The 227,617-nt window shown below is 36.5% G+C and overlaps 7 protein-coding genes across 10 annotated transcripts; 3 read left to right on the top strand and 4 right to left on the bottom strand.

The window, feature by feature from the left end:
- Positions 1–1,969: 1,969 nt before the first annotated feature.
- LOC138403177 (uncharacterized) lies at positions 1,970–4,947 on the top strand. Its single transcript, XM_069502648.1, has 3 exons — positions 1,970–2,252; positions 3,362–3,490; positions 4,181–4,947. The coding sequence occupies exons 1-3, from the start codon at positions 2,028–2,030 to the stop codon at positions 4,526–4,528; spliced, it is 702 nt and encodes a 233-aa protein (XP_069358749.1). The 5' UTR covers positions 1,970–2,027; the 3' UTR covers positions 4,529–4,947.
- Positions 4,948–8,079: 3,132 nt separating this feature from the next.
- Positions 8,080–119,935, top strand: LOC117987998 (extracellular serine/threonine protein CG31145). 2 transcript variants are annotated; one of them, XM_034975093.2, is made up of 12 exons: positions 8,080–8,300; positions 47,487–47,519; positions 73,661–74,002; positions 80,167–80,409; positions 88,284–88,408; positions 90,010–90,088; positions 112,300–112,392; positions 115,171–115,414; positions 116,108–116,188; positions 116,585–116,697; positions 117,219–117,359; positions 117,876–119,935. In XM_034975093.2, the coding sequence occupies exons 3-12, from the start codon at positions 73,794–73,796 to the stop codon at positions 118,063–118,065; spliced, it is 1,518 nt and encodes a 505-aa protein (XP_034830984.1). In that variant the 5' UTR covers positions 8,080–8,300; positions 47,487–47,519; positions 73,661–73,793; the 3' UTR covers positions 118,066–119,935. The 2 variants fall into 2 exon arrangements, with proteins under 2 accessions (XP_034830984.1, XP_034830983.1); XM_034975092.2 differs by lacking the exon at positions 8,080–8,300 and adding an exon at positions 38,430–38,528.
- A 28,378-nt stretch (positions 119,936–148,313) lies between these two features.
- Positions 148,314–150,514, bottom strand: LOC117987884 (uncharacterized). Its single transcript, XM_034974949.2, has one exon. The coding sequence runs from the start codon at positions 150,428–150,430 to the stop codon at positions 148,940–148,942; it is 1,491 nt and encodes a 496-aa protein (XP_034830840.2). The 5' UTR covers positions 150,431–150,514; the 3' UTR covers positions 148,314–148,939.
- Positions 150,515–151,542: 1,028 nt separating this feature from the next.
- Positions 151,543–163,474, bottom strand: LOC117987994 (protein snakeskin-like). 2 transcript variants are annotated; one of them, XM_034975090.2, is made up of 4 exons: positions 163,314–163,474; positions 155,624–155,744; positions 154,410–154,509; positions 151,543–153,675 (listed from the first exon to the last, which is right to left on the bottom strand). In XM_034975090.2, exons 1-4 carry the CDS (start codon positions 163,353–163,355, stop codon positions 153,558–153,560), a joined length of 381 nt encoding a protein of 126 aa, XP_034830981.1. In that variant the 5' UTR covers positions 163,356–163,474; the 3' UTR covers positions 151,543–153,557. The 2 variants fall into 2 exon arrangements, with proteins under 2 accessions (XP_034830981.1, XP_069358726.1); XM_069502625.1 differs by having other exon boundaries at positions 154,410–154,515; positions 155,630–155,744.
- A 7,892-nt stretch (positions 163,475–171,366) lies between these two features.
- Positions 171,367–179,961, bottom strand: LOC117987993 (uncharacterized). The gene is made up of 4 exons (XM_034975089.2): positions 179,876–179,961; positions 176,465–176,588; positions 175,407–175,661; positions 171,367–171,429 (listed from the first exon to the last, which is right to left on the bottom strand). Exons 1-3 carry the CDS (start codon positions 179,912–179,914, stop codon positions 175,408–175,410), a joined length of 417 nt encoding a protein of 138 aa, XP_034830980.1. The 5' UTR covers positions 179,915–179,961; the 3' UTR covers positions 171,367–171,429; position 175,407.
- On the top strand, positions 178,534–213,250 carry LOC117987434 (pupal cuticle protein 20-like). Its single transcript, XM_034974445.2, has 5 exons — positions 178,534–178,549; positions 206,964–207,182; positions 209,418–209,698; positions 211,692–211,937; positions 212,254–213,250. Exons 2-5 carry the CDS (start codon positions 207,168–207,170, stop codon positions 212,414–212,416), a joined length of 705 nt encoding a protein of 234 aa, XP_034830336.1. The 5' UTR covers positions 178,534–178,549; positions 206,964–207,167; the 3' UTR covers positions 212,417–213,250.
- A 3,388-nt stretch (positions 213,251–216,638) lies between these two features.
- Positions 216,639–227,012, bottom strand: LOC117987381 (pupal cuticle protein 20-like). Of its 2 annotated transcripts, none has more exons than XM_069502616.1 (4): positions 226,785–227,012; positions 219,995–220,137; positions 218,292–218,534; positions 216,639–216,778 (listed from the first exon to the last, which is right to left on the bottom strand). In XM_069502616.1, the coding sequence occupies exons 1-4, from the start codon at positions 226,851–226,853 to the stop codon at positions 216,739–216,741; spliced, it is 495 nt and encodes a 164-aa protein (XP_069358717.1). In that variant the 5' UTR covers positions 226,854–227,012; the 3' UTR covers positions 216,639–216,738. The 2 variants fall into 2 exon arrangements, with proteins under 2 accessions (XP_069358717.1, XP_034830272.1); XM_034974381.2 differs by lacking the exon at positions 226,785–227,012 and adding an exon at positions 221,239–221,312.
- Positions 227,013–227,617: the final 605 nt, after the last annotated feature.

Here is a 227,617-nt window from a genome sequence, read left to right as displayed (position 1 = left end):
CGGATCTTGGTTGGTTTGTTTTCTTTTAAAAGACGTACTAATTCCGCTTTTAACATATTCATGTTTGCATCTACGCCATTTTTACGAAGCCATGCGACGATATCAGCTTTCTTTTGGGATTGGGCAGGTGGCTTGTCAATTTGCATCGAGTGGTATGGGGCGTTGTCCATAATTATAATAGATGGTTCAGGGAGGCTACACAACATTGAGGTAAACCATTCAGTAAACTTTTCTCCATTCATGTCTTCATGATAGTCTCCAGTGGTTTTTGACGCAAAAGCCATGAGAGAACCTTCGACAAACCCGTTGATGGTTCCGGCGTGACAAATTATAAGTCGCGATCCTTTTCCTACAGGAACTTTGGAAGTAGATGCTGCTGTGTCATCGTTCCAAGAACGGCCTACAGTATGGTTAGCATTAAGCCATGTTTCATCCAAGAACACAACATTTTGCCAATTTTTGATTTCTTTCACTTGCCGTAAAAAAGTATACCTTGCCATCGCTATATCAAATCTTTCCATCAATATTTTGCGTTTGTTACATTTTTTGTATCGAAATCCAATGGTCTTCAAAATCTTCGTTAAAGAACTTTCCCCACCGAAGAATAATCCAGCTTCCTTCAGTGAATGCACCAACTTTTTTCTTGTTGGATACTCCTTCTGTAAATAGTAGCCGTAAACATGTCTTCGGATAGCATCGGCATCAAAGCTATCGATGCCTACGACTGGTTTTGCTCGTTTTCTCTTTTTTGGTGTGTGAAGTTTATTTTCTTCTGTGCCAGTCTCGCCATATTTTTTTTTAGTTATCCGTCTAACAGTTCGTTGTCCAATATTAAGCGCATCAGCTACGCGTTCAACCACTGACGTTATAGGTAAAATTGGCCCTCCATTTTGAGCTTCACGATCGAAATAGTTACGAAGGCGTATTAGGAACTCACGTGTCTGACTATTTAGAACAGTTCTCTGCGTACGTTCGGTCATATCGACGAAATCCACAACAAAGGGCTTGAACAGAGTCCAAATTAACGAGCAAGGGTCAACAGTAATGCAGTATCAATATTTGAAATCCAAAGCCAGGTCAAAACTATATCACAATCGCATTGCACTGACAGTTTATACTTTTCGAAGCAACGTCAATTCGAAACTGCTTTGTTTTGCATTGAGCATTGACGCGAGTTTGCCGGAGGTAGTAGTTGTGCTAGCCAGCGATCCTATGTGACGATCGTATTAGATTCCATTTTTAAAAATTTATTGATATTTTTTTGCGATTTCAGAGGTTTGTCCACATAGTGAAAATTGTTCATATTCACAAGTACATTCACCCCTTAAATGGTGCAAACTGATTTTTCTACACTTGTATACATTTAAGAAATCAATTTAATAAATAAATTTTGAGTCCTAAACCTAAAACTACATTCGATAAAATTTATGAATCTCTGCACATCACTATCGTCAATAAAGTAATACAATTATTTCCTTCAAAGTCGTTATCAATTAATACGGAACTTCATGAGCGGACAAACGTCAAACCGGCCATCATAGCGTGCCGCTAGTTTAGCTACTAGCCGACTAGCGTGGCCCCTTTAGTCTCTCTCGCACAAGCAGAGCATAGTATGCCTAGGTACTGCAATCCACCATTGCAAATCGTATTCTGGTTTAAATCTATTCTTTAAAATACTGTTGTATCCTTTAAAACTACTAGTACTGTGTATTGTATTCTTATAATACTTGAGTCAACATAACCTCACTTCACGTTGTTTGTCAAGATCTCACGTACAAAGTACATCTTGACAAACAAAAAAAGTGGCCACGGTGAGAATGACAAAAAATGATCATCACGTTCTAATAAAGGTTTAAATGCATTTAGCTATCTCGCTCTAACAGTAAGAGTAGGGCTACTTCTACATATCATTTTAGTCGCCTCACGTTACGCCTGATTCGTTCATTCGTTCAGTCACCGCGCGCCTGCGTCTGCGTGTGCACGTATCAGCATCTTTTATTCACGAAAGTGCATTGTGCATACCTGCCATGCCGAAGGAAAGAGATATCCTAATAAATATTATAGAACATTATAAAGATATGCCCTTTCTTTGGGACACAAATGATTTAAATTATAGGAATAGGAATGTAAGGAATGAGGGCTATCAAGTGTTATTCAATTTGTATAAAACGTTCGACGAAGATGCCACATTAAAAATCTTAAAAAAGAAGATCGACAACTTAAGGTCGAACTATTTAAGAGAGTCAAAAAAAGTAAGTTCAACTGAAGTTTTGTCTATGGTTGCACGTTGTATAGCTATCACAGCTAGAACAGTTATGATTTTTTTACTAATTTCTTTACCTAATATTAGCTGTGTTCGCTTGCTTCTCTTTGTGCGCATGCGCGCGATTCGTGCGCATGTGCAGTTCTTCTTCTTTTCTTGCTTGATGCCTTTTTGTAGTGCCAGACCAGCACAATGCACTTCGCCAATGTCAAGTAGCTTGAGGGAGGCACGCATGTGGAGTTGCTTAAACTTTAAGCCATGGACCTAGAATATTCTAGGTCCATGCTATTAGCATACAGTGCGACAAGGCTCTCTTGGCACTTGAATGACATTGACAGGGGAGCGTTGTTGGAGAACAAAAGTTTAGAATATTCAAATAAGAACAAAGGGGACACCCTTGGGACACCTGACGACAACGTTAGTTCTGATTTTTTCCACGCACCAAGATAGCCTTGTCGCACTGTATTAGCTGTTATTGTATGTTCATCGTAACTTGACGCGGATAAGTGTTGTAATATGTTGGCACCATTGCAAATCACACAATAATAAGCCCTAATTTTTAAGGAATAAAGCTAACAAAGCAATGGTGCCAATATTTATATAGGTACATATTCTCACGCGTCAAGTTACGATGAGATGAACGGACAATACACGCTTTTTATAAGTCCCGCAAATTGCTATTGCGCTGGAACCATGTCTCATTAACATCGGCGTGACGTCAGCCGAGATAAAAATATACAGTCGTCGGCAAAAAAAAAACTTTAGAATAATAATTATAACTAGCTGATGCCCGCGACTTCGATCGCGTGGATTTAGGTTTTTAAAATCCTGTGGGAACTCTTTAATTTTCCGAGATGAATCTATACTACATTACAAAGAAGTGTAAATTTTTTTGCAGGAAGTAATCTCTGAAACTTCGGAACCGATTTGGAAAATTCTTTCACCAGTAGAAAGCTACATTATGCCTCAGTGACATTGGCTATATTTTAGTTTCAAAAAATTAGAGATCCCTACGAAAATCGTAATAAGCTACCCTTGCGAAGCTGGGGCGGGTCGCTAGTTATTAATAAAGTATAAATAAATAAATATTTTTTTAAGGTCAGAGAGTCGAAACATACTGGCAATGAAGATGTATATGTACCGACAATTTGGTACTATGATATTTTCAGTTTTCTGGATTCTACCACGGAATCATACCGTTCAGTCAGGGACCCAATAGGAAATGAGGTATGATCATGAGTATTTATTTATTGGTACAATATTAGTCATTCGATCTTGAAGCGAAACTATGCCCAGTGCCCACCAAGTTAAAATAAGACGCTGAACTTTTACTTGTGTTTGAAGTCAATCCCCATCCATATGATTCCGCCAATCCCCTTTATGAAGTGTTACACTTTCTGGTGATACAGATTATATCACAAGAAAGTGCATACAGGCATGGCATACACTTTCTGGTGATATAACTAATCTGGCACTTGATTTCCGTAGTACTCTAAAGCGCGAAGTCAATATTCCGAAGACATTCTCCACCACTCTGCGAGCCCTACTTAAGTGATAGTTAAATATTCTTCTCTAAACATAATAATATGGGGCACACGTTTCTGTAGGTCTTCAAAAGATGGCGGCAAAAACTTTGCAAATTCCAGTACGGATCCATCATTGACAGATCCATTGGTACCGATTTGAATGTACATAATTATTCATAGTTCGCATTGACCAGAGCAAACAGTTATTACGCTGAAAACCTAAAATTGAGAACCACTTCCAGGTGGGTTTTCGATAGGAACATGTTTGCCATCGCTTGCTGCAATACAGTAATTCAAGTTCAATTTTTCTTCAAATACCGCCGCTACTTGTTCCCATTCTTCTTCTGTTTGCGGCAACTGAAAATTAATAATAACATTGAATTACTTTCAGGAGTTTCAGGATACATCATCATTATCTTGCGCAGATAATAGTTATACTCAGATGAACACTTCTATAACTAGCAGTACTTCCAATCAAATTTCGTTTAAGAAAAAAAAAAAAGTAGCACCATTAAATGAACAAAAGAACTTTCTTGAAGAGGCTTCCGTATTGATAAACACAAAGGAAGAGGATTGGGAGATCCTTGGAAAATCCATTGGAATGCAATTAAGAGATTTGAATAAACAGCAACACAACATAGCTCGCAAATTAATATCGGATGTGATTTTTTATGCTACTCTAAATAAACTGTCGGAAGATTCGTTTGTGGGTGTAAGTTTATCGCATACCAATACTTAACTATCGAGGTACATTTAAGCCTTCATACCCGCCATTCATACCATCACGATCATCGCCTTCCCAGATTGAATTTTATCCTCCTGTTCACACCTTACCATCCCCAAGTAGAATACAATACCTGCATTCTACACCATCCACACAGTACTATATTCATTCTTCGAATTCTCCCCTTCACAGCGTAAAATCCCAAAACCAAACCCAACCCGAGCATCTTACACCATCCACAAAGTACCATATTCAATCTTTGGATTCTCCACTTTACACCGTTAAATTGCAACACCAAACACAACCCGCGGATCTTGCACCATCCACACAGTACCATATTCAATCTTCGGATTCTCCCCTTCACACCGTTAAATCGCAACACCAAACACGACCCGCGCATTTGACACGATCCACCTGTGTGTACCATATTCAATCTTCAGCCCCCCAATTGTGTAAGAATAACCATTTCATGGCTATCGCAATCGTCAAGAAATTCTGCCATTTGATTGGTTGATTCGCTGTTTACATTTTTTCACAGCCAATCAAAGGGCCGAATTCTTGACGATTGCGATAGCCATGAAATGGTTATTCTTACACAATTGGGGGGCAGATTATCCCCTTCACACCGTAAAATCCCAACACCAAACCCAACCCACGTATCTTACACCATCCACACAGGACCATATTAAATCTTCAGATTCTCCCCTTCACACCGTAAAATCCCAACACCAAACCCAACCCACGTATCTTACACCATCCACACAGTACCATATTCAATCTTCAGATTCTCCCCTTCACACCGTTAAATCCCAATACCAAACCCAACCCACATATCTTACACCATCCACACAGTACCATATTCAATCTTCGGATTCTTCCCTCATCATTCAGATACCATCCCAACACCGGATACAATCCCCACATCCTTCAGCATCCACATTGTATCATATCCCCTCACCACAGTCATCAAAGTCCGATCAATAACCAAACCGATGAGACTCTGTTGATTGAAGGCAATGGGGAAATAATGAAAAACTTTTTATTTTTTGTAAGAAAAAATAAAGGCATTTTAATACTAAAAAAGTGTTTTGTTCACTCACCTTTATATAATGTTTCATACATGTAAAAATAGCACAACATTATTCAGGGATAATTTTTGACAGCAGGGGTTGGGATATTAAAGATTCGTCTGTATAATGGGGAGTGCTCTGAAGAGCTTTTTGACCTCATTCCACCCTCTTTTTTCTACAACCGCACCGCGCGCCACCGTAAGGAATTTCACCCTCACCATCTGGGTGTCTGGTGCACTTCGACCGTCCGCTGCGCCAGATCCTTCTTTCCACGCACGTGCAAACTGTGGAACCAACTCCCATCGGCGGTGTTCCCACTAGATTATAACATGGGGTTATTATTCAAGAGGCGGTCCAACAAATTCCTAAAAGGCCGGCAACGCATCGGCGGCTCCTCTGGTGCTGCAAATGTTCATGGGCGGCGGTAATCACTTAACATCAGGTGACCCGCCTGCTCGTTTGCTCGCTATATCTATTTAAAAAAAAAAACTGAATTTAAGGACCCCGTTTCCCGTTAGTTTCCCCGTTGCAAGAAATCGCAACATTACGAGTTACGACTAATCATTGTTTAGCGCTAATGCTATAGGATATAGGATAGTCTGGATCTTATTTTTGAAAATATGGCGTTACAAGATTCAATAAAAAAATTATTGAAAAACTGACTTCCAAAACTACAAAGCAAAAAATTTTTTTTTGTCCCTATACGTGTAATGTTGAAGGCGGATACATGTACTGTTAATTTAGGTTGTGTCCGCCGGCCGCTGCGGGTATGGTTTCCGTACTAAAGTGCCCGTTTAGGGATTCTAGGTTAACGGGAAATACCCTATGGGTTTAATTTTTTTAATAATGTAACCACAAATTCACGGTTTTTGGATTTTTCCCCGTACGTGTGCTATACCTACCTACCTGTCAAATTTCATGATTCTAGGTCAACGGAAAGTACTCTGTAGGTTTCTTGATAGACACGACAGACCGACAGCGAAGTGATACTAATATAAGGGTTCCTTTTTGATGTACGGAACCCTAAAAACAGATAGAGGTAGGCGTTATCACGTTCGAAGAATTTTTCGAGCAAAATATTTACAAAACGGAAAAAAGCTGCCGAGCCTAAACAAGGCTTTGCATTTTTGATTGTAAAACCTAGCTGGTGTGTCGATCTATTGTTTCGACGCATAGAGAGAATACAATTTATACAGGGTGTAATCAGAACTCTAGCAAAAACGAAGACAAGTGATACTATTGATGAATACTGATAATATGATAACACCAAAACATTTTTTTGAAAAACATTTGACTGACGCTAGAGGTCAACGAACGTTGCGTAAGTAGGCCAATCGGAGTCAATGCAAAGTAAGTTTTTGCTAGCGTTCTGGTTACACTCTGTATATTCATGTACCTATAACTACCACCTATACAGACAGAAATAGGTACGTGGAAAAACATACTAAGCTTCGGTATTAGTGCAGTTTAACGGATCATAAAACTATGGTATTAGGTGTGCGGATGGCCTAATACCATAATACCTAGGTACCTTCTAATTGATTGTCGAGAATCGAACCCAGGACCTATAACTTTTAAGTAAAAGGTGCTGGGTTTGGGTCCCAGAAGGGGCAATTTTGGAATTAGTCTCTGGTCTTGTCTGGTGGGATGAGATCACGATGAGATGCTTCAGCCGAGAATAGCCGCGCCCTGCAGGCAAGGTACAATAGATAGGTATAGTACCTGCCTAGTCCGCGACAGACTGAGATGACAATCGGGGTATGAGGTGGGGGGACGCCCCGCACACCCTCACGTCACCCGCGCTCGCCCGCACCGGATTAGCGCGGAGGCTGTCCGGGCGGGCGATTGCCATCTTGACCAGTCGCATACTATACGTACCACTATGCAGACGGGCAACAGCTTCTCCGAATGCATTATTCCAGGTTTCAGTAAATCATCCATCAACCATCATCATCATCTCAACTCATCACCGTCCTGCGTCTCGTCTTAGAATGAGGAGGATTCAGATTTTAGACCAACACATAATTGGCTTGGCAGACTTCATTATGGAGAACTCTCAGGTATGTAAGTTGCCGCACGATGTTTTCCTTTACCTACTGTTATATGACATGACAGCTATTGAGAGTGGTAGGCAGGTAGGTATCTACTATATAATATAACACCTCCACACGATATTATGAACAAATATTTCGATATTTATACGTCATAATATAAATAATGGACCAGACAGGATAATACAACACTATAGCCCTATAGGTAATGTACCTATAGTAATAAGCTGTCTATTGACTACCTATTGGTACATGAAAGCAAATAAATAAATCTGAATCTGAATCTGAATTGGTCAAAATTAGCAAATTCTCCGTCCGTCCATCCAGCTTAGCTTATCCACACGTGAACCTTGTGAACGTAGGATCTTGGGGCAAGGCAACTCGCTCCGTTCCACGGAGTCTACGGTCTATGGAGCAAGTTTTAACTCAGTAATAACTGCGAGTCAGTTCGGGCTGCGCGCCTCCTTCTCCGTATGCCGCGTAAACATTTACGTGAACTTCGGAAAGTTTGGAATCACGACGAATTCTTTTCAAACATTAGTGAAAGTGATTCGTCGTTAATAAACGGGATTTATCATAATATTGCAACGTAAAATTGGACGTTTTAATCAGCGAGTGCCATTTGTTTAGAAAACGCGCTCGTTTCAAGCGGTCATCAATTTACAGGTTTGTGTTTATGTTTATTTACTGACAAATATTTTGTCATTCAAATCTGCCGAAGATTCCCGCAATTGGCTTGGGGATTTGCCAATTTTCGCGTAGACACAAAAGTCGTGATAAGTAAGTACTTACTAGTAGGAGACAAGAAATTATTGCGGTTATTTACCGCAAACTTTTAGCATTGTCGTAAGCTCGGTTAGTTTTGAAATGCAATTTTATTTTAATGAAAGTTTACTTAATGAAGTTAGGTATAATTTAAATTTAAATAGCCTTACGCTCCTTTCTGCACATGCAATAAATAAATAGGTACCTAGGTCCTAGGTACCTACCTACCTACTTACCTGTCGTTGCCTACTTCTGTAGTAGACGTCTGTTTTAAAAATATAGACTTTTAAGAATGGTGGGTACAAACTAGAAAGTTTCTTGACCGACAGAAAAGTTACCTGAATTTCATGAAATGAACTTGCTGCACGTGAAAAGGTATTAATAAGAACTACTACTACTTCTAACTACTATCTATTTGACAAGGTAGCACTAGGGGGTCAACAAAGATTTTCGATTCGCGCTTTTTAATATTCAGGGAAACAATAAATTTTCAAAACTTAAATATGCCTTTGTGTAAGCGGTAGGTACCTAATAGGTTTCTGTAAGTTCGTATTAAGTTTCAACCTTACAACTCATATACCTATGTAATTTATTTTTAAAATACTTAGCTGTGATTATACAGACGGTGGACATAGTGGGCAGACGGACAGACGGGCTGGACGAAACTATAACGGTTCCTAGTTTTATTACGGAACACTAAAAATGATTACCTACGTTATCATTGGTATACCTACATACAGTGTGAGTCTGTAATCTGTATAAAGTACTCAAATTGGGTCAGATAAGTACCTATTACCTACAGAACCATTCGATTTAATAAAATAAAACTGGCAAGTGCGTGACAGAACACGCATGGGAATGTTTCCGTTACAGATTACTGGAGAAGGTTCCATAGTCATTTTGGTTGCATTATTTCGTAAATGGTAGTTAGTTTTTTCCAAAAACTGTCTAAGGAACTTTATAATAATTTTAAAATACCTATACAACGGGACATCACAGGTGGTAAACCAATGACTTCTATCGGTAAACACAAATTTCATGTACCTACCTACTTTTCAACTCTCGCTTCATGTTCAGGTGATTCAAATAGGGTCAGGTTTATAAGTCTAATAGACTGTATGCAATTTTTAACCGACATAAAAAAGTCAAGGTCCTTAATTCGGCGCGTATTTTCAGGGTTCCGTACCCAAAGGGTAACACGGACCCTATTGAGAGTCCGGCTTCCGTCTGTCCGTCGCGGGTCACCAGGCTGTATCTCACGAACCGTGATAGTTAGACAGGTAGGTATATCTGTTTCCGCTATAACAACAAATACTAAAAAATAGAATAAAATAAATATTTAAGGGGATCCCATACAACAAACGTAATTTTTTGCGCGTTTTTGCTCGATATTGTTAACGGCAACAGGTAGACGCTTGAAATATTCACATAATATTTAGTTATTTATTTAATTTAAAAAGAGGTATCTAAATTAAAATAAAACAAATATGTATTTAAAATATCATATAATAGTATAAAATTATCTATGAATTGATTTTTAAGATACAAGTCTGGCTTGTAACGCAATAAAGGTTACGATATTTTCGCAGCTTGACACTGCTTAAGTAAGCCTAATGAGAGTAGGTATTTTGTTGATTCATAAGCCATTTAATTTATCAGATCGTTTCAGTTCATACTTTTACATAACCCAAAACTTGTAACAAGCAGGTACACTAGGCACCTTCCTAGTTAAATTGTTGAAGGCTCTTAGTGCTTAGTGAATAAGAAATATATTGCTGACATTAAATTCCTTTTGCCCACTATACATCAGGTTTGAAATGTGGTTGTAACTTGTAAACATGCTCTGTTTATAAATTGCATTATACTGCGTATTTCGTGATTGGTCAATATGAATTGATTGTTCTAATTAATGTGAATTTTCTTTGTTATACCATTCCGTTATCGCATTTCTGCGTTTTTACTTTCATTACCTATTCATAGTTCATGTACTCAGAAAAACCATTCCAATTCCAACCTTTACTTAGGACCGAATGTAAAAATATTACCTGGTTTATACAGCTGTGTCCAGAATCTTCTAAAAAACATTTTACACTACTTAAATAAATAAATAATTATTAGGTGGGCCTAATATTATGCTATTATTATTTCCACTTGAATAAATACAAATGAAAAACACACGTGCTTGGAATTATTTATTTTCGTTTTTCAAGTAGGTAGGTAGATAGGTATTCATACTTACGTATATCTACGGTGCAAAGAATGCATAATAGTTGACGAGGGTCTTTAGTTTTTTTCTACTAAGTATATAATCTTAAACTTTCAAAACGCAGTGATACCGAATCGTATGCCTGCAGTTCTTTATTAATGTCTAAAAGGTCTAATGTAATCGTTTTTGACGTTTTTGATGGTCGGTTTTTGGATTTGTAAGATATAGTTCGGCTTACAGTCCGTTCCTTTAACCGTTGAGTTATCGAGGCTCTAGTTGATGTCTGTATTGAAAACGCCAACGAGCGAAAGATAAGCTTTCATACTTTTCTTCCATCATGAAAGCACTTTATTGATTGAATGTACTTCCGTATATATTGTATAATAGTATCAATTGATTATCTTAAAACATCAAACAATTACAATAATTATTCAAAGCCCAATGCGCTAAGTAAACGGAAGTCCGGCTTGATTGAAATTCCGACTAATATCTATAGCTGATGTAGCAGTTACCAAAGAAACTTAAACAACATTGTTCACAGTATATCTTACTATTCTGTGAACTCAGAAACTTCATTGTCTATTTAGTTCACTAAATCTTGGATCGGAAGAGCAAATCTTCAAGGCATTAATATTTATCCCTGGATATCTGATGTCTTACAGATTAATTTAATTTGTGAGACATATTATAATTATGTTGAAAACATTAGGTCTGTAGTTCTGTACCTCCCTCCCTGTATTAAAATATAAAAAGTTTTTTGAAATAAACTTTATTAATTTATCTTTGCTGTACGGTACCCATTATTAAAAGTACCTTGTGTCACAGACAAAGTATAATATTCTGCTAATAAAAATATCAGAAAACATATAATGTTTTAAAACTGATACCTTCTTACATCAATAATAATAATACATATTAAAAAAATAACAGAATATTTTTATTGATTACACACTATAAGTATTACAGTTAGATTCAACATTATAACTGTAAGTATATTGATATTTGATAGGCCAGTTCTAATAAAATAAATCTAGTAACAAAACCAGATGAGACTATAAAACCGGTCAAGTGCGAGTCGCGCCTCGTTCTTTTAGGGTTCTGTACAAAATCAGTACCTATCGAATCAACGATGCGCGAACGCATAGAAGATGGGCATGAAAACATTTTTTTTTGTTTTCCTTATGTATTTAATTCAATAGAATTAGGTGAAACATAAAATACCTATAATAAGTAGATTACTGTCCTTCTTCTTGTATTTACTATTCCGTAGGATTATTTTACATACGTAGTAAATATTTACGGGATGTTTGCTTAGTTTAATATCAGTTCGCAAATATTTTTAAATACTTAGACACCAACTTTATCTGCATCAACAGGTTGTTTGCTTCGGAAGAAATTCTGAGTCATGGTCGTGAATCAGCCTTTTAGTAAAATAAAAACCATTCTATAGACCTAAACATCGAGTAGACCTAAAGCTGTTATAGCAGTGGTTAAACATCCGTAGACTTCTTATTTGCGGGGTCCTGGGTTCGATCACAGGCTCTAACTTTTTGGAGTTATGCGCGTTTTAAGCAATTAAACACTTGATTTCTCGGTGAAGGAAAAATTGTGAGAAAAATTGCATGCCTGAGAGTTCTGCATAATGTTCTGAAAGGTTGTACGAAGTCTTCCAATATGCACTTTGCCAGCGTGGTGGACTATAGCCTAGACCCTCTAAATTTTGAAGATAGACCCATGCTCAGTAATGGGCCAGTAATGGGTTAATGATACCTAATGATGATGATGATGATGATTTTATTATTACTTCTACAGGAATTGAGACCCTTATAGAGTTTTTAAAGAAACGATCGTCAGGTGATCGTAGCAAGAAGGTCGTAATTGTGTTCGTACTTCGTAGCCATTATAGTAGGTATAAGCTAGGTAGGGACTTAAGTGCTTGTTGTAAAGGCTTGTTGCTTTAAATTTATTATTTCCACCTGTTGCTTGAAGCTAAATAATAAAACGTGAATGCCACTAATTTGCAATTCAATAATTTGCAATTTTGCAACGAATTTGCATTATACCTACAAGTAAGCAGGTGCCACCTTAATTATCTTTTCTTAAATATAAAAAACCGGCCAAGTGCGAGTCAGGCTCGGGCAAGTTTATCCACGTGGACTTAGGTTTTTAAAAATCTCGTGGGAACTCTTTGATTTTCCGGGATGAAAAGTAGCAGTTTTCCCCTCCAATTATAATATGGGTACCTTCAAGTCAAGAGTGAATAGGCATCTTCTAGGCAAGCGCGCTCCATCTTATGCATCATCACTTGCCACCAGGTCTGATTGCAGCCAAGCGCTAGTCTATAAATTAAAAAAAAACATGTGAGTTGTGATAATGCTTGTATGTTTGTGTAACTATTCATTACCTATGTCTACTCGGTCATTCATGCGATTGAGTTGGATGGCGTGACATGGCACGATCAGCGTTGGTAGGTAAATACGGTTATTTTAGTGCATATAAGTAAATATATTACTAATTCGCTTGCTAATTACTGAAGACGGTGTAAAGTTGAATAAATACTGACTGTATAGCTAAAAGTTATAGATGTAGACCACCATTAATTAGTAGGTTAAAGTAGCTACGGGTTATTATGTACGTAGAAATAATTGGTAGATGTAGTTCGCGACAGGTCGGCATGACACCCGCGCTATCTCGCACCGGATTAGCGCAGGGACTGTGCGGGTGTACGGGGCGTCCCCACCCCGATTGCCATGTCGATCTGTCGCGAACTATATCTATATTATAATGTTTTAGTTGGTTTTGGTACGTGGAGATTGCAAGAGATATCAAAACTTATACCCTACAAAGTATCCTAATCTCTATTTAGCGGAACTCCGAGTTCCAATCACGCATAACGACCGCAACAACCTTGCCCTGCTTTTTCAAAAAGTTGCTCTAAGTTTTATTATAAATCCTTGACATAGAGAAATTACAACATTTCAGTTAAAGCTTGGACCTAAGCTCAGTCATTCACATCATCCATACTATCCATACTTACTAATATTATAAATGCGAAAGTGTGTCTGTCTGTCTGTCTGTCTGCTAGCTTTTCACGTCCCAACCGTTCAACCAATTTTGATGAAATTTGGTACAGAGTTAGCTTACATCCCGGGGACGGACATAGGCTACTTAATTCTATCCTGGAAAATTAAGGAGTTCCCACGGGATTTAAAAACACCTATATCCACGCGTACGAAGTCGCGGGCATCAGCTAGTATTTTATAATATGTAGCAAGTTGATCCTGTGATCAGTCTCTAGGTAAATGATTGTCTCTCTACATAGGTAGTAAGTGAGGGTAGAGGGGTAGGGTAGGTAGTTTATAAGAATTCCAGCCCCATAAACTACCGCTATACAAAAAATCACTTCATTTTATTACTACAGTCCAAGACATTATATCATCATCATCAACCGATAGCTACATCCTGGACTACTGGACGTAGGTAGCCACTGGACTTCCACACGCCACGGCCTTATGCTGCTTGAATCTAGCAGTTCTAGTCTTCTACTATCTCATCTGTCAACCTAGAGCATCTTGAGAGTTTTTCGAATTATGTGCCCTGCTTGTGCCACTTCAGCTTTGCAAATAATTATTTTGTTTATCAACTAATCAAACCAATTGCTATGAATTCATTGTTCATGGTTAGCTATTCTAATTGGTACTCGCCTCTCGCGATTTCGCTGGTCGCTCGAGTTATTTGGTAGCCGTTATAGACTAAGTATCACAATATCGATACGATACGTTATCGAGCTTTTAGTTACGTTTTTGAAAGAAACAAAGAAAGAAAAGACGAAAAGACGACGAAAGAAGTTTATTTTAGAAACTGTGCCACACATCACATCTTATAACTGAGAGATTCCCGGCGCTTCTTCCACCTGAGCATAAGCCCAACGCGCTTCAAGCAAAAGAAGCGCCGGAACAAACTGTCATGACGTGTATTGTGTGGCACAACCCGAAAAACGGTCCCAGCTCAGCATTATGCAGTATGCCTTTATGCACAAGAACATACAGCGCTGATTTTCAGTTCGTTTCACTATAGCCTGCTATAGCAGACTCTTGAGGCTCCTATAGGAGCATATCTGCCTCCTTGAGGCAGACTCCAATGTTTGCTTTATGAAGAACCAACCTTGATGGCATGTAACCATATGTATAAACAATGTTCTTTTTCCGTATAAATGAAGTTTATCATACTGGCACTATAGTGGTTCAGTTGAGTTTATCTACCCAATGGACTAGACTAGTGTTATCCTCTACTTGAAGTGAAAGTGAAAGTTGGGACGTTTGGATGTTTATTACTCCTTCACACCATAATGACTGAAATAATTTGGCTGATGATCGGAGATAGCTTATACCCTGAATTGATCATGCTCGCTACATATTTTATTCAGGTAAATTCAAAAATTCCCGCAGGAATAATTGTAACCAAATTCCGCGTGGATGATATAGTTCATCTTGCTGTAGCCTGCGTTCCGGAGACGTAGGTAGGTAGGTAGGTACATAGCGGTGGTACATACTACATAGGCTACTTCTTATCCCGGAAAATCAAAGAGTTCTCACGGGATTTAAAAAAAATCTAATTCTACACGAACGAAGTTGCGGGCATCATCTAGTTCAACATAATCAAATTCTCACCGGCACACTACTGAGGACAGGTCTCGTCTCAGAATGAGAGGGGATTAGGTCGAAGTCCACCACGCTGGTCTAGTGCGAATTGGCAGACTTCACATACCTTTGAGAACAATAATATGGAGAACTCTCAGGCATGCAGGTTTCCTCACGATTGTTTCTTTCACCGTTAATGCCAATGATATTTAATTGGTTAAAACGCACGTAACTTCGAGAGGTGCGTAGCCGGGATTGAACCCTCGACCTCCCGACGAGAAGGCGGATGTCATAACCACTAAGCTATCACGGCTTATCATCTAGTTACTGATATATAAAGGTACCTTATAATTAGATCCAATAACACTATTCATGGTAGTTTCGCTTTCTAGGAAAATGGTGGTGTGACGAGCTTCCATGTAATTAGCCCCGTAGTGGATATCTACTTAGTGTCGGATGACACGGTATAATGAGTTCGGGACTTGATATAAAACGTAATTATATGTAATTCGTGTCATATTATGCCTTGTCCATAACACGGTATTTTTTCCGTTACTTTTTACTGTCTGTAATTGTGTATTTTTATTTCCACTTGATGTGCCAACTGCCATCATCACTTCACTTCGATTATACGCTAGGTAATTTTTAGATAGGTAAGATCTGTACTCTGTAGGTAGTAGGTACCTATTTGGATTTAATGTTTTTTAATTCTTTACAACAAGATTAGAGTTCGAGTTACCCATAAATTTTGGGAGCAATTTTTCATTTACCTAAATTAAGAAAATTGTAGAGTTGATGTATTTATTATACAGATGCTTTACCTGTGCATTCTAAAACAGATTTTTATTTACTTTTATGCATCATAGTTTTTGAATTATCGAGCAAAATATCAAAAAATTACGACTGTAGTACGGAACCCTCGGTGCGCGAGCCTGACTTGCACTTGGCCGGTTTATTTTTATTTTTCTTATTACTGAATGCCAATGTACTCTACCCAATTGTACTAAGATCTAGCCTAATTCATGATTAATAAGTAGTTTAAAATTTTCCCGTGTATGAATATTACCGTTGCAAGCAAAAAGCTTCTTTCTCGGTTAATTCAATTCATTTCTCTATAAATAAAAAAGTTTATTAGTGTAAAAAACCGTTGTTGTATAATCTATAACAACGGTTTTGCTAAATATAAAAACAGTGATGTTGCATCGACTTTGAATTGGTTCTAAATTTTGTGGTCACGGTCAACTGATCAAATTACTATTGTGACAGCGAAATATTAAGAATACCTATTACTGAAATTGCATTGCGGTATTTCTTTGTGATTTTTAACCCTACGTTATGTCACCGTTAATAATACCGTTAAGAATGACATAATTTTTGTATGAGTCTAAAGTTTTAGTAAGTTTCCATTCATTTTCCTTCATGTAAACGTGCCTGTCAATTTTTTCCATTGATGTTGGAAGGCCACTGATTTCTTCCATAGGTAGGTTTGATCGTCTACTTATGTGTTTTATGCACATTCTCTCGACTTTCCTCCATCCACTCACATTTTACTTTCTCTGTGGTTCTACCCAGGACATATCTAATGTAAGTATTATTTTATACTAACGAAGGCTGTAGGTACAGTACAGGTATGATGATTTTCTTTCAACAAAGATATTTAAAAGTAGACAGACATCAAGGGCATGATAATTAATTTGTTGTTTTATCATAAAAACTAGCAGATGTCCAAGGTGTCCAAGATTTCTTTCATGAAGTTAAGTTACTTAAAAAATATTCGTACAAATAAGTAAGTAGGTATATATATCTTCTGTATCTTCTGTTTCTGGAAAAGGTGACTGACTGACTGACTGACTGATCTATCAACGCACAGCTCAAACTACTGGACGGATCGGGCTGAGGCATGCAGATAGCTATTTAGACGTAGGCATCCGCTAAGAAAGGAGTTTTTAAAAATTCAATGGGTGTGAAATTTGTGTAGTCCACGCGGATGAAGTCGCGAGCATAAGCTAGTCTCTCTATATAATAGCTACCTATTGGTTTCCAATTAATTAATACATCGACTCGTAATTTTCTGTTAACGCCGTTACGAATTATTCAATTAAAAAGAAACATGCAATTACTCGTAATTCTCTACGCGCTTTGAAAAACCACCATTGCAAATGAATTGTCTACCGAGTTTACGTATGAAGAATAATTAATTGGATTGGAATAGTTTTTGCCACAACCACTAAACTCATTATTGTATCGCGTGGATTAAATGGGTAACAAGTTCTATTTTGCGGGTAATTTTCTCTACTTTGACCCCTATTCTTAAAAAGTTAAAGATTATATTGCTTGCAGAAATAAGTTTGCAATGGTCCGTATTTGTTTTCCTATTATGTTGCTGTGACTGCATTTACATAACAATGAGTTTGTGTGGTAGTCACTCGGTTAATAAGATGTTTTAGGTCAGGAATATCAATGCGGTTATTCTGTTATGAGTAGGTAACAGGCGCAGACAGATAATAATTATTTATCTAAGGTTTAGTTACCTCAGATTGAGGATTGATCTCTGAAGCGTTCAATTCGCTGCAGCGATCAATCCTTAATCTGAGTATAAGTTTATAAGTTAGAATATAAGTTTACATACATAAGTACAATTTAATACGTAGATTCTAGTTTTTTTAAGGAGCGCCAGCTCGCCAACAAACTGGCTCACCAGTTTGGCGAGAAAAAAATAATGTAAATATTTGGTGAACCTACGCTTGTTATAAAAAAAAAATAGAAAAAGATATATTTAAAGAATTAGTAAGTATATAAGTATGTATCTACTTAAGCAGTCACATGTATTTTCATATCTAGCAGCTTTACAGACCAGATAAAAACATATTTAATACGGACAGTGACGAAAGATAAGAACTATTTTGTGAACTTTACAATAAACCCCGATCTCTATGACTCCAACAATTATTATTGATATTCCAAGTCACAAATTAATGAAGAAGTGGGTATTATTAACTTCTATTTGGTAGAGTTGTGTTATGAGCGATGTGACCTTATAAGTACCTGTGGGTACCTGTAAGTAAGGGAGAACCTGGTTTCCATTCTTGGCATGGGCAGTTTGAGAATTTATATTTTCTACAAAATATGTCTCTAATTTGGGAGGTTTTGGCCTTAGATAGTTAGGTACCACTACCAGGCACCAGTAAAGTCGTAGGTACCCACTGCCACACGAGTAGATATTATAGTACTGCTAAACGATTTAGTGTTCTAGTACGATGTGGCGTAGATACCGATTAAGGATATGGGTTTAATAAAACTGTCATACCTACTCCTCCCAGGGTTAGTCTGCTTCCGTCAGATTACACCATAACTTACCATTTGCAGATGACAATCAATGGTTAATTTCTATCGGAATAAAACAAAAATGCCTGTATTGCAAAAAATATTTTATTATGAGCTTGCTCTTATGCTAATCATGGACGCTTTTGTTGGTTCACTCAGACGATGCAAATTAGGCAGGTCAGATGAGGTCAGGTGACATAGCTGGGTTCATAAAAGGTGTGCCTATACTTTGTAGATATTTGTATTCTATGCTATTGTATTATAGGTTCTAAGCCAAGTATTTCTTTAATGTTGAAATCCGGTATTCTAAAATTATTAAACACTAGCTGCCCCGTCGAACTTCGTACCGCCTAACAGTCGATTCTTTTTCAGGCAATTTTTTAAATTTTTCTCTTCGTAAGAACCATCCTCGTACTTCAAGGAATAGTATAAAAAAAGAATTAGCGAAATCGGTTTAGCTGTTCTCGAGATTTGCGATCAGCAACACATTTAGCGATTCATTTTTATATAATATAGAGAAGATTATATAATTTGTATTCTTTATAATAATAATAATATAATAATAATAAGTAGGTAGGTAGGTAAATACCTATACGTTTTTCCTTATTCGAAGTCCTTGAGTAGAATCTAGATCAAAACATCTTATAATATTAAGTATCTGTCTACACATTTTTAGTTTCAGATTTAAAAAAAAACATACAACAACAACTTACATAATATTATTAGGTAGACCGTATTTCAGAGATTAAGAAATTACTAATTAATCATTTAAAAGCATTTGAAGCTCGTTATCTCGAAGCCTTTTGAAAGGCACTCCGTTCAATGACTAAATTCTATAATAAGCAACAATTAATAAATTCTCACGACCATGTAGGAATACGATAGCCATCGTCTAATAACATGCGAAACAATCAAACGGGTTTTTTGATCGAGATTTGCTTTAAAAACGTTGAGAAGGATTGCGCAAGAATAATTGTAAGCGTTTTGTAAATTTACTGATTTTTTGGTAAAAGCCTGTTTATCTAGGTTGAAGATCTAAGGTGAGGTCTCATTTTAACAAAAATTCATAAATCCGGTCTTGAGTATAAAATCGAGATACTTTTTTCGCGAAGGCCAACTAGACGAATAAGATGTTTAGAAGAATACCTATTAGAGGTTAAGACGTCACGCATCGGATATAATGGTCGAGGGTTCTATTCCGGACATGCATCTCAAATTTTTTTAATCATATTGTGCGTTTTAAGCAATTTAAATATCACTTTAACGGTTATGGAATACACCGTGAGGAAACCAGCATGCCTAAGAGTTCTCCATAAAGTTCCATAATAACTATCCTTAATTAGGCAGGTATCATACTTATATTGCTATTCACTTTCAAATAATTAAAATTAAACGTACTTAATTCATTTACGTTTAATTCAAACAAAAGTTTATACCTATCTACTAACAATGTTTAGCGAGATAATAATGTTAGAGTTCTTATTTCCGTCTAGATAGTACTATAATAATAAGAATATGTCGCGTAGGCATAATGTATGTAATTCAATGTAATTCAATAGAAATCATGTCATATACTGTTTTATTTTAATGCCGGAAAAAACAAGAGTCATACCGCGTGCGTAGTAAGAGTTCGTTCACATTGTACGGCACCGGTTATTCTTTTCCTATTTCAATAATATTTTTATTTTTAAAAATGTATAAAATATTACACCTAAGAACCAATAAATAAAATATTTGCATAAAACTTACTAGGTACTAAAATAATTCATTTATTAACACTCGTCGCGTTGTCGTGGTAATTTATGGGCTCGATGCTTTAGCGCTATTTCCTCTCTGGATTGCCGTTGGGCTAAGATGAGTTCCAGCTTTATTTGTCACTTGACGTGTGGATTGATTTCTTAGATACGACACCAATAGATCTTTTCATGTCCAATGACCATGGACTTAGAGGCTCAAACTAGAAATGAATGTGTATTTTATAAACATTCACACTGAAAGTAAGTTTGGTGGTTAGGTTTGTTAAGTTTATAACATTAGATAAATATACGAGTTTCAAACGGAAATTAATTGTAGATACCATAAATTTTTTTATGAGTTTGTTTACACTTTTAACGTATGGTTGATATTTTCAAGCGCTGACATAAAATTTGTGTTCATATTTAGATTTTAGATAACACATTTTTATTTTGTTTTTGCGTAATTGTGTTTGCCAAGTCCAATAAGTTTGGTTTGTTATAACGCCATCATTTACTTATTATAATGATACAAATTACGTTTTAACGAAGAAGCCTCTACCATCGCTTCAGAAAATATACTCAAGTCGGTACAAAACTCAGTTTATTTTGCTTCTGATATCAAAAACTGTTGGTAAAGCATTATCAGAATATGTTGGAAGCTATTAAAGGTGATTTAATTGTTAAAATTTTAACTACTTATTTACTGCAACGTAATAGGGTAAAAAATTAAAATCTCATATAGTAAGCAGAAGAATCCTTACTCACTTACTGACTGACTCATCAAACGTCAGCTAAAACCCGTGGATCTGGAAAGTTGAAATCTCTCAGATATTCCCTTTATAATGTAGACAAGGAATAAGGCCAGATTTTTCAAAATTTCTATTGGGGCGAAGCAGCGGGAGGTCTATTAATCTGTAATAATAATACTTAACTCACGTCACATAAAAGGTAGACGTCTCATCTTTTGATTTACTTTTAATGCAGTCGGGTGTTGAATGGAAACGGTCTCCGATATAAATCAGTCCCTACATAGGTAGGTACTCGCTATTTGTCAGCGCGGACGCGGGGTCATTTGGAGACAATTGATTCATCGAGACGTGGCAAATGCCGCTGTCGGTTTGTCGATCTATCTCCCGTGTACATCTGCGCTTATTTTAACATCACGAAGAATTATATGAATAGCGTTTAAACTATCGTGAGTGATTTTCATTATATATATCTCACACGCGGCTTGACTCACGTGTTTAATCGACGTTAGCCCGACTAGTTCCGAACCCATCCGGGGTCCTTATTCAAAGGGACTCAGTTCGCTCGCGCACGCGTCGCAGTCTCAACCGCGTGCGCAAACTGAGTCCTCTTAAAAAAGGACCTCGGATGGGTTCAAAACTAGTTGGGTTAACGTCGACTAAACACGTGAGTAAAGCCGGGTGTGAGATATGTATTATATGAACATAACATTAAGTAGGTACTTCATTCAAGCAGCTGAAAAATTCGTTATACTTACCTACTAGTGAAAATCTGGAATTAATTATACCTAGGTAATCCTTATGAAACGGTTTCAAAAGACTAGGCCTCACTCACCACGACTTTCTATTGTCTGAGTTTGGCGCGGAAAATTGTGCAATGGAAACACTCATAAAGTCGTAAATCAAAAGAATCAAAACAAGAGCCAATTCAACTTATTTACTTTGAGACTTGATTGCAGTTCATTTTGCATCCTATTATAAACAACTTAACCTCCAATCCGGGTTTATTAGTCTTGGGATGACCCTAATATGAATCAAACGCAGTTCCGATGTCCACAGTCTTATATTCAGGTACACTTGTAACATCCACTTAGTTTATATCTAGCTTAATTAATCACCTAGTACTTATATCTCGCTTAATTACTTTTATATCGTCCATCTTTTTTCTCTCGGTCCGTCCGTCCGACGCCGCTACCACTGTCACACCTCCACTCACGGGTGACAGATGGCAGGTTTTCTGTGTTGCCTACAGTCGTCCATCCTGCTCCAGATATGTCCTCATATCTGACCACTCGGCCTTCCAACCGAGGGTAATGCCCTCATACCCATAACTCAATAGGAGCAACATAGAATACCTTAACAGTCCTATATTATAATTAATATGATTAGTATAATAATTCCTCTAACAGATCAAAGCTAACATTGTTAGATTTAACAAGTGCACAAAACAAGTGCCAATGAGACCTACAAAATACTGGTATCAATAATCATTATGTACATTGCAATCAACATCTTTAAGTCTAATTCTTATAAATACACAACAAATCACACTGAGATAAGTAAATAGTAAATACTATAAGTCATTCTGATTTAAGCTTGATATTAAGAAAATTGTATGATCTAGTTATTGTTAGTGATATACGTATACAACCAATTCACAATAGTATAATCAAATATTGAAATCAACACAATTTATGTTAATACTTAATACAAGGAAATTATAGTGAAATCAATAATTTTATTTTTAAATATTATTATGAACTACATATTCTTCAAGTTTGTATTTGTATTTAGTAATACGTGAATAAATATTTGCATGGCAAATGTGGCAATACTAATTATGAGAATTATAAAACATCTTTGGTAATTTGCATTTAAAGCGAATAAAATATAATCAACCTTAAACAAAACAACAACGAGGAAAGAAAAGAAGGATAGTGAATTATCACCAACTTGAATTCTGAGTGCTAAGTACTCTATGATTTTAAACAATGTCACTATCAGTTTTCAATTAAAGTAAGTTTGTTTGCCCTTTCCTTCTTACCACTGTAATGACATGAATTCTAATCCTACATAATGCTCTAATGCAACACAAATTACAATATTTTCACTAGTATATACATTTTAAGAGATATGGTAAGAGTTGTTGGATCCCATTGACCATTACTAACACTTTATACAAAATTAATCACAAAGTTTTACAATATACTAATGAACCTAACTACTTCTGTAGACTTCATAATTTCTTTAAACTTAAAAATAAATTAAAAGAATATCTTATAATCCAATGTTCTCATACAATTGATGAATATTTGATATGAGTTGACCTTGATTATAATGTCTTTGTAGTGTTTCATGCATTACCAATTTGATTATCGTGAATTGACATTTAATTATTCTCAAGTGGTACCTACTGATTGACACCGTTGAAAAAAAATAAAATAAAAAAAAAATATATATATATATTACAATATAAGTATGTAACGTAAAACAAATAATAAGAAAACAATATGCCAATCTTTAATTGCATATATGTAGTATTATACTAAGCAATATCGGTAAGTATATGAATAATGATTGTAAAATAATTTTGCAGACCAGAAAGGCAGAGATGTCGGCACAGATATTATGTGACCATATTTTGTACTCTACTTGAATAACAATAAAAGATAATTACCTATCAAATTGAGTTATTGAATATTGAACCTATGTCTACGAAGTCAAGATAAATAATATGGTTAAATGTAGTTGTTATTATTAATAAGTACTAAGATCGAAACAAACCACAATGTATTCTAAGGAGACCCCAATAATCATATTATTCCAGAAATTTAAAGAAACATGAATCCACTAATTGATAATGATACACACAGTACAGATCACTATGAGATCTACAATGTGTAAAATGTAATCCTATATTTTCAAATAACTGAGACGACTGCCTCTGACTGTATCTCGATTGTAGCACAACAAATACTATTATTAATATAACAAAATAAGTCACAATGATGTTAGCCAAGGTATTATTGTATTATTATAAACTCGTTACCTGTGATGCCCCATATCATCCTTGCACTAGGGGCAGATGCATGCATAACTGTGTCTACCATAAGCCCCGTAAGTGCGATAGAGAGCGCAACAGACGGCGTTTTGTTGCCCCATTTTATTGTCTCGCAAGCAACGAGTCCTTCATGGCACTATAGACTTAATTGATGTAACATACAATAAAATCTGATTTCTGGAAACTTCCATTCTTGTACATTCTTGAGCGCGTAAGGACGAACGATGCCAGAGACCCTCGTCCTCTTATGATAATATGGTTAACTTGAACACGGTGATTGAGGACAAACAGCACCAAACGCTGCACCAACCCAGCGTCATGCTGAGCCGTGAATTGCCGCATCGGTCACCGTTGCTTGTCTCGTGTCAGTGTGTAACAAATGAATGACAAAGATGTAGGAAATTATTTCGTGATACATTGGTGTACTTATACGCTTTAATAACATATCAGCGATCCATACATTAATACCTAGCGAGTGAAGTAAGCAAGCCTTCGTGCGCGAACTGCTTATATAGTCTATTGGAATAGATGTTACTTGAAATAGTATTTAAGAATTTGCTCTTTACTGTGCTGTTTCCACCAAACATCAACGTAATACAATGAGTGACTGCGAAGATGTACATTAACATGAACCGATATTTAGCATTTACAATCAGCATGTCATTTTAGATCTACTTTAAAGGGTCTATACAACTTCTAGCTACTACGTACCGAATTCAGCAAGACATAATTAATATATCATTACGGAATACGTCAATTATAAGAACTTTAATTTGAATTTAAGTAACCCTTGAACATTAGTGAGTATCTGCTAGAACAGGTAAAGTGATTTCCAACCATGATATCTACTTCTGTACCTCTATTCTGTAGATAAATCTATTATTATTAATAAAAAGGATACACCCTTTCCACTTGCCGACCCCGAATTAGTCTGCTTGTTTTCCATCAAATTAACTAGACTCCCTCTTGTCACCATCGCGACCCGATCAGTTGCTGAAGTTCATACTGAAGATCACCGTCCACTCGCATCGGGATTATCGAATCAGGTTTTACCAGACTATTATTGTTCGTCATTTTTCAGACGCTTCGTCAGCCGTTTTCCAATTCGTTTGTTGGTTCTTACTAGGACCAGCTTTTGTCACCGGAATACGATCCATTGTTTACGTCAGTATTGCCACCTTCCATTTGTCATTCTTGATTCCTTATTCTTAGGTCTATATTATAGTCAATGCTGCCCTCCTTTGGCACGATTGCTTTGACACAATTGGGACAAGTTATATTACATAAACTATTCTCAGTAATTACCGCTTATCACACCAGGAATAAGTCCATACATAAGTCGGTATTCTTTTCTCCCATTTGCCACTTGGTTCATCATAAAATATTCTCAGGAATCACCGCTTATCACACGAGGAATAAGTCCATACATAAGTCGGTATTCGTTTCCCCTATTTGCTTGTTGGCTTATCATAAACTATTCTCAAGAATCACCGCTTATCTCACCAGGAATAAGTCCATACATAAGTCGGTATTCTTTTCTCTCATTTGCCGGTTGGTTCATCATAAAATATTCTCAGGAATCACCGCTTATCACACCAGGAATAAATCCATACATAAGTCGGTATTCTTTTCAACTATTCTCAGGAATCACCGCTTATCGCACCAGGAATAAGTCCATACATAAGTCGGTATTCGTTTCCCTTATTTGCTTGTTAGGTTATCATAAAATACTCTCAAGAATCGCCGCTTATCACACCAGGAATAAGTCCATACATAAGTCGGTATTCTTCTCTCTTATTTGCTCGTTAGGTTATCATAAAATACTCTCAAGAATCACCGCTTATCACACCAGGAATAAATCCATACATAAGTCGGTATTCTTTTCAACTATTCTCAGGAATCACCGCTTATCGCACCAGGAATAAGTCCATACATAAGTCGGTATTCGTTTCCCTTATTTGCTTGTTAGGTTATCATAAAATACTCTCAAGAATCACCGCTTATCACACCAGGAATAAGTCCATACATAAGTCGGTATTCTTCTCTCTTATTTGCTCGTTAGGTTATCATAAAATACTCTCAAGAATCACCGCTTATCACACTAGGAATAAGTCCATACATAAGTCGGTATTCTTTTCAGATATTCTCAGGAATCACCGCTTATCGCACCAGGAGTAAGTCCATACATAAGTCGGTATTCGTTTCTAATATTCTCAGGGATCACCGCTTATCGCACCAGGACTAAGTCCATACATAAGTCGGTATCCTTTTCTCTTATTCACTGGTTGTCAGTTCGTTTAGAGTCTAAAAATAATAATCACATTCATAACAATGACACGTTATATCATAACAATATTAAACACCATTTTTTTTTATTAGCTTCCCCAAGACAGCCACCAGAAGCGATTATTTGTGTACAGTCAATAGAATGAATATTATAGTGTCAACGTTTATGGCAAACCCGCTAAGTGTTTGCTCCCTTAATATCTCATTTGATTAATCTTCTTCTTAATTTGCTTTATGGCTTTCAGTAATTTGATTAATGATTTGAAAGACTAGTTATCGAGACTATTGAACTCAACACTCAAATCGATATTCTCAACTATTTGTGGAGTATCTACAGTAGTAAACATCTTAGTTCACCGTGGGCTCTACCGCGGTTGTTTGACAGCTACAATGTCACGATCGCAATCATCTCCGATTGGTTAATGCTCGCTCACTATTGGCCACAATGCATTGTTGCAACAAGAATCGCACAAATTCAGCCAATCAGAACAATAATGATTGATGCAGGTTTTAGACAATCGCCCTACGTGTAATGTCTGCAGGTGATAATAATTGTGCAACTCGTTTGAAATTTTAATATAATTTAAGGGCACACACACAAGAGACAAATCCGTCTTTGTTTATAATAATTATATTAATAATTTATTTATTTAGTAAAAATATGCATCTCATAAGCTCCTTTTTCCAAAGTCAAATAGCTAGTCAAAATTTGGGCAGTAAAGGTAGGGAATCCGTTTCTCCACTATTTATCCGATGGGGCTTGCAAGGTTAAGATTTACACTTCTCTGTATACTGACAATTTCATTTCTTATTTCAGATCTAAACCTAAGTCAGAGATCGAATTATTCGTGCATTATTTATACCCGAGAAACAACGATATGATAAAATTATGTGTTAGTAGGCTATATAAAGAAATACAACAATCCAGACCCTGTTATACATAACATTGCCACAGTCATTGCCGCTTCATTTAATAACACCTTCGTAACTCTCTTTTGTTATTAGAGACACATGTTTTAAAGTTTCCTTTACTCGTACATAAAAATTGAACTTCGTAACTTAGTATTTCTTTCTAATTTCTATTATTACAGCAGATAGTATCATCTATTAAGTTGGTAAGCCAATCCAATAATAACAACAGTAAATATGATGTACTTGGTAGTTAACCTGTTGTTCAGTGTGTGTTTTTCCGAGGTAGTAAGTACCTAAAGGCTTTGATTTATGAAAGCAGATTGTACAACAAGGGCACCAAACAAGCCACTTGAGCCGAGTTATAAACACTGATTTTCACTTCGATTGCGAGGAAATGTAACAATATAATATTACTATAAGTACATATCTATAGATTGACCGAAAAGAGTAGGGATTAAATGAGGGTGCTGTAATGAGTTTGTAGGTAGGTATAGGTCGCAACCTCAATACAAGTGCAAAAGTTCACTGGCACCATAGAAATTACATAAATTCTTTCTCATCCATATGTCATTCAGAGAGACTGTTGTTTACCTCTAAATACCTTGTGTATAACAGCATGAAACGCACTTTAGTCCTCTTATAGCCTGCGTAAAATAGAACCTTACGAGCATGAGAAGTGGAAACGTGTTTTTATTTTATTATTATTTTTATTTTCCAAATTCTAAAAATCACGAATGCATGTCATCTATTAGTATAAGAGGATGTCAGCTACTAGTGACTTTATATGAATGTGATAGCTCACATAATTTTACCTTTTTTTAATTATAAAACTCTAAGAACATTTGAAAGAACCACTGTTATGCTGATAAATAAATATTTTAATTCAATTCCATTTATTTATTTTCATCTGATCTGATCAGTTAAATTCACTTTAGGTTAATATAATAATGATTCAATTCATTTTCCTTTCATAACCTCACCTCTCCTTAAATGGTGGTTGCAGCAAATGTAATTTATAATTTCCACAAGGGTGAGCAAACGGAACAAAAGTACATACTAGCACTTAATATAAATTTTATTGGTATAAGAATCAAATAAAATTCCAACATCCACATGGCTACTTTCGTGAGCATGAGTGTTGTATGTCTTTCTGTTTCTGGTATGTACATAGTTAGATTAATTCAAACCTGATATTTCATACCCTATACTTACTAGGTATTCAAAGTAATCTAATAACTCTAATTTGGTCGAATAAGTAAACCTACAGATTCAAAATAGGTTCAATGTTACCTACTTTATCTAGTGGACCAATTAATTATTTATTAGCTGATCCACCCCAGGTCTAATTTTCCAAAATCTTTTCTTTATGTCCAGTAGTAGCTTAGTAGAGAACTCAAATCATATTTGATTATGCAGGGCCTGCGGGTTGATCTATGTCTGTCAGTACATAATACAGACTATTCAGTCGGTAGATAGGTATTCAATGGGTGCATCTGGCAATCGACTCTATTAGTCTCCCTATCACTGTCTATCATTCTCACAACCATACCATGCCTACCATAGACCCAAATCCAAAAATCTTACATTAAATGGTAGGTAATGAAAACACATGCACCTGACACATATTTCAGGCATTCTATCCTTAAATTGTACTAAAATATTACTATGTGTATAGTTAAGTATGTAATTATTTAATTAAAGAAGAATAACTACTCATATTGAGACTATTCAATTCAAAGTTTTAAGACTTTATTTTAGTTACTAGGTAAACTAGATTTGCCTCAATTAACCATAGTAGTATTCAGATGTTTCTTACCTTCTTATTACTGTATTACATAACAATACCTTGAGGTTACAGCCTCCATCATAATGAGGCAGGCCGGGATGGCTTTTTTTCTTTTGTATCATTACAACAGGCCTCACACCAAGAGTTACTGTGTTCTTATCCGATCCATGCAGGTACATGACTGCTTCCAATCACAACTTGAAGGTTATGTGCACTTCTCCACCACAGATGCAGGCCAAAACCACTTGTTCATCTCACATTCGTCGACCTCATCGTCAAGTCGGGGTCACAGGGTCGTGGACATCATCAGAAAAGTTGTCAAAACATGAAAAAAATGGTAACAGTTGAATAATCTCGGAAATATTTCATTTAAGTGACACCAGTATCAAGTACATACCTACTTGATTATATCAGACCCCTGTATATAACCCAAATTTTGCACTAAAACCATTGATTGACCCATTGATGTAGATATGACCGTTGTTATTGTAAGATTATTATTTCTATTTTTAACTAAAGCACATGTACATATTTCTTTTTTTAAAATGATTGTTGAATGATTTAAATTAAGACTTGAATAAAATTATACTGTTAACATTACTTCCTAGATAGATAAAGTTAAGTAGATATTCATTCTAAATTTTCACATTTTATTATGCTATGATAATGTACTATAGGTAATAATTTGCACACTCAGTTATTGGTTGAATGTGTTAGATCAAAACAGATTTAAGACCAAATTGTACCACATTCTAGCAAATAAACTCTATTTTTTATATTTCTACACTAGCTCATGTATCAAGTACTTACCTACATAATAATCTAATTGTTTTCTTGATTCTACTTTAATATAGGTAGGTGCCTATTTGGTTTAAAGTATTTCATATCACTTATTACCTTATTTCGATTTTAAAATACAAGGTGTTAGTACTACGGTGCGTTGCATCCAGTCTTGAAATTAAACTACTTATAACTTCATAGATCAAATCTTGGGCTAGGTATGTCCCTACATAATAATCCATTAAAGCGGTCAGAACAAAACTATAATCCCTTACTTTGAACTCTCAAATAAGTCATAATGCTGATATCTACTTACTATTAATAATTATAGCCTTCACTTACTCTGTTCTAAAAGTATCAATTGGTAATATTGTAACTTATCAAATACCTACTTAGGTATTTTGATGCAGTAATCTAACATTAGGCACTCTTAATATTCACCCATGCTTTAATGAACATCCACTGTAAGAAGGTAAGTACACAGATTCACCGTTTCAATACAACCTATGGATGCATTGGACCCATCGACCTACGTACTTCTGCTTGTTCCAGACAGTGCAAGGTGCTTTCCTCAAACCAATCTCTTGAGTAGTTGCGTTGGAGACAAGCCCTCCAACTCGATACAGGTCTACTCAAGTACTCCCAAAGTAATAGTGTAGCACCATTGCAGTTTGTATATATTTCATATTCACTTTGTTATTCGTTCAGGTAGGTTTCTTCATATGATTTCCGATATAAGTACCTAATAAATATGTTGCTATGCGTCTTGTACAGGCACTTTTAACATCTTCCAGGATAGACCCGCATTTTTGGGCATGAATCACATCCAATCTTCTGATATAAACAACTTAACCTCCAATCCGGGTTTATTAGTCTTGGGATGACCCTAATATGAATCAAACGCAGTTCCGATGTCCACAGTCTTATATTCAGGTACACTTGTAACATCCACTTAGTTTATATCTAGCTTAATTAATCACCTAGTACTTATATCTCGCTTAATTACTTTTATATCGTCCATCTTTTTTCTCTCGGTCCGTCCGTCCGACGCCGCTACCACTGTCACACCTCCACTCACGGGTGACAGATGGCAGGTTTTCTGTGTTGCCTACACTATTGAAGGTGTACCCGTAGAGCGGAGCGAGACCAATAATTAATCTATGGTGTACCCTATCTACTTATCCTAATTATTTTTAGAGGTACTAGCTTTTTCGAGATTCTCTACGTCCGCATAGGTTTTTAATAGATCCTGTTAGAATTTCTCAAACCCTAAGAAAGGGTGTCTAAAACTCTATAATATAATAGGTGTGTTGTTGGTAAATAAGTTGTTCATGCTGTGTACTCACATTTCAGTCAGTCTGCCTCTAGAACTATAGATACGCTGTGGTTAATATAGGCATCGAAATATAAATAAGGTATTATTAATTTTATATACTTACAGGCTTACTCAAAATAATTGGTAGGTGCCTATATGATACCTATAGAAAGACTAGTAAGTAGGTAGGGTATGTAAGTAATATTTCAAAACCCACTTGAAAAGGTCAGCTGTTTAAACTATCTTTAACAAGCTCTAAGTATTATCAAACACCAAACAGGTATAAAGTGTATAAACTATGAAAGTGAAAGCAATACTTAACCAAGTAATACTTACCTACCTACTTATCTGCCGGTAAAATAACCTTGACTCACTGGTGCTTTTTGTTACATCACTGATTCTTTTATTAATAACTAGCTGATACCCGCGCGTTTAGGTTTTTAAAAATCCCGTGGGAACGCCTTGATTTTTCGGAATAAAAAGTATGCTTATGTCACTTTCCAGGTTTTTATCTATACCCATGCAAAAAATCACGTCAATCCGTTGCACCGTTGCGACGTGATTGAAGGACAAACCAACAAACCAACAAACAAACACACTTCCGCATTTATAATAAGGGTACTGATAGTTTAATGTTTTAAAAAGTTTACCTTTATTGGATGCTCTTTTAAATGCAATACAATCATCATCATCATGATCAACCCATCACCGGCCCACTACAGAGCACGGGTCTCCTCAAAATGAGAAGGGTTTAAGCCGTAGTCATTAGGCCAAGTGCGAATTGGCAGTCTTCACACAGTAGACACAATGGCCTAAATCCTTCACATATGAGAGGAGAGCCGGCCATGAGTTGATTGAAAAATTCAGCTTTACGATGAATTCCAGTGTCGGGTCCGTTTAGGTACACCAATGATTCCAATTATTATTTAGTCTCACATTACTCTATTGTTAATTTCAAATGTATGACAACTCTTGCCCATGGCCTTTGTTGCGTCGGTAAACGAAATTATAAATTATAAAATAATATAATAAAATATCATTACACACAGTAGGTAATTAGATTTGAATATTATAGACTATGGTATTGTGTCATATTGTCCGTTACTGGCATAGACTTATATATATTACTTCGTAAGGACAGGGCCATTGAACAAGCAACATGGCACCGATTCATTGGTCCTAAAATGTTAATTTAGCACCAATGCAACCTCAGTGACTTCTGAAGTTTCAAACGGGTCGTTCACTAATCTAAGAGGTGGCGCTGATTTATTTGGTTCCAAAACCGTGGAAAAATTTGTTCGCTAGGGCATATCTTGTCATTTATATCGATGGTTACTGGTTATTACTTTGTATCATTACGTTTCCTACTTACTTGCCTACCTAATTACTAGATTTTTACTACGATTTCTTTCGAATAAATAAATAAATAACCATTACCACGACCATTGGATGGACGTTTAAAATTAATCTGCTCCGTTTTCAATAGGTACCACCTTTGTTATTTAATTAACACACCAGGTGGCGATGCGTATTGCTTGCTTGCCTTTTACTGCATCTTTAGTAGTGGGAGGACGGATGGTGCATATCACCATGTTGTTCCATGTGATCATAAACTTTCCACAAAGTAATGTCTACGATTACATATGAGTGCAACATGCAACTGGGTCGAAATATCGATAGATCATCATATAGAAATCGTGGTATATACCCGTTATTAACGGACTTCCAAAAAGGAGATGGTTCTTTTACATTAGAATACTTGGTAGGTAGCTTATTGATTTATTTCAAAAGTAATAATTAATTTCCTCTATGCATATAGAGCTGAAACATTCAGGAATAGTAACATCAACGATAAACATGCATTTAGTTTCGATACATATTGCCAAATCGATTAGTTTTCTTCACTAATAGTAATATCTATTTATTGTTGCTCGATCACAGCTGCATTATATTAATTTACACTCGAATGCGCTACTAACAACTGAATTTTAAAAATAGTCTGAATAAATAGGTAACACCAATCTTGCTAATTCAGTTGAATACAAATCTCTAAAGTAAATAATTAAATGTACATGCCTGAAAGTCATCATCTTCATCATTAACCCATCGCCGGCTCACTACCGAACACGGGTCTTTGCTCAGAATGAGAAGGGTTTGGTCATAGTCCGCCACGCTGCACTGGTCAAGTGCGGTTTGGCAGACTTCACACACCTTTGAGAACATTATGGAGAACTCTCAGGTATGCAGGTTTCCTGACGATGTTTTGAGTTAAGAAGTGATATTTAATTTTTAGGGTTCCGTATCTCAAAAGGAAAAAAGGAACCCCTTTAGGATCAGTTCATTGTCTGTCCGTCTGTCAGTATGTCGTGTCTGTCAAGAAAACCTATAGGGAAAACCTATACTTCCCGTTGACCTAGAATAATGAAATTTGGCAGGTAGTTAGGTCTTATAGCACAAGTAAAGAAAAAAAACCGAAAACATTGAACGAACCACACAACCATAATGAAAGCGGAAATATTATTACACAAATGTATAATTTACTTTGATAAGAAATTAGAACGCCTTGTTAAAATATAAGGTCATATTTTGACGTGACTTTCATGGTCACAATACTTTTACATACTAAGCTGTAGATTTGCATAAATGCTGTGATTTTATATAATTATCTACTTATACAAAAAAACTAGCTGTCCACTGTCCAGTGTAGTAACTTGCTGCATTTAACAAAATAGGAAGATGAGAAATAGACATAATATGCATTTAGATTCTGATTTTAATTTTTATTTAGAGCTTGTGTACCTACACCACAGAGAATTCAACCTCAAGAGTACAATATACAAAGTTTTGCATGAAAACAAAATCATAAAATTTTGGCGGGGGACAGGGGAGAATGTTTTGTTGTGATTGGTGGAAAATTCACGTAATCAAGACAATGTGCGGAATGAGAGTACCGAACGGGCGTGGGCCGACTTTTATGCTAACCAACTGCCTAAGCTTGGCGATCGGGGGTGTCCGGTTAGGCGTCTACTAAACTAAATTGACGGGTCCAAACTCTCTAAACTTAACAAAATTGAAGGTCTAAATTATTTGGTGCTATCATTTTCCGCAGGGAGCATTATGAAAGGACATAGGCAATTACACACAAGGCATTACATTTGGACCTGTCATTTTAGTTTAGTTTAGCGATTATTTATTTTGTATCTACAACAGAATTAGCCCCATTGTAACGAATGAGATATCGCGCGTGGTTGCGGCTAAAAGAAGAACTTAATGATTACAGGTTTTTTTTATTAACTGATGTGGTTGAGATTTTTTTAAGTAGCTGTACTCTTTTATTGGCAAGGAGGGGACAAAAAAATCGTGTCAATCATTTGACTATTTGTGCTTTGAATTATTTTATGCCCATGAGATCGACGCTCTCGAGTTGGAAATCTCTTTGCATGGGTAGGTATGCAAGAAAGGTTACCACCAGGTAAAAAGATGTATTGTCAAGCGAGCCGCAATCCAAATGATATCCACGACTAGTCTGCCGAGACTGTTGTTGTTTTTTTTTTAAAATAGATATAGCGAGCAAACGAGCAGGCGGGTCACCTGATGTTAAGTGATTACCGCCGCCCATGAACATTTGCAGCACCAGAGGAGCCGCCGATGCGTTGCCGGCCTTTTAGGAATTTGTTGGTCCGCCCCTTGAAGAACCCCATGTTATAATCTAGTGGGAACACCGCCGAAGAATAATATAATATCACTTGTAAAAGGATATTAAGAGTCAACCATATGCCGCATCGCACCGATTGGAACCCGCTCTACAACTTTCGCGATTCGTCCCAAATGCAAGTGAACTATTGCGTCACTATCGGCCGGCTGATATTACAGTAACAAAAGAAATTGCAATCGGTTATAGAATATTGCAAAACTTAGGCTTATTAAGTAACTAGCATGATGCCCGCGACTTCGTCCGCGTGGATTTGGGCTTTTGAAAGTCAAACCATCAAACAAACACACTTTCGCATTCATAATAGGGGTAGTGATAATATAGGGATAGTGATTTTGTATTAATAAAGAAATAATAAATTACCTAATGATTTTATATTTTCATTTGATTAGATTTTTTTTTGGTTATATATACAGATCTAAATATATAGTGCTATCCTTATCACAATATTGCCCGTGAAAAAGGAAAACACTATTTTTAAGATATTTAAGTATAATAAACTGTACATTTTCTTATATTAAATCACATTACATATTTATAATTTAAGAATTAAAAAATTACTTTAATATAAAACGTACTTACAAAAAATTTGAAAATATGTAACGAAAACATAATGTCTTCTCATAAGCAAATTGATACAGGTAATTAACTTAATATATGTTACGAAATAAAATATTAAAGCAAGGTAATTTTATTATATTTTGATTGATATAGTTGAGAGGCGATTAATACCAAGACAAAATTTCTCTAAAATACAAAACCGGTCTTACACGGTTAGATATCAAATTCTGCTCTGATTCGATACCGGACTAATACATAACGAGTTAATTTAAATATTTTGCGAATTGTATCCACTTAGGTACCTATTTGCATTTTATTAATTACGATCCTTGAATACCACTAAAATTAACGAGGTTGCCTTCTAATGCCTGTAATTTAAGGCATGCATTCACTGAGAAACAATGTTTCGGTTACACAGTTTCTGAAACATCACGTAGATGTTTCCAGGAACAATGTTTCGGACACTCTGCCGTCCACACAACAGACAGTTGGTTAGGTCATGTCGCCCGAGGAAATAGTCTTATTGTGTGGTGCCTACATTATTTGCATTACATAAGGCTATTTCTAGTGAAAAGAAAAAACATTTTGGCATTGCTATAGCGTTCGAAATTTCTTCCCAGGCGTCATTTTTTTCATTTTTTTTGTAATCCTTTGTCCAGCAATCCCATAATTAATATTAGTTTTTTCTTAGTTTTAATAAATGTACAAAACAGTTTCGTCGTATCACACTACTGCCATGTTTAAAAACAATTGAAACACGCGTCCACACTCGCATGCACCTGTTGCGAAACTGATTTGTTTCTGTGCTCCCCACTTCAGAAACATACCGATTTTTTTTATAAAACACTTAATGTTTACAGAAACAAAATGATATGTTTCTGGAACAAAATGATTTGTTTCAGAAACACGTAGATTTTGTTTCTGAAACAAAGTTTATAAACAATTGTTTCTCAGTGAATACATGGCTTTAATCTTTCACTTTTAACCTTCAGATGAACCTTAACTGTATCATGTGTTTATCAATTGATCATAATAGGTATAGTTTTTTTAATATGTTACTTATATGCATTTCCTAGCATTTCATAACGTTGAGGTCAAGTTGTCACTTATAATTATTTTCTATGTGAATGGTTACAAGGTTTTTTAAAGTTAGATGAAAAACATCATACATACTTACATAAACTGTATGTATTACAGTATAATATATCAGTTCAGTTTTCATAATGATCGAATAATTAAAACGGATCATTTTTATTTTTAAAATATCCACATACCTACCTGCTTAACTAGTGAAATAAAGAAGCGTCAAGCTTTGTTGGTTAAATGAACAAAAATTTAGAGTTTCAGCTACTTAATAAAATATTATTACTAAGTTATTGGAACTTGCAGTACCTAAGTGATACGATGTATGCGAAACGCAATTAATGTTTTTTCATAAACCTATTGAATACGAAGATGGTAAATTAGTAAATCATATTTATGGTAGGTATTCAAGTTCGCATCTGTTACTAAATGTTGCAGAAGCATTTTGCAAACATGTTAAGCTAAGCAAACGATTTCGTGTGGCTATAATAATTATTGCTTGTGCAAAGTTTTTGGCTTCACTTGGTAAGTTAAAATTGACTGCCTACTTCTGTGCTTAGTAAGTTTCCTATTTAAAATCTAATACTAGGCTATCACTTCACGACATCCTCCTTTAGAAAGTGTTAATTTTAAAATAATGCTTGGTTTGCTGACTTTGACCGTGTCTCCAGAGAAAAATTTTATTGATTATATAGAATCACTTTGTCGTCTATCTGTCACATATGGAACTATATCGCTGGTAGATACGCGTACCTACATACCATCGCTCGGGCTAATCGGCAAGATAACTGGGAATAAAGTTATTTGAGCAATGTAAGCAGTTAGCGTAATCACAATCAGTTTCACACCAGTAATGCGATGGGATGGAATCAAGAATGCCAGGTCAGCTGACGTCGCTGGCTCAGCGCCAACCAGGCCGTCAATGCTTTCTGTGTTTTTGAGATCTTACTTTGGAAAACTTAAGGAAAGTAGAATTTCTCGAAATAGTAAGTGTTCTAAGTATAAATAGAAATTTGTCTTATTTTCACTTTAAATATATTGTTGAGTTATGATCGATAGGTTTTTAAAATAGGTACTTATATTAAATGGTCAATGACATAGAACCTACTGTTTTGTTTACCCTATACTGTGATATTGGTGTAATTTTATTTTAAACTAGCTTATGCCCGCGACTTCGTCCGCGGGCGACTACACAAATTTTAAACCCCTATTTTACACCTTTAGGTTTGATCTTTAACTATGAGATTTTTACATGAGCTTAATAAAATATGTCATACTGCTAATTGCAAAAATATTAACTACAAAACTTATTTATAGACACTTCAAAACTGACAGACTTTCATACAAACTTCAAACCCCTATTTTACCCCTTTAGGATTTGCATTTTGAAGAATCCTTTCTTAGCGGACGCCTACGTTATAATAGCTATCTGCATGCCGAATTTCAGCGTGATCCGTCCAGTAGTTTGAGCTGTGCGTTGATAGATCAGTCAGTCAGTGAGTCAGTCAGTCAGTCACCTTTTCCTTTTATATATATAGAGTACATAGTTACTTATATTTTTATTATTTAAAGTTGCTACGGCTTAGCCTTTACTTACAGGCTCGACATAAGTTTAACTTTTCAAGGCTTTCAAGTACCTAAATGCGCTATGCGCTATCGCAGTGTTTTGCTCGAGGACGTAACTTGAATGATCATCCTGCTTCCCTCAAGATTCAAAGGTCACGTGCACTTTTCCAGGCAACCTTGCCCCACGGACGGCGACATTCGCTCTCGTTATAGCACGCGCGAAGCGTGGGCGCGCGCGAACGCTCAAAAAAACTCACGCGCCGATCTCTATACAATTTTAAAATTTCGCCCGAATTCTCTTATTACACTACCGCTCCGTTATGTGGTTGTGATTATTGTGATTGTGATTAGTGATTGAATAGTGCCACGTGATTGTGATGCGGTGCATACAGTTTTGTATTGTGATGTTGTACAGGTAATAGAACATTAGTTTGTGACCTAGAGATCCGCGATAATTTTTCATCGCCTAATGTAATCGCCTTTCGACTGAAAAAATTCTTGACACGTTTAGCATAGATACAGTTCACGCATCTGTGTTTTTACTACGTTTCTTTAATTTCTTATTACGTAATATTATTATTTAATGGTATGTTATTACTTAAGTATGTCTTTTATACATCAAAAAACATTTGATATTCTAAAAAAATATTATTAATTTTAAAACCGAAGTCTCAAAAGACCATGCCTTTTTTCGGTAATTTCGGTGGTTCATGTGTTTTTTAACTAATTCGCCTAAATTCGGTAACGAAAACGCAAACATCACAAGTTTCTCTATCGACTTTCGGATCGGACGCCCACAACCAAAAAGAGCGATAATAAACTTAGTGCAAAAGCAAAACTGTCGCAATTTTCTGCTATCGACTGATATCGATATTTTATCAAAAGTATCGATGATCTAACAGTTAGGGAAGCTATGATAGCCTAGTAGTCAAGACATCGAGTCGGCCTCTATTCGAGTATTCAGATTTATGTCTGTTTTAAGCAATTCTGAAGTGAAGGAAAACATCGTGAGGAAACTGCATGCCTGCGATTTTTCCATAATTTTATTTTATTTTATTTTATCATAGATGCTTGATATGCTTACAGCTAGTGCCAAAGCGCATTACAAGTTAGACTTATGACTAATAACTTAACTTAACTTAACTTAACATAATGCTCTCAAAGGTGTGTGAAGTCTGCCAATCCGCATTTGGCCAGCGTGGTGGAGCCAAATCATTCTCAATCTGAGATACAACCGTGCTCAGTAGCAAGTCGGCGAGGAGATGGTGATGATTCAGAACAGCAAGAGAATAACACGGGTACCAATCATTACCCATATTATATTATGCGAAAGTGTGTTTGTTTGTTCTTTAATCACGTCGCAATAACACGGGTACAGTTAATATCATGACCTATACTATATTATGCGAAAGTGTGTTTGTTTGTTCTTTAATGACGTCGCAATGGAGATACGGATCGACGTGATTTTTTGCATGGATATAGTTAAGGACCTGGAAAGTGACATAATTAGGCTACTTTTTATGCTAGAAAATTGGATTTCCCATGGGATTTTTAAAAACCTAAATCCACGCGGACTAAGTCAAGGGCATCAACTAGTAATTATAATGTAATTAAACAAGTTAAAAAGTTTCATAAACCATCTGTTGACTGAACTTATGTTATTATTATGTCAGGTGACAATAATAATTTCTAGTGAACTACGAGCCAGAGCCAGCGCGTGCCAGACCTTCGTTATTTTATAAGAACCAAAAGTTTTTGTGCGTTTTATCCTCAACACTGAGAGGAAAGTTTATTTAGATCATGGCCGCTTTAGGAGATAACAGGTACTAAAGGTGTAACAAATCATACCTCAAAGTATAAAGTTTCATTTTTTTTAAATATTTTTTTTGGAATGGTATTAGAAATCATGCAAGTTTCTTTCAGCAGCATAAAATAACGAAGGTCTGGCACGCGCTGTCTCTCTCTCTATAGGCACAGTGTAGCAGTTTCTGCGTCAACGTGTATATTTTTGTAAAATCTTTTTTTTTTTTTTTTTATTCGTTATAGGCGCACGCTTGACCACGATCACACCTGATGGAAAGTGATGATATGGCCTAAGATGGGACGCGTTTGCCTAGAAGGTGCCTATTCACTCTTGTTTTAAAGATACCCGGATTATAATTGACAGGAAACACTAATCTAGGAAGAGTATTCCAGACCCTAGCCATGCGTATAAGGAATGATGACGCAAAGCGTTTCGTACGCGAAGATGGAATGTAGACGACATAGGGGTGAAAACTCACCCGGTGTCTTGCGGTACGGTGGTAGAAAGGTGAGGGAGGGACAAGATCGAACAGCTCCTGAGCACACTCTCCGAAATATATCCTGTAAAACACCGATAGGCCGGCAACTTTTCGGCGGTGATCAAGACTTTGAAGCTTCCCCAAAAGTGGTGAATCTTCGCCTATAAGTCTCCTGGCTCGACGATCAACGGCGTCTAAAGCGGCTAGTTGGTATTTAGCAGAGCCATCGAAGAGATGACTGCAGTACTCCATGCACGACCGGACCTGGGCCTGATATAAGGTTACCAGTTGGTGCGACGTGAAGCACTGCTTGACTTTGTTGAGAATACCAAGTTTTTTGGCAGCAGTCTTGGCTTTAGCTTCGATAGCCCTTCCGAAGTTGATATTGGCTGAAATGTCGAGACCTAAGAGATCATTATGATCGGTGATAGGAACGGAGACACCTCGGAAAGTGGGAGTCAAGGTGAAAGAACTCCGTTTAGCTGTAAGCAGGCACGCCTGAGTTTTTGTCGCGTTAAACTCTACCAGATTGGCATCACACAATGGCAATCAACACTTCACTACGTTTCTTATAATTCAAAGCATCTGAATTAGAATTATATTATTAGAATTTTACGCTTTATGGTTGAATTAGCTTATGCTCGCGACTTCGTCCGCGTGGACTTCACAAATTTCAAACCCCTGTTTCACCCTCTTAAGGGGTTGAATTTCAAAAATTCTACGTCACAATAGCTATCTGCAATATGCCAAATTTCAGCCCGATCCGTCCAGTTTGAGCTGTGCGTTGATAGATCAGTCAGTCAGTCAGTCAGTCACCTTTTCCTTTTATATATTGAACAGGCGTATATCCAGAAATCATTACCGCAAAACTCAGTCATAATCACAGGTCAAGTTGCAAAAATGCGAAACAATAATATAATGCCACCCCTTCAATATGAATCTAGGCATTGCATAATGACCTCTATGGTAATCGGAATAAGGATTGTTTACGATGGCCTTTATGATGTTACATGAGTTTCGACCGGTACTTTATAGCGCATGCGGGTCTTTGTAAACCTGTCTCCGACCTTGGCACATGGATAACTGGCCGTAAACCGGTACTAATGGCGCTGATGTAAACAGAATGTTAATTGAACGTGGTAACGTGACATTTCTAGGTTCGACTGACGAGATAATATCTACACTCTTAAGTGCAGGCATAGCATAATTTCCAAGAAGAACGTGGGCAACTAGACACTGCACTGACATAGCATTTGACAAAAAACGATATGACTGATAGCCTCGTGGTTTAGACGTCGCGTCGGCCTCATAGTCTGGAGTCAGGGGTTCGATACCGGGCACGCACCTGTAACTTTTCGGAGTTACTTATGTACGTTTTAAGCAATTAAGTACCTACTTATCTACTCAAAACGTATTGCTTAAAGTTAAAACGTACGTACGGTGAAACCTGCATGCCTGAGAGTTCTCCATAATGTTCTTGGCACATGAGAAGACTCTGGAAGAGCTTAGTAGTAGGCCGGTGACAATTCCTTTATATCAGGTTTTGGTCGTGTAGAAACGAAAGGAGCGTGGGTTTATTAAAAACTGCCATACTTCTTCCAGGTTAGCCTGCTTTCATCTTAGACTGCGTCATCAGTTACCACCAGGTGAGATTACAGTCAAGGGCTAACTTGTATCTGAATAAAAATAGGCGAAGCGTAGTGGCAGAGTGAACTGTGGTAGTGGCGTAGCTATCAATGAAAGATGCACAGATCACTACTATGTAGTAATCCATACTAATATTATAAATGTGAAAGTGTGTCTGTCTGTCTGCTAGCTTTTCACGGCCCATCCGTTCAGCCGATTTTGATGAAATTTGGTACAGAGATAGCTTGCATCTCGGGGCAGGACAGGCTACTTTTTACCCCAGAAAATCAAAAAGTTCCCACGGGATTTTTTAAAACCTAAATGCACGCGGACGAAGTCGCGGGCATCAGCTAGTAACTAATAAGCTAAGCTTCCAAGATTCCAAGCTCCCTGGGAAGACGCATAGTTGCATTACTAACCGGATTTACTTACAATCTAGATATATAATATTATTTTAATTTATTTTAATAAAATATTATATCAACAAAATATTATGTGAATAGCAAAGACATTGAAAATGGCAAGTATGTGAAATCTAGTGTTGGAATTATGCAAATCGGGCAAGCGATTTATGTAGTAGATTTCAAAAGCGACTCTATATGACCCTATGAGCATAGCGTGCCGAAAATGCCATGAGTCATATTGGGTAATACAACAATGCGGAAGGAGGATAGATCATCTCCATATCCAACTCTACTTGATGCGCCACATAAGGTACCTACCTACCTTATCTTTTGATTAATTATTGACCCATTTAACTGTATCAAAACAACGACATTTTTGCTGCCTTTTTACAAGGGTTGCAACTTGCATGTTGGCAACAGAACATTAATTGAATGAGATTAGTTTTTGTTTGGTGGGAGGCTTCAACCGTGGCTAGTTACCACCCTCCCGGCAAAGCCGTGCCGCCAACCGATTTAGCGTTTCGGCACGATGCCGTGTAGGATATAACCAAACCATGCAAAAACTGCCACGTCCCTTCCAGGTTAGCTCGCTTCCATCTTAGACTGCATCATCACTTACCACTTACCACCAGGTGAGATTGCAGTCAAGGGCTAACTTGTATTTGTATATTTAAAAAAAGAGCTACAAATTTGTGGTCTGTTCTTTTCGTACATATTGACGTGAATTCCTTTTCTCTCAATCTGCCATAGCAGTGGTCGTATCAGGAAATGATTACAATGGAAAGTGATCATATCTAGAAGTAGGTCTTATCTAGTAGACAGCGAAATAGTCATTACGAATTGAAATTATTTGGACTTTCCGCTATCCATTGCGATTTTGATCCAAGTAACATTTTCTTTGATTTCATCAAACCACCCGTCACTTGGTCGCGTAACTCGAGTCTCGACACAACATATACTACGCGCGGATGGAAAAAGAGTCGCGTCTTTGCGGGGTGGCCTTCTTGTACGAAGCATTCTGTGCCCAAACCTCGCACAATGTGGACAAATTTGTCCGCTATTGTTAGGTTGGTTTTGTTGATAGTCTGTGCCCGGCCTAGCATCCTCTGACATTCTCCGCGAGTTTTGGGTAGACTCTACACTCTCTGGTAACGCTTGGAAGATGAATAGTTCATTTGTATCGACTTGTAAATTAATTTAATAAGAAACAGTGTTCAAAAGTATGTTAAATTATATTATCAAGGTGGTTTTCATTCAAACACTATGGATCTGTTTTTCGTAGCTTAGCTTATTTTTACTCTAGTGGGGGCTTCAATGAGCAAAGCTATGAAAGTGAAAGAGTATTGTTTGAGGAATTTATGTAATTCACTCATTACACAACCTTGCACAACTCTGATAAAGAGACAGACTAATAAAAACTGTCCTTATCAATTAAAAATTGTTTTCATTTAATGAAGGAAAAACACTTTCTCAAAATACCTACTTTCAGACGTTTCGAATTTCTACCTTGATAAGTAAAAGTTAATGATACCCTTTATATATAATTCACAATTTTATTTGGATATTTAATTTAATGTAGCAACCGTAGCTCCGTCAATTAGGTGGAAGTTTTGTTCGTTACCGGAGTTTCTGTTTGATTTGGCGTTTTTGCTCTAATGACCGATACTGGCACCGCCCTACCTCCTTAATGGTCCTGATGCCTGGTATTTATTCCTATTTATTGACATTTCAGTATTGGTTATTAATATTATCGTTGCGACCCAATTTTATGCCGCGGTAAATTTTTATGATTTTTATTTAGAATTTTTATGATTTAGTTTAGTGAGGTGCCATTAACTAGAGGTCCGCATTGGGGCCGATTCTCTAGTACACAATCTCTAAACTAAACTAAATTAACAGGTCTAAATCTAGTGCTTTCCTTTTCCGCAAGCAACATTGTGAAAGGGATAGCAATAGATTTAGACGTGACATTTTAGTTTAGTTTAGAGATTGTGTACAAAGGAATTAGCCACAGTGTCTCTCAAAACAGCCAAAATACAATCGTATTTTGTCATTCAGTAAAAAGTCACTGTACCTGATTTAACTTTGACTGACAATAATATCGCTATCGTTATTATTTGAGGCAATGATTTTTTTTTTGGGAGTTCGTCAATACTGACTGTCATCCTCTAAAGTTCACCAACAGGCACACTGATATGCACAACTATCAACGTACCCACTACGAAACCTGCGCAGTGCAACGAATGATCCAGTAATAAACGGGTATATACATAGACAGGTCGTTTCAATTACCCATCATTGGCGACGAGGATGGGATATTCAATTCTTATTGCGTAATAATTGTAAACAAGAGAACGATAAATTCGTTATACTATCCAGCTAAACCCGGCCATGCAGTGTAGTCCATAAAAGTCTATATTCATAGGGAAGTAAATAATTCTATATCCCGTGAGAACTTCGGGAAAAAAATTATAAAAGACGTTGCGTTGTTATGCAAAAATTGGAAGCCAATCCATCGACTGCTTTTCGAGTTTTACAGACTCAAATATATGTTAGCTGAATTTGTATACATAAAGATTTATTTACATTAAAAAAAATTAGTAAATACGAGATAATATTATCAGTTATTACGTCCGTGTATAATTTAGGTGGGAGCGTTTATTTGATGCCTGATTTATGAGGTATGCATCTAGGTCTCGAAACTCGATGTTTGGGTTCATAAAAGCTCTAGCAATGTTACGTTTTAGGTAGGTAATAAGTATTCTGTGGTAATGGCCGTAGCTATAAATATAATGATTCTCTTTAAATATGTACTAATTTGCTATAAAATTTTCTGAGAACAGCGTTTGTACATTAGCTCACAAAGATTTCTTATAGTTAGTACCTGCCTAGATAATTTTACTTACATGGAGTTACTTAAATCCAGCCGTTTTTGTCTTGAATGTAATCAAGATATTCATAATTCCATACTAATATAATGAATTCGAAATTGTGGTTGTCTGTCTGTTCTTTTCAGGACTGAACCATTGAACCATGTTTTTTTTGTACAGCAGCAGCCTAGAAATATAGTATATATTTAATTCCACGAAATCAAAGATTTTGTAAAAACTTTTATCCTCAAGGACAAAATCAGTTTAACTATAATAAAAATAATATATCATTAGTTATTAAAGAGACGGCTTGGTGATCAGTGTCATTCTACAAACCAACAAACAAATACACTTTAGCATTTATAATAATATGGTGAAATCAGTTAAAATATTTGGTCAATTTTGATTATTCTTTGGACTCTTCTCCGTCGCGGCCTTCATAATTCATTCGTGTCGATATGTAGGTAGAGGTACTATATACCACTCAACTCAACTCACCATCACTTTATAAAATTCCAACGGCGATCTTACAACATTTAAGCATTTCTAATGATGCTATGATTGCTTTGTTGCCTAATTAAGCATTGACCCTTTCCGATCTGCTTCCATAATAATTTAGGTTTATTGCAAGTTTTAACGTTGCCTGTACAAAGACCATAAAGTGAAGAGAATCTGCCATTATCTGTTTAATTGGAGCGATCTCGAAATAGGGTATTAATAGAGAGGCCTTAGAGTTTAGGCCCTTTTCTGATTAGTCGGTGCTACATCAGCATGCTCAGATGTCGAAAGCATACCGTGCCTCCAATTTCGCACATGTCTACAGAAAACTATAATAATGTCATCTTCGAGTGATGAAAGTATGTACTTTAATTTTGTTACATTTAAACTTGTTTGTCGTAAATAAAAAAGCGTTATTGACGTAATCCTTATATAGGAAATACAATTAACTGTTGTGTGTTGGTTGCGACTAAAGAACTTTTGTAAGTTGTTTTTTTTTTATCCATGTACCTACCTACAGAATTAAAAAAGAAACATATCAAGTGTTTTTGAATAGTATTGCTCCAGCAATTACGAAGCAAAATACAAGGTTTAGGGAATGTGTAAGGTTTGTTGAAAGATTACTGGGATGAAAAGTCCGTCATTTTGGTGCGTCCGGCTCGGTAAAATATAAGCGCTCGGTAAGCTTTCAGTATCGCGTATATCGATCGTGCTGATGTCGCACCGCTGCCGTACCGACTAGTCAGAAAACGGCCTTAGAGTCATAAACCCAAATCACATTTTAGATGATATAGGGATGATTAAATGAATACGAGGATAGGAATTTCCATTTGTCTGATGTTATCCTAAAGTTTTTGTGATAAGAATTAAAAAGGTCAATGTCTTCATTCTTCCACTGACCTTGTTCGATTGCTATCGTCGAGAGTTTTTGTGCATTTAAAAGCTTTTTATTAGATTTCATTGTCGAATTTGTGATTTTTGTATCTTAAAATGATATACATAGTATAATAATGACATTTCTTGAATGTTATTATTTTTTAAGAAAAAAAAACCGACCAAGTGCGAGTCAGACTCGCGCACCGTGGGTTCCGTACTAGAGTCGTATTTTGTCGACATTTTGCACAATAAATCAAAAATTATTATGCATATAAAAGTATTATTTATTTATTATTATTTATTATTTATTTTGCATATAAATAAATAAAAAGTTTGATAATGTACAGATAAAGCCCTTTCATAGATACCCCACTTTGGTATATTAATCTTACTTTGAAACTCGAAAATATTAATTATTATTTGCTCATGAACACATTTCAATTTTTTTTTTGTGATGTAACCACTAACTCACGGTTTTCGGTTTTTTCCTTTGCTTGTGCTATCCATACTAATATTATAAATGCGAAAGTGTGTCTGTCTGTCTGCTAGCTGTTCACGGCTCAACCGTTCGACCGACTTTGACGAAATTTGGTAGAGAGATAGCTTGCATCCCGGTGTAGGACATAGGCTACTTTTATCCCGGAAAACTAAAGAGTTCTCACGGAATTTTCAAAAACCTAAATCCACGCGGGCGAAGTTGCCGGCATCATCTAGTCTAGTTCTGAATAAATAATTTGAGTACCGAGTGGTGAGCATTTTTTGTGTGTGTAAAATAAACTACTTTCATGACTCACAAAATCATTTTTCCTTTTTTCAGAAATCTGGGTGCAGCGCTTCTCTACTGCTTCAGGTAACACATTCATAAAATATTTCATTTTGAAAAATTCATAACAGTGCGAATTCAGTTGTACAAAATCTTACAGCGTCGGTCTCCTATTTCGAAGGTCGAGGGTTTGATCCCTGGCACACTTCTCTAACTTTTCAGAGTTCGTTTTAAATAAGTATCAAAGGCTTTAAAGGTGAAAGAAAACATCGTCAGGAAACGTGCATGCCTGAGAGTTCTCTATAATGTTCTCAAAGGTTTGGTGAAGTCTGTCAATCCGGACTTGGCCAGCGTGGTTGAATATGGCCAAATCCTTTTCATTCCGAGAGCAGACCCGTGCTCAGTAGTGAGCTGGCGATCTGTTGATAACGATGTGATGATGAAGCAATATATAAATGAACTCATAAATACTATATCATTGATTTCTTGTAGCGCGATTTGATTAGAGTGTAATAAATCGAAGTACTTTTTCACATCCTCATTAAATGGTAGGGGCCGCGAACAATGATTTGTGGGTCGATCCCACGACAGTCCCGGTTAAGTAACCGTGTGACAGCGAGACGAGAACGTAGAGTCTTATGGGTGAAGAAAGAAGATAAACCATTTCTTCATTTTGTGGTACCTACAAAGATATTTATAGCTACAATATACTCGTAACATTCTCTCTGTTTTTCGAAGTTTCCGATTATTTTACTCCGAAGAAATCCATACTGATAGTAGTAGCATATTTTAATAGACTGATTTTGATGATTTACATGATTATTCTAAAGTCTGCCAACTGAAGTTCGTAGGTTATTTCAAAATAGTTTTTAAGTTTTTCTAGCTTATATTTTGAAAAGAAAATGGCGAAGAAGAAAGGACATGGGGTGGGGAAGAAGAATCATAATATACCTTTGTACTTTCTTCGATTTTAAAGTAGGTACTCATTTGTTTCTGAACACAGAACACTTTATAGTTCCATGATTATGACTGACACTTGTTGCTTGCTGCCTGTTATTAGTAGACTGTATATAGCAGTAGTCTGACAACTAACACACAACTTATTGTAGCTACCATTGATGTTGGATAGTATTTATTATTCTAGGGTAGCTACACATTAAATTCATTAAGCTGTTAACCAGCCGTTTTTATGGAAAAGTAGTACTAAGCTGTACCCATTTGTTCTAACAAATTGCCCTACTGTTAGAACTTAGAAAGTAGATGATTACACGTATGAGTGCACTTGGCTCAATGCCTTCACTGTCACTCTAAAGTGCTTTCTATGGTAAATATGTGGGACGTCTTCACAAAGAAATTGCAATCTGCAAATAACAGATGAGTAAACTCCAAATAGTAAAGTCGTGCTAAACAAATTCCCATTGACCCGTGGCTGTAAGAATAAAACCGGCCAAGTGCGAGTCAGATTCTCGCACCGAGGGTTCCATACCTACTCAGGTTTGTTTTTCGTCATTTTGCACGATAAATCAAAAAATATGCATAATTATTTTTTTCACAAAATTTTCTAATAGCTTTCGTGATTTGGCTCATTGACTCATCACGATTCACTAGGAATGCCTCCTCTCCATAGACATTACTAATCTTGTAAAAAAAGTCCTTTCCTTCCTTCCTCCTAGTCCTTTTATTACCTGTATTCCCCATGTTCCACAAGGAATAAAATGAAGATAGTGCTGCAACATAGTTCTCCATAACCTCCACGAGAGTATCCCACTCTTTTTGGGTCTGCCTCACTGGACGTGCTCCAGGTATAGGTTGGAAGATCAGGTCTACTTCGAGCGACTGGTAACCCTAAACTATGAGTTCAAGTTAACATAATATTTAGCGTATCGTATTCATAATAAAACAATACACATAAAATATTCTTCTATAATGATAGTAATTAATCCATATATCTTCATAATGAAAAAGTGAGCTGAACGTAAACTCGTAACATCGCTTGCTCCTGCGCATCGTTCCGCTTCCTATGCGTTAACACTAACAGCTGTGTGAATGTGTGTAGATAATGTCGAATAATTAGTTATATTAATCGTTGTATTTTATAACCACGTATAAATCGGCAGAATCGAGTTAAATATAGAATAAATCAAATGTAGGTATTAAGTAAACGTGTACCTACCTAGTAACGCTTTCACTGCCAATGACCGTGAAAAAGTAGACCAGAAAAATTAGTTCCTTAAGAATAGTGTATTCGGAGCGATATCCATGCAAACGAAATTTGATTCATATAATAATGTAATTATAATAAAGTTGATAATAACCAATCAAATTCAATTAAATTTTGTAGACAACAAATAGTAGGTATCTTTTTCCCCTACATTTGGTAGTCATTTTTTGAAGCAGCCAAAGATATTAGCAAGTATATATAGCTGGGCCTTATCTCTCTCAAGGTGAGTTAAGGTATCGCGCCACAAAGGTCGGCCGCTAAAAACATTGGACTGCCCAGAGAGAAATCTCAAAACTATGCAGGTTTTGAAATCATCGTTGACTTCTCTCGTAAACCTGGCTTATCGAAACTAATCAAATTCATGCAGCGTATTATTTCTTGCCCGCCGATCGACAACCGTATAAACTACGATTTCATGGTGACAAATAAAACAGTAAAATTTATAGCCCTTGCCATTTTGCATTTTGCTTATTATGTTTATATTTTTGTAGCAATTTTATTTTTTCAAGAAATATGTTATCGCATAAATAGCCAGCATTTGTGTAACAACTTGCAGAATCGCAGATACTTTCTTATCGTCTAGGAATTTTTAGCAGCAGCAGCAAGCAGATTTTAACACAAGATGCTGAAATAAAAATACAGATTTTATTTATTTTTATGATTCAATAAACCTACCTATCTTAGTAAAATCAAAATTACATTATTTAAATATGAATTTCCTTTAAGCAGCGGACCTATGAATTTTCTTTTTCAGAAATCCATACTTACCTATAAACTAAGTATGTAATATTAAAAATGCGAAAGTGGCCATTTATCTGCTACTTTTCACGGCCCATACGTTTAACTGATTTCGACGAAAGGTACAGAGATATTTTGCATTCCAGGGACAGATCTAAGACTACTTTTTTACCCGAAAAATCAAAAAGTTTCAACGGTATTTTTAAACAACTTAAATCCACGTATTGGTCGAAGTTGCGGGCATCGTCTATTTTGTACAGAGATAACTTACATCTTAGAGACAGGTATAGGCTACTTTTTATTCCGGAAAATCAAAGAGTTCCCGCGGGATTTCCAAAAAACCTAAATCCACGCAGAAGAAATCGCGGGCGTAATCGGGCGGGCGGGTATTTCTATTAAGTCTCACGTGTTTTTCAGCGCCACCTAGTATGATGAGGCGTATAATAGTGCTAATTCTATTGCACATAAGTCTTTAAGCTGTATTGGCATTTCTAAAATAGAAAAATTAGTGCTATTCTAAGTAGGTACCTAAGTATATTAAATACTTAAGAATTTAGTTATTTGTTATAAGTATGTAATTTTTTGTGTCAAGTTTACGTACCGTAATAATTTATTATCGTACAATAAACACGGAATTATCGAAGCAGTACGACTCAATATTTGATTTAGATATTGTTTCACACAAATGATCGCACGTCACAAGTCTGACGTGGGTGAGCCCATAATGTGCTGTGTTTGTTGTATATGCTTCATTCGGAACTGGTAGTTATCATCAAGTTATACGTAAAAGTGGAGTTCGCACTTCGAATACCTATTTAGTGTATAGATTGTTGGTAATCGTACACGGAAGTTCTTGTTTTACAGCGAAAATTTAGTTTTGTGCTTGAGAAAGATCATCATAGAAATTAATCATCATTTAAAAATAAATTAAAGGAAAAGCTGACTGACTGATCTATCAATGCACAGCTCAAACTACTGAACAGATCGGGCTGAAATTTGGCATGCAGATAGTTATTATGACGTAGGCATCCGCTAAGAAAGGATTTTTGAAAATTCAACCCTAAGGGGGTGAAATAGGGGTTTGAAATTTGTGTATTCCACGCGGATGAAGTCGCAGGAATAAGCTAGTACTTTATCATCGAAATAGTAATTGATATTTTTGATCATTGTTGGGGCGTCATAAAGGTATAAAATATGAATAGTGATACGCTCCGTAACAAGGCGTTGACACCTGTAAGCGTCCGCGCCAAATCATATGATTTATTATTTTGTACTTATCTTACATTAATTGTTACGATAATAATAATTATGTCACAACCTATTCATTTGATGTATAATTATGTTACTGCTAAATAATAGCTACAAGTAGGTAGGTAGGTACTTGTGGTAGTAGTAGTTGGGTGCTCGTGAATTTTCCTGTGTCGAAAATAATGTGTAACGTACTGTACCTATGTAATATGTACCATGTTTCAGAAAAAATATCTAATAGGTTGTACCTAGTGATTACCTTGATATAAGCAATCATAATCATAATATAATAGGTCCAATTTATGCAATTTGTCAAAGTTTGGGTTTGCAATATTTTTGACTAGGTAGATGATGCCGGCCACCTCGTCCGAATGGATTTAGGCATTTTAAAATCCCGTGGGAATAATTAAAATAGTCTATGTCACTCTCCAGGTTTTTAACTATATCCATGCAAAAATCACATCGATTTGTTCACCCTGGTTGCTCCGTTGAGAATAACAAATCAACAAAAAAACACTTTCGCATTAGAAATAGAAACAGAACAACATTTATAATATTGGTATGCATTATATTTATTCCAAATTACAACTAACTATAATAAGGTCATAATAAAAAAGACTTATAGTTACAGTTAAGCAACCACAAAAATTCGTGATATCGACCTTGTGAATTTGGCAACACCGAATATCAGGGTCCCAATGCGATACCAATACCATACCCTATTTAATTTTATTCGTTGCTGAATTTGGTGACGTCAATTTTTTCACCTTTTCATACATCTGAGTTTGACGTCACGTTTGATCGATCTTCGATATTTCGATAGACAATAATAATTATATTTCTTACGATAGTCCTATCTTATGAAAAGCATCTACGACGCGAACGGGGTGACGACACCTGTGTCCGTGTGTGCCAAATTCCAAATATACGAATTACGAGTACATTATGCCTATTTGGATATATATGTATCTCTTCATTTAACACGAAATTGCTAAAATTATTTTTAATCGAATACGTATTTCTTATATGTCCTAGTATTTGTTCGTCCATTATTAATTAACCTTGTCTATTTATCCTTTCGTTTTGGACCCTCTTTTTACATTGCTGCGGTAAAAAAGAGCTTGTAGTGCTCCTTGGAATATTTGTAAGTATTTATCTCCGCGTCAACATTCATAAGGATCGCAACAGCGGTTATTATCGATAAAATATCTCTCTCTCTTCGGTCGTTCCTTCATTGCTGAAGATCGTGGTCCTGGCAAACTGCCCTCGAATGGCTTATCTGTTTCCATCGGCTTCGATAAAATATAGCAACCATGAAAAGGCTCAGACAACATACACACTGCCACTGTATGTACATCACCGACAAGCAAGATATGAAAGTGTTTTCAAATAATTGAATTGGTTCGAAAAACTTTTAAGTAACTGACTTCTTAATTTTAAAAATCTACATTTTGAGGGCCGTAACTTGAATAATGATAGAAAAGAAAAGATAATAGTTTTACATCTACTAAAATCTGTAGGTATATATAAAATTCAAAGTCTGATATATAAATATATCAACGCACAGCCTAAACCGCTGGTCCAAGAAACATGAAACTTGGAGGGTGTGTTCTTTAAATGTAAAGAGTAGGTATCCACTAAGAAAGGATTTTTCAAAATTCCACCACTAAGTGGGGTAAATGGGGGTTTGAAATTTAGGTAGTCCACGCGAACGAAGTTGCGAGCATAAGCTAGTCTAAATATATAAAAGGAAAAGCTGACTGACTGATTTATCAACGCACAACTCTAACTACTGGATGGATCGGGCTGAAATTTGGCATGCAGATAGATAGCTATTATGACTTAGACACCCGCTAAGATTTTTGAAAATTCTACCCATAAGAGGGTAAAATAAGGGTTTGAAATTTGTGTAGTCCACGCGGACAAAATCGAGAAAATAAGCTATTTTAAATATATTTTTTGTTGGTATCGTATTCTGGTTCTGTAGTGAGGTTTTCTCCGATAATGTCTAGGTCAATTACAGTCAACATCACTACGATACATTTTGGATGAGTGCCAATGCGTAAAAGTTATATTATTAGTTTCATGTTTATGTTATAAAAAAGATTTTGACACATTATAGTACGCGTCAGGTCGAGACGGCAATCGGTGAGGGTACGCCCTGCACACCCGCACAGGCACAGGCCCCACGCTAACCCGGTGCGGAATAGCGCGGGTGACGTGTGGTTGTGCGGGGCATCCCCCCGTACCCCGATTGCTATCTAGACCTGTCACGTACTATACATATCTACAGTTAGAACCAAATTAACTGATTAATAGACATCAAATAGCTGTAGGATAGTTTGTTTAACTTTATGGTAAAAGAGCGGCTTTCAGGATGTAATCAAATAATTCCGCATATCTTTGGTACAAACGCAATAGTATTTTATTTATACCGAAAGATTTTAATCTATGATTACGTTTTCTAATAAGGTAACATTTCATTTGCCACTGTTATTAGATTCATTGAATTATTCATTTATTTTTATATAATTACTAGCTTCTGCTCGCGGCTTCGCCCGCGTGGCCTACAGGAAACAAATGGCATTTTTTTGTTGATTTCAGGTCTGTAACTTTAAAATCATAGAACTTTCATATAACCCCCCACCCCCATTCCATCCGCTTAGGGAAGGATTTTCTGAACGCTGTTTCTTAGCTGACACCTAAGTCTTATAAATAACCTACTTTCCAAATTTCAAGTTCATTAACAATAATAAAACTTTCCCATACAAACTTTCATCCCCTATTTTACCACCCTTAGGGGGACTTTTTCCAGAATAACTTCCACAGGTTTTATTATTTAAAACTAATAACCTAAATCTCGATTTTCACGTCTGTAACTTAAAAAACCTAGGACTTTCATATGACTTTCCAACCCCCATTTCATCCTTTTAGGGGGGGATTTTCTCATAGTCGTTTCTTAGCTGACACTTCACCTCAATAAAAAACCTACTTTCCAAATTTCAAGTTCATTAACAATAATAAAACTTTCCCATACAAACATTCATCCCCTATTCTACCACCCTTATGGGCCAATTTTCCAAAAATCCTGAAACACGTATTTCTTCATTTGTGACCGAAAGCCCAAATACCAATTTTCGTGCAAATAACTTGAAAAATGACGGACTTTCATACAAACTTCCATCCCCCATTTAACCCACTTAGGGGTGGAATTTCGAAAAATCCTTTCTTAGTGGATACCTACTCTTTACAAAGAATAGACCCTCCAAAGGAGATCGCTCGTGAACGGGCCCTCTTTTGTGGCGTCGTGTCAAAACTTAAATTAATTTTTTTTTAAATGTGTTATTTTTTTACGATTATGTTTTATAACGACTTTTTCACTCTATTATTGAAAATATCCACAATTACAGTTAGAATCGTAAACATGCATTTATTTTGAAGAAGTATTAATTAAATATAACCTCAATATCAGCAATATAAAAAATAAGATTTCTTTATAACCAGGGTGAATAAATAGAAATCGTTTGCAGAATATAAAGAGTTAATTATTTGTCTACAAAATAAAATTAAAACCATGGTGACATAACAATTATATTAGGGGGGGCCCAAAGCTCCTAAGAAAATGGGCAATTTCTTTTCATCTCTCTAGGACCAGCGGTTTAGGCTGTGCGTTGATATATATGTCATTCAGTCAGTCAGTCATTATATATATATAGATTATGTTCAGGTAAGATAGTTTTGTAAGTTAAGTAGATATAACTTATAATCCATATAAAAATATCCTGATTCACTAACTGACTTATCAACGCTGACCCCTGACCATGGAACTAAAAAGCTGAAATTCCCTTTATAATGCAAGAAAGAAGGCCGAATTTTTAGAAATTCCCACAGAATATTGCATAAATACTTAGTAGGATATTTTTTGGCCATACAAAGCTTCCGCGAGCGGTTTTAAGTAATTAAATATTACTTAAAACGCACATAACTCCGAAAAGTTACAGGTGCGTGACCGGGATCGAATTCTCGACCTCCCGAATAGGAGGCGGACGTCGTGACCAAGGCGTTAGTGATATAGTAATAATAATAAGCAATTGGCAAAGTTCTGTTGTAATGTAACCGTACCTGTTTGCGGAATAGGAAGGCCTGATCACGCGGGTTGGGTGGACGTGTCCACCACTGAAACCGGATTTGTATGATATTCGTAACTGACACCGTGGCGCGAGCATATTGTAATCTTGTGCCTTACAACAAATGTGTAGGTATGAAATATTAATTTTCATGCATATAACCTGAAAAATGACGGACTTTCATACAAACTTTCATCCCCTATTTAACCCAATTAGGGGTGGAATTTCGAAAAATCCTTTCTTAGTGGATACCTACCTCTTTACAAAGAACACACCCTCAAAATTTTATGTGTCTAGGACCAGCGGTTTAGGCTGTGCGTTGATATATTAGCCAGTCAGTCAGTCAGTCAGGACTTTGAATTTTACATATAAATATTTTCAGTATCTAGTTAACTAACTATTCATAAATCAACCGAGCTTATTGAGTTATGACGTATGTGCAATCTTGCACATCTTACAAAATATAAGAAACTACCTATAAGTTCAGTATATTATGTTAACACGCCATTAAAGGTTTGCGCAAATACCCACTATCTAGTTATTTTGTAATGAGCTAAACTAACTTTTGGTCGTATATTTTGGTCTCCGGAGGCGTACCTATTTCACAATGATATGTGTGTGATTCTATAATGTACGAGTACTTTTGATAGAGTGCCGCCTAGCACAGAATACCGATCCAAGAGTTTGTTGTGGGCTCTCCAGACCTGGACGTTTGAAACCCTCGTAGCTTTAGTTTTAAGTTTCATCACCGTACATTATTATCTATCAGGCATGCAGGTTTCCTCACGATGTTTTCCTTCACCGTTAAAGCAAGTGATATTTCTCCATAATGTTCTCAAAAGGTGTGTGAAGTCTACCAATCCACACATGGCCAGCGTGGTAGACTATGGCCATAACCCTTCTCTGAGAGGAACCCTGAGCTCTGTAGTGAGCCGGCGATGGGTTGATCATGATGATGATGATGATGACATTATTAAATAAGACATAAAAAGTGTACAATGTTACCTATTTTAAATAAATAATTTGACTTTGACTTTAATCCTGAAGACCATGGAAAGGCAAGGTGATCAGATTTTTTTCAGGGCAGCATTCACACAATCTACATGGTGGAACAGGGTAACCAGAAAGTTTAAAAACATTCACAAAAATCTGTTTAATCAAAGTTCAAACCATGACCAAAAATACATTAGGACTAGAGTTATATACCTAAGACCTTTTCGAAGACTTGAGGCTTGACATCTAGTTTCTAGTTAGTAGTCTAGTTTTTGACTACAATACGAACCTACAAATAGACAACTAGTCCTACCTCAACTTTAACTTGTTTAAAACAATAACATGAGAAATAAAGCTTATTTTAGAATTAAGCGCCGAAACCATTTTCATTTGAACAGCTTCACGATAACTGAGAGACGTAAATATTATTCAAGAAATAAGTACCTTTTATATGTACCTAACGATATTCGTTACGGGCACGTACGTTCTAAGGCCGTCAATAGATGTCTGAATAGGCAGTATTTTACAGACACTGAGCCGCAAAAACTCTCCATAGTCACGTATTATATTATAGTCTAGTTTAACAATTTTAAACGTATAGCTTTATTGCGATTTTAATGATCTGATTTTATCTCTTTTTATTTTTCGTTTTCTGTAATTTGAATTAAATTATTTACCTACAAAGACTTAAATAAAGGTTTTACTTTATTTTATTTTTCAACCAAATAATAATTATAGATTTATCCGCTTGACATCCAGAAACTCTCTTGAGTTTATGCGGATGTTCCACATTCCTCTTGTAATACTGAACTAAGCTAGATAATAACAAGGTACAAATCAAAACTGAACAGGAAATCGATGCAATCATAATAATACTGACTGACTAATAAATGACTGTTTTTATTTCTATTTTTTCTCTAGTTTTTGTATGACTTAATTAATTTACTTTTAAAGATTTTGTAATTTATATATACTTACTTACTAAAAATTTAACTGTAATGTAATATTTAAATATTCATACACCAATATTCTAAGTTCTGCATAAGGCTTGCCAACTAATTTTATAACCATGTTGTCACCTGCATTCTTATGAATAAATTTATTATTTATTTATTTATTTATTTATTTATTTAATATTAAGTAAGTAAAATGTAGGTCGGTAATTAACGAAATGATACTGAACACTGAGTAGGTAGAAATCTTTTACTGGTGCTAATTCCGTTGTAAGTACATAATCAACAGGTCAATAGACAGGTTCCAGATCAGTCATTTTTGTTCTGAAATTTATTATTATACTAGCTGATACCCGCGACTTCGTCCACGTGGATTTACATTTTTCAAAATCCCGCGGGAACTCTTTGGTTTTCCGGGATAAAAAGTAGCCTATATGTTAATTGTTAATCCAAGGTATAATCTATCTCCATTCCAAATTTCAGCCAACTCCGTCCAGTAGTTTTTGTGTGAAAGAGTAACAAACATACACACACACACACATACAAACTTTCGCCTTTATAATATTAGTGTGATTTGTACTTTTGGTTAAACACAATCACGTACTAAGTTAACAGTTTTAAAAGTGAAGTATTCTTTTCCGCAGAAAATATTATAAAAGTAAAAAGGATGTTTTAGATAGTTAGGTTACCACATTTTATTTGCTTGTTTTTAACAAAATACTTAGTGTGAGAACGGTTATTCTGTGAATTTAAATTGCACGCATTTCAGATGTTTTCTCTAAATTCCCTTTGCATGCCAGTGATAAAGATTAAATCAAACAAAAAAGAGACATCTGTCCAGAAATCTCGGAGAAATCGGTGTCTGCACACGGAAAAAAAAAGATGCTCATTGAACTTTTTACTTTTTTTCAATCCCGTCAGAACTCTTTAATTTTTCGGGATAGAAAGTAGCGTATGTCACGCCACTCTCATGCGAAAAATCACGTCGATCCGTTGCTTCGTTGCGACGTGATTGAAGGGTTAACCAGCAAACAAACACACTTTCCATGTATAATATGGGTAGTGAATAGTGATAAAGAATCTTTTCTACAAAAAAGAAAAGACAGCTCCACGAACATCACGTAAACAAACCAAATTGAATACAATTCAGAGAATGCTCTACGAACAACGCGCGTGTCTGCGCAAACATACGTATCTATTTGTTGCAAAAGTGTGAGAGCGGGATTATTTTGTGAATTTAAATTGCACGATCTCATTTCGGGTGTTTTCTCTAAATTCCCTTAGCGTGACATAGATAAAGATCACTGTTTTACATGACCATGTCCGTGAAAATAGAACTGATGCTCGTTTGTATGCAGCGGGCGTCGGTTCTGCATGCCTTATTAACTGTCTGGCACAAATGTTGATAGTACAGACTATTTGAATCCGGAAACCCTAATGATTCACGTGATTTCACTTTCCTATTTTATTTTCCTTGGATTTTGTATGCGGGCTTGGCACTTTGATAATGTAAAGCAGTAATGATCTCCATATAAAGTCAAAAATTAATATTTTCTAAACTGCCACAGTTAACTCTGCTACTGCCAAGTGCAACGTAAAATGTCAAAAGAGAATTGTACCATTTGATATTTTCATCGTTGCCGTTGTAGCAAATTGATTATCAAATACTTATGAAAAAAAACATGTATCGCTACTTAGCACTCGTTCTCGTTTTCGTTTCAAAATAGAATTTCAATGCATATTGTATGTTCAATGCAAATACAGAATACTAGAACAGGTTGACTTGTTACAATAATTAATGTCACAATAATTCAGGCTCTAACTTCTGAACAATTTTATTGCGAAAATGACCTTTATATAACTTTGTTATCTAGTTGCATGAAGGAATTTGGAGCGTTAAAAAATATGATTTTGATATGGACCTCGTCACTTTTTTGTCAGCCAATTGTACCTACAGTGTGGTTCATGTTGGATTATAATATAATTGTATAGTAGCACAGAATAGAGACCTACATAATAATATCTACATAGTACTTACGCTAGTAGTCCTTTTTTCACACTTTTGTTATTATTTTTTGCTTTAGGTGAATATCTTGGCCAACGGTCTCCGAATCATTAACTATACTTAACGTTTCTTATTAGATCGTCGTAGTGGTCAACTATATTTTTTGAGAATTCGCGTATATTATAGAAAGAACTCTCAACTCAAAAGATTACTCCGTTGGCTGTGGGATGACCTCCAAAGATTTTACTTTTTTAACTACGATAAAAATAACTTTGGATCAAAATGTACTCACTCAAGTACAGGTTTCGATTATGAAAAATAAATTAATTTTAAAATAAATTGCATTCAATTTATGATTCTAATTACATAAGATGAAACCTAGCTTATACCAAGCGTACTCGGACTTCTAAATCAGTCACTCAAAGACGGGAATGAGCTAACGTTGAAAGAACCTCATTTCCGGCCACGACTTTTTCAATACATTTCATTTAAATACTTTCTTCTTCAAATGCTCTGAGTGGTGACTGAGTGGTTTTAATTTCTCACATTGGCTTCTCATATGAAATGGGACATAAGAATGCTTTTATTCTAGTTGTCTTAGTGTTTGCGACAGTTTGTTTTATAGAAAACTATGATTATTTCACCAAGTTTTAGAAAACAAAACAGTGTTTGAAAGCTTGATTGGATTTGGTTCAGTTCTGTTTTATTTTTTGTTTAGGCCTTTTTCTCTACTCAATTGATAGTCGTAAGAACTCGGATTATGCATTCAAGTAGTTTAATTGTAGTTGGAAACATTTACTAGCTTGTGAATTATCAAAACAAAAATTAAGTGAGACATAAAGTAGGTACCTCTTAGTTTATAATTTGATGACTGTTTGTTTCGCTCTTAAAAAGATGCACGTAGGCATACTTTGATAGGGTCTATATATTTTTAATCTTCATACTTTTTTAAACAGGTTTCATTATACTTGATTCGAATCTTACGGCGAATATTTAGGTCCGGAAAGTTAGGTAGTTAGGTCGTTGAACTGATATATTCTTGGAACTTTGCATAATATGTATTTTATTTTCCATGATAATATCATGATTACCGCACTGATGCTGCAAGGGTAATATTATAACCATAGTGACCCAACTCGCATTTTTAACTTTTTGAGAAAATAAGGGAAACGCGTTTGGAGTTTGGACATGTTGTTTTTAAGTACAAAAATGGTACTGAATAGCACTTGGATCAAATTATGGTTTTTTTGCGCCCTCATTTCAAAATCTGTATTTAATGAAAAATGTTACTTAGTTTACTATGGTTCTACCATCGTCACATAAAACCTGAAGACGGAGAATCTATCGATTTATTATGATTTAATATTATGGGGAAAATGAATCCGTTTGACTAGCTTGTTATTTTTTGTAACACAACCACACTCTACGATTCATTAATCAATTGCAGTTTTCTAAATTGGCTAAATCAAATGCTTACCTAATTAATAATTTGAGACAGTTGTATGCTTTATAGAGAGTGGTTTATGATTTATTTATTCTGTGTAGAGTCCTTTTCACGTTGACGATTATTAAAGCACATATGTCATTAAAACAATCCAGTCCAATGCCGGATAAAGCACGGCAATTTAGTCATTAACTATCTTGTAGGCAGGTAATTTGTGCCTTTCCGGTCTGTCATTTGAACCAATTTAGTTGTTACACTAATAATTCTGTTAAATATTACAATAATTGACCACGTTATGTATATTTTATTATTCTTTACATCAATTATTTGTAATATTTGTTTTTTAAATTTTTTATAACCAATTGGAAATTGTGATTGATGATTATTTTTATACCTATATTATACCTACTTATTTTTCTGTGGTCTATCACTTTCCGGATGTTCAAGGATGCTTATTGTTTTAATAAATATTATAAATATTAATCAAGAGTAATTGCTAAGGGCGAAAATTATTTGACGGATTAAATTTTACACTACAAAAAATGTGATGGTAAAATAATCGATTGAGTACTTAATACTGGGAAGAAATAAGCACCTACCATCTTAAGATTACATACTATCTATAGGTATTATGAGGAAGATGTTAAACAATGTACAAAAACATACTTTTTGGAAAATAATAATACGAATGCAGCACATAATATAGTTTAAGTTAAGTACTTTACAATATGTCTTCATTAATGTAAAAACAATCTCTTTTTTAATCAATCCGTAAATATAAAGAGCATTAAGTTGCGGTAATAACTTGAAGTACGAAGATTGGCGTCATACTGCCTAAAATGGGAGTATTGTTATTTAAACATATTAATTAAGGGATTGAATTTATTTTCTTATTTAATAATCAGAACTCTTACACGGAACGGCTTATTTAATATGTTATTAAATATGTTAATCTATAGAAACTTTTATAAAAACGTACCTACAAGTATTAACAAATTCTATTGTTTAGTCGTGTGATTTCATGGCAAAGGCATTTTGAGTTTTAAATCTTGGGTTTTCGTACAAAATTTCAAATTAATACAAAAGATTATTTTATTTGTGTCATAATAAAACAGAATTATTCTATTTAACATAACAACAAAGTCTCTTCGTGTATTAAATAATGCTATTCATCCATTGTTATTTTAAACGGAAAGATAGCATTGATACGTACGAGTATAAAGGTGTACATTATGCGAAAAAATGTCCTATTTCACAGTGATTTCCATGTTATTGTCTAGATTTTCTTTATCTGCCTCTATTATAATATACATATGCGCTTTTATATAAGTTTGCATCAGTGTGACTCACTTTCCTTTTAATTTCAAGTCTTGAATCCGTGTCAACTCAGAAGTACATTGCCAAATCAATTTCGATTTCAGCCGAGTACCTACCTCTAAAAATATGTGTACCTATGATAGCTTTCATTTTCGACAGGTACCTAGTCAGTACCCTTATTATAACTGCGAAAGTGTGTTTGTTTGTTAGTTTGTTGGATTGTTGGTTTGTCCTTCAATCACGTCGCAACGGTGCCACGGATTGACGTGATTTTCTGCATAGGTATAGACAAAGGCCTGGAGAGTGACATAGGCTACTTTTTATCCCGGAAAATCAAAGAGTTCCCACGGGATTCTTAAAAACCTAATTCCACGCGGACGAAGTCGCGGGCATCAGCTAGTACCTACATAATATATTGTGATCCAACTAAACATTGGAGTTTAGACTATTTTGTACTTTCGTTATTTTATTTACACACTAGTTGATGCCTCTAACTTCTTCCGTGTAATTCAGGTTCTTTCAAAACTCCCGTGGGAATTCTAAGATTTCCTGGGAAAAAATGGGGAAGTCCCATTTATTCTGTAGAACTTGACGTCATCGGAAAAAATGAGACAATTTTATCGAACAATTGAGATTTTTCTTTGTTTCAGTAATTGTTGTATAAAACAAAGTAAAGAAGGTTTTCTTTTTTCGTGTCGGAATATCATCAGGATCATTTTCAGGGTTCGGTACCCGAAGGGTGCCAACGGGACCCTAAAAATGATCGTGATGTCATTCCGCCACGAAAAAAGGATTTTTTTTTAATGATGTCAAAGAAAAGGACACAGGACTATGGAACAAATTAGGTAGAATTATCTCATTTTGCCCGATGACGTCAAGTTCTACAGAACAAATGGAATTTACTACCCGAAATTTATCATAATTATGTCTATAATCTATATCATCAATTCAGCATTCGGGCTTTAAACATAAAGGCACACTTTCGCATTAATAAAATAACTACTTATGCATGTAAGTAGGATTTCAAGTAGCGAGAATTAATAAAATTAAGGGCATTGTACCATGCAATATAATATGGGGACATACCAAAACGGGTTGCAGTTTACGTTTTTGTTGTTTGCACAATGTGCAGTTCACCTGTCGTTACCCGTATGCACCCATGCATTAATGTCATTGAGCGCCACTAGCAAAGTTTCATCACAAAACCCAAGGTCCTATACAATATACCTACTTAAATGTCTTTGGTCCAACATTAAAATTGTGCAAGCGGTTCTTACAACTTTGCTATTGAAGTTGTTAATATAATCATTGAGTTATCAGTTATCACTTATCGGGTATCTGCACCCGCCACCCAGAATTTGATTATAACGCAACTGATTTTTTTTAAAGTGTTGATCAAAAGAGAAGAAATATGAAAATAAAAGCAGCTTTCAATCTGCTTGCGTTGAGCTAGCAATAGGTAAGTACATATTTTTTAAATTCCACTATAAATTAGCCCCTGACTGTGACCTAGTGATGTGAAGTGATGATGCAGTCTAAGATGGTAGCGGGATAACTTGGAAGAGGCTGGGACCTCCCATTTGTAAGACCACAGCACCACTGCGCCAGGGAGGTCGGCAAATGTATCAATATCAATGGAGGTCATCAATGGCAATAAATTAAATTAAAAAATCTTTACTTTTTTGAATTTAAAGATATCTGAATTTCAGATAATACTTTTCTCGCGTCTTTTGTACTTACCGATTCGTTGCGCAAACGTAGAGAAAATGAGCTCACATAGATGTTACACTACACCTGAAAATTACCAAGGATAATATCGCAGACAATACAATGGATACGAGAAATAACCACACTACTCGTATTACCAGAGGAACATAAGCGCAAGGAGCACGCAATGATCGCTTTAGTCATTCGAGAGATAAACAATGGTAGAACAACAGCTATTCTATAGATAACATCTTGATCGCATCTATTAGCCGACTGTAGGTAGAGATAGGTGTAGTACGTGACAGATCGAGATGGCAATCGGGGTGGGGACACCGCACACGCACAGCCCTTGCGCCAACCCGGTGCGGGCGAGCGCAGGTGACGTGCGGGATTGCCGTCTCGACATGTCGCGCACTATAGGTAGGTAGATATTTTCTTCATTTAAGAATGTTTTATATTATACGATGTTCTGTTGAGTGTTATGTTGAAATGCGTTTAAAAACCTAGATTCAATATATTATATAAATATATAAAAGGAAAAAGTGACTGACTGACTGAATGACTGATCTATCAACGTACAGCTTAAACTACTGGACGGATCGGGCTGAAAGTTGGCATGCAGATTAGGCATCCGCTAAGAAAGGATTTCTGAAAATTCAATCCCTAAGGGGTTGAAATAAGGGATTGTAATTTGTGAAGTCCACGCGGATGAAGTGGCGGGCATAAGCTAGTTATTAATAAAATTATTAAAATGAAATACTTAATTAAGATTTGAAAGTAAGATTAAATCTTACTTTAACTTACAAAGTGTTGTTGTGCCAGATGTCAACATCAGAATTATTTGCAAAAGTTGTAATTACACAGACCTATAAGATTACAGGATTCTATTTAGTAGAAAACTAACTTATCTCTGCAGATTTTCTAAATTCATTTTATTTTAAGAGTATACTAATTATGCATAAGTATGTAGGACGTAGGTCCTGTGTAAATAAGAGTTGTTACATTTCATATTCTTCTCCAATCCGGCAATAATACGGACGTATTCTGAACTGTATAATAAGGCAAAATATCACTAAATTTACACGCCATAGGAGTTTCTTCGTTCCTCTTTCTCATTCAGCCATATCCCGATTCCCGCCAACTTCTCAAGGTTGTCGTCACGTAGCTTCCTCGCCAGAACACGTGTCCTGATGACTCTCGAAGCACCAGCAGTCATCGTTTCTGCGACAAACATAAACTTTCCAGTGTCCACTGCACTGCTATTTCAACTTTCTAATAAAATAATAAAATTAATAAAAATATTTTTTATTCAATTAAACTTTTACAAGTATTTTTGTATCGTCAACTGCATCTACCACTGGTTCGGAATGCCTTTCCTGCCGAGAAGAACCAGCAAGAAACTCGGCCCTCTAATCTAAGCTCAAAAGGATTGGGTCAGCAACTTTGTAAAGGCACCACGTAATTTTAAAAAACTTCTTCAAACGAGAGGTTCCTTTATCTTCCATTCGCTTAAAATATTTACAGGTGTTATGTTATCTTTTTTGTTATTATTTTGTTCTATATCAGTATTATTATGATTTATTTATTTATCTACACTATGTTATTATTATTTTATTAGGTATCTAATTATACTAATATCATAAAGAGGTAAAGATTGTAAGTTTGAATCTCCGGAAGTACTGAACCGATTTCGAAAATTCTTTCACCATTAGAAAGCTACATTATTCTTGAGAGACATGGGCTATTTTCAAAAAACCGGCCAAGTGCGAGTCAGGCTCGCGCAATGAGGCTTTCGTACTACAGTCGTATTTTTTGACATTTTTCAGGACAATTCAAAAACTATGATACAAATGTCAGCTATAAGATCTACCTACCTGCCAAATTTCATGATTCTAGGTCAACGGGAAGTACCCTGTAGGTTTCTTGACAGACAGGCGGACAGACAGACAGACAGACAACAAAATGACAATGAAAAATATATATATATATATATATATATGTATATATGTATAAGGGTTCCGTTTTTCCTTTTGAGGTACGGAACCCTAAAAATTAAAGATCCCTACGAAAATTGTAATATAAGCTACCAGTGCGAAACCGGGGTGGGTCGCTAGTAGGAATAAAAACCAAGACAGTTAGATCGCGCGTTGTATGCGCTGGATACTAAACTTGTGTAGGTAATTAAATAAAGCATTCATTAATCCATTCATTCGTGTATACTATTATTACTCACTGACTATAGAAGCCACTAGTGAGTAGTGACCATGCATCCGGAACCGGTGTCATCATCATTATTAGCATGCGAACTATTTTAAATTTAATGTTCTTTTGTTATTTTTATTGCCTAAGTAAAACACCGTTTGTTGTTTGGACATTAGATCTGATATTCTGATAAGTTCAACTCAATGTTTTTGATCCTATATTGATCATGTAAAATAAGTAGGTACATGAGTATCAATCACTGCATAATATACTTAAATAAATAATCTTTTATTTCAGACTCAGATGTCCATAGTATTGAGCTTAAATTTACGGTACATTTGCCTAAGTTAGTGTGCTAGTAACAATATTTTTGGTATTGTTTGTGGTATTGTTAGTACTAAATAAATAAAATAGCCTACTGTTGCAACTCTAGAGTTGACCGGTGGCCGCAGCCACAAAATTTTTGGGTACCTAATTATCTCTAATGGCACTCAGAATACATTGTGATTGTTACGAAGGAGCTGTAAAAGTAACAGGCCTCATCTAGTGCTCCAATAATTATATTTTTTAAACATAGGTTCTTATATTATTATAATAACTCGGTATGTCTACGCTATAAACTAGATAAAGTCTAGAGTTGTCATTATTTTTCACTTTTCTATAACAATAGCGGCGCCATCCAATTTTTCCGTGGCACTAATTAACCTCTTTCAAGTTTCGAACTTATATAAATTAACGAGGGTACTGTATGCGCAAATTGGATAATTGAAGTCTTTTTGTTCAACGCTATCATACTCGTGTGCGAATCTGAAGTGTCTCACTGCAGTAGATAAGTAAGTATACATGCGAATTTGAACACCTACTACTACGTGTTTTTATTCACTTGATAGTCCACAAAATTAAATTTTTAAACTGGTGCGGTAAGGTTAGAATCTTGAATATTTGACAGTAGGTTCCTTTTTTGAGGTAGGCACTTTTGTCTCAAGAGATAATAAGGGAACAAAGTTTATATGAAAATTCTCAATTTTTCAAGTTATTTTCATGATTAGTATTTGCGTTTTGAAAAATAATGCAATTTTAATACTTAAAGAAATATATGTTTCAAGATTTTTTGAAAATTGGCATGGAATTTTCAGAATTTTCAAAGAGATTTTCAGATATTACATCTCGGAGCAAAGCAGGGACGTGTCAGTCAATTAATTATTATTTTTCAGATTATAGAGGACCGATTATGATCATAGATAGAGCAGTATTTAAGTCTATAGTTTAGGTATGCGTGATGCACTTAGAAAAGATAATAAATGTAGTAATCAGACGAAGTAAATACAAATATTTAGACGAGTCAACCTAATATAGATTATCGATAGTTCTGATTGCCATTTCACCATCACTTCTTTTAGTAATTTTAATTTGTTTACTGCACACCTATACCCACTACCCCTAGTAGGGGCTTTAGATTTATAACAGAGCTTTTTGTTGTCACATATTGTTTCGGATCGCGAACAGATAAATCAAATTCGTTTTTTTTTCGATCGCAAACTGATGTTGCAACAATGTTTATTCTATTTTTCTTGTACAGGTTGCATTTTAGAAACGTGACGTGAAATACTTACCGTTATGGATTACTTTTTTTGTATCCTTTTTCGACGTAGATATCGATGAAAATGATCGTCTACGTAGTTACTACACCTACTATTTGAAGCAATTATATCACCATCAGATGATACGTCTGTTTTTCTGTTCGCTTTTAAAAATATGAGTTTCTCGTTAAGTATGTATCTAACCATTTATAATCTTTCCCGCTTTTCAGACTTCAGAAATCCACTTAGGTTGAGATGAAAACATATTTACACCAGAAAGAAAGGTGGTTGGCTAGCCAGTACCATTATTATATCAATATAATTTTTGTTCACGGCTTCGCTCGTATATAATTCAATCTTTGACGCGGCTGCGTATTTTACTTTGCGGATTTGACAGAGGTTTTGTTCAAAGAAAATTAAGAATTGCAAAGTTCAAAACTTGATCAAATCAGGACGTATTTTCGTCCGTACTAAATGACAGGTTTAACCGTTGAACTATTGTAAATTGTTGTATCACCAATTATACCTCAAACTTTACGCTTACTATTTGGAGGGAATGGGGAATATTAGTCATATTAAGCAAAACTTATATGCTGTAAAGAAAATATATTGTTCATTTCCTCACCTGAATCTTTTCACTTCTGAATATTATTCGCACACAAACATGACTCTTTTAGCGCGTATTTTTTTACCTCAGAATGTTCCAATATTTTTATATGGTCGTGTTTACATCTAACGCCGACAGGGTTTTTGGTGAAATTCTATTCAGCGGTTAATATTTTAGTCTTTTTCATCTATCTGTTTTTATCATGGCCTTTTTAGCACTTGTTTTCCTCACAAATCACAATGATCTAGTTATATTGTCTACTTTTTATTTTGATTTACCTACTCCTCTGGATTCTAGCTCTTTTAAACCTGTAGTTTAGAATTATCTAAAATTTAATTCATACGTATTATTTGTCGCGTAATAATAATTTGAATAATTTACTTTATAAGTTCAAAACTAATGTAGTTGAATGTTAATTTTATCAATCCTTTTTTTTCGAAACTATTCAATAGGTATAGCTATGTTTACGTCATTAACGCCCTCAATACTGCTTGGAAGCCCTCAAAACTGTTTGTCCAATTTTATATTATTAACTGAAATTCCAGAATATCATCCGACATTATTCGGTCCTATACTAATTTGATCTGATAGTCATGAAGTCATAATAATGCATTTTAAATATTAAGTGAAATAATTACTTATGGCGTGAAAATTCATAATCTTATATTATATAATTGCGAAAGTGTGTTTGTTTGTTAGTGTGTTGGTTTGTTGGTTTGTCCTTCAATCACGTCGCACGGATTGACGCGATTTTTGCATGGGTATAAAGACCAGAGAGTGACACAGGCTTCTTTTTATACCGTGAAAACAAAGAGTTCCCACGGGATATTTAAAAAAACCTAAATACACGCGTAAGAAGTCGCGGGCATCAGCTAGTTCGTAATCTTTATCACCAGTATTGCGTCAAGGGTTAACATACTTTGACCGATTTTCTAGCATGTTTTTCTGAGTCTTCATTTTACAATGTTGCAAACTTACTCGTGTCAGTTTAATATGCATGCGCTGAACTCGTGTTTTTGATTGCAACTAATTCAGGTGTTCAGAACCTTGTAAATAGCCGCGGGTACAATCTCGTCCGTCGACCTGTTTTCGGAGTGCCTTCCGATGTTTGAAACCGGAACTTTCGACCATTAAAGTACTTTGTAATGATCGGAGCCGAAACTAAAAGCTTTGTATCAGTTGTAAACATTCACTTAGGACTCAATATATCTACTCCATCAATACAGATAGATAAACTCTTTATTACACACAACATACAAGAGATAAGCAGATGGTACAGAAGGGTGTAATCTTATTGCTAAATCGATCACTTACAACCTTTTAGTTATCCATACTAATATTGTAAATGCGAAAGTGTGTCTTTCTACTAGTTTTTCACGGCCCAACAGTTTAACCGATTTTAATGAAATCTTGTACAAGGTTAGTTGACATCCCGGGTAAGGACATAGGCATTTTATCCCAGGAAATCAACGAGTTCCTTCATGATTTTTAAAAACCTAAATCCACGCGGACGAAGTCACGGGCATCATCTACTGTATAATATAATAACTCACTAAAGAAATAATCTTTAATATACCTACTTAATTATTTCTATAAATAAGGATGACCAAAACAGGAAAACAGAATTTAGTGGGATATACATAAAGTTGTAGCAAGGACAGGATTGATACTTACATTAGAACTGGTTTCCAATAAGTAGGTAATTATAAAATGAACATAAAGAGACCAATGACCCGATCAAGAGATGCGGTTGGCTTATAGCTAGGGTTCCGCACAGAATTAATGAAAAAAAAACCCGGCCAAGTGCGAGTCAGGCTCGCGCACCGAGGGTTCCGTACTGCAGTCGTATTTTTTCGACATTTAGCATGATAAATCAAAAACTATGATGTATAAAAATAAACAAATCTGTTTTAGAATGCACAAGTGTGCAAAAAAAAAAGTGCAATACTTTGGAAATTGAAAACACTAATAATTATTAGTTCATGACCACAATTTTTTTTTTGTGTAATGTAACTACAAATTCACGGTTTTCAGATTTTTACTCATATGTCTGCTGTAAGACCTACCTACCTGCCAAACATGATTCTATGTCAACTGGAAGTACCCTATTTAGGTTTCTCGACATGCAGACGGACAGACAGACAACAAAGTGATCCTATAAGGATTCCGTTTTTCCTTTTGAGATACGGAAACCTAAAAGCAAGGGAAAGGCCTTATCTGGGCAAAATTGAAAAATGTTTGAAACCCCTGCACTTACTTTATTTACTGCTAGACACAGCAGATATGTTACACTTGGTTTTACGCAGAATCATAGCGAATAGTGTTCCAATTTCTTTATGTCAGCTATCTAACTAAACTTGAGTAAACAATACCTATAACGGCCACACTTATGTGGTCCTCGTGGAAACGAATTTTATTAGAATGTACAGTTCTTAGGTAATAAGTACTACATCTAGGTTATCATAATAAGCAAAATATCTAGAAAACTGAATTGTAAGAGATACAGTAAGCATATTTTTGAATTAATAGTTAATTAATTTATTGATTTTGAGCATAATGTAAGATAATTTTTTTCACACTAAAAGTTTCGGAATTATAAATACTGCAACGAAAGTTTGCTGTTATTTTTACTCAGTGTACACCCTAATTATTTTCCTGTTATTTTTCATTTTCTAGGATTGCCAGGAAGAGATTGCTTTTCCTACTATTGTACAGTTTTTTTCTCTCCTTGTATAATTTTAAGTTGCTATCTACTTATATTTGGCAAATTAAAGTATATTTTTATATTCATTTCCTTTCCTTTTCTCTTTTTTCGTTTCATTTCGTTTCATTTCATTTCATGTTTCCTAGACATCCTGCAATTCTGCTTACAAAATGCAAGGGCACAAAAGTCGTTAGGTACTCACTCTTGCATAATCGTTTCACCTCGTGATTGTGACCAAACGTTACTGAACTCTGCAGCAGCGTGCGGTTCAAACGACATTATTAGCCGTTTCCTTGGTATTTTATGAACTGGTTGCTTATAAAAATGTCACGTTTCTGACATTTAATCGAGCGTATTTAGTGATCTTCTAGGCTTGTCTGATAGTAGATGAATAAGTTAGCTTTTTGTGATCTTTTTTAGGGTTCCGTACCTCAAAAGGAAAAACGGAACCCTTATAGGATCACTTTGTTGTCTGTCTGTCTGTCAAGAAACCTACAGGGTACTTCCCGTTGACCTAGAATCATGAAATTTGGCAGGTACGTACATGTTATAGCTGACATTTGGGGAATTGACATTTCTATGAACCGTGAATTTAGGGTTAGATCACACAAAAAAAAAATTGTGGTCATCAGTACCCTTATTATAAATGCGAAAGTGTGTTTGTTTGTTGGTTTATTGGTTTGTTGGTTTGTCCTTCAGTCATGTCGCAACGTTGCAACGGATTGACGTGATTTTTTGCATGGGTATAGATAAAGACCTGCAGAGTGACATAGGCTACTTTTTATCCCGGAAAATAAAAGAGTTCCCACGGGATTTTTAAAAAACCTAATTCCACGCAGACGAAGTTGCGGGCATCAGCTAGTGAACTAATAATAAGAATTTTTAAATTTCTAAGTAAGATAACTATATTAAGTGGGGTATCATATGAAAGGTCTTTACCTGTGCATTCTAAACCAGATTTTTATTTATTTTTATGTATCATAGTTTTTGAATTATCGTGCAAAATGACGAAAAAATACGACTGTAGTACGGAACCCTCATTGCGCGAGCCTGACTCGCACTAGGCCGGTTTTTTTTTAAATATATAAACAGCTTGACTTGGATTGATGGGTACGCTATAATATTATCCTTAGACCTTATTTATTACACGATCACCATCATCCACCATGATCAGTTACGGTTGCTGTTGAACATATGCCTTCCTTAGTGAGCTCCACTACACCCTGTCTTTAGCCTTCCTCATCTAGCCGCTTCTCGCCACCCTCTTTAAGTCGTCAGTCCATCGTGCTGGAGAGCATCCTATGTATACCTACTCTACTATAGTATTTTTAACATACTACAAGAGAATACTTATAGGTTCTAGAATCTAGGGGATGAAGAGCACCAAATCATTGTTTACGATCTCTTTTCATGAGAAGGAACTTAATTGAGGAAATTAGCTTGTATGATAAGGATTTCGGATACTTTACTTACAACAACAACAATATCATCATCATGATCAACCCATCACCGGCTCACTACAGAGCACGGGTCTCCTCTCAGAGTGAGAAGGGTTTTGGCCATGTGCGGATTGGTAGACTTCACACACCTTTGAGAACATTATGGAGAACTCTCAGGCATGCAGGTTTCCTCACGATGTTTTCCTTCACCGTTAAAGCAAGTGATGTTAATTAATTAATTAAAACGTACAGAACTCCGAAAAGTTAGAGGTGCGTGCCCGGGATCGAACCCCCACCTCCGATTAGAAGGCGGACGTCCTAACCACTATGCTATCACAGCTTATTAACAACAATATATAAGACGCCATTTCAACTTTATGTGTCAAATTTCATGTCAAAAGACCGATTTTAGCCCTTAATTTAAAGGTGAGCCGTACTTTTGTAAAATGGCGCGTGAGGAGTCATTTTGTACGGGCTATACTATTGTATAGATGCGATATCTAATCTCGTGTACGATACAGATGTTTTGGGCTCATTTATCGCGCCCACGTTAACTATCAATCACCTGTGGTTGTCTGATAAGCAGGGTTATCATTTTTCTATAAAAAAAATTGAACAATAGTTTTAAACATGTTTTTAAATTTTGTTTTACACAGAATGTTTTTTTTTAACTGTTCAGGGTTACGTACTCGAAGGCTGCCAACGGGACCCTATTTCTAAGCCTCCGCTGTCCGTCCGTCCATCTGTCCGCGGACTGTCTCGTGTGCCGTAATAGGTAGAGAGTAGAATTTCTAATTAATAACAATTTCAAAATGGCCGCCAAGAAAATTAAAAAAAATTGTTATTCCTTGTACAACCCTTCTCGTGCGAGTCCGACGCTTTTTTCCAACCCTGCAGTTAATATAATACCTACTGATAAGGTATATATTGTTATTTGTTTCAGTGCGAACGGGTGGGTGGTACGGTGGCGGCGGTGGCGGACATGCGCGCGCGTGGCTAAGCGCTCGCCGACCCCCGAGAATGCGCGCGCGGCTGCGGGCAGTGCGTCTGCGCAGCGCCGCTCGACCGCGCGCACCATGCTCAACATGAAGCTAAAAGAGCGCCTCGCGCTTGCCCTTAGCGCCTTCCTCGTTCTCTTCACGTTGATGCTCGTGGTCGACCTACAGATGGACTATGGCATATCCGGCCACAGAATCCCCTTGCACGGGAGGGTCAAAATTGGGGACGACACGGACAAAGGACGGTCCGCGTATATAGAATTTCGGAAACGATTCCTTCAGAAAAGGTGAGAGTGATGTGGTATTTGTTTACGTTTATTGTAGTGATTTGTGTACGGATCATTTAATTATGGATGATTTTTTGGTATGTACTTTTAATTTTTTATATTTTTTCCTGTAAAATTGGTTAAGTTTGTGTTAGATAAATGTTAACTTAATCATAATCTTGAAGATACGATATATTAGGTACCTACTAGATGTGAGTAAGTAAGTATCTAAATTCTAAAATGTTTCAAATGGTTATAAGCCTTATAAGGATGTTACGTTTATACCTATTGTAACATTTGGTATATTTCTACGTCATAATTTTGTAATATTCTCGTAGGTATTTAATAATTCCTTATTTTGAACTGTTTATCTTATCAGAAATAGGATGAACTTTGATATCGGCCGCAATATGATAAAATAATTAAGAATGGCATTTCTCTGAGGAATATCTACTAAATACACTTTACTTAATGGTAAATCGTTAATTATAATTGATGAAAACAAACGACTTTGAAATGTTTGAAATATTGGCAATCACTGAGATTTTGCTATTTCTCGTCTAATTAAATTCGTATTATTTATTGCGAATTATAATAACTTGATATTGGAATCTAGTCTTGAATTGTTTTTGTTTAGTTTATAACATAATAATATAATAGTGGGCACTGTCGTCTCGTTATCACATGTTTGTGTGTTTGACAGCGTCTTCTGAGATAACAATACTTTATTAAATATCTCAGTAGTAGGTACCTATACCTATTTGTGAAACTGACTGACTGACTTATCAACGTACCTACAGCTCAAACTTCTGAGTGGAGATTTTGCACGTGGGTTTTCTCTATGACGTAGATGCTAGCTACTAAGAAAGAAGTTTGAGAAATTCCAATGAAATCTTAAAATTCCCCAAATCCACGCAGACGAAATCGCGGGTAAGTAGGTACCTATATGCAAAGAAGATATAATAGTTAATAGTTATATGTTAGAAGCCTCATATTGAGCAAAAAGCAATAAGCTCAAGTTGTACATTTCTAGTTTCCGAAACTTACCTATTTACTTCATAGGTCCCACTGGTTTTGAATCACTATTCAAAAGTATCAAAACATAAAACCTAAATCCACACGGAAGATGGTAATTTCGAGCGGTCTATAGCTACTCTATTATATAGTCGGAATTATCATAAAAATTATTCCATTAGGCTGTGTAATCATAGGTAATCATTTTGTAAATATTATTCGAGTTTGACTACAATCTTTTGGCTATATGGTATCGTTAATATATTTGACTTAGCAGTCGATGATTGCGGCTAAAGTAGGTAGGTATTATATGCTGACCCGAAAAAAGCCTATCAATCAATCAAAGGGAAGATTGAACCTGTAAATCTTAATGTCAGGCTGAATACCTACTCATAATGCTTTTCGAATAAAGTCTTCCTGCTATCAAACAAAATAGTTTCTCAAGTATCTAGATGTAGGTATATACTAATCATCGTCAAGTAATAGGTACTAACTACAGTACGCGGCCAAAAGTGATGAACATCGATCTTTAGAAGGAGACAGCAGATTTGTAGAGCACTGTCTCGGTCGTTGAGATCGACAAAGCGTCATATGGGTATGAGTGACATTCTAAAGACCGATGTTCATCACTTTCGGCTGCGTACTGTACAAAGTTTAAAGTTGGTTTAAAGTAAGTAAACCAATCCATTGAAAGTACATACCTCATAGTACATTATACGATAAGAATTTTTGAAAAATCATTCTCTAAGGGGGTAAAATTTATATAAGGGCATAAGCTAGATGTTTATAGGTAGGTATAAGACCACAGCGTTCACCACTTCGCTAGGAAGATCATCAAATTTTACGCAATATCAATCAATCAATCTGTTTGCGTCCACTGCTGGACACAGGCCTTTCCAAGAGCGCGCCACCACACACGGTACTCCGCCACCCACTTCCCGCTACCTTCTTAAGGTCGTCAGTCCAGCGGGTTGGAGGTCGTCCCACACTGCGCTCGCTGATACGCGGTCTCCACTCCAGAACACGTCTGCCCAAGGCCCCAGCGGCCATCGGTTCTGCGGCAGACGTGGCCTGCCAACTGCCACTTCAGCTGGCTAATTCGTCGTCGTTCGTTTTCTGCAATATGTTTTGCCGTTATTTGTCTCTGTGTACATTGGTGTCTGTTTCACCTGTCTACTTCATCTGTCGGTAATCTTCATGGGACTTTCACGGGCAAGCACTAGGCTACTTTTTATCTCGGAATTATAGTTCCACATAGAAATAGTCACGAGTGATGACGAAAGCATCTGCTAGTGATCGATTAAATCGCTTTCCTTGAATACGTCCAGCCGGCGCGCGGCGTGAGATTATTTATTTAATTTTTATCACTCACTTTTCTGAGAAAAATGATTAGCACATTGAACTTTGGTCACTTTGTTTTATAAACGGAGCTCTAATCGCTTTAATTTTTAGGATTCCGTAATAAAACAAGGAACCCTTATAGTTTCGCTGTCCGTTTGTCCATTGTTTCACATTTTGTCAAGGAATTATTTAAGCTGAACATTTGGATTCATATTTTCAAAACGTCATGAGGAAAAAATTGTTTAGTGATTTTTCGGGATAAAAAGTATAAAGATAAAAAGCCTATGTCCTTCCCCGGGATGCAAGCTATCTCTGTACCAAATTTCGTTAAAATCGGTTGAAAGGATGGGCCGTGAAAGGCTAGCAGACAGATAAACAGACACACTTTCGCATTTATAATATTAGTATGGATTAGAATAAACAGTTTTTGAATAAATCTACCGTTTACGAACCAAGGGGTGAAATAAGTAATAAGTAAGTTTAATTTACCAGCCCTAGAACTCCTAAATGTACTAAGTAATTACATTATTGAAAAATCTGAAAAATTCTAGGATAGCACTATACTCAGTAGTAAGTTATGGACAAATTGTCACGACTGTTGTAAGTCCAATAGCAAAGTAACTAACTATAATAGACCTAGATATCGCGGTCCGTGCGGTGCACCTAAATTTCGAAAAAACGGAAGAAATTCAGAACAAAAATAAGTTTGCTTGTGATTATTATTCTTCTTTTTGGTTTATGCTAAAACGGTTTTTATAAGCATAACTACAGAATCCTCACGCGTGTTCTGACTTCTGACACGGACTTGACCAGATATTTATGTTTGAAACAACGACTTCATGGTTGAATACCCGTGTATAAGGAAAAAAACATAATTATAAAAATATCTTGAAAACTTTTTATACTTAATAAAATTTGTTCATAGTTCGATCATGTGACGCGCGTCGTCCGTCTTGATTTAGGTTTTTAAAGTTGTAATTTCTCAAAATCTTTATATATATCTTTATTATATTAGTTATGTATGTATTACTTACTGAAATAGTTAGTTAATTATATTATATAATATTATACTACTTCATTTTTCTGTATTGCGTGTAAGTACTATCCAACACACCTAGTTTCTCCTTTCACCAAAGGTTGCCTGGAAGAGATTGCTGTGAGCAATAAGGCCGCCTTTGCATACAATTATTTTTTAGTTTTAGTTTCTGTAATAGTTATGTAATATTTTTTGTGTGCAATAAAGTATTTCTATCTATCTATCTATCTATCTTTTCTTAGGCGTATTTTCTAAATGCAGATTCAGAAGTTCTTAGACCCAGCGCATTGAACCTTACGTGGATAATAATATAATATCAGTAAGCCAATTCCGCCTTAATCCGTTTATACCTAATATAGGTAATTTATAGCTAGATTGCTTAGGTAGTTACTTCTCCAAAAGCACCGTAAATAAAATTAGTAAATGTAAATAGGTAGTTATACGTACCTACTTACTTATATGGTACCAACTCATTTGTTCAATAATTTGAAATAGAAATAAATAATAGATAGTGGATACCTACTATGAATTTTGCTCTTTAGCCGTTTTTTTTCGCCCTTTTATCCTTATCGGACATATTTTACTAGTAGGTATGCTGTGTAGGTCTGTCACAATCTGTTTATTATCTGAAATTATCTCTGTAACATTTTATTTTATCTATCATTTACATAGCCCAGTTTGTATAATTTACTTTGATATACAGGGTATGCCAGCAGTATTGTTCGAAGATTGAGACACCTTGTATTCGGATCAATATGGCAGGACCAAGTAGGTGGCAATTAAGTAGACAAAATCAATCTATAATATTCTTAATGGATAGACAATTATATTAAAAAAACTTAAATCTAAATTAAAAGTAAAATAAAACAACATTAAATTAAATTAAATCAAAAACCTCACCGAGACCACCGCAGCGACGCATTGTACCCAAGATGCTGGCAGCATTACCCCTTTGGGTGGCCAAACTAATGTTTTGACCAAGGTAGCTGCCAGCTCTCGGGTCCCCGGTTGACTCGATAACCCTTTTCGAAATTTCCTCAAAAAGAGCTCGAGCCCCCGGGCCGAGCCTTCTCCACACCAAAAGGCAACGAATATGGAACTCCAAATCAATCTGTTATCAAAATCAATTCGTGACCTTGATCAGATCAATCGTATGGATTGATAGATTGAAAGAATAAGTACCTACAATACATCCAAGGACTAGAGTTAGCCGATCGAATCTGCATCAGTTAATTCCGTTAATTATGATTGGTGGAGCAGAGAATTAATTTAATTCCGATATTACTTAATTGTCATGTCTGTGTGTATGGCAAACTTATCGTCCATCCTACCTACTCGTAGGCATGGGACATAAAAGAATTTCGTAGGTTATTCTTTTAACTTCTTTTGACTTTCAATTCGTCAATCCAAGTTTCTTTTAAATATTACAATAAAACTTAAAGCTAGCCTTATCTAATTACTATAGAAATCAAGCTCGCGCGGAATGGTGCCAAGAATACTGGCTTCCAATCCAAGTTCATGATGCCAGACTGAGCGTCTAAAGGGCGCCTCATGATTGAAATACCTACTTACTATCTTCGAACAATTAATTTACTCATAATCCACGTGTTACGTGTTTATTACTTACTATTTCATCATTGGGATATTACGCATACTTACTTATTATAATATCAAACATAATTAAATATGTCAAAGGTTGCCAGTAAATCCCGCAAGGTAGGTAAGTATAAATGTATACAGCAATAGGAATAACGTATCTGATATTTATTTAGGACGTAGAGTTTTATTGATATGCCTACTAATAATATCCATTTTACGGTTAATTTCTATGACACACATAACAAAAGCATTAGGTGTATAGTACGCGATAGGTCGAGATTGCAATCGGGGCGGGACACTCCGCAGTCCGCACACTCGCATAGCCCCCGCGCTAACCCGGTGCGGGTAACGTGCGGCCTGCGGGTAGGTATAGTACGCGGCAGAAAATAATGTACAGGGACCTTTAGAAGGATATAGCGGATTTGTAGAGCATTGGCTCTGTTGTTGAGACCGACAAAACGTCATATATATGTATGAGTGACAGAGAACGCTCTACAAAGCCGAAATGTCATTCTAAAGGCCGATGTACATTACTTTCTGCGGCGTACTGTATGTTCATTTCACGGTGTTTACAGAGTATCTGCCCACAGCTTTATATTCATGTTATAAAAGTGACAGCTTTTGTAGTAGAACAATTTGAGCGAACAATACAATAATTAATTTGTCACCTCGGCATGGCAAACACGTACAAAACGAAATATGAGTTTGCCACTCAATGCTTTTATGCCATACAAGTTAGAACAATGGCTGTGTAGTGTGCGCCTACATCTACAATCTATGTCATTTATCTTTACAATAGCCGCTAAACAAAAATCTCAAGAATTATAAATGCTCACCAAGGACGGGCTTTATTGTTTGAACAAACTAGGTATTTTCCGAAAGATTATGAATATATTATGCATATATTTTAATTAATGTTATCATGTAAAGTGTGAGCAACCATGAATCACTTTGCACTTGAGCATTTTTGTATGCTCGGGCGAAAGACTGGCTTCTCATGCACAGGGAATCCCAGTTTGGGATTCGCTGTTTACATTTTTTCACAACCAATCAAAGGTCAGAATTTGTTGACGATTACAATAACGATGAATACGTTTTTCTTACACAATTGGGGGGCTGATTCATTCCGTGGAATTTCCGTAGCAATTACGGGTGAGCTTACCTACTTGAATTACAAAATGTATTTTTTTCACAGCAATGGCAGCAATAGCTCAAAAGAATACGAGCAGTCAGCACCGAGTGAAACCAGTGGTGGTGACGCCGAACCCAGAACTCCGTCCACACCAACAGATCGTTTCGAGGACTTACAAAGGATACTAGTACTTCAGTTGCAAGGAAAAGCCGACGACAACCCTGTCGTAGTGCCTCCGCATCGAGACTTAAATGTCTTGCGACCGGAAAACCCTACGATAGGAGAAATGGAGGATTTGGAACCAAGGTAATTACTGCGTAATTTAATTATATGTAGTTTCATGCATTTGTATTACTTTCTTTAAAAAATATATTTACCTAAATTTCTTCTTTTTATGCTTCTTACTTATTGTGAGTTATAGTTATGTGTGTGTGTTCTGACTTCTGTTTGTAATTTTTTTTTGTTTGTAAAATGAACGTATTATTCCTTCAATGGCAAAGATATTGTAGCTGAAGGGTTGATGCAATGAAGAACCAGCTACATATAATGATGTTTATTTTACACTTTACAATTGATATGTTATGTACAATACAGACTGGCTCGCGAGCCTTATATAATACAGTGGTAGAAGATGTTGCCGTGACGAGCGGATGATAGGGAATGTGGAATCTTGTAACGTGCGTGACCAGGAGGACTCTCCACTGCGTTCCAAATTTGAATATTGTTGTGTGGCAGCTGCGAAGTTTTCCTTATAGCTGCCAGCCAAATAACGGTAGAGGTTGCACCTCTACAATATTACAAAACTACGGATAGGCAAAGTTTAAACATCGTATTTTGAAAAGTGAAAACAAATTTGTATTTTGCTTAGCGGCAAGGGGTGGTTCCGACATCAATAGTTGTGCGTCGTCGTCGGCGGCACACAATTACAGTGTGTGTATGTATACGACAGTTTAAGACGGCAATCGGGGTATGAGGCGGGGGGACGCCACACACACCCGCACGTTACTCGCGCTCGCCCGCACCGGGTTAGCGCGGGGGCTGTGTGGGTGTGTGGGGCGTTCCCTCCCCGATTATCATCTCGATTACTCGTACTATAGATACTGTAGTTTACACACCTTTGGATGAAACGTCGTTGCTTTGTAATGGCTCTAATTAGTCTATGGTTTGGTAAATGCATTTGACGATTCAAAAGTAGGTACTTGTAAAAGTTAAATTGAATAAAAAAGTTGAATAAAGTTCCGGCATCTAAGGTTAAAATGTTCGTAGAAATTCTGCTGTAAAATTGCAGCGCTGAGGTTTTGCGTAGGATGTCAACTAGGCACTACAACGCACCCACATACACCCTACGCCAGTAACTAGTGACTTCAGAGAACTATGACATTTAAACTACCTATACCTGAAGCATATTGAATGCTAAAACATTATCTAAATATATAACAGGAAAATTGACTGACTGACCGATCTATCTGCATATCGACTGCGCATACTGGACAGATCTGGCTTTGGCATGCAGATAGCTATATTATGACCTATCCGTTAAGACAGGATTTTTGAAAGAAAGGATTCAATCTCTAAGGGGGGTAAAATAGAGGTTTCAAAATGTAGTCCACGCGGACGAAGTAGCGGGCATAAGCTATTTTAACAATAAAACTGATTACACGAAATAATAATAATATTTGAATTGAAAATACTGAAGAGAATATTTGAAAGGGATTTTTCAGTAGGTACCTAAACTAATTGGCTTAAAGCTGCTGAAGTCTACTCAAGTATTTGAAAGAGCATACTTCTTGTGTTTAGCAATTATTAAGTAGTTTGTTATTTATCATGCCTGTTGTTTGTCTCTTATCTTAGCACAATTTGGGCCGAGTTAAGTTTTATCTTATGACTAGCTTATGCGCGTGACTTCGTCCGCATGGACTACACAAATCTCAAATCTCTATTTTAACCCCTTAGGAGTTGAATTTTCAAAAATCCTTTCTTAGCGAATGTCTACGTCATAAAAGCTATCTGCATGCCTCAGCCCGATCCGTCCAGTAGTTTGAGCTGTGCGTTGATAGATCAGTCAGTCACCTTTTCCTTTTATGTATATAATATACTAGCTTATGCTCGCGTCTTCGTCCGCGTGGACTACACAAATTTCAAACCCCTATTTCACCCCCTTAGGGGTTGAATTTTCAAAAATCCTTTCTTAGCGGATGCCTACGTCATAATAGCTATCTGCATGCCAAATTTCAGCCCGATCCGTCCAGTAGTTTGAGCTGTGCGTTGATAGATCAGTCAGTCAGTCAGTCACCTTTTCCTTTTATATATTTAGATTTAGACTTAGGAGTTAAGATTGTGGCTGTTATAAAATCGAAGCTGATATTTTATAAAACGGTTACATACCACGATTAATTTGATGTTTTTATTTGTCGATATTTCAAACCAATTGCACAGGTCGTGATCACGACGGGACTAATTGGTTAAATATGTAAAAATTAAAATAATGCAAAGTAGGTATTTCTTTTTCATATATTATTATGACTCGTGCGCCGGGAAACACTAGTGAGCGTGTGTCTCCTCTTTAGGATGGTCATAGTCCACCACGCTAGCGAAATGCAGATTAGAAGATATCACACACCATTGAAAACACTATGGAGAAGTCTCAGGCTTGCTTCCTACGATGTTTTCTTTTCTTTGACCATAGTGGTTAAAGATTACAACCTCCCATTTGTGGAGTGCTGAGTTCGAACTTCTAACTTTTTGGAGTCATGTTCTTTTTAACCAATTATATCATATGATTTTATATCACTAGAGATTATTATACATATTATTATACTGAAGTAAATGTTTCAACGGAAACTTATCGTCTTGTTCCATGAGATGGGCCATTGAGTGGAATATTCCAAAATTCAAAATACACAGAAGCTGACATTAGAACCGCTAAGAAATATTAATTAAAATTGTTCCGCGTAAAACGACTCCAAAAGGACATTACAAGGAAAATTTCGGAAAGTTGCCGACAGCTGACATCCACAAGTAGAATTTATGGAGCGCGGCAAGTCGCCGAATTAAACTGTTAGTTACTTCGTTATTGCTGTAATTAAACTTTTTGATAAAATGAATATTGCAGTTTGGGACTACTGTCCTGTTCGATAAAACTTTTAAACTGTTGAAATGCGTAATTCCCATTACAATCATCATCATCATCAACACCTCACTATTGAGCACGGGTCTCCTCTTAGAATGAGAAATGTCCACCACGCCGGCAAAGTGCGGATTGGCAGACTTCACACACATGCATGTTTTCCTTCATCGTTAAAGCAAGTGATATTTAACTAATTAAAACGCTCATAATTCCGAAAAGTTAGCATTGAGAGATATTTCAAAAATTCAGTGTTCCATTAAACCATGGTCGATAGTTCGATAGTGGCGAATTGAATAGACTAGAGCTAGATGATTCGGAATGATGATAATTTATTCATATTCAAATATATTTTGCACCATATTTTATATTCTTAAATATATTTTTTACTTATTTATGTACTTACGTAAAGTTTTTGATTTGATTGGTAAAATATTAATACAATTTTTGATAATCTCAATCGGGAACTACCTGTAACTTATTATGATGTTATTTTAAAATTTATTCTGAAATTTATTTCAATTTTTTTTTACCCAATAGAGTAAAGCCCTAATAAGATACCTAGCGAGTATGCGAAACTAAAAATGGAATATCCTACCGTATTCATTATTGTAAGAATATGAGATTATGTTCGTACTTGCTAAAAGCTGCAGCTTTTCATCCACGAATAACCGTCGCTGAGCGCTGAAGTATGCATCAAAACCAAACAGGTTGGTCGCTCCAGTGGTTGACGTAATTTCACCCAAGTAAATATTAGACCAAATCTCATAGGACCACGGAAAATGGAATGAAAAACATCACATGCTTGTTCGCTGTTATTCTTTTCAGTGAAAGTCTCATATAAAAATTGCTCCTTCACAATAACCTACGGCCACCTACTCGAAATTTTCCGAAAAGCTAACTCTTAACGTGAAAAAATAATAATTACCAAGTGAGGAACAAAATTGGTGTTAATTAAGATTTGTTTCGAGGCTTGGACATCATCGACGTTCCCTTAAGGGGTTTATGAACTGTCATAATAATTAATAAACCCTGTTATTTTATCAAATTAACAATACACCAATATATGTGGGATGAAATGGCATAGGTACCTAGAATTTTTTGGTGTTTTGGATTATTTAAATATTGGCGGCACTTGACCATTTCCTTTTTTACTCTGGCCTAGCTTATCTAGATAACTATAACTATATCTATGTAGGTATAGTACCTATATTATCATAATGTTGCTTGCGAAAAAGGATAGTACTAGATTTATTCCTGTTAATTTAGTTTAGTTTAGAGATTGTGTACCAGAGAATCGGCCCCAATTCTGCCGATTCTCTTGTACACAATCGCTAAACTAAACTAAATTAACGGGTCTAAATCTAATGCTGTCCTTTTCCGCAAGCACCATTAAGAAAGGGATATCAATAGATTTAGACGTGTCATTTTAGTTTAGTTTAGAGTTTGTGTACAACGGAATTAGCCACATTGTCTTTTCGTATTCTCTTTTATTGCCTTTATAGTAAATGTATTTTCATTTACTATAAGTCTTGAAGTAAATCTTGTCATAATATTCCTAAAGTTTATAAGTGTGCCATCTTGTCCCTTACCTTCCCAATCATCTGTGCGACAAGATAACCTAACGGGGACGTATAGGGGGGTTTAGTCTCTAATTAGATTATCATGGTCAGCATAAAATGCTACGATCAAAAACATTTATCAATAAAACTTTTAAGTATAATCAATTAGGTATATCTATATATCTTATTAAGGAGAATCGTTAGGGAATTCCACATTACCTCTGCTGGGTTTTGCCAATGCAAAAAAAACACGTTGCAGGTCAAAGAAGATATAGGGATAAGTTTTCGATATTTCTATAAAAAAGATCATAATATCTCTTACGATGAACTGATTCTATAACGTAGCGGACAGGGCGACCTTTTTTATCTTGCAAAGGGAATTTCACCAGCTTTGCCAGGCATCTTATTTAAAATCCTGTTACGGGCCGTGTCGAGATAGGCGCGGGCCTTTGACAATAAAACTAAATGGAATGAATGTATGAAGCCTTCCTCAAACTTTGCTCTAGATATGACGGGGTGTAATAGCTAAATTCATGTATCATACAAAAAGGGTTGCTTTTGATACATGAATAAATTTTAGCCATATTATCTGGCCTCTTTCTAAGGAGATTTGAAATAGAATGCAGAGCACATTTTCAAAGGTCCCTATCCTTTACTGCAAATTAGGCAAGGATTTTGACACACAATTGGATACACCTAATCTTGCAGTACTCTGTACTAGGTACTTTTTATCCTTGCTATTCTTACTAATATAAGCTTATAAAAACTGCACATGGCCAGTGCAGCGTGGTCCACCCCTTGGCCATGGCCAAACCCTTCTCATTTTCCGAGGAGACCCGCGCTCAGCTGTAGTGAGCAGCAATGGGTTCATGATTGATGATGATGATGATGATGATGATGAAACTTTTTAATATACAATAATATGTATATGACAGTTCTAACTCATCTTATCTTAAAACTTAGATTGACTTAATTAGCACTTATTAATAAAATCAAAATTTATATTGCTCTTAGTAAATATTTTATCTAACTTAAGTGACTAAAACTAGCGTTTTTAATCTATACTAATACTAGATGATGCCCGCGACTACGTCCGCGTGGATTTAGGTTTTTAAAAATCCCGTGGGAATTTTTTCCCGGCATAAAAAGTAGCCTATAATATGTAATTCCCCGGGATGCAAGGTATCTCTGTACCAATTTTCGTTAAAATCAGTTTAACAGATGGGCCGTGAAAAGCTAGCAGACAGACAGACACACTTTCACAATTATAATATTAGGTAGTATAGATTATAAAGAGGTAAAGTAAGTTTGTTTGTAAGAAGTACTACTACTACTCTGGAACTTAATCGATTTTGAAAAATATTCACCAGTAGAAATCTACATTATTCCTGAGTGACTGCTCTGCTAGGGATCTCTATTTTTATTTTCAAAAAATAGAGATCCCTATGAAAATGTAATAAGCAACGCGAAGCCGGGCGGGTCACTAGTGTTTGATAATTTTAGGATAAAATTGTTGTTGTTATTATTGAATCAAACCAGTTATATAATTAATTCCCGTCCGTCTTAACTCTTATCAGAGTTAGTTACGTCATTAACATTATTAGATAAAACTAGTTTAGTCAAGTCTGCTTGGATTTAGACGTTTACATTTTTCCAAATGATTTTTTTTTAAATCCTTTGATACTGCGGTCTAAGTTGTATAAAGAGATTTAAAAAAATCATAACATTCTAGACCTAGTGTTTTATACGGCAATAGTAAGTACTTATTACTTTTATCTTTTATTACTTTGTCGACTTTCACTGCGTGTGGTGTAGGTACAACCTTTGGTCCAGTCGTGGTCTTAACTATAATCGGAAACTATAATTTAAATAGGATAGCTTTTATTGCTTTCAATTGCAATTTTATCAATTTTTAGTTCTATCGAAACAACAAATGCACGTGTATTCGTATTCAGACAACAATTTGTGTGACTCGCGATATAGGCAGTCCTTAATCCCCATCGCAATACGAGATTCAAGCACTAAATCGCGCCCAAAAAATGTAAACTATTACCCGGATCGAGCAAAAGTCGCTGTACAATCTATCAAGTTAGCAATTCAGAATTCTAAACGTTCGTTTGTACTAAATCGAATCGAGCGTTTTGAACATTCGACACGAACAGAATTTGCACCGAAAGAGAGTCAATAAATTTAATAGCAGACGGCTTGATTTCTAAATGCAGGTTATCGGGGCATGCCACAAATCGAGACGCTACACGTAGAGACTCCTTAGTATTCAGTCCTGTCCTGCGTCGCGTCGCCTGGAGTCTCACCGGGCTCTAGCAACCGAATCACGTCCACTTATGTGTTCCACGCAGCCAAAACCAACACGCCTCCGGAAAATCTTCCATGTAAATCTCGACATTAACGATCAGGTTTAAGAATATGTGCGGGAAATTTAAAGTAGCTTATAGATATTCCACTGCCCTGTTGAACTCTTAGCTTCATTTTTATCTTTACTTAATTTGTTTTATAATTTCTTGGTTTTTAGGGCTCCGTACATCAAAAGGAAAAACGGAACCCTTATAGGATCACTTTGTTGTCTGTCTGTCAAGAAACTTACAGGGTACTTCCCGTTGACCTAGAATCATGAAATTTGGCAGGTAGGTAGGTCTTATAGCAGTCATTCGAGAAAAAATCTGAAAACCGTGAAATTGTGGTTACAAAAAAATTTAAATTGTGGTCATTAAATAATAATAATTAGTATTTTCAATTTTCGAAGTAAGATAAGTGTATGTATATCAAGTGAAGGTGAAGACCTTTCATATGATAGGTACCCCCCCACCTATCATATGAAAGGTCTTCACCTGTGCATTCTAAAACAGATTTTATTTAATTTTATGCATCATAGTTTTGAATTATCGTGCAAAATGTCGAATAAATACGACTGTAGTACGGAACCCTCGTTGCGCGAGCCTGACTCGCACACCGGTTTTTTTCTCCCTTTTTGCTATTTTCATTCTACTTAGGTAAGTATATTTGAATAGCTGATGCCCGTGACTCGTCCGTGTGGATTTAGATTTTTAAAATTCCGTGGAAACTCCTGGATTTTCCGGGATGTAAACTAGCCTATGTCACTCTCTAGGTTTTTAACTATACCCATGCAAAAAATCACGTTGATCTGTTTTTCCGTTTTTACGTGATTGAAAGACAAACCAATATTGTTTAAATCTTTCAATCACGAAACCAAACAAACTAGCAAACAAACACACTTTCGTATTTATAATATGGACATATTGCAATCAATCTATGATGAAGTAGGTATGTCTACTGTCTGTGTAAGGTATATCTTGTAACTTTATATCTAGGTAAATTATATTTTTCATTAGATTGCTAGCAAAATAGGCGGCACTTTTCCTGAAAGCTCCTTTACAAAATTTTACAATAAATCTTACCAACCCGTTGGATAAGTTTGTTATTAAAACTGTGTATCATAAATTGTTCTTTTCTTTCAGTGTAAATGCATCGAATCTAGAAAAGTTCCAGCTGAAAATAGCTCAACATGAGCTGTATGAAGACGAGGAACCTCTAGTCGGAGCTATTTTGCATGACATGGCCACTGCGACTATATTACACGCGGGTACGTATGGGAAATTAATATTAGTGTTAATTCGTCTCTTTATAAACTGAAAGGTCTAAGAGTAGTGCTTTACTCTTCGCAATGTTTCCTGTAGAAACGATAGCACTATTTTTAACTCTGTTCATTTAATATTACCTTAAGAATATGAATAATCACCTCATTATATACCTCATTATTTACGAATATACAATTTTATAAGTTGTAAATGTTTATGCAAAATTGCAAAACGTCTAGGTACAATCACCAAGTAAAACGATTTAGCTTGTCAATGTTAAAATTATGTCTTTACAATGGTAATAATTGATCTGAATGCCAAATTCCCACCCACTTTCGTCAATAAAACAATGACCTTTTATGCCTCTCTTTTTAACCGACTTCCAAAAAGGAAGTGGTTCTCAATGCGGCCCGTTTTTTTTATATGTATGTACACCGATTTTTTTGAGGTTTCTGGTACACTTATGTTGTACTTACGTGCAAACAAAAAAATATTATTCTTCTCAAAACTCTACTTAAGAATAACTATAAATGTGTCAGATTTATTTAACTGTACATGGTACAGTGTACTCGTATTACACAACTATAATTATGTACTGTACCCAAAGAGACGGACTGGCAAGATGACCTTAGATATTGCTAAGTTAAATTAAAATCGTTTTTGTAAAACTGACGATAACGCCGTATAAAGCTAGTAAAAATAAGCTTTTAAAATATTTACAAATCTCTGCAAATATTTTAACACCGGCGCCGTTGATATGCGAATTGCGATATCCAACAATACTTTCAACAATCATACACATTAAACGTAATTTCCCTCACAAAAGGCGTATTTCAGATTTCATCAAGCACAATACACCGTCCACCTGCGTGTATAGTGTACACAAAAGCTCAAGCAGGCAGCGAATGTATATTAAATGAAGTTGGGTCTGCAATCAGTAGGGTTACCCGGGACAATAGTGGCACACCAATCTCGCCCTTTACTTTCAATTGGAATTTAATATTTAAACCACTTAAATGGATTTCATTGTTAAAACCTCTATCATAGTCAGCCCTATTTTTAGCTGACCGAGCGGCTAATTGTGCTTTAATAAAACAGGCCTATTTAGTGCTCTTAGACAACTTTCGAGTATAGCCTTATTTGTAAATTCATTTGTTGTGAAGGTCGGGCTTTATAATTAATTGCTATTTATCGATTGCATGGTTTTAATAGACCTACTAGAATTTTCCTGTGGTGTAAGTCGTATGTTATAAGTGAACCCGTGATATAATATGTACGTTTTAAGCTGTGAAGGGAAACATCGTGAGGAAACGTGCATACCTGAGAGTTATTCCTCACAATATATGAGGTGTGTGAAGCTTGCCAATTTCTCTGGTATAAAACTATAGAAAATAATAATTATTGATTAGTTAGGGTAGACATAAAAACAACAAGGCAGTAGGTACACGTAACACGAAAAACACGTACCTAATCATTTTTTTACAGTGAAAAAAATCTATTGATTTTATTTATTGTGGTTGCGACTTGCGACAGACAATTATTTCAGGTACCTACTTATTGCTTTTCCAATACAAATATTAATAATAAGTATTTGTTTTTTAAACAGAACAGAAAGAAGGAGGTACTCAACTGAAGCTTATTATCGACTACCCCAACGGTGTTCAAGCCCTGTTTAAACCAATGAGGTAAGTCATTTAATTCATACTGAACCTAATTTAATTCACAAGGCCCATCCGCTTACCGATTTTGACCTTTGGTACAGACATAGCCTGCATACCGGGTCGGACCTATTTTAAAATATCGAAAATCGAAGAATTTTCACGTAATTAAAAAACTTATTCCATGCGGACGAAGTCGCAGGCATACCTAGTAAACTATAACTTAATGATTGAAAAGGTTTACGCGCATTATTATTCCTTTTTAGGGTTCCGTTCCTCAAAAGGAAAAACGGAACCCTTATAGGATCACTTTGTTGTCTGTCTGTCTGTCCGTTTGTCTGTCAAGAAACCTACAGGGTACTTCCCGTTGACCTAGAATCATGAAATTTGGCAGGTATGTACATCTTATAGCTGACATTTGGGAAAATATCTGAAAACCGTGAATTTAGGGTTAGATCACACAAAAAAAATTAAATTGTGGTCATGAACTAATAATTAGTAATTTCAAATTGAGATAACTATATCAAATGGGGTATCATATGAAAGGTCTTCACCTGTACATTCTAAAATAGATTTTTATTTATTTTTATGCATCTTAGTTTTTGATTTATCGTGCAAAAGGTCGAAAAAATACGACTGTAGTACGGAATCCTCAGTGCACGAGCCAGACTCGCACTTGGCCGGGTTTTTTTAAACTGGACAATGGATGATAAATAGTTATTACATTGCTCAATGTAGGTTAACGTTAACCGATTTATTTGTTTTGATTTTATCCAACTTGTGCGGCACGCCCAGGCAGGCAGGCACATTGTGTGTGCCACAAGTTTCACAAGTTTCGAGTGCTCCTTTCTGAACAACTTGTGGAACTTCTGTCACCTTGTTCCGAGTCTGCGTTGGTTCCATTCACTAAACTTCGAGAAGGTTCTTTCGCATGATCGGCTTAGACTTAGAGGCTTGGGTGGCACTGAACTTAGAGAGTTATTGAAGTAAGTGGGGAGTTTTTTCAAAGTTCCGCACTGAAGCATTGTTGTCGTAATATTGTTGGAACTGGAGCTACAAGTTAGTGTGAAGTGACTTGGGTACTTCTTAGGGAAACTTTAATCGTATCGAAACGTGGGATAAATAGAAATAATAAATAGAGCTTAAATCCTTTTTCATTCATCAAATGATTCAAAAACTCCGAAATAATGCTAGTAGTGTCTTAGAAGAAGTTTTTAAAATATTTCTGAATTTCATCCATTTAGTTATCTTGCGGTAACTTCGCGCGACTTCTACATTGCATATGTAAATAGAGCCAACTTCTACGATTTCTTTTGGAACTGAGATTTGGGGTTATTCGATGGGCGGTTAAACAAATTGAATGAAAAATCCTATATTTTGTAAAAGTTCACGATATATTGCAAATAAAACATCTGACTGATGCTAGAGGTCAACAAACGTTGCGTAAGTGGGCCACTCGGAGTCAATGCCGCGTCATAGGCGGGGCATTGACCTGAATTTTGCACGCTATACATTGTGGGTTTGAAAAATACTAAATCACGAAAACTACAAAATGGGGCAAATGGTTATTGGTGTTGGATTGTATTTATGTAGTATAACAATAACGCTAAGTTTTTACTAGCGTTCTGGCTACACTCTTATACAAGATAACAAATCTTTGAGTCCGTGTACACAGATAATATAGATCTACACAGTTTCTAGAGTGTGTCTACGAAATTACATTGATTTTGATTGGTTAATATTCAAGTGGGTAATAACTTCGTTAGTATGGAGCGCATTAAGGATACCCTCCCTTTAACATCACGTGGCCAGTCTGCTCATTTGGTCACTAATGGTTAAGTACTGTATAAAAATACCGTGATATTGTGTTACAGAATATTGAACGACAAGACCAATTTTTATATTGATAAGAGAACCCAAAAACGATTTTTTGCAATACTCAAAATGTATTTATAATGGCAACGTTGTTGGAATCGCCGCAGCAAAATAAATGAGCTTGAACTCGATATGACCGTTATACTTGTACCTTATTGATCAGTCAAGGTCTTGAATCTTAATGAATATTCATCACGGTTTAATAGTTATCGGCTGTGATCCGCGAGTTTGCCGACAGCGAATTAAAATGCGTAAAATTATCTAAACGAAAATAATTAATGTTTGCTGGATGTAGGCAGCTCTACATCCAGCTGATCAGATCGAATGTAAAGAATACTAATTATGCATGATAAATTTTTTTTTTATCTCTAAACCAAATCAATAACCCTCCTTTGGGCTTCGCCGCAGTCGGGTAAAAAGATTTGCCTACAGACATTTTCAATCATTATTGTTCTTAAAATTTTCTATAGGTACATATAAAAAGGCATCTGCTGACTGACTGATCTATCTATGCTAAATGCCCGCTGGGGGTAAAAACTTGAAATTTTGATAGTTGGAAACTACGCAGGAATGATTTTTGGAATTCCCTTCCCTAAGGGAGTTATATAGGGGGTAAAAGTTCGTTTGTTCGTAGGTTTTCAAGTTGTATCTATGAAAATTGGGATTTTTGGTCAAAAATAGTACGTGTTTCAGGATTTTTGCAAATTCTCACTGATTTTCAAAAGTTCAAATAATAGCGAAGCCGGGGCCTATAGTAGTACCTAGTACTATGTAATGAGAGTAATAATACAACAAAACATTGTAAGGATTGGAAAGCTGTTGTACTGTACCTATACGTGCAGCCATAATAGCTCCATTATTACCTAGAGACAAACTGACGTGTAATAAAATTATGTAAAAGCTTGTTAAAGTACCAATAAAAAGATCCTCTGGCTTTTCACATTTAATTTTCGGTTTGATGTTGATTGAAAGGACGATATTTAAGAATACTCTGAAGATTACGTGACCTTCCCAAATGGTAAGGATCGGATGTCAGGACCTTTCAACGCTTATTAATACAACAAAATATAATCGCTTATTAAGATATTTGATTAATACAAAATAATAAGTATAGTCCACGACAGGTTGAGATTGCAATCGGGGTATGCAGCGGCGAGGAGAGGGGGGGACCATGTCTCATTACCATCGAAATGACGTCATTTTGACGTCAGCCGAAATAAAAATATACCATCAGCTCGAAACTTCAGTCTAGTGCTAACGTCACTAAAATGGCGGCAACGGGCGGCAATTTGCGGGACTTATATGGGTGTTAGTAACTTATTTCATTTGTGACTAATCCCACTTCTGATTATTATTAGACGACACAAAGCTTCAACATTTAACTCTTGAAACTTTAGTTTTAAGTTCACCTGTAGTTACTTTTCACTATTACGTGAATTTAATTGTTAAATTGGAAAATACTCACTTTGGATATATGAATTTAAGCTTAGAAGAAAAAGACACCGACACTTAATGGAGGCAAATGATTATTATTCTTGACCTGTCGTTGCTTGTGACTTCCCCCGCGTTAAACTGTTCTCCTGTGTGACTATAAGATATTTTTATATTTTTTTGGTATTTCTTTCTTCCAACCTCCATTTGACTCCTTAGTGATGGGTTTACATACTAAACTTGCGCTAATTATATTATGGCTTCATCCATAGCTCCTCAGATTTCATCGAGTGAATGAGTAGTAGGGGATTCGCCGGTTCTGGCCCACCTCCTGGGCCCCCTCCCAACCTCGGCCCCCTCCGCCGGTCGGTCAACTTCGTAATCTAAAAAAAAAAAAAAAAAAAAAAAAAAAAAAAAAAAAAAAAAAAAAAAAAAAAAAAAGGTTTTGGGGTGCGCTGAATCGTTTGCGCTCACTCCCGTGTTCGTATCTCTAACCGTTTAAAAGTTAGCTTTTCGTCAAAATTAATCCCTAGTTCGTTATCTACTTGCTAATGACCTACTAATCACCCTCTATTGTTCGCATGCTCACTGCTTCATTTCATGGGGATTACAAAGGAAAGTCTTATCTCTCATAAGTACTGTTTATTGGCCTCCAAATATTGATTTAAATAATTCTAACAAAAACATATCATTCTCTAGTGTATTTTTATTGAATAAATCTAAAAAATCTGAACTTGTATAGTAGCCCGTAAACATGAAATACAAATACATTATACAATATTCGCCGCAAACTGCTGTATAATCATTTTTAATCCTCCTTGTATTGAAAAACTTTGAACTTTTATAGTAAGTAACCAGCACCAATCAACCTGACTGGACATGGGCCTTCCCAAGAGTACACCACCACACACGATCCTCTGCCTTCCTCATCCACCCACTTCCCGCTACCTTCACGCTGAGCGACTTTGAATTGCTAATGACCTACTAATCACCGGTCTATTGTATGCATGCATGGGGATTTCAAAGGAAACTTCTTATATGTCATAACTACTGTTTATTATTCTTCAATATCTACCACAAAAACAAATCATTCGGTACAATATTTTTATTGAATAAATCTAAACAATCTGAACTTGTATTGTAAGTAACCAGTACCAATCAACCTATTTAGCGTTCACAGCTGGACATAGGCCTTCCCAAGAGCGCGCCAACATACACGTTCCTGTGCCTTCCTCATCCATCTACTTCCCACAGCTTAACAGGCAGATGCCGCATACTTTGATTTCCGGAAAGCCTTCGATTTGGTGGAAAATGACGTTCTGCTAAGAAAGTTGGCGGCGATTGGTTTCACTCCGCATTTACTTAAATTTTTTGCGAGTTACATGGGTGACAGGATGCAATATGTGGAATATGGGGGTTATAGATCAGAATCGTACTACACAAGGTCTGGGGTGAGTCAGGGCAGTAACCTAGGACCCCTGCAATTTATTTTGATGATTAACGACCTGCCACAAGTCGTCAAGGACGCTAAGTGTTTGTTGTTCGCGGACGATCTCAAGCTATCTCTGGATATACGCGACACGAGTGACTGTGTGAGGCTGCAACAGGATATAGACAGAGTAGTCAAATGGAGCAAGGACAACATTTTGGACTTTAATCACTCAAAATGTGCAGTGATCACCTTTTCTAAGGCGCACTCCCCTGTCCATTACGAGTATAAGGTTGACGGGGTGCCAATGCTTCGAGTATCCGAAGTTAGGGACTTAGGGGTTAATTTGAATAAGGAGCTTACGTTTCGTACGCATATTGTGAAATGCTGCAAGAAAGCTTATAGAAATTTAGGTTTCTTACTTCGTACCGTCGGTGGCTTTACCAACATGAACGCTGTGGTCGCACTGTATAATGCGTTAGTTAGGAGTCAGTTGGAAGGGAACGCAGTCATTTGGTCTCCGCATGAGACTAAATATAGACTCATGTTGGAGCGGGTGCAAAACAAATTTGCTAGGTTCCTCTACCTGAAGCTGTATGGGGTATACCCGTTCTACCCCTTAATGTATCCTACGTTATTTGTTTTAGGTATGGTCGGGTACAATGAGCTGAGAGTTAGGCGGGAACTAGCACTTGTTACATATATTTTTAAAGTAATAAGAGGGGCGCTGCATAGCCCGGATGTTTTAGGGCAAGTCAGGTTTCTAGTCCCGGATGGATACGTGGGTCGGAGACGCAGGCCGCCGCTGCTGTGGGTACCGGTGGGGCGCACCAGCCTGCTCAGCAAGGCGCCGCTGACGCGCGCGCTTCGCACCCTTAACGTCATAGCGGGGAAAACTGACCTGTTTTGTTGTGCTCTGAGTGAATTCACAAGAGTTGCATTGGGGACTATCTGCTACGATAGTGGGGGTTTAATATAAGTTTTTTTTAATTTTTAGTTTAATATATTAATTAGATTTAGATAATATTTAAGGCTTAATCTAGTGCATTAGGACCATTTCCTGTAATGCTAGATTTAAAGAGTTGAATAAATAAATAAATAAAAAAAAAAAAAAAAAAACATATTATTTTGATGACATTTCGTACAGACTTAGCTTACATCCTGGGATAGGACGCTACTTTTTATCTCGGAAAATCAACGAGTTCTCATGGTATTTTAAAAACCTAAATCCATGCGGATGAAGTCGCGGGCGTCATCTACTCAGAAATATATTCGTATTACACTAACGATTGCTTTTCTGCATATCGGGCATAACATTTTATCCAATGATAAAGCACATTTAGTACACGTTATAGCATGACCACATGGTCTATAACACATGCCTACTTCTTCTACAAGACAAATTTTACAGCAAAGTTTAAATGTTTCTTCAGCATTTTCTACACATAATATGTTTCTGCCTGCAAATTTAGAACTTATTGTATTGTTATTTACAAATTGTTCAGAGTCTTTTGATGTACCACAAACATCTTTGGCAATAGTTTGTATGTATGTTTCACCCATCACAAGTAAAACATAGGGGCAGGACGGAAACCAACGAGCGTGCTCCGACCATGGAAGATCTTCGATGTCCCAATCTTTGAGTCCACCATCACAAAAGTAACAAATCACTCGATCACTTTTTCCTGTATAAAAAAAACCAGCGTCTGCCATTTCTTGAGGTTTTTGATTTAAACCTTGAGGCCAGGCATCAAAACTTCGCAATCTTGCGATTTTAGTTGCATAACTAGGATATTTGGGATATAGAAACTCCATTTCGATCTACGAACAATGGATTTCGATGTTAATAAAATATATTATAACAGATTTTTAGTAAGGTTTGCAAGCTTATTACACATTATTATTTATTGAAAATTAATTCTTTAATAACGATTTTACACACATTTACTGCTATTTAAGTATATTTCGATTTTTAACATTTTTAACATTTTATATCTACCTATAAAAAAAACATATTTAAGGTGATGGTGGATAACTTAAAATAAAACAAAAAATATCTTTTAGCATTGTTTTATTACAAACCTTAATGAAAATGTAGATACAAGTTTTGGCTTAATCTATTTACTAGATTTTCTTAACTGCTAGTATATATAATATGATAATTTTTAAAGTTGAATGAGTTTCTTTGTAAGAGTTCCTTACATTCATTTTAGCCATTTTTTTGATTTAATCATTCTTTAGTTTTAATAATTTATCAAAGCTACTAAACCGAACAGAGTGTTTTTGGTCATAATATTATTCATTTCTAATAAGGGGTCCATTTTTCCCAATCAATTTTTTTCTTTATTTTTTTAATGTGTTTATCACCACTACCCTTTGGAGTCTTTAAAGTTCCTTCGTTAGATGTAAAATTCCCTTCGAGCGATTTCATCTGCAGTTGATGAATAAAATCAGACCTTTTAGAATTTCCGATGTAAGTCAAAGGTATTTTAATTGCATGTAATGTCTTAGCAAACTTTTCCCAACCTATTGGATCACTTTTTTTTAGAGGTCTCAATGTATCATTAATTAGATCAACAATATTACTGCCGGGAATTTTTTCATTGTTTATTAACACTGTACCATCAGCATGATCCCAATAAATTGCATTTTTACTCAAAGAAATCGAGTTTAATAACAACTCACCTTTTTTCAAATATGATTTTGGTATCAGACTTAAAATTTGAGTTGTTGTGTAACGTGGTTGATTATTTTCTTTTTCTGTTACATCATCTGTCGGTGTTTTGAATGACATTAAGTTTTCATTTTCTGTGTCTTTATTTTTGTAACTCTTATTTTCATTAATACTGTCAGTAATAATTGGTAACAAGATAGGTTGACGTTCTTCCTCGGTGAAATGTAGATATCTTTGTAGAATTTGTAAATATAAAATACATTTTTTACGATCTTCAATATTACTATTTAAAATCTTTTGCATTTCTACATCTAATCGGGACATGGGATTTTCAACATTGGTTTGCTGTTTGAGTCTTTCTATAAAACTAGGCTCAACAAGCAACATTTTTTTGGCATTTTCCATATTAAACTAATCCACTCAAAATAAACTCCAAAATGAAAGGTAAAAATGCTCCTACTTTTTGTATCAATATATTTTTCTTTAGTTTTTTTTTCCCTTGTGATACAAAGTGCGAAGTATACTTTTAAATTTTTTTAACTTTTTCTTTTGTACATTCACAAATGCAATTTATCTCTTCTTCTCCACACGATTTTAATAATGCTTTTTGACATTTAGGTTTAAGTATATGCAATGCGAGTAACAACTTTTTATGTGTCTTCAGACTTCAGTGCATTATTTGTAAATAATAGGAATTTGACGATTCTTTAAACTTTTACTATTCTTTGTTGAAATATTATATTCTACACAAAATTCATCACAGGTAAATATTTTTGATTTAATTGGACACATCATTTGCATCTTGTTTAAGATCAATCATTAAATATCCATGTGCTTCTTTTGTTGCATCCTTATAGCCATCCTCAATGAATTTTAAATTATCTGGTGACACTTGTCTTGATAAGTATCGTATTTGGTTTTATGATATCACGAGGATTTTTAAAATAAATAATGTAGCTTTAATTCAAAGATATAATATCTATTTAATCTTTTCCATGATGAAAAAAAAATTTCAGTAAAACAAAATGACTTCCTTTAGTGAATTTGTTTTTGAGTTTAATTATTTTTTAAATAAGTTTTCAACTTTTATTTCATTCATTGAATTTTATGGAACGTGAAAACAAAGTTTTATCTCTAAATATTTTTTTGTGTTTAATTATTTTTTTAAATAAGTTTTCGACTTTTATTTTAATCATTGAATTGAATTAAATTTTAACTTGTTTTACAGAACTTTTATTTCTTCATAGAATTTTATGGAACGTGAAAACAAAGTTTAAATCATATAAATTTAAATTTCTCCAAACACATTATATTGTTAGAACGAACATCGCAAGGATTATTTCAATAAAATAAAATTTAATTCAATTCAATGATTAAAATAAAAGTCGAAAACTTATTTAAAAAAATAATTAAACACAAAAAAATATTTAGAGATAAAACTTTGTTTTCACGTTCCATAAAATTCAATGAATGAAATAAAAGTTGAAAACTTATTTAAAAAATAATTAAACTCAAAAACAAATTCACTAAAGGAAGTCATTTTGTTTTACTGAAATTTTTTTTCATCATGGAAAAGATTAAATAGATATTATATCTTTGAATTAAAGCTACATTATTTATTTTAAAAATCCTCGTGATATCATAAAACCAAATACGATACTTATCAAGACAAGTGTCACCAGATAATTTAAAATTCATTGAGGATGGCTATAAGGATGCAACAAAAGAAGCACATGGATATTTAATGATTGATCTTAAACAAGATGCAAATGATGTGTCCAATTAAATCAAAAATATTTACCTGTGATGAATTTTGTGTAGAATATAATATTTCAACAAAGAATAGTAAAAGTTTAAAGAATCGTCAAATTCCTATTATTTACAAATAATGCACTGAAGTCTGAAGACACATAAAAAGTTGTTACTCGCATTGCATATACTTAAACCTAAATGTCAAAAAGCATTATTAAAATCGTGTGGAGAAGAAGAGATAAATTGCATTTGTGAATGTACAAAAGAAAAAGTTAAAAAAATTTAAAAGTATACTTCGCACTTTGTATCACAAGGGAAAAAAAAACTAAAGAAAAATATATTGATACAAAAAGTAGGAGCATTTTTACCTTTCATTTTGGAGTTTATTTTGAGTGGATTAGTTTAATATGGAAAATGCCAAAAAAATGTTGCTTGTTGAGCCTAGTTTTATAGAAAGACTCAAACAGCAAACCAATGTTGAAAATCCCATGTCCCGATTAGATGTAGAAATGCAAAAGATTTTAAATAGTAATATTGAAGATCGTAAAAAATGTATTTTATATTTACAAATTCTACAAAGATATCTACATTTCACCGAGGAAGAACGTCAACCTATCTTGTTACCAATTATTACTGACAGTATTAATGAAAATAAGAGTTACAAAAATAAAGACACAGAAAATGAAAACTTAATGTCATTCAAAACACCGACAGATGATGTAACAGAAAAAGAAAATAATCAACCACGTTACACAACAACTCAAATTTTAAGTCTGATACCAAAATCATATTTGAAAAAAGGTGAGTTGTTATTAAACTCGATTTCTTTGAGTAAAAATGCAATTTATTGGGATCATGCTGATGGTACAGTGTTAATAAACAATGAAAAAATTCCGGCAGTAATATTGTTGATCTAATTAATGATACATTGAGACCTCTAAAAAAAAGTGATCCAATAGGTTGGGAAAAGTTTGCTAAGACATTACATGCAATTAAAATACCTTTGACTTACATCGGAAATTCTAAAAGGTCTGATTTTATTCATCAACTGCAGATGAAATCGCTCGAAGGGAATTTTACATCTAACGAAGGAACTTTAAAGACTCCAAAGGGTAGTGGTGATAAACACATTAAAAAAATAAAGAAAAAAATTGATTGGGAAAAATGGACCCCTTATTAGAAATGAATAATATTATGACCAAAAACACTCTGTTCGGTTTAGTAGCTTTGATAAATTATTAAAACTAAAGAATGATTAAATCAAAAAAATGGCTAAAATGAATGTAAGGAACTCTTACAAAGAAACTCATTCAACTTTAAAAATTATCATATTATATATACTAGCAGTTAAGAAAATCTAGTAAATAGATTAAGCCAAAACTTGTATCTACATTTTCATTAAGGTTTGTAATAAAACAATGCTAAAAGATATTTTTTGTTTTATTTTAAGTTATCCACCATCACCTTAAATATGTTTTTTTTATAGGTAGATATAAAATGTTAAAAATGTTAAAAATCGAAATATACTTAAATAGCAGTAAATGTGTGTAAAATCGTTATTAAAGAATTAATTTTCAATAAATAATAATGTGTAATAAGCTTGCAAACCTTACTAAAAATCTGTTATAATATATTTTATTAACATCGAAATCCATTGTTCGTAGATCGAAATGGAGTTTCTATATCCCAAATATCCTAGTTATGCAACTAAAATCGCAAGATTGCGAAGTTTTGATGCCTGGCCTCAAGGTTTAAATCAAAAACCTCAAGAAATGGCAGACGCTGGTTTTTTTTATACAGGAAAAAGTGATCGAGTGATTTGTTACTTTTGTGATGGTGGACTCAAAGATTGGGACATCGAAGATCTTCCATGGTCGGAGCACGCTCGTTGGTTTCCGTCCTGCCCCTATGTTTTACTTGTGATGGGTGAAACATACATACAAACTATTGCCAAAGATGTTTGTGGTACATCAAAAGACTCTGAACAATTTGTAAATAACAATACAATAAGTTCTAAATTTGCAGGCAGAAACATATTATGTGTAGAAAATGCTGAAGAAACATTTAAACTTTGCTGTAAAATTTGTCTTGTAGAAGAAGTAGGCATGTGTTATAGACCATGTGGTCATGCTATAACGTGTACTAAATGTGCTTTATCATTGGATAAAATGTTATGCCCGATATGCAGAAAAGCAATCGTTAGTGTAATACGAATATATTTCTGAGTAGATGACGCCCGCGACTTCATCCGCATGGATTTAGGTTTTTAAAATACCATGAGAACTCGTTGATTTTCCGAGATAAAAAGTAGCGTCCTATCCCAGGATGTAAGCTAAGTCTGTACGAAATGTCATCAAAATAATATGTTTTTTTTTTTTTTTTTTTTATTTATTTATTTATTCAACTCTTTAAATCTAGCATTACAGGAAATGGTCCTAATGCACTAGATTAAGCCTTAAATATTATCTAAATCTAATTAATATATTAAACTAAAAATTAAAAAAAACTTATATTAAACCCCCACTATCGTAGCAGATAGTCCCCAATGCAACTCTTGTGAATTCACTCAGAGCACAACAAAACAGGTCAGTTTTCCCCGCTATGACGTTAAGGGTGCGAAGCGCGCGCGTCAGCGGCGCCTTGCTGAGCAGGCTGGTGCGCCCCACCGGTACCCACAGCAGCGGCGGCCTGCGTCTCCGACCCACGTATCCATCCGGGACTAGAAACCTGACTTGCCCTAAAACATCCGGGCTATGCAGCGCCCCTCTTATTACTTTAAAAATATATGTAACAAGTGCTAGTTCCCGCCTAACTCTCAGCTCATTGTACCCGACCATACCTAAAACAAATAACGTAGGATACATTAAGGGGTAGAACGGGTATACCCCATACAGCTTCAGGTAGAGGAACCTAGCAAATTTGTTTTGCACCCGCTCCAACATGAGTCTATATTTAGTCTCATGCGGAGACCAAATGACTGCGTTCCCTTCCAACTGACTCCTAACTAACGCATTATACAGTGCGACCACAGCGTTCATGTTGGTAAAGCCACCGACGGTACGAAGTAAGAAACCTAAATTTCTATAAGCTTTCTTGCAGCATTTCACAATATGCGTACGAAACGTAAGCTCCTTATTCAAATTAACCCCTAAGTCCCTAACTTCGGATACTCGAAGCATTGGCACCCCGTCAACCTTATACTCGTAATGGACAGGGGAGTGCGCCTTAGAAAAGGTGATCACTGCACATTTTGAGTGATTAAAGTCCAAAATGTTGTCCTTGCTCCATTTGACTACTCTGTCTATATCCTGTTGCAGCCTCACACAGTCACTCGTGTCGCGTATATCCAGAGATAGCTTGAGATCGTCCGCGAACAACAAACACTTAGCGTCCTTGACGACTTGTGGCAGGTCGTTAATCATCAAAATAAATTGCAGGGGTCCTAGGTTACTGCCCTGACTCACCCCAGACCTTGTGTAGTACGATTCTGATCTATAACCCCCATATTCCACATATTGCATCCTGTCACCCATGTAACTCGCAAAAAATTTAAGTAAATGCGGAGTGAAACCAATCGCCGCCAACTTTCTTAGCAGAACGTCATTTTCCACCAAATCGAAGGCTTTCCGGAAATCAAAGTATGCGGCATCTGCCTGTTAAGCTGTGGGAAGTAGATGGATGAGGAAGGCACAGGAACGTGTATGTTGGCGCGCTCTTGGGAAGGCCTATGTCCAGCTGTGAACGCTAAATAGGTTGATTGGTACTGGTTACTTACAATACAAGTTCAGATTGTTTAGATTTATTCAATAAAAATATTGTACCGAATGATTTGTTTTTGTGGTAGATATTGAAGAATAATAAACAGTAGTTATGACATATAAGAAGTTTCCTTTGAAATCCCCATGCATGCATACAATAGACCGGTGATTAGTAGGTCATTAGCAATTCAAAGTCGCTCAGCGTGAAGGTAGCGGGAAGTGGGTGGATGAGGAAGGCAGAGGATCGTGTGTGGTGGTGTACTCTTGGGAAGGCCCATGTCCAGTCAGGTTGATTGGTGCTGGTTACTTACTATAAAAGTTCAAAGTTTTTCAATACAAGGAGGATTAAAAATGATTATACAGCAGTTTGCGGCGAATATTGTATAATGTATTTGTATTTCATGTTTACGGGCTACTATACAAGTTCAGATTTTTTAGATTTATTCAATAAAAATACACTAGAGAATGATATGTTTTTGTTAGAATTATTTAAATCAATATTTGGAGGCCAATAAACAGTACTTATGAGAGATAAGACTTTCCTTTGTAATCCCCATGAAATGAAGCAGTGAGCATGCGAACAATAGAGGGTGATTAGTAGGTCATTAGCAAGTAGATAACGAACTAGGGATTAATTTTGACGAAAAGCTAACTTTTAAACGGTTAGAGATACGAACACGGGAGTGAGCGCAAACGATTCAGCGCACCCCAAAACCTTTTTTTTTTTTTTTTTTTTTTTTTTTTTTTTTTTTTTTTTTTAGATTTCGAAGTTGACCGACCGGCGGAGGGGGCCGAGGTTGGGAGGGGGCCCAGGAGGTGGGCCAGAACCGGCGAATCCGCAGGCTGGTGCGCCCCACCGGTACCCACAGCAGCGGCGGCCTGCGTCTCCGACCCACGTATCCATCCGGGACTAGAAACCTGACTTGCCCTAAAACATCCGGGCTATGCAGCGCCCCTCTTATTACTTTAAAAATATATGTAACAAGTGCTAGTTCCCGCCTAACTCTCAGCTCATTGTACCCGACCATACCTAAAACAAATACGTAGGATACATTAAGGGGTAGAACGGGTATAACCCCATACAGCTTCAGGTAGAGGAACCTAGCAAATTTGTTTTGCACCCGCTCCAACATGAGTCTATATTTAGTCTCATGCGGAGACCAAATGACTGCGTTCCCTTCCAACTGACTCCTAACTAACGCATTATACAGTGCGACCACAGCGTTCATGTTGGTAAGCCACCGACGGTACGAAGTAAGAAACCTAAATTTCTATAAGCTTTCTTGCAGCATTTCACAATATGCGTACGAAACGTAAGCTCCTTATTCAAATTAACCCCTAAGTCCCTAACTTCGGATACTCGAAGCATTGGCACCCCGTCAACCTTATACTCGTAATGGACAGGGGAGTGCGCCTTAGAAAAGGTGATCACTGCACATTTTGAGTGATTAAAGTCCAAAATGTTGTCCTTGCTCCATTTGACTACTCTGTCTATATCCTGTTGCAGCCTCACACAGTCACTCGTGTCGCGTATATCCAGAGATAGCTTGAGATCGTCCGCGAACAACAAACACTTAGCGTCCTTGACGACTTGTGGCAGGTCGTTAATCATCAAAATAAATTGCAGGGGTCCTAGGTTACTGCCCTGACTCACCCCAGACCTTGTGTAGTACGATTCTGATCTATAACCCCCATATTCCACATATTGCATCCTGTCACCCATGTAACTCGCAAAAAATTTAAGTAAATGCGGAGTGAAACCAATCGCCGCCAACTTTCTTAGCAGAACGTCATTTTCCACCAAATCGAAGGCTTTCCGGAAATCAAAGTATGCGGCATCTGCCTGTTAAGCTGTGGGAAGTAGATGGATGAGGAAGGCACAGGAACGTGTATGTTGGCGCGCTCTTGGGAAGGCCTATGTCCAGCTGTGAACGCTAAATAGGTTGATTGGTACTGGTTACTTACAATACAAGTTCAGATTGTTTAGATTTATTCAATAAAAATATTGTACCGAATGATTTGTTTTTGTGGTAGATATTGAAGAATAATAAACAGTAGTTATGACATATAAGAAGTTTCCTTTGAAATCCCCATGCATGCATACAATAGACCGGTGATTAGTAGGTCATTAGCAATTCAAAGTCGCTCAGCGTGAAGGTAGCGGGAAGTGGGTGGATGAGGAAGGCAGAGGATCGTGTGTGGTGGTGTACTCTTGGGAAGGCCCATGTCCAGTCAGGTTGATTGGTGCTGGTTACTTACTATAAAAGTTCAAAGTTTTTTCAATACAAGGAGGATTAAAATGATTATACAGCAGTTTGCGGCGAATATTGTATAATGTATTTGTATTTCATGTTTACGGGCTACTATACAAGTTCAGATTTTTTTAGATTTATTCAATAAAAATACACTAGAGAATGATATGTTTTTGTTAGAATTATTTAAATCAATATTTGGAGGCCAATAAACAGTACTTATGAGAGATAAGACTTTCCTTTGTAATCCCCATGAAATGAAGCAGTGAGCATGCGAACAATAGAGGGTGATTAGTAGGTCATTAGCAAGTAGATAACGAACTAGGGATTAATTTTGACGAAAAGCTAACTTTTAAACGGTTAGAGATACGAACACGGGAGTGAGCGCAAACGATTCAGCGCACCCCAAAACCTTTTTTTTTTTTTTTTTTTTTTTTTTTTTTTTTTTTTTTTTTTTTTTTTTTTTTAGATTACGAAGTTGACCGACCGGCGGAGGGGGCCGAGGTTGGGAGGGGGCCCAGGAGGTGGGCCAGAACCGGCGAATCCCCTACTACTTGAATGCTATCTTACTCCAGACAGATTCGTCGTCGAACCATTCTTCCCTCAACCCATAGACCCTTTTTGCTGAACTTAAGTCTCCTGTCTTGTAGAGACTTCCACATTCCGCGGCCTTGTGACGCGCGCCGCGTATCAAGCGGCTCCATCCGACTCACTTGATATCGTCTGGAATCTCTACTTAGTATAAAATAAAGTCTGTCTGTATGTATGAACGCGTAGATCTTTTAAACTACGCAACGGATTTTGATGCGGTTTTCATCAATAGATAGAGTGATTCAAGAGGAAGGTTTATAGGTATAGTTTAATATTGGTTTGTGTTAATTTGTTGAAATACGACGATATTTGAACAAAATTTTGGAAGAAATCAAGCTTCCATCGAAAAACAAATATTCCGCGCAACTCTGTGATATTAGTATGGAAGTGACACTACATAAGTATCTACCTAGCCACCCATGCGAATCCGGGCGGGTCGCTAGTAAATTGATATTTGCGGATTGGTCAGAAATAAAGCATCCAATTTACTTGCCGCTGCGTACTGTTACGTTCAAAGATTTATAAGGAAAAATAATATACTCGGGGGTGATTCCAGTGACATCCTCACTATCCGCTAAGGGACGATAAATTGCAGTCGATCGTAACCCTTACCTGTGATAGGTTTATAGGTCAAGAGTTTATCGGGGTGTGTGATTACTTAGGGCTGTACTTGGGGTTTCTTTCTTCATACCATTGTGTTGCAAGCTCCGTTTCCAATTAATCTTCTTAGTCGACAACTCATTTGAATGCGGCTTTTATTGTTTGAAAAGTATGGGTCCCCTACTAAGGGGAGTTTAAAATCTTTTTTATAATTTAAGAAGTTCATTCCAAACAGTAGATAAAATCGACCATCGAGTTAACTCACCCCGGTAGGAAAGCTATTTCGAATCTTTTTTACTGTGCCTATTATGAAGTAATTTTTTACTTATTTTTCTTCTTGTGCCAAACCAGCACATTGCACTTCGCTAATATCAAGTAGCTACATACATACTTATTTACAATAGGTATGTACATTAAATAATTATAACTAACTAGCTTTTGCCCGTAACTCGTTCGTGTAGACTACACAAATAAACCACTATTTTCAAAAATCTTCTTTTAGCGGATGTCAAGACATAGTAGCTATCTGCATGCCAAATTTCAGTCCGGTCCGTCCAGTAGTTTGATAGATCAGTCAGTTAGTCAGTCACTTTTTCCTTTTGTGTACACATATAGATGAAATTTAATAGTACGGGTATTATTATACACAGATGTCACACTATAATGGATGCAAATGAAGGATATTGATATCATCGTCATGATCAACCCATCACCGGCTCACTACAGAGCGCGGGTCTCCTCTCAGAGTGTACTAAATATATTTGAAGCCTGGGAGGAATCACGTGATGCGCTTGGCGTTTTCTGTGATCTATCCAAGGCTTTCGACTGCGTTGCTCATGAAACATTGGTCGCGAAATTGCACCATTATGGAATTAGGGGTGCAGCATTGGAATTGATGAGTTCTTACCTAAATAATAGAATACAAAAGGTAGACGTGAATGGAAAACGATCTCCCGGATCCGTTGTATAAATAGGGGTCCCACAAGGTTCTATTTTGGGACCTTTTCTGTTCCTGATTTACATAAATGACCTTCCTCACCTCGCTAAGGACAATTACGGATAGTCTTGTTTGCTGATGATACATCACTTTTATTTAAAATCAATCGATATTTAACAACTTTTGATGAAGTAAACAATTCTATCACCAAGGTAGTACAGTGGTTCGAAGCTAATAACCTGCTTCTCAACGGGAAAAAGACAAAGTGTATTAAATTCACACTACCAAATGTTAAGCAGGCGAAAACCACTGTGCAACTTAATAATGAGGAATTGGATTTAGTGGATACCGCTGTTTTCCTAGGAATAACGTTAGATGCAAAACTTCAATGAGGCTCTCATATAAATAACTTATCGAACAGACTTAGTTCTGCCGCATATGCGGTAAATAAGATTCGCCAGTTGACAGACATAGAAACGGCGAGACTAGTATATTTTAGTTACTTTCACAGCATTATGTCATATGGTATATTATTATGGGGTAGTGCTGCTGATATTAATTCTATTTTAGTGCTGCAGAAAAGGGCTTTTCGAGCCATATATAGTATGGGACCACGAGAGTCACTGAGAACTAAATTTAGAGAAGTTAAAATTATGACAGTGCATAATCAATATATTTTTGAAAATTTATTGTACGTCCATAAAAACATAAATAAGTTCAAGAAAAAAAGTGACTGTCATAATGTGAATACTAGAAATAAAAATAAACTTGTAATTCCCACCTCCAGGCTAAGTAAAGTTAGCAATTCATTTATTGGAAAATCTATAAGTTTTTATAATAAGCTTCCAGAAGACATATTGGAGATGTCTCTCAACAAGTTCAAGGTTTTCATAAAACGTAAACTAATTGAAAAATCCTATTACAATGTAAAGGATTATTTAAATGATAAGCAAGCTTGGGAATGAGTTGCTTAACGGATTGTGATAGTTCTAATAAGTTTCAATAATTTTGTAAAGTGGTGATAATAAAAAGAATACCCGGCTGAGTTTGTTGTGGGCTCTTCTCAGACCTGGGCGCGTTTGGAACCCTCGTAGCTTTAGTTTTAAGTTTGCGTAATTATCACCACTATATCTTAGAAATCCAACATCTGACCATCAAAAAGCGTTATTAATTACCTATTTTGAAAAAATCATTTGACTTTGACTTTGACTTTGAGTGAGAAGGGTTTTTGGCCATAGTCTACCACGCTGGCCATGTGCGGATTGGTAGACTTCACACACCTTTGGAGAACTCTCAGGCATGCAGGTTTCCTCACGATGTTTTCCTTCACCGTTAAAGCAAATGATATTTAATTAATTAAAACGCACATAACTCCGAAAAGTTAGAGGTGCGTGCCCGGGATCGAACCCCCGACCTCCGATTAGAAGGCGGACGTCCTAACCACTAGGCTATCACAGCAGGTTATTGGTATACGACCACTTTATTGAAGTCGAGATTGTATAAATGTGTCAGTGCAATATAATCTTAGTTTATAAGGAACAAGTCATGACTATGTTTGTGAGGCGAGCTACTTATGTCTGAATATTATCCTTTTATCTCCAACGTATACTCGCGTGTTTTTCGTATCTCAGTCTGATAGAAAAACTGATATATTAAGCATCGAATAAATAAAAATATTTGATAAACTCTTGCATCTAATTCTATAGTAAACAAAAAATATAAACGTAAAATTGATCAGCCGTTATGCTGCTTATCACTTAATAGTTTTACAGCCGTACTCAGAGTCGCTTAATCTTTACTGAAGTTTAGTTAAAACGAGACAGAGCTATATCTCTCACACAAATCCGACTCGTTTTAACTCAATCTTAAGCAACGATTAGCGACTCTGAGTGCGGCTGTCAGTTCACATTAATGTATACCGTCTGTTTGTTGATTTGTTAAAAAGGGAATGTGCCAATATCTATGTAGTTTGTGGCATTAAGCGTTCGTTGTCACACATACATATTAGCGTACGAATTTGCTTTCACTTTTTTTAAAATACAATTGTACCTACCTATGAGCTTTGCCTATCTGGAGTTTTATAATATCTTTGAGAGGAATTTACAATCCTGAAATTCAGTTTTGCAGTAAATCTACAAATTATTTGACGTTAAACACAAAAGGTGATAATATAAAAGGAAGATCGAATGGAGCTCTATAAATCGGATGACACCTGTGGCTATATTTCACGTAAATCGCTGCTATCTAACCAGCTTCACGATTTAAGTGCCCTTTTAAACGGTTCGCTTCCGACCTGTTGATAAAGTGCATCGTTGAAAGTCAGAAGACTATTACGTTATTTGGTGACACTTTTGCTATTGTGTTGGAAATCGTCTAAATCTTGCTCATTTTTCTTACATGTTTTGTCACTTTTAACCTTCTCTTAGCCTAATCCATACCTATTATTATAATGCGAATATTATAATGCGGAAGTTGGTCTGTCTGTCTGCTAGCCTTTCACGGACCATCTGTTCAACCGATTTTGACAAAATCTGGTACAGAAATAGCCTGTATCCCGGGGAAGGACATTATTTTTGATCCAAGAAAATCAAAGAGTTCCCGCGGGATTTAAGCAATCTAAATCCACGCGGACGAAGTCGCGGGCATCATCTAGTAATTATTATTATCAATATCATCATCACAAATCATAATCAACCCATCGCCAGCTCGTGGCCAGCTCACTACTGAGCACGGGTCTTCTCTGAGAATGAAAAGGGTTTGTCCATAGTCAACAAATCATTATTAGTATTAGTATTTTCAACTTTCAAAGTAAGATTACTATACCAACTCTGGGGTATCATACCTGAACATTCTAAAACAGGATTTTTTATGCATAATATTTTTTGATTTATCGTGCAAAATGTCGAAAAAACACAACTGTAGTACGGAACCCTCAGTGCGCGAGTCCAACTCGCACTTGTTTTGGGTTTAACATTAATGTGTCAATATAAGGAGAGTAGCACCGATGAAGTCGTTAAGCACGTTTCATAGATTATCACGTCTGATACGACAGTTTCTTATATACGGCCACGTAACGCCGTGCCCTATCTCGTTATCTTTTACTTGTTTAGTGCACTTTATATGAACGATGATTTATCTTTTTTATAACTTAAAATCTTGAGATATACGATCGCACGGTTATTCATTTTACTATCACTTATATACATCGATATAAATGATAAGATATGCCCAAGCGAACAAAATGTTTCACGGTTTTGGAACCAAATAAATCAGCGCCACCTCTTAGATACTAATGAACGACCCGTATGAAATCCAGACGTCACTGAGGTTGCATTGGTGCTAAAATACCAATGAATCGGTGCCATTTTGTTTGTTCAATGGCCATGTCCATACGAAGTAATATATAAGTCAATGCTTATCGACGTTGTTGTTATATTATCTAGAGCAATACGATACTGAGTGGATTATAATATGTGCTAGGTAGCTTTTCCGGTACCTAATTACTTACTAAGTTTAATGATCTGCAGAATTTTTATCTACCTGCATGAGTACAATAATAATAGTTATTATTAATCATATATTTTGAGTTTACCAGTTGCTTAACTTGTGCGTGATCGGACCTCTATTGTAGAAAGTATAAGATTACAAAAAAAATAAAAACCGACTTCGTTACATAAACACTAAAAATTGAAAAATAATTTAATTTATTACCGAATATATTATGTATACAAGAGTTAATATAGTTCCATAATAATACTTTTTGGTGCCGGTGCCAATTAGCTTTAGCTGCGCGAATCGTCTAGACTTCATATTTTTATGGGACTCCACAATGGCACCTCATTGGCACCGACCCCAAAAAATATTATTATGGAACTATATTAACTCTTGTATACATAATATATTCGGTAATAAATTAAATTATTTTTCAATTTTTAGTGTTTATGTAACGAAGTCGGTTTTTATTTTTTTTGTAAAAAATTTTTATTTCACAATTTTTAGTGGCCCCATGGAATTATGCTATGACTGGTTAAAATCTACTGTTTACTAAGCTATTACACTGATCGCGAGCAATTTACTCTTATCCGTTGAGGAGTTCCAGTATCTATCTTCGAAGATGTTCATCAGATCTTCACCAAATTGAAATGGGACCAACTTTGAAGTATACCCTTTCAAACAAAAAAAGAATTTTCAAAATCGGTCCAGGCGTTTTTGAGTAATCGGGGAACATACATAAAAAATAAAAAAATAAATAAAAAAAAAATAAAAATAAAAAAAGATTCCGATGAATTGAGAACCTCCTCCTTTTTTTGAAGTCGGTTAAAAAAGAAAAATCTGGAAAAATCAACTCGTTCATTCATTTATAATCTATCCACAGAAAGAAGTTAGTATATATAGCGCTCTTTCTGTTACGTAATCCCATACAAATGACAGACCCAAAAAAAGAAAAACCGGCCAAGTGGGAGTCAGACTCGCGCACCGAGGGTTCCGTACTAAAGTCGTATTTGTTCGACATTACCAATGCACGATAAATCAAAAACTATTATGCATAAAAATAAATAAAAATCTGTTTAAGAATGTACAGGTAAACCCTTTTATCATTCTTTCATGATACCCCACTTGATATAGCTATCTTACTTTGGAAATTGAAAATACTAATTATTTGTTCATGAACACATTTCATTTTTTTTGAGATGTAAGCACGGTTTTCGGATTTATTCCTTTACTTGTGCTATAGGACCTACCTATCTACCAAATTTCATGATTCTAGGTCAACGGGAAGTACCCTATAGGTTTCTTGACAGACACGACGGACATACGGGCAGACATTCCTTTTTAAGTTTTGAGGTACGAAACCTTAAAAATCTAAATCACGATGATGAAATTGCGGGGATCATCCTGTTTTTATTTTCTAGTATAAAATGTTCTGTTTTGTTGGCAGATTTGCGAGGGATGTACAAACATTGCCGAACCACTTCTATTTTTCGGATTACGAGCGGCATAATGCTGAAATTGCAGCGTTTCATCTCGACAGGTGAGTTCCAACGATGGTTCCAACCATTATGAACACACTGGGTGAAAATAGAGCACATTCTGACTTTGTTTAGACTTAAAACAGAGTTCAAACGAGACAGATGTATATCTCTCACATAAATCTGTCTCGTTTTAACTCAATCTTAAGTCTGAGCAAAGTCAAAGTGCGCTCTATAGATCTCAGCCCTAGTTTCTCCTTTCACCAAAGGATGCCTGGTGGAGATTGCTCTGAGCAATAAGGCCGCCTACGCATACAATCGTTTTTAGTTTTTTTTTAGTTTATTTGTTTTGTCCTGGTTATTTCATGTTGTGTATGCAATAAAGTTTTCTATCTATCTATGACTATGGTTCCAACAAAAGTAGATATTTTATTTATTTGATGATAATAGTATTATTTAAAAAACTAGATGTGATATTTAAGGCAATAAAACTGAATAATATTGGTTTATAAAACTTACTGCCATTAAAAATCTTTACAGTTAAGTACCTAATTAAAACTCGCTTCGTAAAACCATAAATATCTACAAATTAAGCGTAAATTAAATAAATCCACATAACGTGTTATTCAAGTCTTAACGCTCGGGAAATCTCTAAATTGCTTCAAATAAATCACAAAGTTACGAAACATCAGGTAACCGATTGTTACGGTGTTTAGCACATAATTAATAAGTAATGTTCTACTACACGACGCGATGTAATAAGACACTATATATAGCCCAGGAGACTGGACACGGACTATTAGAAGTAGCCCTATTGTGACACTTTCTGTTAGAGAGAGATAGCTAAATGCATTTAAGCTATTATTAGAGCGTGACTAAATGATTATGTTTTGTCCTTATCACCGTGGTCACTTTTTTTTGTTTGCCAAAATGTATTTGTACGTGAGTATTTGGCAAACAACGTGAAGTGTAGAAGGAATGACATTTGACAAGTAAGAAAATCTGTTTGAGCGAGAGGGATTGAGGGGGCCACGCTAATAGTTGCAAATCTGGACATATCTGTGCTGTAGACATTTTTGAGGGGTTTGATAAGAACTGGAAGCTCTGTGGTAGTTCTTTTGTTTACTTGGTTATATCGTTATATACAGTTCACGACAGTTACGGAACTTCTGACAAAACTTCGAGGCTTCGACGTCACTAGCAGGCGTCAAATGTTAGTACGTTTGACGAGCATTTGACGCAGGTAGTCTAGCTAGCCCTATTTTTTTTATTTTACGTCACCATAGCGTAATATTTTTGACATAATAAAATTGTCGATTCAGGTTCAAACCGAGAGTTTCCTCATTCAGTTTACTCTGCTTATAGCAAAGTAGATAATGCCTAGCCACGTCCGGGTGTGACATATAGAGAGAGTTAGATTTAAAAATACCGTAGGAACTCTTTGATTTTCCGGAATAAAAGTAACCTATACCTAAGTATACCAATCTTCAGGCCTTTAACTATGTATATCCATGCAAAAAATCACTTGATCGGTTATTCCGTTGAGCCGGGATTGAATGACAAACTAACAAACAAACACACTTCCGTATTTATAATATTAGTATTGTGGCAAATTGTCCGCAGTTGGTTTTAAATGGGTTCCAATTTTTGAATTTTTGATGGAACTGGCGGACTATGTTCGCTAATCATCTGTTATCGTATTAGAATAGAATAGAATAATGTTTGTTCGAGGTATCATATACATAGTGTAGGCAATATCGTCCTGTACAGCAGTGCAACACCTCACATAAGTAGTCCACACAGCTTGTGTTGACGACGTGGTTGACGTCGGGCCCCACAGACACAAACCTCTATGGCAAATATCTGAGGTACCAAACGCCCCAACGCTGATTTTTAATGTAGTTCACCTCTACATCACATGAATAAAGTGCTTTGAAGTTTAAATTTTAAAGAAGCCTACTCATTGAGTCTCGACTCGACATGATAGCCTGCTAGGAATATTTAAACATTTTCTTACTCGCGAACCCGCTGCGACAGGTCCGACTGGCAGGTCTAGTCTTACCATACACAGATAAAGCAGAAGACCATACAAACTTTCAGTTTTTACAAAGCACCTCCTCGAAAGTTCCGACGAGCTCTCAGGAGTCTCAGGCTACTGAACTGACAAACGCCGGCCCAATTATAAACAGCCACCTTAAACTAATTAGGGTTGTCCCATATCAACCATGATTACGCATTTAATGAGCTAGCTTATTAACTTAGAAGCAATTTAGATACGGATAAAGGGCTACTCAAATTGGAAACCTAATTGTTTTTGAAGTGTCTTTTTGTTTTGTTTGTACTGGTGATTTATTTTAAACATATAGTAAAATAAAACATACCTACTAATACAACATACCTATTCTCGGTAACAAAAACACTCAGATTTCTAATTTTAAAATACTCGTAGCTCCTGTTTGATAGAGGTCGCTTTATTAAATACACTTCATTGTTCCGTCATAAATATTATATATCACCCATTATCATAATTATAACTTATATACCTATACCTATCTTAGTTTATACCTAGACTTGTTAATTTTATTTTAAACTGTGTTATTAAGAATATCATTACTCGGTAATCTAACTGATGTTGAAAATTAACTGAACACATTTGCATTTTGTAGTGATCGTTGCATTCAACATAATATTTTAAAACCCACTGTTCTGTGTACTGTCGTCACTGTGTCTGAGTACGTAGGAATTATTCAATGAATCATACAAATTACAAATCCTACGTTCTACGTGACACAAGGTTAAATGGTCCGGATGTAAAGTATTACAATACACTCTTAAATCAGGATACTGGGGTTCCGTCGAGCGATGCCGGTCGTGGGCCGCGTCGTGAACATGACCACCGAGATCTACGACGTTACTGAGGGCGACATCTTGAAGACGTTCTTCGTGTCGCCGGCGAACAACTTTTGCTTCCATGGCAAATGCTCCTACTACTGCGACACGGGACACGCGATTTGTGGCAACCCTGATATGCTGGAGGGAAGTTTTGCTGCATTCTTGCCGACCGCTGATTTGGCTGAGCGAAAGGTGAGATTAAGTTTTACTTGTCGAATATTTTAAGTTAGAGTGTGACGTCGTCGTATCATACGTCATCACCATCAAGGTGAGATAAAGCTTTACTTCCGTAGATTTTCTTAGAGTCCCAATCATCATCATCATCATCATTACCATTACCAACCGATATACGTCCATTGCTGGACATAAGTCTCTTGTAGAGACTTTCACTCGCCACGCTCTTGCGCCGCCTGAATCCAGGGGCTTCCTGCGACTCGTTTGATGTTGGCCTGCCGGCGCTGCACTTTCCGATGCTAGGTCGCCATTCCTGTATTGTGAATATATTCATACAAATCCTTAGTATTACAATTTTAAGAGCCGCATTGGTCATCTGCCGTCACAGCACTGCTGGCAATTAAAAAAAATAGTAATAATAATTAGTTACTTAAATTTGGAATATATTTTTACAATGACTAGCTTGTGCCCGCGACTTCATCCGCGTGGACTATACAAATTTAACCCCTATTTTACCGCCTTATGAGTAGAATTTTCAAAAATCCTTAGCGGATGTCTACGTCATATTAATAGCTATCTGCATGCTAAATTCCAGCCCGATCCGTCCAGTAAATTGAGCTGTGCGTTGATAGATCAGTCAGACAGTCAGCTTTTCCTTTTATATACCTACTAGATATATTTTTTCTTTCTTAATATGTTGATATATTCCAGGTGTGGAGACATCCTTGGAGAAGATCCTATCATAAAAGAAGAAAAGCTCAGTGGGAGCTACAATCTGATTACTGTGACACGGTAAGTTTGCGAATGTCCACAAATAAAACGGCATAGAGCACTGAATAGGTACTAAGCTGATTCATAGAACTTCCATGTAAAATGTTACGTAACTAAGGGGAACCTTAGGTGCGTACCCTTTTAAATGGAATTTTATTATATAAAAAACAATCTAAGCACACTTAGTGTGGCAGAACCAGTTATAGTGCTTAGGAATAAGCATTGTAACTAGGTCTGCATAAAATAATATAAAAAATAAGTATTTTTTTATTTATTACAGATTAAAAAGCTAAAAAAAAAATCTTAAAAGGTTTATGTCAGACTACTTACTTATAACTAATTTAAAACTAATTTGAATACCATCACGGCAGTAGCAGAATAAATTCTAAAAAAATTAGAATCTGTTTTCTTTTTCAGGTACGCTCTACTCCTCCGTACGACTCAGGTCGTCGCTTGCTGGACTTGATGGACATGTCCATATTCGATTTCCTCACTGGGAACATGGACAGACATCACTATGAGACGTTCAAGTTAGTAGAATGAAATGAAAATCAATTTCTCTTCACCTTTAAAGGCATCTTCTTATTATGATGTCGGATATAATAATAGTTCCACAAAAAATAAAATAAATAATTTCAATGATTTTTTGTCGCATTCGTCATTACTGGGGTTCGTTACTCTTTCCAATAGAATAGAATAGAATAGAATAGAATGGAATGGAATAGCATAGGATATATTTTTATTTAAGTAAACTTTTACAAACTCAAAAACATTTTATGTAATTTTAAGTGTGTAGTAATTCTATGGGCGGTTCTTTGACAAATAAAATAATTAAATAAGTGCTTTTGAATCGTCAAATAGTTGAATACAATGGTTCTCAGATCCTTCCACATACTTCTTGAGTTTGATTAAAGTACGATTTCGATTTTTGATTAGCGAGTATCGTGTTAGTGATAAAAAACTTACCGAGTTGAGAACCCTTTTGGAAGTCAGTTTAGAAGCGATTGGTATTATGGTATTATTGTACATGTATGTACATGTTCTATTACAGAATGTTTGGCAACGACACGTTTACATTGCATTTGGATCAGGGGCGAGCTTTCGGGAAAGCCTTCCACGATGAGTTGAGCATCCTCGCGCCATTGCTGCAGTGCTGTGTTGTCAGGCATACTACACTTGCTGTATTGTTAAAGTAAGTGAACTTAATAATCAACACTTAGTTACATTTAACTTTCATGGAGTTTTGGACCCTATACTAGGAACAGCTACGGGCTCTCCTAGTTTAGGGGCACCACGTATTTCCCATACATAACTTGGTTGTATTTTAATTAGTTAGGAACAAATACAAAAGTTGGGTGTTTGTTTGTTGGGTGTGTGTATGGGTGTGTGTATGTGTGTATGTGTATGTGTGTATGTGTGTGTGTGTGTGTGTGTGTGTGTGTGTGTGTGTGTGTGTGTGTGTGTGTGTGTGTGTGTGTGTGTGTGTGTGTGCGTGTTGCTAGTATGCATGTAAATGTGTGCCTGTCTCTGTGTTTTAAGATTAAATAATATTATGTGCAATGTATTTATTTAATAGTTTTTCTGTTTCCTCGTAATTATATTTAGATAGGCAGTTTTTTTTTAAGACCATGTTTACTTAAGTGGGTGATTTTATGAAATATTCTATTTAATTATTTTTCAAAAACTTACCAACTGTTCTCTTTCATAGATTCCACAATGGCGTACCGCTTTCAAAAGTTCTACATGAATCATTGAAACATGATCCCGTAGCACCCATTCTCTGGGAGCCTCATCTTGCAGCAGTAGACAGACGGATAGTTACAGTGTTAGACGCCATAAGAAAATGTATAGAAAAATCGGACAACCCATTGCAAAACGAAGTGAGTGACTTTGTATGACCCTAGCAAATGTTAGCAAATGGTGATGGAACTGTTTCAGGATCGATGAAGATGGTGATAACAATGTGATAAGCAGTGTTATGGGGTGTCCTGGTTTAAGGGAAGGTGCAATGCGTAATAATGACTTACTAGTCCAACTCTCTTGTATTCCTGCCTTAGATAAGAGAGATGTCAATGCAACGGTTGCAAGTCTTTGGTTCAGAAAGACTATTAGAATTAAGATTTTGTGCCAAAGATTGTCCAAATGAAATCTTGAAAATGTATTCAGCATAATTATAACCATTCCACTGAATTATAAGGAGCCATGATGTATGCCAAAAATTGAAAAAAAAATGTTTGTACAAATCAGTTTGACCGTCAGTAAATTGGGTTTTAAGTGTGTGTTCTTATTCATAAGTTAGTTTTAATTTGTGTTGTGTATATTTTGAAAGTCTTGGATAGTTATTAAGTTAGCTTTTAATACGTTTTGGCCTGTATCAGCACCGTTAGGCGCTATCTCCACGAACTAGAAAATCGCGGCGATAGTCTCGCCGTGTCACAAAATTCGATACAAACTGTATGGACCTAGCTCCAAATGGCAATACTAATTTAGAGTTTAGACTATAGCCATGATTCTCTTGTACGTGGAGATGGTGCCTTAGAAGTATGAGTTTCTAATTCATATTACCTGCAGCTTATATTATGTTTGTCTTTTCTTCTTTTATGTCACAGCTGGATTGTGGACTGATATTCAAATCACGCACTGTGTGTCAATAGAAACTTCACACTAAACTATTTTTACTTGATTGATAAGCTGCAGCTTTAGCATTTTCTGAATTTGAGTTTGGAACTCTATAAGAGTTAAAAAAAATATTAGAAAGAGATTATTAGAAGACTTAGTTAGTTAATAATTTCTATGAAGTGATTTACATCTTTTTAGCATCTCTGAATTGCAACTTTTATTTCAGTGATAATATTATCATTTTATTAAGTAGTAAAGTATTTCCGCACTGCAATAGCCTATAATCATTTATATCAGTGATATAATTACTTCCGCTAAAATTTGAAGCAATAACTCGATATTGTTCACGTCAAAAAAGTTAATGGTTAACATTGCAATTGTATTTTTTTTTAAATAAATGCTGTAACATTTTTACCTTGGATAAAGGCCTTGACAATTTAGGACTGATAACAAGTTTCTATAGAAAATGCAAACGAATCTGTACATAATTAGTAAAATGCAATTATATTTCGTTTTAATTATTAGTAAAATGCAATTATATTTAGTTTTAATTTTTAAGTTTAAGGCAATCCGCTTTTCGTTGTGAATCTGTTACCATAGCTCGAAGCTCAAGAAGACACATATCATATAGAAGAGCAGTAATAACTGCTGGTGATATTTATATATAAAAACCTTCATTATTCTCCTCTATTGTGTTGATTTTATTAGTTTTATTAAAATTAATGCAATGATTCTTGTTCCTGTTTCTGGGGTTTATACTTATTATTTATTGAACATCTTTTCTATTTTCGTATATACAATCTTTAAATATTTATAAGTTGAAAAGTGAAGTTTCTCGAATCTGATCTCAGAAAAAATCGCGTATCATTTTGAATTATTTATTACAGATCTTTTATTTTGTATGTTCACTTTCTTACCTACAATTGAAATAACTTTGGTAATATTTACTTAAACTTTTGTTTTTAATGTGTTAAGCGTAGTTACGGCTGGCAGTAGAACTGAGGCTTATGTATTGCAACGTTCGAGTATAGATTACCTACTTGCCAAAGATGTACCTTGATTGATTGTGTTAAAAATGTTGTGTAGGATAATTTGACGCTACTATAACGCGTGTTTCTGTTGATTGTTAATAAACTTTGAAGAATCGAGTATTGTCGTTTTATTTATTTTTGTAGTATCTAAGCATGTATACCTACATTCGATTAACAATGCGACTAATAGGATCGACCTAGATCAATTTTGCCGGCGGATGGAAATTTAATTTTGGCGCCCTCCCAGGCCTCTTGGTTATTATTATTTATTTATTGGAGTCATTAGTCTAAATTAGTTATACTGATCACATCACGAGATTGACGTGTGAGCTTCCCTTCGACGGTTTTCTACTCAACTACTTGAAGTGGTCACAACATGCGTCAAAGGGAAGCTGTACAGTTAGTACAAGATTGAACAATGCATTTATCGTTTATCGTTTCGTTTACTCCTCACGGTCAATGTTTACGTATTGTCCGGCAGTATGAGTTGGCCATAACAGTCAGTATTGGACTCATCGAGTAAAAGAAATAGTAAACGTGATGGTCCAACTCTCGCCACAATTTGTCTCTCTTACACGTTCGCAAAAAAAGGGGGACAGATATACGCTGCCATTTTGTTGAGTTTGGCATTTATTATTTCGTTTATTGACGTTTTTGACAGATTGACAATGACAGATTGACAGCGTGACAATGACAAACAAGTGACAGTCCACCACTTAGTCTATGGTGTGTGTGTCTATGGTAATTTGTCTAAGATCACTAAAAACCTCAAGAAACTTGTGTCCAGAGCCAAATTTTCATCAGATTAAAAAAAAAGTTACCGCTTTCTAGTCTGTTACTCTGTCATTGTCAGTAAAAAAATAAAACAAAACAAACCAACGAAACCAACATAACCTTTTATCATAACTGAAACTGAGAGTTGAGACTGAAACAAACGGAACAATCGCTTTAGTTTTAACTAGAAAACTGAAGTTTTACTGATTATTAGGTATATATTATTGTACGTAATACAACTTTGTAGAAACAACTTCGACAAGGAAGCTGACAGAAAAATAAGCTGGGCTGGGCAGCATTTGGAAAATTGCGTCAAGTCTTCAATTTGTCGATACCCCAAAGCCTAAAGACGAAAGTCTTTAATGAATGTGTCCTACCTGTGATGACGTATGGTGCTGAAACGTGGACACTGACAGTTGGCCTTGTCCACAAGTTCAAAGTCGCTTAGCGGGCTATGTTGGGTAACTCTGAGGGACAAAATCCGTAACAACGAAATCCGTTGGATGACCAGAGTGACTAACATAGCCCAACGAATTAGAAATCTGTACTGGCAGTGGGCAGGCCACGTCTGCCGCAGAACCGATGGGGCAGACGTGTTCTGAAGTGGAGACCGCGTATCAGCAAGCGCAGTGTGGGACGACCTCCAACCCGCTGGACTGACGACCTTAAGTAAGTTTACTCTCTCTCTTCGGATCACGCTCACATAATGTACTAATTACTAGGTAATACAAATCTCTTGATCTGAATTTGGACACATAGACAAGTGGCCAGGTTTGAAGAGTATAGTTAAATCATAACATAACTTCATATGTACCTACCTACTTAAATAATTACTGTCTACTAGGTACCTAGCATTAAATGAGTTCAAAAAGGGCTGAGCCATCATTAATAATTATATTTGTTAGAACAGTTTTGACTACTGACCGCTTGATAAATGACAACACATTTTAGACATAATCTTGTGGTACACTGAAGTTAAAGTTGCAATAAAACATCTAGGTAATCTATTACAGAAAGGCAACTCTTTAATAATCAATTCAGTTTTCTTTGTTTAAGACATGTAATTAAGTTCGGGACCTTGAGTTTGAGCTGTATTTTAGTGTATGTATAAAGGTTATCTGTCTATCTATCTGCTGGCTTTTTACAGCTCATCCGTTCAACCAATTTTGACAAAAGGTACAAAGATCTTTCATCCTGGGGATGGATATAGCCTATTTTTAAATAAACTAGGCTCTGAAAATCGAACAGTTCCCACAAGATAAATGAAGTTGCGAGTATAAATTATTTAGTGTGGAGCTTTGTTACATGCTGGAGAAGGAGATAGGCTACTTTTACCCTTTAAATCAGCGCGGATAAAGTCACGGGCATCATCTACTTATTAATTAATATTATAAATAAAACTTAGACCTCATTAAGATAGATAGTAAAATAAGAAGAATAGTTCTTGTCTAATTAGCAATTTAAAAAATTAAAGATCAATAATTTCTATTTTTTCAGTGATAACTGTGGACCAGTTAGTTACGTTATGTTAACAGCCTGTGAATGACCACACCACCTGCCTAATCCACTTTGTTAGAAGAATGCAAGTTGATTTTGCTGCATCAAGACTACACTCTACAGAATCCTCATAAGTCATCTAAGTGCAGTAACACTGCGCAACAAACTACAGTTTTATAACAATATAAAAATTTAATAGTAAATAAAATGTTTTTTGTCTCTGCTTTTCTATTATGAACATAGTGTTTTTATAGCTAGTCATGCCATAAGATTCTTTTATAGGCATTTTAATTCATACCTACATACAACGGGCTAGCTTTTGAGACTTGCCGCCTTGATGGAGAAAAGAAGAGGAGATAGGGACGTTCCGGAGTCTCTGGATTCATCCATACAAAACGTGAGTGAGTCTCTGGCTGAAGGAGTGAAGGGGTTGACTTACCCCGCCGCCCCCTACCGAGGCTGTTTTAAGTCAATGACAATTTTATCAAAATTAAAAATTATTTAAAAAAGTATACATCCCCGGCGGAAAATCACTCCTTCCAAGGGAATGATTTCCCTCCCCTCCCTTTTACCTCAGCTACCCCCATCAAGGCTGCACGTTTCAAAATGTTCATACAAATAAACAAAATTGAAAATTGCCTGTTACGTTCTCAATAAGCTCATAATTAAAAAAATTGTGAGCTAATCTTTGAAGTGTTGAACCGATTTTGATGAGACTTGGTGCACAAACAGTTGGGGACAGTGTGGCTAATTCTGTTAGACGAGGTCTAAATGTATTGCTATCCTTTTCTGCAGTGCAGGGAGCTTATGAAAGGAACAGCAATACACATAAACCTGTCATTTTAATTTAGTTTTGATCATAGATTCCCGGAAATATCCAGGCAGGCAAATTCCAGAATACTTTTTAACTATTATTAGTATCATCTGAAAACTTACTTTTTTTAGGATGAAATAAAACAAATTAAATTCTTTTGTTTAAATTTAAATTAGATACTATAAGTAGGTAGGTATGCGTATAAGTATTTTACATCAGCTGTAAAATTCATAAGGTGTATTTAAGTAGGTACATCATAAACAGTTCAAATTATATAGGTATTCTACAAGTCTGATGACCCCCAGGTTAGTTGCAGTCTTGACTCTTGAATTCAGTTAGGTTCTAGTGGCCCTAGCTTAGGTAGCTGGAAGATAGGCAACATAATCTGGTAAGTATAGGTTAGGTACCATAGATGATCTGCAACCTGAAAATAATAATTTATTTTAGAAAAATACTTAATATAATAAGCTAGCTAAATTTGGTAGGTAGGTCCATTTCATACAAAATTTTACTAACTTATACCCTTCTATACTAGATTGTGCCCGCGATTTTGTCCGCGAGGACTACACAAATTTCAATTAGATAGATCAGTCAGTCAGCTTTTCCTTTTTTATATATAGATAAATTAAGTACCTACTTTCTTGTTTGTGAATGGATGCAAGTAATGGTAGGTAGTAGGTAGGTATTTTCTGTTATTGTATGTATGTTTCTTAATATACCTGGTAGGTAGGTACCTACCTAGGTTTCTATTCTGGTGAAAAAATGGGTTGATTTTATCAGATGTAGGTACCAACTTATATGTATAATTGAATCATAAATTAATGTAAGTAGGCACCTACTTAGTAGGAAATTTGAGCCACACGTTTGATGTACCTACCCATAAGGCTTAGAATAATATTATGTAGGTATTAGGTACCTAGGTATAGGTAGGTAATAAATTGTGCATATCTTACCTTTGCCTCAATGATCAAGGTGTGACATACTCTTTGTGATCGATCTTACAACGCTACAAGTAAATGCATTCTGCGAGCTATATGTATGGATGGCTATCGCTGCACAAAATGATTCATCCGAGATGCACTATTATCATTATCTATCATTTTAGCCTGTGGATGTCTGTCTTCTACATCCAATCATCGCTGCACAAAATGATTCATCCGAGATGCACTATTATCATTATCTATCATTTTAGCCTGTGGATGTCTGTCTTCTACATCCAGTCATCGCTGCACAAAATGATTCATCCGAGATGCACTATTATCATTATCTATCATTTTAGCCTGTGGATGTCTGTCTTCTACATCCAGTCATCGCTGCACAAAATGATTCATCCGAGATGCACTATTATCATTATCTATCATTTTAGCCTGTGGATGTCTGTCTTCTACATCCAGTCATCGCTGCACAAAATGATTCATCCGAGATGCACTATTATCATTATCTATCATTTTAGCCTGTGGATGTCAGTCTTCTACATCCAGTCTTGAGGCATCCTCATTCAGCCACTTCACGTTAGGTACCTACTCTATAATATGAACGGTCCATCGGTCGGTACCCCACTAGGTACTTGTAGGTATGCTGTGGTACCAAATCTCAACTCAGTAGGAACGCAGGCATGGATTGTTCACTGCCACTTCAACTTGCTGGGTGGTTTCGACTATGTGAGAACCTGTTTCTTTGACGGATGCTCAACCAAGTACGACAGGCATGGATTGTTCACTGCCACTTCAACTTGCTGGGTGGTTTCGACTATGTGAGAACCTGTTTCTTTGACGGATGCTCAACCAAGTACGACAGGCATGGATTGTTCACTGCCACTTCAACTTGTTGGGGGGTTTCGACTATGTGAGAACCTGTTTCTTTGACGGATGCTCAACCCAGTACGACAGGCATGGATTGTTCACTGCCACTTCAACTTGCTGGGTGGTTTCGACTATGTGAGAACCTGTTTCTTTGACGGATGCTCAACCAAGTACGACAGGCATGGATTGTTCACTGCCACTTCAACTTGCTGGGGGGTTTCGACTATGTGAGAACCTGTTTCTTTGACGGATGCTCAACCCAGTACGACAGGCATGGATTGTTCACTGCCACTTCAACTTGTTGGGGGGTTTCGACTATGTGAGAACCTGTTTCTTTGACGGATGCTCAACCCAGTACGACAGGCATGGATTGTTCACTGCCACTTCAACTTGCTGGGGGGTTTCGACTATGTGAGAACCTGTTTCTTTGACGGATGCTCAACCCAGTACGACAGGCAAGGATTGTTCACTGCCACTTCAACTTACGGGGGGGTTTGGGCTATGTGAGAACCTGTTTCTTTGACCGATACACTGCGCACATCACAAATTACGCCGCTGAACCAAATTTAAGTTACACAATCACGACGGTTAGCTTTGACTACCTTCCCAAACATTCTCCTTGCCTCCGTGGGCAAATTAAGGCACTTCACTTATTAAATTTCATCATTTTGTTTAATTATCAATAAGCTTTCACGCTTCTCTCACCGAGTATTTTTTGGTGAGTTACAATTCGACTATCGACTCGTATCCATAAGCGAAAATGACGTCATTTACTAGTTTTAGGACGTCAAACTTAGGACTCGTACTGCCAAATTACTCGATATTGGTATTGGTGTAGGTAAACGCAAACCATTCTCGATGGTGACGTAGTTATGTGGTAATTGGTATCGTAAAGTTGAAAGCTATACTCGCAAACACTCGATCATCTTTAGTTCGCAATATTTCCGCTGTGTCGCTGCCTGTAGATGTATGGAAACAGTCGATTTCGACTTTGGTATTTTTAAAACTATGAAATCTTATACTAACTGTACTGAACCCAATGAAATTTTAAGTACTAATTCTTAGTAAAGAGTTATTACTTTCATATCCACGGCTGAAGCTAACAAATACGTAGGTATGCAATTACATATTTCACTTTTTTCATACCCATACATGGCTGCGATTACACCTGTGAGCTTTACTCACGTAAGTAGCTTACGTGATTAATTTACAACTAATTTATGAATAAAAATGTACCTACTACTACTAGGTAAAGTTTACATTCGTAAGTTAATTATGCAATGTGCCCTTTTAATATGTAGGTACCTACCTTCATAACTTAGATCTCCAAGAGTTATTTACATGCTATCAAAGCCACAAAAATTACTTATTATCAACATATAAACTAATAATTTCAAAGAAGCTGCATCATTTTTCCATAAAATAAATCTTATTTCAAGTATAATAATATATGAAATATAAAATAAACAAAAGGGTTTCGCGGATTACGCATCTCCTTGAGGTAATCTCATAAAGGTCATATAAAACTGGAGAAACACAAAGATATGGCGACCGCCATAAAAACGAATATGAATCGCCGAATATTTGCTATCAACTTTTATATTTATTCCGTTGCATATTCATAAAATTTGTTTTGTGTTTCCTTTTACTATAGTCCGCGACGGGTTCAGATAGCAATCAGGGTATGAGACGGGGGGACGCCCCACATACCCGCGCTCGCCCGCACCGGTGTAGCGCGGGAGATGTGCGGGGCGTTCCCTCCCCGATTGCCATCTCGACCCATCGCGTAGGTACTATACTTATATGATTTTATTACATGATTTTATTTATTAGAGAGTTATCATTTTGCATTGCATTTCGAGTGTAAAAAGTATTTACTATATAGAAACATTTCCTTATTTCAACTCATCGCCGCGCCCGTGTCGGCCCACCACTGAGTACAATCCTCTCAGATCTAGAAGAGTTTAGACCATAGTCCACCACGCTGGCCAGTGCGGATTGGTAGACTCATCACACAATTGAGAACATTATATAGGCATTATGTGTCAGGTATGCAGGTTTTTTTTACTATCTATCTATCTTCCTAGTATAGTTAAATCATAACATAACTTCATATGTACCTACCTACTTAAATAATTACTGTCTACTAGGTACCTAGCATTAAATGAGTTCAAAAAGGGCTGAGCCATCATTAATAATTATATTTGTTAGAACAGTTTTGACTACTGACCGCTTGATAAATGACAACACATTTTAGACATAATCTTGTGGTACACTGAAGTTAAAGTTGCAATAAAACATCTAGGTAATCTATTACAGAAAGGCAACTCTTTAATAATCAATTCAGTTTTCTTTGTTTAAGACATGTAATTAAGTTCGGGACCTTGAGTTTGAGCTGTATTTTAGTGTATGTATAAAGGTTATCTGTCTATCTATCTGCTGGCTTTTTACAGCTCATCCGTTCAACCAATTTTGACAAAAGGTACAAAGATCTTTCATCCTGGGGATGGATATAGCCTATTTTTAAATAAACTAGGCTCTGAAAATCGAACAGTTCCCACAAGATAAATGAAGTTGCGAGTATAAATTATTTAGTGTGGAGCTTTGTTACATGCTGGAGAAGGAGATAGGCTACTTTTACCCTTTAAATCAGCGCGGATAAAGTCACGGGCATCATCTACTTATTAATTAATATTATAAATAAAACTTAGACCTCATTAAGATAGATAGTAAAATAAGAAGAATAGTTCTTGTCTAATTAGCAATTTAAAAAATTAAAGATCAATAATTTCTATTTTTTCAGTGATAACTGTGGACCAGTTAGTTACGTTATGTTAACAGCCTGTGAATGACCACACCACCTGCCTAATCCACTTTGTTAGAAGAATGCAAGTTGATTTTGCTGCATCAAGACTACACTCTACAGAATCCTCATAAGTCATCTAAGTGCAGTAACACTGCGCAACAAACTACAGTTTTATAACAATATAAAAATTTAATAGTAAATAAAATGTTTTTTGTCTCTGCTTTTCTATTATGAACATAGTGTTTTTATAGCTAGTCATGCCATAAGATTCTTTTATAGGCATTTTAATTCATACCTACATACAACGGGCTAGCTTTTGAGACTTGCCGCCTTGATGGAGAAAAGAAGAGGAGATAGGGACGTTCCGGAGTCTCTGGATTCATCCATACAAAACGTGAGTGAGTCTCTGGCTGAAGGAGTGAAGGGGTTGACTTACCCCGCCGCCCCCTACCGAGGCTGTTTTAAGTCAATGACAATTTTATCAAAATTAAAAATTATTTAAAAAAGTATACATCCCCGGCGGAAAATCACTCCTTCCAAGGGAATGATTTCCCTCCCCTCCCTTTTACCTCAGCTACCCCCATCAAGGCTGCACGTTTCAAAATGTTCATACAAATAAACAAAATTGAAAATTGCCTGTTACGTTCTCAATAAGCTCATAATTAAAAAAATTGTGAGCTAATCTTTGAAGTGTTGAACCGATTTTGATGAGACTTGGTGCACAAACAGTTGGGGACAGTGTGGCTAATTCTGTTAGACGAGGTCTAAATGTATTGCTATCCTTTTCTGCAGTGCAGGGAGCTTATGAAAGGAACAGCAATACACATAAACCTGTCATTTTAATTTAGTTTTGATCATAGATTCCCGGAAATATCCAGGCAGGCAAATTCCAGAATACTTTTTAACTATTATTAGTATCATCTGAAAACTTACTTTTTTTAGGATGAAATAAAACAAATTAAATTCTTTTGTTTAAATTTAAATTAGATACTATAAGTAGGTAGGTATGCGTATAAGTATTTTACATCAGCTGTAAAATTCATAAGGTGTATTTAAGTAGGTACATCATAAACAGTTCAAATTATATAGGTATTCTACAAGTCTGATGACCCCCAGGTTAGTTGCAGTCTTGACTCTTGAATTCAGTTAGGTTCTAGTGGCCCTAGCTTAGGTAGCTGGAAGATAGGCAACATAATCTGGTAAGTATAGGTTAGGTACCATAGATGATCTGCAACCTGAAAATAATAATTTATTTTAGAAAAATACTTAATATAATAAGCTAGCTAAATTTGGTAGGTAGGTCCATTTCATACAAAATTTTACTAACTTATACCCTTCTATACTAGATTGTGCCCGCGATTTTGTCCGCGAGGACTACACAAATTTCAATTAGATAGATCAGTCAGTCAGCTTTTCCTTTTTTATATATAGATAAATTAAGTACCTACTTTCTTGTTTGTGAATGGATGCAAGTAATGGTAGGTAGTAGGTAGGTATTTTCTGTTATTGTATGTATGTTTCTTAATATACCTGGTAGGTAGGTACCTACCTAGGTTTCTATTCTGGTGAAAAAATGGGTTGATTTTATCAGATGTAGGTACCAACTTATATGTATAATTGAATCATAAATTAATGTAAGTAGGCACCTACTTAGTAGGAAATTTGAGCCACACGTTTGATGTACCTACCCATAAGGCTTAGAATAATATTATGTAGGTATTAGGTACCTAGGTATAGGTAGGTAATAAATTGTGCATATCTTACCTTTGCCTCAATGATCAAGGTGTGACATACTCTTTGTGATCGATCTTACAACGCTACAAGTAAATGCATTCTGCGAGCTATATGTATGGATGGCTATCGCTGCACAAAATGATTCATCCGAGATGCACTATTATCATTATCTATCATTTTAGCCTGTGGATGTCTGTCTTCTACATCCAATCATCGCTGCACAAAATGATTCATCCGAGATGCACTATTATCATTATCTATCATTTTAGCCTGTGGATGTCTGTCTTCTACATCCAGTCATCGCTGCACAAAATGATTCATCCGAGATGCACTATTATCATTATCTATCATTTTAGCCTGTGGATGTCTGTCTTCTACATCCAGTCATCGCTGCACAAAATGATTCATCCGAGATGCACTATTATCATTATCTATCATTTTAGCCTGTGGATGTCTGTCTTCTACATCCAGTCATCGCTGCACAAAATGATTCATCCGAGATGCACTATTATCATTATCTATCATTTTAGCCTGTGGATGTCAGTCTTCTACATCCAGTCTTGAGGCATCCTCATTCAGCCACTTCACGTTAGGTACCTACTCTATAATATGAACGGTCCATCGGTCGGTACCCCACTAGGTACTTGTAGGTATGCTGTGGTACCAAATCTCAACTCAGTAGGAACGCAGGCATGGATTGTTCACTGCCACTTCAACTTGCTGGGTGGTTTCGACTATGTGAGAACCTGTTTCTTTGACGGATGCTCAACCAAGTACGACAGGCATGGATTGTTCACTGCCACTTCAACTTGCTGGGTGGTTTCGACTATGTGAGAACCTGTTTCTTTGACGGATGCTCAACCAAGTACGACAGGCATGGATTGTTCACTGCCACTTCAACTTGTTGGGGGGTTTCGACTATGTGAGAACCTGTTTCTTTGACGGATGCTCAACCCAGTACGACAGGCATGGATTGTTCACTGCCACTTCAACTTGCTGGGTGGTTTCGACTATGTGAGAACCTGTTTCTTTGACGGATGCTCAACCAAGTACGACAGGCATGGATTGTTCACTGCCACTTCAACTTGCTGGGGGGTTTCGACTATGTGAGAACCTGTTTCTTTGACGGATGCTCAACCCAGTACGACAGGCATGGATTGTTCACTGCCACTTCAACTTGTTGGGGGGTTTCGACTATGTGAGAACCTGTTTCTTTGACGGATGCTCAACCCAGTACGACAGGCATGGATTGTTCACTGCCACTTCAACTTGCTGGGGGGTTTCGACTATGTGAGAACCTGTTTCTTTGACGGATGCTCAACCCAGTACGACAGGCAAGGATTGTTCACTGCCACTTCAACTTACGGGGGGGTTTGGGCTATGTGAGAACCTGTTTCTTTGACCGATACACTGCGCACATCACAAATTACGCCGCTGAACCAAATTTAAGTTACACAATCACGACGGTTAGCTTTGACTACCTTCCCAAACATTCTCCTTGCCTCCGTGGGCAAATTAAGGCACTTCACTTATTAAATTTCATCATTTTGTTTAATTATCAATAAGCTTTCACGCTTCTCTCACCGAGTATTTTTTGGTGAGTTACAATTCGACTATCGACTCGTATCCATAAGCGAAAATGACGTCATTTACTAGTTTTAGGACGTCAAACTTAGGACTCGTACTGCCAAATTACTCGATATTGGTATTGGTGTAGGTAAACGCAAACCATTCTCGATGGTGACGTAGTTATGTGGTAATTGGTATCGTAAAGTTGAAAGCTATACTCGCAAACACTCGATCATCTTTAGTTCGCAATATTTCCGCTGTGTCGCTGCCTGTAGATGTATGGAAACAGTCGATTTCGACTTTGGTATTTTTAAAACTATGAAATCTTATACTAACTGTACTGAACCCAATGAAATTTTAAGTACTAATTCTTAGTAAAGAGTTATTACTTTCATATCCACGGCTGAAGCTAACAAATACGTAGGTATGCAATTACATATTTCACTTTTTTCATACCCATACATGGCTGCGATTACACCTGTGAGCTTTACTCACGTAAGTAGCTTACGTGATTAATTTACAACTAATTTATGAATAAAAATGTACCTACTACTACTAGGTAAAGTTTACATTCGTAAGTTAATTATGCAATGTGCCCTTTTAATATGTAGGTACCTACCTTCATAACTTAGATCTCCAAGAGTTATTTACATGCTATCAAAGCCACAAAAATTACTTATTATCAACATATAAACTAATAATTTCAAAGAAGCTGCATCATTTTTCCATAAAATAAATCTTATTTCAAGTATAATAATATATGAAATATAAAATAAACAAAAGGGTTTCGCGGATTACGCATCTCCTTGAGGTAATCTCATAAAGGTCATATAAAACTGGAGAAACACAAAGATATGGCGACCGCCATAAAAACGAATATGAATCGCCGAATATTTGCTATCAACTTTTATATTTATTCCGTTGCATATTCATAAAATTTGTTTTGTGTTTCCTTTTACTATAGTCCGCGACGGGTTCAGATAGCAATCAGGGTATGAGACGGGGGGACGCCCCACATACCCGCGCTCGCCCGCACCGGTGTAGCGCGGGAGATGTGCGGGGCGTTCCCTCCCCGATTGCCATCTCGACCCATCGCGTAGGTACTATACTTATATGATTTTATTACATGATTTTATTTATTAGAGAGTTATCATTTTGCATTGCATTTCGAGTGTAAAAAGTATTTACTATATAGAAACATTTCCTTATTTCAACTCATCGCCGCGCCCGTGTCGGCCCACCACTGAGTACAATCCTCTCAGATCTAGAAGAGTTTAGACCATAGTCCACCACGCTGGCCAGTGCGGATTGGTAGACTCATCACACAATTGAGAACATTATATAGGCATTATGTGTCAGGTATGCAGGTTTTTTTTACTATCTATCTATCTACCGCTTATTAGTATTAATAGGTAGTAGGTATATCCAAATTAAAATAAATATACTTAATAATTGATAAAATAATGCCTTCTATATAGGAACCCCTATAGAATAAGACAAACTATTCCACATCGGTAAGGTTGGTATGGAATATGGATGCACCACCCACTAAACAGTAAACAGACTCAAGGCCTCATCCATCAAAGAGATCGCAGTGAAGCGCTAACTGTCATTGAATAAATAAAATTTTCTGTACATTACGATCATAAGTAACAATTTTATCTCTTTCAAAATAAGGTTGAGATAAAACCTAATTAAAATTGTAAGAGTCGAAAAGTTTTAATTTGCAAACTAAACGTTTATCTGAAAACTTTTTCAGAATCTTTTCAGGTAAGTACTCGTAATTATACCTATGGTAAGATAGGTGCAGGATCGTCGTCGTGAATTTATTTCAGTAAACCATTGGTCCAAAAGCTCTGTTTTATTTGTAAGTAGCAATGCGTGTCGTTAGATTCGTTAGGCACGTAGGCACCTAAGTGAAATAAAATGGAAGGTGTGTAAAAAAAACAAAAAAACGGGCCGAATTGAGAGCCACCTCCTTTTTGGAAGTCTGTTAAAAAAAACTAAGGTATTTTGCCATTCGTTAGGCATCTAGGCTTAGGTTTAGGTAGGCTTGAAGTGAAATTAAAAAATCTGTTACACGCGACAGATCGAGAATGCTATCGGGGTGGGAACTGGGAAAGCCTCGCACACCTGCACAGCCCCCGCGCTAACCCGATGCGGACGAGCGCGGGTGACATGCGGTTGTGCGGGGCGACCCCCTGCCTCATACCCTGATTGCCATCTCGACCTGTCGCGAAGTATAAGTGTAATTTAGTAATGAGGAAACTTCTAAACATCTTTGTTTTTTTAATAAACAGGAACGGAACAAAACGAAAGTAAATTAATACCAATTTCTTTGTTAGCGTATTTTAATAATCCGTCCTCTTACAGAATAAGCAAATCGGATTTTCTAATTAAGAACAAACATCACCAACTCAAGAATTTCTTTGCATTAAAACGCTATATTAAAGGGAATATTTTAATTGAAAGGCGCCAGCCAAATTTAAGCGAAGCAAATTATATTGTGAAACTCGACAACAGTTGTTTTGAGTTACTAACAATAATTGCTCGCAAATTGAAATAAACAAACACTAGGTAATAAATAATGGTCAATGAAATAAGTAAGACTTCGTCGCAGAACTTTATTATTTAAGCTACTGGTTTTCGTATCGCTTTCCATCAATTAGGTTGGTCATTATTATTAAAGGAGATCGCACAGGGCCGTAATAACTGCCCATACTCTATCCACGGAAAGAAGTTGACAAAAATGTCAGTGGCCGCTAACCGTTTTGAGTTACCAACCAATTCACAAACGAAACTATGTTTTCGATTTTCATTTTTGTGTTTGATTGACATTGACTGACATTTTTGTCTCTTACATTTGTATGGGATTATGTAACAGAGAGAGCGTTACCTTACTTCTTTTCGTGTATAGAGTACAGAGGCGTATTTTTCAGGACAGAAAATGCGACCAATTTCAATAGCATCGGTGCGCCGTCAAATGCGTGTAGATATTATATGAGTACACTCTACGGGGATCTCTGCTGACAAAACCAGACTTTATTTGATGCGCCAGTATTTTTCAGTAGACTGATATGAGCACCATGAAGCGCGCCGTTAAACGACAAGTAGAGGTGATGTCTACTGACGAGATGAGCCTTTTTTTAAAGCACCAGCTATTTTTCAATAGGCAGTAGGCACTGAAAATGCGACTGGTGTTGGCAGTCTCAGGCACACCTTTGATTTATGTACATAGTAGATGTTGTGTAAGTGATGTCTGCGGTCAATTCTGCTGACGTGGTTAGTCTTTCTCCAATGAATTCGATGCAGCTGAACCTTGCTGCTTGACGTCACACTCATTTTCATTAGGTATAGATTTTTTGCGCCTTTTGCGGCCCTGGCGGTTCTTACACTAGTCGTCACGTGGTATACTAACACGTTACTGCTTTTCCCTAATAGGTGATACCCTAAATAAAACCATGGCCCATTCTGACGGCGACGTTTGATCGAGCTGATTTACTTATTCAATAGAGTAGCAATATTGACCTTTTGTTTTTGAATGATTTATCGCGCGACCGAATGGGAGTCACACGCACAACGGTTTATTGATAACAGCTTTTCTGGACAAAATTTTAGCTTTGACATAGCGATATATTGTTCATCCATCAACCATCAGCGGCAGACAGGTGCGAATAAGGTCAAAACTCATGCAAAAAAGGATTACATAAACCTCATATTTTTAAACATGTTATTACTTATTAGTCCATTCTGCTCATGCTTTTAAAATAGCGAGTAAACTAGCAGACCTGTCACACTGACATCCATGAACATTTAGTCAGCTGTAGAGGAACTACCAATGCTTTGCAGGCTTTTTTCCCCCTCTTGCAAGAGTTAGGTATCCTTAGGGACATTCTTGATGGAAATTAGTACCATAATTTGCATGTGGGGGGCAGAATCGATCTGCACCAGCACAGTCAAAGAAACCAACGCTTTCTCTTGTCTTTTGCAACGTTTTTCCAATGCGACATCAGCGAGTTGTGATGTGTAGCAATAATAATTTTCTTAAGCTACTGGTACAGCAGAAGGCTAAGCAAGATGTGGTATATAATCTTCGTGTTCCTGGTGCGCCTCAGACGGTGTGTAGGGACCATATTGGTCCCCTGAGGTGGGTCCTCAGCAGGCGCCGCTGGCTGGGTTGCGCTAACGTGTTTGGCCCCGTAGCCCGGCCACCAGGCGATGCGTGGAACATCGTGGGGTTTTAGTCGGTAAGAGTCCGACATAACCTCCGTGCCTCCTCGGGTGCGGTGGTATCCATGAGGATTTCCCCACGGAAAAAAAGATGTGGTATATAATAGTGCAAGTAATGATGCATTATCAGTGCAAGTAAAAAATTGAAAATTCAAAGCGAAAGCCTTCCAACTATGGTAGTATCTGTGCTGCATAAAATAAATTAAAAAATTACAGACTTCCTTTAATCAGGGATCTCCTTGCTGTACCTACTTGACAGTTCATACATGACAGTCAGTTACATCTTTGTGCCTATCCAATACATATAGGCAGTTCGAAGTGCTTGTAGTCCAAAGGGGGCGCCTGTTTACGTTTCATTGGCGAATAGCATCGATACAATCTGTTTGCAAATGCCCATCACTATCGGTTCCGACAATTTCATTAGTGAGGATGGCAAGATTAATATATTACTTGTCAATATTGATCACCTGGGTGCCTGGTGCACTTCGACCGCCAGATCCTTTTTCCCACGCACATGCAAACTGTGATAAACAAATCTCGGCGGTGTTTCCACATGATTACAACATGGGGTTATTCAATGGCGGACCAACAAATTCCTTAAAGGCCGGCAACACATTGGCGATTCCTCTGGTACTGCAAATGTTCATGGGCGGCAGTAATCACCACCAGGTGACCCGTCAGCTCGTTTCCTAGCTATTTTTATTTAAAAAAAAAGTACTGGTAGCACCCTACTCCTAACTTCAACGTCACGTCGGGTGTTGGTAGTGTGTTCCTGTGCATACAAAATGTTAGAAGATGATTTGATTCAATACTTTTCGCAGCGTTGCATATGCGATTCAGTCATAGTAACCTAAGCATAAGAAAAAATAATCTTCCAGAAAAATAAAATCGAACACGACTAAGTAACGGACCCATTTATAATATTAATTAGAATTTCATCGATTAATGGGTATTTATTAACCTAAAATGTACATTTAAGTTAAAGAAAAGAAAAGCTCTTGGTTTTTATTTAAGTACTTATTTTTAAAGCTCTTGGTATGTATTATATCATATGTTTTTTTACTTCTATCATCGTAAATATTTATGTAAATATACCTACGAGTATATTATTATGGATTATTATGTAGGTAAGTTATTATTAGGATTATTATAAGGATGACTTCTAATGGAAATAAACATAATATTAATAATGCAGTCGACGAAGACAGTACATAAATCATTGTTTTGGTGTACATTTTCAAACATCGTGTAGGTAATCAACCAAAAGTAATTTTTGACACCCTAATTGTAGGGACACGTGTAAAATTAGGGTCAAACTCCTAATAAGACGTACTTAATAAGCGAAGGTTTTACCAAGAGGCAAGAAGAAAGGGTTCTTGAAATGGCTTTCAATATCAAAGCATCAAAGACAACTTAACGCAAATATTAATTAAAGGAAACTTAGATCATCGTTACCTATTTTATAATTTTCCTGGTATAGGTATATAAACGACTTTTATAATAACATAATCAAAATTATACCAAAAGAATAGAAGTTACTAAAGTAGGTACGTAGGTACTAATTCATTTTATGCCGAACTTTTTCCCTTCCTTTTTAACCTCAACTTATTTAGAATTTTGGACACAAAACTTATTTGGAAACTATGGTTCTCTAATCTCTACAATGTAGACGATCTTGAGATAGCTCTCCAAAGATGGTCCGTAGACAATGTTTTAGACTTTTGGTTGCACTTTTATGTTTATATGCATCGCGTCGCAATGAGCTTCTACGGCTACTTACCATCCCATTACTATTCAGTGTAAGGTTTTCGCGCTGTTGTTTGAAATTCGTTGAGATTGTGTGAATATACAAATTTGTAGACAGAAGCATAGAATAAATAACAGGCCCGGACGCGTTGTTGATATTGCGTGCCGTATTCATGTGCCACGACGGAACCAGTGGAACCAATACTCGAAAATACGGAAAATTTTCAATTTATTATCCATACTTTTATCAAGAGAAAACTTCGGGCAGTAAAATAAATGAAAAGTGGTTTTTTAAAGCAATGTCATAACATAACCATGGTCATTTTTAATAGCTACTTGCATAATACCTATAATGTTTTAATTTGAAAAGTTGAACGCAAGAAACCGAACTTTTAAGTAGCCAGTAGGTAAGTATAGTACGCGACAGGTTTATAGGTCTATAGGTGCGATGGCAATCGGGAGGGAACGCCCCGCACACGCGTATAGCTTCCGCGCATAGCGCGGGTGAAGTGCGGGTGTGCGGGGCGTCCCCCGCCTTATACCCCGATTGCCATCTCAGCCGGTCGCGGACTATAGGTATTAATTTAATCCATACTAATATTATAAATGCGAAAGTGTGTCTGTCTGTCTGTCCGTCTGTCTGTCTGTCTGTCTGCTAGCTTTTCACGGCCCATCCGTTTAACCGATTGTGATGAAATTTTGTATAGAGATAGCTTGCATCCCGGGGAAGGACATAGGCTACTTTTGATCCTGGAAAATTAATGAGTTCCCACGGGATTTTTAAAAACCTTAATACACGCAGACGAAGTCGCGGGGATCAGCTAGTATATAATAAAACTTATAGTCTAATTTTTAATTCCGTGGAATTTACCAAAGACAAAACAGTTCCACCCAAAAAAGATCAGTTTTAAACAGCTATCCATCAAAAAAGAAAAGCTTCTACTTGAAAAATTAACCAAACAACTTTATCTCAGCAAACACGATCGTCCCGACCTAACTACCGGGTCCCTATTGGCGGCCGTTCATCCACTTTAATTGTGCACATGTTTTTGCTGCCAGTTCAGTTACGGTTAATTTATCTAGGATATTTATTTCTTAACGAGGCTATTTTCGTGATTCTCTAGACAAGAATCAGGTCAACCAATTAAGCCCAACTGTAAAACTTAGAAAATAGTAGTGTTCTTATGGAGTATCAATAATAAAATCACCACTAAAAAACAATCCTACGAGCATACGTAATAGGTATTATAAGGCAAACGTCAATAATAATAGACTTTCTGTTCTAACCACAATGAAAATTTAGTCTACATAGTTAATTACTGTTTCAAATCGTAGAAGCAATAAGCGTAGACTTGCGTAGAGCATTGTCTACGTCGTCGTGTTGCTACAGTGACAAAAATACACTTGGGAGTAATCTTAACGATTCAAATTCATAGTAAGTACAATGCGTTTACTAAATGAATGGACCTGGCGTCGATTAAAAATTAAAAACTCAACAAGTGGCAGACAAAAATTTGTAGTACGTTTATGTTCGCATCTTTGTCACTGATACACGTACTACGAATTTTTATCTGCCACTTGTTGAGTTTTTAATTATTTTTTTAGATTTTTAATCGACACCAGATTCTTTTAGTACTTAAACGGGTTGTAAGTAAGAAATAAAAATTTATGGCTGTGATAGTGGTGAGGACGTAAGCCTTGGGACGAGGTCGGGGGTTCGATCCCTGGCACGCACTTCTAACTTTTCGGAGTTATGTGCGTTTTAAGTAGTTAAATATCACTTGCTTTAAACAGTGAATGAAAACATCGCGAGGAAACCTGCATGCCTGAGAGTTCTCTATAATGTTCTCAAAGGCGTGTGAAGTTTTCCAACCCGCACTTGGCTAGCGTTATAGACTATGCCTATGGCCAAAACCCTTCTCACTCTGAGATGAGACCCGTGCTCTGTAGTGAGCCGGCGATGTTGATGATAATGGTGACTATTTAGTAATTAGCTTATGCTCGCGACTTCGTCCGCGTGGACTAGACAAATTTCAAACCCGTATTTCACCCCCTCAGGGGTTGAATTTTCAAAAATCCTTTCTTACGCCTAGTATGATGCCTACGTCATAATAGCTATCTGCATGCCAAATTCCAGCCCGATCCGTCCAGTAGTTTGAGCTGTGCGTTGATAGATCAGTTAGTCAGTCAATTCTTTTATATATTTAGAAGAAGAAGATGGACCACAGCTACACAAACGTCTTGCTCTATCTCGTCGACACACCACACTCTATGCCCCTATACAGTTACGTTATTGTCGATAATAATATTAACACCTACATTAGGATAATTATTACGCAAACAATTTGCTACAATTAATTGAATTACAGCGATACCTGAAATAGCCATTATCACACCGTTTGACTGACGGACGCGAGCAATTAGGCTGATGTGCTCCCGAATCTATCTAATGAATCAATCTGCACTCCACTTAATAATTACGGATGGTAGGAAATAGAAACTTACTCGTACTAAATATTTAATTACTGATAAAAAAACCCACAAACACTGATAAAAAAACTACTTACATGCGTTACAAAAATTTTTGTAATAACTTAATAAAAAAAGTAAAAACTGACTATGAACGTGAAGAATTTCGAAAGGCAAAAAATAACGCTAAAAAAACATGGGATCTTATCAATCTTTTCTGATATAGGAGAAAGTGTCAGTGAGATGTCAATGAGAAAAATTTGCTCGTTTCAAAATTTTTATTTATTAAATATTTGGCTCGGTTATTCTGGAATAATATTGGCATCAAATTGGCACTTATTCGCGAAATACCCCGTGGTATTATTTTCACGCCTGATATGCGATACTAACAGCACTTTTTGTTTCAGGGGCCTCAACGGGCAGCGCCTGCTCTGCAGGCCTCCTGGTTGCCGCTGTCGGGGCTCCGCGCGCTTATAGACGCTATTGTGTAGTGTTTTAGTGTTTTTATTTTTACGTGTTTCGAAGTATGAACCCCAGTGCTTCTCAAGGTGAATACCTAGAATGCCCCCACTGTAGCGATGGCAGGCAGTTTAAGGGTCGCAAAGGCCTTAATATTCACATCGCACGTTGTCACGGACCGCCTACACGGCCTCTTACTTGCCCAAATTTGATGTGCGATCAAACCCAATCAGGAAGCGATAACCAGGTACCATTTGAAATTTTATTATCCAAATACAGTCAAAATATTCCATTAATAAAACGCATTCCGCGAGGAGCTAGGATATCGTTAGCTAGATCCTTATCACATACAATCCAAAATGTGCTATCAAATTCACTTTTAGATTGGCAAAACCTCTTTTTTTTTGCATATAGACATTTCTATGTTAATAAGTCAGAAATCGGGTCGCTATGTACAAAATTAAAAAAAAATAGTTTGGCTGATCGCGTTTTTCCAATCCCTGACTGCTCATTTCGAACACAAAATTACAATTTGAAGAAAATTGTGGAAAACAAGGTTATGGATGGGGATCTTAAAAACGCCGCCCGCATTTTGTTTTCTAGTGATACACTGGCTCCATTCAATGATATAACGCTGGAAGCCTTACGTGACAAGCATCCCTTACCAAATACCGATTCTGTGCTGCCAGATCCACCTTCTAACACTTCTTATTTACAGATAAAGGATGAAGAAACTTACGCTGCGATAATGTCGTTTTCTAGTGGCTCTGCTGGTGGCATGGACGGCATAACGCCACAACATCTTAAGGATCTTGTGGGAGTTACTGCTGGGGACGCCGGCAAGGCGCTACTGAGCGACATTACCAGACTATGTAATTTCATGTTATCTGGCGAGGTAAATTCATCCTTTCTACCATTCCTTTATGGCGCGAGGCTTTGTGCTTTCAATAAGAAAGATGGTGGCATCCGTCCCATCGCTGTTGGCTGTACTTTTCGCCGTTTGGCGTCAAAATTAGCGTGTAGTCACATAGTCTCTACCCTAAAGGATAAATTCCAACCTATTCAAGTTGGATTCGGCAGTAAAGGAGGTTGTGAAGCAGCAGTTCATTCGGCTCGTACTTTCTTAACGAATGGCGAGGTTGAGGTACTGCTGAAAGTAGATGTAAAGAATGCTTTTAATTCTTTGGACAGGGCAACTTTGCTGACAGAAGTCTCAACGCAACTTCCTGAAATTTACCCATATGTTTGGCAATGTTACAGCTCTGCTTCTAAATTATTCTTTGGAGATAGCGATATTAAGTCTTCTGTAGGCGTTCAGCAGGGGGATCCTTTAGGTCCGGCCCTGTTCAGCTTAGGGATCCATAACCATATCTCAAATTTAACATCTAAATTTAACATATGGTATCTTGATGATGGAACCATTGGGGGCAACGTGGATGACGTTCTAAAAGATCTTAATCATATTAAGCAACAGTTTGGGAAAATTGGTTTAGAACTTAATTTTTCGAAATGCGAATTGTTTTTTACAGAAAAACTGTCGCAAGAAAGAATTCTATTGGCCTCTGAATTATTCAATGAAATTTCACCTAATATTAAAATACTTGATAAACGTTCACTTTGCCTTCTCGGTGCTCCTCTTTATAATGAATCCATACAACCACTCTTGGATCAAAAAGTCAGAACATTTTCGGCTAATACCGACAAATTGGGCACTCTAAATTCTCACATTGCATTTTCGATCCTAAAATATTGCCTTTTTGTACCTAAATTAATTTACATTCTCCGCGCGAGCCCAATTTGGAAATTTCATGGACTACTCGATAACATGGATGCCACCCTTAAAAGTACACTAGAACAAATTCTAAATTTAACTTTTGATGAGCACTCCTGGAACCAAGCAACTTTACCGGTCAAGTACGGTGGCATCGGCGTGAGGAAAATTTCCAGTGTAGCTCTTCCGGCTTTTCTGTGCATAGTATAAAAGAGCTTAGCTCTCAAATTCTCAAATCCAATTCATCATTGACCTATGCCACAGAGGCCCTAGAGAGTTGGAAGGTCAGATGTCCCAATGTCGACATCCCGAAGGAACGTACTACACAAAAACTTTGGGATTTGCCATTGGTTCAACTGACACATACGAATTTGGTTCAAAATCTTACAAGTGACAGAGATCGTGCCAGGCTTCTAGCATTATCCGAAAAGGAATCTGGGTATTGGCTGCATGCCTTGCCATCAAAAAATCTCGGCACACTTTTAGATAACGAAAGTTTTCGTGTGGCTCTAGGTCTCAGATTGGGAACACCACTGTGCCATCAGCACAGATGTCCGTGTGGAAAAGAGGTTGATAAATTTGGAATCCACGGACTCTCTTGCCAAAGGAGCTCCGGTAGGCTGTTTAGGCATGGCTCTCTTAACGATACAATTAAAAGAGCTCTTGCCACCATAAATATTCCTGCGCTCATTGAGCCGGCAGGGATTAGTCGGGATGATGGCAAGAGACCTGATGGATTGACGCTGGTTCCCTGGGAACGGGGACGGGCGCTAATGTGGGACGCAACTTGCGTTGACACATTGGCCCCGTGTCATATCAGGAAGACAGCATCAAGACCGGGAGCCGCAGCAGAAACAGCTGAAAACGGCAAGCGGCGCAAGTATGCCTCTCTTATAGAGAGTTACATTTTTGTGCCGTTTGCCGTGGAGACCCTGGGGCCATGGAGTCTTAGTGCTAAAAATTTTTTACGAGACATTTCACCGCGATTAATAGCCTCAACTGGTGACAGAAGGGCTGGCTCATTTTTTGCGCAGCGGATCAGCCTAGCTGTCCAGCGCGGAAATGCAGCCAGTATTCTTGGCACCATTCCACGCGGTCATGATTTATATAGTAATTAGATAAGGCTAGCTTTAAGTTTTATTGTATTAAAAAAAAAAAAAAAAAAAAAAAAAAAAAAAAATCTTTTCTCAAATATGCAAAAACATAGATCTAAGGATTTAAATGATCTGGTAACTCTTACAAGTGACCCAGTTTCTTCGGCTAATAAGGTTAATGAATTTTTTGTAAATATAGGTAGGAACTTAGCATCTAATTTTAAAAAACGATCAACCAATGAATCTTCCCTTTCGCAAAAAAGTCCTACTTTAGTCCCTAATTCGATGTTCTTAAATAGTGTTGACAACGAAGAGGTGGAAGCGCTCATAATTGGCCTAAAAAATAACTGTGCTGTGGGCTGGGATGGCATACCAACATCTATCATAAAATTAGCTAGAAAGGTTCTCTCACCTGTTTTAACTCACGTCTGCAATCTTTGTTTAACAACTGGTGTGTTTCCAAAAGTTTTTAAAAGAGCCATCGTACACCCTATTCACAAGAAGGGACCTAGAGACTGTGTCGATAATTATAGGCCAATTTCTGTGCTAAGTGGTCTTTCTAAAATCCTTGAAAAGCTCCTTAATCGTAGACTGATATCATTCTTAAATAAAAACAACTTACTCGCAGACAATCAATACGGTTTCAGAGCAAATAAGTCGACTGAAGATGCAGTTATCAGTTTGTCCGAGACTGTGATACGGAATTTGGACGGCAGGAAAAAGACTATAGGTATATTCCTGGACCTTTCAAAAGCCTTCGACACTGTCTCTATTCCCAAAATATTAAATAAACTTGAAAGGCTAGGAGTGCGAGGTTTAGCTTTATCTCTTTTCAAAAGTTACCTCTCGGAGCGGACTCAATGCACTACCATGAATAATGTTACTAGTCATGAAAGTCCTCTCAACTTTGGGGTTCCGCAAGGCAGTGTACTTGGGCCTACCTTATTTCTTGTGTATATCAACGAGCTTTGCCAACTTACATTGCCTAACTGCAAAATAATTACTTATGCCGATGACACTACTTTACTTGTTCATGGTGTTACATGGGATGATGCACGTAGGAATGCTGAGTTGGCTTTATCAAATGTCATAAATTGGCTGTCTAACAATTTACTAACAGTCAATGTTGAAAAGACGAAATATATTGCATTTGGTTCAACGGGTTCCTTACCATCCGACTCTTTTACAATTACTGCTCATTATTGCTCGGCCCCTCTTAACCCTGATTGTAGCTGTAGCCGTGTTGCTCGTGCGCAGAGTCTTAAATATCTTGGTGTCATTATTGACCAAAGCCTTACTTGGAACGAGCACATTGAATCTGTTATCTCTAGAGTTAGAAAGGTTTTGTTTGTCTTTAGAAATCTCAGAAATTCAGCTAGCTTTGAAACCTTGAAAACCATATACTTTGCGTTCGTGCAGTCTGTGCTGAGCTATTGCATCACAGTCTGGGGAGGTGCCGGCAAAACAATAATGCTGAGGCTGGAACGGGCTCAGCGAGCGGCTCTTAAAGTCATGTTGTCAAAACCTATCCTTTTTTCGACCACAGAATTATATAAACTGAGCAAGGTCTTAACTGTACGTCAGCTCTTCATACTTTTGTTAACCCTACGTAGGCATGCCAAAACCTTTTATGATCCTGAATTTGGCAAGAGTAAGCGTAGGTTTGACAAAGTCTGTCTAATTGAGCCGTGTAGAACCACTTTAGCGAGTCGTCACTCATACTACATCAGTTCATTAATCTACAACAAAATTAACAAACTATTACACATCTACCCTCTCACATCAAGTAAATGTAAAGTGATACTGACTAATTGGCTACTCACCCTTAATTATGACCAGACTGAACTACTTCTAAAATCTCAAATATAAATTCTTACATTACACTCACACTTTACAACACACACACCCATACACCTACACTTTTTATATTATTAACTTACCTACTTGTTCTTGCATGTAACTTTGTAATTCAATTTTTAGCTCTTACTTTGATTAATCTAATGAATGTTATAGTTAATGTTTTGTATTATTATCATTATTTTTTGTAATCTATAGCAAATAGTTATATTTAGACTTTTTTCAATTATGTGTTTCATTACTCGAGGGATGGGCGATAGAATTGCGACGCAGTGTTTCACTAATGCAGTTCTATCGTTTGTGTTGTTTTTGTTTACACATATTACTTTAATGATTATTAATTATTATAGTGGTTTTTGTAAATTAATTGATTGTGTACCAAGTTATTAATAAACAAATTCTAATTCTAATTCTAATTCTAATTACATGGGAGCATTATTAGATCGCACACTGCTGCAATACAGTGCAAGAGGAGCACCGCACGCAACGCTTCTTTCTGTTCCAAAAACTGGCCAAGTGCGAATCTGACTCGTGCACTGAGGGTTCCGTACTATAAATATCGTACATAAATATAAGCAATCATTTCTGAAGTTTTCTATTCCCTACTTTAGTACATTCAATTTTGGTAGGAAATAATTCAAATAAGTTCCATTCCTATTTTCAAAGATAAGTTTTCAACTTTGAATGTTTATAGATGAACGAATAAATATCATATGAATAGGAAACCGATATCTTACGGATGCTACATTTACATTTACAAATACAAATACAAATAGAAGATAGATGATATGTACTTTGAATAACAAATTAGCTAACTTCCGTCCAAACATGACAAGATTGTTTAGTGAAGATGAGTGATGACGGACGTACCTATAATCTAGGCTTCAAAAATAAAATAACTCTACTTAGGATTTATTTATCCATAGGCTTTATAGACTATAATAATAAAATATTAGACTCGTATATTTATACCGGGTGTAACCAGAACGCTAGCAAAAACTTAGCGTTATTATTATACTACCTAACACAATCCAATACCAATAACCATTTGCCCCATTTTGTAAGAAGGGTAAGAAGGGGTTAGCAGTCTATGTATGTATGTAGGTTTGTATTCATGTGTGTTCCGACGTAGCGCCTAAACTACTGAGCCGATTTTGATGAATGCGGTGTCAATCGATTCGTTATTGTGATCCGGATGCCATAGGCTACATTTAATACGAATAAAATCAATCCGACAGATGTTATATCCACAAGTCTCCAAAATTTGCTATTGTATAGTGGGATGTCAAATGAAAGAAAAGAAAATTCTGAGTTCATAAACATGTTAAAAAAATACACCGAACGACAGAAAAACAATTTTACTATAAATACAATACAACTAGCGCTAAGTACCTACATAATACATATCTATCGGCAGTTCTCGGGTTGTAGTCGGCGGTCGGGCTTTATCTTGTTATGATCCGATACAAATATAAATATAAAAGATTTTTTATGGAAATAAACTTGTACAAGTTTGAATCCCCATAAACTCATAAAATAGCCATCATTTCTTTTCGGTCACATGCTTTTACCTATTGACCACTCGTCAATAAAAAAAATTTTTAAGTGAATAATTACTTTTTATATTTTTTTGTTGTTGGTTATGAATATTTTTACATGTTTTATTATCTCAATATTTTAACACTACTAAAATACAAAAGATAAGTATATATATTTACATGTAGAAAAAACTTTTATATTATAATTACAAAAGTTTTTTTGTCTGTATGTTCGTTTTCTGTTCCGTGTTCGTTACGGTCACGTCAAGGTTCTGCGCTTTTAAATTTTTTATACTCAAAGGCGTCAATTTTTTTATTACCGCCCGCGTGGAAATTCGTCGGTGTACTAAGGCATTAAAAGCAGAAATCGTTGCCCATTCCTCATTTATAACACGGGGCAGCGTACCTATAGTGAACAATACGACCACACCACGCGTGTTTCCGTCAAATGCCGAATGACGTTCACTTGAATTGTTGTGCCAGTGCAAGTGCCAGTGACTCGTATACGAACATCGGCCATAAATCGTGAAAAACAATAGGCCAGTAGCGTCTAGCGCCGCGCTGTTCGATAATCATAAATCTGTAAAGTTCGCTAGCAGACCGTGTTGTACGGACAAATTTTTGGCGATCTCTGAATTTTTTGCCGATACTGTGCAAATACCTGCTTCGGTAGTTCAGCTCGGGTCATAAAGACCACGACTCACGCAACGGAAACTATACGGAAGGACGTCACATGGAATGCGCGATTTGTAATGTATCTAAGTAAAATGGATCGAGATTTAATTACGATACTATGAATCTGGCATAATCACACAGTGATTTAAGATCACTTATAAATTCTGAATTTAAAAAAATTGTACGAAGCACGTCACACTGCAAGGTGTGACGCAGACGCAACCGCGCGGCGATCGCATTGCATGCCCGACGGCGACGCTCGTACATACTCGTACGCTCCAGTGTGAATGACTTCATATTTTTATGTAATACACTATAGATTATGTCGATTTATAGGTTTTTCATTTCTGAAACCCGTGAAAACTCTTTGAATTAATAAACTATGTCCATCTCTAGGAGTATATCTATATCGTCAAAATTAGTTACGGATGAAAAGGTAACAGAGAGACAGACCGTCAGACAGGCAGACCGACATAATATAGACAGATAGACGCTCTTTTTCATCTATAATATTCGTAATAGATTTTAATTTTCCATTTCTAGGAGCGGCTTTGAACTCGTTGCAGTCACGCGTTATGTGTGATCTAGCCTTTAGAGGTTTTTTAAATACTATTTATTTTGATCGTAATGGACAAAACTATAAGTACCTATAGTCTGTAGTAATAATTGTATACCACTGGGAGGTAATGATAGGATAGTTATAAAACTGTTATAGAACTGTCCTATCATTATACTTGCACACTTATCATCACGTGAGATAGCGGCCAAGCATGATTCTTCATAACTCGACTCTCCAATATTATGTTAGGTACTTTTGTCTCCGTATATGAATTTAATGAAGTTAAAAACAATCTAGTCTAAATATAATACACAAATTAATATCGAAAGATGCTTGATCACGAAACACTGTAATAACTTAAACTGGAAAATTGAATTGGAGTTTTTCTAGGTAATAAATAATTGCTAGGTACGGTTCGATTTGTTGATTTATGGTTATTAAAGATACGTCGCCCAGATAACACGCACCACGAATTTCATTTGCATGGAAATGTATCTCTCTGCTACAATATGTAATAGGTAGGTATTTCGTAGGGGAAATGTAATGAGATGCCCAGTCCAGAAATTGGTGATTACAATGACCTAAATAGGTACTATCATACATGTTCTCTTCTAAATAAGATTTATTAGTCTACACATGATATTATAGAGGTAAAGTAAGTTTGGATTAATAGGAGGTAATCCTCGAAACTACTCATCCGATTTCAAAAATTCTTTCAACATTTAAAAGGTATGTAAAATACAAATGGACATAAATGCTATTAGTAATTAAGTTTTTTTTTTAATATTATTCGATTATCAATATAATGACACGAGAAATGATTTAGATGATATAAACTTAGGTGCTAGGTGTATAAATTACATAACCTCAGATTGTACAAATTATATAGGTAACCTCAGATTACACGGTTATGTAACTTAAAAAAATATTAAGATATTAGTTATTTCAATCCAAAAGTAGGTAGATAAAACAAATGGGAATATACCTATTTCCGAAAATGTAGAAAAATTTTAAGAAACATTTGCGTGATATATACATTGTTTTATTTTATTTTGCATTCTATTGTATAAATATCTGAATAATTGTTTATTTTGAATACCTTAAAATAATAATAACACAATTCTATTAAATAAACTTAAATCTAAATTAAAAGTACTTAAAAATATTAAAATAAAACATACATACTTGAATAAACCTTACCAACTTAAAATTAAACGTCGTCTAAAAGTCCGCCCCTGGTTGCCCCTGGGCCAAAGGTGCCCATTAAGCTGGCACTATTGCCACGCTGAATGGCGATGGACAATCTTTGGACCAGGTAGGCCCCAGAGCGCGGATCGCAACCTCTTTCCCTTAGACGACGGCCGATGTCACGCACGAAACCCTTCGCTTCCTCACCCCAGCAACCCAACGTCTCCACCGCCAGTGGAACAAAGAGGTATTTCCCCAGAAGAGGGGCATATTTAGCCCGTTTCTTCGCGGCAGCGGACTCTGCAGCGGCGCAGGCCTATAAATATCTTGTATATAAATCGTACGTTTTTCGATTTAAATTTACATATTTATTTTATTTTAATCTAAGCTTATCAGCTTCTGCAATATGAATGCTGCAAAATTCTCCGATAATATAAACATACATAAAATAAGTAGGTACTTGGACACTATTCTTACGATGCCCTCTAAGAAATTTATACAACTAGGTTAATAGATACAAACTATATACGGGACTTAATACTACCTACTGCTAAAAAATATCTTGTTCCTTTTCTTAATTTTCATTGCAATTTTAATTTTTTTAACTCTCTTGTATCGATTCAAAATGATCTCTAGAGAAAACACAAAAAAGCTTATACAATACATGATGAAAAGGCCGTAGAAACACGAACTTAGTAACTGCAAGTCCAATGCTTCGAAAGTATTCGTGTCATTTACCTTCCTGTGCATCAACCATTCGTATCTTATGTCTCTCCATATTTTGAGGACTAATCCTGACTCTACCATGTGACCGATGAGGCGACTAATTTCCGGCGCAGCTGGCCATCGAGCTCGCATGTGAATACATGCCGGCACACTTGTTACTCGTTCTTCTAATATATGAAGATCTCGTCTATAATACAGTAACTGTGTTGTATCTACTGCGAGTAAAAACTTTCTTCCAGCTGCCATTTCTTTTAAATAATTCGGAATTTCGCTCAACTTTATAGAGTTGTATTTATTTTCAACAGACGTATTCCTATACAATTCAATAAACGTCGGCATTCCACCAAGTTCATCAAAAACTTCCATTGCTTCGGCTAGTGTTGTAATAGGTGGCTCTAAGATGATTTTCCGTAGTCCATCTATAAGATTTCCTTGGTATGATATGCGAACAATTAGACAAAACCAAATCCAGAAAATTAACAGGCAATTAATTATCCTATATTTAGAGTTGATGTGAACTTGTTGACCAAGAAATATTCCAATCATTTGAAACAAATTTCCTTTATTGGACTTCTCTTTTATTTTTCCAAATTTTTTAACTAGTCTCATTATTATAATGATAATAAGGATTGCTAAAATAATTATGGGCGTAGACATGTTTAAGAAAGGCATTATAGCTTTAACCCACTCGTATATTTCTCGACGTTTAGGTATGCACCACACAACTTTCACAGTGTAATAAACGTAAGATATCTGGGATCTAACGTATCTCATTGAAACTATAATAATTGAGGGTGCCATAATATCGGCTTTGTTATACACCAAGTTATTAAAAGAACCAACTCTTGTACCGTTTAAGCAAGTACTAACTACGCCATAATCGACAGACTTCACTATGTCCATGGTGGAATTCACCTTTTCTATTAATAATTTCAGTAGATTTCCATCAATACCACTGACAGCTGTAACAGTATCATTTTCTTTTTTCAATTTTACATAGGGAATGTTTTCCAGAAGTGTTACTCTAATAGGGCAGCCATTGAAATTTCGAAACTTTTCCATAAAATACTTTGTTGTATTGGGCTGTAAACTTACAGGAGTATAGTTGTTACAAACACCATTCTTATAGGGAAAGTATGTCTTCAGTGACACAGTACCGTCAGCATCATAACCCACGATTACGAAATCACCAACATCATTATTCCAAGCTATTTTAGTAAATTCAGTAGAAAGCTGTGTTGATAGCTCACGATTCACAATCACCAATATTACTTGAATAGGAACTACGATTACATGATTTATCATTTTTAGAAAATATTCAAACTCATCGGGCTCTACGGCAAAGAAAACTGTCTGTTTGTACAGAACGTTTGTATGAAAACCTGTATAATTTAACTCAAGATCCTTATTTATTGCAATCGTAACAACAGTTCCTTCATAAAGTTCCAAGAAATCTGTTATTACTTTTCCATCACAACGCTCCCAAACTATTGAAGTCAAATGATACTTGTTGAAAGCGCTATTTGCAATAGATACCGCTTTTTTAATTAATTCAGAAGTTTCTGAAAGTTTTAAACAACTAGCAATAATTAAAATTAAAATACTTTTCATTTTGATGTCTTAGTACGTCTTATTGAACAGAGAAAAGATGTTGTTCTGATTTCTAATACTTATAAATATTTGGATTTTATTAACCCTGATGATAAGTATAATTACAAGAATCAACAAAACGGTACTAACCTAATGCTATGTTCGACAGATTGATTGCTACTTACCACTACGTGGATTACTTAACAAGACCACTTTACTGTGGTCTTACAAAAAATACTTTTTATATCGAAATCAATGAATCACAGCGATAATGCGTGTATAGAATGCAAATATTGAACTTGATGGATCATTTTTATTTTTCTATAAGTAACTGCTTTAACACCGGAAAAAAATATGTTAAGTACAGCGATTATATAAATGAAAACTTGCATCATCATCATCATTATCAACCGATAGACGTCCTCAGCTTTGCATTAGGTCTAGGGTGGGAGTTCCACACGACACGGTCGTGCGCTGCGCCGCTTGAATCCAGCGGCTCACTGCGACTCGTTTGATGTCGTCTGTCCACCTGTCTTACCACACTACGCTTTCCGGTGCGAGGTTGCCAATCCAGCACCTTAGGACCCCAATGTCTATCTGTTTTTTAGGAATATGTGCGCCGCCTATTACCACTTCAGCATCGCAACCAGTTGTCAGTTACTCTGGTTTTCCTCATATCTGTTTGATCACGTAGAGAAACTCCAAGCATAGCTTTCGCCATCGCCCGCTGAGTGATTCCGAGCTTTTTTAATAATAAAGGCCCACAGTTTACCTAAATTATTTCTCTAAAAAAATATTTTGCTTTAATTTAAAAAAAAAAACTTGCGTTCATATTAAATTAATTTATTAAAACAGATCGAAAATAGGTGGTAGATAATAGTTTCAAAAATGCAATCTTATCTTAAAATAAGTCAATTACTATAAAAATTGAATGACATCAGGTAATTATTAATTATACAATATCTTTTTCTATAAGGCCGTCCGCTGTGTTGCACTGCTACTTAAATTATTCTTTGTTGTTGTTAAAAAATCATAGACGAATAGGTTCCAAAACAGGATTCAATTATATTTTGTTACTATTAATCCACTTATCACAGAGTAAGGATATGATATTACGTACAGAGGGTCGACGAAGCCTAGAAAGAGCAATCGTGTGGTAAGTGCGGGACGAAGGACCTTAACTAGCCTACGTAACTACCGGTATGGTTTATTTACTTATTATTTATAGTATTATTATTTATACTGTGCTATTATAATCATAGTCGTTACGGGTTGAATAAAATTACGTTTCCTTTAAAGCAAATCGTATACAAAACGTAAAACAGTGCAGCACAACAGATTGCAGAAGCGTAGTGCTATAACATCGATAAGTATAGAATTTAGTACTTTAATATAAAATATTATTTTACTTAGTATAAAAAACATAACAGCAATATAAATTATACCCGGTTTATATAGAATTACGAATTATGAGGTCATTTTCACAATGCTTATTTTATTTTGTACACTTTCTGACTAATTGTGCAAAATACAAATACTTAATTAGGTAAGTAGGTATAATAAAAAAAATGCAGCAAAACTTTTTTAATGAGAAGATTGTTCGCCTGCCTCGTAATAAAATCTTTTGATAGAAAACGTAGGCATCTTTTGTTTTAACTTTGGGTAGATAATAATTTGTATATTATCGAAAAAGAGGAATGCTTATAAGGCACGGTCATAATCCTGAATATCTTTAATAAAATATTTCTGTTTTAGCTTAGGTACTATTGTAAGATTATCTTATTCTAAACATATAGGTAAAGCCTTTTCCAAAATATCAATAACTATATCAAAAAGCTGATTTTAATCCTTACCTACTTTATAGCTTGACCAGAAATATAAAAAATGATGTCTATGGTCAATGGTCACTAAGTATAGGGTCTTGTATATAAATTAGTTACACGGATTTTTCGCAACATGGCGAGGTATTTTATTTTTATGGTCATGCTTTATATATTAGGTACTAGATGATGCCCGCGACTTCGTCTGCGTGGATTTAGGTTTATTATAGAAATCCCGTGGGAAATCTTTGATTTTCCGGAACAAAAAGTAGCCTATGTCCTTCCCCGGGATGCAAGCTATCGCTGTACCAAATTTCGTCAAAATCGGTTGTACGGATCGGCCGTGAAAGGCTAGCAGACAGACAGACAGACGGACAGGCAGACAGACACACTTTCGTATTTATAATATTAGTATAGAGTATAGATTATAGGTAGGTAATATTATTATAAGTAAAATCTATGTACTGTGTATTGTAATAAATTACATAGCCTATTAGTCTGAGAGACGATTGTCCAACATTTACTTAATTCTAATACAAACATTGACGCAGTTATGTGTAAAAGTTTTAATTTATTCACGGTAGAGCCACACGAGTAGATATATAGACCAGAGGGGAAGCTTCATACTAGCGACTGACTGTAGGTTCACTCACTCTAGCGCAGCTCACGCACACCACGACGTGTCACGGACGCTCCGTTTGCCGCCTAACTGGGCGCACGAAGCGTCCGTGGCACGTCGTGGTGTGCGTGAGCTAGTGTGAAGCTTCCCCTCTGGTCTATAATATCTACTTGTGTGGTAGAGCATTTAAAAAATCTACACATTCATAGAGCATGTGAGCTGTACCTACCTACCACAATTATTACAATATTTTGATAAGGTATACTCGAATCTTTGTTTTTGCATTCGCCTCCTGTAGGTACTTTGTATTTTCGCATTATATTATATGTGCTCGAACATCTCGAATTACTTAAATTGTAAAGCTTTATCTTAGATCTTTGAAGAAACTTATAAAAAGCGCCATCTATCCGCCACGTTGAGTAATAATGGCGTCGAACAGTAAAATAGCTCCGTTGATGATTGCCAACGAACCTTTCGCTAGGTTCTTGTTAGTCCAATCCGATTTGCTAGTGTGCTGAAATCTGAAAACAGAGTGCAGTCCATTTTATAATGATTACAAAACTTGCATTAAGTACACACTATCTTATTAATACCAAAGGTAGTTGGACTTGGAAGGTGTCGAATGGACAGTATGCGTGGATTTTACTGGGGAGCTATCCTATTTTAATATGCGTTTGCGACGCCATCCCTACGACGATTTGTGTGGCGCTGTAGTTTACGCTGTAGCTTGAAGGTGGGAGATCCCAGGTTCGATTCCCGACTGAATTAATTCAATTGGGTATTTGTTAAAAAATATTGGGTCTGATGGAAGGCTTGGGTATCATTATAGAAAGAGCTTTGAACTTTGTTTTGCGTGGTGGATGACTTATTGCCCTATTAGATACGAAGGTCGCGCCTTGTATCTACTGTCTATGTTGCTGGACAGTTGGTTTGTCACTCAACCTCTAGTTTCCCACGCAGTGTGAAAGGACAGTACTTTGGCGTAACCATACAGGCCCACTGCAATTACCTGTGTACCTGGCAAATTTCTATTATAAAAACACAGATACACTACACGTATGCCCTCCGAATTAAATTGGTATTCATCAAAATTCTTGCAGATGTAACGATCAACGCGCGAGCAAGATGTATGGGTAGGTTCAAGTCAAGATTGAATAGGCATCTTCCACACAAGAGCGCTCGAGCTACATCATCACTTGCCAGCAGGTTTGATTGTAGCCAAGCGCTAGTTTATAAATTTAAAAAAAATGCTTACTTGTCAATGATGACAGCCCCGCTGGCGACGAACAAAGCCACACCCACTAGCGAATAGAAGACATCGATGCGTTTGTGGGACGGTGTCTGCATTACGTAACCTGGAAGTAATCAAGGAAATGGCTTCAACTTCAGCTTTGCGTAGGATTTCAATAACAATTTACTAGTTAGTTTTTTCATAAACGTTTTTTTTTAATATTATGAGCACCGCGCATTTAAACATTTCCAGCACCAGAGCAACATCGAGATCCCCATATTGTAATTTTGCGGGAACAAATCAGGTTGAAATTGCTTACATATATGGCATAGCGGGAGGTGGAAGAGTATATCAGATGACAGTAACTAGATGGCGTTAACAGTCGCTTTAGTACTGAGTGAACGTATACATATCACCGTCACTGGCAGCAAGCGAACCGTGGCTTAGCGGTCAGAATGTCGGGCGCGATCCCTTCAGACGCAGGTTCGAATCCTGCCGGTTCCGAAATTTTGAACAAAAACATCCAGGTGGTGAGGACGAAAGTTTGTCCGATGCTGCTAAGTCAGCGGAATAGCACCACCGTATACGCTTTGGAGAGTAGGCACGTTATCCCGTTCTCCTTCGCTTGATCTCTCTCCAGTCATTTAGGATTATACTCATCGGACTATGAGATTAAAGATTATAAAATTGCACTTGTATTTGCGCACACACTATAATATGGCTTTTAGTACACAGTCGGCTATAGTCTCCGTTGAAATTGGCTGCCGTGGGCCGTGGCGGAAATTCAGCCAGGCGAACTCTATTATCTGGTTTAACAAGTTTAAATGAGTTTAATATGACCGGTACTGCCTCATTCAGACCATCATAATGACCAAAATTGAGGTAAAGAGAAGCGTCAGTAGAAGAAGAAAGTCGTGGCTTAGAAACATCCGAGAATAGATTGGGATAGCCAACGTAGCACTTTAACGTTTCATGCCGAGAAGACGCCAACCTTCAATAGTGGAGAGGCACAATAAGAAAAACCGGCCAAGTGCGTGGCGGGCCACGCGCAGTGTAGGGTTCCGTAGTCACAATTATTATAGCTGACCTAGGATAATGCTTTTATTTTATTTGTGAATATTGAGGATATTTACAATAAAACTATATGCATTGATATGCAACTCCTAATATCTACGTACAATAATTAACCTCGAAAAACAGATATGGAACCCTAAAAAGAAGAACTGAGTTTCACATACCACTAGCTGCTCCCGCAAATATGATGAGGTAGCCTACGAATGTGCCGGTGACAAGCATGCCAACTTCAGGTTCAGCATTATAGCTGTGGTAGTGCAGCGCCACGCAGGAACATGTGAGCGCCTGGAATAGGAGATAAAACCAAATTAAAATGGATCTCTAGGATATTACCATATCCATTCAACCGACGCGCGACGTGGTTTGGTTCGGTTGATGTGGTAGCGTTGATTAATGGACGGATATGTTCGATGAAACAATCGATGCAGCATCGATTGACAGTGAATCGACGGGCGACTGGTGACTGATTTACCATTGACCCATCACAGATCGAGCGGAACGCAGTGAAAACCTTTCTAGTTTCTAGCTGCTAGCATCGATCGATGGCTACTTTACATGGATGATGGATCTCATTCTCCATTACCTACTATCGAGTATCAATCGATGGTATCGATCGACATCATCCTAAGGGCTAATAACACTCTTTCTCTGGCTGATTATTATTATTATTATTAAATTGTTCACATAATATTATAGGTACCTACTTGACTACTCCGATCTTTATCATCCACAACCTCCAAGAATCGGGGTATGAGGCGGGTGGACGCCCCGCACACCCACACGTCACCCGCGCTCGCCCGGGCATTACCTCCCCGATTGTCGACCATCTCGACTTGTCCCGTACTACATCTATAGCATACCTTATAAGAACTTACGACACTGTAGGTAGGTAAATCGTAATTGATGTGAATTTTAAATAGGCTAGCAGGATCTTATTGGGAATTACCACTAATACCTAAGATTATTTTTATGAGAAAATATTACTTGTCGTAAAATCTCAATTAACTTTGCATAGTATTAATATTTTCTATACTTCTTCAGCTAAAGTGTTAGGTATAGGTAGGTACCTACTTACTTATAACATTATGTAATACTAGCTGCCCTGGCGAACTTCGTTCCGCCTAAAGGCGGGTACAGATTGCTGTAACGTAACATGCAATGTAACACGCAATGAAAGAATTTACCGTCCACATTGTCGCAATGTATCATGCAATGTAACAAAATTCCCATAGTGTGGACGCCTTGCGCGCACGAACCGTGCACAGTACGCGCACGAACAGGGCATTTCAACTCGTGCGCGCCGCGATCCGCCATTTGTCGGTTTTTCGCCGAACACAAAGGTGCGCGCAGCGCGCACAAAGATGCGAGTACGTACGTGCTCAGATCGTGCGCACGCTGCGTCCACACTTATGAAATGCTCCTTTCATGTTACATTGCATGTTACGTTACAGCAGTCTGTACCCGGCTTTACAGTCAGTTCAGATTCATTTTTATATTATAGATGCAAGGTACTTATTTTAATAGGCTACTTGACACTTTTTTAAAGTTGGTCTTAAATGGTCAATATTTGTGCTATTATATCAAAAAAATTAACACTATATTTTTTTGCGCCCTAAAAACCGTAAAACTTTCATTAAAGGTTCGTACGCACCTGAGCGGCGCGGCGCGGCGCTTCAGTCCGACTGCAGAACGCGTCACCTCAGGCCGCTCGACGGTGCCTACCGCACTACAACTTCAGTACGCGGCACCTCGCGTCACTTGCGCGTCACTTTTATACCCGTTCGCGTACGAGCGCGAAGCGCCGTGCCGCGCCGCTGGGAATGTCGCACTAGCGTCACTGCACTGCGCGTCGCTTCGCTGCGCTTCAAAATATTCTCTCCAGCCGTGCCGCGCGGCAACGCGCGGTGAAGCGTTGTGCAGCGCCGCTCTAGTGCGATATGCGCCATACAAAATGATAGAAATGATATTTTGACGCTCTGTGCCGCGACGTGCAGCTCGCTGAAGCGCCGCGCCGCGCCGCTCAGGTGCGTTCGAACCTTTAAAAATATATTTTTCTTAGACAGGTGAAAACACTGTCGGCCATGTTTGGCCGATAGATTATCTGTGCTCTGACGTCATGCATTTGTAAACAACAGCATAACCTCCCAAAGTTTAATAAACATCACTTCTATACTAGTGTACATGAAAAATATAGTAATTTTCGTTATTGTATCATCCGAGAATGTAAAAAACGCATCGATAAAGACCACAGGAAAGTTGTGGATTAGAGTGCCCCAGTGAAATAAATATACGTAACACGCGAAGACTTGCTTAAAGGGATCCTATATGACTAACGACTTCAACCCAAATTTATTTTTGCAAAGATCACTTTGTTGTAAGTCTTACTTAATAACTTATTCAATTTATAAAGAGAAAACGATATTTTTTTACGTTTACTATGAGTTTTTAGAAATATATAAAAACTAGCTTATGCTCGTGACTTCGCCCGCGTGGACTTCATAAATTTCAAACCTCCATTTAACCCACTCAGGGGTGGAATTTCAAAAAATCCTTTCCTAGTGGATACCTTCTCTTTACCTACAAAGAACACACCCACCAAATTTCATGTATCTAGGACCAGCTGTTTAGATGTTTAGGCTGTGCGTTGATATACAAGTTAGTCAGGATTCTAAATTTTATATATATGGATACTACGTTAGTCCCCGCGTGACATAGGGATGACATTTCTTTGTTTACATATTTAATGACGTCACATCATGGCTGACAGCGTTTTCTGCGTTTCAAATAAAAATAAAAACTGTATTTTTTAAAATTGGATTTATATATCCATCCTGCGTTTTTAATAATTGTTATTGATATATTTCGTTGTCTTAAGCAAAATACTATAATAAATAATGATTTATTGGACGAAATTAGATATGAGTCAAGTAGCCTATTGTTGTAGGTACCTAGTTATTGTTTATTATAAGTTATAACAATAAACTAAGTTACCTATTGTTCAAGGCATATGCATGATTCAGAAGACATTTGAAGGAATCTAAGTAGGTACCTGATGAGCTTTTAACGCCCGCTCTAGCTACACAAATTTGAAACCCCCTATTTTACCCCCTTAGGGGTTGCGTTTTCAAAACTACTTTCTTAGCAGATGGCTACGTCTAACTCTAATAGCTAGCTGCATGCCAAATTTCAGCCCATTCCGTCCAGTAGTTTGAGCAGTGCGTTGATAGATCAGTCAGTCAGTCAGCTTTTCTTTTTATGTATTTAATAAATAAATAAAAGTTTATTTGATTCATTAAGAAACTGATAAACAGTTTCTGAGAATGTGGTAAATATGTTTTTGGCGTAAAGCATGACGTAATATTTCATATCAAGAGTCCATAAAATGTGGTGATGTCATTACGTTGTGGTCGCGATTGCAATGAGTGCGCGCTACACGCGAGGTTATCGAGGCGATGGACCTTGCCTCAATTACTGGCATACATCGAGACTCGAGAGACTACTTATAGGATCAGGTAATAATACCAGATCAGGTTATAGGTTCATATGAACTCACTTTAAAAAAAACCGGCCATTCGCGAGTCGCACTCGCGTACGGAGGGTTCCATACCATTATGTATAAAAACGGCAATTTTTTTTGAAATTTGTTGTATGTGAGCCCCCTTATTCTGTTTTTTAGTATTTGTTGTTATAGCGGCAACAGAAATACCTACATCATCAGTGAAAATTTCAACTAAGTATCACGGTTCATGAGATACAGCCTGGTGACAGACGGACAGCGGAGTCTTAGTAATAGGCTCAAGTGGCAATGGGCAGAACACATAGCTCAAAGAGCCGATAAGCATTAGGAGTTTCCAGGAAGAGCTCAATGGGCATAGCGCAAGAGAGGCACTAGATGCGTTGAGGATGGCCATCAAGGCGGTTTTAGTGGGTACTGTAGACACCCCCACATAATCCAATCTCTTCCCAAAGAGATCGGATTCTTATGATTTCTCCCTCCACACGATATACTAGTTAGGTACATCTATAGACACTCCGGTAGGTACTAATTTACTAAGTTTTTTATCAAAACCTCGCTCAACACCCCAAATGATTTCACTTCAAAAATCACCCGGACCGCTAAGTATAAGATTTTACGTCTCACCAACGCACGCACGTTGCTAAAATTCGAGAGTCGAAACACAATAACGTCAAAGTAAAATGGACCTAAAGTGAATGATTTTAATTTTGCAACGTTTCCGCTTGGAGCTCTAACTGTAGAGTGTATAGATATGTAGACAAACTTGAGCGTTAAAACAAGGTAGTTAAGATCCAGTTTACTATAACGCGGAAGTGTTTCGACACTCCAATACTATCAACGTTATAAAATCTCGTACTAAGCGTACTGTTTAGTATCAAAGTCTTGCAGAATATGTGGTTAATGCTCAACTAAATTTTGAAGAATTATGTATGGGTTCGTCCGGTTTGATACGTCAAGCTCAAACTGTTCGAACATCAACATAAGTACATTGTTAAGGTAACGAATAAAAGGAAGGTTGCCGAAGATGAGCTTAAGCAAGGGTACGTTAGTACTATTATATATTCTGTGGCAAGGGTATGGATGATTTTATCGGATCATCATTCCCGCTGACGGAGCGCAGTAACCTTAGTGCGTACTGAGTATTGACCAGCGGCGGGGTGATTCGCTAACTCAGTGTCTAACAGTGAATGATAGCCACCAAGCTAATTTTTTAATTTTTAATCCGTTGAAGGTTTTCTACGAAAAATATTTTCATGTCACTCAGTGAAGCAGCAATGTAGAACCAGCCAATGTCAAATGACCTCGGTGGCTATAATACAACATTAGACAATGGGGCCGATTCTCTAGTACACAATCTCTAAACTAAACTAAATTAACAGGTCTAAATCTATTGCTTTCCTTTTCCGCAAGCAACACTATGAAAGGGATAGCAATAGATTTAGACGTGATATTTTAGTTTAGTTTAGAGATTGTGTACAAAGGAATTGGCCACATTGAGTTAGCGAATCAGCATGATGAAGCATTTACATGTATTTTGGAAGTAAATTTTGAGCATAACATTACAATGGTGCAGTACTGTCAGGAACATTCGCGTATGTAACACTCACTCCTCGTGGCTTGTCACCCGACTGCGGCCAAGCCCAGAAGGGGGGTTTTGTGTTTAAACTGTGTGTATGTATGTCCGTTCCTATGTCCGCTCGTAACCACTCAATGGCTCAACCGATTTTGATAAATTATAGGTACGTCATTAGATTCCTATTGAATGACGGCGTGATGTCACTGGGTACTGGGTAGGTACATATTGTTTTAATGAAAATGGTGGATTTATGTGGGCTCAAAAGATGCAATGCAAACAGCAGTCTTACTTGTTTTCACTAAGTACAGCAATCGCTGTAATGTTTGAAATTATAACATTTAATTAATTCATTACGAAAGTGCGCAAAAGCGCAACTTTCGTTGCGCAGTTGCGTTGCTCAGTTTGACGTACTCAGTGCTCGCCAATATAACGCTTGAATACTATTTCTTACATTACAAGCGAATGCCAGAAGCATTTGCATTTACAAACTAAAAATAATATAATCAGTAGATGGGTAGGTACTTGGTAAGCTCCTTAAAAATTTAATATTGAAGTTACGCATATTTTAAGTCAGCGATTGAAATAGACTTGTTTGTATGAATAATTTGTACCTAGGTAGTAAACATTGAGTATGAGGCCAGCTACCATATTAGCCTTGACAAACGATCATTTACGACCTCCGCACGACTTTTGCATTTTAATTGAACAACATTGTGTTGCGTCCTCAATAGTCCTCAATAGAAAGCAGAGAAACTAACGACATCATTTTGTTTTCTAATTTGTTTTTGTAAGAATTTCCGTAAGTCGCATAACAGTCGATCCGTATAGGTATAACAGGACTAATTCTTGTTGAACTGTAACTTGTACCTAACTGTAAGTGAGCCACTAGGTATTAGATAGTAACAGCCAGTCTTCTTCCTAAATCCTATGGGAAGGTAGGTAAGAAGGATCAAAACATTTTTTGACTGTTTGTGAGATTTGGCGATAATAAATATATTATATAGGTACCTAGGTATGATAGATAAAAAAATATTTTAAAATGAGTCGAAAAAAAAACCATATTATTATCACTGTACAACTATCACTTATCGGCGTTGTTATGAACGTACCTATATTTAGTTCAAAAGTGGTTTCTCGAAATTGTCGAAATATTAATATTTACACTACAACGTTAGTTAATTAAGTTGCCAATTATTTATTTTTTAATGTTTCCTCATAATTCTAATAAGCCAAACTTAAATAATAGTATACGGAAAATTTATCAAAATAAAAACTGCTTTATTATTATTATTCTTAATTATAACTTTTTTAATTGAATATCGTACGATCAATTTAATTAGGATAATCGATTTTAGTTGCTTAACTAATTAATATTTTATTTGTTTTTAATAGGCACCTACCTAGTTAAGACCCCTATAACGCTAATCCAAAAGTTAATGTCCTCTTATTAGAACAACTAGAAAAATTGCTGCTGCTGACTGCTGATTATTAACATAAATAGGCATAATATAAGTACATAATGGGCAAATTAAAAGTTAAGGCCCAAGACACGGGTCTGCCCGCGAAATTCAAATTTAATTTGGTTTTTCACAATTTCTGAACTAATGCGACAAAGTAGACTTGGCATTCAAATTTCGCCCTTAGCAACTTAAAGTGGACATTTTCAAGTAAAGATTTTTATATTAGCCCGTGAAGATGATACTACCAGAGGCTCAATTTGAATGTCATAAGCCTACTTTGTCGTATTGTTATTACAAATTGCGAAAAACCAAATTATATATGAATTTCGCAGGCAGACCGTGTCTTCCACCTTAATACGTACCTACCTACCTACAATGAAGTCATATTTTCTTGTAAAAAGCATAATGAATCACAGTAGGTATATGCGTGGGTAGATAATAAATAATAATAGGTAGTAGGTATACATAACATATACCTATTGTTATGTATTACAGTGCTACAAGTTGCTAGTATAGCAACAATATAATACAATTAATCATTCCTATAATAAGGGATGCCAATGGTATGGGTAGGCCCAAACTGGTTGCCAGGGGCGATATAGCCGTTGGACCCAAAAAGTGGCGACCGCGTAGTGTGTAGGTACAGCCCATCGTACAGCCACAATTTCACAATCTATACTTAAAACTATGTTAAAGCGTAGCATAGGTCACCCTCAGGCACGATATAAAGAGGGCAGAGCCTCGGAGAGCGGCTGGGACCTGTAATGTAAATTCCACCTATCGTGCCTTTTTCAGAAAGATCAGTTTCAAGCTCTCTTCAAGTTATGTTCAACTTAAGTTCATACATTATTTACCTAATCGACTAACCTTAATGTTACCCTAAAAGGCAAAGCAAGCATTTCACGAAAATTATGAAACTCGTCATTCGAGATACGGATCTGGCCTTGAGATGTTTTCATGCCATGGCTAACTTATAATCAACTTTATAGGTAAGTACCTGAAAATGTACCTAATCGTTATAAAACCTGAGGGTCTTAATCATAACTTAGGTATTACGAGTAGGTACTTATATCGTTAGTCGACTCGTATGAGGAAGAAATATTAGGTAGGTAGGTACGCATTATTATTTTCAAGAAAAATCCTGAGGTAAAATCCTATAAACAATAACAAGGTAGGTAACCACCATTATCACAACGCACAATATAGCAAGCGCCGCGAAGCGTACCAAGCGGTTAAGCTTACATTTTCCAATAAAACCTAAATACAATAGCTATAAGATTAAGGATACTTCTCAAACTCACCAGTTCCAAAAATTTGATGATAGATAATCTGCTGATTGCCATTTTTCTGCTTGTAGTTATTCAATTCACACGGGTTTGTTTACACTGGGACGCGGGCGGCGTTGTATTGGCGCGACGTGCAGACTGCAGACTGTTCACTGTGCTAGTACGAGAAACGAAATCGAACGCGGGTGGTGAATGACGAAGCGGAGCAGGCATGACATCATAGCTCGTGGGGCCATGATGACGAATAAATTGAGACTTTGAGCCTTGAGGTACCTATATAGGTATTGTCAAAAGTTTTATTCTTGAAACGAAAGTAATTGTCTTTCCCCTACAGTTAACTTTATGAAGGGGACGCTCCCTTTCATACCGTGCGTAGCGCGTATGAAGTTTTTCAAGAAAATACCAGAGCACATAATAACATTATAACCTTGTAATATTATTTAGGTTTTAAGGTGTATTAAAAGTTAAACCACAGACATTTCAATAAGTAGGTATATCTATAATCTACATTATATATTATTGACGCGTGAGAATATTTTGGCACCATTGGCCATTGCTTTATTTGCTTTATTCCTTAGAAATTAGGGCTTATTATTGTGTGATTTGCAATAATGACAACTGCCAACATATTCTTACGCGTCAAGTTACGAGGAGCGAACAATACGTGATTCAAGGTCGCTCTAAATACACCAATAACCTTGACCCAGTCAGACTGTCTCTATAAGAAGAGTCGTTATGGGGTCTCTACGGGAAGCGATTACCCTCTATCTTTGAGCATGACATCAAACTTGTAGAACGGGTCCATGGAGCCGGCGTGAACGCATTCTCTACGCATACTAGGTAGGTACCTACCTATCACCATAATAAACCATTGTAGGGTTTGCTTTTTAAATAGTGAACGCTTCTAACGCTCAAACCACGCACTAGCCACTAATTGAAATGAACTTCGATAGTTTAGGATTAGCTTTTTCGCGCAACCTTGTCGTCTGCGTGGTATAATTTTATAGCCTTATAAAGGACTCGGGTATTATATACCTACTTAGCTATAAGCTATAGCTATTAGTGAAACAATTCTCAGAATCCAATCATTACTTCCGAATATTATTCCCTACATCCAAACTCACACCTTTTTATAATACCTATTATAATATTAGTGTAGATATGCTTAAATAGGTACCTACCTAGGTAGGTACTTACCTAATTAGACGTACACAATGCTAGATTTTATCAAAATCGTGAGAACCAGATTGACTGATTCCTTCACTAGTGTATTAATTAAGTTGGTTCACTACCTAAAACAATGCATCAATGTAAAGTGTGGACTGGAGTTTACGCGTTTTGTTTTGAAGCAACTTTGCTTCAAAACGTTTTACGTTGGAACTATTTTGAAATATCAATAAACCAACTTCATCAAGGTTGCCGACTCGTTTTCAGTTTTATTGTTCGATTTACAGGTGTTTTATTTACAGAATCAAGCGTCTGTTATTTGATGATTCAGCAACAGTCATTTGTGATTTACTATTTTGTTAGACTCTAGATTGGTTGTAAAAAAATTACTAACAACCTAAATATTTATTTATTTATTTGGTTAAAGCGTCCGGATGTTGAACTACATAAATAACATAATTATCATATTTGTTCAATGCTTTTACCAAAGATTTAAATATTTTTCCGCTTGAGCAGGTTTTACTAACGCAAAAAATCTAGGTAAGTAGGTAGTTAGGCTATTTAGATACCAACTGTAGGCATTGGCCTTCAGACATCTCGTGATTTCCTTGAGAACTTATTTGCCTTCATTTAAATTAGGATAGATAGGTAGGTACCTATCTATAATACTAAGTTAACAATAGAGTTTACTAGCTCGCTTGGAAAATATTTAAACTTTTTCAATGTTTTATCATATTTTATTAACCGACTTCAAAAAAAGGAGGAGGTTATCAATTCGACTGTATGTTTTTTTTATTTTTATTTTTTTATTTTTTTTGTTTGTTACGCGATTACTCCGTCAATTGTGAACCGATTTTGATGATTCTTTTTTTATTTTGTAGGACATACTTCTGAGGTGGTCCCATTTTAATTTGGTAAAGATCTGATGAATATCTTCGGAGATGGAGAACGGAACTCCTCAATTAATAAGAGTAAATTGCTCGCGATCAGTGTTATAGCTTTGTAAACAGTAGGGTTTTAACCAGGCATAGCATATTTATAACCGACTTGAAAAAAGGAGAAGGTTCTCAATTCGAATGTATGTCTTTTTGTATGTTTGTTACGCGATTTCTTCGCCAAATATGAACCGATTTATAATGATTCTTTGAAACAGTAGGTTTTTAACCAGGCATATTTTAGTACGATGGGGCCACTAAAAATTGTGAAATAAAAAAAAAATAAAAAAAAATAAAAACCGACTACCAATATATTATGTATACAAGAGTTATTGTAGTTCTATAGTAATATTTTTTGGAGCCGGTGCCAATTAGCCGCACGAACCGTCTATCTACTCTTCATAGTGTTTTGCGACTCCACATTGGCACCGACTCCAAAAAATATTACTATAGAACTACAATAACTCTGGTATACATAATATATTGGGTAATAAGTTAAATTATTTTTTACTTTTTAGTGTTGGTGGTTATTGAAGTCGGTTTTTTATTTTGATTTTTTTTTTACTTACATTTCACTAAATGATGGCCGCGACATCATCCGCTTGGAATTAGATTTTTTGAATCCCGTGGGAATTCTTTTATTTTCCGATATAAAAAACAGCGCAATAGTATGGGCCGTGAAAAGATAGCAGACCAGTGACGACAGACACATTTTCGTATTTATTATATTAGTATGGAACTATGGATTGACATTAATTTCAACAAAACGTAGACTCTTAATTCGTACGGTAGGTAACATGTGGGTAACATTATCACTTCAACTAATTAAATATGAAAAACTTTATAATAATAATCAATAACTTTATAAACAAATAGATAACTAAGTGGATTATGTTTAAAACTAACGAAGACCATTTCTTGAATATCTACAAGAACAACGAACGTTTACTTTAATAGTTAGAAGAAGCTTTCAGTTAGAATTAAGACTTTTAATATAAATTACTAGCTTATGCTCGCGACTTCGTTTGCGTGGACTACACAAACTTAAACCCCTATTTCACCCCCTTAGGGGTTGAATTTTACAAAATCCTTTCTTAGCAGATGCTTACGTCATAATAGCTATCTGCATGCCAAATTTCAGTCCAATCTATCAAGTAGTGAGCTGCGCGTTGATAAATCAGGCAGTCAGTCAGTCAGTCACCCTTTCCTTTTATATATTTAGATAATTTACAAATCAATACAACTGAGTGACGTGTCTATGAACAAACGTATGACATCACAAATGATTTCACTCCTAAGTTATTATTTACCTAGGTACTAGTTAAATCATAGTTATTTATAAACACTTTAGTAAATGCCACGCAGGCGCAGACCACACATGATAGGTATGCAATAGTTTCGACCACATAACTCTACAGTTTATTTATCTCCTTCCTTCATTAATACCTATAACTTTTGTTTAGGAACGGAGACAGAGGCTAAGGCTGAAATTTATAGAGTGCACTTCGACTTTGCTCAGACTTAAGATTGAGTCAAAACGAGACACACTTATGTGAGAGATGCTCTGTCTCGTTTTAACTCTGTCTTAAGTCTAAGCAAAGTCAGAGTATGCTCTATACATAGATCTCACCCGGAGACTCGACTCTCGAGAGACAAAACATTATGAGACATAAATCGCTACAGTGGAACACACATACATACAAACATACATACATAGATTTCTAAAATCATAACCCTTCCTTTTGGCTTTGCCGTAGTCGGGTAAAAAGAAATATTACAAAGTAGGTACTTATTATGAGAATGTATTAATGAGTTAATATAATAATATAAAAATATAATTATTATATTTTTGCTCCCATACTTCAACTCATCTAATTTAAGTCAAGGCCTATGTCTAACAGTAGATGATAAGTATTCTACATAAATTTTAAAACGATCAAAATTGTAGAACCGGCACGATCGAACCTTGGCTGCTATACTCGTACTAAGGTTCAGTTACTTACCCAATACTTACCTGTACTAAGATTGTAAGTAGATACCTACCTACCTAGTTCGTAAAAATGAATGACTCATTTTCCTAATAAACCTCCCAAACATAACAACTAAGTACCTAGGTACCTAGTTTAATTACTAGGTAGTAGGTACATGCCTACTTACAATATGATTGCAAGTATTTTACCTAATGACAAAATAATATAACTACTTAGGTAGGTAGGTACACATGGAAAATTTTAAATGATAAAAAAAGGAAGGAAAAAATATCTTTATTGTTTGTAATCCACCGAGTAGTTGATAAACGTCTGTGTTGTAATCTAACATCTGCCAGTACCATAGATGACAAGCAATACCCCATACCAACAAGATGGCCAATGAGACCGGGGGCGGATGGTAAAAAATGTAGATATACCTACCTGCCTATAATTTTACTAAGCCTCTTGTACACAATCTCTAAACTAAACTAAATTAACAGTCATCTAGTGCCATCCTTTTCAGCAAGCAACATTATGAAAGGGATAACAATAGATTTAGGGGTGACATTTTAGTTTAGTTTAGAGATTGTGTACAATGGAATTATCCACAATGAATTCAGTGTGGAATGGTGAATATTTTCTGTCACCCTTGTTGGTTGTTGGGTGCGCCGCGTCATTAGACTTTTGGTCAGTTAGTACTATTATATATTCTGTGGTCAGGGCTAAATCACTACCCATATTATAAACAAGCTGATGCCCGCGGCTTCGCCCGCGTGGATTTATCGGTCTGTCAACAAACCTACAGGGTACTTCCCGTTGACCTAGAATCATGAAATTTGGCAGGTAGGTAGGTCTCATAGCAGACATTCGGGGAAAATCTGAAAACCGTGAATTTGTGGATGTAACCACACAACAAAAAAACAGACAGACAGACAACAAAGTGATCGTATAAGGGTTCCATTTTTCCTTTTGAGGTACGGAACCCGAAAAATTAAATTGTGGTCATGAACAAATATTGCTATTTTCAACTTTAGAAGTAAGATATATCATATGAAAGGGCTTCACTTGTGCATTCTAAAACAGATTTTTATTTATTTTTATGCATAATAGTTATGGATTTATCGTGCAAAAAGTAGAAAAAGTACGACTGCAGTACAGAACGCTCAGTGCGCGACTCGCACTTGGCCGGTTTTTTTTCTTCATAAATTCTGAATCTGATTCTACACTTCAATATAGTAACAACGACGCCTATCCTACTATCCTACTGAAAGTGTGGATGTTTGGATGTTTGGATGTTTGTTACTCAACCACGCAAAAACGGCTGAACGGATTTGGATGAAATTTGGAATGGAGATAGATTATACCCTGGAGAGTGACCAAGGCTACTTTTTGTCCCGGAAAATCAAAGAGTTCCCACGGGATTTTTAAAAAACTAATTCCACGCGGACGAAGTCGCGGGCATCAGCTAGTAGGCTGTAATCATAATGTGAATTTTTATTGGCATACCTGCCTACCTACTTCAAACAATACAAACAAAACAAGTTTTGAGCTTAAATTAACTCATTTGTCTTACGCAAACCTCTAATTAAAATGTCCTTCGCATGTTGAACTCACACGAATGAAATAAGATGTTACTAGATTCATTAGCACGGTAAGCTACTACTGGCGTGCTCTTGGGAAGGCCTATGTCCAGCAGTGGACGCAAATAGGCTGATTGATTGATTGAAGCTACTAGTACCTTCAAACACGTAAGAGTGCCTTATCACTCACGTGTACTACACTACACACTCAATCAGTAGGTACCCTTATTATAAATGTGAAAGTGTGTTTGTTTGTTGGTTTGTTGGTCGATTGGTTTGTTGGTTTGTCTTTCAATCACGTCGCAACGGTGCAACGGATTGACGTGATTTTTTGCATGGGTATAGATAAAGACCTGGAGAGTAACATAGACTTTTATCCCGGAAAATCAAAGAGTTCCCACGGGATTTTAAAAAAACCTAATTCCACGCGAACGAAGTAGCGAGCATCAGCTAGTAACTCTCTAATGAAGTAATGACTTACCTACTAACATCTAACATTCAATTTTCCAACTCAAACGAAAGAAAATTTAATTTCGTTGCCTATTTGGATGGGTAGGTAGAAGACTAGAAGGTAGGTAGGAACCTATCAAAAACCCTGTGTTTAGATTTTAGATTAGGTAAGTACCTAGGTATATTAATACATCTATAATATAAAAGTGAATCACTAAATGTGTTGCTCATCGCAAATCTCAAGAACAGCTGAACCGATTTCGCAAATTCTTTTTTTATAATATTTCTTGAAGTACGAGGATGGTTCTTACGGAGAGAAAAATTTAATTCAACCTCCCCCTCAATTTTCTAAACTCCACCCGAGCGAAGCCGGGGCGGTTCAGCTAGTTATTGTATAAAATCGTGAATTCCTTCATCATCATCATCATGATCAACCCATCACCGGCTCACTACAGAGCGCGGGTCTCCTCTCAGAGTGAGAAGGGTTTTTGGCCATAGTCTACCACGCTGGCCATGTGCGGATTGGTAGACTTCACACACCTTTGAGAACATTATGGAGAACTCTCAGGCATGCAGGTTTCCTCACGATGTTTTCCTCCACCGCTAAAGCAAATGATATTTAATTAAGTAATTAAAACGCACATAACTCCGAAAAGTTAGAGGTGCGTGACCGGGATCGAACTCCCGACCTCCGATTAGAAGGCGGAGTCCTAACCACTAGGCTATCACAGCTTAGTTTACATTAATATATTATTTTCTTAACTCTCATTAGTTTTGAATTATTGGGAATATGCAAAATGGGGTTAAGGTTCGTACGCACCTGAGCGGCGCGGCGCGGCGCTTCAGCGAGCTGCACGTCGCGGCACAGAGCTTCAAAATATCATTTCTATCATTTTGTATCGCGCATATCGCACTAGAGCGGCGCTGCACAGCGCTTCACCGCGCGTTGCCGCGCGGCACGGCTGGAGAGAATATTTTGAAGCGCAGCGAAGCGACGCGCAGTGCAGTGACGCTAGTGCGACATACCCAGCGGCGCGGCGCGGCGCTTCGCGCTCGTACGCGAACGGGTATAAAAATGACGCGCAAGTGACGCGAGGTGCCGCGTACTGAAGTTGTAGTGCGGTAGGCACCGTCGAGCGGCCTGAGGTGACGCGTTCTGCAGTCGGACTGAAGCGCCGCGCCGCGCCGCTCAGGTGCGTACGAACCTTTAAAGTTTATAAAGGTTTTCTATTAAAAACTTCATCCAAAAAGTTCATGCAAAACTAAACCAATCGTATGTTCGTTTATTAACTTTTTATAAGCTCCATCTATCAAAACATTGTGTGAGTTACATCATAAGATTCTTATCCTGCCGCTGCTTATAATGCCGCTGCGAGTTCTGGAACCATTTAGTTCAAAACGTGTACGGTAGATGTCTATAATAGAGAAATATCTATACCAATATCTTATATCTATAATAATAATATGTATGTATAATGTATACTAATAAGTAGTGTCTGTCTGTAATTTCTACTTACCTTATATTAAGCTCACAATAATGGTTGTTTAAACTTTACCATAACTGAATCAAACGTTTTAAAAATGTTTGTCTACATTTTTGTCGATAAAAAATTTGCGCATTTTTTCATGGGACTGGAAATTGAATGAATTAGAATTTTGAATTCAGTATATAAAAAAATACTTCTATGAGCATAAAGTATGAACACAAAAACAATAATTAAGTAACTATGTAGCAATAAACGCCGTAGGTGTATTTTTAATAATTAGGGACTGCATCGTTTTGACTTAGAACGGACACTTTCTTCATCTTTGTGAACGGAACACAGAGCTAGCAAAGCGTCGATAGTGAAAAGTGCAGCAGCAGCCAACGCACAGATAGCAGCTGCGTGTGCGTTGTTGCGTCGACGGCAGTCTGGGACGTCCCTCCAAGAGTTGAGTGTGAAACCTCCACAGGCTCCGAACAGCACTCCGCCAGTAGCTGACCACCAGGCGTCGACGTAAGCGTCCGCCGCCGCCGACACCGCTTCACCTTGGAGGAAAATTAACTTATTTTTTGCATTAGTAATTACAAGTTAATTCCCTGTCTAAAGTTAATCCTTGTGTTAAATGATAATGTAGTCTAAGGTAGAAGATAACTTGGAAGGAGTATGGCAATTTTATCTATCGGTTTCCAAGGCATCGCACCGGATCTCTAAATTGCTTGGCGGGGACAACTTTAACGGTGTGGTAACTTGGCACGGCTAACCAGACTTAGATAATTTAGAAACTATAAATTCCAAAATTACCCACGGTGGGATCCGGGGTCTGCATTTACAAGACCACACCGCTCACAACTGCACCAAGGAGAACGTTAAAAGCTTCTTTGCTTTCAGAATCGTCAACACGTATCCTAATCAACTACCTTTTTTCAAGAAACATGCAAAGCAAAGAGGCAGGGCATTCGACGAAGAAAAATATTTCTATTTGGGTGCAGGCTGTTTGGGGATATGGATTTTTAGTTAAAGTATCGCATAGGCGTTCTATAACGAAAATTTAGTAAGTATACCTAGGTAGTATTAGCCCAAACAACATCGCACTAAACCAGAGTTGCACTTACCTAATTACCAATTTAGAGAGGATCGTAATTCGTAATATCCTATGATCATAATACCTGGTTAAACGATGGCGTCCGATCCACGCAACGAAATTGGAATAACAGTAGTTCTATTACTGTCATCAAGCCGCATTTATACTCATACAAAGATTTTTGTTAGCGACTAGTTTTAAAGTAAGTAGTTTATTCAGAACACGACGTACCTATGCGTAGATTAAAATCCCATGGTTCGTCATTTGGTAAAAAAAAGGGTGCGTTTCAAGTAGGTACGTTTAAAATTATTGACTCTTAGCGACCACTACCTGCTTGACTAAATGAATTATTGTGTTACTCTTAGAATTTGGACTTAAAGTAGTGTAGAATTATTTAGAAGGCACTTATGTTAGCTTGTAGTTTTTGTATTGTAAATCAACCTATTTTATGGGTAAAACTAAGTGTTAAAAGAGGGTTCTAAAATAGTGTGCATATTGGCGTGGGAATATTCAACTCGCTTCAATATTTTTCTGTATAAATACCACTCGTTGAGCGAAATAAAGTCAGTCAGTCTAGAGCACTGGTACACGTTATAAGTCTTTTATTTTAATACAACCATCCAGTATCCATTCTTCGTCACGACAAGTACCTACGCTAGGTCTACCTGTCGCGGTAGAGGTGCACGACCGGGGTGCACAGGACGGGACGCCAACCAGCCCATAATATTAGCGAGTCAGCAAGCCAAACGAACACCTGTTCGGTCACTTGCTGTAACGAACCAACGAACCAACGAACCAACTAAGGGACAGGGTGCAACATAATTACCTGCCCCCACTCACTCGCGCCCCGTCAACTAAGTGGGACAAGTTCCCAGGCGTTGTTACGCACGTGTTTACAAGCGACGCGCCGCAACAAATGGTCCTTCGAACCGGATTCCCGAATATGGATTCCTAGAACTGGAAATTGAAGATTTTTGAAGGTGAAGCTACGAACCGGGACCTAGAGACATGACTCTCACTAGGTTCCAGAAGGAAACGGGTGTGCCCCTACGCGCAGAACAGACATCGCAACGAACAGAAAATGCGAATGTGTGCAGATCAGAAGGGACCACATCTATCGAAGCTATAGCCACGATCTTAAGAACTTCAAACATTGAATCTTCGGGATCCACTGCGACAGAAGTAACGAAGATGGTTGAAAACAGGACTAGACTCAAAGAACAGAGGACCGCTGACGAGATGATGGCTGAGCGGAAGAACCAGAACGGAACCTTGAAGATGATTGTATCAGGGGGTTCTATCCGCACGTCAGTTCGGTCTAAGAGATCTGCAGCCAAATTACGAGATTTAGAAGCAAGAGAAGAACTGGCGCGTTTAGAATTGCAGCGCGCTGAAGCAGCAGCTTATCTGGCTCGTATCAGACTTGAGAAACTACGAATCGAAGATAAAGTAGTTTGTCTGGATAAAGAACAAGATAGAACATCTCATGTTCAGAACTGTATCCAGGCAACTACTTTGGAAGAAACAGAAGACATCATTCCTGAAAAACGTGGGACCCTGCTTCACTCGGAGATTGAAAGCTCAGAACAGTCGAGTGAAGCTATGCATTCAGAATATGAATTGAAGAGGGAAAATGATGAACAAGGAATGATAATGAATACAAAGTTGCCAGTCTTCATAGTGGAAACGACCAGAGCTTCAGAAGACGATTTGGATGAGGAACAGGACGACAGAGTTTCGCATGTTCAGAACTGGATCCAGACGTCACCTTTGGAAGATGTGAAAGATATCATCCCAGAACAAGATTTTCAAGAAAACCAAGGGATCGTAAAGAATGAACAGCCCCTGATGTCTACGAACCAGGTCCAAACTTTAGCAGGTGCTATACGAGAAGCATTTGACAGCCACACGACAGCAGTTGTGCAACTGCCACTGCCATCTTATTATCAAGATCTGCCTTATTACGATGGAACCAGCTCCGAATGGGTAGCTTTCAGAGTAGTCTATGATGATACATCGAAATCTTTCACACCGACGCAGAACATGGCAAGACTTCGAAAAGCCATAAAAGGAGAGGCAAGAAATAATTTCAAGAGCCTTTTGTATTCAGATGCCACTCCAGACCAAGTTATGAAAGCGCTTCAGCGTCGCTATGGAAGACCAGACTCACTTGTTATGGAAGAACTAGATAGAGTAAAGGCCCTCCCTATGATAGCAGCGACACCAAAAGATATTTGTGCCTTTGCCAGCGATATACACAACTGCGTCTCAGCCATTCAGGGTCTACAGAAACCTCAGTACTTGTGTTCTCCAGTAATGGTGAGAGAAATAGTCGAAAAGTTACCAACATACCTAAAGTTCAATTGGTATGAATACGCTGATGAACATGAAAATCAAGAACCTGCAGATCTTGTGTTACTGGCACAGTTCTTGAATAAGCAAGCAGACACGTGTGGAGCTTATGCACTATTGGACCAGAAGAGACAGCCATGTGGACGTGAAGCAACTCACACAGAAACCGAAGAAGATCAAGGAGGAGGAGAGCTGCGACGTCCAGATTCGGTCGTGATAGTAGCATCGCCATATCCGAAGATTGGTGCTACGCACAAGGGGGAGGATGTTAGCGACTAGTTTTAAAGTAAGTAGTTTATTCAGAACACGACGTACCTATGCGTAGATTAAAATCCCATGGTTCGTCATTTGGTAAAAAAAAGGGTGCGTTTCAAGTAGGTACGTTTAAAATTATTGACTCTTAGCGACCACTACCTGCTTGACTAAATGAATTATTGTGTTACTCTTAGAATTTGGACTTAAAGTAGTGTAGAATTATTTAGAAGGCACTTATGTTAGCTTGTAGTTTTTGTATTGTAAATCAACCTATTTTATGGGTAAAACTAAGTGTTAAAAGAGGGTTCTAAAATAGTGTGCATATTGGCGTGGGAATATTCAACTCGCTTCAATATTTTTCTGTATAAATACCACTCGTTGAGCGAAATAAAGTCAGTCAGTCTAGAGCACTGGTACACGTAATAAGTCTTTTATTTTAATACAACCATCCAGTATCCATTCTTCGTCACGACAAGTACCTACGCTAGGTCTACCTGTCGCGGTAGAGGTGCACGACCGGGGTGCACAGGACGGGACGCCAACCAGCCCATAATATTAGCGAGTCAGCAAGCCAAACGAACACCTGTTCGGTCACTTGCTGTAACGAACCAACGAACCAACGAACCAACTAAGGGACAGGGTGCAACATAATTACCTGCCCCCACTCACTCGCGCCCCGTCAACTAAGTGGGACAAGTTCCCAGGCGTTGTTACGCACGTGTTTACAAGCGACGCGCCGCAACAATTTTAGTACGCATTGCCATTTTAAAAATGACAAAAATAGACTTAAAAACTTTTTGCATTGAAACTTTCAATTAAATAAAAAGAAACTACCTTAAACACTAGCTTCATCGTCAAACTGTTCGCTGTCCAAATACGCAAGGCTCAGATCGAACAGCATCACCAACGCGTTGAGAACTGCCAGAGATCCGGTTACAAGAGCAATAGTTTGGTTGCCTGTTCTTGGATAAATGCTGGACTTTGTTCTCGCGCTAAGAATCAGTCCACCGCTCATCGAGAACAAGACTACACCGACTATTCCAAAGTACATGTCTTGGACGAGATCCAGAGGTGCGAAAATCATTTCCCCTATAAAAAGTGTTATGTTAGTTACAAAAAATTTAGGATTCTATCTGATTTTTATACACTCTCGTGCTCTCTTGAATATTGTGTTACATTATCATCATCATCAACAACCGATAGACGTCCACTGCTGAACATGGTCTCTGAGTCTCTGACTATGTATGTTCTGGTTGTATGGACTTCCACACGCCACGATCTTGCGCCACCTGCGGCTTCCTACGACTTGCCTGATGTTGTCCGTCCACCTAGTGGGGGGTCTTCCAACGCTAGGCATTCCGTTGCGAGGTCGCCATTCCAGCACCTTGACACTTCAACTTCGCCACCCGTTGAGCTATGTCGGTTACTGGTCACTACGGATCTCCTAATTTCTAATTTGATTATGCAGAGTAACTCCAAGCTCTCTCCATCGCTCGCATTTTGTTTAAATATCAATAAGTTTTATGTTTTATTGTATTCACTACGTACTGAATTTAAAAGTATAAATGCGGCTTTTGAATCCTGTATAACATCAGTATCAAAATTCACTACTAAAGAGATTTGAAAACCTAAGGCCAAGTAGATCTATTTTAAGGATCATTTTGGTGTATGTAATCTCAATCGCAATGTCAGTCGTTTATCATGATCGCTAGCTAAGTAGAGCCACTGTTTAAACGAGAAGGTTAAAGGTTAACCTAATTTAGATTTCTGTGGTTAGGGCGCATCTTGTGTCAAAATTTACCTACATGAAAGGCTTTCAAAACGTACTTAGTTATTATTGTGGTGCATATCACGTTATGAATATGAGTGTGCATATTCTCAGTTATGCTCACCAACTATCTCTCCAGAGAGTACAACCACGTAACCGACGTAGGTTCCTGAACAGAGCATCAGAGTAGAGATATCTGTCAAGTCGTAGCTGTAGTTGTGAAGAGTGAGGCAGGCTATTGCTAACATCTGAAACAAAATCAGCTCTAATTAAGAAAATTTAAATAACATGACTGCCCCGACATATTCAGTTTTTTTTTGGAAAAAAATTCTTATAATAATCCATACACCCAACCCAAATCTGTTTGTAATTTTTTAAGTAATGTTAATAGAATCCGACGAAGGAGCGGGCAATTGAAACTACTAGATAAACATTTTCAGTGATTAGTTTATTGAGTCAATACATTACTACTAGCTTATGCTCGCGACTTTGTACGCGTAAACAACACAAATTTCAAACCCCTATTACACCCTTAGGGGTTAATACTTTCTTAGCGGATGCCTGCGTCATAATAGGTATCTGCATGCCAAATTTCAACCAGATCCGTCCAGTAGTTTGAGCTGTGCGTTGATAGATCAGTCAGTCAGTCAGTCAGTCAGTTGGTCAGTCAGTCAGTCAGTCACCTTTTCCTTTTATATATTAGATTAACTAAATAGGTGCTAATATAGTCTATTCAAAACGACCGCAACGATCCAGTGACATGGCTACTGGTCGTTTAATTAATTTAGCGGTACCAGCGACATAAAATGTTCCACTAGATGGGCCGCTTCATAGTAACAATATTTATTGTTCCAACGAACATCGATATCCGCACTCCTATCAATCAAAATCCGTTTAAGACGCGGCATGGCGGCAGTCCGTTCGTTAAACTTGCGCGATGACTCTACATTATTATTCAGTACTAGCTTATGCTCGCGACTTCGTCTGCGTGGACTACATAAATTTCAACTCCCTATTTTACTTCCTTAGGGGTGGAATTTTCAAAAATCCCTTCTTAGCGGATGCCTACGTCAAAATAGGTATCTGACTGCATGCCAAATTTAGGCCCAATCTGTCCAGTAGTTTCAGTTGTGCGTTGATGGATCAGTCAGACAGTCAGTCAGTCAACTTTTCCTTTTATATACATATTTAGATTCAAGTAGGTAACTTTAGTAGGTACCTATTATGATATCCCATCGCCAGCTCACTACTGAGCAGGGGGATCAGTTTATAAGGGTTTGTGTCATATTCCGCTAGCGCTGGCCCAGTGCGGATTGGTAGCTTTAGTAGGTCTATAGTCTGTTCTAAGTTATATATGTAAAACAGATTGCGTCTAAAGCAGATTACGATTGACAGGAGTACGGAAAGTACGGACGCCGATGTTTGTTGGAACATGTTGTTACTATGAAGCACATCTAGTGGAACTATAGACCTATATCCAATTGATAAATATGATGATAGAAAAGCGGTTGTGAAAGCTGCGCTGATTAGATGATATCAGAGTTTTGTATTGATATATCGCATGGCGGTTAATTAAAATTAATAGCTGGACTATTAAAACAATAGCTTTGTAATGTATTAATATATTGTTAGTTAGTTTTTTTTTTCATGATGATAGAGCTTCTAAACTTTGTGCTGAACTAGACTGAATTGATCAAGTTAATTTAGGTATGACGAGTCCATGACTAGAAATATTATCTGCCACCGAAAAGAGACAACAAAGTAATGTACCCAGTATCAATGCAGAGCATTGGATGGAAACTGTAGGTGGAAGTAATTAATCAAAGTGATTTGAGGACTGCATAAGGCTCGTATTATAGCTGCTACTTCCAAGAAGAAGAATGGGTCCAAAAAACTGTTTGTTTTAGGGAAAACTGAAACCAGCAGTTCTTTTTTAAGAAAAAGTAAAAATAAAGTAAGTACCTACTCTTTGTGCCAGAGAATTTCGGTAATCACTTATAACAGAAAAAATGGGTATGAGTTTCTACTTTCGACTAGATTCAACTTATAATAACAATTGTGTTTGTTGGTCGCAACATCAAAACAAAAGTGTCGTAACAGGGGCAGAAGTCGTGACGGGTCCTCTTACAATAAACTGTACATTTGACTAAGCTAGAACATTACCTTACCTGCTTAGTTCTATTTCCGCGAGTTAACAAATTCAACTTAAGTAGGTAGGTACCTAAATAATTTGTACCCGTGGTATCATCAATAATATTAAGTAATTGGTACACTTGTCAACGTCACTTATTTAACCATATATCACGTTATTTATGGAGGAGACATTTGTGAAAGTATGCCGATCGACAAATTGAAAATAGATGATAGATTATTTTCAAATTATAACCGCGTTATGTCATATTACTTATTAACGTTATGGAGAAGAGGTTTTTGCGCTTAAATGAATTAGCACATTCAAGTAGTTCAGCAATAATATTATGTTTTTGCGAATACTGAAATATTTCCTTAATCATGCTAATAGAATGATGAAGTAGAAAGAGTAGGGTAATATGCAAATTTAATAAAGTATAATATAATGACAACAGAGAGCAGTGATAGCCTAGTGGACCTTACAGTCGGGAGGTTGGGAGTTCGATTCTGGGCATACACATTTAAGTTTTCGAAGTTATAAGCGTTTTAAGCAATTAATTATCACTTGCTTTGACGGCGAAGGAAAATTATCGTGAGAAAACCTGTATCGTCGAGAGTTCTTAAAGATGGTGAAGTCTGCCTATTCACTCGAGGCCTGCCGTAGCGGACTATTGCCTAAACCCTGCTCATGGAAGAACTTAGTGGACAGAGAATGGAGGTTTTTGGTTCGTAGGTCGGGCATGTCCTAAAGAGAAAATAATCCTATATGTGATGACAGTACGATTCCTTGGGGTTTCTCTACGTATCCAAATTAGAAATTAGAAGATCCATATTAGAAACCTGAACATAGCAAGGTGAAGGTAGTAAGTAGCTCATCGAGTTGCGAAGCTGAAGTAAGTACCTACCTAATTACAGGGATCTAGGCTCCGAATATGATTTTGTCCCATTCGGTGTCGAGACCCTTTGTCCGTGGGGTCCTAGCGCTATAAGACTTTTTAAGAAAATAGCAAAAAAGTTAGTCGGCAGTCATGCCACATCTTCGGAACCTTGCCTAAAGGGACTCCTTTTAATTATATATTTTAGTTATAATATTATATTTTTAAGGATATAGTTTTAGTTTCATTGTTTTAGTCAATTTTTAATTTTAATTAGTATAGTAAAGTCAGTAAATAAATATATTGACACCACGCCTAAGAGAATAATTACAGATACCGTATAGTATAATAATGTGGGGGTCCTTAGATGCTGGAAGTGCGGAAACACAAGGTGGAACAAAATGCTGGGAGCTGCTGGACACAAACAGATTGTGAAGAGAGAGTGTGTGACATTGAAAGTGCTTCATCTATTAACCAGAAATTTCAAATAAGTACAAATGTGTTTGCTTGGAACAAGCTTTTTATCTCACCAATTCCATTAATTTGATGATGCATGTCGGGATTAACATTTTAGAAAGGTTTACTGTACAATAAGAAATACAAAATTTATTTATCTATTTACACATGGCATCCAAAATTCAAAACATAAACAATGTCATGTCGACGGAACATATAACGCGTAAAATTCAACTCCTCATACGCCATTTTAACTTTTTGTGTCACATTTCATGTCAAAAGTGCGATTTTAATTCTTATTTTAAAGTTGAACCGTACTTTTGACATGAAAGTTGACCCATAGAGTTAAAATGGCGCGTGAGGAGTCATCTTTTACGGATTATACTACCGATCACGTCACAAAGAGCATAAATAACATGAAAATTAATTTAAACTTTTTAAAGCTTTTTGATTTTTTTTTAGATTTATGCCGCTTCGCACGGGTGGGCTTACCTATTCACATGAATGTGTTCTGAATGATAATGAAACCCGTAAAAAATTACCTAATTTTACCTATATCATTCCAAACAATATTATTTATTAGCAAGGTACCTACTTAATTTTTTTTACTGTAAATAATAATATTATTATAAGAACATATAGGTACCTAAATAGAGATAAAAAGTAGCCTATGTCCTTCCACGGGAATCAAGCTATACCTGTCAAAATCGGTTGAACGGATGGGCCGTGAAAGGCTAACAGACAGACAGACGGACAGACAGACAGACATACACTATTTCGCATTTATAATATTAGTATGGATTAATGTGACTAATTATCATTAATTAAGCTTTCTCGGCCATATTGCTGCAATCATGGACCATAAACGTTTTTACATTGTAAAAGCTAGAAACATAAACTAAGTAAGTAGCACTGTAGGCTAAAACTATTAGGGTTTTCTAAAAGTTTAATTGCCTAATTAAAAACTTATCACGTACTGCAACAAGACAACTATGGCGCTGCCGAGAAACCTACATCTTGATAATTTGTTGCTTGTCGCCCGCTGAAATGCACTTATAAGTACGCTGGAAGAGCTGGAAGAGGAGGCAATCTAATACCAGTGACCATTTGCCTTATAAGTACTTGTATTTTTAATGATTTAGTATTTTCCCGCAATGCAAAACTTGAGATCAATGCCCAACAACGCGGCATTAACCCCACAACATCTATCTACGCAACGTTCGTTGACCTCTAGGTTCAGTCAGATGATTTCTTTGCGAAGTTTTACTTTGTCGAGTGTTCGAGAGATCGAACCTTCGACGAGATGTCTTATGTGACGTTGTAAATTTTGAACTACTAACTAGCGTTTCGCTTTTAATAAAAATCAATTTTGTTCAAAGTATGTTGGTGCCACCTAGCATCAAGGTGCAGAACTACGCGTGGGTCGATGTTCAGAGTTCATTCGAGCCACAATAGATGGCGTTTGCTTCGTTGTCAATTGTCGTAAAAATAAAACAAAATAATTAAATAAAACCATAATATCATTTGTTTATTGTTAAGTCATTAACAAAACGGTTCTTATAATATATCCTTAGGTTCCGCAAATATTCAAAAATGAATTGGCTTCATGATCAAACTAAATGAGAGCGGCCACACTCGGGTTGCGTCTGGCAACACCGATTGGTGAGATTTAGAATTTTTCTGGAGTCAACATGTGAAGACGAATTTTTTCGTTCCAGGAAAATCTCACTCCTTTTCGCCCATGGCTTCGCCTGGGAAAATACAATAGTTATAAATTTAGTCATCCTAACGTATTTCAATGTTTCATCAATTATGGTGAGTGAAAAATCAAGTAATGTGGATTCGACAAAATGGCGGTTTGGTTAGAGAAAATCCTAATTTCATGATTTCCCTTTCAGTTCCAGTTATTTTTACCTTCCCAAATAAATGAGGATAATGGGTTGTGGGTGGACTCCTGAAAACCATTGGTGGCCAGGAGTTCAATAGGTGAGTTGTGTTTGATCGGGAAAATTCCACGTGTCGAAATTTTCACACAGCACAAATTATAATCTTGTTTTTTCTTTGTTGCAGGGTTTCCGTTTTAGTTTCCGTTTTCCGTTTGCGTTTCCGTTTTTTAGTTTTCGGTTTTCGTATTTCGCTTTCGTTTTCCGTATTTATTTCTTTTGCACATTCACGTTGGCAACTTAATTCTATGGATAAGACTTGGTGAAAATCTTTGTAATGAAACATTTCGGTTGTGAAGAATCAAGTTAAATCGAGTTTTGGGAGCTTGGCCGATGCCGTCCAGCTACCTTGCAGTCTTCGCACCTACAAGTAAGCAAATGTTTGTATCCTGGAACAGTTTAGTGAACCTTCTTAGTGTATGTGTACAGTAAGAACCCTGTCTTTACTACTGAGCTTTTATTTTGAAACAATTTTATGAATTTTACTGTGTCATTGTCTATTCCATGCCAATGGCATCTTAAATTTAAAACATAGATTTTATGTACTATCTACCTAAGGCATTCTAATGTATCTAAATTAAGTCTTGGCATTAAGCTAGAATAACTAAGCATTATTAGCCATCACTATGTATTAAGCGACCCCGGTAAAAGTTACATTAAAAACAATTTTGCCTAACATCTAGCAAATTTCATTTATAACACCTCATATACATTACAAGGGAGTCGACGGCTAGCTTCTATTCTTTACTAGGTAGATAGATCAAGTAAGTAAAATTATTTTTTTTTTCCTCTAATCTTTGTAAGGTGGTAGATTATTCCGTATCCGGGTATATTTCTATTCCGCCCAATTTACCACCCTTACAAATGGCGCCCGAACGTTTTTTTTATATAGTTATTTCTGTATATTTTGAGAAATTTTGTGAATTTTATGAAATGTACTCCGCTGATTGTACAATTTTCTAGGTAGTGACACATTGCAAAGAGCACTAAGCTGTTTTTTTTATGGTTAACTAACTAAATAATAACTAATAGTTAGAAATTTTGTTTGATAGTTTAAGTAATTTTCTGAGTATAGTCCAACATTTGTTTTTTCTTACTTAATTAACACTTTATAAATGGTGCTTATGCCGTTTAATTATGTTATCGACTTACCTTGGAGGTGTATAAGTGAATGTTTGCCTTCAGTTTAGTAATAAACATTGCTTAACTGAGTTGTTGTTGGGTATTGCTTTCAATAGTAAGTACATCTTATGTTTGAAAATTCCGGTAACTTAGTATAATTAAAGTTTTGAAACGCTATGTGCCGTTAACTAGTTACACACATACATTTATAAATACTAAGAGTTACAACTTGTGAAACTAAATATATAAACTATATTCAGAGATTACATTAAGTTCAAGTATGAAGTTATGAACAATTTTTTTTCAGTGACTTGATACTTCATTATTTTTGTTGAAATTTTGTTTAGAGCTGTGTTAAGGTTATGATAAAAGCTACTTCACACACAAAACATGTTAAGTTTAATTGAATGCTGGTAGTTTAAAGTGACATTTAGAAACAGATTTTGTTGTATTTTAGGTTATGTGTTAAAAGTGTAAAGTAACAGTCATCAAACCATTGCACAATCTCTTTGCTTTTTTTTTTTTTTTTAAAAAGATAACATGCTAGTCAGAGTTCATTGCAACTTTGCTGCCTGTTTACTTTTGTAATTGTAAAGGTTGTAACACACTGTGTACTCATAAAGGTGATACTGCACCTTACAATCATTTATTCAATTTTGGGAAGTTTTATTTTGTTATATTTTGTTTACTATAGTAATAATATGTGCTTGTATTATTAACGATATTTTGGAATAGGAACATAATTGATAAAATAGGTTAGGATAGACTTAAGAATATTGTTTTTGTTGTGTATTTTGCTTGTGTATATTTAATAGTTTAAATAACTTCTTTTGTGTTTGTGTTTAACCAATTTGTATAAGGCTAAACATAGACAGTTACACAAGCTCGATATTTTGTTAAATGTGTTTTGACTTAACACAATGGAACAGACTTTTGCCCAGTTTCATTCACTTTTGAAGGACGAATTGTGTTATGAGGTATCCATTCGTTCCGAAACTCCAGCACCTACAGTGCTAGGTTTAAAGAAACAGTTAAAACAATTAATTCAGGAAATTCCTTCTGAATCAATTTTAGAGACGGATTTCACTTCTGAAAGTGAGTTAGGGGTTATTACTAAAAAACTTCAAGACTTAGAAGATTTATTAAAAAAGTGTTCTGACACTAAAGATAGACATGCCCTCTGTAGGTCTAAAGCTTTAGCTTCACATTTGTACTTTAGAATTTTGAGAATACAGTGTTCCGAACTCAGCTTAATAAGTAGGAAGAGTGAATTACATACAAAGTTGCAGAGTTTGATTTCCAGATTAGATGCTGACAATGAGTCGTCTCACGACGAATCACTGGATTCCGAGAGTACCGCCGTTGACTGCACTGGTGATAAAAATGTTGCCAAGTGGAAGTTAAATTTCAACGGACAGGGTGATCCGCGCAGTTTCATCGAACGCGTTGAGGAATATAAAAGATCTTATGGCGTTTCAGATGGAAAATTATTTGTTTCTGCATTTCATCTTTTTACAGGCCGAGCATTGTTATGGTACAGAGGCAACAAATGTCAAGTTTCGTCTTGGTCAGAATTGAAAACTTTATTTTTAGAGGAATTTGATGCAGTAGATTATGACTACAGGTTGCTAGGTGAAATTCGAGCAAGAACACAAGGCTCTGAAGAACCTGTGTCTATCTATTTCGCTGTAATGTTTGGCATGTTTTCAAGGTTGTCAACACCACTTTCCGAAGAACAAAAGTTACAAATTTTATTACATAATATTCGCCCTTTTTACTCAGAACAATTAGCTCTTGTTGACATTAAGTCTGTCGCAATGTTGAAGGAAAAGTGTCGCAAACTAGAGGCTGCGAGGCAGCGTTCCGCCTTATTTTCTGAGCCTACTAACAGTAAGGCAACTTTAAGTTCAGAGTTTGCTTACAAACAAGTGACAAAACAGATAAACACACTTTCAGTCACACCTGCACCTAAGGTTGATACAAGTAAAGGCACTGATTTTTCGAAAACAAATAAACAACTATGTTACAAGTGCGGCAAGGGTAACCATTCCTTTAAATTTTGCAGGACAGTTCCGAAATTTATTAGATGTTTTTCGTGTGGACGTCAGAACTTTACAGTAAAGACATGTCCAAGTTGTAGTAAAAAGGCGATTAGTAAACCCGCTCCGGACAAAAATTCAAAAAACTAATTAGTAAGAACTGTGCAGAGACACAAGTAAAGAACTTGGTCATTAACAACAAAACATCCCTTTTACCTGACACAGTTCTGTATTCAGTGGATAAACGAGACTTTAGGCCACATTTAAAGGTTTTTGTTGACGGTTGTGAGATTACAGGTTTACTAGATTCCGGTGCTTGCGCGTCAATTTTGGGTAACCAGGCGCACAAGGTTTTTTTGAGATTCGGTTATAAATTGCATAGCAGTATTGATACCACATTTTCAGTGGCAAATGGAGACAAACTTGATTGCATGGGTTATATGTTTATTCCGATTACTTATAATTCCGTAACTCACATAATAAAATTTTTTGTAGTACCCTCTATAATAGCGGATGTTATTTTTGGCTGTGACTTTTGGAAAACATTTCAGTTAGCCCCTGGCATTTTTGATAATTTAGAATTAATTAAGGCACCTTCTCAATTTTACAATATTTGTGCGATTGATAATAAACAAATTCATACCATCACTTCTTTTGAAAACTTATCATCTCAACAGAAAGAATTAGCCCAGTCTGTAGTAAATAAATTTTTAGATATTTCTTCAGAGAAAATTGGATTGGGTAGAACAAAATTAATTGAACATGTTATTGACACCGGTGATGCCTTGCCAATAAAAATAAAACAATATCCACTTTCTCCCGAAAAGAAGGAAGCTTTAAGTAAAGAGTTAGATAGGATGCTGGAAATGGACGTAGTTACTCCGAGTGAAAGCCCTTGGAATAACCCAGCAATTTTAGTGAAAAAGGCAAATGGAGACTGGAGATTTTGCCTAGATTGCAGGAAATTAAATTCAGTGACAAAGGGGGATTCATACTCAATACCGTACATTCCACAAATTCTAGATAGCTTGAAAGAGGCAAGGTTTTTATCATCGATTGATTTAAGTTCAAGTTTCTGGCAAATTCCGTTAGCTAACGACTCTCAGGAAAAAACCAGTTTTACAGTTCCTGGTAGAGGGTTATTCAAATTTAAAGTCATGCCGTTTGGCCTATGCGGTGCACCAGCACGACAGCAGAGGTTAATGGACCAGTTATTTAATCAAAATTTTTGTAGTGATATTGAAAATGGAATAGTATTTTGTTATATAGATGATATTGTTATTTGTTCTGCTGATTTTGAAACCCATTTAATTTTATTAAACAGAGTTCTGAATAAACTAAAAATGGCTCAACTATCCATAAATTTTGATAAATGTAATTTTTTTAGAAACTCTTTGAAATATTTAGGGTATATAGTGGATGAATTTGGTTTACGCACAGATCCTGGAAAAGTTGCCGCAGTTTTGAACTTTCCGACCCCAAAAACTGCACAGGAGGTAAAGATTTTCCTAGGCACTTGTTCTTGGTACAGGCGCTTTATTAGGAATTTTTCAACCATCGCTGCACCACTCAATAGACTAACGAGTAAAGGAAAGAACGCACCTAAATTTGAGTGGAGCGAACAGGCAGAGGTAGCATTTAATACATTGAAGAATGCGTTGGTAACCGCACCTGTTTCTTGCGGTACCGAATTTTGAAAAACCATTCAAAATACATTGTGATGCTTCTGCATATGGTGTTGGCGGTATGCTAACGCAAGAAACCGATGGTTGCGATCATCCCATTGCGTATGTCAGTAGGAGCCTAAATAAAAACGAAAGGAATTACAGCGCGACGGAACGCGAGGCTCTAGCTGTGATTTTTGCAGTGGAGAAATTTCAGGCTTATTTTGGTTCCAAGCCAGTCACAATTATCACAGACCATGCATCCCTAAAGTGGTTCTTAAATTTAGAAAATCCCTCAGGACGACTCGCCAGATGGGGTTGTAGATTATCACAGTATAATTTTGTTATCGAACATAGGAAGGGTTGTGATAATGTAGTTCCGGATACCTTGTCGAGACTCATACACGTAGATGTAGTTGGTGATCGTAATGATAACTCTAGTCAACAAGTTTTGGTAGATGACTGGTATGACAAAACATTTAATGGCTGTAAAATCAATCCAGCAAATTTTCCGAATTTTAGTATTTTGAACGATAAACTATATCGTTACAGTAAATGTAAATACCAGCTTCTCAGTGAGTTCGACTGGAAAGAGGTAGTCCACAAGAACGACATCCTTAGAATTATGCAACAAAACCATGCAGATGCAACTGCAGGTCATTTTGGTGTGTTCAAAACTCATCGCAGATTATCCCTCAGATATTTTTGGCGTGGTATGTATAAGGACGTGGTTGAGTACGTTAAGAATTGTGATACTTGCTCTGCGTATAAACACACGACATCAGCCACTCCAGGTCTGCTAGGGAAGCCTAAAGTCTGCGAGAGACCTTTTCAGGTCATTTCGGCTGATTTAGTCGGACCTTTGCCTAGGTCTAAATCAGGATTTACATTTCTTTTTGTGGTGACGTGTTGTTTTTCGAAATATACAATGTTGTTTCCGTTACGGCGTGCCACAGGTGCCGCTGTTGTTAAAGCGCTAGAGAATTTTGTATTTTTGAACCATAGTGTTCCAGAGACTGTGATTGTGGACAATGGGTCCCAATTTACAGGATCTGAATTCCGTAATCTCATTAAGCGTTATAATATTCCGAAATTACACTACACACCACTGTACACTCCGCAAGTTAACCTTGTTGAGAGGTACAATAAGGTTGTTATGACTGCTGTAGCCGCTTTTGTGAAAGATAACCACAGGTCCTGGGACGAAAACCTGTACAAGGTCCAGTTCGCCATAAACAGTGCGGTTAATGAATCCACTGGATTCTCCCCGTTCTTCCTTGTCCACGCTAGAGAACCGGTTTTAAATGGTTCCTTCTATAAGGACACGGATAAGGAGTACGAGGCCGGAATTCCAAGGGAGGAATACGCAGGAAAGTTTGGAACTTTGGAGGACATATTTGGTCAGGTTAGGAGAAATTTGTTTCAGGCTCATGCAGAGTATGCAACGCATTACAACTTAAGGCGTAGGTCTGCAAGCTATTCTGTTGGGGATATAGTGTGGAAAAAGACCTATCCACAAAGCGACGCTACAAATTTTTTCGCAGCTAAGCTGGCACCTAAGTATGAAAAGTGCAGGGTTGTCAAGGTTTTGTCACCTTTGGTTTACGAACTAGTTAGAGTAGCTGACAACCACCCAATAGGCACTTGGCATATTAAGGATATTAAGAAGTAGATATTTGCCATTACTTAGTTTGGTCTAAACTGTTTGAATATTTAAGTTATCAATATTCAATTAGGAATTTGAATGAGTGTAGTGATGTTCTGAGTTAACAGTTACATTACCATGGTTCAGTTGAGGAGGAATGTAGTGGATGTATGTAGGGATGAATATGTGATGATTGGAATGCTTGTGGTAGACCAACCGGTTGAGAAAGTAAAAATGCAAATATCGTACTTTGGGGATAACGAAAAGGGGGGGGTTTTGTGTTTTGTTTTCGTTTTCCTTCTAGATAATGGATCATTTCTGTTATTTTTCCGATTCTGTTCCGAGATCTATTTTCTAGGAGAGTTATTTCGTTTTTTTTTTCTCATATTCCGATTTTGATTCGGTTTTATTTTTCCGAATGGGATAGAGAACGGTTGCCATATCAGATGGACCCGTTCACAACCAGATTTTCCGTATTTGTTGAGTAACAAATATTACGATGGTAGTTTAAAAGAGTGAACCACCGTAGGCCTAGACGCATTCTATCAGTCAGCTGAAGAATGATGCCAAGATGTTTCCACTCAAGTGTCTTAGACACCATGAAGTTTTTTTGTATATATTCTTTTTAGAAGTTAGGGTTGTGTAGTTAAGTATAATGTATAAAACCTTACACTGTTTTCAGTATATTTATTTTGTTAGACAATTTTCCTTGTTAGTAGTAGATGTGCGTTCACGCGTAACTTCTGTGTTTTTTTTGTTTGTTTCAGGCAAATTGTTAGTAGTTGTTGGATGACGCTGAGGGCAGCGTGGTTCAACCTGTTGAACCTTTTCGTAGGAGGGGAAGTATTGTGACGTTGTAAATTTTGAACTACTAACTAGCGTTTCGCTTTTAATAAAAATCAATTTTGTTCAAAGTATGTTGGTGCCACCTAGCATCAAGGTGCAGAACTACGCGTGGGTCGATGTTCAGAGTTCATTCGAGCCACAATAGATGGCGTTTGCTTCGTTGTCAATTGTCGTAAAAATAAAACAAAATAATTAAATAAAACCATAATATCATTTGTTTATTGTTAAGTCATTAACAAAACGGTTCTTATAATATATCCTTAGGTTCCGCAAATATTCAAAAATGAATTGGCTTCATGATCAAACTAAATGAGAGCGGCCACACTCGGGTTGCGTCTGGCAACACCGATTGGTGAGATTTAGAATTTTTCTGGAGTCAACATGTGAAGACGAATTTTTTCGTTCCAGGAAAATCTCACTCCTTTTCGCCCATGGCTTCGCCTGGGAAAATACAATAGTTATAAATTTAGTCATCCTAACGTATTTCAATGTTTCATCAATTATGGTGAGTGAAAAATCAAGTAATGTGGATTCGACAAAATGGCGGTTTGGTTAGAGAAAATCCTAATTTCATGATTTCCCTTTCAGTTCCAGTTATTTTTACCTTCCCAAATAAATGAGGATAATGGGTTGTGGGTGGACTCCTGAAAACCATTGGTGGCCAGGAGTTCAATAGGTGAGTTGTGTTTGATCGGGAAAATTCCACGTGTCGAAATTTTCACACAGCACAAATTATAATCTTGTTTTTTCTTTGTTGCAGGGTTTCCGTTTTAGTTTCCGTTTTCCGTTTGCGTTTCCGTTTTTTAGTTTTCGGTTTTCGTATTTCGCTTTCGTTTTCCGTATTTATTTCTTTTGCACATTCACGTTGGCAACTTAATTCTATGGATAAGACTTGGTGAAAATCTTTGTAATGAAACATTTCGGTTGTGAAGAATCAAGTTAAATCGAGTTTTGGGAGCTTGGCCGATGCCGTCCAGCTACCTTGCAGTCTTCGCACCTACAAGTAAGCAAATGTTTGTATCCTGGAACAGTTTAGTGAACCTTCTTAGTGTATGTGTACAGTAAGAACCCTGTCTTTACTACTGAGCTTTTATTTTGAAACAATTTTATGAATTTTACTGTGTCATTGTCTATTCCATGCCAATGGCATCTTAAATTTAAAACATAGATTTTATGTACTATCTACCTAAGGCATTCTAATGTATCTAAATTAAGTCTTGGCATTAAGCTAGAATAACTAAGCATTATTAGCCATCACTATGTATTAAGCGACCCCGGTAAAAGTTACATTAAAAACAATTTTGCCTAACATCTAGCAAATTTCATTTATAACACCTCATATACATTACAAGGGAGTCGACGGCTAGCTTCTATTCTTTACTAGGTAGATAGATCAAGTAAGTAAAATTATTTTTTTTTTCCTCTAATCTTTGTAAGGTGGTAGATTATTCCGTATCCGGGTATATTTCTATTCCGCCCAATTTACCACCCTTACACTTATAACTCCTAAAAGTTAGAGATAGTACACACCTCTACCTTTTCGGAGTTAATAAAATATCACGGAAACCGGCATACCTGAGAATTGTCTATAATATTCTCAAAGGTGTATGAAAACTGCTAATTCCCACTGGGCAAGCGTGCTGGACTAAGGCATTAAACCTTTTGGGGTCAGTCGTAGAGATCTCTTAGAAATAAGTATACCCTAATCCCTGTAACCACCTTTTAGTATTATTTTTCTTCTTTTTCGTAGGAAAAATTTAATTTAATTTAATTTAAAATATCTTTATTGCTTAATACTACGACAAGGAACAAAAAATACAGGAAAAATGTTTGATAAAAAGAAATCTAGAACTGTTTTAAAATATGTTTAAGAGTAGGTATCTCATTTTTACATTTGTATAACTTTTGACGTAGATATGGAAATTTTAACTGGGTAAAGCTTTTGTTCGAGTTATAAAAGTCTCAACTAGTTTCGCATTTTATGTAGGTAATGAGTTTTACGAAGCAGTTAAAGCTAAATGGGCATAAACAGAATTTATTCGTTTAACGTGAAGGTTAGGATCTATTAAATCTATAAAGTTTGGAATATGAAATGAGAATTACCTAGAAATAAATAGCTATTAGGCAATTCGGTACAGTTAAGAACTAGGTATAACTTCAACGCATATAATTAAAAATCTAACTTTTAATTAAAATAACAAAATATAATAAATTTTAGTTGCCCAAGCCCATTCTTCATACTACATAGGTACTACAGTATTACGTATGTCTATTTATACCTTATGTTTAGACGGTAGACCACTGCGTTTTGTTCTATTTATAACATTATATTTTTAAGGTTCCGTATCTCAAAAGGAAAAACGGAACCCTTATAGGATCTATCTATCTGTCTGTCGGTCTGTCAAGAAACCTACAGGGTACTTCCCGTTGACCTTGATCCTAGAATCATGAAATTTGGCAGCTAGGTAGGTCTTATAGCAGTCATAAGGGGGAAAATCTGAAAAACGTGAATTTGTGGTTACATCACACAAAAAAAATTAAATTGTGGTCATGAAGTAATAATTGGTGTTTTCAATTTTCAAAGTAAGATAACTATATCGAGTGGGGTATCATATGAGGGGTCTTCGCCTGTGCATTTTAAAACAGAATTTTATTTATTTTTATGTATCATAGTTTTTGAATTATTCTGCAAAATGTCGAAAAAATACGACTGTAGTACGGAACCCTCATTGCGCGAGCCTGACTCGCACTTGGCGGGTTTTATTATGTAGTTAGAGGTAGGTATATCCAATTTCACATGTCCAACTCAAAAGTCTGGGTGTGCATGCCGACAATGACACTTTTTCCTTGGCACGACTCAGAGGATCTGAGCTAATTTGAGCATAAGATCAACACACTTTAGGTTTCTTAGTATGAGATCAATAAATTATTATTAACCTTTGCAATGCCATCACTTTACGAGCAACGTTACTTGATTTATAATAAGCTCTAATATTTTCTATTTAATGCAATGTAAGGGTGGTAAATTGGGCGGAATGGAAATATACCCGGATACGGAATAATCTACCACCTTACAAAGATTAGAGGAAAATAATAATTTACTTTACTTGATCTATCTACCTAGTAAAGAATAGAAGCTAGCCGTCGACTCCCTTGTAATGTATATGAGGTGTTATAAATGAAATTTGCTAGATGTTAGGCAAAATTGTTTTTAATGTAACTTTTACCGGGGTCGCTTAATACATAGTGATGGCTAATAATGCTTAGTTATTCTAGCTTAATGCCAAGACTTAATTTAGATACATTAGAATGCCTTAGGTAGATAGTACATAAAATCTATGTTTTAAATTTAAGATGCCATTGGCATGGAATAGACAATGACACAGTAAAATTCATAAAATTGTTTCAAAATAAAAGCTCAGTAGTAAAGACAGGGTTCTTACTGTACACATACCCTAAGAAGGTTCACTAAACTGTTCCAGGATACAAACATTTGCTTACTTGTAGGTGCGAAGACTGCAAGGTAGCTGGACGGCATCGGCCAAGATCCAAAACTCAATTTAACTTGATTCTTCACAACCGAAATGTTTCCTTACAAAGATTTTCACCAAGTCTTATCCATAGAAATTAAGTTGCCAACGTGAATGTGCAAAAGAAATAAATACGAAAACCGAAAACTAAAAACGGAAACGCCAACGGAAACTAAAACGGAAACGCAAACGGAAACGCAAACGGAAACCCTGCAACAAAGAAAAACAAGATTATAATTTGTGCTGTGTGAAAATTTCGACACGTGGAATTTTCCCGATCAAACACAACTCACCTATTGAACTCCTGGCCACCAATGGTTTTCAGGAGTCCACCCACAACCCATTTTCCTCATTTATTTGGGAAGGTAAAATAGCTGGAACTGAAAGGGAAATCATGAAATTAGGATTTTCTCTAACCAAACCGCCATTTTGTCGAATCCACATTACTTGATTTTTCACTCACCATAATTGATGAAACATTGAAATACGTTAGGATGACTAAATTTATAACTATTGTATTTTCCCAGGCGAAGCCATGGGCGAAAAGGAGTGAGATTTTCCTGGAACGAAAAAATTCGTCTTCACATGTTGACTCCAGAAAAATTCTAAATCTCACCAATCGGTGTTGCCAGACGCAACCCGAGTGTGGCCGCTCTCATTTAGTTTGATCATGAAGCCAATTCATTTTTGAATATTTGCGGAACCTAAGGATATATTATAAGAACCGTTTTGTTAATGACTTAACAATAAACAAATGATATTATGGTTTTATTTAATTATTTTGTTTTATTTTTACGACAATTGACAACGAAGCAAACGCCATCTATTGTGGCTCGAATGAACTCTGAACATCGACCCACGCGTAGTTCTGCACCTTGATGCTAGGTGGCACCAACATACTTTGAACAAAATTGATTTTTATTAAAAGCGAAACGCTAGTTAGTAGTTCAAAATTTACAACGTCACAATACTTCCCCTCCTACGAAAAGGTTCAACAGGTTGAACCACGCTGCCCTCAGCGTCATCCAACAACTACTAACAATTTGCCTGAAACAAACAAACAAAAAAACACAGAAGTTACGCGTGAACGCACATCTACTACTAACAAGGAAAATTGTCTAACAAAATAAATATACTGAAAACAGTGTAAGGTTTTATACATTATACTTAACTACACAACCCTAACTTCTAAAAAGAATATATACAAAAAAAACTTCATGGTGTCTAAGACACTTGAGTGGAAACATCTTGGCATCATTCTTCAGCTGACTGATAGAATGCGTCTAGGCCTACGGTGGTTCACTCTTTTAAACTACCATCGTAATATTTGTTACTCAACAAATACGGAAAAACTGGTTGTGAACGGGTCCATCTGATATGGCAACCGTTCTCTATCCCATTCGGAAAAATAAAACCGAATCAAAATCGGAATATGAGAAAAAAAAACGAAATAACTCTCCTAGAAAATAGATCTCGGAACAGAATCGGAAAAATAACAGAAATGATCCATTATCTAGAAGGAAAACGAAAACAAAACACAAAACCCCCCCCTTTTCGTTATCCCCAAAGTACGATATTTGCATTTTTACTTTCTCAACCGGTTGGTCTACCACAAGCATTCCAATCATCACATATTCATCCCTACATACATCCACTACATTCCTCCTCAACTGAACCATGGTAATGTAACTGTTAACTCAGAACATCACTACACTCATTCAAATTCCTAATTGAATATTGATAACTTAAATATTCAAACAGTTTAGACCAAACTAAGTAATGGCAAATATCTACTTCTTAATATCCTTAATATGCCAAGTGCCTATTGGGTGGTTGTCAGCTACTCTAACTAGTTCGTAAACCAAAGGTGACAAAACCTTGACAACCCTGCACTTTTCATACTTAGGTGCCAGCTTAGCTGCGAAAAAATTTGTAGCGTCGCTTTGTGGATAGGTCTTTTTCCACACTATATCCCCAACAGAATAGCTTGCAGACCTACGCCTTAAGTTGTAATGCGTTGCATACTCTGCATGAGCCTGAAACAAATTTCTCCTAACCTGACCAAATATGTCCTCCAAAGATCCAAACTTTCCTGCGTATTCCTCCCTTGGAATTCCGGCCTCGTACTCCTTATCCGTGTCCTTATAGAAGGAACCATTTAAAACCGGTTCTCTAGCGTGGACAAGGAAGAACGGGGAGAATCCAGTGGATTCATTAACCGCACTGTTTATGGCGAACTGGACCTTGTACAGGTTTTCGTCCCAGGACCTGTGGTTATCTTTCACAAAAGCGGCTACAGCAGTCATAACAACCTTATTGTACCTCTCAACAAGGTTAACTTGCGGAGTGTACAGTGGTGTGTAGTGTAATTTCGGAATATTATAACGCTTAATGAGATTACGGAATTCAGATCCTGTAAATTGGGACCCATTGTCCACAATCACAGTCTCTGGAACACTATGGTTCAAAAATACAAAATTCTCTAGCGCTTTAACAACAGCGGCACCTGTGGCACGCCGTAACGGAAACAACATTGTATATTTCGAAAAACAACACGTCACCACAAAAAGAAATGTAAATCCTGATTTAGACCTAGGCAAAGGTCCGACTAAATCAGCCGAAATGACCTGAAAAGGTCTCTCGCAGACTTTAGGCTTCCCTAGCAGACCTGGAGTGGCTGATGTCGTGTGTTTATACGCAGAGCAAGTATCACAATTCTTAACGTACTCAACCACGTCCTTATACATACCACGCCAAAAATATCTGAGGGATAATCTGCGATGAGTTTTGAACACACCAAAATGACCTGCAGTTGCATCTGCATGGTTTTGTTGCATAATTCTAAGGATGTCGTTCTTGTGGACTACCTCTTTCCAGTCGAACTCACTGAGAAGCTGGTATTTACATTTACTGTAACGATATAGTTTATCGTTCAAAATACAAAAATTCGGAAAATTTGCTGGATTGATTTTACAGCCATTAAATGTTTTGTCATACCAGTCATCTACCAAAACTTGTTGACTAGAGTTATCATTACGATCACCAACTACATCTACGTGTATGAGTCTCGACAAGGTATCCGGAACTACATTATCACAACCCTTCCTATGTTCGATAACAAAATTATACTGTGATAATCTACAACCCCATCTGGCGAGTCGTCCTGAGGGATTTTCTAAATTTAAGAACCACTTTAGGGATGCATGGTCTGTGATAATTGTGACTGGCTTGGAACCAAAATAAGCCTGAAATTTCTCCACTGCAAAAATCACAGCTAGAGCCTCGCGTTCCGTCGCGCTGTAATTCCTTTCGTTTTTATTTAGGCTCCTACTGACATACGCAATGGGATGATCGCAACCATCGGTTTCTTGCGTTAGCATACCGCCAACACCATATGCAGAAGCATCACAATGTATTTTGAATGGTTTTTCAAAATTCGGTACCGCAAGAACAGGTGCGGTTACCAACGCATTCTTCAATGTATTAAATGCTACCTCTGCCTGTTCGCTCCACTCAAATTTAGGTGTGTTCTTTCCTTTACTCGTTAGTCTATTGAGTGGTGCAGCGATGGTTGAAAAATTCCTAATAAAGCGCCTGTACCAAGAACAAGTGCCTAGGAAAATCTTTACCTCCTGTGCAGTTTTTGGGGTCGGAAAGTTCAAAACTGCGGCAACTTTTCCAGGATCTGTGCGTAAACCAAATTCATCCACTATATACCCTAAATATTTCAAAGAGTCTCTAAAAAAATTACATTTTTCAAAATTTATGGATAGTTGAGCCATTTTTAGTTTATCCAGAACTCTGTTTAATAAAATTAAATGGGTTTCAAAATCAGCAGAACAAATAACAATATCATCTATATAACAAAATACTATTCCATTTTCAATATCACTACAAAAATTTTGATTAAATAACTGGTCCATTAACCTCTGCTGTCGTGCTGGTGCACCGCATAGGCCAAACGGCATGACTTTAAATTTGAATAACCCTCTACCAGGAACTGTAAAACTGGTTTTTTCCTGAGAGTCGTCAGCTAACGGAATTTGCCAGAAACTTGAACTTAAATCAATCGATGATAAAAACCTTGCCTCTTTCAAGCTATCTAGAATTTGTGGAATGTACGGTATTGAGTATGAATCCCCCTTTGTCACTGAATTTAATTTCCTGCAATCTAGGCAAAATCTCCAGTCTCCATTTGCCTTTTTCACTAAAATTGCTGGGTTATTCCAAGGGCTTTCACTCGGAGTAACTACGTCCATTTCCAGCATCCTATCTAACTCTTTACTTAAAGCTTCCTTCTTTTCGGGAGAAAGTGGATATTGTTTTATTTTTATTGGCAAGGCATCACCGGTGTCAATAACATGTTCAATTAATTTTGTTCTACCCAATCCAATTTTCTCTGAAGAAATATCTAAAAATTTATTTACTACAGACTGGGCTAATTCTTTCTGTTGAGATGATAAGTTTTCAAAAGAAGTGATGGTATGAATTTGTTTATTATCAATCGCACAAATATTGTAAAATTGAGAAGGTGCCTTAATTAATTCTAAATTATCAAAAATGCCAGGGGCTAACTGAAATGTTTTCCAAAAGTCACAGCCAAAAATAACATCCGCTATTATAGAGGGTACTACAAAAAATTTTATTATGTGAGTTACGGAATTATAAGTAATCGGAATAAACATATAACCCATGCAATCAAGTTTGTCTCCATTTGCCACTGAAAATGTGGTATCAATACTGCTATGCAATTTATAACCGAATCTCAAAAAAACCTTGTGCGCCTGGTTACCCAAAATTGACGCGCAAGCACCGGAATCTAGTAAACCTGTAATCTCAAAACCGTCAACAAAAACCTTTAAATGTGGCCTAAAGTCTCGTTTATCCACTGAATACAGAACTGTGTCAGGTAAAAGGGATGTTTTGTTGTTAATGACCAAGTTCTTTACTTGTGTCTCTGCACAGTTCTTACTAATTAGTTTTTTGAATTTTTGTTCGGAGCGGGTTTACTAGTCGCCTTTTTACTACAACTTGGACATGTCTTTACTGTAAAGTTCTGACGTCCACACGAAAAACATCTAATAAATTTCGGAACTGTCCTGCAAAATTTAAAGGAATGGTTACCCTTGCCGCACTTGTAACATAGTTGTTTATTTGTTTTCGAAAAATCAGTGCCTTTACTTGTATCAACCTTAGGTGCGGGTGTGACTGAAAGTGTGTTTATCTGTTTTGTCACTTGTTTGTAAGCAAACTCTGAACTTAAAGTTGCCTTACTGTTAGTAGGCTCAGAAAATAAGGCGGAACGCTGCCTCGCAGCCTCTAGTTTGCGACACTTTTCCTTCAACATTGCGACAGACTTAATGTCAACAAGAGCTAATTGTTCTGAGTAAAAAGGGCGAATATTATGTAATAAAATTTGTAACTTTTGTTCTTCGGAAAGTGGTGTTGACAACCTTGAAAACATGCAAAACATTATAGCGAAATAGATAGACACAGGTTCTTCAGAGCCTTGTGTTCTTGCTCGAATTTCACCTAGCAACCTGTAGTCATAATCTACTGCATCAAATTCCTCTAAAAATAAAGTTTTCAATTCTGACCAAGACGAAACTTGACATTTGTTGCCTCTGTACCATAACAATGCTCGGCCTGTAAAAAGATGAAATGCAGAAACAAATAATTTTCCATCTGAAACGCCATAAGATCTTTTATATTCCTCAACGCGTTCGATGAAACTGCGCGGATCACCCTGTCCGTTGAAATTTAACTTCCACTTGGCAACATTTTTATCACCAGTGCAGTCAACGGCGGTACTCTCGGAATCCAGTGATTCGTCGTGAGACGACTCATTGTCAGCATCTAATCTGGAAATCAAACTCTGCAACTTTGTATGTAATTCACTCTTCCTACTTATTAAGCTGAGTTCGGAACACTGTATTCTCAAAATTCTAAAGTACAAATGTGAAGCTAAAGCTTTAGACCTACAGAGGGCATGTCTATCTTTAGTGTCAGAACACTTTTTTAATAAATCTTCTAAGTCTTGAAGTTTTTTAGTAATAACCCCTAACTCACTTTCAGAAGAGAAATCTGTCTCTAAAATTGATTCAGAAGGAATTTCCTGAATTAATTGTTTTAACTGTTTCTTTAAACCTAGCACTGTAGGTGCTGGAGTTTCGGAACGAATGGATACCTCATAACACAATTCGTCTTTCAAAAGTGAATGAAACTGGGCAAAAGTCTGTTCCATTGTGTTAAGTCAAAACACATTTAACAAAATATCGAGCTTGTGTAACTGTCTATGTTTAGCCTTATACAAATTGGTTAAACACAAACACAAAAGAAGTTATTTAAACTATTAAATATACACAAGCAAAATACACAACAAAAACAATATTCTTAAGTCTATCCTAACTATTTTATCAATTATGTTCCTATTCCAAAATATTGTTAATAATACAAGCACATATTATTACTATAGTAAACAAAATATAACAAAATAAAACTTCCCAAAATTGAATAAATGATTGTAAGGTGCAGTATCACCTTTATGAGTACACAGTGTGTTACAACCTTTACAATTACAGAAGTAAACAGGCAACAAAGTTGCAATGAACTCTGAATAGCATATTATCTTTAAAAAAAAACAAAGAGATTGTGCAATGGTTTGATGACTGTTACTTTACACTTTTAACACATAACCTAAAATACAACAAAATCTGTTTGTAAATGTCACTTTAAACTACCAGCATTCACTTAAACTTAACATGTTTTGTGTGTGAAGTAGCTTTTATCATAACCTTAACACAGCTCTAAACAAAATTTCAACAAAATAATGAAGTATCAAGTCACTGAAAAAAAATTGTTCATAACTTCCTACTTGAACTTAATGTAATCTCTGAATATAGTTTATATATTTAGTTTCACAAGTTGTAACTCTTAGTATTTATAAATGTATGTGTGTAACTAGTTAACAGGACATAGCGTTTCAAAACTTTAATTATACTAAGTTACCGGAATTTTCAAACATAAGATGTACTTACTATTGAAAGCAATACCCAACAACAACTCAGTTAAGCAATGTTTATTACTAAACTGAAGGCAAACATTCACTTATACACCTCCAAGGTAAGTCAAATAACATAATTGAACGGCATAAACACCATTTATAATGTGTTAATTAAATAAGAAAAAACCACTGTTGGACTATACTCAGAAAATTACTTAAACTATCAAACAAAATTTCTAACTATTAGTTATTATTTAGTTAGTTAACCATAAAAAACAGCTTAGTGCTCTTTGCAATGTGTCACTACTTAGAAAATTGTACAATCAGCGGAGTACATTTCATAAAATTCACAAAATTTCTCAAAATATACTGAAATAACTATATAAAAAAACGTTCGGGCGCCATTTGTAAGGGTGGTAAATTGGGCGGAATGGAAATATACCCGGATACGGAATAATCTACCACCTTACAAAGATTAGAGGAAAAATAATAATTTACTTTACTTGATCTATCTACCTAGTAAAGAATAGAAGCTAGCCGTCGACTCCCTTGTAATGTATATGAGGTGTTATAAATGAAATTTGCTAGATGTTAGGCAAAATTGTTTTTAATGTAACTTTTACCGGGGTCGCTTAATACATAGTGATGGCTAATAATGCTTAGTTATTCTAGCTTAATGCCAAGACTTAATTTAGATACATTAGAATGCCTTAGGTAGATAGTACATAAAATCTATGTTTTAAATTTAAGATGCCATTGGCATGGAATAGACAATGACACAGTAAAATTCATAAAATTGTTTCAAAATAAAAGCTCAGTAGTAAAGACAGGGTTCTTACTGTACACATACCCTAAGAAGGTTCACTAAACTGTTCCAGGATACAAACATTTGCTTACTTGTAGGTGCGAAGACTGCAAGGTAGCTGGACGGCATCGGCCAAGATCCAAAACTCAATTTAACTTGATTCTTCACAACCGAAATGTTTCCTTACAAAGATTTTCACCAAGTCTTATCCATAGAAATTAAGTTGCCAACGTGAATGTGCAAAAGAAATAAATACGAAAACCGAAAACTAAAAACGGAAACGCCAACGGAAACTAAAACGGAAACGCAAACGGAAACGCAAACGGAAACCCTGCAACAAAGAAAAACAAGATTATAATTTGTGCTGTGTGAAAATTTCGACACGTGGAATTTTCCCGATCAAACACAACTCACCTATTGAACTCCTGGCCACCAATGGTTTTCAGGAGTCCACCCACAACCCATTTTCCTCATTTATTTGGGAAGGTAAAATAGCTGGAACTGAAAGGGAAATCATGAAATTAGGATTTTCTCTAACCAAACCGCCATTTTGTCGAATCCACATTACTTGATTTTTCACTCACCATAATTGATGAAACATTGAAATACGTTAGGATGACTAAATTTATAACTATTGTATTTTCCCAGGCGAAGCCATGGGCGAAAGGGAGTGAGATTTTCCTGGAACGAAAAAATTCGTCTTCACATGTTGACTCCAGAAAAATTCTAAATCTCACCAATCGGTGTTGCCAGACGCAACCCGAGTGTGGCCGCTCTCATTTAGTTTGATCATGAAGCCAATTCATTTTTGAATATTTGCGGAACCTAAGGATATATTATAAGAACCGTTTTGTTAATGACTTAACAATAAACAAATGATATTATGGTTTTATTTAATTATTTTGTTTTATTTTTACGACAATTGACAACGAAGCAAACGCCATCTATTGTGGCTCGAATGAACTCTGAACATCGACCCACGCGTAGTTCTGCACCTTGATGCTAGGTGGCACCAACATACTTTGAACAAAATTGATTTTTATTAAAAGCGAAACGCTAGTTAGTAGTTCAAAATTTACAACGTCACAGCAAAACCTCAAAGTATGAGCTACAACCGTGGAGAATTAGATTTATAATTTTCCATTTTCTTGTAAGATTATTTCACCCATAAAGAGATTGGATGACCGCAAAGCGTTTAAAAATTTACATACCAAAAGTGATTTCAACTAAACTTCGTTTAAATAGCTCAAGCTATTCATCTAGGTAGATAATAATAGGTATAGGTAAGTATACAGAATTGACATTAGGTATAGTTAAATATAGATATGATTAAGTACCTAAATGGAGTCAGAAATAGGCAATTTTTTTTTCGTCGAATAATTTTGCATAATATGAAAATTGGTTGATAAAAATTAAAATAAGTAATAGGTACGGTTCGTTGCTCCTGTTTCATTCTCAGCAAAAATAGGTGATTAAACTACTTACTTTCGACTGTTTCAATCTATTTGAGCAAACTCCCAGCTTACAAAGGTTCCATGTAATGATGTAAGTAGATGTGGAATACGATCAATTTTTTTGGGACTAAATGCCCCGAAGCTACTTTTGGGCGTTTGGAAGTAACAACCAATCAGATTCCTATGAAAATTTACGACTTTAGCAAAAGAAAACAAGATATTTTTGGAGCAAAGACCTGTTATTAATAAAAGTCTATCTCTAGGTAAGTTTAGATATCAAATATTTTTACTATTGAATCAGGGCGATCGATGTGCCCGCACCGGGTTAGCGAGGAGGCTGTGCGGGTGCGCGTGGCGTTCCCTCCTCGATTGCTATCTCGACCTGTCGCATACTTTAGATACCTACGTGGAAAAAAAGGATAGAACGGGAAAAGATAGAGCCTCAATAGCTCAGCCGGTAAAGGAGTGGACTGAAAACCGAAAGGTCGACGGTTCAAACCCCGCCCGTTGCACTATTGTCGTACCTACTCCTAGCACAAGCTTGACGCTTAGTTGGAGAGGAAAGGGGAATATTAGTCATTTAACATGGCTAATATTCTTTTTAAAAAAAAACGGGTGGTCGAAGTGCACTGTTGCACTGAATAAGAAGAAAATTGCGAATGCATAACCCAATTACTTCCTTATAGGTAATTGGATTCACCATAATGTCTGTTTTCCTGATTAGGTCCCCCATTGTTCGGCACATTCCGAGCCCATCGTGAGAGAGTTAAGGCGTGATCGTGTTTCGTGAAATATTAGGATCATGACGGAATAGCGCCAGTCGAGGCCGACACTTGTTATAACACCACTAGTAAACATCCGTGTCTTTAGTTGCAGTAACTGTTCTTTTAATCGTACATTAATTGCCTTTATTTACCTCTATAGTCGCGTAATCTGCACTTAGCCAGCGTGGTAGACTATGGCCAGAACCCTTCACATTCTGACAGGAGACTTATGCTCGTAGTGAGCCGGCCATTGAGTTGATCACGATAATGATTTACCCGTAAAGACTAGTGCAACTACGTTGTATTGGAAATTGTGATTTAGTATCTTTAGTATGAACGGCAAATATCGAGTATTGATAACTATACAATTTTGACAGATTTACGTGACTCCAATGTGACTACATTTATTCACATTATTTTACGCGAAAATTAACACTTAGACCTCTGAGCTTTGTGGTTATATGCTTAGTAGGTGAGTCCCTGCACATTTACAATTCTTGCACAGCAGAAGCATATTTTAGAAGTAGGACACTTCTCTATACACAAAAATATTAAATACCTCGAAAAATGTGATCTGAAGACTTTGTTCAGATAGGCGGGATGTTAATAAGCTAAGCGAGTTGTTATTAAGAAGCTAATAACGTGAAAGTGTGTTTGTTTATTGGCTTGTTTTTCAATCACGTTGCAACTGAGCAACGGGTTGATGTGATTTTTTTCATGGTTATAGTTTAAGACCATCGTGAATAAGGTAATACAGGTCTCGAGGAAGCCTCGATCCTCAAAATTGAGGGACCGACGCGAGAAGAAGGAAGGTAAAGACCTGGAGAGTGATAAAGGCTACTTTTTATCACGGAAAATCGAAGAGCTCCCACGGGCTTTTAAAAAGCTTAAATCCACGCGAACGAAGCTAGTATCCAATAAAAACTTAAAACTTGAGACTACTTAGATAGATCTAAATAGAGAGGGCGTGTCGTAAGATGGTGTAATCAAATGTTACAAATATAAGAAGATACTAATGAAGCCATTGTATTGAACAAAGAAGGCGTTCACGTGAAAGGTTAGCATTTTTTAATAGATAAAGATTTACAACAAAAGTAATGTAACTTTTTGTAAGTCGACTACTCCAGGAGGGTTGAGAGTTTAATTTAATTTAAACATCTTTATTTCTTAACACTATGGCAATGAGTAAAAAATTACAGGATATACTTATAAACAAAGGGCGACCTTATCACTACAGTGATCTCTTCCAGGCAACCTATACTTAAGAATTTATAGAACTGTAAGACGGGGAGGCGCAGTGCAACTATACATACATAGGTATACACACACTCTAATAAGTTCATACTATATAATATATACATATATAATATATTCATATATAATATATACATATATATTAAATACAAAAAAATATTAATATATCCTGTTCATAGGTATTCCTATCAAGTAAATGACAGAATGCACTAAATGTCAAGTAGCTGAAGTTCGCGTCCGTGACCGAAGAGAATGCTCACGTACCTTTCATGTCATCTTATTTACCTTCATTGAAAAGGCTTACAGTTACAACTTGGATTGGACATTGTAACTTTCGATTTAGTCATTTTTCAACAAATAAGCTAAAGGGGAGAAAGGCTACTTTAGTTCCAAAAAATCTAGTTTTTATGCTTAACCTTTTTAAACCTAAATCCATTTGGATGAATTCGTGGACATCATCTATTTGATACGGATAATAGCTTGCATCCAGGATACGGAGATGGGCTACATTTTTAGAAAACCTAAATCTGCTCGGATGAAGTCGTGGGCATCATAATAATTATCACCATACCTCAAATACTTTTAAAATGAAACTAAGCTAACTGAGCTAACGGAAAAAATACCTACTTTGGATTTAAGTTGATTTGTGGCAGAAACGCTATTAATTTATTTTTAGTTAGGAGATGCATGGTTGATCTTGAACCGTGAACCTCCTAATAGGAGGCCGACGCGCTCAACTGCTTGACTATCACATCACATGGAGTAATATATTAGGTACATTTTAATAACATGGTACGTGTGCCATCGTAATTTGCTTATCGCCATTTATAACCTTTCGTCGGTGTTAGTGTTACCCGAGGGCAAAACCTATCACCCGGTGTAACACCATAATATTCTAATCATGTCCGCAAACGTCAAGTTGTAAATAGGTATAGTACAGACATTAAAAAATAATATTAATAGTATTAAAAGATCGGTCAAGTGTGAGTCGGACGCGCACATGAAGGGTTCCATACCATTATACAAGAAATAACACTTTTTTTTTTTAATTTTCATGGCTGCTATTTTGAAATTTTTATTAATTGCTGTTATAGCGGCAAAAGAAATACACATTCTGTGAAAATTTCAACTCTTTCAAATTTTTATCATTCAATATTATAGAGGAATACACACTAATAGAAATATACTCTGTGAAAGTTTCAAGTCTTTATCTATTACGATACGATTTATGAGATACAGACCGTTGACAGACTGACAGACAGACGGATAGACGGACGGATTGCGGAGACTTAGTGAATAGAATAGAATAGAATAGAATAGAATATGTTTTTATTCAAGTAGACTTTTTACAAGCGCTTTCGAATCGTCGTCGGGTAGTTTTAATTTACCACTGAATAGTGATAGGATCCCGTTGGCACCCTTGGGGTACGGAACCCTACAAAAGATTCTTATTACTAACTAGCTTGTGCCCGCGACTTTGTCCGTGTGGACTACTTACATACAAACCCCTATTTTTGACCCTTAGGGATTAAATTTTAAGATAAATCAGCCAGTCAGTCAGCTTTACCTTTTAAGCCTCAATAGCTCAACGGTTAAAGGAGCGGATTGAAATGCAAAAGTCGCCGGTTCAAACTCCACCCGATGCACTATTGTCGTACCTACTCTTAGCACAAGCTACACACTTAGTTGAAGGGGAAAGGGGAATATTAGTCATAATGATGAACTTGCCAATATTCTTTTAAAAATCCGTTTTCCCCTCCTAGTCTAGGAGTGATAGGGAAAGCAAATTTTATAGTTATATAGGGTGGCATTCGGACTTAGGATAGGAACCTTAAAATTTCAGTGTATCTTTTTAGCTATCACATAATATATGTATATGTATATTATGTGATAGATTTAAACTCAAAACTAAAAAGATGAAACTGAAATTCTAAGGTTCCTATCCTAAGTCCGAATGCCACCCTATAGTTCTACTATTAGGCTATATTATCGAGTGTTATGTTTGAAGACTTTTTGGTCAGGACAAATTCAATTAGCCTTTGGTATGAGACATCGAGTCTTAAAGGTACTGACAGTTATTTAAACGTGATACTATGCCTTTTGAAAGGGTCTATGTTTCGATACTAGATTGATCATAGCAATATTGGAATGGTAGCTATACCTTCCTAACCTTACACTTATTTCAATTCAAATAAAAGGACTCGACGCCTGAGGAACTGTAAATCTCATTGTAAAAGTTTTGCAAGTTTAGTAAATATTTCAATTGCATATTTTTTCGTTCCTATGAATAATAATAGAAACAAAACCAAATTCAATTTAACTTTTTGATTCGCTTCTGTTTCTATTTATTACTGAATATTTGAGTTATTCTAAAATCTTTCTACAAAATTGATTATAAAGAAACAAGATCTCTAGGTTTAATTTATACTATTGGGCGGATTGAGGTATGAAACATGTTTTTTTTTACTATTTGCATTAGAACACAACTAATTATTTACAGTAAGTATCACTATCATGAAAACGTAGGAATAAAAAGTACTTATTTAATGTAGAAATTGTAAATTTAGTAAAAATTTAATTTATTGTTTAAAATGTTATAGGTACTTATTTCAAAAATAGCTTGTAAGTTTCAGATAAAAGGTATCTAAATACATTTCCGCGGCAGTAAAGTACAATAACCGACAAGTGCGAGTCGGATTGCACCCGAAGGGTTTCCGTACCATTACTCAAGATTGTGTAAATGCTTTTTATTTATTTTTAAATTTACATGGCAGCCATTTGGTTTTTTTTGTTATTTAATGTTATAGCGGTAGTAGAAATACACTCTTTGAAAATTTCAACTCTCTATCTATTATACTTAGTAATATTATATTCATGAGATACAGCCCACTGACAGACAGACCGATGGACAGCGGAGGCATAGTAATAGCATCCCCTTGGCACCCTTCGGATACGGAACCCTGAAAAGCAGCATAGTTAAGATTGCTCGATTTGCGAGAAGTTAGTTCCTTATTTTTAAGTAAATAAAGTAAAGCTTCGTTTTGCGCTATTGCGAAACCTTGTTGGTTTACTTATAAAATTGTCTTTTTTAAGGAATTCTGTTAAGTTTAAAGTAGTCCCGAGGCGGACCCGTAGCTCGGATGCACCGATATAACTCCACGCACAAGGTGAGGCAAGCGCGAAAGGGCAAATCGGAGCAATATAAAACGAGGCACATCTTCGCCAACTGTATTCTGCAAACAACTGAACGAAGAGTGCCTGCCTTGTACAAAATAAACAGAATCACATTAGCACAACATGTCTTCTATAACGGTGAGTGAAAAGCAATTAGCCAAACACTTAGCAGTTTTAAAGAGTACCTTATTCCTAAACGGAAATGTTCGTTACCAAGCGTCCTGACGGTCTTATTAGCATTTTCAGTGATTTCTTCCCCAAAAAATTTAAGACCAAATTATCAAAGAAGCAACATAACAAATTAAAAAGCAAGAAGGTATTAATTTTCGAAATTAGAAATTTAGAAGAATTTAGAAAACATAATTTTAACATAGTAAAATCTATAATTATGTTTTTTAGACATTAGTAGGCATAAGAGCTTTTTACTGAAAAGCGGGTTTCAGCTAACATTTCATCGAACTTGTTTCCCTTTTCAGTTTGTCTTGAGTCATTGATAGACTTTTTTAAAACATTTCCAAGGTTTACGGTTTTACGGTGTGGTCAACTATAGTAACAATAAAGCACTATAGAATTTTGGCACTTGTGGCAATGAGTCATTTAGTGCCCTTCTTTTTCATAGACTGTATAGATAGTTAGTGCATGGGGGACGTAGCGCAGGTGTCACCAGACACCAGCGGAGTGATTCGCTAACTCAGTGTTTGACACTGAATGATAGCCACCAAGTTCATTTGTTCTACATTGCTGCTTCACTGAGTGCGAAAAGTTTTCAGGGATTGAAAAGAAATGTCAAATGAGCACGGTGGCTATCATTCAGCGTTGAACACTGAGTTCGGTACGAATCACACGGCAGGTCGGCAATCCCTTTCGACTTTCGATCCAAAAGAAACAAAAAGAACAAATTTGACGAAGTTCGCAAAAGTGAGAAATTGTAAATAGAGTAGGAAGATGCTGAAAGTGTGATTTTACCCAAACAGTAACACGTAGAGTCGCGTGTTATAGCTAGTCATATAACTTCCGTTTAAGTATGAATAAAGATAATTTTCAAGAAGCTAAGAAGTCATAATCGTAATTACTTCAGTATGGTATATCACGACTTGGATTGGAATATCTATCAGCGATGATATTAAATCCAAAGTGTAGGTATTCCGTTACGTAGTTCCCTACTGTTCACGACAGTGCTATTGTTAATACAATTCGGAATTATCGACAGAACACCGTTTAGTCCGTACTCCGCAGTCCATACATTTGCTGAAGTAAAACATTTTAGCATTTTTCGCAGCTAAACTTTTTGTCGATGAGAAATATACGAAAGAAATGCTCAGGCTGTAAAACACGAGGATAAACAATTTTTGTTCAAGTATCTAAGTTTAAGCACAACACGATTAACACGAGTAGGTACGATGATCTTGATGTAGTGTAAGTTAAGCTAACTTGTATTTTTGAAAAAGTTCTAGAAAAATTAGTATGTGCAGGTACTTACCTGCAAATTTTTAATAATTTTAGTCTACTAAAAACTAAGTCCTTGTGCAATTCTTAACAATGATAAATTAATAGAAGTCTTTCATTAGAATTTGTTCTATGTAGGTAGGTACTTCAGGTTGCTAATCCTTTGGGCTATGTCAGTAACTTTGGTAAATAGTTCTCCTAAGGATTTAATCGTTACGTAATACTTTTTAGTCTAGTATCCACCAAAGCACGGATGGGAGGAGGTATTGTGTTAAGTACACCAGATAGATCAAGATCCAAGCTTTTTTATTTGCAGAAACATTTTTCCAATTAAACATTTTTTAAATAAAAATTATCATGATAGGTGACGGAAAAAAATTATCATGTCATCTATATACCAATAATCTGGTCGGGCTGCTTCATCTGCGCTTTGGTGGATACCGGACCTTACATCTATTTAATTTACATGACAAACCCGCAGCCACTATATTACGTCATGAGAGTCACTAAAACTTTAACTTCCTCGTTGTTCCCATTCCGTCCATAAACTCAAGTTCTTAACTACTTGATTAATTGTGGATTATAGCCTCAATAAATATTTTAAGTGCGTGAAATCGTCCTACCGCAAGTCGCAAGAAGCTGTGGCCTGTGATAAATTTTAGTTTCACTAAATGTCCTGTCTGCTCAAGTTTCGCTGGTATAATAAAGAAGATAAGTAATGTTTCTTGAAAAACCAGAACTTTATTAATCCTACAACAGTGCCGCAGTACCTGAAGTCAAAAATATTTGAGCATCTCTCGTCACGAACGATAAAACAGCCCAGAGAGGTATGATGCGCGGCTTGTATGTTGTCATGCGAGTAGTATTTTGAAAATTCTTAGTATTAGTATGCATAGAGTTTAAATAGCCTATCATTTTTGTTTACAGTTAACATTGCTATCAGCGTTAATAGCGCTGGCATCATGTGGCCGCCTGGAGCCGCAGTACCTACCTCCGAGGCTGGGAGGAGGTAATGGAGGCCTGGGAGGAGCAGGGGGAGCTGGAGCTGGAGGAGGAGGAGGAGGAGGAGGAAATACAGGACTTGGGGGAGGATCTTTTGGCGGCGGAGGCAGCGGTTTTGGGGGTGGTGGAGGTGGTTCTTCAGGAGCGAACATTCCTATTCTTCGATATGAAAATGAAAACAACGGGGACGGGACCTACAAATTCAGGTGAAATTATTTGGTTCTTTTATTGATGTTAGAGCTGGTTAAAGATTTATTCAAAGTGTTCTACCAGTCGACCACAAGACATATGGTACGCAATTCGCATCACAAGAATTTAAATAGTAAGTAAGTATTTACTGAGGGCAGTTACTGAGCTGATGTCTATGTAAATTTTTCTTGCCTGGATTAGCTACCACACGATTTAAACATAACATTTTTTGTCTTATAGAAACTACTGTAAGTTTCAATTTACTGAATGAGACTGAATTTTCTGGGGTTCCCATCATGATAATTATTTCGCCACTCCTTCGATCACAATAGGGCATTGTGCATCAAGTACAAACATTTGAAAGTTGAATGTCGTGGTTTGTCCCTTTGCTTGTTAAGACGATCACGCTGCGGGCATTTAAGTGACCCAATTAAAGTCCGTTCTACAGACAGTTTGATCTACGACCATAAATATTTCTGTAATTCGCTCATATATTATACTTATTACAATTAATTATCCAAAGGTTAAACGGTCAACTGAGGAGCTGGCAAGCAAAACGTAATTGGATAAAATAGGATTTTACAGGAAGAGCAAAAAAACTAAATAAAAGCTTCTGAAACTCAACCGTTTTAACCGCAAATACGTTTTTGGACACTATTTTAGCACAGTTTTAGGCCATTTTGCATGGAAATGAGTTCACGTTTGTATTCAGTAGGCCAAAAACAGACGGGTTGATCAGAAATGTTTTGTTTCCCAGTTCCTCAATTATTATTGTTAATAATTGAGGAACTGGGAAACAAAACATTACACAACAAAACATGGGAATAATAATTGAGGAATAATTTTATTTTGATAAGAAAAACTTCCTACGACAACGTAGGAAGTTTTTGTATCAAAATAAAATGTTTAAAAGGGGTTGGTTCGGAAAGAATCAAGGTGTCTTTTCGGCGCGGAAATAGGACCAGTAGGTATTCTTAATATTACTCCAGATTGATTCGGTATATATCTCAGTAGTATTGTAAGTTATATTTTAATAGGGGTTCATTCTTTGCTGTTTCTTCTCTTTCTCTCTCTAATTTGTTATCTGCATTAGGTATTTGTATTACACAGATATGTAATTTTTTTCCAATCATAAAATTAAAAAAACTTGACTTACGACATCCTATTTACAAGGAATAAATAACGAAAATGTGAAAATTAAGATATTAATAATTATGAGCGCTACAGTCAAATGAAAAATTTATGTCTAAGGATTAGCCTGATCTTTTGACCCGCATAGGCCTGCGAGAACATTTAGTGTTTAGGATATTACCTAGAGCCTGTTGGTCACGAACCAATATATTGCATTTCATAACAATTACGGAATATTAGGCAGTGACCTACTCTTATATTTCATTCGTCGTTAATTTATTCTAGGGGGCATTAGAATTACTTAGGTCTTCTAGCCCTGTTTTCAATCCTTGTAAACCAGGCATCGAAAATGGTTTCATCCGCACCTATAGTTCGCGACAGTACTGGACTAGCGCGGTGGCTGTGCGGGAGTTCGGGGCGTTCTCTCCCTGATTGTCATTTCAATCTGTCGCGTATACTACTTACCTATAGATAGAAGAACGGTAGACTCGCGAAGCTTTGCAGTTCGCGACAGTGCATCAGGCATACCTAGACACCCTTGATTGAGGCAAACTCACATAGTTTTCGGTGCTGTCAAATAGTCAATAGACTTAAATCATCATCATCATCACCATCTCAACTCATCGTCAGGCCACTACAGACGGGTTAGGAACACCACGCTGGTCAAGTGCGTAGTGGCACATTTTGGAGAACATTTTGAAGAATTCCCAGGCATGCAGGTTTCCTCTCGATGTTTTTCTTCACCGTTAAAGTCGCACATAACTCCAAAAAGATAGAAGTGCGTGCCCGGGATTTTAACCTATAGGCTATCATCTCTTGGCATCTTGAGTGGTATCTGATATTAAACAATTTCTTTACAAATGTTTTTCTTTCTTTCAGTTACGAAACTGGCAACGGCATCTCAGCCCAAGAAAGCGGCGCTCCTCGTGCTCCCGGCCCAGAAGGCCCCGCCGTCACCGCAGAAGGAGCCTTCTCCTACCGTTCTCCTGACGGCCAGCAGATCTCCCTGACATACACTGCTGATGAGAACGGGTTCCATCCAGTTGGCGCACATCTACCAACTCCTCCTCCTATTCCTGATGCTATTCTGCAATCGCTTGAGTTCAACAGACGCAATCCATCTTCGTAAGTTATGCTCCCTTAATTTCGAAATTTTTAATCCATGATTTAGTATCAAAATTTAAGTATTTCGTGGCTCAGTCTCGTCTCCTCTCAGAATGAAAAGGGTTGGTACTCTCCAAATAGACTTCACACAACTTTGAGAGTATTATGGAGAACTCTCGTCTCTCAGGTATGCAGGTTTCCTCACAATGTTTTTCTTCACCTTTAAAGTAACTGATATTTAATTGCTTAAAACGCACATAACTCCGAAAATTTAGAGGTGTGTACCCGGGATCAAGCCCCCTTACAAGTTTCTTAAATTATGCAATTATCTTTTCAGTGGAGAGGGATCTTATAACGAGGGAGCGTACGGAGGATCAGGCGGCGGTGGCGGCGGCGGCGGCGGCGGCAGCGGCGGCGGCAGCGGCGGCGGCAGCGGCGGTGGAAGATTCGGCGGCGGAGGCTCTGGAGGCAGCGGAGGCGCAGGCGGCTATCACTATTGATCTCAATCAACCACGATTTAACTAAGATCCGTTGCTGAACCGTTGTTGAAATGTGGGTCGTTTTAATTTTAAAGTTATATTATACAACCGCAAATACTTCATACACTTTATCATCCCTCAGTAACCTTTATAATAATTTATTCAACTTGTATAAGTCTTGATCAAATCAATTTTTCCATATAAGTCGGTGAGAAAGATTTCTCCACATCCAAACTCCTAAATCCCTCATCGTAGGTTTTAAAATGGACATACCTAGGTCTCTTGTAGGAATTTCCACACTCCAGTTTAGTGTCACTTGTGTCTAGTGGCTCCCTGCAACTCGTTTGATGTTGTCTGAATCTAAAACCCTCTTATCCCTCCCCAATCCATATATGTTACTCATCTTTAAGTCCCCCTTGACATCTCCGATCTACCAGATTTGTTTTCTTTCACATTTTTTATTTTTTTTAATGATTTGTTTTTTTATTGCGGCTCTTTGTTAAGATATTCATTAAAACTAATTTAAACTTAAGCTAATTATGCATTGTCGATATAGAACAATTTTGACACGTTTCAGTATCTTTTTCTTAGTAATTAACTAATGATATTATGTAATGAAGGCTTTATTGTATTCTCTAATTTGCGTATGCTCTTACCTGTTAACTAGACAATGTTATAATTATTATTGATATATTTTAGATATGCATACAGTTATTTTTTAATTTAAGATTATTTTATGAGGTCAACGACCTCGTGTGTACAAGGACTGTGATACCACGAAACAGGCAAGCACGTATTTATTTAAGCTTATACTATACCTATGTAAATAGGCATGTGAATAAAAGTGAATGATTTAAAAAACTATTTTTCTATTACCTTTTTTTTTACCTCCACCTTTATTTCATAAATATATTTGACTGGAAACTTAATTCTTTCTGTTACTACTACGCTGATGGCAGTATATGTATTCATTTACGAGCAGAGTGACTGACGGACGCAGCCTACATCGGCGTAGGATGAGTAGAGGCCTAAAAACTCAAAGTAGGTACCTAACCAATATAGTTTTGTTCGTAACTAAGAATTAACACAACAATGTAGGTAGATAATAAGGACGAAAATCCACGGCTTGCATTGGATAGGTACCTATTGATACGGGTAGATATCCATTTTGTATTAAGCCTTAAGCTTAATTTAAGCCTCAAGTCTAGGTATAATAAGTAACTTATTAGAAAATGTAAAGTTGAAAACCTACATTTTCTTAATATACCTACAATCTCATCAATCTAAATCTGAATATTTAACTTAAATACACCCATGTATAATATTCAAGTAGATAATATTGTATAGACGGAAGTAAGAATAAATTGAATCAATAGTGATTAAGACATTATAAAATTACTTTTGCTGTTGCGTAAGCTCTACAAAAACGTGAATTATTCCCTGGACAAAAAATGAATTCTACCTACCTATCTACATAAAAAATGAAAGCGCTAGAGTCAAAGTTAAAAGTTTTGCTTTATATAACTCTAGACGACAATAATTGTATTTTAACTAAAACCACAAACTACGTTCAATCAGTTATGGCTAAATAAAAGTATATTTGCGTTAGAGTCACAATATTTTTCAAATGCAAATATTAAAATAAACTTAAAGCTGGCTTACTATACAAATCATGCCCGCGTGGAAAGGTCAAGAATACTGCATTTCCGCGCTGGATAGCCAGGCTGATCAGTTGCGCAAAAAATGAGCCAGCTCTTCTGTCACCAGACTATTAATCGCGGTGAAATGTCTCTCATTAAAGTTAGTCACTAATTATTTAACGTTACAAAAGCAAATATTCAATAAAAATCGGTCTAATCGCGACAGAATGTAAATCAAGTCCAAGTAATGATTTTTTCTACTGAATTTGCTATTCGGCATTTGTAGGTATAGATAAAGACAACTGCTGCTCCCGTATCTCTGATGAGTGCTACTACCTCAGCATAGCTAAGTTAAACCAGAGCGACAAGTTAAAATATGCTTCAAATAAAAAAAAGAAACCTATTGCGCAAAAGTGTACAAAAATTAATGTTCTGTGCTCAAGAGTATCTCATTTAAAATTTAATAATTCATAATACTTATTTATTTCAAGAATTTTCTATATCTTTTCGTAAACCATATTTTCTAATTTTAAAAAACCTTATTCGACCATGCCAAATTCAAAACAAAAAAAAATTCAAATTCAAATTCAAATTCAAATTTCTTTATTGCGAATATGGGTAAACAGTGCAGATATTACAAAACAAAAAGGTACAGCCAAATTCTGCCTATTAGCATGCAATATGTTATGACTTATGATATACCGAACAACGTGTACATAGTTTTGATAAAATTAGTCAAATTAAATACTTAGTCACAAAAAAATACAAATTTAAATGATAATGTTACAAATGTCAAAAATTAAAATAAAACTAAAATTTCTCTACAAGGTAATCATTAATCGAATAATATGTCTTTTCTAACAATAGTTTTTTCAATTTTATCTTAAATAAAGGAAGTTCTCGTGTCTCAATTATATGTTTGGGCAAGTGATTATACAAGAGTGGCCCAGTGGCAAAAAAACTTTTGGAGAAATGAGCGGTTCTACTAGGAGGGTGCCGCAGTTTAAGCACATGCCTTTTACTATTGAAGTTTTCATATAAATTCAAGTTTTGTTTAATAAAAATGATAGTCTCATAAATATATATACATGGCATGGTCAAAATATTATATTTCTTAAAATAGGGTTTACAACTGTCCGTAATTTTTAATCTAAATATTGCCCTTAAACATTTCTTTTGCGCTTTGAATGCAGCCTCTTTTTCTGTAGAATTACCCCAGAATATAATGCAATATCTCAACAGTGAGGCGACATATCCATGGTAAACCGTTAATAGTGTCGAAACATCAACCGTTTTACCCAACATATAAAGCGCATAGGAGAATTGGCTCAACTTAGTGCAAATATGAGTTATATGCTCTTTCCAATTTAGATTACAATTAATATTCAGTCCTAAAAATTTCGTTACATTTACTTCGTTGATAGGTTTGCCCTTATAATTTATATCCAAAGCACGCGACATTTTCTCTCTTAGTCTAAAAGTCATGATGTTGGTTTTATCTAAGTTAATTTTAAGTTTGTTACAATCCAGCCAATTTATGATTTTGTCTATGGTTAAGTTAATATTACTTTTAAGGTCGTCTATGTTTTTGTTTGCAAATATCACAGTACTATCATCCGCAAATAATACCATGTTATGGTGAGTCACATGTTTCGGTAGATCATTGATATAGATGATAAATAGTAAAGGACCCAAGATACTGCCTTGAGGTACGCCGCGCTGAATTACTCTCGACTGTGAATGGTAATTAATTTGCTTTTTATTTTTCCAGCAGACTGCAGAAATCTGAGTTATTTGTTTTCTATTAGTCAAATATGATTTTATAAGGTCCAATACATTTCCTCTTACACCATAGGCATTAAGTTTATTTAATAATATGTCATGGTCAACGAAGTCGAATGCTTTGGTTAAATCCATAAATAAAGCACAAACTGGAATTTTACTGTTTAGATTATGCATAACAGTGTTAAGAAATTTATAAACTGCCATATTTATGCTTTTATTTTTACGAAATCCAATTTGTTCATCTGCAAAAAAATTATTTTTCTCAAAATAATTATTTAATGACTTATAAATAATTTATTTAAAAACATTTTCGACCTTCATTTCATATGTTTGCAATTTATTTATTTTCAAAATTGACCATCTACCGTCAAGACAAATCTAAGAACACCTCATTTATTAAAATTGATCAACCAGCTTAGGCTGTAGGTTGCCATTTTTAATATTCTATGCAGCAGAGGATCAATTGAAATACATTTTGTTACATTTCAATAGCCAAGACATTAAAGGTGAATATGGCCTTGCTCCTGATCTAAAGTCAAACTATTGCTGGCATATTTGTCTTGGCATTTCCCTATTATCTTAATATATAAAATTCTTCTGTACATGTCACTCAACTCCTCCTAAACGGCTGGACCGATTTGGATGATATTTTGTGTGTATATTTCAATGAGTTCCTGGATGGTTTGAAAACACAATTGGTTTGCCATTGAAATTTAACTTCAACAATGGGTTTGTGCAAGTGTACCTATTTTAATGGCTCAATATTAATACAAAACATATATTTTATCAGTAATAACTTTATTCATAAGTTATACATAGTTGCATAATTAATAATTACATAAATTCAACACATTTACGAGTAAGTTGCCACATATTCACTGAGGTTCTCGCGACCATCAGTTTAGAGATCCTTGGAGCCTAGTAGTAGTTGCGTTGGCCGTTGTAAGAGCCTTCATTTCTGAAAAAAAATTAGGAAAATTAGAACATTCATGATGCGTGAACTACAATGTAACACCCAAAATTATAGTTATTTAGTTGGTTTGGAAATAGACAAATTGTTGTACATATTATTAACTAGCTACCCCGGTGAACTACGTACCGCCTAACAGTCGATTCAATTTTTTTAATTTTTTAATAATAATAATCTTTTATCGCACAGTTTACAGCTGTTATACAAAACACAAAAATTAATAATACAGTAAAAATTAATCTTGTCTGGCATAAACCCGAATACGTGTCTGTGGCGCAAAACTGTCCCAAAAAAGGGGAATTTTCTCTCCGTAAGAACAATCCTCGTACTTCAAGGAATATTATAAAAAAGAATTAGCGAAATCGGTTCAGCTGTTCTCGAGATTTGCGATCAGCAACACATTTAGCGATTCGTTTTTAAATATAGATATGTGCAAAAATTTTCTCTGAGCATGTTCGCTTCGCATAGACCACTTACATTTAAAGATACAAAGCATATAAATTATAATCATTATTTTTAAAAGCTTTGTGCACCACAAACGCGCCTAAAAATGATCGCATACCGCGAAATCTGCAGTAAGCACAATAGCCACCATTCGTCGCAAGAATGTGCACGCATTGCAAATAAGCTGAAAATATTGAAAATGCATATTGTGACAGATTCAATCGCATTGCAAAGATCAAAAAGCTGATGACAAACAAAAAGCTGAGCGGTGGTGTGGGATTTTCAATACTAAAAATGCACTACTTGAGCCTGTTGCGCCTTTTGCAGCTTTTGCGGCTTCTTGGGGCTTGCAGGTCTGGCAACCGTATGCGATCACCTTTAGATAGCATGTTCTATAATGCTTTAACTATTATTGTACGCGGAAATGTTTCAGTTATGCAAATTCTATTTGTTACGTCAAGGCAAAGATGTTCAAAGAAGGCGCGCTTGCACCCGCGCATAGTAATGGACCACTTTGTCAACGACATATTAAGTATTATGAATTAAATTTATATGCCAAGCCTAGCGTTTCTAATCCCGTCTCCCCGAATTATTTAAAATACAATTAAAACGCCTTCAGTAAAATATAATAAAAAGTAAGAATTTTGGAAAAAGTTTTATATTTTCTATATTCTACACCGCGATATTGAGCCATATCGTAATTAAATGGGTGACCGTCTTTAACAACTGTTTAATAACAAAAATTCTATATCGTGATATTAGTAGTAAGTAAGTAGTGTGCAGAAGGGTCTGTGAGCGTACCGGATTATTTTATCCGAAAAAAACTACTGAGTAAGGGGAGAAGTTTATGTGATTAATGAGAGAAATCTCGACCAACGATGAGGAATATATCTACATAGTTATTCCTCATCGTTGGTCGAGATTTCTCTCATAGGAGTTTCTGCCAGTTAGTGTATGGATTTGTATCTACCTTTTATCTTCCACGATCTACCTAAAAATCATCTCTTGGAAGAGACCGGGATAGAAAAAGCAAGTTGGAAAACAAATCGAAACTTACGAAGGATGCTGTCTGTTGTACTCAAGAGAGCGGAGGATAGCCTCTGGGATCGGTGGTGATGTGGGGATGTGAGAGCCTTGCGGGTGGAAGCCGTTCTCGTCGGCGGTGTATGTAAGGGAGATCTGCTGGCCGTCCGGCGCACGGTATGAGAAGCCTCCTTCAGCCGTCACTGCGAGTCCTTCGGGTCCAGCTGCACGGGGCGCGCCGCTCTCATGCGCTGAGATACCCGTTGGTGTGTCGTAACTTAAAAGAAAGACAAGAAGCTACTTTAATTTTTTACTTTGATATAATGATTCGGTGATACGCTAATTTTCTGCGCAAAGGATCAGCCTTGATGTCCAGCCACAATTGGGGTGGGGACGCCCGCACACCCGCACAGCCTCATGCTAACCCGGAGCGGGATAGCGCGGGTGACGTGCGGGTGTGTAGGGCGTCCACCCGCCTCATACCTCGATTGCCATCTCGACCTGTCGCGTACTATACTTAATACAAAAAATAGAAAAAAAGTATAATGAAAAAACATTTAGTAATTGTCAACTATTATGCTTACATTTATGAAGAATATGAATACCTTTAGTATCGTTCCTGGAAAATTAAACCTTCGCTAGTACCTATGCCCTGGAATGTATGACTGGTTGAATACCAAGAACAAGACGTGACTAATCTAGAGGCTTTTAAAATTGTCATAGGGAAGATGGAAGAGCCATTTCAAAATACAGATTTAAATATGAAACATGAAAATTTTAAACTGTAAATTGAACTGTGTTTACACTTTCTTTACATTAAAGTACCTCCAAATAAACCAAGACAGGTAGGTACTCTAAACAATAGACGGTTGATAACTCTAGATTATTTTCATAATAACGAGCAAACGAGCAGGCCATGAACATTTGCAGAGGGACCAATGCGTTGCAATGCGAGAATGTATAATATTTTCAAGGCTTAGTAATAAAAGCAAGTAAATACACAACTTTCACAAACTAGTATTTTGTATATGAATTCAAAAACTCAATTTTGGTCAAACCACGTGTCACAATTTATCAACGCTGCAGGCGATTATTTCAAACTAAATTGAAACTCGACCCGGCCACCTAACAAAATAAATATTGCCTGGAACTATATCCGATTACTATTCTCTATGTATATGCATAAGTACCTATAGTTCGCGACAGTTCGACATGGCGTTACCCGCGCTTTCCCGCACCGGGTTAGCGCGGGGGCTGTGCGGGTGTGCGAGGCGTCCCACTCCAATTACTATGTCGATCTGTCGCAAACTATACTAACCTATTCTACCAAAGCCAGAAATACAGAATGGGTAAGTACTAAGCCTTTATGAGAAACACAAGAATCATACTCCTTAATAATTACACCCAAGACCATCGAGTATGGGAATTTTTTAAAAGACAACCCGCTACACGGGTTATTTACTTATTTAGGAAATAGACATGTTTACCGTTTGAGATTATTACGATTAATAAAACTTTTCTTTTGTATTTTAGTAGTGTTTAAATAATTGCATAACTATATTCGATTAATACTGTATTTTTTATTTATTGAACTTTAAACAAACGTTTAAATAAGTATTGAACCTATTACTACGATAAGTAATTTTTAGAATGTCAGTATTCCAATGATCGAAATTGCACTAGAGGCACACCCACAAGATTGGTCCATTATTCATAAACTGCAATTTAATATCTAACCTGAAGCGGTAACTCCCATCGCCGTTGTTCACGTTTTCGAAACGGAAAGGCGCGGCGTTGTTGCCCCCTCCGTTGTAACCCTGCACCAAGTGATCTAGCCGAGCGCCAGATGCCAGGGCCACTGTCACGGAAACCAGGATGATCTGAAACGTTACCATACACAACATATTATTCAAGAAATACACAAATAAACCCTAAAATACTTACACTTAAATATCAGAAGGTAGCCTGAATAAAAAAAACTATTAATATTTTTTTCCTAACGGAATACTCCGGGATCTAGCAAGGCAAAATCACCAAATTATTCTTGCCAGACGTCTTGCCAACGCACGGGTCCCGAGTAGACCACCTATGATTCACGCTACGGATATTTGAGAACTAGTGCCAATCACAAATAGACTAATCGAACATTTGTGGACCACACGACGTCCACTCGTTGACCACGCGAGGTTCACTGGTGGCGGCGTCCACACGTGGACCACTGTGAACAACGACTAACGAGTAGACGCCGATCGACGAGATGGTGCTGATCGGGTACCGGGTAGCTCTAGAGAGCTATGACACTTAAGCTCAGCGACAAACCTTCAGGAGGCTTCGGCTCCTCAAATACCGAGCAAATAGTTGAGCATATCCTGAACGAATGCCCGCGTTTTGACGCACGTTGGCGCGTGAAGTACGCTCCAGGTCGAGATTGACGCAGAAAAGTTCCAGCACGCGTCAGAATTTTTTGTCATTGACAACTTCTGAACTGATAATATACCTACGGCAAACCTTAAACACTGCTATGAGAACACACTTTTCATCATGATCAACCCATCGCCGGCCAGCTACTTGGCCATAGTCCGCCAGGCTGGCCAAGTGCGAATTGGCAGACTTCACATATTTTTGAGAGCTCTAGACATTTCCTCAGATTTCCTCACAATTTTCTTTTCCGATTTCCTTCACCGTTAAAGCATATGATAAGCACCTACTTACTTGCTTAAAACGCACATATATCTGAGAAGTTAGAGGTATGTGTCTGGGGATCGAACTCCTGACCTTCCGAATAGAAGACGGACGTCGGATGTCTTAACCACTGGACTATCACGGCTTGTTGGGAGCACACATATATCACCAAAAATGAACACATTATCTCTATAGGTTCAAAGAGTACTGCAAATTACACTACTAAGTACTAACTATTCATAGTGTTCGAAACTGTATGAATTTATTGCCTTTAATAACGTCTATATTAAATAGCTTACCAGTTTCGACATCATATTTCAGTTAGGATTAGAGTATGTACGGCTAGATGGTATATGATGCTGTGAACTCTGGCGTTGGAATACATAATATACAGGGATGTTCACGTTTTATATCAGATGAATATGCCCTTTCGGCAGGTTGCCTCACCTTGCGTGCATTGTTGAACTGTTTAGGAATGCTATGGGTCAAAATCAGACTTACAGCGATAAAAGAGTTGCACTTATTTTCTTATCAATTATTAACATATTACTTAATTTTATTTATTTTTATTATTATTTTTATTTATTTATTACTAGCTGATGCCCGCGACATTGTTCACATGGAATTAGGGTTTTATAAATCCCGTGGGAACTCTTTGATTGTCCGGGAAAAAAGTAGCCTAAGTCACTCTCCAGATCTTCAACTATACCCATGCAAAAAATCACAATAATCCGTTGCTCCGTTGTGACGTGGTGGAAGGACAAACCAACAAACCAATAAACCAACAAACAAACACACTTTTGCATTTATAATATGGTAGTGATTATTCTCTAGTTATTGATGTTAAATATGTATTTTCTGTAAGCTGTCTAAAATTTGCTCCCCCTTGGCAGCTTGCTGGAATCTATGATATACTTAAATATTACAAAATGTTGCTCTAGACTTCGTCCACGTAGATTTAGGTTTTTAAAAATCCCGTGGAAACTCTTAGTTTTTCCGCCATAAAAATTTGCCCATATCCGCCTCAGAGATGCACGCTACGAGTATTTCTGTACCGAAAAGATGATGATCACGACGTCATCCATGTGCATTTAGGATTTTAAAAAACCCGTAGGAACCTCTTGATTTTGTGTGACAGTAAGTAACCTATGTCCGTTCCTGGGATGCAAGCTATCTCCGTATCAAATAACACTTCACTTTCTTATTTGTAATAAGTATTAGTATGGAAGTATGGATGCTACGACAAAACTTAAAGCTAGTCGTAACTAGCTAATTAGTTAAACCAATTTAGTATATTCACGGACTCGGATCTTGTGAGTGCGTAACCGTCGCGAATCTAAAATCGTTAGCACCAGCTGCCTTCTTTTAGATTGCGACGCTATCGCTTATGACATGAATATTTTTTTCTCAGGGTGCATAGGATGCCCCGCCGCGCTTTGCTCTCCACGCCCACTCTACAAGGTGACGATGTTAACCACCACGATAAATGCCGTTTTTATTTGTTTCAGAAAACTTTCGGAATATCAAAGAATTTAGATCCTGTTCATCTTTTTTTCTATAAATAAAATGCCTTTATTCTATGAATATCATAACAAATCAGATACTTCATAAAGTAAGACGTATACCTATTTTCCATCCTAAATCTTTTGATGCCTACTGGGTACCGCCAATCTAACCTATCTACTTAAGTGCTTAGTGTTAGTGTAAGTTCAGAATTAGGTACCTCTACATGAACATAGGAACCGGAACCTTAAAATTAAACTTATTTTTATTCTATGAAATGTCAGCGTGAGACTCGGAAGTCACCTGATGGTAAGTGACGATGCAGTAAGAACGAGCTTGCTTGGTAGTAATATTGTCTTTTTACCCTAAACTTAGTTAGTACTTACCTACCTACTTGTAATAATCTGTGCCATAGGTTTTCAACGAAGTCGGAACCGAAATGCTTAGCGGTATGACTAGCCGATAGAACAGATAGCCGAAACCTCTAGAAGCTACCAGAGCCGACTTGACTCTATAATCAAAATTCTAAATTGGTCCAGCCGGGAACCAAACCTAGGTCCTTCCACGTAATAATATGTGGTCCTGTACATGTTACAACATAAAAATAAATCAACTTATTCCGGTTTAACTTTTCTGGTGGGAGGCTTCGGCCATGGCTAGTTACCAAAGCCGTGCCGCCAAGCGATTTGGCGTTCCGGAACAATGCCGTGTAGGTAGAAACCAAACGGGTGTGGGTGGATAAATAAATAAAAAACTGCCATTCCCCTTCCAGGTTAGCCCGCTTCCATCTGGACTGCATCATCACTTACCAACAGGTGAGATTGCAGTCAAGGGCTAACTTGTATCTGAATATATATAAAAAACAATGGACCATATACCTAAGTAGCTTATAATGGATACGTTTGTCAGTACCATGTCTAATATTTTAATGCCTTGCTTGTATACACTGACAAAAGCCGCAGATAAAATCAGTGCGAACTGAAAGAGATTTATAAACAAGGAAATTACAAGTGCTTGCATAACTGGGACACGTGCTGAGTTGCCCATATACAGATAACATCAGCTCCAGCAATAAATCATGATTGTGAACGTCGGCTGATCAACGCTACGCATTCGGAATTTTGAGCAAATGTAGAGCAATAAGTAGGCTTACTTGTGAGCTAACTCACACAGGGAAGACTTTCCGCGCGATTTCATGGAGAATCCACACCTGCGAGCTCGCAGGTGTGGATTCTATATGCTATATGCATGCCACATTTCAGCCCGATCCGTCCAGTAGTTTGAGCTGTGCGTCAATAAATCAGTCAGCCAGTCACCCTTTTAACAATTTCTCAATTTTTTTAATGTATGCTCACCGATATTTGAAAAGAATCTTTTTTAATCGACAGGGGATGCTTCCGTGGTGGTCCCATAAAAAATTCTGGATCTAACTCCTCAATCCTGATGCTGCAGGGTTACTGCCCACCTAAGTTATCAATATTAAGGAAGAATTTATAGTGAACTAATATTGTAGGTACCAAGCAACAACCTTATGTTTGGACTCCAAGTCCTAACTCCTCAACCCTGATGATGTAGCCATACCGAGCCAGCCCGCTTCCATCCTGGATCTTAAATTCTTAAAATGCTTCGGCCGTTGACACTGACTACCAGGTAAGGTTGTAACGGCTTTGTTATCGAATAAAATAAATTAAATACATTTAACTGCTAATTTTTGTTTTAGCCTCTTTGATTAGACTTTATCGGAGACACTAGGACATAAAACAATCTAAACGATTAAAAATTTACCTAAGTGAGTTGCCACAAAATCTTTAGGCGTAGTTCGAACAAACAATAAGTACCTACCTAGTTTAAAGTTTGTTCTACCACTAAATAAATCTGCACGGTTTTATTTCGCCATATGAGCTCAGCCTTAATCAAAACACACTCCTCTGAAAACATCGTGATGTTCTTGTGGTCAGATTTAACTGAAATGTCAAAAGATCGCAGGGTCAAATATTAGAGGATTATGATTTAAATGCACCTATTATTTAGAACTAGATCCCTACAGCTACGTTTTACTAGTTATTATCGTTTGTACCATTGCAACTTTGTTAGCATACTTAAACCAGTACGAAATATATGACATGATATTAATATTATAGATATGATGTACCAGTTGGCTCTAGAGCCTAGAGCCAATTGGTACATCTTAAGATAAGGTCAAATAAATTAAATGTTAAACCAAATTATGAACATCTGAATAACTCTTTGAAGAGGAAGATTATTGCACAAGATTTCTAATCAATCTAACGAATCTTACATAAAAGATAATCCTAGCATTCCAGGTCAAAATATGACGGTAGGTAATCCTAATAAACCTTGTAAAATAATGCAATCTGTAATTAACTTGTAGAATTAGTCGTCAATGAATTAGGCACACTACTAGCACCATTAATAACACAGCTGAGGTAACAGCTAATGATAGTATATTGAAAAGATGCCAGAGAGATGCCATAATATTAAAAGAGCGCGCTATGTCCTGCAAAATGAGCACAACCTGACTGATGTACTGGTGAGATGTAATTTATTTATATTCTCTTCGAAATAGTATTAGAAAACACTTCATGCATTGCCAGACACACTAATTGTCTCCCTGTGCTGGGGACAATCCGCAGATAAACTTTCAGCTTTTGTAAAATAACAAAGGTCTGGCACGCGCTGGCCCTCTCAATTGATTTTTGTCACTTAGTAGAGCACTAAAACCTACTTTTATTTGTCGGATATATCACAACATTTACAGTAATGTAACAAATGTAAAAGAAATAGATATATTTATATAAGTTTACATAAAAATGTTTACTAGCTCCAAATTCACGTCGTTGAAATCATTAAGTCAGGCCTTTGGCTTCGCCGTAGATTGAGAGGTACATTGTGACGATAGCGGTCTCCTCTGATAAGCTGACACTATCTTACTAATAATTGCTGAAATGCACAGTTTCAACAAAAGTAAATACCTAAGTTAAACTAAGTAAAAAAAACTTGGGGGTTCTATCCCAGGCACGCACCTGTAAATTTTTGGAGCTATGTTAGTTGTTAGGTATGTTTTAAGCAATTAAATATAACCTGCTTTTCGTGAAGGAAAACATCGTGAGGAAACCTGCATGCCTGAGAGTTTTCAATAAATTTTCTCAAAGGTGTGATGTTTTCCAATCCGCACTCGGCCAGCGTGGCGGATTATGGCCTGAACCCATTTCGAGAGGAGACCATCTGTCCTCAGTAGTGGGCCAGCGATGGGTTGATCATGATGATAGATTTAGCCAAACACAACAATTACCTACGATTGTAGCAATAACAACTTTTTATTAAGAGGGTTGCTGAACTGTGTATGAGGTTTGCTGCTCCAGCAATTTAGCACCTCTCCGAGAGAAACTTTATAAGTTACCTCTAAAGGACAGAGTGACACTTCATGGGAACTGACATTTTGGTAAGTAACAAAACGCCCTGCTTAACGGACCACCAGCGGCTTATACTGGGAGATTGCATGACTTATTAGCATAATGCTTACAAGATCAAAACTGTGCTCATTGTGCCTGTCTTCTGTGACAAATTACAACAGTAATTTAATTATAATAAATACTAAAGTGATACTTACTTACTAGCCGACTCACCCCGACTTTTCCTGGCCGGAATTTCTGAAAATGCTTAGGTACTTATCTAATGGAGATCCGGAGAGAGAATAATTGCAGGGCCAAGGATTCTCCAAGGCACGGAGGTAAAACGTTACCATCATTCTAACTTAGAGCTATTACCTACCTAGCTAGAGTTAGTACTTACTGACAGAGTTTTTAACAGAAAACGGGTATCTTACTATTCTTGGCCCGACGACCCGGGTATTAATCCTAGGATCTCGTCATCCGCAGTCGAAATTGCTAACCACTAAGTACTGGCAATTGACCATTCCTATACTTTGTTTAGACAATAAAACAATTAATATGCACCATAAATTCCATGTAAGTGGGATTCTATAAATTCTAAAATATAATCGTCTTTGGCACGGATAACGCATAAAATGTTATTAGGAATTCAGCTCTCGAATGACTCCGCAAGTATTCGCGGCCAGTTAGAGGTAAACGGTCCTTCGCGAGTGTTTTTGAACCTTTGTTTATGTCCTACATCAATGAAAACTTTATTTTTTAAACTACCATAATCCTAAGTCTCGTGATCACCCTGCAAACATAAATCTAACTCTTTTATTAATGAGACCCAAATTGTTCTGTTTTTGTTTAAATTTTCACATTTTACGCTTTAATAACACTAATCCATACTTCCAAACTAATTTTATAGCTATACTAATATCTTATACCATATTCTTCTTCTTCTTCGCTCTGGGCTGGTTTCTGCACTTAAACGTTTCCGTCTTTTGTGCGTGCATTGCCCCTCCCCGCTGAAGTCTTCACTCCAGCCATCCAAGCTCGCTCCATCAGAAGCCGAGTAGACCTTAGAGTAGATATACCATACGAACTTTTTAATTTTCCGGGATAAAAAGCAAATGTGTCACTCTCCAGGACGTTGTATTATAATATAGTAAACTTTAAATTCTCCGTTATATCGGTTGTAACAAACACGCACCTCCGTAGTGATTTAAACAAATCATTCGCTCACTTTGAAAGTTTGATGCGTTGTACGGCAATCTGCCAAAACTATACCGTATAATAAAATTGTAGTGCTGTACCTTGTTGTACCAACAGTTTATTAAATAACATCAATAAACTTGAAATAATATAAAGGTGCCTTATGCGAAAAAGTTTTGATATGATTTCTGGCGCAATTATTCTGATATTTAGTTCTCATTGATGTCGACACCACGCCTTAGTTCTGTAAGTAGTTCTGTAGATTGTAGTAACTAGCACTCCTATCAAAATAGTACCGTTAAGTGATTTAAGGTTGTGGCACAGAATACAATATTATTAGATATGGTTGTAGTATGATACCTTGTAGAAGTCAATAGATATAGGTATACCTTGAAGTATTTTAATATAATATAATATCTAGGATATGAAATGGCCTTTACTTATCAGGCACAAATCAAGAGAGCTCCTTGCCTAGTCTGTAAAAAACCGGCCAAGTGCGAATCAGACTCGCGCATCGAGGGTTCCGTACTCGGGTATTTTTTTCGACATTTTGCACGATATATAT

This window comes from Maniola hyperantus, chromosome 13 (assembly GCF_902806685.2).
Source record: "Maniola hyperantus chromosome 13, iAphHyp1.2, whole genome shotgun sequence".
In the NCBI taxonomy this organism is placed as follows: Eukaryota; Metazoa; Arthropoda; class Insecta; order Lepidoptera; family Nymphalidae; genus Maniola; species Maniola hyperantus.
This window is presented reverse-complemented; position numbering and strand designations above follow the sequence as displayed.

Coding starts and splice junctions, on each gene's coding strand:
- LOC138403177 (XM_069502648.1), top strand. CDS start 2,028: ATGCCGAAGGAAAGAGATATCCTAATAAATATTATAGAACATTATAAA. Junction 2,253..3,361: donor ATTTAAGAGAGTCAAAAAAA/GTAAGTTCAACT, acceptor TATTTTTTTAAG/GTCAGAGAGTCGAAACATAC. Junction 3,491..4,180: donor GGGACCCAATAGGAAATGAG/GTATGATCATGA, acceptor AATTACTTTCAG/GAGTTTCAGGATACATCATC.
- LOC117987998 (XM_034975092.2), top strand. CDS start 38,491: ATGCGGTGCATACAGTTTTGTATTGTGATGTTGTACAG. Junction 88,409..90,009: donor TGCGACTATATTACACGCGG/GTACGTATGGGA, acceptor TTTTTTAAACAG/AACAGAAAGAAGGAGGTACT. Junction 112,393..115,170: donor GCAGCGTTTCATCTCGACAG/GTGAGTTCCAAC, acceptor CTCTTAAATCAG/GATACTGGGGTTCCGTCGAG.
- LOC117987884 (XM_034974949.2), bottom strand. CDS start 150,430: ATGATAAATCATGTAATCGTAGTTCCTATTCAAGTAATATTGGTGATT.
- LOC117987994 (XM_034975090.2), bottom strand. CDS start 163,355: ATGGCAATCAGCAGATTATCTATCATCAAATTTTTGGAACTG. Junction 154,510..155,623: donor ATTTGCGGGAGCAGCTAGTG/GTATGTGAAACT, acceptor GATTACTTCCAG/GTTACGTAATGCAGACACCG. Junction 153,676..154,409: donor GGGGCTGTCATCATTGACAA/GTAAGCATTTTT, acceptor CTCTGTTTTCAG/ATTTCAGCACACTAGCAAAT.
- LOC117987993 (XM_034975089.2), bottom strand. CDS start 179,914: ATGTTAATCCCGACATGCATCATCAAATTAATGGAATTG. Junction 176,589..179,875: donor TCATCAAATTAATGGAATTG/GTGAGATAAAAA, acceptor ATTTTGTTTCAG/ATGTTAGCAATAGCCTGCCT. Junction 175,662..176,464: donor ACTCTCTGGAGAGATAGTTG/GTGAGCATAACT, acceptor CACTTTTTATAG/GGGAAATGATTTTCGCACCT.
- LOC117987434 (XM_034974445.2), top strand. Junction 209,699..211,691: donor GACGGGACCTACAAATTCAG/GTGAAATTATTT, acceptor TCTTTCTTTCAG/TTACGAAACTGGCAACGGCA. Junction 211,938..212,253: donor AACAGACGCAATCCATCTTC/GTAAGTTATGCT, acceptor TTATCTTTTCAG/TGGAGAGGGATCTTATAACG.
- LOC117987381 (XM_069502616.1), bottom strand. CDS start 226,853: ATGCACGCACAAAAGACGGAAACGTTTAAGTGCAGAAACCAGCCCAGA. Junction 220,138..226,784: donor CGAAGAAGAAGAAGAATATG/GTATAAGATATT, acceptor GTAACGTTTCAG/ATCATCCTGGTTTCCGTGAC. Junction 218,535..219,994: donor GATGGGAGTTACCGCTTCAG/GTTAGATATTAA, acceptor CTTTCTTTTAAG/TTACGACACACCAACGGGTA.